We start from the raw sequence: 288,358 nt of genomic DNA, 5'->3' as shown, positions 1-288,358 counted from the left end.
AAATAAGGTGCGATGTTTAGGTAATGGTGACTTCTAGTATTAGATGGTTTTGCAGGAGTTAGGTAGCTATCTGAAGATATACGGCAAGAGGAGTTAATAATGCAATGCAGAAACTTCAGTGATTGCGTGCGTCAGCGATCTGAGAGCGGTTGTAAGCCTTGGCATGAAAGCGCTGTATAAGGTGAAAAATTCCTATCGTATCTGCAGCTTATGAAGCGGATCACTTTCTTTTGGATGGCCTCAGTCTGATTAATGTCGCACTGTTTGTACGGATTCCAAGCAGGAGAAGCATATTCTAGTATAGGCCGGATTAGCGATTTATATGTCAGTAGTTTAGTATCCCTTGAGGCTGTGGTCAGTGCGCAGCGCAGATAGCCTAACTTTTTCAATGTATTTGAGGTTATTGAATCTATATGCTTAGACCAAGACATACTGGGTGTGAAAACAAGACCAAGGTATTTACATTCACTAACGCTCTGAATTGGAGTATTATCATTGTAAGTAAATGCGGAAGGCGCCATTTTATTAGTGAGTCATAGCAACGGTTTTACAGATGTTAATCATCATTTGTCAGGTAGCGCATCAAGAGCTAAAATTAGATGATTTTTGAAGCTGTAAATAGTCATGAAAGCAGGAAATCTTATATAATACACAATCATCAGCATGCAAACCTATATTTGAGATTATGTGACGAGGCAAATCATTTATAAAGATCAAGAAAAGCAACGGACCCAGCACGGAACCTTGTGGCACTCCTGTGGCCACCTCTGTCACAATGGAATTAGCTCTGTTAAAGGACACAAATTGAGATCGATCGGAAAGAAAACCAGAAATCCAGCCGAGAAGGCAGGGATTATTAAAGATGCCGTCAAGTTTATACATCAATTTCGAATGAATCACTGTATCAAATGCCTTTGAAAAGTCAATGAAGAGTGCGTCAATTTGGTTGCCCGTGTCGAGGTTAATACAAATGTCGTGTAAATTCACTTAGCTGCGTTAATGTTCTTAACCCTCCATCTGAAGCTGTGCTGGACATTAGTTAGTCATTTATGTGACTCAAGGTATTCCATAATGTGTTTGTAAATAATGTGCTATAACATTTTACATGAATGAGAGGTTATAGAAATTGGTCTATAATTAGATAAAACGCGTTTGTCACTGGTCTTGAACAAAGGAAGAACTTGAGCCATTTTCCAGGATGAGGGCATTGTAGAGGATGCCAGGGACTTGCGAAATACGACAGTGAGGTAGCGACAGGTCCATAATGAGTATCATACCAAAAACAAGTTTGGAATGCCATCTGGCCCTGCAGACTTCTTAATATCGAGTTTCAATATTAAGTTCAACACATCTTCAGTGATGTTAATGTCATTGATAGATACATCACTACGAGCAATGGTGTCCGGTTGGATGATGTTGTCACGAGTGAAAACGGACTAGAAATACTCATTAAATGCGTATGATATATTTATTTATTTACAAAGACCTTATAGGTCCCCGTAGGAGCATGACGTAAGGGGGGAGGGGGTATAAACGGAAACAGTACTATAAGAGCTAGTAAGGGCGGCATTCTGTACCGAAGGAACTTCCTCCCTGATGGCCCTGATCTTCTTAGATGTCGTCCCTGGCCCTGATCTTCCCAGTCTGTCGTAGATGCCAAAACATCTACGACAGACTGTGCTCTTTGAGATGCATGACGCACCCACTGCAGGACATCTTGGGGTAACCTGCACGTACGACCGCGTCCGCCACCGCTTCTATTGGCCTGGTCTCGCTCGCTCATTCCGACGCTATGTTGCTGCCTGTGATCCCTGCCAGCGTCGGAAAACACCTCAGGTGCTACCTTCCGGTCATCTCCAGCCGATCACCGTCCCTGTGGAACCATCTTTCGTGTTGGATTAGACCTCCTCGGTCCCTTTCCCACGTCATCCTCTGGGAACAAATGGGTTGCCGTCGCAACAGATTATGCCACCCGATACGCTATCACGCGGGCTTTCCCTACCAGTTGCGCCACTGACGTCGCGGACTTTCTCTTGCGTGACATTATCTTAATGCATGGCGCCCCGCGACAGCTGCTTACTGATCGTGGTCGTAACGTCCTCTCGAAAGTTATCGCCGACATTGTGCGTTCCTGCTCTATTCAACACAAGCTGACTACCTCATACCATCCTCAAACCAATGGCCTGACAGAGCGGTTAAACCATACTCTTACCGACATGCTGTCCAAGTACGTTTCGAAGGACCACCACGACTGGGACGTTGCCCTTCCTTAAGTCACATTTGCTTATAATTCTTCCCAGCACGACACCGCCGGATTTCCTCCATTTTATCTACTCTACGGTCGCGAACCGACCTTGCCCCTTGACACGGTACTTTCTCCTGCTGTGATCTCAACCGCGTATGCGCGCGACGCCATCGCCCTCGCTGACCATGCACGCCAGCTTGCCCGTGCTCGACTGGCGGACTCGCAAACCACGCAGCAGCGTCGGTACAACGCCCGCCACCGTGATGTACAGTTTTCGCCTGGTGCACTCGTGCTCCTGTGGTTGCCCTCTTGTCACGTCGGACTTTCAGAAAAGCTCCTTTCGCGATACACAGGGCCCTACCGCGTGATGCGCCAGGTGACGCCTGTGACGTACGAAATTGCTCCTGTGAGCTCAACCTCGTCATCTACTCTGGCATCTAGTGATGTCGTGCACGTTGGTAGGCTCAAGGCCTACTACACTGCTTCAGACTTCGGCCTTTAGTCGCTCCGGGACGGCGCTTTTGCCGCCGGGGGTAGTGCTACGCGATAGTATTTCCAATGACGAAGAGCCGAGCAGTAAGAAGACGACGACGACGATTAGAAGCAAGCGCGGGCTGTTGCCTCTTGGCCAAGCACAGCGTATTTTCTTGTAAATATACTTGTACATAGCTTTTCGTCTGCGTCTTCCTACGTAACAATATTTTGTAGCAAGTGGCACTTATACATTTCTAATACAAAGCATTCAAACACAATTGATACAGCATACTTTCAATATGTAACTGATGCGCAGTACAAACGAGAATGCAACTGAGAAATAACAATGAAAAGCATTAAGTCGGTGAACAGATTAAAAGGGTGTTATTGAAAGCTGACTGCTGACTTGGTTGCGGAAGGAATCGTGGTTTGTTAAGGAAGCGATAGTATTGGGCAAATCGTTCCACAGAGAAATGGCACATGGAAGCGCAGAGCTGCTGAAGGTTAATGTGTGACCGAAGATGTGCGAGTAACTGAAATTTTTATGGAGGCGTCTTGACATGCGCAAAGGTCTTTCGAGAGGTAGTGGAGAGATCCTATTACCATAAACCTACTTGTGGAACAAACAGAGAAGTGCGATGCAACGGCGAGTTTCAAGTGAAATGATGTCATGATTCTGTTTAATCTCAGTTATGCTATGAGAATAGTTATAATCGCAAGAAACAAAATGTGCTGCGCTGTTCTCTACGGCTTCTAGTATATCGATTAGATATTTTTGATGAGGTGACCACACAGGGCTTGAAAATTCTAGTTGAGGCCGGACAGATGTTGCATATGCAAGCTTCCGGATGCTAGTTGAAGCGTTTAAGTTTCTTCATAAATGCCCCAAAGTTCGTGAGGCTTTGGCACAAATGGCGGTGACGTGGAATGCCCAGGACAGGTTAGGAGCGAGATGAACTCCGATATATTTATATGAAGATGCTTCCGAGACCGGAGAGTTAAGAAAGTAGGTGAACTTAGAATTGACATGCTTACGGCTAAAAATTGGCAGTGCCTTAGCTGGGCTATGCCAGGATATACGTAGCGAAAGCTAAGGCATAGCATGGCTAGCCTTGGTTAATCTTCATTGCTAGTCCAGGTTAGTCTGGTTGTCTAGCTATGTTGCGACGTTTAGCCAGTCATTCGGTGCGCTGTTCATCTGTTTCCTGGGCGATTCGTCTCCTCTTCATACTGTTCCGATGTCGATTCCAGGCCTCCTCCTGCTTATCAAAATTGTCGCCGTCCATACTGCCGCTTCAGCTGCGGTTGCAGCGCACGCGAGCTCTCCTTTTCAATCCTCCGACATGTTATCAGGCATGCAATGCAGCTGGCGAAGCAAGCAGAGGCAAACGCAGCGACGAGTAACGCAGTGTGATGTCATGTGCCTCCTTGGAGCACAGCCACGGCGAAATCACAAGTTTGTGGCCAGTAAAGCTTTCGATATTATATCCCCGATTAACGCACTTACCTGGCCTTAGCGACCACGATACATTTTACAATCACGATATCACTACCACTGAAACGTAAATGATTTAAGGAAATAAAAGATTATAGAAAGGCTAACTTCTCGGCAATAAACAACGAACTTGCTTCCTTTCTTGACACGTTTCTACCCTGCCATCTTGATCGTTGTCGAGACAAATTGGTGCCTCTTTAAAGAAAAAGTATCTGATCTAATGAATCGTTATATTCCAGTCCGACATATATATTCAAATAGTAATGCACCGTGGTATAACAGACACCTTAGCAGACTAAGTAACAAAAAGAAACGCCTATTTCGTATCGCTAAATGGTCACTAAATCCTGAACACTGGTTCTCATACAAATCCGATGCCGCCACGTACTTTTCAAATTTACGCTCTGCGAGGTTTTCCTACTACAACGTTACCCTTCCCAAGCTACTGAAAACTAACAGTAAGGCATTCTGGAGCTCTATGAAAGGAGATAGCACTAGAAAGGTTACTCTAACTTCACTAACTGGGAAAGCAATCGCTGACCACGCATGCGCTGACGTGCTAAATGACACGTTTGTACAGGCCTTTTCACCGTCTTCGCATGCGACTCCTCCCGAAATACGACCCAAAAAATACCCCCACATGGATCCCATAGCATTTAATAGTAACGGTATTAAATCGATTATAAATAAATAAGAATTGAAATCGTCATGTGGTGTTGATGGAATTAACATTAAATTTTTACACAGTACTAGTGAGTATTGCTCAATAATTTTAGAATTACTTTTTTCTCAGTCGCTTCACAACGGCACATTGCCTTTAGATTGTAAAACGGCTAAGATCACTCCAATTCATAAATCTGGTGATACGCATAACCCTTCTAATTATAGGCCCATTAGTTTGACTTCAGTGCCCTGTAAGATAACGGAGCACATAATTTTTTCTCAGGTAATCAATCATCTTGAATCTAACAACTTCTTTACATCTAGCCAACATGGTTTTCGTAAAACATTCTCCTGATACCCAGCTTCTTTGCTTTACTAACGACTTGCATTCCAACTTGGACGCAGGCTTTCTTATGGACTGTATATTTCTTGATTTTGCTAAAGCTTTTGACAAAGTACACCACACATTACTGCTATGTAAACTCTGAGCACTAAACATTGATACTAATGTAATTAATTGGATACAAGCATTTCTAACACTGCATGCAATTTGTAAGCGCCAATAAAGTTAATTCAACTCTAACACTCGTCAAATCTGGCGTTCCACAAGGGTCTGTGCTTGGACTGCTGTTGTTTTTTATCTATGTTAACGATTTACCTGATAACATTTCATCTAAAATTTGTCTTTTTGCAGATGACTGTGTAATATACTGTAAAATTACTAATGACGGTAATATTTCATCTCTTCAGGACAATTTAAACACACTGCATAACTGGACTATAAAATGGTGCATGCCGCCTAACGTCAAGAAATGTAAATCAATGCGAATATCCCGTACTAATGAAGCTTGTCCTGCCTATTTACTTGATAACATTCCTTTAGAAAGCGCAAGCAAGAAACTACAAATATCTGGGTGTCCATATAATCTATAACTTATCCTGGAAGTTCCATATCGACTTTATAACAAGCAAAGCTAATCGCACACTTGGATATCTTTGCAGAAACTTCTCGCTCACACCATTATTGCTCAAACATTTGTTATACACGACATATGTCCGTCTATAGTTGGAATATGCATCATCAGTATGGGACCCACATCATGCCATCTCAATTAACTGCCTTGAAAGTGTCCAGAATTGCTCCGCTCGGTTTATACTAGCTAATTACCATCATACGGCAAGTGTAACACAAATGAAGGCTACACTTAACCTACCTTCGCTGTTAACCCGCAGGAAACAATCACGCCTATGCTTATTTCATAAGATTTACTACCAGAACGCAGCGCTTCGGTCAGCATGGATTAATCCAGCACCATTCATCTCCTCACGTAGAGATCATACGCATAAGGTGCATGACGTAGTAGTCCTGCGGAAACCCGCAAGGTGGAGAGAAGTAATGAATAACGAGAACATCAGACAACCACCCGCTCGTAGCAATTGCTACAAAGGAGCATTGCTACGAATAGGTGGAACACGAAGCAGCACTTGCCTTTGCTTCGTGTTGTCGACAAATTCGACTTCACCCTGCCATCTGCTAGCTGCCTGGTTAGCTCAGATGGTAGAGCGGCTGCCCCGGAAAGGCGGTGGTCCTGGGTTCACGTCCCGGACCAGGACGAATTTTTCTTCAACTATGAGGCTTTTCTTCGAGGCACCCGTTTGGGTTTCCTTTGTAGTAATTGCTACGAACGGGTGGATGTCTGATGTTCTCTTTATTCATTACTTCTTTCCACCTTGTGGGTTTCCACAGAACTACTACGTCAAACACTTGCCTTTGCTTCGTGTTGTCGACAAATTCGACTTCGCCCTGCCATCTGCTAGCCGCCTGGTTAGCTCAGATGGTAGAGCGGCTGCCCCGGAAAGGCGGTGGTCTCGGGTTTGAGTCCCGGACCAGGACGAATTTTTCTTCAACTATGAGGCTTTTCTTTCGAGGAACCCGTTTGGGTTTCCTTTGTAGCAATTGTTACGAATGGGTGGTTGTCTGATGTTCTCTTTATTCACATAAGCTACATGTGCCTCGCTCTAACACACTAACACATTTGCAATCATTTTTACCCAAAACATGCAACGAATGGAACGGTCTGCCAGCATCCATTGTTAGTACAAGTAATCCTGTTCAATTTAGAAACGCTTTAGTTAACTGCATTTAAATCATGAAACTTGCATTCAATATATCATGTCTTTTTTATTGTATAAATACTATATTTGCAACTTAACTATGTATGTATTCACCTATCATTCCCAATTTTTTATTGAAAAGTGTATCAAGAGATTTCTATGGTGAACTACCACTATTATTTTTTGTCTATGATGTGTAAATCAGTGAGCAAACATAATTTATCATTGTTACTTATACTGTGCCTTTTCTGTGCATCATTTTTACCTTCCTTATGTTGACTCTCCCCTCTATAATGTATACTTACTTCGAGGGTAATGTAAGTAAATAAATAAAACTTCAGTGGTGAACACAAGCACATTGTGAGGCATACCACCATGGCCTACTTTGAAACGCTGGCCAAGTCCAACGCCTGTGCTTCGGTAACGACAACCTCGATTCCGGAACCCAGCGATGTGGACTTGACCAGTCACATCAACATCAATCCACAGCTAGACCAATCTGAAAAGGAGAGGCTCCTCACTCTCCTATCGTCATTTAGCGACTGTTTCGCCACCACGTCGAAGGTCAAACAGACTTCTTTAACCAAACACAGAATCATCACTGAACCGACCGTCCAACCTGTTCGTCAGCACGCTTATCCCGTGTCGCAGAGAGAACAGGATGCTATTAATCATCAAGTTAAAGAAATAAATGCTAGACGATGGTGCCATTCAACCATCGACAAGTCATTGGGCTTCACCTGCTGTATTAGTTCAGAAGAAAGACGGTTCACTACGATTCTTTGTCGATTATCGCAAACTGAACAATATCGCGAAAAAAGACGTTTACCCACTTCCTTGTATTGACGACTCTTTGGATCGCCTGAGACATCCCCGTTACTTTTCTTCAATGTATCTGCGTAGTGGGTACTGGCAGATTGAAGTTGACGAACGGGACCAGGAAAAAACGACGTTTATAACACCCGACGGCCTCTATCAATTTGAGGTCCTCCCTTTTGGATTGTTTTCCGCTCCGGCCACATTTCAATGCATGATGGACACAGTTTTATCTGACCTCAAGTGGCACTCGTGCTTAGTCTACTAGACGATGCAGTTTTTTCCACCACATTTGAACAACACATCCAGCGGCTTAAGGTGGTTCTTCAAGCCATCCGCACCGCCGGCCTGTCCCTGAAGCCCGAAAAATGTCACTTTGGCTACGAGGAGCTTAAATTTCTAGGTCATATTGTCAGCAGCACCGGTGTGCGCCCTGACCCTGACAAAGCCATGGCAGTTGCTCTGTTCCCGATACCGAAGAGAAGACAAAGCACGATGTCTGTCGATATCTAGGGCTTTGTGCGTATTACCGCCGTTCTGTGCCCAATTTTTGTGAGATTGCCGAACCTTCACAACGACTCATCAAGAACGACGTCACATTTGTTTGGGACCCGGCATAATCCGACGCCTTCCACGACCTTCAGCGACGTCTACAGACACCACCGATCTTTGGTCACTTTGACACCGAGGCCGGCACAGAAGTGCATGCTGATGCTAGTAACGTTGGTCTCGGAGCGACACTCGTACAGTTTCAAGCTGGTGTTGAAGGCGTTATTGTGTGTGCCAGCTGAACGTTGTCTGCTGTATCGTGTTTTATAAAGACAAGCGCATCATGTTGAACTCGGCATTACTGCGCACACCCACTAAACGATGGAATCAAACATGACCTCGAAAGCTATCTTAAACGTGCTCCCTCTCTTACCCACAACGCATAAATAGTTGAGCAAATAAAGCAACAGCGTTCTTTGTTGACTGACACTTGGGTCGATCGTATTCTTTGCGCGAGCGGCACGAAACATGGTGTCAGAAGTGCGTGGTCATCCGTGATGGAATCTTTAAAGCCTCCTGAACTGTTACGCCTAAGTGGTGACATTGCCAAACAACGGAAGCTTTTTAAGCAAAAAATTCTAGCTTTTCATAGCAGCCTCGGTGCCAAGAGAAGCCTCGGGATGATAGCATGAAGACTGCCCTACTGCTCAGTTTGAGAGGCGAAGAGGTGTTGGAAATCTACAACTCCTTCACTTTCACTGAAGACGCAGAAAGGACTATGCGACCGTTATCAAGAAATTCGTTAAGTACTGCGCAGCGCAGGTGAATGAAATACATGAGCGGTACCTATTTCGACGACGAGTTCAAGCAGAAGGTGAGCCCTTTGAACCATTCGCAAGGGACCTGAGGCACCTGGCGAAATCATGCAACTTCGGTGTAATGGAAAATTCAACGATTCACGAGCAAATTGTATTTGGAACGAGCAACGACAAAGTGCGCCAGAAGCTGCTAAGGGACAAGGAATTGACACTGGCGAAAGCTGAGCAGATGTGCAAATCCGCCGAGATGTCAGATGCACAAAATAAACTTTGGGCACGCGAACAGCGCCAAGTTGACCGTATCCAAGCAAGGCCAAAGCAAAGTGGTGCATCCGCAGTATTTAAATGCAGTAGGTGTGGTCAGGAGCACGGCTCAAGGAATTGTCCGGCGTTTGGACGCACCCGTAGACGATGCGGAGGCATGAACCATTTTGCTGTGCAATGCAAGAGCAACAGGCAAGTGGCCGAAATCAATGCTGACGAAGACTTCACGATTCTCGGCATATTGGTAAATACTGCCGAAAGCCATCGAGACTGGGTAGTAGGAGCACTAGTCGGCAGCAAGCACATCAACTTGAAAGTGGACACCGGTGCACAAGCCAACCTTCTGCTGCATGTTATGTACCACGCACTACAGCCCGCGGTACAAATAAGAGAAAGTAATTCAGTGCTACGCTCCTATGGGGGAGGAATCATCAAGCACTTCGGGGTAGCCAGACTGAAGGTCACATTCGGCAAGACGGCGAATGAAGTCGACTTCTTCCTTGTAAAGAAGGGACGCGCGATTATTGGCCTCGAAACAAGCGAACGCCTGGGGTTCTTCGTCAGGTCAGTTGATGCAATGACAACAAAGGGAACTACAGAGTTCATGCAGGAATACAACGACGTCTTCACCGGCACTGGATGCCTTCAGCGGCTGCACAAGATGGTGTTGCGACAAGACGCCGTACCGACGGTCCAGATGGCTACACAAGTACCCCTGGCGCTGCCGAAACCACTGCGGGTTGAACTCGACCGGATGCTCAAGGCAGGCATCATTGCCAAAGTTGAAGAGTCCACAGACTGGGTAAGTCCGCTAGTTATCGTCAAGAAGGATGGTCAGCTACGTATATGCATGGATCCTAGGAAAGTTAATGAAGGTCTCAAGCGGGAGCACTTACAGATGCCTCGTCGCGATGACATGGAAGCCGAGCTTGCGGGAGTGCGATATTTTTCACGACTAGACGCCAAATCTGCATTTCATCAAATTGAAGAAACATCCAGGATCTGTACGTTTTCGACCCCGATTGGGCGTTATCGTTTCCTCAGGCTTCCTTTCGGCATAGCGTCAGCATCCGAAGTATTTCAAAGGTACATGAACGAGATCTTTGGCGGGATTCCTGGTGTATGTGTGTATGTCGACGACATCCTAGTATGGGGCTCTTCAAGAAAAGAGCACGACGAAAGGCTACGAGCAGTCCTTCAGTCCCCGCCTAAGTCGGTATTAACATCCAATGCTTCAAAATGCGAAATTAGTGTGCCCAAAATTTCTTTTCTTGGCGATGTCATTTCCGAAAACTGCATACGGCCAAGCCCTGATTCCATCGAATCAGTTCTACATCTACCGCCACCGAGGGACAAGAAAGGAGTTCATAGAATGTTAGGTGTCGTCAACTATTTCGCTAAGTTTGTACCGGCACTCGCAGAAAAAACTAAGTTACTCTGAGACCTGATAAGAAAAGACAGTGTTTTCGATTGGACGGATGATCATGCCGCCGAATGGAACCATATTTCGCAAAAGACGATTGCTGACATGCCACCGAGACTGCAGCGCTTCTTTCTACGTTTACTAAAATACAATTTCACTATGCATTTTGTTCCTGGAAAGCAGTTCGTGTTGCCAGACCTGCTGTCGCGTGCCTCTGTAGGAAAACCACAAAAGGATGATGCAGAAGAAGACATCGAGATTCACGCCGTAGGTGTTGTATCGTCACTTATAAGCGATGCCACGTTAGAGCGCCTATCAAAAGAAACACGAAATGACAGCTACTTGCATAGTGTCGTCACGTGCCTTCAGAAGAACCAACCTGTGCAGGGACGGCTTAAGCATTTCGAAAGTGAACTGTCAACAGTAAGCGGGGTGCTACTAAAAGGGTGCAAGGTCATGGTGCCAACCAGCATGCGCTAAAAAAATTTGTGAAGAATTCATGAAGGCCACATGGGACTAAATAAGTGCAAAGAACGTGCGCGTCGTTTGATTTTCTGGCCCGGTATGAACACTGATATCGAAAATCTAGTTTAAAAAATGCTCAGTATGCCAGAAGCACGCATACAAGCAACACAGCGAACCCATTCTTATCCGCCCAGTGCCTGCGCATGCCTGGTGTAGGATTGGTGTTGACATCTTCCAGTACGCTGGGAAATCGTATCTTTGTGCGTATGATGCATTGTCTAATTTTCCCGAAGTTGAGCAGTTCCAGGACACGTCAGCAGCCGGTGTGATTGATGGACTAAGCACATTATTTGCTAGATATGGCACAACAAAAGAAGTGTGCACTGACAATGGACCGCAATTCTCCAGCCGCGAGTTTCTGCTGTTCTCGAAGAGATACGATTACCAGCATGTTACTTCGAGCCCGCGGTTTCCACGCTCAAATGGCTTGGCCGAGAAAATGGTTCAGGTGGTTAAAAGAATCCTTAAAAAAACAAAAACGAAGGAAGAGAGAACTTCTGGCTTGGATTGCTCAGTTACAGGTCATGTCCCCTGGTAGACGGCAGATCGCCAGGTGAACTGCTATTTGGTCGACGGCTTCGAACGCCATTGCTGGATTTTGCGAAGGTACCCAGCACGTCTGTGCGGAAGCATCGACAGACGGAACAGCCGAGATGCTCCCTGGCTCCTTTGCGGAAAGGACAAGTCATGCGAGTGCGCGGAGACCGATGGGATACCAAAGCCAGAGTAATGGGAGCGGAGCAACCAAGGTCCTACCGAGTAGAGACAGAAGACGGCAAAATGCTGCGTCGGAACCGGCAGCACCTTGCGACAGCCGAACCATTCAGCATGGAGTCATCCACTGAAGATTCCACGGACGACGAAAGCGACAATGACGGCATTGTAAGCCAACATACGTCGTCAAATGGAGGTGTACCGGTGATATCAAATGAGAAGTTCGCTTTTGAGGAGATCAACACGGCAAAGAAGACCGCCACAGCGCCTCCAATACGGCAGCAATATTAAGCAATGTTCGTAACCTCTCGCAATGCCGTTCGATAATATTTTCACTTTGTTGTTTGTACAGAAAAGAGGATGTATCGTGTTTTATAAAGACAAGCGCATCATCTTCAACTCGGCATTACTGCGCATGCCCACTAACGCTGGAATCAAACATGCCCTCGAAAGCTATCTTAAACGTGTTCCCTCTCCTACCCACAACACATAAATAGTTGAGCAAATAAAGCAATGGCGTTCTTTGTTGACTGACACTTGGATCGATCGTATTCTTTGCGCTAACGGCACGAAACAGTCTGCTGCTGAAAAAAACTGCTCAGCAACTGAAAAGGAATGTCTGGCAGTCGTATGGGCTATCCAGAAGTTCCGGCCATACTTGTACACTTCTTGACTGAATACCTTGAAGGAAGCCGCCCACAATCCCCGCGGTAGTTCGCGCGTCACTTGTCCTCTTTCTGCCTTCGCGGCGACATCCTATACAAGCGGAACTTTCACCCTACGGCAACTGTTTTCCTGCTAGTTGTTCCCGCTCCTCTCCGCGACGACGTTCTACGTGCATGCCACAACAAACCAACGTCCGGGCATCTTGGTTTCACGCGTACTCTGGCAAGGATCAAGCAGAAGTACTACTGGCGAAAACTCACAAAAACCGTGAAGCAGTACGTCAGAAGTTGTCGAGATTGCCAGCATCACAATGTTCCACCACTGAAACCAGCCGGTCTGCTCCAGCCTGTACGACCTCCTTGCTCACCTTTTGAACAAGTCGTGATGGATTTGCTGGGCTGGTTTCCCAAGTCTTCGGCTGATAACCACTGGATCGTTGTCGCCACAGATTACCTCACTCGGTACTGCGAAACACAAGCCGTTCAGCGAGCTTCAGATCTAGCCAACTTCTTTGTCAAAAATATCGTCCTTCGACATGGTGCTCCCGCTGTCGTCATCACAGACCTGTGGTACGGCCTTCACCGCCCAGTTGTTCCGAGATATGCTGCAGCTGAGCGGAACAACGCACCGTACGAAAACTGCGTATCACCCGCAGGCTAACCGGTTAACTGAGCGTCTCAACAAAACGATTGCGGATATACTAGGAGAATGCCAGCAAACTTGTATAACCATGTACCAACTAGCCCAACAAGCCACTCTCATGATTGCGGATATGCTTTCTCTGTATGTCGCCACGGATCATAAAAATTGGGACGAACTGGTCCCGTATGCGACATTCGCGTATAACACTGCACTTTAAGAAACCACCGGGTTTCCTCCTTTTCGTCTGGTCTACAGATGCGACGTCACCACTATGCTCGACGTGATGCTCGATCCTACCAACTTCGTCTCAACCTACCACACCAGATACAGACGCCTTTGTTCAACGTGCCGAAGCAGCACGGCACCTTGCATGGCAACGAATTCTATTCCGACAAAGTCAAGATGCCCGTCGATACAACATACGCCATCGAGACGTCACATACAACCCGGGAGATCTCGTATGAGTTTGGACCCCTATATGTCAATGCGACCGCCCAGAAAAATTATTGTGCCGATACTTTGGACCCTACATAGCTTTGCATCATCTAAGTCCTGTCAACTACGAAGTTATTCCAGCCGAAACTTCGCACCACGTTCCTCTGACATTGTTCACGTTTACCAGGATGAAGTCCTACCACTCGCGCTGGCTCTCATTCACAAACTTTGTGGTGCGGGCCCTGTCGTCATGTCAGTTGTCTTTCTCATTTCTTTTATTTTCTCCTTGTGGCATTTAACATCTCCCCAACTTTATTTTTTTTTTGGGGGGGGGGCTAACTTTCGTGTGGTCGCATAGAGAAGTAGTCTCTCTCCTTTTTTATCTTTTTTCTTATGGAGAGATAGAGATTCTTGACTTGGGGAAGAAAAATATGGGGTAAAGTGCAGCGCAGTAACTGTCTCTCAGATGAGGGCACCTCAACCGCGCTGCACAAGAGGGAGAGATTGTTTTAGGCTTGTAGCGCAGCTCAGGAAGAGCAAAAAAGGAAGGAGGTAGGGGTAATCAAAGGGAACGGAAAACAGAGTGAGAATTGAAAGAAAGGTGAAAGAGACGCGGCGGCGGCGGCCAAAACGGCGTGCGCGGGCAAGTTCGTGACCTTCGCTTATGTGGCACGGTGATGCGCCTAGTCATGATGAGGCAGTGCTTCCTGCGCGGCGAGAGCCGCGTCACACATTTGACGTACGTTGCCGTCGATCGCTGGGCACTGGACAAGGAGGGCACGGAGTGCAGCCGCGAGAGCGGCTATCAAGGCGTCCTTGGGGTCGCTGCTCGGCGCGGTTGAAGGACCGAGTGATGGCTCATCCGCAACTGTCTGGATGTTGCGGCCGCGCAGGGCGTCACTGTAAGATCGGCCCTGCGGGGTGCGAGATGTGGACGGAGTGGCCGTATGCGGCTCGGCCGATGCGGCGCCGGCCAGCTCTAATTCTTGCGCGAAAGGGGCCGCTCGGACGATGACAGCAACACGGCCGCCTTTCTCTCGCGCTGCCACTCAGGGCAGCTCGGCTCAGTCGTCGAGTGACGGCCGCCGCAATTAATGCACCGTGGCTTCTCTGCGGGGCAGTCTCCAGTGGCATGCGACTCGCCGCAGCGGAGGCAGCGGGCGTCGCAGAAACAGGTGGCGCCGACATGGCCGAAAACACCGCAGCGGTCGCATTGGAGCGGTCGGGGCAGACGAGCACGAACGGCGCGCAGCTGTTTGAATAGTCGCACTTAAGGTTACGGTGACGCTTGTGCCACTCCGTGAGCAAGAAAGCACCGCGACGGGGGCTTCAAGGTTGTCTCGGACTGTGCGGGCGTCGAAAGAAGGGTCGACCCCATGAATGATGCCCACACAGGAGTTGTGTAGCGCCTTGGGGCGCACCGCGACGTCACCGATGTCGCACACTTCGAGGAGGGGCGCCAAGGTGGCACCGCGCATCACGTCAGCAGCCACCACATTTCGGCGGAAATTGACGCGGACGCGTCTCACGCCGGGTACGGCGGACAGCTGGGCGGCGATACGGTCCCGCGAGAGGGCCAGAAAAGTGGCCCTGCGCTCGATGGGTCGGTAGAGAACCGTCACGTTCGTATCCGGAGCGACACGGCCGTCAACGGGTGGGGTGTGCGGCTCGAAGTCGACGAACCGTCGGTAGGCATGGGCGTCCTCGGCGGCCGCGAGCACCAGCGGAGAGGTTCTGGGGGTGAGCTCCCCTGTTCCCCCAGCAGCTGGGGCAGGGGTGGGCGCTCTCGGCCGGCTCTCGATGGACGAGGGGCCGTCAGCTGGGTCGTCGTCATCGACGGTAGTAGCCACTAAAGCCCCTGCATCTACGCGCCACCGCCGCTTAACGTGTATGGAGGGGCTTTAGCAGCCACCGCCGCAGGTGCGGTGGGCTCGGTGTTGGTGAGCGGGGGCGACGAGCAGGCCGCCGGCGACGACAGTGATGGAGTATCCAGCCGGGCAGGACTTGCCTCGGGCGAGGTGGTCGCGTCCGTGCGGGATGACGTGGTGTCGTCACCAATCATGCTTGCGGTTGGTAAGAAGGTGCCGGCACTCTCGTCAGTGTTGCCGGTCGACGGGCAGCTGGCACCGTCGTCGGTAGAGGCAGCCGAAGTGGGGGCCTCTGCGGTGGTGTCCGTTGAAGCGGACGGTGCGGCGTGGTGTCCGCTGGCAGTCGTCTTCGGCGCATCAAAAGGAAATGCGCGGAAGGGAGTGTCCAGGGCAGATTGGGCGCGCGCGGACGGCGTCGCACTCCCTTGCGAAGGCGGGCATGACGGCGTGGAGCTCGTCGAGTCAGCCGACAGTGCACGCAGCGTACATACGTTCCTTCAGCCCGCGCTTCCATCGCAACGCAGGAGGCGATCTGCCGGTACGTGGCTGCTGTCCACGTGGCTGGTGCTGCCGGGCTCGTCGGTGTTCCGAGTCGTCGTTGAAGCCAGGAACTGACTTCTTCGGCCTCTTCCGATGCTGCTTCTTCGGAGGGTCACCCATGAGATGGGGCCTCCGTGCAGTAGCGTGTCTCAGGAAATCGTGCCAGCTGCCGTGCGAGCCCTGAAAAGGGCTGCGCTCATAAGCGCGGTCGAAGGCAGAGAGGTGCGCGCGCGAGAGGTGGCGGGCGAGCCGTAGTCGTCGGAGCGAGGGGCGATGCGACCGCTCGCTTCGAGTGTCCGGGAACGTCTCTCTTTTGGAGGGAGGGGTAATGGCACTCGCTAGTTACTCTAGAAGCCGAGGATGAAGAAGTGTGCGTGGTAGCTGCTGCAGAAACGAATGCTTGGAACTGACTACTTGCCTTTTCCTCTAGCGACAATATAGCGAGGCTGCGTTCTTTTTACTTTCTAATAGTGATTGATGACTGCTATTTTTCCAACACATTGACAACTGTATATGATGAAATAGAGGGTTGTGCTGTACATATATTTTGCTTCTGTAATATGTCTAAGCTTAAACTATTGCTCGTGCAGGAACAAATACTAGAAATTAGACGAGCGATTGAGGAAAAGGGTGAGGGAATGGAAGGGAGGAGGGATTGAAATTGTGTACTTATATTATGACTTGTTGAAGGCAAATACACAGTGGTCAGCATAGAAGCATCGGTGCTTTCGCGGACTACAGGTTGCTATTTGTGGCACATACAAGAAATTTAATTTTGCTATTGTACTTTTTATTTTTCTCTCTTCCTATTGTTTCATCTGTTCTTAGAGCACAAGACTGCAATTTGGGCCAGAGCACTGCCCAGTCCCGCTCAAAAGGATCATTGCTTTCGCGGGCTGACAAAATATTTGACTATGCTTTATGTTCTAATAAAGAAAGAAAAGAAAAATAATAATTCTTCGAAAGCGAAATTGTCCGTTCAGAGCCTAATCTAGAATGGAATAAATACATGTGTCCCGAATGTGAAGAAGGGCACACCAATGAAGTTGTCATGAGAGATGTGTTATGGTGCAGTGCTAACGTTTTGTTGAAGAACTTTTGTGGCCGCATGAACGGCAAACTCTGACGCCTACGATAAATCAAGGTATAGAAGCTACTCTGAGCTAGACTGACTTTTCAATAGAAGCCATGCTCCTTGTCATCATTTGCCGGAAATTCGTTCTCAATCCTAAGGTTCAACCATTTCATTTTTTTTATGGATGGGCTTTTTAATAATGCAGCGCGTAAATAGTTTTGCATAAATTATTTTACAACTCCCTCTGTTCGCTGCGGGCCATCTGCTCAACTATGCCAAAAAATAAATAACTGTGCTCTGGTTAAAGGGACACTAAAGATTAATATTAAGTCAACATGGACTGTTGAATACTATCCCAGAAACCTCGAAACGGTTGTTTAATGCGAAGAAAAGACTTATTTTAAGGTAAAATGCGTTCTGAAGCGTCCGCGTACCTCTAGCGCAGTTCAAATCGCCCGCCTTCCCATCGAGGAGTGGTGACGTCATAGTCTTATAGTGACGTTTCGCCGTCGGTGAGTAAAACGGCGCCCGCAGACGGCGCTACGGCTTTTCTGCGCAAAACTCAAACGCGCGGCCAGAAACAAAGCCAAGACAGAGCCGACAGCAGCGCGAAAGCGGAACTATGGTGGCTAGCGGAAGGGAAAGCGCGCGACGATAAGCTGGTTCTTTATTTTACGACGCCAACTTTGACGCTCGTTGAAATGGACGACCCTGACAACGACACATTGGCTCGCGATTATTTAAGCACGGATGAACGTGACCTGCTGCTGAGGGCTCGCGCTGCCGGCGTCGTTGCGTACTACTTCGACGGCAACTGTATGTCATGGCTGTACATATTCGCACATTTGTAGCTTTTCCTTCGTGAAAACCAAATGCCGCACTCACCGCCCCGTCTTCGACCTGCAATTGTTCTTGCGCTTCGGAGAATGCAGGCAAGACCGAACAGCGCTGAACAGTGCTACGGGAAAGCATTGCTTTGAAAGGCACTCCACACGACTTCAGTAAGTCGGCGTTGAACTCGTAATCCTCTGGACGAAAGTGCAGCGAGCACACTGTGCGATTTTTCGGCTCTTTGCCAACGCGCTGTGGCAGAGATACGGCACTTAACCACTTCGAACGGAGTGGTTCACTCGTTGGCACACAGTGATAAGTAACGTTGGATTCGCCGCTGCAATTGCCCTCGGCCAAGTTCCGCGGACCGTTCGCACATCCCACGACATCACATGGACGTGGCATTCTCGCTGCTTGTTCCTAATGCAAATTTCGCGAGCCAGCAGAACCAGCGCAGCACGGCACGATAACGAAACAACGAAACTCCAAAGCGCGCGCGGCACAGAGTCGAGCGAAAACAAAACCTATCGAACACCCATACTACTGAAGGGTAACGTGAAAATGTTATTTTTTCTTAGAATCGAACAGAAGTAGAGAAATAGCATTTTCTTCCGTCTTATAATTTAATGAAATTATTTTTTTTAATACGAGTAGTTGAGTACTAGTGACAAATTATGATGAGGAGTGCCTTCGTCATCGGGCTAGTACCGGAATGTCGCTGGGGGGTCTCAAATCGTGTCATGCATTTACCTCAATTTCTCGGTTACTAAAGCTTTGTTTGCGATTGTATTGACGCTTTAGACGTTCTAGAGCACTGATTTATCACCTTAACTTCATAGTAACCGGCGACTTGGGGAGGTCGCGCGACTATTTGCGACTCGCGACCAAAAAGCGACCGAAGGCGACTGATGTTCACACCGACAAGCACGGCTTAGCGTGACCCGCAAGTCGCAATCCCGGAGTTTATCGTTCTCAGCGAGAACTCTCGGTATCTACGCGGAATTTGCCGTGACGCGGGAGCAGGCCGGATGTAGACACATGAAAGATCACTTCCGGTGCGCTGCTGATTGGTTTATCAGTTTTGAGACCACGGTCGCGCGACTGAAAAATCGAGCAGCGAGCGACTGGCCCAAAATGGTCGCTTTTCGAGAAATGCGACCATTTGCGACAAACTTGGTCGCGCGACCACTGTCAATCGCCGGTTTGAATGAGCCTTAACGTTGCCCATAAGGGCGCGATCCCTTCATTCAACCCGTATCTCCGAGCACGCCGCCGGCCTCTTCTCCGTGACGTCACTCGCCGAGCGCTCAGGCCTTCTGTTGTCTAGGGGATGTTGGGGGTGTTGCCCGGATGCATGCCCTCCTGTGGCGCGCACGGCAGGGGACCGAGGTCTGAGAAGGGGCGTTCTCCGGCGGCTGCTAGGGTGCCTCGATGTCCTCCTCCCCCGCCGCTCCGTACAGAGTGGAGACAAGGGCGGCGTCTTCTACGGCTTTGCGTGATGCGGCGGAGTACGTTGGCCACTTCCGTGCTGCTCGCACGCGTGCACCAATTCAACATATACGTATAGCTGACCCCGACAACTGCTATCGAGGTGTGGTTCACGGCATTCCAGCGGACACACCCATGGAACATTTAGTAGCCAACATGCGAGTACGAACACACGGAGTTCAAATTGAACGAACTCGGATGCTAGGCAAGTCATCCACGGCGCTCATCACGTTCACCTTTGGCTCCCTTCCCAAATGTATTTATTACATGGGAGGAGAGATGCGACTCCATCCATACAAGCCCACTGTTCAAATATGCACGGAATGTTTCAAAGCGGGATACTGACCGAATGTGTGCCCCCACCCGATCAACATCTGCAAGAAATGTGGCCTGAAGGATCCCCCCGCCCTTGGACAAGAGTTTGTGATCAAATGCGCCGTGTGCGGGGCGGCAGGCCACGAGACTGGCAGCAACCAATGTCCACAGAAACTAAACAAACATTCGTTTCAAGAACACCAATCGTCAGTCCCGCTCACGAGAGTGAGTGGGCCAGCAGAAACTGCGATGGTTCACCTCAGAGGATGAGGAAGACAGCCATCGCCACGAATCCACATCTCCTAATGGCAAAAGAAGTAGGAGCCCATCTAGGGAGCCGTCCAGGTCCGCACAAGCGACAGTGCCCCCGCAGCACCAGCAGTCGCAGAAGCCTCGGGTGAGCTGGGCGACGGTTGTATCTCCCAATGCTCCGCAACACACACCAAACACACAGCGAGATAGCGGTTATGAAATACTTAAACAGGAAAACGCGCAGCTACGCCCACAATTTCGAGACGAGGAACGCAAACGACAGCAATCCGACGAGAAAATTAAGGAGCTAGAGGAACGCCTCACACGAGAAATACAACAGCTCGAATCAGATCGTACACAATCGGCCGCAGAACCGACACAAATCGCCTCAAATACGAACACACACACGTAGTGAACCAAAATCACCAACACCAAATACCGAAGTGCCACCCGCAATGGCCCAAATCCAAGTATTATTGGCAGAAACCTCTAAATCACTAATTGATAACCCGCGTGAATCAGAAACTCCTCGATTTCCAATCACAAACGCTGGTAGAATTCGAGAAGCGCGAACAAGTGAAGGAGCAGCTAAAGACCGCAGCCAAAACCACAACGGCTAAGAAACGCGCCATAGCAGTCGGCGCCGGATCGGCCAAGACCAAGACGGCCCACCGCATAATTGATACGGACGGCTCGGACAGCGAGAAGTCAAAAGCATAAACAATGAGTGGGAACCATGTCTACTGCACTTAAAGAGAAAACAAAACCAAACAACCCGGAACAACTAGAGATTTGGCAATGGAACTGCCGATCCTTCGCTAGAAAGGTGGCAGCCCTCCAGCAATTTATTAAAAGCTCTCTCAGGTATCTCCGGACATAATATGCCTTCAGGAAGTCGGGCCCAAGCCGGCCCGGCTACAGGGGTATTATGTTCTGGGCGACCCCCAAAATCCTTAAGTTGCCATGCTGGTGAACAAGACAATTACGGCACAAATGATATTCCTCCCCCAACGTACCGGGGAAACGAATTCCGTAAGATCGGCGTGCTACCGCAGAAAAGAGGCAAAGCACACAGCATCATAACAAACATTTACAGCGCTCCCAAAAGCAAAGGTCTGGACCTATCCCAAATTTTATGGGACACTAAGACCATAGCGGGCACCATGGACCGGATGGTGATATTGGGCGATTTCAACGCGCCACATACAGTGTGGGGCTACGCGTCCACACCCCCTAAAGGAGCCCTACTTGAGCAATCGGTTGAGAACCTCGGCATGCAGACAGCAAACCACATAGGCACGCCCACACGCACAGGTAACAGCCTGGTAACAGGTAACAGCTCAAGCAGCCTCCAAGAACTCGGCTCCTGGCCCTGATGCCATCACGAACGCGATGCTTCGGAACCTGGACGCTAGAGTCCTGACTGAAATCACAGAACTGTTCAATGGCGAGAGCTGGCTCAAAGGCCAATTGCCCCCGGAATGGAAACACGCTAAACTTATCATGATCCCCAAACCTAAAAAGACCCCCTCAATAGCCGCTCTGAGGCCCATTTCTCTCACGTCCTGCCTGGGTAAACTGTACAAACGAGTAGTACAAATAAGACTGCAACGGTACCTTGAAGAAATAAAATGGTTTCCAAACACCATGATAGGATCCTGTCGGGGCTATCCTGTCAAGACGCATTCTTACTGATCACAGAAGATATAGCTAGCATCGCCCGCGGAGAGGAAAGACTAGTGCCCACACTAGACATTAAGGGAGCATTTGATAACGTTTCGCACACAATAATAATGGAGGAACTCGAATTGACGGGGTGCGGAGAACGAACGTACAACTACGTGGGGGCTTTTCTCGCCAACCGCACTGCCACAATAGGAATCGGTCATATCGCTTCCCAAAAGTTCGAGATGCCCAGTAGAGGAACACCCCAAGGGGCAATAATCTCACCTTTGCTGTTCAATATAGCGATGTGTCGCCTGGCGCGACAGCTGGACCAAATCCCCGATTTGGGTTAACACAATGTACGCGGACGACATAATGCTGTGGGCAGCAAGGGGCCCTCTGGGACACAAAGAACAAGTACTACAACAAGCAGCCGAGGCAGTAGACGAATTCTCGAGGAGCAGTGACCTTAAAAGTGCCCCCCAAAATCGCAGGTCGCTCGCGTACACTCGAGGGGCTACATATCCAACGGGCCTGTCAACATCGTTGTGCAAGGACACACGCTCCAAGAAGTTAAGGCGATGCGGATCATGGTTTTCTGGCTCCAAAGTAGCGGGAAAGCATCCCACACCATCAAAACATTGAAAACCATCGCAAATAACATTGCGCAAATGATCCGTCGCGTAACTTATAGGAAAGCGGGCATGCAAGAACATGACACGCTGAGGCTCGTCCAAGCACTAGTGATAAGCCGAGTCACGTACTGCCTGCCCTACCACTTCCTTAGTCGCGAGGAGGAGAGGCAGGTCGACATCATAGTAAGACCAGCATGCAAAGCGGCCCTCGAACTACCCAAGGCGACGTCTACAGAGCGCCTGCTAGCCTTAGGAGTACCCAACACATTCGAAGAACTAAAACAAGCCACACTAATCTCCCAGAGGGAACGCTTGAACTACACTCACGCAGGGCAGGCTCTGCTGACAAACGCGCGTATTTCCCCACACCCATAATTTATCAGCGAACACGTATTACCACTACCGACCTCAACACGAGCTCGAATAACAGTGGCCCCCATACCCAAAAACATGCACCCTGAATACAATAAAGCAAGGCGAAAAGCACGCGCACAACATATTAGAACAATGTATGAAAATATTCCCACGTACAACACAATATACACGGAAGCAGCCGCGTATTCGAACGTACACTCGAACGCCAGTGATGCTCAAAAGAACGTCAGGAGGTACGTAGTGGCAATCGTCGACACGAAAGCTCAGCAACAATTTACGGCATCCGTCAAGGCAGGTACTCCGGCGGCTGCCGAAACTTTCGCCGTGGCAATGGCCCTCGCTCACGCGGAACGCACGCAATAGAGCGTCACCATATATAATAACACTCACAAGAAGCACGTCGCCTTTTTCTCAGGGGCCACGTGACCAAAACATGTCACTCAATAATACCGACGAAATTCGCCCATCATCACCGGATCCTATGGTGTCCAGGTCATACAGGCCTCGAGGGGAACGAACTGGCCGATTCGCTAGCCCGAGGTATTATTAACCGGGCCGACTCGACTGGGACGGTCCCAGGTAGCCACTGTAATGACCCCAATCCAACGAATGCCCGGGAGATTCTCGCTCATCAGCGTGCAACCAGAAAAAATACCCTCCCCTTCACCCACAACTCAGTGGAGAGGAAGCCGCCAGCTGGCGCAAAATCCAGACTGGGGCATTCCCTCAACTTAAATTACAGAATGTCATGTTCCCCACTCGCTACAGGCCCGACTGCCCGTGGTGCGGAGGCATACCAACACTAGAACACATTACTTGGGATTGTGAATCACACCCGTTTGATAAAACACACCATACAGTGGAGCAATGGGAGGCACAGCTAACCAGCTCAGACCTGGCGGGACAACAGTCCTTTATAAAACAGGTCAAGCGGGCAACCGAGGCCAGCGGGGCCTTGGACTAAAAAGGGTCTCCGACCACTGCACATGAATCGTTCAAGTCAGTAAAAGTTTATCTCTCTCTCTCTCTCTCTCTCTCTCTCTCTCTCTCTCTCTCTGCGGCTTTGGCCACGCGAATCACAGACGCCGTAGTAGACGCGTTTGGCGGACGCCGTAGAGACACGTCGCCGGCGCTCGTGTGTCTTGTGCGCGGTTTGGCACTACTTTACTGGTCTTCCCCCAGCTCCTCTGGTCTCTGGTGTTTGCGATAGCAGAGCCACGCGTAATTTTTTTTCGTCGTCGCGCGCCTCTCTGCTAAGTATGCGCCGCCCCAGGGGCTCGTCCCACTCAACCGTATTCTAGCACACTCTAAGCTCGCCCGTTACAAAGGGATTAGCCACAATTCATCATCGTCATCAAGTTTGGCTATTCGCTCGTCCCGTGCAGGAAGACGGCGAACGCAAGTGGGCGAAGGCAGTGAGGGCTCGGGTTAGGGAAAAGAAGACCGCGCTATGGCAGTCCGAAATGCTCTCTAAACGAGCGCTGCAGTTATACAAGACCAACAAAAGAATCATTGCAGTCAGTGGCGTAGCCAGAAATTTCTGTCGGAGGCGGGGAGGGGCGGGGGCACGTTGCAGCTCGGCCTCCTCCTTAAGAGGAAACTTTAGCTCGGGTGCTCCTATCTAAATACATGTAGAAAGAGGATTCGTTTTTCTTGGCAACCACTGCACCAAATTTGACGAGGTTTGTTGCATTTAAAAGAAAAACAAATTCTAGTGACTGTTGGTTTCGATTTTTCATTTAGGTTGTCACTTCTTTATTAAAGATTGACAAAAATCGCAAACTTTCAGAAAACGAAACTATCAAGATTAACACTCGGTGACTCAACAACGAAAGATTATATCACAATTCTGTGAATTGCATATAACAGTAGATCTTCAGCGGGCAAAATTTATGTTACACATGAATCTAAAAAAAATTAAGTATTATGGAAATACAGCTTTTGCAGAAACCTTGTACATAACGTAACCAATTGACGTAAGATACAAACTGACATATCGAATTTGTCCGCTTTGAATGATCTAATGGGTGCCGTTTACAGAACCGCGATATCTATTCTTGATGCGGAGCTATTAATTTGTAAGCTTCATGCTTCTATTTTTTCGAATTTTTCAAAATATTTTAAACGAAGTTCAGGCCCTAAATCGAAATTCCGCTTCCAACAGACACTATAATTTAACTTTCTCAAATGCAACAAATTTAATAAAAGCGATCCAGGGGTTATCTCAGAAAAGCGTTTCTGCGTTTTACATGTATTTGAATAGGCGCATCGTAGTTGGGCCCAAGCTAAAGCTTCCTCTTAATGGGACACTAAAGCTAAACAATAAATCAGTTTAGTCTAATAAAGCATTGTTTGAGAACCATGAAAACAGTCAACGTTGTCAGGATTGGGGGCTCATCCCATCGCTCGTGATCCGTTGTCAAGATTGGAGTCGGGCATGAATTAGAAGGTAGCTGGCCCATGCCGTCGTCCGACTTATCCACGCTGAGGACGTTGATGAAAGGAAGGACTGCTTCTCATCGAGAACGAAGAATATGGGTTTATTTACAGTATCTACATCAGTCTAGCATGACTGCAAGAGAAAGTACATCAGTCCAACATGACTATTTGAGAGAGGTGTCAGTCTAACATGACTGCTTGAGAGAGTGCCCTGAGCAGCCGCACAACAGCGGTTTATAAACACTCGGTCCTCCCCCCGATACCCAAGTGACGGAAACGTTCGTCCGGTCATTGTAAACACGCCGCCTCTCCGCGGAACGGCTTACACACACCCGCACACACACACAGGTTCACGGTCCGGAACCGACGTCACACGGACTTCGTAGAACTCGGCGCTGACCCCGACAGTGCGGCCGCGTGCCCATTGTCTTGCGTCTTGGACGGCGCGTGGGAAGAGGCCTTCGAAGACGTTCCCGCGGCATCTCCCCCGCTCGCGGCCGACCCGGGTAGGCGGTGTCGTGTTGCGGCACAAAGCCTGCTTCGTCGAACGCAATCAGTCACAACAGCGACGAGGCTACAGCGTAACGCCAAGGGAAGTTGCCGCCACTGTCGAAACTGGCCGGCAAAATTTGCACTGCAGCTGGCCGTTCTTAACAGCGCCTCCATGGCCCGGAAAATCTCGACTGTCCAGCGCTGACAACCGCTGGGCAGGAAGAGAACGGCTGGTGGCCAGGGGGTGATGCCTTGGCTTGCAGCGACCAGCTGTGAAATGACGACACCGCCCCAAGACATCCAACAAGGACAGGCAACTGCAAAATGAACCCCACAACACGGCTCTGCGCCGAGATGCCGTACCTTGGCTCTCACTTTAGACCCGCTAGGCTTCAAAGAAAATATAAGTGCAGGAACAAAAAATGACTCATTTCGCTATGCCAATTTCTGAAACAATTTTGTGCTGACAAATTCAATAATCATGGAGGGAATCCTGCTAAATGAGAGGGGATCTTCTTGGCTTAACAAAATTAACAATAATAACCCTAAAATTTAGGCGGGACCTTCAAACGCAGAATTCAAATTAGCCTGTTCAAACCATCCGCATTGCTATGCAACTTTCCCTTCTTATATCTAACGGAGAAGTTGTACTCTTGGAGAGTGAGGCTCCATCGGAGAAAGCGGCCATTTTTGTGTGACATTTGATTGAGCCACGTCAGAGGACAGTGGTCGGTCTCGAAGATGAACTTCGCTCCGTACAAGTAACACGACAACTTCTGGGCGGCCCAAACTAAACAAGCGCATTCCTTCTCTGAAGCGCTGTAGGCTTCCTCTCTTACATTTAGTTTACGGCTGGCATAGAGGATAGGATTCTCCTCGTTATCGTCGCCGACCTGACTAAGTACCACGCCCATACCTCTGTCGCTTGCGTCGCATTGAACTATGAATTCCTTTGTGTAGTCTGGCGCGCGAAGCACAGGACGAGAAACCAATAGCGTTTTCAAACTTTGGAAAGCGTTCTCTTTTTCCTTATCCCAGTGTACGCTACTCGGTGCTCCCTTTCGGAGGGCGTCCGTTAATGGACTTGCCATTTGCGAGTAATTCGGAATGTACCGTTGATAGTACCCCACAAGTCCCAAAAATGAACGAAGGTCTGTTTTCGTGCGCGGCTGAGAAAATTCTCCGGTCGTAGCTATTTTCAGCTCGGCCGGCCGTCTCGTGCCCTGGCCGACAACATGGCCCAGATAAGTAACCTGCGAACACCCAAATCTACACTTTTCCGCTTTCATCGTTAAGCCGGCTTCCCTCAACCGTGAGAACACCTGTTTGAGGTGCGATACGTGTTGTTCCCAGCTGTCCGAAAAAATTGCTGCATCATCCAGATATGGCAAGGCGAACTCCTGCAAGTCCTTTAGGACAATATCCATTAACTTAGAGAAGCTAAACGGTGCGTTCTTCAGCCCGAAGCTGAGTGCGAGAGGGCGAAAAGTGCCTACAGGTGAGATGAATGCGGCATAGCGGCTGGCACTTTCTGAAAGGGGAACTTGCCAGTACCCCCGCACGAGATCTATAGTCGAAATGTATTTAGCAGCGCTAACTCTTTCAATTCGTTCCTCAATGTTGGGTATCGGGTACAGCTGATCCCTAGTGATGGCATTTAACTTCCTGTAGTCAACGCACGGACGAGGGTCCTTGTTAAGGGTTTCTACCAGTATTAGCGGTGACGTGTAGTCACTCTGAGCGGGCTCAATAACTCCCAACTCTAGCATGCGCTGTATCTCTGCCTCCATAATCTCTCTCTGTCTTGGAGACACCCTGTAAGGCTTTGATCTTACGGGTTCGGTTGATGTCAGCTCTATTTCATGCGTTATTAGTTCGGTTCTACCCGGCCGATCGCTGAACCTTTGACTTTGACTTTGACTTTATTGAAACTTAGACAATATACAGTTGCCTGGGTGAAGAGGGCTAAAGGTGACACACATGGTCACCTGACTAGGCCCTAGACACCCTGAATTCACGCAGGCACAGTTTCGACATGTTAAGTTACAAAGTACAAACAATTTTTTTTTACAGGAAGACTACACTACAACAATTCATATACAGCAATATACATTGTACACTCAAATCAGCCTAATTAAGAATGTATAATAACTACAAACATGTTAAATTGACCAAAAGAAAACATAGCAAGGAATTCAACTGGATCTCCTATACGACAATTAAAAATTTTCACATGATCTTCATATGACAAATATGTTCACTTGACAAAAAAAAAACAAAGGAAAAAAATTTCTAACCGGTTTATACACGATTTAAGAAAAATCTCTTTGCCTGGTATCGGAAAGCAGGCAAAGAGGAACAGTTTTCCATGATGTCAATCAGAGCAGGATAAAGGTTTAACATATTAGGAATTTGCCAACTTAGCAGCTGTGTCCCGTATTTCGTCCTACATTTAAGCTTGATGAAGTTGGTTCTCCTAAACTCGTAATGGGATTCATGTTTGGTATACGTCAAAGAGAAGAGTTGTGGATCAATTTTGAAATCTGAATATGCAAGCTCTGATAATCTCAGTTTATATAGGGATTCAATGTCCAGGATGCGATTCTGTGAAAGATATACAGATGTTGATTCACGTTGTGGTAGATTTTCAATAAAGCGCACACTTTTTTTCTGTAATCGATGGAGGCTTTCCATGTTAGACCTAGTAGTGATGCCCCAAACAAGCAGGCAATAATGTAGTCGCGAATGAACAGTATTAAAATACAGTTGACGTCGTATATAACGAGGCAACAATGAGCGAAACTTATTAAGCATACCAATACAATGCGCAATATTGCGCTTAATATAGTGAACATGGCAAGACCAACGAAGGTTTTCATGAAACTGAACACCTAATAATTTAATTTGTGTTACCTTTTTTAGCGGTCGCGACTCGAATGCCACATCATTATTAATATAAACAGGTCTGTTAACAGGGGTAAAAACAATGTACTTAGTTTTGTCAACATTTAATGAGAGTTCATTTGAAACAAGCCAGTGAGAGATTGCTAAGCCATAAGTTTACACGCGGAATTAAGGAACCTAAATTGTTACCAGAAAAAAATACACTTGTGTCGTCAGCGTAAAGGATAATAGAAGGGGTTTGTGGGATAGATACGATGTCATTGATGTATAAAAGAAACAGAGTAGGCCCTAGGATTGACCCCTGAGGAACCCCAAATTTTATTAGCTCAGAATTAGACGTGGCATTATTAATAACAACATACTGGGAACGACCGGAAAGGTAGTTCTGCAATAATTTAAGTGAAGTGCCTCGTATTCCATAATACGGTAGTTTGCTAAGAAGTATATTATGTTTAATAGAATCAAACGCTTTGCTGAAGTCTAGAAAAACACCTAATGTGTACAATTGATTTTCTATGTTGTTAATAAGTTTATCCTTAATACTGAACAAGGCAGATTCAGTTGATTTCTTCCTCTGAAATCCGTACTGGCTGGGAGAAATTAACTGGTGTTTGTTAAGATAGGTTGTAATCCGTGTATTAATCACTTCTTCTACTATTTTGGAAAACAACGGTAGAACTGATATAGGTCTATAATTACTAATTATATTTGCAGCACCGCCTTTAAACAAAACAGCAACTCTTGCCATCTTCATTTTTTCGGGGAAAATACCTGTTGTCAAAATTAGATTTGTTATATGACAAAGTAGATTAACTATTAGGTCAGCAATTGCTTTAATTGGTGCTACCTTAATGTCATCAAAACCGCAAGAACAGTTATTTTTGAAACCTAATATAATATCATTAATCTCTGCAGGAGTAGTTGGATATAAGAAAAGGCTGTGCTGAAGATTATATTCCATGTATTATCCAATATTACTGGGCGTTCCTGCTGGAAAGTCTCCAAATGCCAAAAAATGTCTGTTGAACTCATTGGCAAGAGCTTTACCACTCAGAACCGTTCCTCCAATTGTCATTATGTAGGTATATTTTTTTCTGATTTCTGTAGAAGGTCTTTGACTGTACGCCACGTTTTTTGAGGGTCAAAGGAGATATCTGAAAATTTATGAGCGTAGTATTGAATTCTAGATTTTTTTTATATCTGCACCTAATTGATTTCTAACTTTCTTATACTCTTTCAGAACTGTCAAGTCTTTAGGTTTTATAAACTTGGAGAAAAGCCTATTTCGTGCCTTGATTCGCCTGAGCAGGTCACGTGTAATCCAAGGCTTCCTTCCTTTTCTGCACTTTGCCATTGTTACAACTGGGAAAGCGCATTCATACAACTCTGTTATTTTGCGCAAGAATTTGTCGTATAAAATATTAGGATCTTCGTCACACTGTAATTGGCTCCATTCGACAGATTTGACGAAAATATTCAATTTTGCTTTGGTTTATAACGCGGTAACTATTTGGTGGGTAAATATGTTCGAATATTTGTTTAGTTGACCTTTCCATAAAGCAGAAGGTTGACAGGTGATCACTGATGTCACTCAGGAGTACTCCTGCCGTGGTACCACGAATATCCCTGTTTGTTAGGCATAGATCAATAAGTGTTTCGCTGGAGCCTGTGATACGAGTAGGCGTTGTGATTATATTGGAAAAGCCGTCGGCCAACATCATATCAACAAATTCGTTCACAGAATTTGACTGTTCTAGTAAGTTTATATTAAAATCACCCATTATTACCACAGGTCTACTTTGTAAGGAGAGGTCGCCCAATACTGTTTCTAAAAAGTTGAAGAACTCTTGAAGAGACGCAGAAGGTGGCCGATAAATTACGCCAAAGATGAATGCATTTGTCTGAATAAAAAGTGATTCATAGGAAGGGATCAAAACTGTGCACTGTGGGATTATTTCGTAAGAAAAACTGTCGAGATATTCCCCTAACACCTCTTTTAGCTCATTAGCTGCTCGGGTCTTAGAGCGTGCGAGCTTACCGAATGTTTTACTACTTCTTCTATGCCGATTTCAGAGTTGGGGGTCGCCCTATACTCCTTAAACTTGGTATTAGTGCCATCCTGCTCTTTGATGGTATAGTTAACGACTCCGCTCCGCTCTATATACGGCTTCATCAAATTGCAGTGATATATCCGCACCTCCTTCCTGCGACCGGGCATTTTCTGAGCATAGTTAGTATCTGAAAGTTTGTGCAACACTTTAACGGGCCCGTCCCAGTGAACTTCATGCTTGTTCCTTCTGGAAGGTTTGAGGATCATTACCTGGTCTCCGGCGTTAAACGTACGAAGCCTCGCGTTCTTGTCGTAATAGAATTTGGCGTTCTTTTGAGCTACTCCCATGTTCTTTTCGACTAGTTCTTGGGTTGCGCTTAGCCGTTCCAGCAGATTTAGCACGTATTCAACCACTGTTGGACTCTCCCCTTTTTCCTCCCACATCTCTCTTAACATTCTCAGTGGAGAACGGAGTGTCCTCCCATACACTAGTTCTGCTGGCGAGAACCCTGCCGCTTCATGTGGAACCGTTCGCAAAGCAAACAAAGTTGCCGGCAGACAGTTCTCCCAGTCCTCCTTGTGCCCGTAACAGAGCGCACGCAAAACTCGCTTAAGCACTGAATGCCACCTCTCTACACAGTTTGACTGAGGGTGATAAACGGAACTGTGTATTAACTTTACCCCGCACTTTTGCAAGAATGTGGAAGTCAGTGCGCTGGTGAATACTGACCCTTGATCCGCCTGAATTTCGGCTGGAAACCCAACTCGTGCAAACACTGTCAAAAGCGCGTCTACTACTTCGGTGGAGCTGACCTCTTTCAGAGGGATTGCTTCTGGAAACTTTGTAGCTGGACACAGCATGGTAAACAAGTACCTGTAACCTGATTTTGTTTTTGGTAGACACGGTAGGGCCCCTACCGTGTCTATTACAAGTCGTCTGAAAGGCTCTGTTATTAAGGGCACTACCTTTAGTGGAGCTTTCCATGTCTCTCTTGGTTTACCAGAGCGCTGGCAGGCGTCGCATGATCTTACAAAGTTTTCTACGTCTTTGAAACAGCCAGGCCAGTAGTATTCCATAAGCAATCTTTCCTTTGATTCGTTTATGCCTAGGTGGCCGGACCACCCATTTCCATGACAGAGACTCAAAAGGTCCTCCCTGTACTTCGTAGGTACGACTAACTGATCTAAAATCCTACCCTTTCGCTCTCTGTAGTGCCGATACAACAATCCTCCTCTCTCATGTATCGTCACGTTGCGCCTTGCAATGCCTTCCTTAGCTGTGTGATGTTATTTAGCTAAGCTCTCATCATTCTTTTGCTCGGCTGCCAGTGACTCTCTATCCACACGTAAGAGCTGATCAAAGTTCTTTGAGGCCGGTGATAATAACGACCCTGTCTCGCTTGTGAGTGCGTCAGCTTGCTCTTCCTGCAGGCTAGAACTTTGACACTCTAGTGCTACGCTCTCATTGAGCTGGTCAGCTGGCAGGCTCTCCTCAACTGTTCTTTTGTCCCTTGGGCTTTGCTCGGATTCGGGTATTGAAGTTATCCCCTTTTCTGCTTCCGCTGGAGGAGCTTGTTCATTTTCAGCCGAAAGCGCCGCGATCTTACGAGCTTGGCCTCGGGTCAATGCCTGTACTATGCCCTCTCCCAGTTTGAGCCCTTTGTCACGCAGTAACTGATTCGAACGATTCGAAAAGATGCAAGGATACTGCAGTGACAAAAATTTGGAAATTGCAGCCTCAGTCTCTAGCTCCCCGAAGGGTCCACTGATTTTGACTTTGGCCATGGGCAGACACACGCTGTGTTCTTCTACAACCTGTTTTATCCATGCTACTTCTCCGGTGAAGTCATCTACCGTCACGTAAGACGGATGGACAATGTCCATCGTGGCGGCACTGTCTCTTAGCACTCGGCATGGTTTGCCATTAACTTGCAGGTCGTGAAGATATGGACTTAAAAGTTCCATATTCTCGTCTTTTTCCTCCACGTAGGAGAAAACTACGCTAGGCTTGCCGCAGTTTATAGCTATATGTCCCAGTTTATGGCATTTATAACAGCGGATTGGTCTGAAAGGTTCGAATTTTCTTTTCTGCTCTTTTGGTACTGTTTCGCCGTTAGGTTTCTCCTCGCTCTTTTCCACGTCTGCAGGCTCCGATCGTCTAGTCCGCGAACCCTTTTTGAACGGAAATGGTTTCCGCGGTCCATCTCGACCGTCCCAGTCTCCGTCCTCGGCGTTTCTTCTTTCTACGCGTTGCGTACTTTTCGGCTAATTCAGCCGCCCTTTCCACAGTGTTTACATTCCTTCTGCCTTGCACCCACAGTTTCACAGCTTGGGGGATGCTTTTGTAAAACTGCTCTAGACACATGCATTCAATGATCATGTCTCTGCTGTCGTACGCTTCCGCGCTTTTCAGCCACTTGACTAGGTTGGCCTTTAAGCCGTATGCAAACTCTGGATACCCCTCGCTATCTTTCTTGCCTGTGCTCCTAAACCTTTGCCGAAAAGCTTCGGCTGAAAGGCGGTATTTCTTCAAGAGACTAGCCTTAACTTTTGCATAATCATATGCATCCTGTGCACTCAGTCTGGCGATTACTTCCGCCGCCTCACACGGCAACATAGACAGCAACCGCTGTGGCCATGTACTCGGGCCGAAGTTCATCTTCTCGCAAGTCCTTTCACAATTGCTCAGGAACAATCCTATGTCGGTCCCGACCTCAAATGGCTTTAATAGCCTGTCCATGCGGTACGATTCTGCCTCACTTGATCGTCCCAGAGCGCCTTCACTTCCTTGAGACAACTCCAAACGTTTTCTTTCAAGTTCAAGTTGCATTTTTCTTAACTCGCGATCTTTATCGCGTTCCTCTCTCTCTCTTTCCCGTTCTTCTCTGTCCCGTTGTTCTCTGTCCCGTTCTTCTCTTTCTCTTTCCCGTTTCTCTCTCCTTTTGAGAAGTTCCAATCCCATTTCAATTTCTTCCTTACTCGCCTGATTGGAAATTAGCTCCAATAATTCTGATTTTAGCATTTCCTTGCGTACATCTAGGCCCAGTTCCTCACCAACAATCAACAACTCGTCTCTCAGCAGTGTCCTTAACTCCATGATTGCTGCTTTACTGCCTTGATCCTGCTCTCTAAATCTAGCTAGGAAAACACAACCTAGCTAACACTCAACAATCTAGCTTCCCTACTGTTCTAAACAGAACAACCACAAAATGAAGCCTAGAGAGTCAAAGCAAGAACCAAGCACTCACCGCAGACACAGCACCACGTCGCAAAGTCCATCCCACCGCTGTCAGCCAGTTGTCAGGATTGGGGACTCAATCCCATCGCTCGTGATCCGTTGTCAAGATTGGAGTCGGGCATGAATTAGAAGGTAGCTGGCCCATGCCGTCGTCCGACTTATCCACGCTGAGGACGTTGATGAAGGGAAGGACTGCTTCTCATCGAGAACGAGGAATATGGGTTTATTTACAGTATCTACATCAGTCTAGCATGACTGCAAGAGAAAGTACATCAGTCCAACATGACTGTTTGAGAGAGGTGTCAGTCTAACATGACTGCTTGAGAGAATGTCCTGAGCAGCCGCACAACAGCGGTTTATAAACACTCGGTCCCCCCCCCTATACCCAAGTGACGGAAACGTTCGTCCAGTCATTGTAAACACGCCGCCTCTCCGCGGGACGGCTTACACACACACACACACACACACACACAGGTTCACGGTCCGGAACCGACGTCACACGGACTTCGTAGAACTCGGAGCTGACCCCGACAGCGCAGCCGCGTGCCCATTGTCTTGCGTCTTGGACGGCGCGTGGGAAGAAGCCTTCGAAGACGTTACCGCGGCATCTCCCCCGCTCGCGGCCGACCCGGGTAGGTGGTTGTCGTATTGCGGCACAAAACCTGCTTCGTCGAACTCAATCAGTCACAACGGCGACGAGGCTAGAGCGTAACGCCAAGGAAAGTTGCCGCCACTGTCGAAACTGGCTGGCAAAACTTGCTCTGCAGCTGGCCGCTCTTAACAATGTGTGGTGTGTGCGGTGACATAGAACATTACCTTATGTGCTGTACTCTGTATAACGCCGAAAGGAGTGTGTTATTCGGGTCCCTCAAGAAGACAGGAATTCCTTACAGTTCTCTTCAGGACATTGTTTTCCCGCGCGGGAACCAGTTAGATAGGAAGGATGTTTCTCGCCTTCTTTTAAATTAACTGCAGGACACGGATTTGGCTTCTACATGGTGACCTTAGGAGTGACTATGACTATTTGTAATTGTGAGGTCTGTGTCTGATTTATATGATTTATTTATTTAAGTGTCGCTACGGTGGAGCAATTGCCGGCAGCAACTGCAAGGCTAATCCCACCAGTAGCCTACAACCACTCAACTCAACTCAGTCATTTCCAGATAATAGATTCATTATTGGATGAGAGAATGTCAGGCGATTGGTGATGACGAAAGGCCCGGTGTAGTGAGCCAGAAACTTCTGGCACCGACCGCGCTTACAAAGCGGTGTCCAAAGCCATACTATGTCCCCTTTGCCGCACGACACATTCTTATGTCGTGAATCATAGCCGATCTTGGAGCGGTCCTGGGATGCCAACGTACGGAGCTGAACTATGCGGTTTGCTTCCTCAGCGTGGTAGAGAGTCTGGGCAATCGAAGAGTTCGCATGAGGAGTAAAAGATAAAATGGTGTCAAGGAAGCTGCGGGGTGGTCTGACATAAAGAAGATAGAAAGGACTGTAGCCGGTTGTGTAATGCTTTGGAGTGTTGTAGGCGTATGTTATAAAAGGCAAGATGTCATCCCAATTTTTGTGCCTGGAATCGACGTACATCGAAAGCATGTTGGTCAAAGCTCTGTTAGTGCGCTCGACGGGACCATTTGTCTGCGGGTGATACGGGGTCGCATGGCGAAACTGGCAAGCACAGAGACGCAACAGCTCTTTGACTACGTCGGCCACGAACTGGCGACCACGACCGCTCAAAATAACACGAGGGGGTCCATGACGCTGTATAACGGAGGACAGGAGGAAGCTCGAAACATCAAGAGCCGTGGCCGTTGGCATCGCTGCGGTTTCAGCATAACGCGTCAGATGGTCGACGCAGACTATAATCCAACGGTTGTCGTTTGTTGAGCGCGGGAATGAGCCGAGAAGATCCACTCCAACCATTTCGAAAGGAGATGATGGTGGCGCCACAGGGTGAAGGAGTCCGACCGGAGCAGTATTAGGGTGCTAGAATTGCTTGCACTTGTTACAACTGGCCACATACTTTTCTATATCCCGTCGCATACTAGTCCAGTAGAATCGGCCCTGAATGCGGTAGTATGTTCTGGTGAAACTTAGGTGCTCAGCACCTGGGTTTCCATCTGGGCATCATCAGCCGCATAATTCTTGTAGTCCAAGCCATCTTGGATGACAAAGCCATTGTTACCTATTGGTTGAACAGCTGAGGTGAAGAGGGCATCCAGGCTGCGGTCGTCACGCTGCTCTTCCTGGTGAGTGGTCAGGTCGGGAAAAAATGTCGTCGATGGAGAAACTCATCGAAATTGTCGGCGCCACATGCAATTGTTGGTAGAGGTAGCCTCGAAAGACAGTCGGCGTCCGCATGATGTCGGCCACTCTTGTAACGGACTGCAAAGTCAAATTCCTGCAAACGTAGAGCTCATCGAGGAAGGTGGTCTGACGGGTCGCGGAGACCGACCAAACAACATAGTGAATGGTGATCAGTAACGATCGTGAAGCGGCGCCCGTAGAGATATGGGCGGAACTTCTGGACTGCAAAGACGACAGCGAGGCACTCTTGCTCAGTGACGGTGTAATTCTGTTCAGCCTTGCCCAATGAACGACTGGTATAGGCAATGGCATGCTCGGCGTCACCAAAACGCTGGACGAGGACGGCGCCGAGGCCGATTCCACTCGCGTCGGTGTGCAATTTTGTTGTGGCAGAGGGGTCAAAATGGCGAAGTATGGGTCCTGAAGGGAGCAGGAACTTCAGCTGGCGAAACGAGGAATCGCAATCTGCTGTTCAGGTGAAAGGGTTATTCTTGCGCTGCAATGAAATCAGAGGGTAGGCAGTATTGGCAAAGTTGGGCACAAAACGTCGGAAGCACGAGTAAAGACCCAAGAAGCTCCTCAGCTCGTGTTGTGACGGCGGTTGTATAAAGCCGTTAACGGCAGCCACCTTCTGTGGGTCCGGTCGTAGCGCCTGCTTATCCACTAGATGTCCATGTACTAGCGCCTCTCGTTGGCCAAAGTGACATTTCTTGGAGTTGAGGGTAAGGGCAGCTTGTTCAAGGCACGTCAGAACTACGTCCAGTCGATGGTTGTGCTCTGCAATAGTGCGGTAAGAAATGACGACGACGTCTAGATAACACAAACAAACCTCCCATTTCAGGCCGCGCAGTACCGTGTCCATAAACCTTTCAAATGTTGCAGGCGCGTTGCACAAACCCAACGGCATGACGTTGAACTCAGACAAGCCATCTGGAGTCATAAAAGCGGTTTTCTCTTTGTCAGCTGAATACATGGGTATCTGCCAATAGCCAGATTGGAGGTCCACAGTTGAAAAGCAGGATTTGGAATGAAGGCAGTCGATAGCGTCATCGGTCCGGGGAAGTGGATACACTTCCTTTTTCGTCACAGAGTTGAGGCGGCGGTAGTCGACACAAAACCTCTAGGACCCATCTTTCTTTTTCACGAGGATGGCCGGCGCAGCCCAAGGGCTAGAGGAATCTTGGATGATGCCCTTAGTTAGCATGTCGTTACCTGTTGAGCAATGATCTTGCGCTCTGACGCAGATACGCGGTAAGGCTTCTGCATGATGGGATGCGCGGACCCCGTGTCGATCCTGTGGTGGTACAAACTTTATTTAGTGAAGGTCAAAAAATGAAAAGAAAATTAAGATGCCGCCGATACGTGGGTGGCCTTCAGGCTGCCGGTCGTGGCCACCAGATCATGCCTGGCGGCGACTTCCGCTGCCCAGATCGTTAGCCGTAGCTGGACATCCGGCTCCGAGCTGGGCAAAGCAGCCTCCCACATCTGCGGACTAGATACATGCAGGGGGAGAGCGTTTCGGGCATGAATAGAGAATATGAGCATAGTCTGCTTGTGGGTGTTTGCGGAGCGTGCATTCGGGTGAGAAGGCGCCGGGTGAATAAGGGCAAGTCGGGCAAGAGAGAGGAAAGTGTGGGCCTGTAGATGGCGCCACGTGCTCTGTGGCGAGCCCGCGTAGTTGGAACGCGAACTTAGCGTTCTGCGCGAAATCAAACAATGACGCATACTTGCCAAGGACGCCAACCAGGTCTTGACGCTCCTCTGAAAACAGGGACTTGTTAATCATTTTTAAAAACGGCAACGTGTCTTCAGGGGCACCGGGGCCAGCCCCGTGCTCTCGTAATTCGTGTGACGTGTCATCAGTTAAAGCGACTATGCTGAGACTGGTATCCACTTCAAAAGAGGCAAGTCGCATACCGCTGCGTAGTACAACAGACTGGGAGGCTAAATTTGACACTCGCAACGCAGTTGTTCCACAGGCCACAGAGAGGACACATCGAGGTACGAGCACACTTCACAACCATCGAAGGCACACGCTCAACAATTGCATCAAATGTATCGGCGTCGACACTGCAAGCAGCAACTCGAACTCTGGATAAGAACGTGCCGGTAAGACAGCATCTTCAATGACGGCGAGAGCGTGTGAATAGGTAGCAGGTTGGTCGGCAAGGGGAGGCAGAAAAAGCTCGCCAGTACCGCAGTCAACAGTGGCACCGTACTGTTGTAGGAAATCAAGGCCAAGAACTACGTTGTGAGTGGATTGAGCGAGCACTGCGAATTCGGCTTGATACACGTTATCGGAGAAATAAACGTTCGTGGTGCACACTCCAATAGGTCGTAGCAACCCTCCATTCACAGCACGAAATGCAATAGCGTTATCCCAGCAAAACATCACTTTACGGCCCAGTCGGGTTTTGAAATCCAACCTGATGACTGAGACACTCGCTCCTGTGCCCACTACGGTCGAGGTAGCAACATCGTCCACTAAAACACGAATCTTGTTATGACACATGGTGACTGGCGGAGGCATAGGGGCGTGTAGCTGATGATGACTGGCGACCTTACCTCCATTGGTCGCGCCGCCTAGTTTCCCGGCGGCGGTGACGTGAGACGTCGTCGCGGAGATGGAGACCTGCGCTGGAGTGAAGGCGGCGGCGTCAAACTCCGCACAGAAGCTGGTGAGTCGCTACGATAATTCGCCTGGTGGTTTGTCCTGTTATCGGGGTCAGAAGGCCAACGGGTCCCGTCGCCGTGCCGATTGCTACGCTGATAAAAAGTGCGCGGTCACTCATAGGACGTAGGTGACGTGCGACGGCGATAAGGACAAAATCTGGCAACATGACCGCGAATACCGCACTGGAAGCAGATGGGGCGCTCACAGGACGCACTGAAATTGTCAGTAGCAGGATAACTGGCACGGCCGTCCCACTCTTGAGAAACTGTAGGTGGTTTGGGCAAGTAACCGTCGTGGAGCCGATAACTGGGATGCGCGTTCATAGTAGGGTTTGACGCTCTTGAACAAGGAGCGAAGTTGTAGGCGTCTATGAAGGCGGCGGTGATGGACATCTCACCGAAGTCGCAGTGAGAAAAAGGCTCTCGAGCCCGCGGTGTCGAGCTCTTCGCGCACCACTTGCCGAATAACTGACGCAAGGTCGGATGGAGCTGGGACCACGTCAACACTAGCGACGTTAGTTACGTTGGCCAGACGGCCGAACTTAGATGTGATACGCCGAGCTTTCCGGCAGTGCCGAATGACCTCACTTAAGAAGTCCAGACTGTCTTTTCCGGTGAGATACTGGTAAACGTCCTTGACGATCCCTTTTAAAAGATGACCAACTTTGTCCTCTTCTGTCATCTGAGGGTCCAGGGCCTTGCACAACTTCAGCACTTCCTCTATGTACGTCGTGCAGGTTTCGCCGGGAACTTGGGCTCGCTGCATTGGGGTTTGCTCTGCACGCTTCTTTTATGCGAAGCATATTACTAGAGCTCAACCCACCTCCTCAGGCGCGGCGGTGTCGCCTTCAATGACCTTTAGTGACCCCATGCCATACCACGTGACACCGTGACGTCACGACAGAGGAGAAACGGGGCTCCAACTCGCGCCGTCGCTCGCGGCGTCGCCTTCAAGGCTGACCACGTGACACCGTGACGTCACGACAGAGGAGAAACGGGGCTCCAACTCGTGCCGTCGCTCGCGGCGTCGCGGCGGTATATAAGCAGCTGCGCTTGTTTCTAGGTGGCTTTGGCTCAACTCTTGCAAGATGGGCTGGGTGGGAATCGAACCAGGGTCTCCGGAGTGTGAGATGGAGACGCTACCACTGAGCCACGAGTACGATGCTTCAAAGCGGTACAAAAGCGCCTCTAGTGAATGCGGTGTTGCCTTAGAAACGAGCTGTTTCTAAGGCTCAGGCGTGCGTCGCTTGCTCAGGCGCACATTTCGTTGCCGCGCCGAACACTGCGTTGCTCGACGCTCACCGCGTCCAATGCGGGGCGCGTAGTCGCTGCGCCGTAGCCCATTGTCTTACACCCCTTGGCGGGTCGACGGGAACGCTGTCGCGTTCCACTCTTGAAGGCGAAGCAGAGTAACGCATGAGTTGTTTCTTCGTCTAGCCGAACCAAATATAGCCAAGCAACAGCAGTTCACCAGGCTAAACAGTGGTTCAACAACTAAAATAAAGGCTAGTATGCTTCGCATCCTGGGCTTAACCTTAGCTAAGCCACAGCCATTTTTTTGTCTGCCGGATCTCCGAAGCACTTCCTGATTTCGTCTACGAACTTTTCCCACGTCGTCATGCTTTCTTCGGGGTTTTCAAGCCACACAGACACGGTTCCCTTGAGGAAGAAGGCAACATTGTTAAGCTGGGTGGTGGCATTCCAGCCATTGAACCGACTTGCACGTAGGTAAAAGCTGAGCCATCCGTCCACGTCTTCCCCGGCTTTTCCGGCGAAGGTTCGTGGTTCGATGTAGGGCTGCCATGGGTATCTGGAAGAAGGTGGCAGGTTGTCGCCGTCGGAAGCCATCTCTGGTGGCAGACCGGCAATTCGGCGAAGCTCCACGGATTGCGCCCGGTTCGTCGTCGTTCGTCGGGGGCGCCATTGTTTTACCCCGCACCGTCCACCAAAACTGTTACGATGGGGTGCGTTTATTTAAAGATGAATTGGTGAAAAGGGGCCGCGCCGACACCGAGCGGCTGCAAAGACAAGCGCACGCCGAGCTTTCCGGCAGTGCCGAATGACCTCACTTAAGTCCACACTGTCTTTTCCGGTGAGATACTGGTAAACGTCCTCGACGATCCCTTTTAAAAGATGACCAACTTTGTCCTCTTCTGTCGTCTGAGGGTCCAGGGCCTTGCACTTCAGCACTTCCTCTATGTACGTAGTGCAGCTTTCGCCGGGAACTTGGGCTCGCTGCATTGGGGTTTGCTCTGCACGCTTCTTTTTATCTGCCGGATCTCCGAAGCACTTCCTGATTTCGTCTACGAACTTTTCCCACGTCGTCATGCTTTCTTCGGGGTTTTCAAGCCACACAGACACGGTTCCCTTGAGGAAGAAGGCAACATTGTTAAGCTGGGTGGTGGCATTCCAGCCATTGAACCGACTTGCACGTAGGTAAAAGCTGAGCCATCCGTCCACGTCTTCCCTGGCTTTTCCGGCGAAGGTTCGTGGTTCGATGTAGGGCTGCCATGGGTACCTGGAAGAAGGTGGCAGGTTGTCGCCGTCGGAAGCCATCTCTGGTGGCAGACCGGCAATTCGGCGAAGCTCCACGGATTGCGCTTCTGCGCCCGGTTCGTCGTCGTTCGTCGGGGGCGCCATTGTTTTACCCCGCACCGTCCACCAAAGCTGTTACGATGGGGTGCGTTTATTTAAAGATGAATTGGTGAAAAGGGGCCGCGCCGACACCGAGCGGCTGCAAAGACAAGCGCACTTCGTTCTCCTCTTCTTTCGTCCTTGCTGTAGCTTTAGCGTAACAATATATTAGTCAATATTGTGCAGTTAGCTCTTTAAATGTATCCATACATTGCAAATGGTCATCGCCAAAGGAATTCTATTTTGTGACCTCGATTTTCTTTGCAGCCCTTAGGTGCAGAAGAAAGCGGCTTGCTTACAGATGACTATGAGTGTCTGAGTCCTTTTCTTGAACTCATTAAAGATGTCATTTCTTCAGGCACTCGCATACTAGAAGCAACCACACGAACTAAGGAGCAGCGTGTGCGGACAATTGCAGTTGGGCCTTCCTCGAGGACATGTTTTCTTTAGTGGCTACGACAGTATTATAGGTAGCCCTAGTGCACTGTGTAGTTTGTGTGGTCTGGATGAAAATGCGCTCGCTTTGTTACTCAGCCTTTTTCCGACAGTTAGGGACAGAACCACAGACGTAACACTTGACAATAAGTTGCTTATGTTTCTGATGAAAATGAAGCTTGATGGCGTCATTCAGTGCTATACCCGTTGTGTTTGGTACACATAAGAGCACTGCTATTCGTGTATTTTTTTTTCTGTTTTGAATACATTGGCTGAAGTGACCAGGGACTGGATTTATAAGCCACCCATTAGCGACATAAACATGACACAGCCAGCTTGCTTCAGGAAGGATTACCCTGAATGCACATTGATAATTGACTCTACCGACATCAAGACAGAGACACCTACTGAGGTCACCCAGCAGCACAGGCTCTTCTTAAAAAGATTGTTACGCACTTAAATTTATAGTCGGTATTATACCTAATGGGATGGTTGTCTTCTCATCAAAGCCACATGGTAGACGGTGTTCTGACACTCACATCACATTGAAGTCTGGTTTCCTAAACATTGTCGAAGAAGTTGACAAGATTTCGGCAGATAAAGGCTTTCCAGGTATACGAACACACCTTGCCATCAAAGGCGTTGTCATGATCATGCCTCCTTTCTCAGTTGGAGGCAACATTCCATTTACTCCTGAAAAAATGGAACAAACTTACACAATAGCAACAGCATGTGCTCACGTTGAAAGGACAATTCAAAGAATTAAGGTGTATGGCATCCTGAAACATACATCCAATTCCCTTATTCCATCAATGAAACACATTTTTCATATGTGTTGCGGTCTGGCAAGCCTACAGCCCCCTATAATCAGTTCATAAGGTGTTGGCTTGCTTAGAATATCGGCAGATTTTACTTTATTTGACATCTGCGTAATGTGAAGATTTGCACAAAGTGTTGCAGTACAAGGCACAGATGGGGTATCGAACCAGCAGGGCTCATGCACTTGTTGCGAAAGGAAAATCCATCAAGCACCTCGGCAACTAGCTTGTACACTGTCGACATGAGCATCCTTGTCGTAATGCCTTCTGTGCTAAATATCCGGTGTTTGAATCCTGCAGGAAACTTTATATTTCTATCGCTTACTTTTTTACTTCTATTCCTTTTTCATTATTTTTTTGCATTAGTGGGCAAAGTTTCGAGTTAGCACCTAAGACTTACTGCATTCACCTTTGCTTACATTTGATACATTAAAACCCTATCCTCCATTTACCTTCTTTTATGCGAAGCATATTACTAGAGCTCAACCCAGCTCCTCAGGCGCGGCGATGTCGCCTTCAATACCACGTGACACCGTGACGTCACGACAGAGGAGAAACGGGGCTCCAACTCGCGCCGTCGCTCGCGGCGTCGCGGCGGTATATAAGCAGCTGCGCTTGTTTCTAGGTGGCTTTGGCTCAACTCTTGCAAGATGGGCTGGGTGGGAATCGAACCAGGGTCTCCGGAGTGTGAGACGGAGACGCTACCACTGAGCCACGAGTACGATGCTTCAAAGCGGTACAAAAGCGCCTCTAGTGAATGCGGTGTTGCCTTAGAAACGAGCTGTTTCTAAGGCTCAGGCGTGCGTCGCTTGCTCAGGCGCACATTTCGTTGCCGCGCCGAACGCTGCGTTGCTCGACGCTCACCGCGTCCAATGCGGGGCGCGTAGTCGCTGCGCCGTAGCCCATTGTCTTACACCCCTTGGCGGGTCGACGGGAACGCTATCGCGTTCCACTCTTGAAGGCGAAGCAGAGTAACGCACGAGTTGTTTCTTCGTCTAGCCGAACCAAATATAGCCACGCAACTGCAGTTCACCAGGCTAAACAGTGGTTCAACAACTAAAATAAAGGCTAGTATGCTTCGCATCCTGGGCTTAACCTTAGCTAAGCCACAGCCATTTTTTTTATTAACTCATCTTGCAAATTAAGTATATATTATTATTATTTTCTACTGTATAATTGTCAACTCGTATTCATTTCATACACCTTTCACAAATTTTCATTAATTTCTCTTATATCCCTGTATTACTAATTAACAAACCATTACTAATTCTTATTAGTTATATATGCTACTGTTATCTTTTATCATCATAATGTACATTTAAGGACTGTCTATATCTACTGCACATCTCCTATACTCGCTATCTGCTAGCAATGATGGACAACTCGACACACAGACCACACTTTCTTGCTCAGAATAAGATTCTAATGCTTTGCAATAATATGATTCAGAAAGTTTTATTATGGAGTTATCTAATTCTTATTTCTTTATGATAAAGCATGTTGAATTGAAATGAACTCTTGTCAGCCCCCATGTGATTTCATATGGTATATTAGCTTTTGCCATTTTGTTTATTATCTTCAGGCATATCTTGTGCTCCAGTATTGGTTGCCTGTGTATGTAAAGATATACACAGACATGGATGAGTATTTTGTGCTTGCGCTTATTTGATTTGAAGTAGGCCGTTAAACATTCCTGCATGCTGTTCAGAACTGGAAGTTGATTCAGGAAGGTGCCGTGAAACGCAAGTTGATGCACAGCCATAATTAAGACATACAATCACCAAAGTGCTAGAAAGGGAGAAGGTGCAGCTGTAACATTCATGTGCATTTTGTCCACTTGTTTACTATTTACAGAGGAGACCTCAATCTTCATATTCCGCAAGCTTTTGTCTAACAGTGCTAGTATGTTTTACATTATGCTTACAAAATTTTACATGGTACATCAAATCATATGCAGGAAACTGTTAATTTTGCTAATGTGGGAACAAAGCGTGTCTCTTTTAATGTAGCGCCATATCAATACTGTAAGCAACTGCAATTATGCAAGATAAGATTGACACATTGAACTTTGGACTACTTTGGTACAACCGGTGTTTTTTACAGTCTAAATGCAACATATAGTCAGTTTTTCAAAGGTGCTTTTTGTACCAAGTAAAAGGGGAGTGTGCTGAGGATTCCTTATATTGTGAAGGCCAGCTGATTCCTTTGATATTGTACAGTGGTTAAAAGTAGCCAAGCATAGTGCCGCTAATAGCAATGCTAGATACCGTAGTTTTATAAGCATCGCTCAGCTGTCATTTATACACCTCTAATCTGCAGTGAAAAAAAGCTCACATATGAAGCAGGAGGCATGCATGTCTTTCCAAGCATTCTTTGAACAATGAAAATGTCTACCATTTCTGCATAAAGTGCTTTGCCTTTCCAAGCTACGTCACCACATTTTTCAGATGCATTATAATTACTGGTGTTGTGAACTATATTGCAGCTCAAGGAAAAAACGAACATCTGTGGAAGCAATAAACTTTATTTACATGTGGACCAAAGTGGTGCATGCTTTGCTACCGTGCTTCACAAGCTATGACTGGACGAGATGCTTGAGGTAATAGTTAAAGTAAAGGTGCTCCATCCTCGGAACAGCCTCGGAGAGGAACTTGTCTCTTGAAACAACTATCGTTACACTGTGCTTTGTTGTGCATAGAAAAAAGGAGCACTCGTGTTTGTTTGTTACATACATGGCTAATTAAATCTGTGAGTAATATGGGTGCCGCTTCCTCAATTTTAGGTGACTGTCTTCGTACACAATGTACTTCACAAAAGTGACTTCATTCTGTTCGTCAATGATGACGTCATTTTTTCTTGAATATGGGCACTTTATCTCCAGCAGTGTTGTCTTATCAGCTCTGAAGAGGCCATCTGCGCTGGCGCATAGCCACGGCTGCTTTACGTGCATGATGAGCCCGGTCTGCATAACAGGGTGGAGAGTTTGTATGCGATTTCATCAAAATAACGCGATGGCACTGAAGCAATTAGGCACCACTACACTGCCGGAGTTATACTGCTTCTTATGCACTGCATAATGAATACAGATATTGGCACACTTTGCTATTATAATTTCTTTGCTTCATTAGACACATATGTAATACTAGCCTTGATATTTCCTGTTCACTTTTATGCGGTGACTATCTGCATGAATGTCAATGTCTATTTTGTTGGTAAGAGAGATTTCTATCTACAATACACAGCAACATTGCATTACCACGGAGTTATTAAATTTCTATAGCAGAACTGGCGCCCATATAAACCTGATGGCTACCCGCCGTGGTTGCTCAGTGGCTATGCTGTTAGGCTGCTGAGCACGAGGTCGCGGGATCGAATCCCGGCCACGGCGACCGCATTTCGATGGGGGCGAAATGCGAAAACACCCGTGTACTTAGATTTAGGTGCATGTTAAAGAACCCCAGGTGGTCGAAATTTCCGGAGTCCTCCACTACGGCGTGCCTCATAATCAGAAAGTGGTTTTGGCACGTAAAACCCCATAATTTAATTTTTTTAATAAACCTGATGGCTCGTTGAAGAAGCTCATATTTAGTGAGTCTTATCACTCACCTGTAATACGGACAGTCCAATCTTTTTCTCAAAGGCTACCCGCGCTATGACCTCTGTCTTCTGCCCTGAAAGTAGAAAAAAAAATTTTTTTTTTCATGTTCTGATGCAAACTTAGGTCACCATAATTTGAACTAAAATACATGTTTTTCTGCTTATCATTGGTCTTAAGCTCATGAAATCCCCGCAGGGGCGTCTGTGTCAGCAGACGTTTGGTGTGTTGCCACACTATATGCCCAAGCACACGAGGGTTGGACCCTCCCGCGTCTAACCGTGCGCGGCTTAGCCGTGTCCGGGGAAAAGGGGATCCTGGGGGTTCAGCCAATGCCGGGTGTTTGGACCTTTACGGCTCCTCGGTGGCGGCAACACACCCCTTTGGCCTCGGCTTCACGTAGACGGCACCCCAGGACTGACCCACCCGGGGGAAATCGGTAGTTGCCTTTTCCTGTCCCTCTCTCTCTCCCTCCAACCTTCGTCTTTCTCTCACTTTCCATCTTTCCTGTCTTCTCCTGGCTTCCCTTTACTTCCAGTTTTTCCAGGCAGCAAGGGTTAACCTTGTGTGAATAGCCAACCTAGGTTATTTCATATTTGGTTATAGTGGTAATGTACAGCTGGCGTTTGTAGGCTGTGTTTCACAGGTCCTGCAGCTTCCCCTTGTAGGACTCGACGGTGGGTGGCTAGCGTTGCTGCCGAAATTGCACGCTTTTATTGCTACTTCCTTCCCTCCACTACCTGATCGCTCCCTGAAAAGGGGGCGCACCGATGATGCCTTCGAGTTTTTTGCCCACCAAAAAGAAACTTTCCCTCGTTTCCATGTAGTCAACCAGACAAACCCGTGCGAACAATCTCACCATTCCTCGTGTCTAAGTCTCTCACCCAAGTTTTTGGTACAGGTTATAAAGCATCCAGGATGGCAAGCGATCTCCTCTTGGAGCTCCGCAACCAGAAACAATATGAAACGCTACCCAATCTAGTATCATTTGGGGACACCCAAGTAACAGTAACTCCACATCGTACTATGAATACCACCCGTGGCGTATTCTCCGATGATGTTCTCTTGCAGCTGACTGAAGCTGAGCTCCTGGAGGGCTTCAGTGAGCAGAACATCATCAACGTCAAACGAATTAACATGAGGCGTGACAATAAGGAAATAAAGACCAAACACCTAATCCTTACTTTTGGCACAAGTGTTCTGCCCGAGTCCATCGAGGCCGGGTATATCAAGCTTCGTGTTCGGCCATACGTCCCTAATCCCCTGCGATGATTCAAATGCCAGCGTTTCGGTCACAGCTCAGAGAGCTGCCGAGGCCGTCAAACTTGCGCGAAATGCAGTGATCATGAGCACACCTCTGAATCCTGTGAAGACTCTCTCCACTGTGTAAACTGTGATGGGGAGCACGCTGCATACTCGCGGTCGTGCCTATCTTGGAGGAAAGAAAAGGAAATTGTTACAATTAAAGTAAAAGAAAACATAAGTTTCGAGGAGGCACGCAGGCGGGTATCCTTCCTGCAAAAGAACACCTTTGCTAATGTGACGCGTCAGGGGGCAGCGACACAACGGCTTCCGGTGGCTGTCCGACCCACAAGCAGTGAGTCGGCAGTTACGAAATCTGCCCCCGCGGCGGTTGCAGCTAGCGCTGCTCCCTCAACCCAGCAGAAGGGGCCATCTACCTCCGGGCAGGTGGCCTCAAAGGCCTCGTACAACGTGCCGAGGCCTTCCTGTCAAACAAAGCGCTCGGGAGAGCGCGTGTCCAGCGCCTCGCAAGAGGCGATGGACACAACGACCAGCCAGACGGCGCCGCCAGCGCCTTAGGAGCCTCTCTCGACCGCTCCAAAAAAGACAAAACTCCCGTCACGGCGCCTGGAAAGGGCCCGTGAGCTAATCCTCGTCTCTTAAATACAGACCACTAAACACAAGTAGCATAATGGATACACGAATACTACAGTGGAATGTACGAGGACTTCTAAATAACTTCGACGACATTAGAGAGCTACTACACAAACACAATCCCAAGTTGCTGTGTGTTCAGGAGACACATCTGAAACCTACAAACACAAACTTTCTTCGCATTTACTTCATCTTCCGAAAGGACCGCGATGAGGCTAACGCCTCTGGCGGAGTAGCAATAATAGCGGAAAAGTCTGTAGCTTGCCGACATGTCGCCCGTCAGACGACCCTTGAGGCAGTGTCAGTTGGGGCCATTCTTTTGAAGAAATTAATCACTGTCTGTTCTATTTATACACCTCCGAACCATCATCTAAAAAAAAACAGACTTTTACAACCTTATCATCCAGCTTCCCGAACCTTACATACTTGTGGGAGATTTCATTGCTCACCACACGATGTGGGGAGACTCACGATGCGACGCGAGAGGTAGATTAGTAGAAAACATTTTAGTAAACACGGAAACATGTCTCTTCAATAAAAACGAACCGATATATTATAATATGTATCACGATTCACATTCTTCTATAGACCTATCTGTTGGCTCGGCAGATCTATTCCCTTACCTAGAGTGGAGTGTTGTTAAAAATCCTTACGGAAGTGATCATTTTCCTATACTTTTAAACTTAATTGAACAACATCAATGCCCTTCATATACGCCTCAGTGGAAGCTAGCTTCTGCCGACTGGGAGCATTTTAAGGAATCGGCTTACCTATCACGAGGTTTTATCACCGATTTTAGTATTGACGACGCGGTAGCGTATTTTACCGTTTTTATCATCGAGGCAGCGAATAACTTCATCCCACAATCAAGGGGTACCTCATCCAAAAGACGAGTTCCGTGGTGGAATGAGGAATGCAATAATTATTATTTGTTTTGAACACATATACACATATACACAGTTAACAGGAAAGGGAAAGCGAGGAGCAGGCTGGCAACTGCCACCGGAAGGGGCACAACGCCTGCCTACTCTTCTGAAGGCAGCACAGAAATGGAAGATAGGAAGGAGTGGAGGAAAGAGGAAAGGAAGAGCAACAGGACAAATCTAAAGACTAAAGTAGAACACAGTACACTACGCACGTTGTTCTGCCGAGTTCCAACTCTGCAGCCGGAATTAAAGTGGCGCCGCGTCGGACAGCCTCCACAATTATCAACCACATTCATGGCTAGTTCGCCATGCGGCTACTTGTGCATGCTCTACACGATGAGACGCCAAGTACAGCTGCACGCAATCACCGTTTCAGCGGTAGTCGGTTCACAATATACACTACAAGGTGTTTGAACCCGCCACTTCCCATCTTCGAAGGAAAAAGCGTTAGGGCATGCACAGTACTGATCACACACAGTAGGGCCGGTTGCTGAAGGTCACGCTACTACAGAATGTTGAATGTTCACGCTACAAACGTGAACCTAAGTTATTTAACTCTAGAAAGGTTAGTAGGGCGCAATGGGCCTGATCACGTTTAGATGCATAACCACTGGGGTATAAACATTCCTCGAGTGTCGCACACCGCAGGCCAAGGAGATGATAGTTTCTCACTAGCGACATGCGCTGCGCACTGAAAGCGGGACACTCAAATATAAGGTGCTGAAGTGTATCGTAGCAGCCACAAGACGTACACAAAGGACTTGCCACACGCCCTTGTCTGTATAAACGTTCGTGCACGTTCACGCAACCAACCCTCAGCTTGAGCAGTTGTGCTCTAGCGTGACGAGGCAAGCCTCGACCACGAACGCGAGGCGGGAACGTTCCATTTGCGACGCGCTGATCTGGATGCTGCTTGAGTAGGTGGCGACGAATCAGCAGACGAGCGTCATCAAGCTTGCACAAAATTTCTGGGCAGTCACAGTTGTTATGAGTGCAACTTGAAGCGAGCCGATCAGCCTCTTCATTTCCGGCGATTCCTACGTGTGAAGGTATCCATTGAGCAGCGAGAGATACCCCACGTGATGTAATTTTGCTCGCAGAGTCAGTAATGCTGCGCACAAGTGGACAATCAAGCTCACTGCGTTGTAACCTGCTAAGGGCAGCACAGGAGTCCGTAAAGATGACAACCTTCGATGTAGTTAACTCCTCTTGCACGTATTTCAGTGCAACATTAATCGCTGCTAGTTCCGCAGTTGTTGACGAAGTTGGATGAAGTATTTTAAAGAGTCGTCATACTTGAGTTTAAGGGCAGAAAAAAGCTGCAGAGGCGCATTGACCGTCGTTGTGTATAGAAGCATCTGTGAAAACTTAAAGATAATCTGGAAACTTTTCGAACATGTGAGACTGAGCCAATTGGAATATTGCCGAACCAGCCATATCAGACTTTTTGTGCATGTCAGGGATTGTGAGGTAAATGGGGAATACGTGTTTCGTGATACCTTTTGGAGGCGGAGACGTATCTGAAGCAGCATGTTCAGAAATTGTAGTGATATCCATAAATAATGCCGCCATCTTTCCGCGAGATAACGGGCGGTGAATGAGACGATCAAGGAGCGACTGACCATTCGATGCGCGGTGCAGACGCTCAATATGATACAGAGCTCTCTGATCTGCTTGCAGCCTCAGGGGTAACTGATGCGCTTCAGTGAGTAATGCAATAGATTGCGCATCACGAGGTAATCCAAGCATTAGTCGAAGGGCAACGCGATGATCTCGCTCCAGTTGGGCCATCAAACTAGGTGGTATGTTCAAAATTGGTAATGCGTACAGCATGCCTGAGAGTACAGATGACTGCTACACCTGAAGAGACGTTGTTTGGTCGCAGCCAGCACCTCGAGCAGTCAAGGCGGCCGCATACTTAAGGAGGGAGTGCGATTTGCGTCGTACAGATTTAACGGCAGGACGCCAAGAGATGCGATCATCCACAATTAACCCCAAATAACGGTGTTGTCGCACCCAGTTTATAGGCGTTTCGTTAAGATAAAGTCGGCTCATTGTTCGACGAGCGCGTTGTTTAGGGTGATATGCTATTGCAGCCGACTTAGCAGGTGATATGAGCAGGCCAACATCACCCAAGTACTCCGAAGTAGCGTTGAGAGCTCTTTGCAAGCTTGCACGAAGCCGCGGACCAAGGTGCGAAGGGCCGCTTATCCACAGAGCAATGTCATCTGCGTAGACAGCTATGCTCACAGGGAAGGCAGTGTCTCGAGGCAAACGAATTGGAAGTGCGGCGAAAACCGCGTTAAACAAAAGCGGCGATAATACGCTGCCCTGTGGAACACCGCACTTCACATTTCGGTATTCACTAGTTACTCCTCCGACACGCACTTTCATCCGGCGCTCCGATAGAAAATTATGCACAAATTGGTGGAGACGACCCGAAATTCCCGCGGTTGCAAGAGCGAAAATAATCGCCTTATGCGGAACTGAATCGAAAGCTTGCTGTATGTCTAGGAAGAGCATGTAGGCGGAATGCTTGTTTTCTTTAGCTAATTCGAGTGCTGAGACAAGGTCTGATATGCTGTCCAGAGCCGAACGGCGGCGATGAAAGCCACTCATGACATCAGGGAAAAAATTCAGCTCCTCTAGCCTGTCATCTAAGCGAAACAAGACCATTCGCTCGCTCCATTAACTAGATGACATTTGAAGTTAGGGATTTTGGTCGGTAGGACTTGAGGTGCCTTGCAGGACGCCCGTGCTTTAAAATTGGTATTACCACGGACGATTTCCACTCAGCAGGGATTACACCGGTTCTCCATACTTCAATATACGGTCATGGAAACTCTTATCAACGTTCCGCAATGCTTGGTACGTCACACCATCTGCGCCTGGAGCAGTGCGGCGTTTGGAGAGGCTCAGCGCGTGTCGCAGCTCCTCAAGAGTGAAATCTGTCTCGTCCATCTGGCAGGCTGGACCGTAGGAAGCGGTTATGGTGCTGTGACTTGTCAAGGAAGGAAGGTCGCTAATTGGGGTGTCACTGGATGCAGGAGAGACGAAAATGTCTGCTAATGCCTCCGCTATTACTTTTGGCGACTGGCCAGTCGCTATGCTCAATGCAGCCGTAGGATTCTTGCAGATTTCAGGAGTGCGGAGAGCCTTCAGTATGCGCCATATATTTCCAAAACCACTTCCAGTATGCAACGAACTACACAAAGCTTCCCAGCTCTTGCGACGAAGCTGTTTTGTATGCCGCCGTATGGCTGCATCAATGCGATTGTATATAGTCCAGTCGGTGCGTCGTTTAGAGCGCTGTGACCGTCTATAAGCGCGCCGTCGACATGCGTGGAACCGCAAAAGCTTTAGATCGGGATTAGGTTTGCCGATACTCCGTCGTCGTTGTACTGTAGCTTTTCGTAAGCACTCACTCATAAGTTTAAATAGGCTGTCTTGAGATGGTGCCTCTGAGATCAGCTGTCGGAATTTGTCCCAGTTAGTCACTGTATAAACGACATCCTGGCGACCCGCAGTATGTGTTGGTACGTGTTAACCAAATGGGTAGGTGATCTGAGCCCCACGGGTCGGGTTCACATGACCAGGCTAAGCACACATCTCTCGTTGATATCGCAAGGTCTATAGTGGAATATTCCTTTTCCTCTACCTATAAATGCAAGGAGGCGCGGAAAAAAAAATAAAGTGTGGGGCATACTGCGCCGATACCCCAGTGCAGGAAATTTGATGGAATTTAAAAACGTTAAATCACAGGGAAGGCGGACGCGACGGCAAGCTAAGAAAACAAGCTGGGAGAGATTCTTGTCTGGCATTAACTCCTACACACAGGAGCCAAAGGTATGGAACGGGCTGAGGAGACTAAAGGGACAACAATTTCAGCCATTGCCCCTGGCTGATAAAGAAGGAAACAAGTTGGAATACCAGGCTGATGCTCTCGGTGAACACTTCGAGCGCGTGTCTAGCTCCACTCACTATTCGGGGAACTTTCTGAAACATAAAGCAATAGAAGAACTTAAGCCACTGAATAGGAAATGCATCCTGAAGGATCCTTATAACCGTCCTTTTACCATTGCTGAACTTAAAGCTTCCATACCAGTGTGTCGGAGCTCTGCACCGGGCCCCGATAGAATCATGTATGATATGCTTAAGCACCTGCACTCCGACACACAAGTCACGCTACTCGCACTTCTCAATACTATCTGGGCTGCTGGTTACCTCCCTTCAAAGTGGAAGGAGGCTATTGTGATCCCTGTTTTGAAGCATGGTAAAGGCACTTCATTGCTTACTATACCGTCCTATAGCACTTACGAGCTGCCTCTGTAAGCTTTTTGAAAAAAAAATGATCAATCGCCGTCTCGTACATCTCCTAGAGTCCAGCAAAATGCTTGACCCATTTCAATGTGGTTTTAGGGAAGGGCGAAATACAACCGACCATCTCGTGAGCATCGAAGTGAGCATTCGCGTTACCTACGTGCACAAATAATCTTATCTGTATTTCTGGATATGGGAAAAGCGTACGACACATCCTGGCGGTACGGAATCCTGGGCGACCTTTCGGCGCTGGGCATCCGCGGCAATATGTTAAATATCATAAAGAACTACCTAGAGAACCGTACATTTCGGGTGAAAATAGGTCATGCACTGTCGCGTACATTGATACAGGAAACTGGGCTACCCCAGGGTGGCGTACTCAGCTGCACGCTCTTTGTCGTAAAGATGAACAGGCTTCGTGCATCATTACCACCAGCTATTTTTTATTCCGTCTACGTAGGCGATATACAAATAGGTTTCAAATCCTGCAACCTCACAGTGTGTGAGAGACAGGTACAGCAGGCCCTAAACAAGGTGTCCATGTAGGCAGACCAAAATGAATTTAAAATCAACCCCCACAAAAGTTATTGTGCTCTCTTCACAAGAAAGAGAGGCCTGGTCCCAGACCCTTTTCTAGAACTGGGCGGACAACAAATTACTTTTAAAGAAGAGCACAAATTTCTAGGTGTTATACTTGACTCCAAGCTTACTTTCATTTCACACATAAAATGTCTAAAAACAATATCTCTAAAAACAATGAACTTACTTAAAATCCCATCCCAGACAACATGGGGTAGCGACAGGAAGTACCTGTTGAATCTTTACAGGAGCCTAGTTCGATCACGAATAGACTATGGTGCCATAGTATATCACTCTGCTGCCCCGAGCGCGCTATACATGTTAGACCCCGTTCACCATCTGGGAATCCTCCTGGCCACTGGCGCACTTAGAACAAGCCCTGTTGAAAGTCTGTATGTCGAGTCAGATTATTGGTCACTTTATTTTCAGAGAACATACATCAGCTTTACCTATTTTCTGAAAGTGCACTCTAATAAGGAACATCCGTGTTTCACAACCGTTAACGACTTGACGTGTGAAACACTTTTTGGTAATAGACGCTCTATGAGATTGCCTTTCTCACTGCGTGTAAGAGAACTTAGCGAAGAAATGGACGTCCCATTTCTCGAATGGGATCGCCTAATGCCTGCAGCTAAGCTATTCCCGTCCTGGCAGTGGCAGGTGATAGAATGTGACGTATCCTTTGTAGAGGTCACAAAGCACGCTCCTGAGCTTGAAATTGCCATGCATTTCCGTTAGCTTCAATTGAAGTACTCCTGCTCCGAATTTTACACAGGCGCGTCAAAATCACATGCTGGCGTAACCTACGCTGCTGTTAGTCCCTCTTTTTCTCAATCTGACGTGTTGAACCCCCTACAAGTATCTTCACTGCAGAAGCCTATGCACTAATGTGTGCAGTAAAACATATAAAGAAACTGAAACCTGACAAAGCAATCATATTCACAGGCTCGTTAAGTCTTGTAAAAGCACTCATTTCTTCAAAAAAGCATACGAATCATGTCTTCAATGAACTCTACTCACTCTTATATGCAACATCTATTTATCACATAGACACGTACTAATATGCTGGGTTCCTGGCCATAGAGGAATCGAGGGAAATGTGCTTGCCGACGAGACCGCCAAATCGATAGCATCGCAAGGTATTCGTTCTGCTGCTGTCCCTGCCATAGATATGAAGCCTTTCCTAAGAAACAAACTACGAAGCCACTGGCAACGCTTGTGGGACGCAGAAACGAGTAATAAGCTTCACCTAATTAAGCCGAAGTTTGGTTTCTGGTACCCAACTACGAAAGCACGAAGAACAGATGTCCTATTCACTAGACTGAGAATAGGACACACATTTGACACTCATAACTTTCTCTTGACCGGTAACGAGCCTCCAACCTGTGGTAGATGTGGCGACCGGCTGACCGTCCTCCATGTCTTCCTGGAGTGCCGGGAAGCCGAAAGAGACAGGAGGAAACATTTCCCTTTTGCATACCGCCATTGTATTCCCCTGCATCCGGCTATGTTTCTTGGTGACGAACCGCTTTTTAAGACCAAAGCAGTCCTCGCCTTTTTGAAAGATGTTGTGCTCCATGTCACAAGCCCATTAATTTCGTAGCGCATCCTCGTTCCAGAGGATGCCGCTACGATAGTTTTCTTTGTATAACACATGCCTCTAGGCCCTTGGCTTTCAAGGGCTCTGGTGAGGCAGTAGTGCTCTAGACAATTATAGCACCTCACATATTTTATATATTGCATCATTCTTTCTCTATGCATTCTAATGTTCATAGTACATGTCAATTGTCATTCCCATAATTTTACTACACGTAGATTTTATGGAATTTACATCAACTCTTTTAGGCCCTTTACAGCCACGTCATATTAAGCTCACAGAACCCATCAGTCCACTGCGAACTCATTAACACTAGCATGGCGCTCTTTGGCCACACCTGGCCCTTGCGCCATTAAACATCAAATATTCATTCATTCATTAAGCTCATGAATTGTGATGGCTTTTTCAGAGAAATAATTTCGAAAGAAATTTGTTTTCCAGGAAGTGTGAAACCATAGGTTTCGAGCATTTGCTACATGAACACAGAATAACGCAGCACATAGTGTACTCACTCACCATGCATGACAGCTTTCCAAAAACAACTGTTTTCTTTGAAGAATTTGCTGCCCAAGCGTGTCAAATGGCAGCCTTCGAGCTACCACAGCATGAGCAATGGAGCTAGGCAGCTGTACTCTTCGTTCATGGTGCCACATGGATATTAATTTTGAGTAAAACAGGCAACGGATCCTAACAATCGTGAAAATTGCGATCTAGAGGCTGTATCTTCGCACATAAATGTTCACAGCGGAAAGCAGAATCTATAGTGCTGCATTTCCGACTGAATAACAACAGCTGGCGACGTGCGAGGTGATGGAGTCCCAGAAGAATATTAAGCACACTGAGGACAACCCCGTTTTTTATGCAACGTACTAATTGCGGCAGCAAAAACGCTGGTGAGCGGGCCGGAAGAAATTCTTAAAATGCAGCATTAGAGGATGCTTTGATACGAGCAAACAACACTGTTCTTTGTCGGAACAAAGTTCTTTCGGCCAATGTTATGCAGCTACTGCTTCCTGCGCAAGCCGTCACGCTTCCCTTGTGGTATCATGAAAACTGCACAACCATTTTCAGGCTTCTTGCTGCAGTTATATGCGCAACAGCACTGCATAGCGCTAGCACAGACAGAAGGAAACACAGCGTACAACGTTCGCTACACCGAGCTAAGTAAAACTCTTGCTTGGGCTAGTTGGTTCATGCTTGAAGTAGGTAAAGGCAAGGCGCAGAAGACCAGGACTTAGGAAGAAGAACACAAACGACAAGACGGGCGCCACTCACAACTAAGTTTATTTTCGCAACAAGCCTGCCTTATGTAGGTCATTCACGCCGAGTCACGCACAAAACTTTAGAAGGAAAAATAACACAGCAATCCATCGACCATTCAGGAATGTTATCTGCGCAGCTATCAACAGAGCAAACAAGAACCACACGTGGATCAGCACAGGAGCCAACTGATCTAGTACAGCCTTTTTCAACGCCAACGGGGACAAAAAACCACACATAAAAAGTACCGTCTACACTTCACTGCCAACCAATCTAAGCACAACATAACACACTTCAAACGCCTAAGACCCAGTCAGTGATAAAACCCGCACGACGAAGGGAATAATGACCAACGAATAACACGGAAATAACATGAAAAATGCGTCTAAGAACAGTGTCTGCGTCAAAACTAAAATCTCTAATAGTCACTCACCTAAAATTTGATAGAACATGTAACCGCGCGAAAAATGAACCCCGCGACAATGAAATGGACAGAAGTGATGATGAACGATAAAGGTCTAAGAACAGCGTCTGCGTCAAAAAACAACAAAAGCCTAAGAGCCACTAGAAAATCGTCAGCAAAATAAAACTAGTTAAATAAAAGGATGACAGACGGTAAAACAAATGAAATCACTCTAACAAGAGGCCTAAATGAAACCTTCTAAAAAAGTCGTCTCCTTGTCACTAAGCATAATGGACGGTCTGCTGACGCATGCGTTCCCCTCTTTTTTGATGAAAAAGGCTTCCACAATTTCCCGCTCATACCTGTCTTTTCCATACTTCAAAAATTTGGTTTTGTCAAACTGAGGCCGGCAATTAGAGCAGTCTCTGCAATGCTCTGCAAGGAAACTCCCTTCCTTGTTGCGCAGATTACAACAATGTTCCATTGCCCGCTCATTGAAACATCGACCTGTTTGTCCGATATAGCTGCGCCCACAGCTTAGGGGTATTCGGTAGACTACACGTGTCCTGCATTCAGTGAACTTCTTCTGATGCTGGATTGAACAAGCCGGGCGTTTCTCTCCGTTCATGGCACAAAGCTTAGACAGCTTGCAAGGCGCCGAGAAAACAACCTGAACGTTATGCCTACTTGCCACTTTCTTAATGTTGTGCGATACCTTATGAATGTACGGAATTACCGCAACAGAACTGCGTGAAACTGGCTCCCTGATAAGAGGCGGGTGCTTTAGTTTTTGGAGCATCGTTTCGCAGACAGCTGAAATCAGACATGGCTTCCGTTTGAGAGCGCCCATTCCAAGATTGTAAAGCGTGCAATTGCTACAAATTCTCTGCAAGCGGCTTTAACTAAGTCTTGCATCCATTTAGTGTCAAGTAGCTTTAGCACTCAAGTGCAACGACTACAACAGGCAGGCTTCCCGCCATGTCTGATTTCAGCTGTCTGCGAAACGATGCTCCAAAAACTAAAGCACCCGCCTCTTATCAGGGAGCCAGTTTCACGCAGTTCTGTTGCGGTAATTCCGTACATTCATAAGGTATCGCACAACATTAAGAAAGTGGCAAGTAGGCATAACGTTCAGGTTGTTTTCTCGGCGCCTTGCAAGCTGTCTAAGCTTTGTGCCATGAACGGAGAGAAACGCCCGGCTTGTTCAATCCAGCATCAGAAGAAGTTCACTGAATGAAGTTCACGACTTTTTTAGAAGGTTTCATTTAGGCCTCTTGTTAGAGTGATTTCATTTGTTTTACCGTCTGTCATCCTTTTATTTAACTAGTTTTATTTTGCTGACGATTTTCTAGTGGCTCTTAGGCTTTTGTTGTTTTTTGACGCAGACGCTGTTCTTAGACCTTTATCGTTCATCATCACTTCTGTCCATTTCATTGTTTGTCGCGGGGTTCATTTTTCGCGCGGTTACATGTTCTATCAAATTTTAGGTGAGTGACTATTAGAGATTTTAGTTTTGACGCAGACACTGTTCTTAGACGCATTTTTCATGTTATTTCCGTGTTATTCGTTGGTCATTATTCCCATCGTCGTGCGGGTTTTATCACTGATTGGGTCTTAGGCGTTTGAAGTGTGTTATGTTGTGCTTAGATTGGTTGGCAGTGAAGTGTAGACGGTACTTTTTATGTCTGGTTTTTTGTCCCCGTTGGCGTTGAAAAAGGCTGTACTAGATCAGTTGGCTCCTGTGCTGATCCACGTGTGGTTCTTGTTTGCTCTGTCGATAGCTGCGCAGATAACATTCCTGAATGGTCGATAGATTGCTGTGTTATTTTTCCTTCTAAAGTTTTGTGCGTGACTCGGCGTGAATGACCTACATAAGGCAGGCTTGTTGCGAAAATAAACTTAGTTGTGAGTGGCGCCCGTCTTGTCGTTTGTGTTCTTCTTCCTAAGTCCTGGTCTTCTGCGCCTTGCCTTTACCTACACCGAGCTAAAGCGCTGAGCCAGCGGAGGAGAAAAATTGCGCGGACGAAAAGGAATTACCGCAAGCAAAACGCAAGATCCACGCCTTTCCAAGGGCAACGGTAGCGAGACCAATCGTCGCGCAGAAAAACGGGCGCAAGACCGCCTCCCGCGAGGGGGGGGGGACGCGTAAAGCCTGTTTCACCACGGCCGGTCTCGACGAGCGCGCGCTCTCTCAGAGCGCGCGTCGAGACCGGCCGTGGTTTCACATGCAAGCGAAAATGCTCGCGAATCCTGCCGCCGCGCCGCAGAAATCTGTTTCGAGCGGCGGCGGCGGCACTAGCGGCGGGAGCGGCGAGGTTCGGGCAAGTTGGAATTTCGTCGCAGCGGCAGAGCGGCAGCACCGTTTCCGAACGGCCCGTCTTGACATGTGACCAGTGAAGGACTAGTGTGGGAAAGCCTGCGCATAGGAGGATGTTCATTTACTTGCTACACGTGGTACGGGCAACATGCCAAGAGAGCTTTTCAACGAATTTATAATTGCTAAACGCATGATATGTATTTATAAAATAATGATTCGAGCGGCAGGGACAAGGCCATGCGTATATCGGTAGTCGCAAACTACCGAAACTGGCTGAAAGTCCCGTCTTTTTTGCCAGCAACGTTGATATTCGCAGCGGCGGAAAACGCGCGGCGGCAATGCATGTGAAACGAAACCCCGCGAGAAGCTTCGCAGCGCCTCGCCGCTGTTCGCTCCATTCGCTCAATCGCTTGCATGTGAAACAAGCTTAAGGGGCGAGGAGGTCGCGCGAGTCGCGCGGTGGCGGCAAACTTTAAAGAGTGGCGATACTTTCAAATTATCAAGGGACTTTATGCGCGCCGTGACTGCAGCGCTCCCAAACGTTCCGCGTACAAACAAACATAGCATTTACTGTCATTACTGTCCTGAACCAACGCTGGCCTAAATTGCACAGCCAACGATCGAGCGGGCGTGACAAACGCCTGCGTCGCTGCCCTGTGGCCTTTGAGGCGGCAGCACGCCATAGAACATAGAACGAGCACACCTTGCTGGGAAACATCCGCCTTATTTCATATCGCGACGGCGCATGCGCCCTGCCCTAGCGGATTAGTCGCGAGACGTTTCGGTGGGCGCGCGCCGGAAAGTCCTCCGAAAAAAAAAAAAAAGAAGAAGAAGAAAGCGCTTGGACGTGCGTTGCTGGCACGCTTCGGCCTCCGTGGCCCCAACCCACGGGCCGCCCTGCTTCCAGCTTTGATCCCCCCGCTACCCCTTGGGTGTTCTGGAGATCCTGCGCCGCCTGCCATAACTTCAGGTGCTCTCCTGAGGCCTCCGTTTGCCGGTTACATGTGCCCTCCTTGAGCAGTGCTTGTTTAAAAAATCCAGTCTATCGTCACGACGAAAAAAGCGGCCCACAACTTGTAGAACACCAGGCAGAACCTTGCCCCTTCAGACACAGCGATCACCAAATGGGGCGTCCGTGCCCACTGCCTCACCGCGCGGGCAGCCCATATGGGTAGCCAGCGGCGGAGCATAGAATAAAGAAACAACATTAGAGAAGGGAAACTGTACCTTCCGCAGTGGTTCGAAAGTAAGCAGCGGAAGCGCATGGAACTTACCTAGGTGGACGCCAGATGGCGCTGCTCAACCCGGAAGCGAAAAAGTTTATGGTTCAAATACTGGTGCAAGCAAAATTAAAAGGTGAAAGTGAACGTTGGTTGTCAGAAACACGTGAGAAAAAGAAGGCCGCAAATAGAATATTTTGGAACCAAATAAAATTATTAGGCAAGAACTCAACAACAAAACAACAACATATCCTAGACGAAGATGAAAACAGACTAGAAGGAGAAGCGGCAATAAATTACATCCAAAAAGTAACAGCCGAATCTTTCCAAGGCAAGGACGAGGTTGTATTTGAAGAAAAAAAGAGCATGAAAGAGACCCAAGTGGAAAAGGAGCTGGTGCTGACAAATTTAGACTGGAAGAAAGCGGAAGAGAAAATTCCTAAGTGCACAGCCACGGGGCTAGACGAGGTTCCCGTTAGGCTGATAAATGAATTGGGACCAAAAAGTAAGGAAGCTCTAATGAAAGCAGTGGAAAAAACTTTAAAAGATAGACGAATAACAGACAGTTGGCGACAAAGTAGAATGAATTTAATTTATAAAGGTAAGGGGGAGAAAGACAGAATTGACTCGTATAGACCGTTGACCATTACATCGGTAATATACAGGCTAGCAATGCAGGCAATCAAATTAAAGCTTCAAGCATGGGCAGAGAATAATGGCATTTTGGGAGAGCTTCAGAATGGCTTCAGAATAGGTAGGCGTTTGGATGATAACTTGTTTGTTCTTACTCAGTGTATTGAAATATCAAAAGCAGAAAGCAGACCGTTGTATGTGGCCTTTTTGGACATTACAAGAGCCTACGACAACGTAAACCGCAACATTTTGTGGAATAGTCTGGAAGGGGAAGGCTTAGGTAACGACTGTCTACAGCTTTTGAGAGAGATTTACCTAGAAAATACCGTTTGCGTTGAATGGGAAGGGATGATGAGCGAGGAGAAAGTTCATATCAACAAGGGACTTGCTCTTTATCCCCGCTGCTGTTTATGATGTGCATGGTGAGGATGGAGAGGGCGCTAGAAGGAAGTAATATCAGGTTTAATCTCTCATACAAACAGGCGGGTACAGTAACAGAGCAGCAACTCCCAGGTTTATTTTATGCGGACGACACTGTGTTGCTAGCTAACAAGCAAAGTGATTTGCAACGTCTGGCTAATATCTGTGGACAGGAAGGCAACAATTTAGGTTTGAAATTTAGTGTTAGAAAATCAGGTGTTACGGTATTCAATGAAAACAGTGAACAGACAGTGGAGATACAGGGCCAAGAAATACCTCGGGTAACAGAATATAGATACCTTGGTATATGGATAAACGAAGGCAATGGATATATGGAAACACAGGAAAAAACCATAACAGTAAAGGGGAAGAGAAATGCAGCCATAATGAAGCACAGAGCGCTATGGGGATACAACAGGTACGAGGTCCTCCGAGGTATGTGGAAAGGGTAATGGTTCCAGGACTTACTTTTGGAAATGCGGTTGTTTGCTATAAATCAGGGGTACAATCAGGACTCGACGGGAACCAAAGGTCAGTGGGTCGCCTCGCATTGGGCGCTCACGGGAAGACTACAAATGAAGCTGTGCAGGGTGATATGGGCTGGACTAGTTTTGAAGTGAGGGAAGCTCGCAGTAAAATTGAGTATGAAGAACGGCTGAGGAATAGGGAAGAAAGTAAATGGGCTGGGAGAGTGTTCAGGTATCTGTACAGGAAAAACATTGATTCACAGTGGAGGAAAAGAACTAGGAAGCTTACCAGCAAGTATGCGGCCTGTAGGGTGGACAACACAGCAACAAAGAAGTTCAAGCGGAAAATCAGAGAGGCTGAATTATTCTCATGGGTGGCGGCAATGGAAAAGAAACCTGCCATGAGTAACTACTTAACAGGAAAAAACGAAATCAAGAAAGAAACCATTTATGATAACTCAAAGGGAAGCTCATTACTTTTCGAAGCGAGATCGGGATGCCTTAGAACATGCACCTATAAAGCGAGATATAAGAAGGAAGAAGAAGCATGTGCTTGCTGCGGTAAAGCTAGGGAAACTACGGAGCATGTTTTATTAGAATGTGAAGGCGTCTACCCAGCGGTCGATTTAGGCACCACTGGCCTCCTTGAAGCCCTTGGGTTCAGAGGAACATGTCCGCAATAGGGATCAGTAAGAGGCGATTGGAGTATTGGTGGAATAAAAGTAGGGAAACGACAAAAAAAAACGGAGACGTACAAAAGCACAGTTCGCAATAGGGGATCAGAAAATGTGGTTGTGGGAGTTCATGATGTTTTGTTTTTTTATTGTTTAACCTAGGTAGGACATTAGGCAGTATTTTAGCAAGAGCTTGGTGGCGCAACCCACCGCCCCGTTGCAAAGGGGACGCTCATAATATCCATCCATCCATCCATCCGCGGAAGTTTTTTTTATAGCAAAATTCAATATGGCCGCTTTTTGCTGGTGAATTTGGCTACAGTGTACTAGAATAGTTACACTGTAATTTGGCCGGTATGCCTTCGCTGCCGCGTAGTTGGTGCGTTCTAATTGCCAGGAGACCAAAGAGCCTCTACTGACGCCCATACAAACAAGCCACAAGTGAGTGAACAGAACGTGCGACTTTATTGGCAGAAGACAAGCAGTGTACATTCTCGTGCAATAGCAGAAATAAAATTTGCATGTCGAGATACGCTGGAATCATTGACGCGAGCTCGTAAACGGCTCACCGTCGTCGTCGCACATGGCGGTCTGGTAACGAGCGACAACCAGCGGCGCAAGCAGATTGGACAGTGTCCCACCTGTTCGCAGCGGCAGTCGCCGTTAAAGATGAGCAACTTCCATTGCGATGCTATCGGGTGCTGCAGGCATCTGCTGCCGCAGCCAACACAGCGACAAGGACTACCCGGCATTTTAGCGTTGACTCCTTTCCAACCTGTACGTTTCTTTTCTTTCGGGGGTCGCTAATGTGTGGCTCATACTTGGTGTCCCACATTGTCTCAATAAGGACAAGTCGCTTTCGTGGGCATCACCTTGATCAACCACTTTTTCGGGCCTTTCCACCCATGTGGCTATCAACTTCATACACGTCGGACCATGTAAGCAAGTATGTTGGTCTCCGTTCGTGCTTAATCGCAGCCGAGAAAGGCCACAGGCACAATTTTTCCATGGCTTCAGCAGGAAAGGGTGAACTGGGAGCACGAATCACGGTGTGTGTAAATTGGCAGTCTATGTCGCTGTGCAGACTGCAGGATCAAATGCTTACTTCGAGAGACTGCTTCCCAATGCAACTGGCCAGGCCGCCATATTCGAAAAACATAACACGGCTACCACAACCAAGTGGGACAGCAAAACCAGATTCTGCAATCAATCACTTCAGTGTAGCTTGCACAAAGACCCAGGCTATCGAGAAAGAAGAGCAGTCATCAACGAGACTAGGAATATGGAAAATGAGAAAGCTTGCATTCAAGATAGAAGCCACTCTGCTCTGCAAACATTGAAGGCTAAAAACATCAAGAAAAGTAAAATGGTGCATAGCACACGGTGCGTAGGTTAATGCAAGACACATGCCGATGCTGCATCAGCTATTTCAGGAGAGAAATTGTACATGACAACATACACTTCAAGATACTGCTGCAGATATGTTAGGCTACTAGACAGTGATTGGTATTAATTAAGTATCCACGAAGAATCGGTTGACCTTTATGTTTGGATGAGGATGAATGATCTCTAATGAGAATGGGCAATGAAAACGCTTGCATCTATAGAAGAAAAATTACACTTGGCAGAAATGGAATTGACATGGCCAGGAAGCTGATTAAGGGCAAACTGACAGAACTCTTTTGGCCAGCGTCGTCCGTGCTTGGTCAGAAGTTGCAGGTGCATCTGAAGAGGGAGAATTTCTAGATAGTCCTTCTTGAGTTACCTGGATGACTCAGCGAAATGTCCGTGCTGGTGGAATGGTGGCTGAAGCTCTTTTCAGTCTTGAAACAGTCTTCTGCAGACTTGATATCTCATCCAAATTCTTCTGCATGCGCTTCTTTGTTTCCAGACCCTTCCTGTTGGTGTAGATAGGAGCTCCTTCGATGACCAAGATGTGCTTGGCATAGACTCTGTTAGGGTAGAACGGTGACACATTAGATACAGCACAGATTAGCCAAACTCATGTGTGTTTTATTTTATGTTCGAACCAATTATACTGAACCATAAACATGAACAAACATTCATATCTGCTGCAAACAAATGACATGTATCTCAAAACTAGCAAGCCAATACAGCATACATCAAGCATATTTATTTCTGAACCACGTGTTGTTTACCTTGTAGTAGCAGGCAGCAGCTTCTGTTTAGTGTGTGGAGTGTGTTGCTCTATACTGGTGCCGTCCTCATTACTGCATGTCTGGAACAGAAATCTTGACTGAATCAGAAATTGAAAAAGCACAATTTTGCAATATGAAATGCAGAAAGGTGTGACATAAATATTGTAATGGTTTGCGATTACAGAACACATGCAAATTTGTGTACACTGTCTGTTCTAGGGTGCTTAAGCAGCATGTCAAATAAACATTGCTATTGTCCATAAAATTGATGTCTCCCTAACTACAATGCATATAAACAGCTGAAGTATTATTAAAATCACAAATTAGAACATCTGTGCGTTCATTTATACACTAGAAGAGATCACACTGCTGGTTCCACAAGCGAATGCATGGAAGTCATGAAGCTATTAGAACTGATGCATTATTTTTCTGCACGAACGTGATGCACCGCTTCACTACTGCAAAAATAAATGCCCTACGGTAAACCAAACTGAACAGCAAGAACATTTGCAACACAAAAGTACGAAATATGGGAGAATTATCATGCTTGCAACTGTTTACTACATTAAATTCTGTACTTTCGCTTCATTTTACCAAAGGATTATTCGGTTTTGTGGGCGAAAGAAGTTGCCGGCGGACTCGCAAAAAAAGTTTTATATGTATATTGATAAGGCTACTCAGTCACCTATGGCCACGGCTACAATAAGATGAAAAATGAGACCCGCGTTCTGATATCGCTCTTTTTTTTTTCCTGATTGTGTCTGTATAACGACAGCCTCGCAAGTAAAGGTTTATATAGGAAATAGCAACTGAGGATCCTGACGGCCCATATGTAATGCAGGATCTAGTTCGTTAACTTGTCCCCGCCTGTAAGTTAATGAGACGGCTATTATATAACGATTCAAGCAGCGGTGTTAAACGACTCACCGTTATTGCCGTTGTCAGCCGCAGCAGCTGGAATCCAGCTCCCGTTTCGATGCAGACGTATTCCGAATGGCTCACGACCGAAACCCAACTTTCGGGCTTACATGTCCGCTTGCAAACACGTCACTTCACCCCAAGTTAAATAACGCGAGACATCGAAGCGCAATAAACTAGTTTTAGCCACAAAGAAGCAACCAGTCTGAGTGTACGAACGAATGAATTCGTGCCGCACTCGAAAATACCGGCAAAAATTTATAATCCAGGCCAGAGGTCACGTGAAAGATCGATGATGCTGAACGCTATTTGCGTTTATAATGACAAAAAAACAATAAACTTACTAGCAAAGAGTACAATACCTAATTAGCAATGATAATTTTGCCCTATTTTTATGCAATAAGAATGCTTCGGTAATTGTAAGAGAAATAGTAAACTAGGGTGGTTACTTGAGCTAGTTGGTAATTAATGATCAAAAATAACGTACAGCGTGAAGGACAAGGACTGCGATAGACGACATACACAGCGCTGACTTCCAACAATGTTTTATTGCGTTGCCACATCGTGTGCATATATACAAGAAAGGGCATGCGCAGAAAATGAAAGGCAGTCACATATGGGGTGTTCTAACAGCAAGTCATTGAACTAAGAGCATGATAACCTGAAAAAATAAAAAATAAAAAGAACCATTACGATTTCTATTTGTTTAGATACGTGACTTCACCAGGGGTCAGCGCGATGGAGGGGGCACTAACGCAAATACTACCAAATTTTTTTATGAAATCAGCTTCCACAATTTCCTGGGTGAGCTGTGAGCTGTGTCTCGCGAAAACTCCAGTATATTCAAGAAGAGGGGCACGCAGCCGCAGTCCCGGCAATGGATGCCCAACAGTGCTCTCTTTAGCCTATTTCCTATGCCTTTAGCGTATTTTCTTTAGCCTCCCATAGGCTAAAGAAAATTGGGCAGCGTGCAGTCGTTTTCTCAGCCCCGGAAAAGTAGGCAAGGCTCTGTAACGGCACGCGCGTTATCAGAAGGGGCACTCCGAACGGTGTAAACTGTTCTATGCTGATAACACGCGTGCCGTTCGTTACTGGAAAGTACCGGGCTCGCAGCGTGAAAGAAAGGAAACGCATCAAGGCAGATAACGATTATTGTTGTGTGGCAGAAGGGGCAAGCCAAAGGGTGTAACTTTGCCTAAGAGTGTAGAGTTTCCTACAAGAATTACTAGAGGGAACTCTGGCGCTAGTGTCTACGGGAGCTGCAATGAGAGCGGTTGTCCCAGCATGGGAATTATGGGAAGTACATGGATTTGCCTAAACTTCGTCCTTTTGGCTTCAAACGGCATTGTGACTTTGTTAACTCGTCATTTTCAACAGTATAATGCGGAATAAATAATTAAATAAACATCATTAAAATTGCCCGACGGCAGGATTCGAACACGGGGACTCTAGCACAGAGGCCTGATATTGAAACCATTACGCCACGGACGCACGTATCGACAAGCGAATGAAACGCCCTTATGAATTTATCGCGGGCATGCCAGTGCCTTGAGACGCTTGGCGCGTTTCGATTTGGCCACCTGGACAAGCTCAATCGTTGCAATTAATAGAAACTGTACGCGTTCCCGGCGTCTTCTGCACTTCGAAGAATATAGATTGTGCCGAAATATACGACAATAATATTTATATAGCGTAATATACAGAGCCACAAAAACGTCTGAATCCACAAGCACGAAGATCAGACAAATCTATGTACTTCCCATCATTCCCATGCACGGAGGAAGGAAACTAAGGAGAGGCCCTGACGTCACTCTTTGCGAAGCAAAAGTGAAGCCGGAATTTGGCGTTGCTCATGGCGATGCTCCGTCTTTTGGGCCACCCTCCTCTCTTGTTTACATCTTTCGCGAAACCACGCCGCGCTGCGCGTGGTGTCGTGCGCGGAGCGCGCGCGCTCGCGCAACATCTGGCAGAGCACGGTGCAGGTAACACAGCGCAACAAGACACGGTGACTAACGCAAACCCGCCCACTCAGCGCCTTTGCCACGGCCCGAAACCTACCAGAGCAACACGTGTGAGCGCTCAAAACCATAACAACGCCGCCATTGTGGCCCAAAAGGCGTGGCTATACAAAAAAAAAAAAAAAGCAGCAGAAAAAGGAGAACCTACTACGTCATTTCCGCCACACTTTTCTCCTAGCGCGCGGAGGGGGTAGGGCCTCTCCTTAGTTTCCTTCCTCCGTGTTCCCATGTTAGGACAACGACTACAGCGCCAGAGTTTCCTCTAGTAATTTTGTAGGAAACTCTATGGTATACGGCAGCGCCATCTTGGAGAACCTATAGGCCCATGCGCGTGCCTGTTAATAAGGTACCGCAAGATGGCGGAAGGTAGCGGAAGCAGACGACAGCAGCGGATGTTACGTCACGTGCATATATGTATAGGCAGCGTTTGATTGCGACAAGCATGTTCACCATGGTGGGTATGGGATCCTAACTGGATTCTTATGTGCTGTGCTTTCGCGTCTATGCTTTCGTTATTCATGTGAGCTACCGCTGCAAAGTGTAGATCCGTGCATGAAAAACCCGTAATGGGCTGGTCTGCGCTCCCTCGAGTGGCACTATAAAACAATATGGGGTTTTGCGCGCCAAAACCACTTTCTGATTATGAGGCACGCCGTAGTGGAGGACTCCGGAAATTTTGACCACCTGGGGTTCTTTAGTGTTCACCTAAATCTAAGTACACGGGTGTTTTCGCATTTCGCCTCCATCAAATTGCGGCCGCCGCGGCCGGGATTCAATCCCGCGACCTCGTGCTCAGCAGCCCAAAACCATAGCCACTGAGCAACCACGGCGGGTGAGTGGCACTATAGCGTTGCCTTCGAGAAATATATTGTCGTCTAGGAAATAAGCTCCTTGATTATATTTTAGCGAACGAAGACTAGACAACGCATAGACATAGACAGCGAGACAGCGAAGCATAGACAACGAGAGCGAACAAACGGAAACACTGCAGAAGGCGCCCGGGGACCGCCCGAACTGAAGCAGACGACAGGCGCGAGTCCGTGCCCTGATGTCACGCGATCGCCGCTCGCAGCGCCCCTCTAGGACGTTCTCGGAGCTAACACAGTGGCATGCACAGTGGTATGGTGTCTAGACAGAGTGGTGGTGTCTAGACACCATAACAATGGTGCTCAGTGGTGGCCCAACACGTGACGTCTTGAGTCGAGATTTGCTGAGACGTTTGGTTCCCAGTAGTGAAGCCAGTAGTTTTTATTGGGTGCGCGTTTGCTCGGCTCCCTACCGTGGCTCTGTCTGCAGCGCGAGAACACTAAAACCAACCTCGCACTTTGACGTGCGATCACGTGCTGGGCCGACAGGTTTGGTTTCAATCGCGTTGCGGTATGTTCTCCTCTATCTTTTCCTTACTCCGTACCTCTAGTAATTATTGTATGAAACCACCACGGAGGAAGGAAAACGTAGGAGAGGCCCCAAAGCTGGTTCTTTATTTTATGAGGCCCCGTCCAGCATGGACGTGTTGGAGAAATTGTGGCGAGAGTCGCGTGTTGTTTTTCGCAAAGGTATGACTGGCACCCCGTCAACGTTGCCATGGACGACCGCACCCCAAGTTTCATCCTAGACGCCAGCGCTCGTTTCTCCCCTGGCGGAACGATTTCATCTCCAACGGGTGTAGGTTTCCGCCGCCGCTTCCTTTAGCGGTCGCGCCCGTGTTCAGTTCGCGCTGCGCGCGAGACGTCTCTTGTTTGCGACGGCGCCTTTTCGGATGACCGGAAATTATTATTGTGTTGTTAACTGTAACGACAGCAATGTAAACACGAAAGTGTTGATGCCACCAGTGAAATTCTGCCGATTCACAAGAAAATGGTACGATAAAAGCAGACGACAGACATGGATTACTGCGGTGCGCCGAGCGAAGTAAACAACTGGCAAACGAAGCGTGCTCGTTCATTGATCACTCCTAAGTGTATGACGGTTTTTATATGTAACCCACATGAATTTAAGAATTACTCGGTGCATAATCCTTTTATTCATATAAAAATTTTCAGTTGTTCGACGAGCGCTGTATCCTGTCTTCTTTCTCGTGTTTCGTTTGTGTGTGCGCTGCCCAAGAATGGAAACCACTTTTGTTGTGTGCGCTAGCAGTGGCCGAAGTTCACGCGTGCCGAGGAATTGAATATGTGCACGATGCATTGAACATGACCGGAGTTCATTCCCGCTTCACCACTGCACCGATCGATCGAGTTACTGGACGATACACGCCCGCGTCTTGGTCGCGCCGGCATTGCTGAAGCGGGAATGATTACTAATACTTTCAATTTCCGCCTCTTGAGCACTGTTAAACAATGGCCAAGCTGTCTACATTGCTGCCTCTATTCCATATTGTAGGGGACGTAGTAGTTGAAGTTGTGTGCGCATGTCGTACTTGTGCTATGCAGCGATATATTTTGTTTATTTCCGCACAGTGTCGATGGAAATCCGTTGTCGCCATCAGAGACAACACGGATTTGTAGCAAACATATTGTGAGAAACTGCAAAAATGACTTTAGCTCGTATGTGCCGTATGCATGTGCTGCATCGTATGTGCTGACGATTTTTCCGGCGGCACATACGATGTCGTTTCCAATTACCTGCTCAGCGTCACTTACATGGTTAAGCAGACGCTGCCCTTTCGCCGCATTGCAGCCATAAAAATAATCGTCAAGCGTACCGATCTTCTTAAAGGCAAATAGAAGCGTGTACAGTCTGTTTCACACTTAGGGGAAAACTCGGAACGTATTGCATTGCGATGCGGCAAGCAATGGAGTCGTGCGGCGGCAGCAGCTCGAGCAGGCGCAGACGCTCGAGGGCCGGAGTCGTGATCTGCGTCGTCTGCAACGGCGGCGCGCGCTGGCCGCATTGTCGGGAAGCGTGCTACTGTCAGGGGCACTGCACCGACTTCATCGGTACTGCGGGAACTGAGCTGATATTCTTTACTAAACGTTGTGCGTCGCGAAACTCAGAGCCTTCATTGGCGATAATGGAGTTGCACAAACTTCCTTTGACAGCATGCTTCGTTTGTTCTTTCGAAAGGCCGGGGTACTGAGCGCGTGCACGTATATTTTTTCACTGTGTGTGCTACCGTAATAAGCAGCGACAAGACGCACCAAGATGTGCGTGCAAAGTGCTCAGTCTTTGTTTGACTCGAAAGGAAAACAAAGCACTCAACAATGATTACTATGGGGGTCGAACACGATGAAACAAACGGGTACGATTAAAGGAATGTTTTAGGTTAAGACAATGAGCTGGAAGTGATTTTTCTAGACAATCAATCACTACACCAGAGAGACCCTGCCCGCCGGCGGGGAAATTGGACACGTCACGCTCGGAACTTCGGTTAGTATCTCGTCATGTCCCCAGCGGCAGCGATGACAGCGCTCATCCTGAAGGCAGTGAAGTGTAGAATGACTTGATCAGGGATGTGTTCATTCGCAGCACGTCTCAGTTGCTGACGATGGTGGATCGAAGCCTATCTTCGGGCGACTGATAGAGGGGATGGTGCGGCGCTGCAGCGATACATTCAACGGGCCCCAGACATTTTAAATGATGTTGGCGCCCGGGGATTGAGGCGACCACTCCAAGACCGCTCTTCCAGCAGTTGTTGCACAACGCGAGCAGTGTGGATCGGCGACCTATCGCGTTAGAATATATAGTCGCCTTCCAGAAACGGGCCGTCAAGAATGTATGGAATCAGTACGTCGTCTATGACTGCCCTGCAGCGATGAACTTACCTTCCAGGCGTATCAGTGGGCGTCGCACAACGCTTAGTAAAGAATACCGGCTCATTTCACGCAGTAACGATGAGATGGGCGCCCTGCAACTGACAGTAGACGGTTTCCCGACAGTGCGGCCAGCGCGCGCCGCCGTAGCAGACGACGCCGTTCAAGATCCCGCCCCTCGAGCACCTGCGCGAGCTGCTGCCTCCGCCTGACTCAAGCGCTCGCCGCACCGCGATGCAATGTGCTCCGAGGTTCCCCCTAAATGTGAAACAGACTGTACATCGCCCTTCGAATGAAATGTCCACGCGCACACCCGTAGGCACACACCGCGCGCGGCACGAAACGTGCCCAAACACGCGCAGTGCAGGAGGCAATCAAGGCGGTGCGAACGAGAGATGGGAGAGGGGTACCACCCGCTAAAAGAATTTTGCTTCGCATGCGGCGCTCTCATGGATGGATGGATGGATGTTATGAGCGTCCCCTTTGGAACGGGGCGGTGGCTAGCGCCACCAAGCTCTTGCTACTATGCTGCTTAATATCCTACCTAGGTTAACCAATGAAAAAAAAAAAAAAAAAAACCCCACTATGAACTACCACGTCAACGCCGGCGCAGCAGCGCCGCTCTCGGTGCCGTTCTTGTCCATAGCTTTGTTTACTGCGCCAGGGCCGCCGCCAGAAGCAAACGTCACTAGTCTGAAGACCGAAGTCAATCCGAAGCCTGTACTTCCCATCATTCCCATGTAGGTTGAGGCAACGCTCATGAGAACCCCCGTAGACACTAGCGCCACATTTCCCTCTAGGGTTTATTTAGAATCTCTATGTAGCCACCCTAACATGGCTGCATTATCGGCTACGTGACCTCGGGGCGCTTCTCTCATTTTATTTCTTTCCTCCATGGAAACATGTATGAAACTATAGTGTATGAAAGACTGATCTCTATGAAACACTATAGTGACAAGCGTCCGGCCGGCGCGCGGGCCGCTCATTCAAGTGAAGGCGATGGTAGCGCCACCAACTTTTCAATTAAAATAAGCCTCGGCGGAGAGCCCGCCTATGAGCCCGCGCTGGATCTACTCTCCCTGTTTCGTACACTCTACCGTAACCAAGCTGGCGGCGCCCCAACATCGGGCCGTGATCGGGCTTCTGAAAGTGACGTCAGGGCCTATTCAAGCCAGCCGCGCAAGTAGGCTTTCCGTGGTAGAAGTGGTAGTTCCGTAGGTCTGAGAAATTGGTCTGAGGTGGGTGGTCGTGCTGTGGTCGCAGAGGCAGTCGCTTCGTGATGGCAAGTAAGTCCGAGCGCGAAAAGCAGAAGCAGATACAAGACAAGTGCCAGGTCATTTTGGGCCAGCTTCTTCGCGAAGAGGACAACAAATACTGCGTCGACTGCGACGCTAAAGGTCCGTGCACCAGCTCTTTATACAACACTCTCTTCATAAGGCTTAGATTTCGACTACTTTCTGAGCCCAGAAGTTACGAGTTACCGAAAATTAAATAGTTAGGGTCATGTGCTTTCTCAAAACCGACGATAGTGACGTTTCCTTTGCGCGGGTTGCCGTATTGATATATCTTGCCAGGCTGGGAAGTGATGACTGAAGCAATCTCGCCGGAGGTAACCAATTCGTATTTCCAATGGGTGTTTCACGGACTGTTGTACATTCTTACGCTGCAAGCATGCACCTGTGCTATTCAATTGGGGGCGGGTCGGCTATAGTTGTCTGCGCTATAGCCGACCGCGTATCACCGCGTATCCGGCTGCCCAAGTTTCATTTTAGCCTCAGCCAATCTCGTAGGTAAAATGCTTAAAAAGGAGGTGCTGGGCTGCTAAGCACGAGGTCGCGGGATCGGAGCCCGGCCACGGCGGCCGCATTTCGATGGGAGTGAAATGCGAAAACACCCCTGTACTTACATTTAGGTGCATGTTAAAAAACCTCAGGTGGTCCAAATTTCCGGAGACCCCACTACGGCGGGCCACATGATCAGGTCGTGGGTTTGACCCGTCAAAACCCAATTCATTTTTTTAATGTTTACATAGAGTAATAATGACATACAAAGGAGGCAGGGCGTGTGCTGTTAGTCTTATTTAGCACATTTGCATTTTTTGAAGAATCATCTAGCCCTGATGCTTTTAGCGGCCGATGCCATCCTATTTCAAAAGCAGCACTCATGTTAAAATGCTTTTTTTTTTTTTTGTCAAGGACCGCGATGGGCCTCGTGGAACCTGGGCATGTTCCTTTGTATCCGTTGCGCGGGCATACACCGGAATCTTGGCGTCCATATATCACGGGTCAAGTCAGTCAACCTGGACACGTGGACTCCTGAGCAGGTGGCTGTAAGTATCATGGCTATGTCATCATCGCATTCTTATGACTGTGTTGATTCCCTGCCGTTGTCTTCTGTAGGCTGTCTGAAGCCAAGCAGCGAACTATTGGCATGCTTGTTTTGCACCGATGCTTCTCGAACTGGCCGTCTGGCAAAATTTTCTACTCTGTTCTTTCGGCAGCCAGGAAAATTTTTGAAACAGATTTCTCCCTGCACTCGCCTCCTATTGGCACTCGGAAGTCACATGGCAAAGTACCGGTAAAAACTGCCTGCAGGTATGCCCTAACCCAACCTAACTTTCAGAGAACCAGTAAGAGGTAAGTGCCGCGAGCAATTCGTTTCAGAAATTCTGCCGGCTGCTGGAGGAGTAGACACTGCCAAATATTTATCTGCCTTGCATGGTATGACACATTGTTTTCTTGAGTCAAGCAAGAGTTCACATGCTGCTGTTTTCAGCACTAAAATCGCAAAGCTGCTGAGCAGCATGACCTCCTGTGAGCTGCAACTTACTCAGCAGAAAGCCAGAGCACACACTCCATTGGTGTAACGAGTGCAATAAAGGAAAATGCATTGGCTAATGTGTCTTGCTGCGCTCGTGACAAGGCAGCAGGGCATGCTTATACACTTGCATACAGTATAAACCACTCGCACCAGAATGTGTGACTCCTACTTTGCTACCCACCGTGGTTGCTTAGTGGCTATGGTGTTGGGCTGCTAAGCACGAGGTCGTGGCATCAAATCCCGGCCATGGCGGCCGCATTTCAATGGGGGCAAAATGCGAAAACACCCGTGCACTTAGATTTAGGTGCATGTTAAAGAACCCCAGGTGGTCCAAATTTCCGGAGTCCACCACTGCGGCATGCCTCATAACCAGAAAGTGGTTTTGGCACGTAAAACCCCATCATTAATTAATTAAAATTATTTGCTAACAGCCTAGCTACAAGTGCTTGAAGTTATGTCAATGCACTGTACAGGTAGAAAAGGTGCCAGAAACACCCACCACGAGCCAACCGTTGCAAAGATTGTACACTTGCCAGAGAGCAAAAATTAGCACATGCTATGCAGTCTGTTGAGGTGTTGGTGGAGAGCTTGGTAATTTGCAGGGTCTATTATTTTATAATAAAGTGTGCGGTCATCTGAAAACACTGATTGAAAAGCTGATGCACCTCACCCATTTTCTCAGTCCTGAGAAGAAGGCCGAGGTCTCCATTTGATTTGTTGGGCTCTCAGAGTCCTTGTCCGGACCAGGACCTTCGCTGAGGATACCCAATTTTTGAAATAAATTATACCATGTGTTTGGCGCATGATAGCCTGAGTTGCTTATGCGCCATAAAACCCAATACAATACAATACAATTCACTAGAGGTTCTGGCTGGAAAGCAACGGTTATCTCCACTGTTACCTGGGCTGCAATAAGTCTGACCTGCAAACAAGAAACGAGAAAAAAGGGGGTTATCCGAGGGGCCCTATTTTTATTAGTCATATCATAAGAAGCCAACAATCACTGACAACAAGGACAACATAGGGAAAATTACTTGTGCTTAATAAATGAAATAAATGATAAATTAATGGAAATGAGAGTGAATGAAAAAACAACTTGCCGCATGTGGGGAACGATCCCACAACCTTCGCATGCAAACAAGACTCACGATAGTGTGCTGCCTTGTTTTTGTTTCGTACTGTTTTTAGTGCTGTTTGTTTTTCCTAGTTATGTACCAGCTAGCTCATCAACATGCATTATATAAATGCATTAATTTGTAAACAAAATTTAGAATTTTTTAATATCAATTTGAAAACTAACATAAGGATGATAGCATAATTCGATGCAAAGTGGCTGCACGCCTTGGCAATGAAGAACTTCTGTCAAGAAGTTAAGCAAGGTGCTGTTTCGGCAACGCAGAAATGGGCATATATGTGTGTGCGTGTCTGTGTGTGTAGCAGCGCGACTCCACCAAAGCAGGCGAAGAAGATGGGCTCATGTGCAGGTAGCACGAGAATATAATACGCTAGCGTTCAACCTGAGTGGCCACAGTGTTGGCCGCTCCAGAGATCCAGCAACACCATGGCTTGCTGGTTTGCATATACCGTGGCCACGGTGGCTACTTCTCCACGCCGCCTCCCACAAATTGGTGACACCGGGCGACTAAGCTCAGCCATGCCAGCGTCACTGCACAAATTATATATATGTATATATGTAGACAGAGAGAGAGGTAGTTGGCGGAGAACTCCCTCCCCCCCGAAATAAATTTCTGGTTACAGCACTGGCTTTAAGAGGAAGCTTTAGCTCATGTGCTCCTATCTAAATACATGTAAAAGGAGAATTCGTTTTTCTCAGCAACCACTGCACCAAATTTGACGAGGTTTGTTGCATTTAAAAGAAAAACTTAAAATGTAGTGACTGTTGGTCTCGAACTTTCGATTTAGTCATCAATTTTTTATAGAAGGTTGGCAAAAATAGAAAATTTTCAAGAACAAAACTATGAAGTTTATAACTCTGTAACTGAACAACCAAAATGATATACAATTCTGTGAATTGCATCTAATAGTAAATCTAAAGCGGACAAAATTGATATGTTACACATGAACATAAAAAAATTTAGTAATATGGGAATACAGCTTTTGCAGAGCCCTTGTACACAACGTAGGAAATTCACATAAGATGTAAAATGACATCGAATTTGTCTGCTTTAAATGATCTAGTAGATGCCATTTACAGAACTGCGTTATGTTTTTGATGCAGTGCGATTAAATTGTAAAATTCATGTTTCTATTTTTTTCAAACTTCCAAATTTTTGAAAATATTAAAAAAAATTCAGGCCCTAAATCGAAATTCCGCTTCCAACAGTCATTAGAATTTAACCTTCTTTCTCAAATACAGCAAATTTCATTAAAATCGGTCCAGGGGTTATCTCGGAAAAACGTTCTTGCGTTTTACATGCATTTGAATAGGCCGCGTCAGAGTTGGGCCCGAGCTAAAGCTTCCTCTTTAGGATGCCATGTTTCTGAAATAGCAGTTATGTTGGTAAATGTGAAGGTCTACCATAAATTCCTTCTGTAGCATGCAAGTGCATTTGTGAGTTTAAATAAGTTTAAGGTAATTACTGTACGTCATAGTTCCCCAAACAGGAATGCCATACGGTAACGTTGAGTGCACAAGGTTATTTATTTATTTATTTATTTATTTACAGGATGCTGCCGGCCTTAGTCTTAGGCCTTGGGCAGGAGTGGACAGTGTGATATACACATGAACAAAAGAAAATGAACAGCAAAAATCATCACAAGAATTCAATACATTGCAATAGACATATTACCGGGTCCGCACGAGCTGTACAGAGTGTTCCAACCAAAAAAGCTTTACAAAATTTCAATATATTTTAGAATATGGACATTCGCTGAAACGCACGAGCTGTACAGAGCATATTGATAACGCGATATTGATAACAAGGAGTTGCATTCATGCTGGTATGCTGAAAGACATTGCGCATGCTCGCTTGGTTGAGCAGCAAGAATCTACAAATAATAATGACAATTAAGCGAGAGAAAAAACACTTGAGTATAATGTAAATAAAAAAAAAAAAGAAAGGCAAATGACATTTATACATACGTATACATACACATACATATACTATCACGTCTAAATGCTATTCAGCATGTTGCAGAATGACTTGACGGTCAGGCTTTTCACTGTACTGGCGGAGAGTGCATACCCCTCACCTATCGTTCGAGGGAAAAAACTTGTTTTTAAATACGTTTGTTCTGCAAAAGAAATTCCTTCATTGTTTTCGAATGATTAGATAATGTCCGCCTGGTAACTAAAGTAATATACATACCCTTATCTACGCTCAGCATATCATGATAAAGTAAATACATGTATTTCAGTCTGTCCCTATATCGCCTTAATTTTAATGTTTCCAGGTTGGTTTTGTTGATAAGAACAGTTGGAGATACATGCCAGCTATAAGAGTTAAATACGAATCTATCAGATTTTCTTTGAATGTTCTCCAGTTGTGTAATGTTCTTCAGGGTGTACGGGCCCCATACTACTGAGGCGTAATCAAGAATTGGTCTAATATACGTTTAGTACGCTAAAAGACGTATTTCTTGTGTGGACTGTCGTAGTGACCTTCTCAAGTAACCAAGTTGGAGCGTTGCCTTTTTTGTAATATGAGATATGTGTTCATTCCATTTCAGGTCGGGTGAAATTACGAGGCCTAAGTGTTTGTAGCTACTAACTGTAGATAGATTATTACCACTGAAAGTAAGAAAATTTTAAGAAGTGGCGTTTTCGTGTTACTGACATAGCAACCGTTTTCATTGCATTAATATTCATTTGCCATGTGGCGCACCACACTTCTACCTTGGCTAGTGAAGAATTGAAATGGACCTGGTCATTTACGCTATTAACTTCTTGATATAGTATAGCAGCTGTCTGCAAATAATCGTATTTTCACGTTTACTTCTTCTATTAAGTCATTGGCAAAGATTAGAAAGGAAAGAGGCCCAAGGACGAACCCCTGTGGAATGCCCGACCGAACCGGTGCTGATCCAGAACGCGCGCCCTCGATAAACACACTTTGCCGCCTTAACGACAGATGTGCAGAAATCCATGAAATTAAAGAATCATTTTTAAGTATTGTTTGTAGTTTTAACAGTAGTTTAGTGTGAGACCCACGGTCGAATGCTTTTTCGAAATCTATGAATATAATATCAATTTGGCCCTGTCTGTCTTAAACTGCTGCGAGTTTGTGGATAGTTTCGAGTAGCTGTGTTGTTGTAGACAGTCCCTTGCAAAACCCATGCTGCCTGGAATAAATTATATTGTTGTAATTCAGGAAGGCCGAAATATGCTTAAATATAATATGCTCAAGAGTTTTCGCACATGTGGGTAACAATGAAATCGGTCAGTACGAAGTGATAAGTGACCTGTTTTCTGATTTGAGTATTGGGGTAACTTTTGCGTACTTCCAGTCATCTGGAACTTCTGCACACAATAAAGACTTCCTAAATAGGATGCACAGATATTTCGAGTACCTCTCGGCATATCTCACGAGGAAAGCAGTAGGTATGCCGTCCATTCCAGGCGATTTCTTTGTATTCAGATTTAACAAGAGAAATGAAATGCCTTCTTCGGTCACTGAGATATCTGCAATTGGCGGGCAATCAACTGGAAGGTAATAGCTTGGTTCGAAACCGTCGTGATCCGTAAATACCAAAAAGAAAAATTGATTGAAAGATTTTGCTACCAAACTTTTATCAGTTACGGTTTCCCCGTCAATGCAGAAACTGGACTAGGGCTGCTTTTTCAAAGAAAAATGACGCCGGAACTTTGCCGCGGAAGACAGCAGAAAATTCTTCAAAGACACACTTTGATAGTATTCCTACGCTTTTCTAATGCTTGCCTTTAGTTGCAGACGTATGTTGAAAAGTTTACTGGCATTGCCCTTTGTGGTATACTGACGGTGCTGTTTTCTTATTCGTTTAGCCTTCCATTCCAGCCGCACTGGTGCGGCTTGAACAGAAGGTGCGGCTGAATTTTGTAACCTGGTGGTGGTACTTCCTCGTCAGAGATATCGGGGTGAAGCCAAGTTTCCGTGATTATAAGAACATGCGGCTTGTGTGTTAAAATGGTACTTTCAATATCATCAGATTTATTAACCATGCTATGTGCATTAAGGTTGATGAAATGGAGGTGCTTTTGGGTATTGCTTTGGATTCATTGTGACTGGTGTCTTTCTTTAGTTTGTCTGCCTGTGGGAATCCTTTTGTCACTTGTGCCATCCCATTGGAATAGCTCACCATTAATCCTAATTTTGTCGTACACTAGTTGGACTTTCCCCCCAGCAGCTCTAATTTCGGAGGTGCTATCCCAGAGTTTCTTTCTTTTAAGTCTTGTGGGTGCTGAGAAGTCTTCCAAGACAGAAATATCTTTATTTTTCAGTTTGAAACAATTCTGTAGTACGGCCATTTTTTCACAGTGGTCAAAAAGCTTGATCATGACCGGGCGTGGTCTACTCCTGTGTCTACACCCAATCCTATGAAGTCGTTCAGCCGACGAAACTTGTACACCGAGAATGCTCCTAAACACGCCTTCTAACACAGCTTGTTTCAGATCATCATGAGTTTCAGCAGCTGTGTCTTTGTCCCCAAAAACCAGAAGGTTGTTCCTCCTGGAACGAGCTTCTAGATCAACAAATTTGTCTTGCAACCTCTGCACACTTTTCGCGAGGCCAGAGACTTTGTGCTGACTTCTTTAATAGCCAATGCCGACTCCTCAACCACCTTTAGTTTCATTTCAATTTCATCTAACAGTTTTTCTATTTTCTTCTGACCATTAAGTAGTTCGATTACCAGTTCATCAGTCGTAGGCCCAGGTCCAGGATTGGGTTCTACATCCCCAGAAAGCATTAGAAAAGAGAAGACAAAATCCTGAACAACCAAACAGAGCGTACAAAGGCTGCGTGGGCACGTCAGCTGGATGAAACATCTGTCGGTGGGTTTAATAGTAGCTTTGTTACTGACCTGCGTGTAAAAAAGCAACGGGCTGGTCATGTTGACTGGCGGCCAGCTGACGAGCCCACTGGAAGGTGCTGGTGGCGGCTGGCTTCTTATACGCGCTCTTGATGATGTCTATAGGCCTGGACGCGTTGACGCCCAGCAATCTGTCATGGTGTGGTGGTGTGTACGTGCAGTCTCCGTAGGAAGCTGCCGTGGTCATGAACAAGGACGCTGAATCTTGCAGTGCGCTGACCGCTGTCGTGCCGAACAGGAAAAACTGTGTGTAAAAAAGCAACGGGTTGATCATGTTGACTGGCGGCCAGCCGACAAGCCCACTGATAATACATCAGTGGGCTAATACATGGATATCTTTAACCAGGGAGTCAACAAATGAGATTTTATACAGACAACCATCGGTTTTACTCAAATCTGGCACTGTTTTTGTAATATATTGGGAGGATTCCAAGAAAGGTTTTCATTTAACCAAACGCCAAGCAATTTCTGGTTTAAAACTCTCTTTCCAAATGCTCATAGACAACTTCCAGAGTGATACTTTCTACTGTATTAGATAGGAAAAAGAATAATGTAGTTTGACTTAGACAAATTAAGGCCTAGCTTGTTAATCAAATACATAGTTTTTCTTAACAGGCATTAATGGGATGAAAAAATATATTCGTGTTGGCGGCCTACATCAATAGATTAGGCAATTCGGGCGTGTTGGCAATATCATTTATGTATACTAACACAATAAGGGGCCTAATATTAATCCTTGAGGAATACCATGCTGAATTACTAATTTCTCGGAGAGTGCACAATTAACCTGAACATACAGCAATCTGTTCTTCAAATACAGTTACTTTTGGGAACCGGCATTGCACAGTGCTTGACCCTTGCCCTGTTTTCCATGCTTTCAAGCCATTGGCGAAGATGACAAAGGCGGAGTCGGTGCCATTGCTGACAGACGCGGATTGTTTCAATAAAAAACACGGCACCGAACAGCAGGAAGCTTGGTAGCGAATTTTGAATTAGCCAGGCCTAGCATTGCCGCAGTGGTGGCTATGGCCAACGTTTTTAGATTCCTTTCAGTTTGCAAGCTCCCCCGAGTCGCGCGCGAGAAGGTGACCCCCTTTTGTTTCCACTCGCCACGCGGCGCTGCTGTCGCTGTCGGCATGAAGCACTTGTGCTCGGCAGCGGTTGCGAGAGCCTTCTCCGCCGGCCTTTTCTGAGCTGTCACATTGAAACTTCAGTCACATGGTTAAAGAACTGTTTGGTCTGAGTGGTAAGGGTAAGATAAAGAGCAGCCTAATGCAAAATTGCGAAGAACTGATTGTGTAATTTCTTTGTGCTTTGTTTATCGCACGCACTTCCGACGTTTACCCTGAACATTTCAGTGTTTGTTAGAGAAACCCTTATTTGGAAGAATGCACGAAACAATAAGGAAAAGCTATAATTAGCTATGTTCCGTTCCATTTCTAGACCATGGCCACGAAATTCCGCACTATGTTGCCAAAGCATTGAGCACCGTACAGGCAAGAGCAGGGTTTTGCATGTTAATTTTTATAATGGTAATTTCAGTTTCAGTGGTAATGGCGGCCTGTCTGGAACCAGGGATTCTTAGCACCCTCAGACCTGCGATGCAGCGGAGGGTACTAAGAATCGCTGGTTCTGGACAGGCCACCATTGGAATCTGAACCAGACAACGTTTAACACTAGAACGTTATCTAGTGAGGCGAGTCTAGCAGTGCTATTGGAGGAATTGGAGGGCAGCAAATGTGACATAATAGGGCTCGGTGAAGTTAGGACGACGAAAGAAGCATATACAGTGCTGAAAAGCGGGCATGTCCTGTGCTACCGAGGCTTAGCGGAGAGACGAGAACTAGGAGTCGGATTCCTGATTAATAAGGATATAGCTGGTAACATACAAGAATTCTGTAGCATTAACGAGAGGGTGGCAGGTCTTGTGAAACTTAATAAGAGGTACAAGTTGAAGGTCGTACAGGTCTACGCCCCTACATCCAGTCATGAGGACCAGGAAGTCGAAAGCTTCTATGAAGACGTGGAATCAGCGATGGGTAAAGTGAAAACAAAATACACTATACTGATGGGCGACTTCAATGCCAGGGTAAGCAAGAAGCAGGCTGGAGACAAGTCAATGGGGGAATATGGCATAGGCTTTAGGAATAGCAGGGAAGGGTTATTAGTAGAGTTTGCAGAACAGAATAATATGCGGACAATGAATACCTTCTTCCGCAAGCAGGATAGCCGAAAGTGGACGTAGAGGAGCCCAAATGGCGAGAATAGAAACGAAATAGACTTTATACCCTGCACTAACCCTGGTGTCATACAAGATGTGGACGTGCTCGGCAAGGTGCGCTGCAGTGAGCATAAGATGGTAAGAACTCGAATTAGCCTAGACTTGAGGAGGGAATGGAAGAAACTGGTACATAAGAAGCCGATCAATGAGCTAGTGGTAAGAGGGAAAATAGAGGAATTCCGGATCAAGCTGCAGAACAGGTATTCGGCTTTAACACAGGAAGAGGACCTTAGTGCTAAAGCAATGAACAACAATCTTATGGGCATCATTGAGGAGTCTGCAATAGAAGTCGGTGGTACCTCTGTTAGACAGGATGCCAGTAAGCTATCGCAGGAGACGAAAGATCTGATCAAGAAATGCCAATGTATGAAAGCCTCACCCTACAGCTAGAATAGAACTGGCAGAACTTTCCAAGTTAATCAACAAGCGTAAGACAGCTGACATAAGGAAGTATAGTATGGATAGAGTTGAACATGCTCTCAGGAACAGAAGAAGCCTAAAAGCAGTGAAGAAGAAACTAGGAATAGGCAAGAATCAGATGTATGCGTTAAGAGACAAAGCCGGCAATATCATTACTAATATGGATGAGATCGTTCAAGTGGCTGAGGAGTTCTATAGAGATTTATACAGTACCAGTGGCACCCATGACGATAATGGAAAAGAGAATAGTCTAGAGGAATTTGTAATCCCACAGGTAACGCCGGAAGAAGTAAAGAAAGCCTTGGGAGCTATGCAAAGGGGGAAGGCAGCTGGGGAGGATCAGGTAACAGCAGATTTGTTGAAGGATGGTGGGCAGATTGTTCTAGAAAAACTGGCCACCCTGTATACGCAATGCCTCATGACTTCGAGCGTACCGGAATCTTGGAAGAACGCTAATATAATCCTAATCCATAAGAAAGGGGACGCCAAAGACTTGAAAAATTATAGACCGATCAGCTTATTGTCCGTTGCCTACAAAGTATTTACTAAGGTAATTGCAAATAGAATCAGGAACACCTTAGACTTCCGTCAACCAAAGGACCAGGCAGGATTCCGTAAAGGCTACTCAACAATAGACCATATTCACACTACGTATCAATCAGATGATATGTGCGGAATATAACCAACCCTTATATATAGCTTTCATTGATTACGAGAAAGCTTTTGATTCAGTCGAAACTTGCAGAAAATCTGCAGAAAACTAAAGTAATGTTTAACAGTCTCGGAAGAGAACAGCGGTTTACGATAGGTAGCGAGGCACTGGAAGTGGTAAGGGAATACATCTACTTAGGGCAGGTAGTGACGGCGGATCCGGATCATGAGACGGAAATAATCGGAAGAATAAGAATGGGCTGGGGTGCATTTGGCAGGCATTCTCAGATCATGAACAGCAGGTTGCCATTATCCCTCAAGAGAAAAGTGTATAATAGCTCTGTCTTACCAGTACTCACCTACGGGGCAGAAACCTGGAGGCTTACGAAAAGGGTTCTACTCAAATTGAGGACGACGCAACGAGCTATGGAAAGAAGAATGATGGGTGTAACGTTAAGGGATCAGAAAAGAGCAGATTGGGTGAGGGAACAAACGTGAGTTAATGACACCTTAGTTGAAATCAAGAAAAAGAAATGGGTATGGGCAGGACATGTAATGAGGAGGGAAGATAACCGATAGTCATTAAGGGTTACGAACTGTATTCCAAGGGAAGGGAAGCGTAGCAAGGGGCGGCAGAAAGTTAAGTGGGCGGATGAGATTAAGAAGTTTGCAGGGACAACATGGCCACAATTACTGCATGACCGGGGTAGTTGGAGAAGTATGGGAGAGGCCTTTGCCCTGCAGTGGGCGTAACCAGGCTGATGATGATGACGAATTTCACTCAACACAAACAAGCATTAAATGAAGACAAACTTAGTCGAAAGCATGGAGGGAATAGCTGCAGAAGAGCTTTTTTATTTGAAATGGCGGCCCTTTCTTTGTTTTCCAGCCGGCGATTCGTGTGTCTCGCATAAAAATGCATGCGAGTTACAATGACAAAATGGCGCACCTGGCATGTAAAAGTGCCCATGTGCTCTGCACATCCAAGTCGAGCAAGGTTTAGCAATTCCAGCTCGTCTAGCACGTTCCAAAAATATACCCCCAAAAGGGACCTTTTCTTAAGGAAATAGAACTGCTTTGTTCGCAGTATTTGTAAACTGTAGCATGTTTTTCTTGGGATGCTTTAGGCACCCTTGATTGAAGCTCTTGCACACCGTAAGGTATGAGTCACTGCCAACAACTGGCACTGAAGAGCTGATATCTTCCATACAGGAAGGGCAGGTTGTGCTCTTGGAGAATTTGCGCACCACATATTTCTTTTTTTGTTGAAATGAATATTCGGAGAGGTTGGCGCCTTTATGGCAGCAGCGGCTACTCCCTGTCACTTAGCAAAGGAAACAAATATGCACAAAAAGGGAGAATAATGACACAATATTTTTTAGAGTGAATGGTCTTCTGTCTAAAAGCAACAGATTTGTTTCTAATACCCGTTGTAGTGGATCCTACTTGGTGCACTCGAGGAGGAGATGATACACATCTTCGTCTGGATGGCCACAAGAATACTGCGGACTAGAGGCACGTTTTATCCTGTATAAGAAGTGCCAGGCCGCAGGCAGTGCACCAATGTTTCAAATTTTATGTTTTCTCTTAGATTTCAGAATTGATAGGTTTATGCTTGGGTCTATAAACTATAACTCCGAGTTCTTAGGTTGCTGTTCAAACCAAGTAGTTTTGCTGAGATGACAGAAAATCTGTCTCGGGAGAACACGGACTTCACTATGCAAAAGGTGAAGATTGTCTCTGCGTTATTGTGCGTCCGATTCGCGGCTGCGTCCGCTGCAGTATTACCAAGAATATTGCAGTGCCTGGGTATCCACTGAAATGCAATTTCAGTGCTTGTCTGTGGTATTTGCTTCCTTGTGTCCTCGTCTTTTTCGCGCTGTTTAACCTGAGTTCTATGATCTTACTAATGCAATTACATGATTCATTGGACTTGGTTTTGTAGGTTCTTTGAGCATCTTATACAATAGCAAAGTGTTCAAAGAATTTTTCTTATTGCTTTGTAGTAATGTGAGAGCGGCTTGCGAATCGCTAAAAAATAACAAATTTTTTTATTTCTTTTGTGATGTTATGAAATGCAAAGCACACAGGATTGCGAACAGTTCTGCCACGTGGGAAGATGTCTCTCGAGATAACTTAAATGTTTGCTCTAGCGGCAAATGTGGAATGACGAATGCTGAAGTCAAGGAATTGTTATGACACGAAGTCTGTATATACGTGGATGCACTGGGGATATAATGAGCAAATTTGGAAGGAATCTTTATGGCACGCACCATATGTATATACATGGATCTACTGGGGATATAATGAGTAAATTTGGAAGCACACCGTTGGAAGCAAGCTCGCCTGCATGAACTGATGGAGTCCAGAATGCTCGAGTTAACTTCTGAAGCCAACTTCTAAACTGACAATGACCACATTTACTCCAAGGAAGCAACATGTGATAGCATCTCGTATTACTTTTCAGACTGTGCGGTGCACAGCCTGAAGACATTACATTATGCATTGGCTACAAACCATATGGCAACAGTGAGCATTCGTGTACACGGGTCTCTTATGATACATTCAGCTGCCTACTTACAGGCACAGTGCCTGCCTTCGTCGCACATGATGGTCTGATAACGAGCGACAACCAGCAGTGCAAACAAATTGGACAGAGTGTCGCACCTGTTTGAACCGACGGTTGCCGTTGAAGATGAGCAACTTCCATTGCGAAGCAATCAGGTCATGCAGGCATCTGCTGCAACAACCAACACAGCGATATGGATGCCCGATATGTTAGCATTAACTCCTTTCCAACCTGCACACTTCTTTTCTTTCAGGAGCCACTGAGATGTGGCTCACACTTGGTGCCTCACTTTGTCTCAATATAGACAAATCGGTTTCGTGGGCATCACCTTTGGCAGCCACTTTTGCGGGCCTTTTCACGCATGTGGCTATCAACTTCATACATGTCGAACCATGTAAGTACATATGCTGGTCTCCGTTCTCAGCAAATCGTGGCTGAGGAAGACCACAAGCACAATTTGCCCATGGCTGCATCAAGAAAGAACCAATTGGGAGCACCAGTTACGGTGCGTGTAAACTAGGAGTCCATGTCGCTGTGCGGACTTATCTCGAGAGACTGCTCACCAACGCAACTGACCAGGCCTCCACATCCGAGAAACTTAACACGGCGACCGCAACCAATTAGGGAAGCAAAACCAGATTCTGCAATCAATAACTTCAGTGTAGCTTGTGTAAAAACTCAGGCTATCGAGGAAGAAGAGCAATCATCGAGACTAGGAATATGGAAAATGAGAAAGCTTGCATTCAAGAAAGAAGCCACTCTGCCCTGCAAGCATTGAAGGCTAAAAACATTAAGAAAAGTAACATGGTGCATAGCACACGGTGCGCAGGTTAATGCAAGACACATGCCGATGCTGCATCAGCTATTTCGGGAGAGGAATTGTGCATGACAACATACACTAAAAGATACTGCTACAGATATGTTACGCTACTAGACAGTGACTGGTATTAAGTATGAGCGAAGAATCGGTGGACCTTTTCGTTTGGATGAGAATGAATTATCTCTAACAAGAATGGGCAATGAAAAAGCTTGCATTTATAAAAAAAAAAAATTACACTTGGCACAAATGGAATTGACATGGCCAAGAAGCTGATTAAGGGCAGACTGATGTAACTCTTTTTGCCAGCGTTGTCTGTGCTTGGTCAGAAGTTGCAGGTGCATCTGAACACGAAGAAATTTTAGAAAGTCCTTTTTGAGTTACCTGGATGACTCGGCCAAATTTCCGTGCTGGGGGAGTGGTGGCAGAAGCTCTTTTAGTCTTGACACAGTCCTCTGCAGACTTGATATCTCATCCAAATTCTTCTGCATGCGCTTCTTTGTTCGTGGTGTAAAAGCCTTGCAAATTCAGCTCCAGCCTCTTCCTATGACTTTAGCTTGACTTAATGTTTGCCTTTAGTGTCCCTTTAAAGGGACACTAAAGGCAAATACTAAGTCGGCGTGGATTGTTTACATACCATTCCAGAAACATCGCAATTCTTGTTTCGTGCCAAGAAAAGACTTAGTTTACGAGAAAATTGCATCTGAAGGCTCCGAATACCTTTTTCGAAATTCAAATCTCCCGCCATCCAACCGGGGAAGTGGTGATATTGCATGTGCCATCACGACACTTTTCTGCCGTCGGTGAGTAAAACAGCGCCCGACAGACAGCGGTACTGAGCCATGAGAGAGCAGTGGCTTCGCTGCTGTAGCTGCTTTTTGGTCAAGTGGTGTGGACTGTTGGTACATCCCGCGACATCACATGGAAGCTGAATTCTCTGCTACTTGCAATTTATGCGAGTTTCGTGAGCCGGCAAAACCAGCGCAGCACCACGCGGTCAGGAAAGGAGCGAAACGGTGGCGCAGGGTCAAGCGAAAACAAAAGGTTTCAACCGCGTGCCTCCTTGTCAATGGTAATTTCAATGAATGTTCTTTTCTAAAAATGAAGTAGAACTGGACATGCAGCATTTTATTTCATCCTATAATACAATACAAGGATGTTTTTTGCAATGAGTAGTTGAGTACTAGTGACAGAATTTAACTGAGGAGTGCTTTCGTCATCGGCCAAGTGCTTGAATGTCCTGGGGAGTCCCTAACCACGTCATGCATTTGCCTTGATTTCTCAATTATTAAGGCTCTGTTTACGATAGATTCTCGAGCACTAATCTATCACTGTAGCTTCACTTAAAATTTGCCTTTAGTGTCCCTTTAAACTGAGATAGATACTCATTGACATCCCTTCCATCCGAGGAACTGAACATACTGTTATTAAGCTTCTGTTTTCTTTATTTAGAAAGGAATGCATTCCTCTTTTCTTATCGAACAACACAAACTATAATGTTAGTCTCATCGGAGTTCTGAGTTGAAATGTGGTGACATGTATCAACGTCTAAGTCACTGACTGATTCGCCAACAGCTTTCTAATCTTCTTATGACATCAATAGGCTCTGCATTCTACTTTACACCCTTTACTTCCAAATTGTTCAGCCTCCTGTACTACTGTAGCTCTCCAACTTGTCATGCCTCAAACTTGTCACTCCTCAAACCTTCATTACACTTAACAAGTTCACTGACTTCCTTCCTTCTTTAAGAGGAAGCTTTAGCTCGGGGGCTCTTATCTAAATACATGTAAAAGGAGAGGTTGTTTTTCTCGGCAACTACTGCACCAAATTTGACGAGGTTTGTTGCAGTTAAAAGAAAAACTTAAAATCTAGTGACGGTTGGCTTCGAATTTTTGAGTTAGGTTGTCAATTTTTTATAAGAGATTGGCAAAAATAGAAAATTAGAAAAAAAAAAAACTATCAAGTTTACAACCCTGTAACTCAACAACGAAAAATGATACAATTCTGTGAATTGCATCTAATAGTACATTTAAAGCGGACAAAATTGATATGTTACACATGAATGTAAAAAAAAGTTAGTAATATGGAAATGCATCTTTTGCAGAACCCTTGTAAACAACGTAACAAACTTGCGTAAGATGTAAAATGACATATCGAACTTGTCCGATTTCAATTATCTAATGGATGCCGTTTACAGAACCGCGATATCTTGTTCTTGATGCAGAGCTATGAATTTGTAAACTTCGCGCTTCTATTTTCTTCAAAGTGTCGGATATTTGAATATCTTATTAACAAAATTCAAGCCCTAAATCGAAATTCCGCTTCCAACAGTCACTAGAATTTAACTTTCTCTCTCACATGCAACAAATTTCATTAAAATCGGTCCAGGGGTTATCTCAGAAAAACGTTTTTGCGTTTTACATGTATTTGAATAGGCCATGTCGGAGTTGGGCCAGAGCTGAAGCTTCCTCTTAATGCCTTTACTTCAGAGGTGATCCTCCTCATATCATAGCAAGTGTCACTACAGAATTTCACACTGTTTCACAGAATGAAGTTCAAATCTCATTTTAGGTTTAAAATCCTCAAAAGCTTTTGCAATGACCTTAGACATATTGGAGAAAAAAAGAAAACAATGGGACAGTAACAAATATGGCAGCAGTGCGCAGCGCGGAAAAAAGAAAAGTTGCCCCTAGCAGGTGCTTCCCTGCAAAAGATACATTTAGATGTTACCCGGGTGCCAGCTGCCCCGCGCTGATTGGTTGGTTGATGCTTGTCACTCCAATCAGTAGGCATGCACTGAATGGTGCTGTTCCTTGCAGCGATCTACGGTGTTAGCGTTGTGACAGCATAGTTGCTGCCACAAAGTTAGTGAAAGAAATGTGAAGTGTTTTCAGAAGCCATGTTGCTAAATTTGTAAAGATGGTAAATGTATGGGCCCCTAATGTTTTACCACTGCATCACTGAAGAGCACTAAATTTTCATTTGTTCTTTCAACTAGGCTTGCTGGCAGCAATTGATGCAGCTCTGCTCATGCACTTGATCTTCTCTCCTCCTGTGCAGTGCCTCCAGCAGATGGGCAACAGCAAGGGAAGAGCAGTGTATGAAGCTAACCTGCCAGACAACTTTAGACGTCCTCAGACAGACTCGTACGTTATCTTCAATTTTTGACGGCTGGGGTTGGGAGCAATGCTTTGCGGTTGCTTCCTGCTGCACAGCCAGTATGATAGATGTGCTCATGCATGTGTACTCGTATGGCTAGCACCTCTGTAGTAGCGACAGTGAATGATGGGAGTTTTGAGATTGCTGCACAAAAGTTTCTGCGGCATAACTGTCATTGAACCAAATTATAAGTGAATTTTTATGCATATGCAGATGGATGTGCAAGTATCTCGGTCTCATTATAATTTTTGGCAATTTTGGTTATGTGCATTTTGGGAAAATCACTCGACAATGTTCTTGAAAATGGCAGTTTGAATTAAAAATGTTTTCTTTAAATAGTACAGCAATAAAAATTTTTTTAGTTCCCATGCAATATGCGCTCTCTGTGGAACAGATTGAAACTTGTGCTCCAGATTGAACAGAATGAAAGCGCGCTACACAATCATGTGCTTTGTCTAGCATGGCTTCTAAGATCAGATGGTGTATTTCTGAGGCCCTGCCACTCTCCAGCAGTTCAAGCATAGCATGCACCAATTTTTCCGCTAGCTGCTATAGCAGGGTACAACTGTAGAAAAAAAAGGGACGTTTACTCTTCCAAGGCGGATGCACACGAGCCTCCACTGATGGGCCCACACTGTAAGCTAATGTCACGAGCCAAACGGCTGGTGCCCCGCCGATGGGGAAGATGGCCGCCCACACTTCGAACTGGGCCGAATTGCATCTCTGCCCCTCGTCAGAGTGAATTCCCAAACTGTTTTTGGTGGTCTATCATGCCAGAAATATTATTGCGAGCTTACACTGCACCATTACTGCAGTGTGTGTTTATTCTGAGCCGTGATCCAGTGACAAAAGATAGCAGCGAGCATCGCTGACGCTATGCTACGCGAACTGGCCAGACTGCATGCTTGGAAAAAAAAAAGCGTGAAAATGGGAAAAGGAACGAAAAAAATAAACCTATCACATTCTTGAAAATAAGTTTGTGAAAACACAAAACCAAGAAAATACATAAATCTTGTGCTATTTAAAAGGATGACTGAAGCATTTCTGTATCTTTCCTGCCTTGATCGTCTTCTCGACCCAGATTTGTAAGGGTTTTGATAAATGCATTGTTTTTTTAAAGTACTTGTTAAATAGCAAACTGATTCATTTTAAACTTGGGAAACGAATAGTAAATGTGCCATGTACATGTAAACCAGCGCAAAAGCCATGCAGAGCTGCTCCTTCTGCTTTTGTGCCTTGCAATGAAGCTAAAAAGCAGACGATGCGCAGTGTTGTAGAAGGCGTGAAGTTATTTTTTTCTCACAATCTGGCATGTGCTGTAGCATTCCAATCATGAGTGCTCTACCAAACCAGTCATCAAAACACAAAAGTCTTTATTTATACCGAGAATTATACGCTTTAGAAGCACAATATTTTGAGCGGGACTATTTTAGTTGTGGAGGCAGTCGGCTGTCACGCTTCGGTCATCTGGGTGGGGCCTCCCCTTTTTTTCTAAAGTTGTACCCAACTATAGGTGCATGGTCCACCAAAGCACCACATCGCTTCTTACTTGTGGAAATTGCATCTGCATCACAGATAAATTATTTACATGCTCAAAGAATGTAAATACCATATTGATGTGACGCATAAGCATTGAGTGGTCGACTACTGTAAATTTGTGCACAATCACTTTTGATTGTGCTGGAGCACTCTTTAAAAGGGTGTCCCAGTTTTGCAAACAATTTACGTGTGTAAATAAGATACCTGCTTGATATGATCTATGAGCTTTGTGGGGCACACTTGATAAAACTTCCTTTATTCTAACCGGTTCTCCTTTTTAAAATATTTCCGCTCGTTTTTCAACTGTCCAAGGCCGATTTATTCTTACTCCGTTTTCTGGGAAAACGAACCCCACCAGGTTCAAGATGCCCGTTTCCACTTAGATTCTTTTAATTTTTTATCACCTGGGGCATTTCCAAAAATTTACTTCCCGTTTTCCTGCAAAACAGTAACAGAGATGGGCTTTGCATAGTTGAGAAACAAGTGAAAATTATTTCAGAGAATGAGCTCAGCAACAACTGAGATGTATGTATGTACAAGTGTCCAGATAAAAGCAAATGGGAAATTAAAGCAGTCGGTAGGAATACTCATTGTCAGAATTTTAGAGAGAGAGAAAGAGAGAGAGAGAGAAAGACATAGTGGTGAAATATAAAATAAATCAATATATGTAGAAAAGATACTAAAATTCAACAAATAATGATCATATATAATAAGAAAATTAGAAAAAAACAGCATGTGAGAAAAAAAATTGGAGGACGCTTAAGCTACGCCTTCAAGAGTGGGATGCGATAGCATTATCGCACCCGTTCGCACCGCCCACTCATTCGCTTGGCATGCTCTTGAGTCACACAAAGACGAAACGTGCGCCTGAGCAAGCGGAACGAACCAAAGAACTCGGTGTCTCGGAAGGAGAAATTATCTACTCAAGCCAAACGTCGTGATCGGCATGGACAGCCGGGCCGCGACGTGCCATGAAGGTGGACGCGATCATGGGGCTGATGCCTCGATGAGATCGTCCTCTATCTCGCTTGGGAGCACCACGCAGACGCATGACTCCTCGCCAGCAGCACGGCACACATTGCAGGGGACGCTTTCCCACCAGACGCGCTACGGCGCAGCGATCACATCAGAGGCGTCCTGCATCGGACGCTGCACCTATGAATCGCGCTGTGAGCGGAAAGAGGAGCCGCGTTGCCTAAACACGAGGGTTCGAGTGACGCACGCTGGAAGTTGGAAGGGGAGAGAGAGCGAGAAAACTTATTAAACGCAAGGGTATTGGGGCATCCTCGCACCGGTCTCCACACGGCCCCATTGCGCTCAAACGAGACGAAGGGGAGAAGCGGGCAAGTGGCGCGCCACCTGTCGGGGCAGCGCCGTATATTCCAAGGAGGGGGTCTTCTGTGTTTGCCTCAAGATGGCTCTGCGTGTGCGCCAACCGCAGAAGAAATGTAGCGGAAACATACTTTGCAACTCGTTTAACAGCGACTTCTGTAATTTACGTGTTCATAATTATCTATATACACCGCAGTATAACTTTCTACGGCACGTTTCTAAGGCAACACCGCGTTCACTAGAGGCGCTTTTGTCCCGCTTTGAAGCATCGAACTCATGACTGAGTGGTAGCGTCTCCGTCTCACACTCCGGAGACCCTGGTTCAATTCCAACCCAGCCCTTCTTGCAAGTTGTTTTTATTCATGAATTGCCTTCCAGGATTTTTCGCTCACTGCCAATGCCATCGACACTGGCTTTTCTGCGACACGAGCTCCTTAATGCTGTCACATTAAAAAGTAAATTCGACTGAGACTAACAAGCACGCCTTCTGCAAAAATAGATACACAACTAGCTTGAAAGTATTACACAGAACAAAGACAGGAACACAGTGAGCACTACCAATAAATGGCTCCATTAATCATTGAATGTGCGTCGCTATCAAATGCGGCCTCATATATGTTGTTGTGGTACAGTTGAGAGCAAATGTCTGTGGACTACAGCAGCGGAGCCTCTCAACATCAAAGTTTCTAAATACATTGCGTTGATTGAAGAGGTGCTATACCAAGAGGCTGTACCACTTGATTTCGACCTTCATGTTTAGGCTGTAAAAAAAAAAAAAAAATTGTCCTGCCATTTGTGTTCCACAGACTTTTGCTGAGGACTGTACATTGTCTTTCATTTCGTATACTTCGCCATACTGCAAGTGAATTAAACAGCATTGCTGTTTATATTTTCTTGCCTAATCTGATATTGCTTCTTTGAAATGTGGGTGTCGATGCAAGAATGAAAAGTAGATGCCTTGATTTGTATTAAGAAACACCTGTACGGCAAGGATATTCAAGTCTACATTTGGTTGACATGCACTGAATATTATCAAGTTTATTGCCATTCGATAAGATTGTTCCTTTAGTTTTGTAACGCGTGCAATTCACAATTATGGGACCATTCTTGCCAACACAATGATGATCGAGACGATGAGCTCTTTCTAAATCGCGAGGTTCCACGGTTATTTCCAGATTATTTTGGAAAAAGTTCATGATTGCTTCTTCAAATTTGGCCTATGTTTCGATGTCATTAGGGTCGATATGCCATAGAAAATTGCGTTATTTCAACGCGATCTGCCTTCAGCATCATCTGGGTGGGTTTCTAATTCTTCAATTGTTCAAGTCATGCTGCTGGTGTCCGTCCGAATCTTTCCAATGTCATTTCGGAGGGGAAGGACAGCTTGGTAGTGTGTTTCTAGATCAGCCATTCATTCACTTAAGTCTGTTATTGTTTTAACAGTAGTACTTAGCTAGGCCTTGAATCTCTGCACTTCACTGATTAGCTGAATTTGGCCTGTGGTTATTTTTTGAAGTTCTGCCAATACAGCATCATTTCCGTCAGGACCAGGGTTAGTTTCAATGTCTCCCGACAACGTGAGCAAAGAACGAATTACACAAGTGCACTCAGCGGCAATGGCAAAACAGCACTGCAAGCTCGGGAACCGCACCAGAACATAGTTACTTGATTGAAGGAAAAAACCACTCGCAAAACACAAAGGACAAGAAGAGAGGTTCACACCACGACTGATTCTCTTCTTGTCCTTTGTGCTTTGTGACTGGTTTTTTCCTTAAACTATGTACCAACTGGCCCGGCTTTTATATTGGACGAGATGGTTGATGTTGATGATGAGGCGGCCGTCCTTGAAACTGTTGTCAGCGGCATATTGTTGACCAGCGGCAGGTAGAGGCATCCTGACGCTGCTTCGGAGCACGGCAGTCGCACTCCGGGGATGCACCGGCAGAAATGCCGGCCAAGGTCGGCAGCAGCAGGCTGTCGAACAAACGGAGCATCGCCTGCATCGAAAAGAAAGTGTAGAAAAGCTTATTTTTGCGTTTTATTTCCCTTTTGTGTGCAAGCATTTCCCACGGTTTTCTTATTTTTCTGGGTGGTCTAAAAATTTGAAAAGGAAAATGCATCATGTAAATGTTCGTAAATGTCTCCAGAAATTCTATGTCGTTCACATGCGTCTTTTCATATATGCAAGACAAATCTTGCAATAAACTTTTAGATTTGAAAGCCCCTGAGGCATCATCAGAGATACACTGAACAGTAACTGAGTCGCACTGACATTTTCCAGTTTTCCCCGGAGCCTCATAACACATAAAAATTGGACAATGGTCCCTCATTTCCCATGCTAATGTACCAGTGTCACGAATAGCAGTTTCGCAGTTTGTGATCAGCAAGTCTAAAGTAGATAAAGTTGACAATATTGATTATAATAACAAAGCCAGATGAAAGTAGCCACGTCGTGAGGTCAAGTACAATAGGTGTGTCATCAAGAACATTTATTTGAAGTCACCACCACAAATTAATGTAAAGTTATTCGAGTGAGCGTATTCCAAAGAATGCTTCAAAATAATTCATAAACAACATGGAGGGCGATACACCAGAGTAGCTAGCTCAGAGCTATTTTTACGCATAAAAATTCGTAGTCATAGGTAATTACCGAGTATTCTGGTAGGATTTTATAGTTTTTTAGAGATGTTAGTGTAAAGAGCAACACTATCTCCACACTGATTGGTGCGGTTCATAAAGGGGTTTTTGTAGCCTTCAAGACACAAAGTATCGCATCCTTCATTATACCATGCCTCTGTCATCAAAGCTATGTCAAATTTAGAAGAGAATTCACTTAATAAGTACGTAATAGTATCGTGTTTCCCTTTGGCAGATCGTACATAAAATGTAGTACAGAGTTTGAAGAGTTAGAGCAAAAGGTAATCAGATTAGGTGAAACAAACTTGTTAATTCAGAGCCATTGCAATCAGCCAACACTATTTAAATTATCATTTCAAGGTCATCCTCGCAAGCAATCTCGTGGCATCAGAAGTCTGACTGCCTGGCAAGGATTTTTCCATTGAAGGCCCCAACCAACTTTCAGTGGCTGCCATATTTTCATTTCATGGCCATGCCAAGCAACTTAAGAGCTGGGAAGAGGTGTTCATTTATGTATATTCATGCTGTGTTATCTAGCCCAACATCAGTATTAGTAATCCGAGCCTTCCTTGCCTTCTTTAATATTGCTTCACATTTTGCATTGGACTTGAGTTGAACAATTATGTTCGTTTTCTGAGTATTGTGAGTTGGGACACAATGACAGCACTCAATATCAATTTCAGATATTGCCTCACTAACAACGTTGCCTATTGTGGAAACAAAGTTCCCGACGTTCTCGCCGTCTTCTATCAGCACGCCCTTTATTTCTAGATTAGAGCTCCTGGAATACTGGTCCATTTGTACAACACACCTCTCAAGTTCTTTATTTCGGGTTTCCGAAAATGTGCACTTTTCCTTCAGGCCTTTATTCTCTTTCTGTAACGTGGAATTTTTAGAAATTTTGGCCTTAAGTTTCTTCCGCAGGTCATCTATAGATGTGCAATGTCAAGGCTCCTTGTGGTGCTTTGGGGATCGTTTTTCAAATCATGGATTTCAGCTCTTGGCTCTCTTTCAGCGCCTTCTCATGATGTCTTCATTTCTTGCCTTAAATCATCTTCAAGCAGAAGCATTTCTGCCTTCATCTCCTTATCAAGCTTTGCCAATTCCTTAGCCATCCCACTAGGCACTTGCAAAAATGGTATCGAAATTTTCTATACCAGTCTCGCAAGCAAAAATAACTTAACACTTTGGCAGCAGTGACGGCAAACAAAAGCAAGCAAATGATTATCATACAGATGCCCTGGCACTAACCTGCAGCAAAAAGGCAGAGACTCGCTTAGTTGTGGCTTGCAGTAAGCCGTCACTGCAGCCAAGTCAGGATTCCGTTGAACAGCTCCTTTTGAAGTTTTGGGTACATGACGTCAGGGCCCAGGCTGCAGATAGTTGCTTGCTGCTGATGGCACACCACTTGCAGCAGAAGGAGCAGATCAACGCTTGTACAGACACGTGTACTTAACCGGATTAAGTAGTGGGTGCACAGTGCAGGCAGCCATGAAAGCAATCTGCAGCAAAAAGGCAAAGATGCGCTTAGTTGCTGCTTGCAGCCGTCACTGCCACCAACTGAGGATTCTGTCGGTGAAGAGCTCCTTTTGAAGCCTGGCGTACATGACGTTAGGGTTCATGCTGCAGATAGTCGCTAGCTGATAATGGCACCCCACTGGCGGTGGAAGGGGTGGATCAGCGCTTGTACAGGCACATGTACGCAACCGGATCAGGTGGTGGGTGTGCAGTGCAGACATCCATGAAAGCAATCTGCAGCAAAAAGGCAGAGACGCGCTAGTAGCTGCTTGCAGTAAGCCGTTACTGCTGCCAAGTCAAATCAACGGCGTGTTGTGGCGTTTTTTCTGCTTATTCCTTGACGTGCCGGTTGATTCGACCAGTTTCTTTGGTCCTGTGAGATTTGAATTAACGGAAGTCGACTGTATACACGAGCTCACATAGATCTAAAGTGTTGAAAAACAATTCTCTCCCCTGTAATTATTATCATATAGCATGTTGCTTGTTCAGGGAAAGCAGTGTGCTTAGAAAATACATGCTAGCACTACAGTTTTCTCTGTTCCAGAATTGAAATTTCCATACTGCAAAGTGCTTCAATATGTTGCAACAGAACTGCTTGTTGGCCTAGTTGGTGCTTGCTAAAAGACATGTTTTTTTGCCGCAAGTTAAAACACACACAAAAGAAAGACTTGCGGCAAAAAACATGTCTTTTAAAATGCTTAAAGTAGCATCTGCCCGGAAACTGTACAAGACTTTTGTGTAAAAGGCTCATTTGCTGAAGAGCTGTGTAAAGGAGTGTTTTGTTCTCTCCAGGTCCCTGGAGGCCTTCATCCGCTCAAAGTATGAGCAGAAAAAGTACATAGCCAAGGAGTGGGTGCCACCTCCCATGCCACCTCCTGCTGTAAGTTTGTGCACACTTGGCTGATAGCTTTTGATGTAGATTTATCGAGCAGGCTTAATTGCAGAGTGTTTGGCAGGTCTGGAAAAGGCTGATCTTTGCTTAATTTCAAGGACAAGTTTTGTACTCCAGCGTAATGCAAGCATGCCTGTGCTTTCTTGACACAATGACGTTACTGTGGCGAACTGGCTTCTGTACTCCAGCAACATAGCTCAGATGGCCTAAGTGGTGCCATCAGGTGTGCTCCAACATTGTTGATGCATTGTGTGGGGATGCACGACTCTCACTTGCCCCTGATATGTTGTTTTCTCGCATAGCTCCTTTCTCCTGTAATCCGGCTTCGCGGCATGGCTCTACTGCGATGGTCGGTATGCTTGCAGGGTAGCACGAGAGATGGCGCGAGTGTTGCTCTGCTAACGCCACCTAACGGCGAGGTTACTTGGGTGCAAAAAGGAGACGGCTCTTCTCCTTTGGCTTGGGGTCGGCATGCGGTGCGGACGTTCTACGCGTGCGTCGATTCATGCTTCTGTGAGACCGTCTTGTGAAGCCTACCCTGGATTGGACAAACACGATTGTTCGATTGCGCCACCGTTCGCATGACCGTACACGTGAACGACCAGGCGTTGGTGTCCAGCGTGGGGTGAACATATTCGCTCGTTATTGTTCGGTCGCAGTGAGTCATACTTCCGCGATTTGTCACACGCCCATGGGCATATTTTGTGGATAGCAACTCGGCTAGCAGGCATTAGTCTTATGAAAGGTGCAATAAATGCCCTTGTGATTGTTTGCACTACTGCATTGTTGTTCCTTTGTCCCAAGAGCACAGGTGAGAACCCCACATCTGGTGGCCCAACATGGACCTTTTGGGGCATCGGACGATAGTTTCAACAGTTTTGCTTTGTTCGAGATCTTTGTTTGAACCGAAACATAGGGCTAGTGCGGATTTCGATCGCTAGTGTCAGCGGCGTGCTTTCTTGAGCGAGGCGATGGTGGCTGTAGTGTGTTCGAACATTTCAACATGCTTAACCTTTTAGCAAATTATTTTCTTTAATGACATTCGTCGGTATGAGAGCCACGTGGTTTACATCCTGGGAGACCGAGGCTTAGCATCCGCGGAGCATTGGCAAGCCTAAAACGAGTGAGTATGGAAGCCTCATGGGTGGTCCAAATTTCTTTTGTAAATAGCTTCTTCTATCTCTTTGACTCTGATGAAGTCGTGGCTCTGAGAGCCTTGTGGCCGCGGGCCACGGCTGCCGCTACGGGCTGACTGGTATTGTGGCCTGGCACTGGGCCCTCCGACACCATCTTGTACGGTGGGTGCCGTCAACTCGTATGCTGTGTGCACAGAGTGGGTAGGACCACCTAACAGCTAAAGCTGCCGTCTCCTCGCGGCTGCCTGTTTTGCGCCCATTTCGGGTGTTGTTTTTTTGATGCCAGTTGTTGTCAGGGTAGCTACAACAACCTAATGCTTTAGGCATAAAGCTTTACGAAGCTGCTCGTCGCGCGTGGAGGGACACAACCTGGTAGACCGTGGCGTTGAGGTGTTGCACTTTGCTTCCGTCATTCTAGTTAGCCTCGCATGAATTGAAATTACTCATTCAACTCAAGGAAGTGAGCTTCGTTCACGTGAACTTAGCATCTGAGTAGCCTCCCGATCTTTTGCTAGTCGAGTTGAACATCATACCATGTGGGTGATGTACATGCAGAATTCCTCTCCCTTGCACTACTTCAGTGTTTGCCGAGTGCGTTGAGTGTATGCAGCGCGAGTGGAGTCACCCCTGGTTGGCTGTCACCTGCATATTGTCTGCGCTGCTGCCCCGGACTACGATCGAGCCACCCCGGGCAATGGTGATGCTGTGGCCAGTTCGGCACAGCGACTTTGGCGGCCGCCTGTATCCGGCTCGCAACCCTCAGCGGCAGAGAAAAGAGCCAGCGGTCACCAACAGCTACTGTGGCTCTCGCCAGCAGGGTGCGTCGGTGTGAGCGACGCTTGCTCGTACCAACTACTGCGTCACCGTTTCCGGAGTCCTGGTCTGGAATCATGCCGTCGAGTCTGCAGCGCTTCTGCTGTGACCAGCGGACGCTAGTGGTGTACCCAGGACAATGTCGGCTCGCATGTTAATGGACAGCGTGAGGACATCTCCTCAGCGCAGCCACTTATGCATGTACTACCCTGTTCACAAAGCACACATTGATGTTACACCATGTGGCATGTTTCGTCGGAATATGTAGTGATTTAAGGTTGGGGGGATGTGGGGACGCGCGACTCTCACACGTCCCCTGATATGTTGTTTTCTCGCATAGCTCCTATCTCCTGTAATCCGGCTTCGCCGCGGGGCTTTACTGCGGCGGTCGGTATGCTTGCAGGGTAGTACAAGAGATGGCGTGAGTGATGCTCTGCTAACGCCACCTAACGGCGGGGTTACTTGGGTGCAAAAAGGAGACTGTTCTTGCTCTTTGGCTCGGGGTCGGCAAGCGGAGCAGACATTCCGCACATGCGTCGATCCATGCTTCTGCGAGACCGTCTCGTGAGGCCTACCCCGGAATGGATGAACACGATCGTTGAAACATGCCACCGTTGGCGGGACCTTAGCGCGAACGACCAGGCGTTGATGTCCAGCATGGGGCAAACATATTCGCTTGTTATCCGGTCGCGGTAAGTCGGGCTTCCGCGATTTGTCGCGCGCCCATTGGCATATTTTGTAAATAGCAACTCAGCTAGCAGGCATTAGTCTATGAAAGGCGCAATAAATGCCCTTGTGGTTGTTTGCATTGCTGTGTTGTTGTTCCTTTGTCCCAAGAGCCTGGGTGAGAACCCCACAATTGATAGCTCCTCTCCTATTTATTGCTAGCCGCACCAGACTGCCTTGGCCAAGCGTCTTGGCATTTCTTGTGTGGAGCCAAAAAGAATGGCCTAGCGGCAGCATCCACCCACGAAGATGGCTATCTGTGCATGCACGATGGTTGCTTTGGCAACATGTACCATTGGTGCAGTTGCAGTCGGTTGCAGTGTAGTGTTGAATTTTCACCAAGCCCGGTGCCAACAAAGTGACATTGGCATAGTTTGGTGAACTGAACACCGGAGCGTAACTTGACCTTTAGGGAGGGAGCGTTTGTTAAGTAGGTGGGATGCTAGTTATCTATTCAATGTCCGAAAAAAAACAAAAACATACTAGACTAACTGAAAACAGCTACATTTGCCATGGGCAAGAAAGTGTAAAAGTCGTTCGTTACAGTTATTCATTCAACTGGGCCTGACTGGTTATGTTGTCCTTTCAAGCTGCAAGCCCTGATAGGAGTGAAATCTATTTTGCTGTTGAGAGGAAAGATGTGGATGCAAGCAAGTTTTGGCACAGCAGCCATCACAGGTCGGATTGACCAAATCAGACGCTGTGTAGGGTTTCTGTACACAACTGTGCGGAACTACTTCAAGATAGAGGACAGTAGAGATATTTCTTGTATTTGTGATGTGTGATAATGTTGATTTAGCAATCAAGCATTAAACTGCCCACATTTTCCTTTTTTCCAGTTTGACATTGAGCAAGAGCGTCGCAGGGAGAAGGACAAAAAACGACCAAAGCCAAAAGCATCCACTGGTGATGTATCGGTGAGGCCATTTGTTCCTACTGATCAGCTTCACTCATTATTAACGTTAAAGGTCGTGTCATGAGGAAAATTATGGCCTCATTTACTGTCATGGCTCTCGTGAGCTGCACTTGTGTTGTAGAATGGTTGAGCAGGTTGGCGCATTTTGATTCTCTGTTGCAGTCTTCAATAACTAATAAAATTTTCAAAAACACCAATTTATAAGTGCATGTTATGGTTAAAGTGGGGAACATAAGTAAAAGTGACAGCATATGCATAAGTCACCCCTCGATTAGCTTGTATAAAAAGAAATTGTCATGCCCGAATCTGGTGAGAGTATTATGATTGATGGCTGGACACTGGCTTCCCATGCGCATTTTGTCTTTCTTCTCTGCCTCATTAATGTTGGCCCTTTTTTGTTTCAAGCCTGCCTTTTCATACCTTGAATTTTTGTTCTTTTCATTGTCATGCTGGCACTGTGGTGTCAGTCTGTTTTCAGTGCATAAATGCCTTTCTTTTTCAGTTTTGTAGACTTCAAGGCACAGATTCAGGATCTTGTTGGTCTACAGTGAAATCCTGATAATTCGAAATGTTAATTTGAATTGACGGATAATTTGAACTTCTCTATTTGTCGTGGTAAAGTCCTAAGTATTAATTTTTTTGTTTAATAGCAAACATTTCCCATGAATTTGACACCCAAATACCTTGCTACGAATGTTTTGCTTCCATGGACTGCCTTTTCGACAAACCCGAGCCAAAGGCACTGTTAGCTACCGTAATGTCACAGACTAAAAATAACGAGGAGAGACTTATGGGGAGGAGCCGAGAGGGAATAAGAGCAAGCAGATCAGCATGTACTCCGTCTTTCCCACCCGGTTTTTAAGGGAGTAGAAAGAAGAAAATTTGGTTTTGCTTGAAAGCCAAAGCATTTCAAAGAGGTCCCATTTCAGTTTCTAACTAAGGGACCTTCTGTATATACTTATCATGTAATCCCCATTTTTGTCATGAATAAACTAATTTTGATTCTTATTGATAGCAATAGCAAAGCATTAGGCAATCACACGATGTAAGGATTGTAGTTTTATCACCTACTATATAAATTACACTAAACATTGGCTTACTAATTAACACACATGCTGTCATGCCTGCACGGCCAATCATGAGCAGATCACACTCGACGACCGTGGACACTCCGTCACAATGCTACCCTGATGAAGAGTGCCGGCCTCGGATAGCGAACACTTCGTGCTCTCTCTCACTTCAATTCGTGTCCAAGACTCAACATTATGCAACCTCCAAATACTAGATTCACAGGAAGACAGTGCACATAAAGTGACCAGTCATCTCGTTTCACCCTACCTATGCACGCTCCACAGACTGCCGCTAAGATACGTAGTGTTGCCCATAGTACGCACTCAGCATGAGCACAGTAAAATTGGATTTATCCTCTTCCTGCACATGTGTGTGAAAAAGTGCTTGCGATCCAATTCTGATGTTCTCGTTACAACCAGGCGGACAGTCATGCACAGCTGCAGCTGAGATAGAGGAAGAGATGTGCATACTTGATCACGTGACCTCCATCATTTGGGTGAGATGGCGGTACACATCAAGCCAGTATCTTCCTCGGCCTTCCCTCGCACACTTTCACACACACCCACAGCAAGCAGCACACAGACCGCGATCTTACCGCACTTGGACTTCACACAGAAGCTCTAACACGTTGGGTGCTCATAGAGGAAAGATAAGACTTTTTCAAAGTGAGCCTCGTGACAGTTTTGGTTTTGCTTGTGATACCGCACAATTGATTGGGTGCTGTACTCAAAAGGGGGCTCTCCTTATTTCGAACTCAGTCTTCCTAGAATAAACTTACGAAAAATGTGGGTGCACAAACAGAATACAAAAGCACAGCAGGGCAGTTTTTCTTTCTTGTGTTGTTTGTGTTACATTTAAACCTCAATACCGTGAACATCAACATAACAAAATTCTCGGTATACTAACAAAGTATTTAACTTTCAGTAACTTCTTGTCCATAGAATACCTTTTAATTTGAACCTCGGTACAGTCAAACATCAATACCGTTATATAGAAATTTTGTTGTATTGAAATTCAACATTTTGTACAAATAAGTACAGTCGCCGATCGATGTTTTTTACTCCAAAAGGGGTCGCAGAATTTTCCGAATTATTGGGCAATCGCAAAAATTTGCCCAATTGGGCCATAATAGGGTGGTTACGAGTGCCAGCGCGTGCAGTGCAGGTTGCGCAGAGAGCAGTGCATTGATGGTGCCCGCAGCCAGTGCCCACAAATTAAAAATAAAAGGGTAGAAAATAAATATTTGTCAAATATTTCTCTTAAGAAAAAAACTTGTTTTGCCAGAAAGGCGGAGCATTGACGGCGATGGCAGAGACAACTACACAAAGTAAGGTTCATAGTTTTATTGCCATCACGTGCACTCATGCAAGCATTGAGATCTCACTCGATCACCACAAGCTCGCTGTCATAACATGAGCCAACGTTTTGCACTGTGTCTCGGAAACTTGAGCTTATGCGACGCACATCAAGGCACCAACCGTCTCGGCTCCCTCTTTGCACCTGCTGCGAGAGATTACCTACAAGTTGCCGCATATGGTGCCCACATGGATGTACACAACAAGGAGGCGGGCGTACTAGGAAGAGAGGGCAGATAGGCGTCAAGTTAGGCCCCCCATAGAGCATGCAGGGTCACGTTACCGTGCGTTCACTTCATCTCCATCCCCTTTGTGCAGAAGAAATCGTAAGCTTTCGTATTTCTCCAAGTGCTGTGAGCTGCTGCACTCCCCGTGGCTTCTGCAAGTTGTTTACCAATGTGACAAATAATGCAGCGGTGTTTCCTGCCTACCGTGTCCTTTTGTGTGCACTTCGGTGGCATTTTTACCACTTGCTTCTCATGTTGAAGGATGCTTGAAATGACTTTTGCCTCAGCCGACATTTTTATGGTAGTTTGATATATTTTCTAGCCATACAGGCTCCAAGTGCATGCTTGAAATGACCGAAAACATTGTTAAATCGAAACAGTGTCCCAAACTTACTTCGTTAAATTGCAAAAGAATATATGCAGTTTTCAATGGAACTAAGATCGGGAAATGAAAATAGTTTAACATCGTGAATTTCGTTAAATTGACGTTTGTTATATCAATGTTTCACTATACAATGAAGTGTTTTTACATGATTTCAATACAGTCAAACCCATTTATAACAATATTAAAATGCCACGAAAATTCCATTGTTATAACCGATAATTGTTAAAACTGGGTTGCATGAAAAAATCAAAATAGGGGGATGGCAAAGCTGATCTCGGCAAACTATAACGACGGGGAGGCCAGTGCCTCTCCCTGCCAGTTTCCTCCATCTGGCTGCTGATTGTGCTTTTAACTGCTTCCTGGGTGCTCTGATCACTTGTAACAAGCTGCGGCTGTCGATGTTAAAGAATGGCACTGTTGTTACTGCAAAGAGGGGTCACAAGTGACAAACGATATGCGAGCACCGCCGAGGCAGCGCTTTGGTGGGCCCAAAAAGGGGCCTTTTAAATAATCTGAAGAGGTTGCCACGGCAGCCTGTCGGCTTCAGAGACGCTGAGGCAAGATCGCCACAAGCGTCTCGCCATGTACGTTGCACTGCATTGCATGAAAAAACCCGATGTCCGTCAGCCTTGCCGACATCCTTCTTCAAGGTATCCAGGTGCTTCATGTAGTGTAGTGGAAGGTTCCTCACGAAAACGAAGCCCCAGAGGGACTGAATCATCTGCTGGGCCTCCTGTGAGGACAACGTTAAGGCAGCCTGCCCTACCGCGTCATCGCTGCCGTCGTTGCCGTCGCTATCCGATACAAGCATGTTCGCGATGATTGCCTCATCAGCTAGAAGTACTTAGTTTCCAAATCTATAGCCATGCGCTTTCTTTTCACCGGTAACGTCGTGCATTGCTGATTATTAGCGGGTGGATCAGTCATCTTACGTTTCGGCGGCAAGTCAAAAGAGGCTGAGAAACCATGTGGCCAGGAACAATTTCGATGCAACCAACAAAGACAAACACGGGCGATTATGCTGTTTACAGAACTGCGCCATACTGCGCTGAATGAGGAGCCAGCGAGCAAGATGCGAGCAGCGCAGTTGGTGCGGTTCATTCGTGTTTCGGAGGGTGGCGTGGCAAAGAGATATGGGCGCAGCCATGCAAAACATACAAAAGTTGACGGTGCAACAGCTTCTCATTGTTATAACCGATATGGTATGGATATGGTATTGTTAAAACTGATATCGTTATAAATGGGTTCGACTGTATAACGACATTTCACTGCCGCTGCGAAGAAATACCTAGGCAATAAATGGAAACTTCCGCAAACGCAGATGGTTGAATGATTGTAGTACATATGGCTGTTTGTGAACACACCTCAAATCGCATGCTGTGTGACCGAAAGTGACTGCCAAGCGACTACCGAATCGGAGCAACATCATGTTCCAAGTATGATAAGGTCTTCTCATGCACCATGTGCCGTGTACTTTGCTTGCTAGGGAAAGGTGCCAGGGTGAGTCAAGAAGGATGGTGGCTTGATGAGCATTGTTTCCGCCACTTCCTGCGTGAGCAAGGGGAATGAGGGGTAGGGTAGTGAGCTCTCAGTAGTACGATCAGGTGCATGCAAGGAGTGTGGCGGGGGCGGGGTGAAGGCAGGTTAGTGTGCGTCTCCTTTTCTAGCTCAGCCTGGCGGAGTGCATACACAGCCCTTGCAACCTGTTTTAGAGGTAATCTGCTGTGTGTGCTAAGACTGGGCTAGCTGAGATGCCATGTCATCATGTGCGCTGTCTTCCTGCGTGTTCACTGCTGGAGGTAGCCTAATCTGTAGTTTCAGAGACATGAGGCAGAAGCATTTGCTCCTTACTGCCGGTGCTTTTCATGGTAGTGTATTCCCACTGTAGTCGATGCTGTAGATCAAGGGGACGGATTGGACACGAAAACGTTGACTTCGCTTCGTACCACCGAGATGAAGATGTCAACTCGGCATTAAACTGTATCTTTCGCAAAGTATTTATTTTTTTTTTCTCGTTCAAAGGCATTTTTATTGCTATAGCAATTTTATGGGCATTCCAGTTGCATTTTTGCCATCAATGTCGCCGTGATGTTCCATATGATGTCCAAGGGCGATAACACCGTCGCAGGGCTGCGTATGCTGTATGTGTGAGTGAAGGCATGTGAGGGGAGTCAACAATCGTGTCTCCATCTTGGGAACGCAAGGGAGGAAAGCAGAAGGAAGCACGCTAGTTTTGGGAAGGAGGAAAGGGAGGGGTGGCGTTCTACTGCATATTCTGTGGCTGTGCATGCCGTACCTTGAAAGCGATCTACACTGAGGGCAGAGTCTAGGCACTTACACAGCTCGTACCTTTGTATGTGCTGCATTCTTGCCTCTCAATTTGCGTTCAAGCGATAGCACCAAGGTCACTTCATTCGCTGTTGCTGCCACACTTCCTGCCAGCGTTTTGACAGCGAGTGTCCGCGCTCATCGAGTGTGATGTGTTCATGTTTGCCTGTGCTCACTGACACCATGCTTGTTAATTTAAACAGCAGAAGTAGCCCTCTTAACTATCTTCGAATACAAAGTAGCCAGGCAAAGTGTTGCAGCTTGCCTTCCCATCCCGACTGTGATGCTGCAGGCATATGGCTGCATTTCATTGGCGGTGGTCGTCTACATGCTACGTTTCCCATAAGCAGAGGTTCTCACACTGCATTTTCATTGCATGCAGTAAATGTTAATCTGAAGCAGCAGAAGCTTGATGTGGGCGAGTTGGTTTTGCATACTTGATGAAAAGAGCGCTACGAAGACGCGGACTAAAAGAACAACATGTACGCCTTGTCCGTCGTACATGTTGTTCTTTTAGTCCGCGTCTTCGTAGCGCTCTTTTCATCAAGTTTGTTAATTTAGTTAGTAAGCGAATGTTTGCAACTTTATACGGCCAATAAAACTACTCTCCTCACTTTGTATAGCTGTCTATTGCTTCGCTATCGCAACTGATGCTTTGACTTTCGGGTGAAACTGTGACTTTCTTTGGATTACCCAATAATTTGAAAAGTTTTGCGACCCCTTCCATGTAAGAAAATCCATCGATGACTACTTATTTGCATAATAGGTGGAATCTCAGTATTACGAAATTTCAGTGTAACGATGCTAATTGCTGATTTTACTGACTTTGTTATGTCAAGGTTTAACTGTATGGTATTCTCTGCTTTTCTTGTGCTTTACTACCTGTACCTCTTTTTACCCTTTCTGTATAGTGAATTATCCACTTTCTGTAAGGCATACCTTGAATCCTCTCGCATGGCAAATGCAGCAATTCATGGTACATACATGAAATCCAGGGTTTGACGAGGTTTCGGCTCCCACACGAAAGCCCAAAACATCCGTCTAATTTTTTCACCCTTTTTAATTTTTAGGTGGCATTCTCTTGTATTCATCATAGTACAGGCGAACCTTCTTAGAAAGAACTTGATAGTTCTGGGAGAAGTGGTTGTTGTATCAGTAGTTCATTATATGTGGACTCGGCCTTGTAAATGTTCAAAGTGACCACACTGAAGCTGACATCACCAGTTACAGTTTGGCAGCACTTTGGTTCGAAAACCATATTTTCAGTGCCATTTTCGTATCCGGTCCTTTCACGCACCTAGCTGCAATTTTCCATTAGAAACATCTATCTAAAAAACGAAATGTGGTGTCTGTAGCTCTTTCAAAATGGCGTCCAGTTCTGATCACCTGTCATTACAAAACTGCAAGTGCAGCCACCATTCTTTATTCAAATTGGGTGGCTGTGTGTGTGCCACTAGGACTGTGCTACTCCGCATTGACTGTAAGATACCCCCAAGTATGTGAAAAACCTTGCGCCAGATTAAACAATGAGAAAGATGAAATGTTTCCTATTCGGGCACATACCATGCGGCGCATACCCAGTTGCCGAAATTGTATAATCAGCAAGGCAGCCACAGCCAGCACCAGCATCAGCCAGTCTTTGCAGTGGCAACACAGTATATCGCTACATTGCTTCTATGCTAATCACATTATTGTCAATATTCATTCTGAGATGAGCCGATGTATTACTATGAAGCTGACCATAACTAGGATCCTGGGATTTCTTCGTGCATCACAAATAAAAAACAACGGTATTGCGAAACATGCAGAGCGAGACTTGTATGATTTGCTTAGCTTCCTCAGCATTCTCTGCTGTGCATGAGCTGGAGTACAGTGCACCAAATTTGGTGATTAAAATTGAGCAGACTTGTCACCTTTTCACCTCCAGCATCTTTTCGATGTTAGCAGCTTTGGTAACTGAGCCCAGGTTTCTAGATGGTTTTGTATCAGCTCTGCTAAGGTTCCTTAACACCTGAGTCAGGTAACCCAGATTCTCCTCTGGCATTGTGGCAGCTGCCTGTCTGAAAAAACACTTTGGTTCTTGTGCAATTATTGTCGCACTCTCGTTTGGATGCTGAAGCCTCGTTTGTAGGAACATTTCAGATCTTCTGATAATGGAGGCTGCTCTTGAAGGCGTCCTGCAATGTGAGCTCTTAGTTTTCAAATCAAGTGCAAGTTCTAGGCTGAGGTCAGATTGGCTTTGTCTTTCTGCTGCTTGCTACACATTCTAACTACTCAAACCAGTGGAAAAGGTTCTCGTGACTGCTGTGCAGGGTGCTCATTGTGGTAATGGCAGCTTTCGGCTGGCCTTTCCATGCTTTGGCTTGTTCTCTGCTCTTCATGGCAGTTGCAGCTCTCGGGAGCAGACTTGCCCACCACCTCTGCAATAAATATCAATATTTGCACATAAATGCAGTGCAAAATACAGGGAAAGGAGACCCTTTAGTTCAGGCAAACTTGGACCCCCACAAGGAAGTCAGACAACTGCTTTGGAAGTGTGCCTGTTATAGATGACGGCTAGCGTAAATGAGCACATGGTCAACTACATGCAGCTAGCCTTTAAAGAGTGGCATTGAACGTGTTGCCATCCATTTACTAACAACCATGAAACTTGACAAGACTGACATGTCATACATTATTTGGCAGCTCTCATGGGTTATCTAGACACAAGAGAACTCCTCCCACTGGTGCATTTGCATGGCAAAGCGAAACAGTAACATTAATCACACAGCATGAAGGAATGCACGAGGCAATACAAATGGTGCACGACATGGCACAGGTGCAGGGAAGTATTCTATTAAATGTTACAGGCAAGCTGAACAGACCACTTCCCGGTGCTTTATGCTGGTATACATTGCTAAAACTGAAAACTGTTAACGTTTACATTTCAACCAAGAGGTTGCCTCAGATGCCACCTCGGAGCACACTGGATTCCTTGTTTACATGTTCAACTGAAGCAGCAGCTGCTACTAGAATTTGGACATCCGTGCATGTGTTGAGCATGTAGCCCCTTTGCACTTTCTCTATCCAACCAGACCTTTCACTCAGTACAAAGGTGATACAGTGGCACGATTGGATATGGTAAGCTAAAGCACAGCTTTGCCCAGCAAAATCTCTTCTCGTTTGCCATCCTTGTGCAGTCTCGGACACAGCTTCATGTGTCCACAGCCAGCCCATCGGAGCCGCGCCTTCTGGCAACAATGCACATGATCCAGTGCTTCTTCATACACCTCGCACATTGCCTTTGATCACACATCCTACAGAGTACTATGTGTAGTTTCACTCCATATTATTAGTTTGCATTGCTTTTTCTTTTTCTCCCAAAGGGCGTTGGGAAAAGTTTGTTTTATTCCTGGTTCTGCTACTTGTACATCTGACATGCAGGCACCTACAGTGAACAAGGTTGTGCTGCCAAGACCCCAGAGTACTGCCACACCTGTCCCCGTTGTCAACGCCTCTCAAAACACAGCTGACTTGCTTGGTCTTGGTGAGTTTGCTTTCTAGCCTGTAGTGCACATTTATGTTTTAGGAAGAGTTGCACCTAAGAAAGAACAAACACAGGAAAAAAATGAGGTAGACGAAAAGCACAAACTATCAACTGGGTTTATTTGTGTCGAATCTGCATATACAGGCAGTGTTCACATGGGACAAAAGAAAGAAAAGGAAGGGGGAATGAGGAGGAGAGGGCAAATCAAGCCTGCCTTATGTCAACACAAGCTGTGCAGGAAATTGTGTTCAGCGTGATATAAGGCAACAGAAGTATCACTTGCATAGTCATGACCCTATTCCTTGATGTGAAATGCTTCTAAAAGCTCACAGGCTGTTTTATTCTTTCTGCTGCCTAGAATCTTAATTTTGTTGAACAGTGGTGTACATCCTCTACATGCAATGCAATGAGCGGTACAAGTGTGTTCTTTCTCTTTTTCTAATTGACAATGTATGCTTCCCCACGCGTTCATTCACGCAGCGCCCTGTTTGGCCCACATATACTCGTCCACATTTTAGCGGGATATTGTATACCACACCCGTGGCACATATCATGAACGTTTCGGCATGCTTTATTCCGCAAACACTTCGTCGAGCTCCTTCTCCGTTTATCCTCGGGCATAATCCAGCAAGCTTACTTGGGGGAAAAAAAGAAACCACAGGGACGACATGCCTTTTTGCTGCTTTAATGTTGTGGGCGACTTTGTGCATATATAGCACAACCATGGGTTTCTTTCTGAGCAGGCACTCAGTGCTGCTGCCTTGTTTCTCTTTCTTTTACCTTCTTAAGAAGGTTCTCTGCCACTGCTTTGGTAGCCTCGCAGAAGAAGCTGGCTGAAAGCACCCTGTTAATTTGATTATAGAAACTTTCTTGCATTGCATGTGGGCATGATTTTGTAAGAGCAGATTCAGGCGTGAACTTGCAATCGCCCTCTTAACTATCTTCGAATACAATGTAGCCAGGCAAAGTGTTGCAGCTTGCCTTCCCATCCCGACTGTGATGCTGCAGGCATATGGCTGCATTTCATTGGCGGTGGTCGTCTACATGCTAAGTTTCCCATAAGCAGAGGTTCTCACACTGCATTTTCATTGCATGCAGTAAATGTTAATCTGAAGCAGCAGAAGCTTGATGTGGGCGAGTTGGTTTTGCATACTTGAAGAAAAGAGCGCTACGAAGACACGGACTAAAAGAGGAACATGTACGACGGATAAGGCGCTACTTTCAACTAAATGTTTTTTGAAGAAACAGGCTTTTAAATAGATGCAACCTAGAATGGCCCATCGTGACATCCCGACCTCCCTATCTCATTAGAAATGCTATCTCTTTTTCGGTAAGCGTCACTGAAGGGCAGCTAATGCACGTGCCCTCGGCCTTTGCAATGTAGAAAGCTTCTAATATCTCCCATTCTAGTCTATCTCTAGACCGTGCCAGAAACCTGGTGTCATGAAGGTACGGGCGGCAATTCTGACATTTACAGTGTTCTGCCAGATGGCCCCCCACATTGCTATTTACGGCCCAATTGTGCTCACGTGCCCTTTCATTAAAACACCGTCCGGTTTGACCGATATAAACCTGTTGGCAACTTAGGGGTATCTCATATACGACATTACTTTTGCAAGCCGTGTACTGCGCAGCATGTTTCTTAACGCATGGTTCGGGTTTTGCCTTTGTCAGCATAGGACATATCTTGACCAACTTACACGGTGCACTGAAGAGAAGATTAACACTGTGCCTTTGCGCCACCTTCTTGAGGTTGTGGGACACCCTGTGCCTATAAGGAATCACATGTACTCTCTTCCTATCAAATGGCTTTTTTGTGTTAGTGCCCTCTCTTGCCTGTTTGATCTTTTGAAGAAGCTTATCGCAGACGCTAGAGATCAAGAGTGAAGGGAAACTGGCTAGGCGTAGCCTTGAAACCTGGTTATTGAAACTGCTTTCTACTTTGCGATTGCAAGACTTATTTAGAGCTTCTTTTAGACGAGTCATTGCAACTCCTCTTTTTACTAGCTTGGAGTGTGCGGTGTCGTATGAAATTAGCTGCTTGTTCACCCTTGGCTGGTATTCGAAACAGACATGAGTGTTCATTAGAGTGAGATTGAGGTCCAGAAAGTGAATGCTGTTTTCACAAGGCCTTTCGCATGTTAAGTTTAGAGCCTCCGATGCATGTCTAAATGTGTTAATTATAGATTCTACAGTGTAATCTAGCCTAGACCCTGGAACCTCGTTAACAACCACCAGGTAGTCATCGACGTACCTCATTATCGAAGGAGCACATGACTGAATCAGAATGCTATTTACATACTTGTCAAAGGGGCTGAGAAAGATGTCTGAAAGAATGGGAGCGAGCGAGGAACCAATGCAAATACCCTTGCGTTGTACATTGTGGGAGATACGGGGTTCTCCTCCGTACTGTTGGGACACAGGAACGACAACACAGTAGTGCAAACAGTCACAAGGGCATTTATTGCACCTTTCATAGATCAATGCCTGCTAGCCGAGTTGCTATCCCCAAAACATGCCAATGGGCGCGCGACAAATCTAGAAGGTCCGACTTACCGCGACCGCATTGCGAGCGAATATCTTCGCCCCATGCTGGATCCCAACGCCTGGTCGTTCGCGTGTACAGTCACGCCAACGGTGTCCAAGGCGGCCACGCGAGACGGTCTCGCAGAAGCATGGTCGGCGCGCGCGCGCGGTACGTCCGGCGCGGTTCGCCGACCCGCCGGGAAAGAGCCAGCCCCTTGTCCCTCGGCGCCCGAGTAACCCCGCCGCGGCGCGACGGTCGCGACATCTCTCGCACCGCGCTTGTACCACGCCGCGGGCGCCAGGCCACGCGAGCCATGCGGGAGAACAGCATATCAGGGGATGCGCTATGCGGGAAAACATCAGGGGACGCGCGAGAGTCTCGCATCCCCACATCCCCCCAACCTTAATTCACTTCTTATTCCGGCGAAACATGTCACACGGTCTAACATTAACCCGTGCTTCGCGAACAAGGTGGTACATGAAACAGTGGCCGCGCCGGGGAAATGTCCACACGCTGTCCGTAACATGCGAGCCGACTGTCCTTGGGGTACACCGCTGGCGTCCGCCGGTCACAGCAGCAGCTTTGCAGACTCGACGGCATCATTCCAGGCCAGGACTCCGGAGACGACGACGCAGTAGTCGGTACGAGCAAGCGTCGCTCGCGCCGACGCGCCCTGCTGGCAAGAGCCGCCGTAGCTGTTGGTGACCGCTGGCTCCTTTGTCCGCCGCCGAGGGTTGTGAGCTGGATGCAGGAGGCCGCCGAAGTCGCTGCGCCGAACTGGCCACAGCATCACCATCGCCCGGGGTGACTCGATCGTACTCCGGGCAGCAGCGCAGACCATGTGCAGGTGACAGCAAGCCAGGGGTGACTCCAATCACGCTGCGTAAACTCAACACACTCGGCAAACACTACAGTAGTGCAAGGGAGAGGAATTCTGCATGCGCATCGCCCACGTGGTACGATGTTCAACTCGGCTAGCAAAAGATCGGGCAGCTACTCGGATGCTAAGTTCACGTGAACGAAGCTCGCTTCCTTGAGCCGAACGAGTAATTTCAATTCGTGCGAGGCTAACTAGAATGAGGGAAGCAACTTGCAACACCTCAACGCCACGGTCCACCAGGTTGTGTCCCTCCACGTGCGACAGGCAGCTTCGTAAAGCCTTAGGCCTAAAGCGTCGCTACCCTGACAACAACCGGCATCCAAAAACAACACTCAAAATGAGCGCAAAACAGGCAGCCGCGAGGAGACATTAGCTCTGTGAGGTGGTCCTACTCCGCTCGGTGCACACAGCATCCGAGTTGACGGCGCCCACCGTCCCAGACGGTGTCGGAGCGCCCGGTGCCAGGCCGCAATACCAGTCAGCCCGTCGTGGCACCCGTGGCCCGCGGCCACCCGGCTCCCAGAGCCGCGACTTCATCCGAGTCAAAGAGATAGAAGAAGCTATTTACATAAGAAATTCGGACCACCCACGAGGCTTCCGTACTCACTCGCTTCAGGCTTGCCACTGCTCCGCGGGCACTCAGCCTCGCTCTCCCAGGTTGAAGACCACGTGGCTCTCGTACCGACGAATGTGATTAAAAAAAACACTTGCGAAAAGGCTTAGCATGTTGACATGTTCAAACACACTACAGCCACCGCCGCCTCGCTCAAGAAAGCACGCCGCCGACGCTAGCGATCAAAATCCACGCTAGCCCTACGCTTCGGTTCGAACAACGGTCTCGAACGAAGCAACACTTAAAATTATCGTCCTATGCCCCAAGAGGCCCCACGTTGGGCGCCAGATGTGGGAGATACGGGGTTCTCCTCCGTACTCTTGGGACACAGGAACGACAACACAGTAGTGCAAACAGTCACAAGGGCATTTATTGCACCTTTCATAGATCAATGCCTGCTAGCCGAGTTGCTATCCCCAAAACATGCCAATGGGCGCGCGACAAATCTAGAAGGTCCGACTTACCGCGACCGCATTGCGAGCGAATATCTTCGCCCCATGCTGGATCCCAACGCCTGGTCGTTCGCGTGTACAGTCACGCCAACGGTGTCCAAGGCGGCCACGCGAGACGGTCTCGCAGAAGCATGGTCGGCGCGCGCGCGCGGTACGTCCGGCGCGGTTCGCCGACCCGCCGGGAAAGAGCCAGCCCCTTGTCCCTCGGCGCCCGAGTAACCCCGCCGCGGCGCGACGGTCGCGACATCTCTCGCACCGCGCTTGTACCACGCCGCGGGCGCCAGGCCACGCGAGCCGTGCGGGAGAACAGCATATTAGGGGATGCGCTATGCGGGAAAACATCAGGGGACGCGCGAGAGTCGCGCATCCCCACAACATACTGTTGGTTTTTGAAACTAACGACAGTGGAATGAAGATAAAAGCTCAACAGTTCTAAATACTGGCCACTATTCACTCCGGTTGCACAATTGAACCTAACTTCACCAATGTCTTCGATTTTGTTCCTAATGGCGCTGAGCACTCCGTCATGAGGAATCGCATAATACTACAGGTTTTCAACTTCCAGTGAAAACGTGTACACATTGCTCCAAGTTCCCTGTTCTAAAGTCCAGCAAGTGGCCAGTGCGCACACGGGCACTCCTGGCTGTCGATGCTGCCGTTGGAGTGGCCAGGGTGGCTGTAATTAGAGTGCGCTAGAATACAGTTGAGTAGGCCGAGTGGCTCTGTACTTCCTAGCTGAGATGCAAAACAACGAATAGTAGGTTGAGGGCACTGCGAGCGAACTAGATATTGGGGAGGCACGCACTGCAGCGGGTCCAGCGGCTGGGTGTCTCTGTTTCCAGGGCCTTGTATAAAGTAAAACTATTCCAGTCTTCTTGTGCCCATATGGGTGAGGCCATGGCCATTTTGACTTATCACAAAGGGCTAATGGTGGATTTGGAATAAAACAAGATTGGAATAGTTTTACGTCATTAGCCCTCAGAACGAACTACAGGGGCGCTGCAAGCGGCCGTTCCTGTGACGTCAGGTCACGGACTCGCGCCTGTCATCTGCTGCAGTTCGGGCAGTGTCTGGGTGCCTTCTGCAGCATTTCCGTTTGTTCACTCTTGTTCCCTCTGCTTGTATATTTATGGCGGTCATCTCAAATATAGTTTTGTGATGTCTTTGTTTGCATAAATTTGTTCAGAGCTTATTTTCTATATGACAATATATTTCTTAAAGGTAACACTACAGTGCTAGCTGAAGGAGCTCATACCAGCCCACTGTAGGTTTCTCATGCACAGATCTACGCTTTGCAGTGGTAGCTCAGGTGAATAATAAAAACATCAACGCAAAAACCGAGCGCATAAGAATTCAGTTAGGATAGCATACCGGCCGTGATGCAACAAGCATCTCAGAAACACTGGTGATATATGTCTTCGAGAACATTTGCCTTGATTGTAACCCGCTAAAACATGTTTGCTCACAAAGAGTAAGTTCATAGTATCGTGACAAATTTTCACATTTCTTCTCAGTAGCGCTTGGCAGTAACACGGGGACTTATCACGTTGTCGTTGTTCTTGCTTATTAACTGCTAGAGCAACACTGCAGTTTAGATTCTATCAGTGCCACTTGCTTCAACTGCTTCTCAAAGTTAGGCCATTCTTCATCAGTTAATATTAAGTGGCGCTAATTTGAAGTAAAGCTAGAAACTCAAAGCTGTTTGCAGCTTACAGGAAGGAATGTACCAACGTTTATTCCCTTTTCGGTGCTACACGGTCAACTCACTTGAGCAATTTACTAGAGCTTACAGCTTGAGGAACGGACATGACGAATCTGTTTGACGAACTGACACAGGCTGCTCGGCCCAGATTTTTTAGTGAAATGTGCCTCTTGGACCATATGGCCGCAGTCAGAAAGAAGGCGAAGCATCATGCGTTAGTAGTATGGGACACATTGACAATATCATAATTCGCCAGCGGAGGGTCAAAAATCAAGAGGGATATTTAGGCTTGTGGTGTCTTCCTTATGAAGGTTTTCGAGGTACTCTTTTATGTACTGACAAACCGAATAGTCCTCTGTTCGTATAATTGGACAACACTAGATCGAGACATGGTGAGGCAGAAAGTGCTTCAGTTTTCATTTTCTAGGCACCCTAATCTGCACTGTAGTACCTCGAGTATACTTTAGGCATTGCAATTGGCGCTCTAAAAACTGCTTCATGGTTTCAATTCGAAGTTATGATGATCTGATCGGTTTCGCGAACAACAGCCTCTCCATAACGATAGGTGGTTGCTATCGCTACGCGAGGGGTGTGCCATATTGTCGATAAAGCCTACTGAGGGCCACCATGAAACATTTCATCACTTGCAATTAATTGATTGGCTCTTGATCTTAACCACGAAACATTTCTTTCAGGTGATTCCTACTATGGTTTTTATGAATTAACTATGTAAATACTCTACATGACACGCCATCATGTTAGCAGCCATGGGCAATTAGTTTTATGAGGGTTTGTTTCAGAGTGGTGAAATGCATGAATAATATGGCCATATTTGAGTAGAACAGCTCACCTGAGTAAAAACAATCAGGATGACAGCTTTGCTGGGCAGTGTCTTTCCAACACAGAGCATGTTGACACCGAATATCCAGATTTTTCTTCCATCATGCAATGACTCTCGTAGCTATGTGCAAAGGGAATGTTAAGTGTTTAGCAAACCATCATACACAACATCGCCTGTTGCATTTGCAGACGTTCTTTTTACGAAAAATTTATGGACAGACACGGCGCGTATATGCATTGCACAACCAGTAACTCCTTCAATGCTACATAGCTTGCGATAGCCAAGCCACAAATTTTCTTGACTCACATGCTTTTGAAGAAGGAACTGTGGTTCAGGCATGGCAGCAGAAAGAAGCCGCCATATCCTTCAATAAGTGCGGCTTGAGCCACCCATACCCCAAGCATACGCAAAGGGAAGGAGCGCGCGAGGCAGCCGAGCGAGCCAGAGTGAGCGACGCCCTGGCCGTGACGTCACTCGCGAGAGGGCACCACTCCGAGCTCTCGCCGCTAATGCTAGCCCAGGGTCGATTGCGGCTCTTTGTCTGTGCTGACATATGGTGCCCCAGAAATTATGTTACCACGTAAATTGGACCGTATAATTTGAGAACATTTTCCGCTATCATCGAGAGCGTTCTCATAGGAATATATAGTTTGATTGTACTGCCACCGATGTTTTCAGCTTTACAGGAAAAAATTCACCATGCCACCGCGTGGCCCACTCTTCCATATTCTAGTATGTTATAGCTACAAAGCACGCTTCTACTGCCCTGCATTCTGATTGGCTTGCAGCCAGGCAAAACTATTTCTAAAATGTAGAAATGGCTTTCAGTGAACTGCATTAGTTCATAACTCTGGCTTCTCCACATAGGTGAATTTACTGGGAGCGGGGGTAGGCACTTGCCCCCTGTCAAGAGTGGAGGGGCAAAGCATGTCATTTGCACCCCCCCCTCCCCCACTATTGAAAGCGGGCACTTTTGGCTGCACGTTGGGAAGTCCAACAAAAATACAGTTGAAGCTAAATTTTCTTTCTTGCTAGAGTGGACACGTAAGTAATACTTTTTAAAAACTATGTATACCCTGTTTGAGCAGCAATGTCTTTTGTGCCCCCTCGGGACGAGCTGTAGCAGACGACGTGCGGGATTTGCGGTACATGTTCGTGTTGTGGAGAAAGCCGGGTGCTGGGCAGTTCCCACCTCGATGAATTTCCACTTGTGCTACTTGGATCATGCCCAGTTTTATTGGGACCACCTAACCATATTCGAAAACACAATCAGATTGTTGTATTTAAATGGGCCCTCAACCACTTCTTGTCAAAGAGAAATGCACTTGAAGTTAAAATAGGCTAGTTCAGAAATCAGGGTGTCTACCAACCGGGAAAACCGGGAAAACCGGGAATTCTCAGGGAATTTGAACAGTCTGGAAAAACTCAGGGAAAACTCAGGGAATTTGTGCTTCTATCAGGGCAAATTAGCTGTAACTTTATTGAAAGGGAATGAAAGTCGTGGTAATACTGGCTCCAGTAACAGAGGAATCGCAACGAATCGTCATTGACGCCGTGTCATCGGCACAATGTATTGCCAGAGTAGTTAATGACCGATTTTGTAGACGTCCAATTTTTCAGACATGCCCGATAATTTGCACGGCTTTGCGGCACCACCGCGTGCTCCATATAGTCAATGTATATTGCCCTGACTGCAGGTCAGAAATGGCATTAATCAAAGCCGCCACTGCCGCTATTTTGATTATCTCGCCGCCTCGAACCGGCACGCTCGCACGCAGATCCGCTGGCAGCCGTAACCACCACCGCGGCAACGTTAGGCCTAGCTGCTTCTATGTTCGCTATTAAAGGGACACTAAAGGTTACTATTAAGTCAACGTGGACTATTGAAATACCATCACAGAAACCTCGAAACGCTTGTTTCGTGCCAAGGAGAGACTTATTTTAAGAGAAAATGCGTTCTGAAGCGTCCGCGTACCTCTAGCGCAGTTCAAATCGCCCGCCCTCCGATCGAGGAGTACTGACATCATGGTCTCATAGTGACGTTGCGCCATCGGTGAGTAGAACGGCGTCCGCAGACGGCGCTATGGCTTTTCTGCGCAAAACGCAAACGCGCGGCCAGAAACAGAGCCAAGACAGAGCCGACAGCAGAGCGAAAGATTGCCCAGGGGGCGCTGCGAGAAAGGTGCTAAAAAGCGCCCTCTGTCCTAAAATGGGTCGTACCAAGCTCGGTCGTCTGCTTCGGAAAGCACGTTTACAATATGGACCCGCCACTTTCGGTTGTGTTGTAGCACGGCCTGCTGCGTATATTGGGCGCCGAAGATTTTTTCAGGGGTGGCACGCTGCGTAAAGGCAAGAAATTATGCAGTGCCGAATACGTGTGCGCCGTTCAAGAATTAGGCGGCGAAGTTTAGCACGGTGTCAATCGCAAGTGAAGCGAGGCGCGTACGAAGTGGAACTACAGGTAAGGTTTGCACGCTAGCTGCTAGATTCAGGCGCGCAAACGCGAGGAAATGCGTGTTATAAATGAATTCACAACAGCGATAAGCAGACATCATGTGTACGGAACTGCTCGAGCACACGACGGTACGCGCTGCGATGTACGAACTGCTCGAGCGCACGATCGTACGCGCCGCGACGGCAGCGGTCTTTCGACATGCCGCCAAACAGCGGGCCTCCTGCAATTTTTGTTGACTGCATGCCGCTAAACTGATGCAACGCATGTGAGCTCGCACGTACGTGCGAATCGCGCTGCAGCGCGAGCTCGTGCGCTGCTCGCTTGATGTAGCTTTTAATGACAGCGCTCGAACATCGATGTGCTGAAATCAATATTGCCTTGCTGCGCTGCCTCAACGTGCTGGCTTGAGATCAAGGATGAGGGCATTTAACTCTCTTAACCTGTGCTGCTCGTAGAGTAGTAGTGAGTTGTCATCGAATGAGCCCGACCATTTGTGCTCATTTGCACACACTTCACCACTTCGCATCGGTCGAATTGTTAATTGTCGCTGTGGCCGGGTCTCGAATCGTGAATTACCAGCCATGCCTGCTGCTATGTCGGTCTGCTGTCGGTACTCGTAGGTGCAAAAGACCGAAATTTTGAACGCAGATAAGCAAGCTTCAAGACAGGCGAAGCAGTCAGCATGGCACGAAGTTTCGCTTACTCAGCGCGACGAACTGCAGCTATGCAGCGCGCCCGACGCTCTACTTCGTGAGGCCTTGAAGGAAAACGGTAGAATCTGATGTTGGGATTCAGGCCGTCTTGTTCATGGCAGCCCACGACGCAGAAGTGACGACGGCGACGCTTTTTCGAGGCTGAGCTAGGTCTCTCCGGAACACCGTCGCCGATTCCTTCTGCTTCCAGCATTACGTCTCACGGAGAGTCCGTTTTCGTTAAACTATAGGCTGCGGCGAGCTCGCAGCGGGGTTGGCGTGGTCTGTGAGAAGTGACGAGCCTTTTCGCACTCGCAACAGGGCATAAAAAAGTGCGAATGACTCAAAACTCGGCCTAGAAACGTGCTTCGCCACAGCCAGGGCTCAATACGACCCAAGCTGGCACGACCCAGATGTCGTTTCCCGCACCGCCACCAGGCGCCGCTACTATACCTCAAACTCCAGCGCAAGACGCCCACAAGCTGGTACTTCATTCTATGACGCAAACTTCGACGCTCGTCGCAATGGACCCTGACACCGACAGATTGGCTCGCGATGGTGGGCTCAACTTCAGCGATTTGAGCACCGACGAGCGCGACCTGCTGCTGAGGGCTCGCACTGCCGGAGTCGTTGCGTACTATGACGGCGGCCTCGACACCGGCTCTCCGGAGCGGGAAAGCAACGAGGGCTTCCCACGACATCACATGGACGTGGCATTCTCGCTGCTTGTTCCAAATGAAAGTTTCGCGAGCCAGCAGAACCCTCACAGCACGACGCGATAACGAAACTACTGAAACTCCAAAGCGTGCGTGGCGCAGAGTCGAGCGCGCAGAGTCGAGCGAAAACGAAACCTTTCGAACACCCATATTAGTGAAGGGTAACGTCAAAATGTTATTTTTTCTTAGAATCGAATAGACGTAGACAAGTAGCATTTTTTTCCGTCTTATAATCGAATGAAATGATATTTTTAATACGAGTAGTTGAGTATTAGTAACACAAATTATGAGGAGTGCTTTCGTCATCGGGCTAGTACCGGAATGTCGCTGGGGGGTCTCAAATCGTGTCATGCATTTACCTCAATTTCTCGGTTACTAAAGCTCTGTTCGCGATTATATTGACGCCTTAGACGTCCTAGAACATTGCTCTACCGCTTTAACTCTACTTTCTGGTAACCTTTAGTGTCCCTTTAAGCTTCTTGCCATGCGATGCCGTGTTTTTCATTGAAAGAATTCGTCGCTGTCAGCAATGGCACTGACTCTGCCTTTGTAATCCTCGCGATTGGCTTTGAAGCTCGCAGAGCACAGCGCGTTGCGTAATGCCAGTCTCTGAAAGTTAGCTTCGCCTCAGTACAGTATTGTTAGGCGGTGAAGCACAAGCGTGGGAAGGGGCAATTGTCACGGGCCACAGTATGTATTCCTTAATTATACACACGTGCACCCCCATCTCCTGTCACAGTACGAGCACCGATATGCCTAGTAAGTGTACTGGCAGGCCTTAAGAGCTTTTTCGGGCGTGCCTGGGTCAATTTCAGCCCTTAAGGGTAGTTAAAGACAGGCATTCATTACTTTTGGACTGCCCAATTTTCGGATGTTTTTGCAGCCCCTAGGGAATCAGAAAAATCGGACGTTGACTGTACAACTGACCAAGAGGATGCTTCAAATGATCCATGTGGTGAAAGCGTGGTAGAAGGAGGATGAGAACAGAAAGGACCGACTCACTGAGGAATTAAATCAACGGGAACGGAAGCGTGCCGCCGCCTTTTTGAAGGAGCTTGAGCTAAAAAAATCTAAGTGTTGGTAGACGCCGAGATGCAGATGTCCCTCATCCAAACCAAAATAAACTGTTTTAAGCAGTGAAACCCAACACTGAGATGTGTACGGGCTGAGAGTATGCCAGGACAGTTGAGGTTGACTTCCCAGCTGCTGAGAGAGAACCTTAGTTGTGACAAAGTTCAGGCCTCATACAGATGAGCTTGCTATCAGTTGATAGAAATAGCTCATATTAAAAAAATATTTACTTATGTATGCATCTCCTTTTCATGAAAATGTTCGACTCAATTTGGAATGGGTTTTACCATTTCTTTCGCTGTGCATTTTACTAACACCTTCCTTCTGTTTTCTTTTTAAATAAAATAGATATTACTCCTTACTATTCAAACTGGATTAAGTCATTTTTTTTTCAGCATGCTTACTAGAGAGTGACAGCATCAGACAACGTGGTGTCAGCCTGTCTTGACGTAAAACAAAGTTCTGGCTCATTCAGGGAATTTTGCAAAGGTGCTCAGGGAAAACCTGGAGAACTCGGGGAATTTGGAAATGTCAACTTGGTAGACACCCTGGAAATACTTTGCCGGAAAAAGTACTTCGTATTCAGCAGAAGTAGAGTTATTGGCGATGAAACATGGCCTCCGCTGTGCTCCCATTCCTTCTTCAATGCCTTGCACTGCAAAGGCTACAGGGGAGTGGGACGTGCCCATGATGCTCCGCTTTCTAAATATCATTGTGGCACTCGGTTCAAATTTTAATTTAGATGTTAATGTAGACATCACTATTTCTGATAATGGTGCCTACGACGTGCTAAATGCAAGCCAAACCCGGTTTTCCTCAGCGAGCCGCAGCGTGCTTAGCCACTGGACTCGTGCCAGCACACCAAGGTGGCTGCGGTATCTAAGCTTTGTAGCAGACCGCTGCTGCCAATAGCAGCCGTGTATGGGAATCCGCTTTATTACGAAATAAAGCGCCCAGAAGAGACTGAGCAGCAGGCTTCTGTTGAAAAGTGAGCATTTGAAAGAAAGGTTACTTCGCGCTCCTCTTGCAAGCTCCACGCACCGCGTGTGGCAGCATAACTTGGCTGATATGTTCACAGCAGTGTATGCTACCTGCGGACTATGTTATTTCACCAAATCTGAGGGCTGGTTCAGGGCCCCTTTAATCTACGGACGAGGAGAGGGATCCGGATAAAGTATAATCAGCCACACGCAATGATTAGTGTGCCTTATGGCATGAAATTGTTGGATTATGAAATGCCAAAACTGTAGAATATCTGTCCAGAGATAATCTACATAGCGTTGCAGGCTGTCTTTGATCACCATCAGAAATCTTGTCAATCCTCTTACAGGTCTATTGAATTTCATTGTGTAATCTTGACTTATCAGAGGTATGTTTGTGAAAATTAGCTTGATCGAACATGCAGAGCCATTTCAATAGCAAATGTGTCACTTCTGACTGTCGATTTCATTTTCGGGTTGTGTCTAAATAAGAGTTATGCTAGTACTTATTTCCTAGCAGGAGCAAGAACAGCAGGTGTTTCATATTTTGAAGAAATGGGGGCCACTTTTTGTTGACGTGTACCAAAAATTTGAACTGTGTGGGCTTCTTATGTGCTCTGAAAACAGTTACTAAATACTTGCTTTATTCCAATTTTTGTTAGTTATACATGGCATTTAGTTGTTTTTTCCCGGTATCCTTGGTAAACTGTGCTGGGTACATTGTTTATATTGTAACGACGTGGGATCGACGAGTATGCATAGCAGCACCGCCAAGAAACGCACTTTATCAGTCGTCCAAGGGAACAACAACAACGTCTTCTTCGTTTTCCCCGCTTCACCTAAAAACCCACGCTACTTCAGCGTCGTCCCCACTGGCGCATACCTGCTGAATTATGGTTCTGCCAAATATAGTTGTCATTTGCTCCCCCTTTAGAAAAGACCGTCGTGCCGATGATAGAGGCTTGGAAAGCAGCGGTAAAGAACTGCGCAGTCTTGGCAGTCCTCATAGTACGGCTTCATACGCAGCACGTGAACGACCTTGGGTAAACGCCGTCGGCGCTTTGAACAGTGCGAGCTGTCTGGAACGACTTCGTAGTTGACGTCACTGATGTGTCGGAGAACTATGTAGGGCCCGAAGTATTTGCGTAGGAGCTTTTCAGAGAGCCCATGCTGTCGAATAGGTGTCCAGACCCACACTTTGTCGCCGATGTTGTATGTTACAACTTTGTGCCGAAGATTGTAGCATCTGGCGTCACAGTCCTGCTGTTCGTGGATTCGCAGACGCGCAAGCTGCCTAGCTGCCTCTGCTCAATGTGTTATCTCTTCAGCACCCGTCTCGTTGTCGTCAAATTCATGAGGGAGCATTGCGTCTAATGTTGTTGTAACCTCACGGCCGTATACGAGACTGAAGGCCGTCTTGCGAGTGGTCTCTTGACGAGCCGTATTGTACGCGAAGGTGACATAAGGTAAAACCTCGTCCCAGTTTCTATGCTCTACATCTACGTACATGCTTATCATATCAGCCAATGTCCTATTGAGTCGTTCTGTCAGTCCGTTCGTTTGAGGGTGATACGCTGTTGTCTTCCGGTGGGCAGTACCACTTAGACGTAGAACGATATCTAAAAACTGGGCTATGAACGCAGTACCTCTGTCCCTGACGACTACTGCGGGAGCGCCATGCCTTAAAACGATGGATTCCAGAAAAAATCGTGCCGCTTCATCTGCTGTTGCCCGTTGCAGGGCACTTGTCTCGGCATATCTAGTGAGATAATCCGTGGCAACGATTATCCACCTATTACCAGTAGTAGACGTTGGGAAGGGGCCCAGAAAGTCCATGCCTACTTGTGCAAATGGTGTGGCCGGTACGTCAACAGGGTGCAGTAAGCCGGCTGGTTTGACGGATGGCGGTTTACGACGTTGGCAATCCAGACGTGTCTGAACGTAACGTTTAACGACCGCAGTAAGTCTCGGCCAGTAGTAATTCTGCCGAATCCGTGCCAATGTGCGAGTGTAGCCCAAGTGCCCAGCAGTCGGCTCGTTGTGGCAGGCGTGTAAGATTTCACGTCGAAGCGGTGATGGAACAACAAGTAAGCAGTTGCTGCCGCTAGGCGAGAAGTTCTTCTTGTAGAGGACGTTGCGACGCAAGCAGTATGATGCCACCCCTCTTGCAAAGAGCCTCGGCACGCTGTTGGTTCATCCTTCGAGGTAATCAATAAGCGGCAGCAATTCAATGTCATCCCGTTGCTGGCGTGAAAGATCGGCAATATCCACGAGTCCCAGAAAAACCGTGTTGTCATCGTCTTGTGCTGCCGGCTCAACAGGAGACCGAGAAAGGCAGTTGGCGTCTGCGTGCCGTTTTCCCGACTTGTATGTAACAACAAAGTCGAACTCTTGGAGTCGAAGACTCCAGTGTGCGAGCCGGCCGGAAGGATCTTTCAAATTAATGAGCCAGCAGAGGGAATGGTGATCACTAACGACGGTGAAAGACCGACCATACAAATACGGCTGAAATTTCAGAACTGCCCATACCATTGCGAGGCATTCTTATTCAGTAATGGAGTAGTTAGCTTCGGCTCGGGATAGTGTCCTACTGGCGTAAGCAATCACTTTTTCGCTGTCGCCCTGCCATTGTACTAGCACCGCCCCTAGACCGACATTACTAGCGTCTGTATGCAATATCGTCGGGGCTTCCTCATCGAAGTGTGCTAATACGGGAGGCAATTGCATGCGTTGCCGGAGCTCGTGGAATGCCCGCTGCTGGTCTTCGCCCCAAGTAAAAGGCATATCTTCTCGGGTTAGCTGTGTTAACGGCCATGCGATATGGGAGAAATTCGCAATAAATCGCCGATAATATGCACAGAGTCCCAGAAAACGTCGCACGGCTTTTTTGTCTGATGGAATCGGGAAATTAGCGACGGCGGCAATTTTATCCGGATCAGGTCGGACTCCTTGACTACTGACGACGTGACCGAGGAACTGGAGCTCATGAAAACCAAAATGGCACTTCTCAGGCTTCAAAGTGAGACCGGCAGAGCGTATCGCTTCAAAAACAGTTTTCAGCCTTCGTAAGTGTTCGTCAAACGTTGCGGAAAATACAATCACGTCATCCAAGTACACCAGGCATGTTTGCCATTTGAGTCCGGAGAGCACAGTGTCCATTAGACGCTGAAATGTTGCTGGCGCCGAACACAAACCGAAAGGAAGTACCTGAAATTCATAAAGTCCGTCAGGCGTCACAAAGGCTGTTTTCTCACGGTCTCTCTCATCCACTTCGATCTGCCAATAACCGCTTTTCAAGTCCATTGAGGAAAAGTAGCACAAGTTTTGCAACCTATCCAAGGAATCATCAATACGTGGCAGTGGATAAACGTCCTTCTTTGTGACCTGATTGAGCTTCCGATAGTCGACGCAGAAGCGCAGGCTACCGTCCTTCTTCTTCACTAAAACTACAGGTGATGCCCACGGACTATTATATGGTCGAATAACGCCATCTTCCAGCATCGTCTTCACTCGTTTTTGTATTGCTTCGCGTTCCTTTGGGGCCACACAATAAGGGTTTTGTCGGATGGGTCTGGCGTCGACATCAGTAATGATGCGGTGTTTGGTAAGTGGCGTTTGACCAACTCTTGACGCAGAGGAGAAACAGCCCTGGTACTGATTGATGAGCTCAAGAAGACTGTTCCGCTCAACGGCCGTTAACGTCGGATTAACGTCTACAATAGGTGCAGCTGTGTGGATTGTAGAGACCGACTCCTGCGCTAAGTGGCAGTCTTGTATTTCTGTCACTTCGTCGAAATAGGCGACAGCAGTGCCTCTAACGATGTGTCGGCGCTCCTTACTAAAATTTGTCAGCAAGAGTTCGGCGCTTTTTGAGGGACAAGCGGTAAATGTTTATTTATTCTGTTTATTCTGTGTGGGTTCATTACAGCCTTCGTAAAAATGTACTCACTCAAGTAATTTCAATTCAAAGCGTTTCAATTAGCGGCAGTATGACACTCTGGAAAGGGTGTCATACTGCCGCTAATTGCAATGTTTTACAGGCTCCAGAACAGCATGAGATACAGACTTGAAGTTCTGTGAAAAATAAGGAGAACTGTAAGCACAGTGCATTGCAAAACTTTCATTTTCCTGCTTTGGATGCACATGTTGCAGATAATTACTAAACCACTGTTTTTCCATGTTTTCATGCACTGTACATGATTCGTAGTTTGTTTCTCTAGTGTCCTCGGTGACCTAAACAAGATATCTTGTTTTTATCTGGGGAAAATTATAGTCATGGTATGGACAATGTGTAGGCTGTTGTAGCTTCGACGGGGCAGCCGGACGAAAGGTTTACGGCATGAGGCCTAAACGGCTGGGCACGCAGCGCCGCAAGAAAGAGCCGGACTGCTTCAGTTGGGGACCAGACAAGGAATGAATGCTTATTTCTGTGGAGGCAGCTTACAGCGTTTGGCGCTGAGTGGCGCCCTGACATAAACTACCTAAAACCGAAACCAGAAGCCAACACAGGATACCACATCACCTCTCCCTTGAAAGGAAAATGCGCTACTCGCTCTCCTCACAACAAAAGTAAGTCACGAGTCAAAGAAGAACACATGTTAGCACTGTAACACACATGTTTAGTGATGACGTCTTTACACAATAGAAAATGTCGTCTTTGGCTTCCCCATTTGAGAAAAAACGCACATGAAAACTGAAAATGAACTCTTGCACTCCAGTTGTGCAGAGTTTCAGTACCCGTCTTGGGCAGACGATGAGATGCAGCCTTGCACACACAGATCACACATGAAAAACATTCACAAAGTACAAAAGTAGACAGTACAAACATCTGTGTGCCCCCTGGGACAGCACTGATGGGTGGCTCATTCGCCCTGAGCCTGACTCGAGACAGTCTCTGTGGCTGTCGTGGATTGGAGATTGTGTGTACAAGCACTTTACACTCCCAAGTTGGGATAGTCCCCTCGTAAGCATGCTAACAACTTATTGTTAAAAAAAATTTTGGCATTAAAGACAAATTCGTATGGCAGCTATTACCGTAGTGAAAATGTGCATACTACGCGTTTATGCTGCAATAAATGTAATGTACAAGAAATGTATGGTATCCCTTCTGCGGGGATGCTAAGAAATGAAGAAAAGTGTTCCTACCACTAGGATCCACTGATAAATCTGCAGTATAGCAGTAAGTTCAGCGTGCACATAGCACCCTTTATGCTGCCAGAAATCCCCCCATTTGAAGGATACTACTTATGTCCTATTTACCTAACAAACATGTAAGGAAAGACTTTTGGTGTTAAGAGCCGAATTCGTATGGGAGGGTTGAAACCTCTGTAGACAGTAACCCAAAGCAGAAATCTACTTGGAAACATAATCCTTAAACCGTTCTGGAGGTTGTCTATGGCGTGTAGACCTACGGAGGACTGGTTCAGGTTGTAGAGGAGGAACAGCAGAAGTGTTACTCGTACAGGGACTGGAAGGTGTGTCAAGAGTCCCGAGTGCCTTCAGGGGCAGTGTTGCACGGACGTTCAGGAGACTTTTCTGCACGGGGTGAACCCGGTGATGGTGGTGAGACAGGTGGTTGCAAAGAAGTGGTTGCAGCAGGAAAATGGGTGCCAGTAGGAACTGGAAGAAAAGGTGGAAAACTATCTTCAAAGGATGTCCCGTCATTGAAATGGCTCCTTTCATTTGTTGTTTCACCCTGACGTACCGAGTACTTCACCAGTTTAGACGCATTCCAATGCTCGCCATTTTCAAGCTGGAACGTACTTCGACCTGCTTTGCGATAAATCTTGAACGGACCGGAGTATTTAGGACCAAATTTCCATGAAGTACGTATCCTACCAAATCGCCTGGCTGAGGAGATTTGGTTGTGCGACGACGATCCACATACTTTTTAGTATTTTCCTGGTTTTCACGTACTCTACTCTGCACTTCCTGGCTCAACTTTGGAGAAGCAAATTCAGGATGAATTGGAAGCATGTTTGCAACGTCCAACCGAGTTCGTGGTTGTCGACTATGGAGCAGCATAGCTGGAGACACACCGGTAGTCATATGTGGAGTAAACCTGTAAATTGCCAAGTATTCTAAGACCGCAAGTCTGAGGTCTCGCTGTTCCAAAACAGCAATCTCTATGAATTCTTTTAGGACACGGTTAAATCTTTCTACCTGGCCATTGGCCTGTGGGTAGTAAAGAGAAGACAAGAAATGCTTAAGAGGAAGCTTTAGCTCGGGTGCTCCTATCTAAATACATGTAAAAGGAGAATTCGTTTTTCTCGGCAACCACTGTACCAAATTTGACGAGGTTTGTTGCTTTTAAAAAAAAACTTAGTCTAGTGACTTTTTATTTAGGTCCTTAATATTTTATTAAAATTTGACAAATATTGCAAATCTTTAAAAAAGGAAACTATCAAGTTTACAACTCTGTAACTCTAAAACGAAAAAGGATAATACAATTCTTTGAATTGCATCTAATAGCGCATCTAAAGCGGACAAAATTGATATGCTATACATGAATCTAAAAAAAATTTAGTAATATGGAAATACAGCTTTTGCAGAACCTTTGTAAACAACGTAACAAATTCACGTAAGATATAAGATGACATGAAATTTGTCCGCTTTCAATGGTCGAATGGATGTCGTTTACAGAACCGCGATATCTGCTCTTGATGCAGAGTTATGAATTTGTAAACTTCATGCTTCTATTTTTTTCAAACTTTTGAATTTTTGAAAACCTCTTTAACAAAATTCAGCACCTAAACAGAAATTCCGTGACAAACAGTCACTAGAATTTCACTTTCCCTCTCAAATGCAACAAATTTCATTAAAATCAGTCCAGGGGTTATCTCAGAAAAACGTTTTTGCGTTTTTACATGTATTTGAATAGGCCGCTTCGGAGTTGGGCCCGAGCTAAAGCTTCCTCTTAATGCCTTTTTCCTTCAGGAAGTTTTCAAACTGTGCAGAAACAAATTGTGGTCCATTGTCGGACACTATAGCATCAGGAAATCCTTCTCTGCTGAATATGGACATGAGACTGTGCATGATTGCTTCCGATGTGACGGAAGGCATAAAAGCAACTTCGGGCCACTTGGAATGATAGTCAACCATGACCAAAGCAAAACGTGCATACTGTGGAGCACGATCAAGAGGGCCTATTATGTCTATGGCTAACTTTTCCCATGGTCTTAATGGCCATTCGACAGGTTTTAATGGAGCAAAAGATGGTTTGGCAGATTTATCTGCTTGTTGGCACACAGAGCAGTTTCCCACAAGTTCCTCAACTTGCCTATCCATGTGAGGCCACCAGTAGATGCCTCTCAATCTGAGCGTGGTTTTCGTGATGCCTAAGTGACCTTCATGAGCAATGGATAGGAGTGTCTGACGCAAGGAAGCAGGAGGAACGATAAGTTCACCTCGGAGAAGCAGATTATCCATGTAGGACAATTCGGACTGTACAGCAGCATACGCTTGTAACTCTGGCGGAAGGTCTGCTGCAGTCCTCCATCTTTTTACTATTTTGTCTTTCAATGCTTGGCACACTGGATCTGCTTGTGTGGCTGCTTGGAATTCCTCCTTTGTAATACAAGATGAAACTAAAGACACTATTTCCTCATCTAGTGCTGGCTCGCATTCGGGAGGGGCAGGTAGGCGTGACAATGCGTCAGCAATGACATTTTGGTCACTGGAGAAATTGGAGAAATCAATGGAGAAATTGTAATATAGCAATCTTGCATTCCACCTTGAAATTTTTAATGGTCGCTGTCCAGGACCCTTTTGAAGTAGCAATGCGACTAGAGCTTGGTGATCAGTTCGTTGAGTGAACTGTCGACCCCACAAGTAAACATGCCAGTGTTCACACGCAAACAGACATGCCAATGCTTCCCGTTCGCCCACGGAGTACCGTCGTTCTGCCGAAGATAACGTACGAGAAGCAAAAGCTACTGTAAAAAGCTCATTTCCGCATTTTTGCTGTAGGACGGCTCCTATTCCAACGTCAGAAGCATCAACCGTCACAACAATAGGCAGATGCGGTTGAAACATGCGTACCACCGGGCGTGATGCAAGTACGTCTTTAATTGCCTGGAAGCTGCATTCAGTATCCCGATCCCAGACAAAGGCTTGCCCTTGCCTTAGGAGCTTCCTTAGTGGTTCCACTACGTCTGCATACGGTGGGATAAATTTAGCATAATATCCTGTGAGGCCCAGAAATGAATGTAGAGCCTTTTTGTCCTTAGGCTGTGGTGCCTCCACGATTGCCTGAATTTTACTATCCATCGGCGAAATGCCGTTTACGAAAATTTTATGTCCTAAGAAAGTTAATTCTGGGACACTGAATACGCACTTGTGGTTAAGCTGCATGCCTGCATTACTTATCCTAGACAGGACGGTTTGCAAATTTCTGTCGTGGTCACGTTGAGTGTGACCCCATACAACATCATCAAGGTAACACAAGGTGCCTGGACAGTCTTTTAAAACAGATATGATCTGCTGAAAAGCGGATGGCGCAGATGCCAAACCGAAACACACACGCTTGAAGTGGAAAAGACCGTCATGAGTTATAAAAGTAGTAAGCTCACGGCTTTTTTCGGACAATAAAACCTGATGATAAGCGGACTGCAAGTCCAACTTACTAAAGACAGGAGCACCAGCAAGTCGATGCAATAGTTCGTCAGCCCTTGGGAGTGGAGGCGTCAATGATGGTAGCCTTGTTGGGGTCTCGAAGATCGACGCAAAGTCGAATGGAATTGTCCTTCTTTCGAACGATGACTAGCGGAGAAATCCACTCAGACGCAGTGACTCGTTCGATGACATCAGCTGATTCCACGCATTGCAGTTCGGCAGAGACTTGCTCCTGGAGAACCAGAGGTTGAGGACGCAGTTTCGCTGGGACTGGTTGTACTGAAGGTCGGAGACGAACGTCATGGACGAAGCCCTTTACAAGACCCAATTGTCCTGAGAACAGATAGGCGAACTCTGCAGGAGCGTTGGGTGGAAGAGACGGAAGCTGGACGCTTGGGTCAGTTGGAAGTCCTGATACTTGTTGACATGTTAGCGAAGACCCTTGAATATCAATGCCCAAAGCTTGAATAGCGTCTAAGCCCAGAAGAGAAGTGCCTTGGTTCGTGACGTGAAATGTCACTACTGCAGCCTTGTAGCGATACTTGACGTGCACGGAGAAACGTCCTGAATGCAGTATTTCTTGCTGCGAATAATTCTTGAGTCGAAGGAGATAATGGAAAAACCTTGGAATGTTCTTCATAAAGGGAGCTGTTCATCAGCGACACCGTAGCTCCTGTGTCCACGAGCAACTAGAGTGTAGTATTCGCAATGAGGACTTCGGCGCGAATTGTTGCTGGACGGTAATTCAGTGCTTGAATTGTAAGCACAAACAGGACTGTAGTGGCTGATTCTGTATCAGCGTTACGGAAACAAGCTGCGTTCGAGCAGGAGACTGTCGCTGCGTTCGGTTCCTCGAAGGGCAAACTGAAGCGTAGTGTTCCACTTTTCCGCATGCACGGCAGGTAACGTGCTTTGCCGGACAGGCTGGATCGGATGCGATGTGGTGAGGTGAGCCACATCGGTAACAATGGGGTGCGAACTCTCGACTGGCTTCGCAGAGTTCGGGCCAGGCGTCACGTTGGCCGGTCGCTCGAGGATGCGACTGTCCGCCACACCGTTGATCGCTATTTTGAAGGTGCGGGTCGAGGGAGAGGGGGGGGGCGGGGACCGCCATCTTGCGCGCCTGGGCGAGGAAGGAGATGGCTGGCGACGCCATCTTGGCGTTGCGTCGAGACGCGCTGAACAGACGAGCTGCTGAAGACTTGAAGTTCCTTGTCAACTTGCTCCACGCTTCGTCCGATTTCGTCGGCTTTCTTGAGCGTGAGGGACAATCCTTCGTATAGTGGCCTTTCTTGTACTCTTGTTGATGCAATGCCTTGGAGGATTTGGTCGCGAAGAGACTCGTCGTGTCAAGCGCTGAACGCACAAGCAGGCGCTAGCCTTTGTAGCGCAGTGACAAAGTCCTGGAAGGTTTCCCCAGGTAGTTACTTCCTGTCCCGGAAGATAATGTGGTGCACCAGGGGATTGGTGCTTTCTTCGTAGTGCTGGTCGAAGATGCGGAGAACGTCTTCGAACGTAGTAGCCGTCTGGTCCGTTTGCGACACGAGGTCTTAGTAGAGACGCTGTCCCTCAAAGCCTAAGTTACTCAGCAAAATGGATTTGTTCCTCTCGTCCTGTAGTGCTTCACAACCGGTCGCCTGGAGAAACGTGCAAAAAGAACGTTTCCATGTAAGCCACGGTACCGAAGGAGTACCGGGTATTGCAAGGAAAGGCGGCATGGGGGGTGCGAACGCCATGCTGGGCACCGAGAACAAAGGCGGGGGAGTTGCGGTGGACGACGTCGAAGTGGACGTAGCGTCTTGCATGCCGGAAGCAGGGGAGCAGCAGAAGTAGAAAAGCAAGGGGACGTAAAATTAAAGGGAGTGGTTTACCTCGTCGCCAGTTTGTTGTAGCTTCGACGGGGCGGCCGGACGAAAGGTTTACGGCATGAGCCCTAAACGGCCGAGCGCGCAGTGTCGCAAGAAAGAGCCGGACTGCTTCAGTCGGGGACCAGACAAAGAATTAATGTTTATTTCTGCGGAGGCAACTTACAGCTTTTGGCGCTGAGTGGCGCCCTGATGTAAACGAACCGAAACCAGAAGCCAACACAGGCTACCACATAGGCAATGTTCCAAATTGGTGGGTTAAATGCGCTTTTTCCAGCAGAATACGTATGCAAGTGGTCCATAGCATTATTAATGTGTTTTAAGAGCAATGTAAAACATAGACTGCTGCGCTGGTGTAATAAAACTACTCGTACAACTGAGGTCAAATTTTGTGAACACAGGGGGAACATTATGCCAAGTTTATGTGTGATGGTAAATGCATGTTGACCGAATACAGCTTCTAGAAAAAAAAATTGTAAGCAGGTATTCAGAGGTATCATATGCTGCTGTTATTAGCTAGGTCTCCCAATGTCCCAAGAGAACTGTGCATTTCAGAAATTTTCCACCTTGAAGGAATAGGCAGCATTTTGAGTGCATTGTGTGGCGAAGTTTAAAGTTTCTGGCTTATTTACATGCATTATGAATAATTATTGAGGCCTCTTTTTTTTTCTTAACTTTTTCAGGCATGATATATTAAGTTCGTCTGGTCTCTGTCCAAAAGTAGGCGTAAAGACAATCACACTATCTAGGTAGCAAAGACAAATAGACCACTCATAGCCCCTAAGGAGAGAATCTATCATTCACTTGAGGGTTGCAGGGGCATTACACAATCCAAAAGCCATAACTTTGATCTGGTAAAGTCCATCTAGTGTGGTGAACGCAGTCTTTCCACGCTCCATGACATCAGTGGTAATCTGCCAGTATCTGGAGCGCAGGTCAATAGAGGAAAAGTATGTGGCTCTGTGGATGCAGTCGAAGGCATTATCGATTCGGGGCAGTGGATGTACGTCCTTGCGCGTGATGTTTTTCTAGTGTCAGTAGTCAACACAAAAGTGCCAGTTTATTTATTTATTTATTTATTTATTTATTTATTTATTTATTTATTTCGGATACTTTCCTGGCCTGAAGGCATTACAGAAAGGAGTGGTAAGTGAAAAAAACATTGCATAATTATACAATAATAGGTATTACAAAACAGCAGAAAATACAGCAGTCTTGAAATTGCCAACGTCAGAAATAGCAGCGATGGAGGGAGGAAGGTCGTTCCAGTCGGCATTGGTCTTAGGAATAAAAAAACCATGACGCATTTTTGTTCTAAAATATGGAACACCAACTTTAAACATGTGATCGAAACGGGATGAAATGTATGAAGGGCGAGTAATAAGATGATCCTTTAATAGTGGGTTGTGGTGATACAGCCTGTGGAAAAGAGTCTAAAACATTTACGGTGCAATGAAAGCTCCGGTAATGTAAGTGTGTTTTTCATGGAAGTAACGCTGGCGTAACGGGAATAGTTCGATAAGATGAAACGTGCTGCGCGATTCTGGATGGATTCTAGTGTGTTTATCAGGGTGATTTGATAGGGATTCCACACGGTGGATGCATATTCTAGCTTTGGTCGCACTAATGTTTTGTAAAGGGTAAGCTTTATTGGCATAGACGCAGCAGAGAAATTTCGACGCAAGTATCCAAGAACCCAGTTAGCGTTATTAGTGACGTGTTTGATGTGCGTATGCCATAAGTTACGTGAAATATGGACACCTAGGTATTTGTGCGAGTTGACGGATTCAAGAGAAGATTCGTGAAGTAAGTAAACACGCGTGTTGTCAGTGTTAGTGCAGCTTGATACATGCATTGTTTTACATTTATTAATGTTTAGTCGCATGAGCCATTTATCACAACAGTTGGATATGCTTCTAGGATCTTCTTGAAGCTTATCAGAATTAGTGTGGTTAGTTATTTTGCGGTAAATGAAGTTGCCATCTTAATTTTTGACTAGCACCACAGAGGACAACCATGGACTGGAAGAAGGTTCGATAACGCCTTTTGTGAGCATATTGTCAACTTTGCCATGGACAACACACGTTCGGCGAGGGAGACATGATAAGGACGGCGGCGCGTAGGGGTCATGTCCCTTGTGTCGATTTGATGCTAGACAACAGATGCTTGGCTCAAAGGTTGATCGTTGAAGTCGAAAATGTTATGGTATGACTCCAGGAGGTGGCAAAGGTCAGTAGCTTGAGCAGGAGAAAGGTCAGCAGGGCTCATTCCGTCAAAGGCATCACAGCGCGAACTGGTTGTGGTACAAATGGATGAACTGAAGGGACAAGAGGGATCCAAAGTGCAGATTTCGCAGTCTTTGGCAGCAGTGATGGTGGCAAACGACATGCCTGCTGGAATCAGTTGAGAGGCGCTGAAGCTTAAAATGGGAATGCAGATGCGATTGCCGGTTACGGTCATGAGGGTGTTAGACACAGCGACGCTTCTGGTGAGCAGAATGTCTGTTACCGGGGAGAGCACGTAATTGCCATCAGCTACAGGTGGGCTCGAGATCATGGAAATATTCATGGCGGCTTGGGGGGGCATGCGCACATAGTCGAGAGAGCAGAGACAGGCTGAAGGCATGGTTGGAACATTGGCTAGGTGAGGTAGTTCGAGCTGCAAGGGTACAGTTGCATAGTCAATTAGAGCAGAATAAGTTGTTAGAAAGTCCATACCAAGTATAGCATCAAAGGACATTGCTCAAGAATGGCAAATAAAACAGAAGTTGGGTGACCGGCGATGGTGATGTGGGCGGTGCGCATTCCAAGGACGGTGGGAGTTCCTCCATCGGCCACTCTTACATCGCGGGATACAGGAGGTGTGTGACCACCTTCTTTAGGCAATGGCAAATACCAGAGCTCATTACAGAAATATGAGCACCAGTGCCGACAACTGCACAGATGGTCACGCCATGAATGTCAATGTCCAGCATGCTTTGTCAAGTCGGCAGAGTAACTAGAGGGTTTTGGGGTGAAGTCGTTGATGCAGTGTTACCTCCGGCCACTGCGTCATCTAGTTTTCCGGAGTGAAAGAGCCATGGCTGCTCGGCGACATGGCACAGCAAGGTGGTGGGGAGCGGGAGGACAAACGGTGGAGAGGTTGCGAATGCCACTGGTGACCTGTAGGTGCCGGCTAGTGGCTGGCCATGTCGTGGCAGCATAAGGATTGTATGGGTTTGCCACAGATGGTGACGCAAAAGGTCCGTGATCTAGGCAGCGACCATGGACAAAGGATGGAATATGTTGCAGGAACGACCAGCCATTGTTACAGTAGCAAGCAATGTGTCCAACACGGCGGCAGTTAAAGCAAATAGGTTGATCGTCTTCAGTTCTCCAATCAGTAGGGTTCCAAGATCGTGGCATGAACCTGTGATAACTAGGGAACGATGTTGGGGTCCCAGAAGTGGATGTATGACTGTCCATGGTGCAAGCAGCATGAACCTCGAGATTTGCTAGTTCGTTTTGCACGATGGCTTGAACGAGTGAAACCGCTGGTGCGTTTGAGTCGCTGGTGTTAGAGCTGGCAAAGAGGCCAGCTGGAGCCATCGCTTTTATTTTGTAGTGGAGAATCCTCGTCAATTTGGCTGAAGGCGGTGAAAGGCGAGATGGCGGCCGCTCTGTACATGAAGACATTGCAGCCGTGTTGGGAAGCCGGGCGAATGGTCGTTCAATATGATGGCTTTGGCCTGCTCGAAGCGCTGGCACTTCTCGATCATGGCACCGATGATAGCACAATTTATGCACACAATCAGATTGAATGCATCGTCCGTTATCCCCTTCATGACGTGGCCAACCTTATCAGACGCCAGCACATCCTGTATGTACGGCAGGTACGACTCCATGGACGTTTGAGCTCGAGTTGACAGTGGTTTCTTTGCAGCGATTTTGCGACTGGAAGCCTTACTGTGCAGGTCATGGAGCTTTTGCTTAAATGTATCCCAGCTCCCAAGTTCGGCTTCACAATTGTCATACCCTAACTTTGCTGTTCCACTCAGATAGCAGACCACATTGGTCAGCATGACCGTCAGGTCCCAGTGATTGTGATCGCTCACCCGTTCGTATTGTCAGCCACTCCTCAACGTCTGTGTCATCGGTCCCGTTGAATGTTCCAAGGTCTCGAGGGTGAACTAAAACAATCGTAGTCTGCGGGGCAGACGCAGATTCCAGCTGGTCTGCCATGGTGGTCGCATCGCAGTGCCTACCGCCTCGAAGCTCCATCGTGTGGTAAGAGTACCCCGCAACTCCACCAGTGTGTGATGGGGCATCACATAGATGAAAGCAAAACATTAATATAAGTAGACGATTTACAGGGATGGCCAAGATGGCTGAACACGTGCAATGACCCAGCCATCGTCGTCTTATTCGTTTGTCCAAGGAGGTAGCTCGTAACAATATCTTCACATTGCAGGCATAAAGTGAAGCATGCGAAGCTTTTGCTTCCACTTCGCCGCCGCGGCTGATAGTGTTGCCCGAGATCAATCTGTCAGCGGAACGCTCTCTACACAGGCCACATAATGTAGCATCAAAACTCGCTGGATACTGCAAGAAAAGCTTCACTTAAAGATTGCCTAAAAGCGAAATGACGGGTGAGAACCCTTTGTTCTCGACCAGCATGTTTTTTGTAAATTTGCAACATTGTGCTCATGTGTCGTGTTTGAGAAATCGAGCAAGATCCAGCACGGCATCTAAAATTTAAGCCAGTAAAAGTACCAGTTTCGTTTGAGAGGCGAACCATAGATAACAATAGCAAAGAACTGGACAACTGCGCAAGGGTTTGTAATTTTAGAGGCCGTATAGATTGCAGTAAACATATGCTTACTAATGAAATTAACGATGGTGGGATGCACACACAAACAGGAACCGATCTTACTCGGTCTCTGTGAATGCTTCCTGCCCTAACGCTGGCGTGATGAAGAGCACAGGGGGGTTGTCTCTTGTTTCAGTGAATCTCCGAAACTCGAGTGAAGCCACTAGCCATCTCGACTTGCTCAGCTTTTGCACCTACCACAAATTACCTCCAAGACAGGATGCATGGGCTGCGTATAATGTTGCCATGTGCTCACCCCTCCTTCTTTGCCCTTCATGATCTTTTTCTTGGGCTCGCAGCATAGTGCACTCATGGTGCCGTGGGATCTTATTGCAGTTGGACTTTATATGAAACATGACAACAAGACGATCTTGTTTTCTGCTAGTACTGCTAATCGATCATGTTTCACTAATATTGCCACATGAGGCAGGAATAATCGGCCAAAAAAGAAACACCACATCCAGGGCTGATGCACTGGATACAGAACTATGCACGATGTAGAATGCGTTGATACAAATGCATGATACACTGTGTCAACACCACACTCTCCAGTTATAACCTGCAAAATCGGGTGGCATGCTGCATACTGGGAGATTTTGGAGGCCGGTACTAACTGAATTTCTCGCTACTGGGGAGGACACTGCTCTGCTTCGATGCGTCGCGCGGCACGCGATTTGAGAGGTGTGCTTGCAAGCAATAGCATGTAATTCAGCCCTTTAACCATATGCATGCGCAGCAGTTTCCATTCCTGGCATCAACATTCCTTTGTGGCGGCAGTGAAATTTTATGTTGAAATCATGTAAAAACATATGTAAATCACGTATAACGACACTTCGTTATACTGAGGTTCAATATACATGGTGTGTATGGACCAGGTATAAAAAGTTAAATCCTTTGTTATAGTGCAGTTCATTATATCGAGGTTTAACTGTATAAAGGCATACTTATGGCATGCCCCTTTCTTGTTCTTACTGAAATTTCGCAGCAAAGTTGAATTTTTTAAATCTTCATCATTCAGTGAAGCGCTCAATGTTTGTCTCTTCGGCACACACATAAACCATTGTAAGGGCACCCAGCTGTTGCAGAAGTGAGGTTCTGTGAAGACGTAGGGTTCCGCTGCCTGTCAAGTTCAAGCCAGGTAAACGATTCCAATTGTTTTATTGAATGATGCAGACCCTGAGAAATGCAGTCTGGGTGAAGACAGAGTAGCAATAAGTGCTAAATATATTAAAATTGATAAAAGCAAAAGCATGGGTCGTTGCCCGTCTGCACACACACAAACCGCAGGCTATGCACAAATGAGCGTCAAGCACTTGCAAGATTTCTGTAAGCAATGTTGACAGGCCTGTAAACTGACGACTGCTATACACATCGCACTAAATAATTTAGCTTGTGTTGTCACGTATCCTGAAAAGGAAGTGGTGGCATATATTGAGAGCAGTAGGCTCCTGAAAAACACATCAGTGGAGCCTGGCTACAGAGCGAGGTGGGTAGCTCGTACACTTCTTTCTTCTAGTCCTTGCTTGCCTTTCACTGTGCCCACTACTGCAGGTGGCATTTTCTCCCTTCCTCGGAGAGAGCATTGGCTCAATGCTTCAGAAATGGTGTAAGAAAGAGAAAAAGAAACATCAAGGTAGATGCTTACACATAGACCACAGCTACAGCTGTAGGAAAGTCGAAAGTACAGCAGAGGCATTATAATGTTGTGCATCTATGTGCTGCTGCTAAACATTGTGTACCTGTGCGAGCTGACAAGCTTCCTCAGCACAGTCAGGAAATTCTTTAGCATCAGTAGTTAGGTGGCTGGTGTCTCTCTGTTGTGGGGATGCGCGACTCTCACGCGTCCCCTGATATGTTGTTTTCCCGCACGGCTCGCGTGGCCTGGCGCCCGCGGCGGTCGGAGTGGTTGAGGTGCAGTACGAGAGATGGCGCAATTGATGTGCTGCTAACGCCGCCGACAGGCGGGGTTACTTGGGCACCGAAAGACAAGGCGCTTCCTCTTTGGTTTGGGACAGCAAGCAGTGCGGACGTGCCGTGCCGCGCATGCGCCGATCCATGCTTCTGCAAGACCATCTCGCGTGGCCGCCTTGGAACGCGCCACCGTTTGTGTGACCGTACACGTGAACGACTAGGCGTTGGGATCCAGCATGGGGTGAACATATTCGCTCGCTATCTGGTCGCGGTGAGTCGAACTTCTAGATTTGTCACGCGCCCATCGGCATGCTTTGTGGATAGCAACTCTGCTAGCTGGCATTGATCTATGAAAGGTGCAATAAATGCCCTTGTGATTGTTTGCACTACTGTGCTGTCGTTCCTTTGTCCCAAGAGCACGGAGGAGAACCCCACACTGTAAGTTCATTGGACTGTGGATGGTAAGCAGTCGTCTTTCAATGCCTGGCATTGCTCAGTTGAAAATTTTCGTCGATGAGCTGTGCTGGGAATGCCGTCCCTTTGTCTGTGATTATGGTGGAAGTGGCACCATGATGCAGTACGATGCAACACAAGGAATTGCACTACTGCGGAAGCCGTGGTTTGCGGGAGCGCTCCTGTCTTGGTTGGCGATCGTCTCTACTACAGACACTAGAGTCACGCGGCCCCCACTTAGCTGCCTCCAGGACGTTTGTTAATAAAACAGAGGCAGCCTCACCCTTCTCCTTTTGCAATAATACCCCCTCCCTTTCCACCGCAGCGCCCTTGGTGCATTCTAATTTAGAATAAACGTGGTTTCCTTCATTCCTGTCTTGGTATAACGGGTTAAATAGTCAGTCGCGATGATCACCCATTTGTTGCCATTGGTTGATAGAGGAAAAGGCCTGAATGTCCATTTCAACTTGGTCGAATGGCTTATGAGGTGGTTCAGTAGGTAACAACAACTGAGTCTGCTTTGAAATAGTGTTTGATGCCTGTCTAAAGCCCGGGTCGGTAATACATTGCGTGCAATCTGGTAAATACTTGTGAGGAGTGCAAGTGGCCAGATGTGGGCATGTCATGGCAAGTGAAAAGAACATCGTCCCTCAAGTCATTTGGAACCACCACAAAGTAGACTTGGTCATTCAAACAGGGCTTTTCTTATACAGCACATTGTCTCGTAGACAAAAGGACATCAACACGCGATATAGGTAGCATATTATGGTTGTTGGGTGATGGATGATAGGTCGAAAATCAGCATCGTCACACTGCCATCTGATCAAGTCCGATGCGGTGATGGCACCCAGGAAGCCATCATTGTCCTCTGACTCTCAACTGACAGATGTGGTGGGTGCACATGACAGTGTATCGACGACTTAGTGCTTGCAACCAGATTTATAAACGATAGTGATGTCAAATTCCTGTAGCTGCAAGCTTCACCGTGCCGGTCATCCTAAAGGGTTACGAATGTTAGCCAACGAATATAGAGCATGGTGGTCTATCACCACTTTGAAGGGATGACCAAGAGATAAGGGTGAAACTTTGTGATCACCCACATGGCCGTAAGACACTCTCTTCTGTGGTGTAGTTCGCCCCGGTGCATGATAGTGAGCGGCTGGCATAAGCTATTACTCTTTCAATGCCTTCTTGACATTGAACGAGTACTGCACCAAGACTGGTGTTACTGGCATCAGAATGCACTTTGGTGTCAGCCTTGTCGTCAAAATGTGCAAGGAGGGGTGCTGACTGTATGCATTGCCGTAGTTCACTGAAGGCTGCCTGTTGCTCATTCATCCAGGCAAATGGCATGTCATCCCTTGTAAGGCGAGCCAGGGGTTCCGCTATCTTTGAAAAATTTTCAATGAAACGACGATAATGTGCACACAAGCCCAGGCAACGCCGCATGGCCTTCTTGTTGGCAGAAAGAGGAAATGCTGCTACAGCGGCAAGCTTGTTGGTATCGGGTCAGACTCCTCTGGCGCTTACGACGTGTCTGAAAAACTTAAGCTCTTAGAGCATAGCCAAAGTGTTACTTAATTGATAGATCAGCCGATCAGAGTGCTTCTAGCAAATTCCGCAGCTGACGAATATGTTGCTCAGATGTTTCAGAAAAGAACTACTACGTCATTAAGATACACAAGACAAGTCTACCACTTCAGTCCAGCAGCAACAGTGTCCATCATTCGCTGGAAAGTTGCTGGGGCTGAACATAAACTGAAAGGAAGCACTGGAAATTCGTAGTGGCTTTCGGGAGTCACAAAGGCAGTTTTTTTTCATGGTCTCATTTGTCTACCTTGATCTGCCAGTACCTGCTTTTCAAATCGGGTAACAAACGATACTGGGCACGCCGCATTTTATCAACTGGAGATGACTGTGAGCTGTTGGAAGGGTCAATAATGCCATTTGAAGCATCTATTGTACTTGCATACAAATTGCTTCGAATTTTTTTGCCGACACATGGTAGGGCTGCTGGCATATTGGGCATGCGTCGTCACACATGATGATCCTGTGTCTTGTAATTGAAACGGGCCATACCTCAGACGAACTGCGAAGCATGCCCAAAATTCAAACAAGAGCTTGCGCAGTGCTGCCTGGTTGTCTTTCGATAGCTCATAATAATCTCATGTTGCCCATTGACTTGTCACCCCACTGCTTCAGGGTCAAAACATTCAGCCACATTCACTTTTTCGTCTCCAAACACTATTGAAGTACCACTGGAAATGTGTCGATGCTTGTTACTAAAATTGTTGACAAGCAGTTGAGATCGGCCATCAAAAAGCTGTAGCACACTCCTAGCCATACAAACACCTTGCGTCAGTAAATGCGACTAGTTACTTTCTGTGACCACTTCACTTTTGCACATTCCACTGCAGGTCACTTCGACTAGGAGACTAGGAAGCATTTCAATTCTGGCAGAAAGACGAGACACGTCATATCGCTTGCAGTCGTGCCGTTGATTGCTTGGTCAGCTGAGGTGATTACACCTCCTTGTTGGTCAATAATAGTGCTGCATTCCTGCAGAAAGTCGACACTCGGAATGATGTTGTGGGAACATTCACATAGGACAAGGCAGATCGCTATGAATGTTGATCCTCGAATTTGAACACTCATCGTGGGGGTTCCCAATGGGGTGACGACGTGACGACCAGTGGTCTGAATCTGCGAGCCATGCCAAGATGTTATTACTTTCTTTAGAAACGTCGCCATCTTCCTGCTTAAGATAGAATAGTCTGCTCCGGGATCTACTAAAGTGCCTACTGCATGACCGTTGATCACCACCGGTATGTCAAACAAAAGTCGTTCATTCTATTCAGCTGCAGTTGATGTCGGATTCCTACTCTTCCTTGTTCTTGTCGATCTGGGGACTTCAGCACGTCTACTGCCAGTGGCCTCACCCCCAAAAATAGCTGTAGTTAGTTTTCCTGGCGGGGACTTGGGGATCATGCGCTCAATTATCGCTGGAGCAGTGATGATCACCTTGACAACGGTGAGCGTGACTGCTGCCGCCTGGTAGGCAGTGGCATGCACTGTTGGACCAGATAGTCTTCATTGTCTCGAGCTTGTTGGCCAAGTCGGGGTGGTGGCGAATATGCAAAAAAGCCCTCAACCCGTGGGGTTGGTATGGGTACTGGCAGTACAGATGATTTGCCTCACCACAGTGAATGCACAGAGGACGGCGCTGCGGTGCACTGGCGTAATGTACCGGTACATCACTGGCGTAATGTACCGGTACATCACTGGCGCAATGTACCGGTTGCTCCGACTGAAGCACAAGCGGGGGAGCAGCATGGGGAAATGCTGGAGGCGTGTGCTGTTCTTCGATTTACTGTGCTGGTTGAGCTGGTGAAAGTGCAACCGGCTCAGTGGCACGAACAAACAGCGGGGGAGATGAAGCCGGATGTCTCAAGGCTTCTGCGTAGGTCACAGGGCAGCATTCAGTCATTGCAGGCACGGTGTTAGCAAAAAGAAAGATGTGGACTGGAGCGCATGATGCTCTTCACCTTCTATAACATTCTCAATGGAGGTTACCATAGCTTGTGGCATGCTGCAAAGCTTCTGTATCTCTTTGCACACAACAGTGCGAATGAGTTCTTGAAGGTTGTCATAGTTGCTTCCAATGGCCGTGAAAATGGCAGTAGTGGTTTCACGTTCACTCGCCACTCGTAAAAGTTTGATCGATGCTGAAGCATCTTCTCCGTATTTACAGCCTCGGATAAAAATTCAGCGACAGTCTTTGGAGGGCTCCGCACAAGACCAGTGAAGAGCTGCTCTTTCATTCACATCAGGTGACTCAACTTGTCCTCGTTCATTCGTGGGTCTGTGTAGCATTTCCACGGCACGCGGCCCGAGCAGTTACGAGGCACAGACCGCTCGAACATAGAAGACGTTTATTTAGGGGCGTGTGATAGCTTTTATCCCCTGAAGTGGGAAGGGAAGTGGGAGCGGAAAGAAGGAACGGAAGTGTACTGCGCATGCGCAGAACTAGCATGACGAAGACACAACACTGCCCTCTCCTCAAAAATGGAACCGTTGCACTGGCTTGCGCTGCCTCGTTGACCGGCGCAGGACTTGCTGCGAAGCTTCGGCCGGACTCAAGGTAGTTCGGAGAGGAGGGGTGCGAGATTGAATGCTGTCATCCGCAATTTGGGCTGCATCTGGAGAATTAACTGGGGCGGCCGCTTCCAAGGAAGTGGTTGCATTGGTGGCCGTGCTGGGACCTGGCGTCTGGTTGGACCCTGGACCATGAGCAGACGTATCCGGAAACCTTGATGATGAATCCGAGCAGCGGCGCACCTGATCGACGTGGCGCTTGACAATGGCAGTGGGAGTCTCTACGGTTACCATTCGTGCTCCGGTCGCCAATTTGACACGACCAGGGATCCACTTCTCTCCTTGTCCGTAATTGCGGACATACACGCTGCTGTCTGGTGGCAGTGTCCAGTCGTGGCTCCCCTCAGTTGGACCTGTAACAGTCACAGGGAAGCAGGTGTCTAGGCGCGATCTTATTTTATACCCGAGGAGCATCTCTGAAGGCGATTTCCCAGTCTTCAGAGGTGTTCGTCTATAATTGACCAGTAGCCGTACCAATTTCTCGCCGAGATCGCCTCCCTTCATTTTCTTAATGCCCTCCTTTATCGTTCGCACCGCCCTTTCAGCAGCTCCGTTTGACTGTGGATGAAAAGGTGCCGTGCACAGATGCGTGATGTTGTTTTTTGCTGTAAATGTGGCAAATTCCTTACTCGTGAACTGTGTGCCGTTGTCCGATACTATTGTACGTGGCACACCAAAACGGGCAAATATGCTTCTCAGAGCCCTTATTGTGCTTTCCACATTTGCATGTGTAACGAAGAAGAGTAGCCGCCTGCGCCACAGCACTATCGCCACCGGCATGAGCTCGTGGTTGCTGTCTTTCGCCGAACGCTTGTGACAGCTACCCGTTCGCACCCGTTGCTAATAAATCTCTTAGCAAGTGGTGGACGTGCTGGGTTTCGACCACCCTGGAACTTCGGAGTCGCACTCTACCCCCGATCATGCCCGACGACGCACGCACTCCTCCAGCTCCTCCAATGGCGCCGGCCACCTTGGTTTGTGCCGGTGCCTTGCGTCAGCGAGATCCCCCTATCTTCTCCGGCACAGATGACAAAGACGTTGAAGATTGGATCTCGTCTTATGAGCGAGTGAGTGCCCATAACCAGTGGGACGACGCTACCAAGTTGAGAAACGTCGCATTTTATCTTACGGACGTTGCGAAACTATGGTTTCTAAACCATGAAGCCGACCTCACTTCGTGGTTGGTCTTCAAGACCAACTTTACCCAAGTTTTCGGTCCGCCTGCAGTAAGAAAGCTTCGTGCAGAACAACGTTTGCGCACACGAGCCCAAGAGGCCGGAGAAAACTTCACAAGCTACATTGAGGACATTGTCGACCTTTGCAAACGGGTGAATGCGTCGATGTCAGAGGAGGAGAAGATAAAACATATAATGAAGGGTATTCAGGACGACGCATTTCAAATGTTATTATCGAAGAGTCCTCACACTGTCGCTGAAGTGATAGAATTGTGCCAGAGTTACGACGAGTTGCGCAGGCAACGGCTTCACACCCGACGTCCCACCCCACTCGCCGACTCTCTATCAAGCCTTGGAGTCGACGACAACCATGCTGCTCTCTTCGTAAAAATCCAGGAATTCGTTCGCGCAGAGGTCGCCCGCCAGCTATCTTTGATATCTTCTGTCCAGGAACCACCCCCTGCTTTGCATCCTACGATCCGCGACTTCATTCAAGAACAAGTCTCTCAAGCCGTTCCTCCAGCCGTTGAGTTTCACCAGTCACGGCTCCTCTCACTTACGCTGAAGCAGTTTCCCGATCTCGTCCACAAATGCCCCTGCCGCCCTCTATGCAACGACCACCGACATTTTTGCCGCCATCTATGCCGCTTCACGACCGCCGGCATTTTCCTCCTATGTCGCTTCCCGACCGACAGCATTTTCCGAATCCTCAACCGCGACTCGGACCTTACCCCCACCAGTGGCGCACCTTCGATGACCGCCCAATATGTTTTGCTTGCGGTGGTGCTGGTCACGTGGCGCGCCATTGTCGTCGTGGCATGCTTCCTCTTCAGAACATCCGGCGAGCGCCACCTTTCTCCGCTCCGTTTTCCTCTTCGCCTTCCAGCCTTCCTACCTCTTCCTTTTCCCCTGACCGCCCAACCGCCTCTACTCGCCGCTCGCCATCTCCGCGTCGTCGCTCGCTTTCTCCGATGCGGCGTCGTCCCGTGTCCACCGAGCAGGAAAACTGATGGCCGCAGTTCCCGAGGCACGAACTGCGTCCACGTCGCAATGCCCAAGTCCTCGTCCCTCTCCAGCCAACGTCATTGAAGTCTCTGTTGAAGGAATCGCCGTCCTGGCACTTGTAGATACAGGAGCCGCCGTATCCGTAATTTCCGCCGAACTCTGCCGCACACTACGAAAGGTTTTGACGCCTCTCTCCGACTTCTCCCTTCGAACCGCGAACGCTCAAAATATAACGCCTCTCGCTGCCTGTACTGCTCGCGTCTTCATCCAAGGTCTACTGTATACCGTAGAATTCGTCGTGCTGCCCACTTGTTCCCATGACATCATATTAGGCTGGGACTTCCTTGCAAATAATAACGCCGTTATTGACTGTTGTCACGCCGAACTCGAACTTTCTGCACTTCCCGACGTCGAGCCTATCGAAAACGACCCTTCCAGTGTTAAACTGTTTGTGTCCGAAGACAATTCCGTCCCTCCACGCTCTTCCCTGCTTGTGCCTGTGTCGTGCGCCGCTATTTCTGATGCCACTGTTCTCTTTACGCCCTCTGAGCTGTTCATTCGCCGCCGATGTTCTCCGCTGCCCTTTGCTCTCCTTACTCTTCGCAATGGCGTCACGAAAATGGTCGTCGACAATCCCACAGCCTGCCCTTTAGCTTTATCTCATGGTGAATGCCTAGGCCTTGTTCAACCGGTCGACACCTTTTGCATCTTTGACACTCCTGCCGTTTCTACTTCTGCGGGCCTTGGCGCACTTACTTGTGACTCTGCGATTGATCAGTCACTCCTCGACGCTTTCCACTGCTCCATCGACGATGGCACGTCATCTTCAGAACGAAGCCAGCTTATTGCTCTCCTGCAGAGGTTCAGCGCTTCTTTTGACAGCCATGCTTCCGGTTTGGGCCGCACATCGACCGTTTTTCACCAGATAGATACCGGCAGTCATGCACCTTTACGGCAGCGCCCTTACCGAGTTTCCGCCTCTGAACGCCGTGTCATTGACCACCAGGTTGCTGACATGCTCAATCGTGGCATTGTGCAGCCTTCCAACAGTCCCTGGGCATCACCGGTCGTCCTCGTGAAGAAAAAGGATGGCTCTATTCGATTCTGCGTCGACTACCGACGTCTGAACAAGATAACGCGCAAGGACGTTTACCCGTTACCGCGCATCGACGACGCCCTCGACTGTTTGCAGGGAGCTGAGTTCTTTTCTTCGCTGGATTTACGTTCCGGATACTGGCAAGTCCCCTTGGCACCATCTGATCGACCTAAAACAGCATTTGTAACACCTGATGGATTGTACGAATTCATCGTAATGCCTTTCGGCCTGTGCAATGCCCCAGCCACTTTTGAGAGAATGATGGATAATATTTTACGCGGCCTCAAATGGAACACATGTTTATGTTACCTGGATGACGTAGTTGTCTTTTCTGCTGATTTCCGAGCCCATCTCAGCCGTCTCGAGCAAGTTCTCAAATGCCTCACTGACGCGGGACTTCAACTTAACTTAAAGAAATGTCGTTTCGGCGCCCGAAAGCTCACCATTCTTGGCCATGTTGTATCACGAGACGGCGTCCTTCCGGATCCAGCCAAGCTCCGCGCTGTCACCGACTTTCCGCAACCAAAGAAGTTAAAAGAGCTTCAAAGTTTCCTTGGTTTATGCTCATACTTCCGACGTTTCATTCGAAATTTCGCTTCCATAAGTGCACCTCTGACAGCCCTTCTAAGTGGCGACAAAGAACTTTCCGCTTGGTCACCCGCCTGTGATGACGCCTTCACGAAATTACGCCACCTGCTAACCTCGCCACCTATCCTCCGCCACTTCGATCCTGCAGCGCCCACAGAGGTCCACACCGATGCCAGCGGCGTCGGACTTGGCGCCGTACTCGCACAACGAAAAGCGGGCTTTGATGAATATGTCGTTGCCTACGCGAGCCGAACTCTGACGAAGGCCGAGGCTAATTACTCTGTTACAGAGAAAGAGTGTTTAGCCATTATTTGGGCCCTTGGAAAATTCCGTCCTTATTTGTATGGCCACGCTTTCGATGTCGTCACTGACCATCACGCCCTTTGTTGGCTGTCTACCCTTAAAGACCCATCTGGCCGACTTGCTCGCTGGGCCCTTAAGCTACAGGAGTACGACATCCGCGTCCTCTACCGTTCCGGCCGCAAACACACGGACGCTGACGCCCTTTCTCGCTCACCGGTCTCCGCTGACTGCGCTTGCCTATCCGCCCTTGAGCCCACAGTTCCATCTCATGCACTGCGCAACATGCCGTCGGAGCAGCGCAAGGATCCCTGGATCAGTGCTCTCATCAGCATCCTTTCTGATCCATCCACCTCTTCACCATCTCGCGCTCTTCGCCGCCAGGCTACCCACTTCTGCATTCGCGACGGCCTTCTTTATCGTCGTAATTACCTCTCTGACGGTCGCAAGTGGCTTCTCGTGATACCCCGCCATCTCCGTGACCTTATCTGCGACGCTTTCCACGCAGACCCTCAGTGCGCACATGCCGGCCTCTTCAAGACCTATGCTCGGCTACGCATCCGATTTTATTGGCGCGGCATGTATAACTACGTCAGAAAGTTCATTCGCTCCTGTGCTCAGTGCCAACGCCGAAAATTACCTCCCGGACAAGTCTACCCGTCACAACCCCTGCCCTGCCCTCGTCGGCCCTTTGATCGTGTTGGTATAGACATGTACGGACCGCTACCCTCCACTCCAGCAGGCAACCGCTGGATTATTGTTGCAGTGGATCACTTGACCCGCTATGCTGAAACAGCTGCTCTGCCGACTGCCACCGCCCGCGACGTTGCATCGTTTCTGTTACGACATTTCGTTCTTCGCCACGGTGCCCCTCGCGAACTTCTGAGCGATAGAGGCCGCGCCTTTCTTTCCGAGGCTTTGAAGGCACTACTCGACGAATGCCGAATCGTTCACCGCACCAGTACAGCGTACCATCCGCAAACTAACGGCATGACCGAGCGCTTCAACCGTACTCTTGGCGATATGCTCTCCATGTACGTCGCCTCTGATCATTCAAACTGGGACCAAGTTCTCCCTTTCGTGACGTATGCGTACAATACTGCGACCCAAGCAACTACTGGTTTTTCCCCTTACTTTCTCCTATACGGACGAGAACCTTCTACTACTCTCGATACCATTCTGTCATATACACCTGACGCCTCCGAAAGTACTCCGCTATCTGAAGCTGCTCGTCATGCCGAGGAATGCCGCCAGCTTGCCCGCTCTTTTTCCACCGAGGACCAGTGGCAGCAGCAATCCCGTCAACCTGCAGGCCGTTCTGCACCAACTTTTTTGCCTGGCTCTCTCGTATGGCTTCGGGTACCCGCTACTACACCCGGCCTCTCCTCAAAACTTGTCACAAAGTACCTAGGACCCTACCGCGTTCTCGAGCAAACGTCCTCCGTCAATTACATCGTAGAGCCCCTCACGCCATCGACGGACCTACGCCATCGCGGCCGCGAACTTGTCCACGTCTCTCGCATTAAGCCGTACTACGACCCAATAGTAGTCTCTTCGCCTTAAGCCGCCAGGATGGCGCCTTTTTCTGCGGAGGGCGATTGTAACGAAGAAGAGTAGCCGCCTGCGCCACAGCACTATCGCCACCGGCATGAGCTCGTGGTTGCTGTCTTTCGCCGAACGCTTGTGACAGCTACCCGTTCGCACCCGTTGCTAATAAATCTCTTAGCACATGCTTCATAGGAATTGCTTCGATCCATTTGGAGTGCGCGTCCACTACAACTAGGACCATCTTCCCGGTTACGGGTCCTGCGAAGTCGATATGAATCCGAGACCACCGTTCTTCCGTCTTCGGCCAGTTTAGGGGAGGTGCGGCCGGTGGCATAGGTAAATTTGCTATGCAATTTCCGCAGTTGGCCGCGCGCTGCTCTATTTCGCGGTCAAGCCCTGGCCACCAAAATAGGGAGCGTGCCACGGCTTTCATAGCCGATGATCCTTGGTGGGTTTCGTGAAGAAGTTGTAGGAAACGCTCTCTGGCGTCACTTGGTATGACGACGCGATTTCCCCAGTACACGAGGTCGTGGGCCAAGGACAATTCTAGCCTACGCTCATAATAAGGTGCTAAATCGGGCTTAATGTTTGTCTTGCTTTTTGGCCAACCGCGTAACACGTAATCTTGAACCTTACGCAATGTCGAGTCGACGGCCGTTAGGTCCTTCAGTTCACGCGTTGAGACCACACCTTCATCTAAGCTTTCGAGTGCGAGTACGTACTCCGGGGGCTCACCTTCACCTCCGTCTCCGGTGGTCTGCTGTGGTAGTCTGCTGAGGGCATCCGAGTTCAGTAGTTGTTTCCCAGGAACATACTGAAGCTTGTATTTGTAGCCTCTGAGGTACAGCGCCCAGCGTTGAATTCGCGCAGCCGCCATAGTCAGTGTCTGGCGGTCGGGTCTCAGCAGGCTGACGAGTGGTTGATGATCCGTAACCAACGTAAATTCACGACCTAGAAGAATGTCCCGGAATTTTGTTACACCGAAAACCAAAGCCAACGCTTCGCATTCTAACTGGGAGTAGTTCCGCTCTGCTTGGGTCAGTGTTCTTGAGCGAAAACCTATCGGTCTATTTACGTTGTTGGTAGAGTGAAACAGAACTGCTCCGACACCCAGTGAAGACGCATCGCACTCTAGCTTGAGTTCCTTTGCAGGGTCGAAATGTTGAAAAATTGGCGCATTTTTCAGACTTTCTTTTGCTGCATCGAAGGCGGCCTTTTGCGGTGCGTTCCATTGCCACCGTGCATTCTTTTCCAATAGTCGATACAGCGGTGCTAGGTACGTTGACATGTTGGGCAAAAATTCCGCGTAGAAAGTCAACATTCCGATAAACGCCCGTAGTTCGGTCACGTTCCGTGGACAAGGTGTGCGCATGATAGCTTCCACGTTGTTTTCTATTGGATGAAGGCCCTCGCCGTCAATGCGATGTCCGAGGTAGATAACTGCCGGTTGTCGAAATTTACATTTGTCATGGCGTAACTTAACCCCATGATCCCGAAAACGCTCTAAGACGGCTTTCAGTCGCTCTCCATTATCGCCTTTCTTCTCGGACACGATTACATCATCAAGATAGGCTTGAACTCCGGGTAAGCCACTGATAATCGTGTCGATTTTTCTCTGGAAGATCGACGGTGCAGACGATATTCCGAACGGAAGCCGGTTATAGCAAAATAAGCCTTTGTGTGTATTGATTACGCAAAGTTTGCGTGCGCCTTCGTCTAGAGGCACCTGACTGTAAGCGTCGCGCAAGTCGAGGGTGCTGAAACATTCACCGCCACTTAAAGCTGCGAACATATCCTCGATTACAGGAATAGGATACTGTTCGATTGCGCAAACCGGATTCAATGTAACTTTAAAATCGCCACAAATCCGCACCAAGCCATCATTCTTTAACACCGGTACTATGGGCGTTGCCCAATCTGAATGGCTGACTGGCGATAAGATGCCAAGGGAAACGAGTCGGTCCAGCTCCAAAGCTACCTTGTCGCGTAAAGCATAATGAAGAGATCTCGCCTTACAAAACTTTGGAATTGCTCCATCTTTGAGGTGCAGGCTTGCTGGAGGACCCTTCATTAGACCGAGTTCCGTGGTAAAAATGTCCTGGTAGTCTGTGAAAATGGCCTTAACCTTGCAGGTGTCCATTTCGCTTGTTTCTGTGGCTCCGCACGCCGGTGTCACATGTAGCACCGGTGCACCAGCGTTGTCCAGCAGCGTCAGCAGGTCCCTTCCGCAAAGGCTTGGCCCTTCGCAGTCGAGCACTCTGAGGGGACAGTCCACGAGCACGTCTTTGAAGCCCACACGTAATGTCAGGTCGCCCAGCACCGGTAACCGCCCTGCGTAGCAAGATAACTTCACACGTGACGGCTCCAGGGCAGGCCAATGGTTTCGATGCTTCATGTACAGTTCCCGAGAAATGACACATACTGGCGACCCGGTGTCGACTTCCATGGCTACTTGAACGCCGCCCCATGTAAATGAGCGGCGGATTGGCGGCTCGATAAAATTTTTACGTTCCGAAACCAATTTCCAAAGGTGGACTTCGTCACTGCTCTCGTCCATTGGCATTGTTTCCGTTATAGCCAGTGTATTTGCGTGCATCGCTCTGGTAGCTAACCTTCCGCGGTTAGGGTGACTGACATTTCTTAGCAAGGTGTCCCCGACGCCCACAGCGATAGCAACGTGCATTTTCCCATCCGCAACTGACATCGTGTTTTGAGCTGCCGCACCTTCCGCATTCTAGATGTTTTTCAGCGTTTCTGTTTTCCCCGGAGGGCGTTTTTCGAGCCGCCTGCAATTTCAATAAAGCCTTTGGCTCGGATGACATTTTCATAGCATCATTCTCAGCAGTTTCAGCTGAAATTGCGAGCGCTTCAGCCTCCGCTAGCGTGAGGTCGGCCTTTGCCAGTAATTGCTTCTGTAGGGCCTTTGACCGCACACCGCATACAATACGATCCCTGAGCATCCGCTCCAGGGCGTTGCCAAAATTGCAGTTATCGGCTATGCGGCGTATTTCCACCAGAAACTGCGTGACAGATTCTCCTTCCATCTGGCAGCGGTTAAAAAACTTGAAGCTTTCCGTTATTTCATGTCGCTTCAGATCATAGTACTCGTTTAGCACCTCGACAACTTGCTCAAAGCTCAATGCGTTTGGGGCTCGCGGTGCGACCTTGCCGGCTAATACTTGCACGGTTTGCGTGCTCAATGCTGCCACGAGAAGTGCTCTCTTTTTGGCTGAATCGGTGATTCCGTTAGCTTCAAAGTAGGCATCTGCCTTAATGAGATACGGCTTCCACTTATCTGTATCTTCGTTGAATGCAGGGAGCATATGATGAGCCATGCTTGTCGTCGGCGAGGCTGCCTTCGCGGTTGCCGATTCAGGGTCTTCTTTCACCGAATGGGGGGTATCCTGGCTCGTCGCCACTCTAGCATTTCCACGGCACGCGGCTCGAACAGTTACGAGGCACAGACCGCTCGAACATAGAAGACGTTTATTTAGGGGCGTGTGATAGCTTTCATCCTCTGAAGTGGGAAGGGAAGTGGGAGCGAAAAGAAGGAACGGAAGTATACTGCGCATGCGCAGAACTAGCATGACGAAGACACAACAGTCTGCTTGTCTGAAGAGGCGCGTCATATCTTTGACGAATGCGGTAATACTTTCACTGGGAAGCTGGACGTCAGTGTGGATCGCTTGTTCCGCTCATTCACGGCGGTCAGCACTGGTGCAGGTGCCCAGTAGCCGATGGCGGAACTCTCCCCGCGTCAGTTGCTCCTCACAGTTTTGAAACCACATATGCGCATCGCCCTCCAGGCTTTTGACCCCTTAAGTGTCAATGACTGGTCAACTTCTGATAATGTGTGCCTTTTGGTGCTGATGACGATTTAATCATCATGAAATTCCCCATATTTTTTTACTATTCAAAGTAATTAAATTCAGTAATGCTTTGACGCTGTAGAAATATGCTCAAAAGGGTTTTATTAACAGTGTTTTTTAAATTTTACTTTTTCACTAGGCAGCCAAAAACATCAATTTTGAAATTGTGCCCACAAGCACTTGGTTTTAAAAGGTGGCAGCAAGAACCCAGTGATTGTGGACACTTCAGAAGAGCTCACTATTACTGGTGTGCTTTTGGGTGGTGTAGTGAAACTTGTTAGGTCTGTTGCTAGGAGAGGGCTTGTGTCGTGCAGGGAACTTAAAATAGGCTGATAGTGATGAAGCTGAGATAGGACCATGTGAAGAAGGGGGAGGGATGTAGTGAAGCAGGCTTTGTGGAACCATAGATTGGCAGTATAAGCAGATGGTCAATCATACTCGCTCCCCAATATTGTGTAGGCTTATGTACTCACTCAATATCACGTACACTGATTCTCGTCCACTCAGTCACTGACTTTCGTTCGTGCTCACATTAACCGGCACTCGCTCCTTTTCATACTCGCATCCACTCGAACTCACCGGCCCAAACCCTTCATCACTCAGTAAGGCTCTGTTACAAGCCTGTGAAGTGAGCGGGGGATGTGTACAAGTTGATGCACTCGTGAGTGAGTATGCCGACTTAAGCTGGGAGCCACATGAAAGCTTGTTGGGTTTCTTAGGCCACAGTTCAGGAACCCCTGAGTTAGTTTCAGTTTCCCAAGTGAAGCAGTGCAAAGCTTTAATGTCCAGATTCATTGGTATTCTTTAGGTAAACTTGCCTTGAATGAACCTTCGGTTAAATCTTGAATTAGTCTTCGTAAGGAGCAGTAACATGGATTTGTCTCCGCTTCGTTATGCAGCTAATGTATGTGATTGTATGTGCTTATGTAACTCTGATCATAACCCACTAAACGAGATGTGCTCAAAATGTTGCCAAAGTTGTCTGCCTGACAGCAGTGCTGGTCTCTAATGGCGCAGATATTGATTCATCTGGAAGCGCTGCTTGTGGACCACAGACAGAAGAAGATCCATTTGACGAGTTCTTAAGTGCTGCCCCCGTTGCCACCGCTGTTCCGGCATCGGACCCCTGTGCTGAGGAGAAGGCCTTCTTTGGCCAGACTGCAGAGCGGCGCAACGTACTCACCAAGGAGTCAATCCTGTCCCTCTACAGCGCCTCACAGCCTCCAGCCTTCGCTGCACCTGCTGCCGGAATGTCCATGCAGGCTGTCTACACACCTGGTAAGCAAGCGCGCCCTCTTGGGCTGTATTTGCATTGGCGCTCTCGTTGTGCGCGACAAAATGTTCATTGCCGCCTGCCAACTCTCAGGAGGAGATGCACTTTGCATACACGGAAGCTCACAAGATCACTTCTCACAGGTTTGTTCCAAATTTATGGTTAGTGCTAGAGCGCAGTAGAAGCTCTTTCATACTTTTTGAAAAAAAAAAAATGCGAGAAAGATAGTACCAACCGGGAAAACGTAAGACCTAAAGTCACTAAAGATAGGCGGACTCAACTGGAGTTGATGTAATGCAAAGCATGGCGCAAATCGTTTCAGCAGAACATGCCGACATGCATGCCAAGCTGGTGGGGTTCCCATAGCCCAAGATATGCATTGTCATTTTTGCAGCTAGTTATATAGCACCCAAGTTATAACACCGTAACAGGAAACCAGAATGAAATCAAGCTGGTAGGTGACACAGGAATATGATGCCACCAGAGGGAAACATGGCATTCACTTAATCCTGCCTGCAGCAGGGAACGGCTCCACATCCGGATTATCGCCTATTAAAAGCGGGCAGCATGCTTCCAACGGCACTAGGCCACACGCGATATGAAAGAGATAGGTGATAAGGTGTAAGTGTTTATTGCTATAGGGTTAGTGGCAATAGATTTGAATGCGACATACGATGACCTACTAGCAAATTCACTAATACCAGAAAAGGAAATTGAGTGCGTGCTGGCATTTTCACGTGACACGGGCAGTTGACTAATGCTTGGAAGCTGTCATAGTGGGTGCCTGCTGCTCTCGATCGCACATGCGTCGTTCCTCCTCTTGTTCACATGGGATCTAGCTTCTAGAAAACATATCATACAATCAGAGTTTAGCAATTTAGTGAACATTGCTGATCACATTTTCTGGAAATAAATTGACTGGTAGTGTAGCGGGTAATATGCATGTGGCGCTGTGCAGACTGCCACCGCTGCGGCGCGAGACCCGAGCTCGGGCTGCTGATGCAAAGGGCTTGGACTCGTCATCAAAAGCTACTTGCGATACCTCGAACGAGCTGCAATAAACCCCCTTTAATTTGGCGGAGGTGCTGGGTAACCTCGGAAACTGGAACTCCGAAGCTGGACACTACAGACTGCTGCGACCATGCCTGACAAAACCACCCAGGAAGATGCACCACAGCCAGCGGCGGTCATCGTTTCTTGTGTGTTGCGCCAGTGTGATCCTGCCATCTTTAGTGGCACCGATGCTCATGACGTGGAGGATTGGTTGTCATCTTACGAATGGGTGAGCCAGCATAACAAGTGGGATGATGCCACCAAGTTGCATAACATGCTGTTTTACTTGACCAGCGTCGCGAACCTCTGGTTCTGAAACCACGAACACGATTTCACAACATGGAGCGCATTCAAGACATGTTTTGCAAAAGTGTTCGGGCGCCCCGCTGTGCACAAGCTTCGCGCAGAACAACGCTTACGGGGGCGTGTGCAACATCCCGGTGAAACTTTCACAAGTTATATCGAAGATGTCATTGACCTGCGTAAACGCGTGAATTCGTCAATGGCAGAACAGGACAAGATAAAGCACATTATGAAAGGCATTGACGAGGATGCCTTTCAAATGTTGTTAGCGAAGGATCCGCGTATCGTGGCCAAAGTTATCAATTTGTGCCAAAGTTTTGATGAGCTACGGAAACAACGCATCTTAGCTCGGCGCTCGCTGCCTACGGAAGATTCGTTAGCAGCGTTGGTTATTGGCGACAACCACACAACTTTCCTGACGCAAATAAAAGAATTTGTGCGCGAGGAGGTCGCGCGACATCTCTAAATTTTGCCGACCACGGCGAAGCTCTCTCAATATTTGGCTCCAGTGATCTGACAGATAATTAAAGAGCAAGTGACCAGAGCTCTTCCACCTCCGTGTCAGCCGGCTCTCGTGGCCGCGCCTCTGACGTACGCTGACGCCGTTGTACAGGCACCTCGTCTGCCGGGGTTCTCTCCTCCGCCTTCAGCGCCTCGCCTGCCAGTGTTCTCTCCTCCATCTTCGCCTCGCCAGCCGGCGGCTACCTTTTTCAGTGCACAGCAGCAGGGTACAAATTCTTGGTGCACTGCTGACAACCGCCCAATATGCTACGCCTGTGGTGCCCCGGGACATGTAGCGCACTTCTGCCGCCGGCGCATGCCGGCCTTCGTGGGCACCCCGCGACCACCCAGCTCCAGCTTCCGACCATTCCGCATGCCTCAACAGCCGCCACTGGAAGTCTACGCTGCTGATGACATACCAGCACCGCAGTCACAGCTCTACGGTACTCGTCGCTCGCCTTCCCCTCATCAGCGCTCACTCTCACCCATGCAGCGTGGGCCCAGTGCCAGTACTACTGAAGCGGAAAACTGATTTCCGCAGTTCCTGAGGCACGAACTGCGTCATCATCGGAACATCAAAGTCCTCGTTTTTCCCCCACTAACATTATTGAAATGTCCGTTGATGGCATCAAATCTCTTGGGCTCGTCGATATAGGTGCTGCTGTATGCGTGATTAGTGAGAAGCTTTGTCATGCATTACGGAAAGGGACCATGATGTCTTCAGTACTATTGCTTAGAACAGCCAGTGCACAGCAAGTTCAGCCAGTCACTATGTGCACTGCCAAAATGCTGATTCGAGACATTTTATATTCGATTGATTTCTTGGTGCTAACTTGATGCTCCCGCGATGCGATTCTCCGTTGGGATTTTCTGTCGTGCCATCATGCCGTCGTTGACTGTGCACATGCTGAGGTTCAGTTCTCCATTTTGTGCGATTTGCCATCTCACGACTTTCAAGTTCATCATGTTAGCAGGAGCTGTGTAGCTTCAGATACTGACCTTCCTTGTCACAGTGCTGTATTTGTTCCTTTTTCATGCGCATCACTTGCCGAAGCGACGGTCATGTCTACACCTGCTGCCATCTTCAGTCACCGCCAACCTATATTGTTGCCTTTCGCCCTCCTCATGGTTCACCATGGTGCTGCAGAAATGCTAATTTCTAAACCAAATTCGTACACTTTGGCTTTGCACTACGGCGAGACTATTGGCACCATCCAGACTGTGGACGCTGACGTTATTGTGCATTTCCCTGTTGCCGACGACATGGATAAACCAGGGTGTCTACCAACCGGGAAAACCGGGAGAACCGGGAATTTTCAGGGATTTTGGATAGTCTGGAGAAACTTAGGGAAAGCTCAGGGAATTTGTGCCTCTATCAGGGAAAATTAGCTGTGATTGTATTGAAAGGGTCGAAAGTTGCGGTAATGCTGGCTTGAGCAACAGACAGGAATCGTAATTAATCGTCTTTGACGCCCTGTCGTTGGCTGGAGGAGTTGCCAGTGTATTGTCAACGACAGACTTTCCGGATGCCGGATAATTTGGACGGCTTCGCGGTGCGATCACGTACCCCATAGAGTCATATATTAGAACGTCTCAAATTTCTGACGCAAGAAACGTTCCCCGTCCGATTTTCTGGACTTTTTGCCGTGACCGCAGGTCCGAAACGGCATTAATCAAAGTCACCACCGCTGCCGTTTTGATTACCTCGCCGCCTCGAACCGGTGCTCTCGCACGCAGATCCGCTGGCAGCCGTAGCCACCACTGCGGCAATGCTAGACCTAGCTGCTTCTACGTTCGCTATTTAGCTTCTTGCCGTTGGGTGCCGTGTTTTTCTTTGAAAGAATTCGCTTGTGTCAGCAATAGCACCGACTCCGCTTTGTGGTCCTCACGATTGGCTTAGAAGCTTGGAAAGCAAGGCGCATTACATAATGCCGGTTCCCGAAAGTCAGCTTCGCCTCTGTACAGGAATGTTATTTCGTGAAGCATACTCAAAAGTATTGCAGTGAAGCATAACAAGCGTTGTAAGGGGCTGTTGCCACGGGACACAGTATGTATTCCTTAATTATACGCGCGCGCACCCGGTATCTTTTGTGACAGCACGACCACCGATATGCCTAATACGTGTACCTACATGCCTTCAGAGCGTTTTCGAATGTGCCTGTGGCGGTTTGAGCCCTTAAGGGCAGTAAATGGCATGCATTTATTTTTTCCAACTGGCCGATTTTTCGGACATTTTCCCAACCCCTAGGGAGTTAGAAAAATCGGACGTGGACTGTGCAACTGACCAAGAAGATGCTTCAAATGGTCCGTGGGGAGAACGAGTGGCGGTAGGAGGACAAGAACAGAAAGGACCTACGCATTGAGGGATGAATGGGAAAGGAAGCGTGCTGCCGCCGTTTTGAAGGAGCTTGAGCTTAAAAAACAGTGTTGGCTGATGCCGAGATGCAGGTGTCCGTCATCAAACTAAAATAAACTCATTAAAGCAGTGAAACACAACACTAAGGCGTTGTGCGTGGGCTGAGAATATGTCGGGACAGTTCAGGTTGACTTACGAGCTGTAGAGAGAGCATCTCAATTGTGAAAAAGTTCAGGCCTCATACCACTGAGCTCGCTATCAGTTCATAGAAATGGCTCATATTCGAAAATATTAGCTTCTGTATGCATCTCCTTTTCATTTGTATTTGAGAATGTCCGACTCTATTTCCAATTTTCTTCGAAGAATTTTATTTGCTGCTCCTTTTACTAACCTCTCCCTTCTATTCTCTTTTTGAATAACATAAACACTACTCCTTAGTATTCAAATTGGATTAAATTTTTTTATATTTTTTTATATGCTTACTAGAGAGTGACAGCATCTGGCAATATGGTTTCAGCCTGTCTTGACATAAAACTTAGTTCTGCATCACTCAGGGAATTTTGCAAAGGTGCTCAGGGAAAACCCAAAAAACTCAGCTAATTTGGAGACACCAGGGTGTCTACCAACCGGGAATTCTCAGGGAATTTCAATAGTCTGGAAATACTCAGGGAAAACTCAGGGAATTTGTGCTTCTATCAGGGAAAATTAGCTGTAATTTTATTGAAAAGGAACGAAAGTCGTGTTAACGCTGGCTCCAGTAACAGAGGAATCGCAACGAATTGTCATTGACGCAGTGTCATCGGCACGAAGTATTTCGAGAGCAGTTAACGACCGATTTTCCAGACGCCCGAATTTTCGGACATGCCCGATAATTCGCACGGCTTCGCGGCACCACCACGTACTCCATATTGGCCTCGAGCTCCACCACTAAAAAAGCTGGCGCCACGGTCGGCGTGACGTGCTATTAGGGATCACGTGGCCATGGCGGCCGCGTCGGCTGCTTCGGGAGCGCCGAAGCGAGCTGAAAACGAGAGTTTAAACTCCCTCGTACGCTGCGGTCCTCATTTAGTGGCGAGATTTTCCCGCTTCGAGTGTCTCCTTTACAACGCTTGAAAGCACTACAATAGGTAGTGGCTGCCTTTGACGGCGCACAACATGGTAGGCTACTGCTCAGTGCCGCAATGCCGGACGTACGCAACGGAGCCTGGTGTCAGCCTTGTTCACACGTAGCCGCAGGACAAGAAGCTGCGTGAAGCTTGGCTCGCGAAACATAAAACCGGCAAACAATCATCGGCTACAACTCGGGTATGCAGCAAGCACAAACGCGAGGAAGATTTCTGCTACGGCGCCGGGTCTGCGATGTTCGGAAAACGCGCACTGAGACGCTCGCCCGACTAATCTCATGACGGTTTGGTCTATGAACTTGCCGATGCTATGGATACGGGCAAATTCACTGGAGTGGAAAGGGAGCGGTAAGAAGCACATTAAAGAAAAAGCATGACATATGGTCATGCTAGCGCTTGTGTTATGAATTAATACACTGTTTTACAAAAAAGAAGCAGCGGGAAATCGCACGCTGAGAACACCGATAAACATACAGTGCGACACAACTCAAGAGATAATATTGGAACGTCCAAGAATATAGAAGAAAAAAAAAAGATTGAATCGTCGCGACGGCACATCACAGGCGTCGAAGTCTCTACAATGAAATTATGTTTGAACAGCTCTGATAGCGCCCACGCAGCAATGGTTGCTTGTATACTGTCAAATGCTCATATTCTGCGGCCTAAAGCTCATGGCACGGTGCAAAAACGCGCACGCGGCGAAAGCGAAACAGTGCGCGGACAAGCATGCAGACGCGCAGTCGGTCGCTGCGAATCTGTGCGATCGCTGTATTGAGGCTTCATTCTATTACGCTCCACTTAGTTATAGAAACACTATAAGAACATATTTCACATAGTTTACTCTCAGCGTTTACCTCTCTTTCACGCAAGAAGCCGGTTCGGGAGACTCCATCGCGGCGACCGCGCGCAGTGGCGTTCACTGTACGTATTCGGTAAAGAGAGAGCGTCTGTAAACGATTCTGTGCTTTCAGTTTGCCCACGATTATTATTTAGTTAGTAAAAAACTTCTCTCGTTTCATAAGTACTTACATAAATGTCCGGGAGAGCTCGCGCGTGGTGTTTTCAGTGAGCACTGACAGCAAAACCTATGAGAAGCGGGCCGCGTGATCCCTCATACTACGCCAGCGAGGCGCTTCCGACAGGTGGCGACTCCGTAACTCCTCGCTGCCAATAATCAATGCATATTGTCACGTGGTGGTGACGTTAAGAACACAGTAGCGGTACTGTGAAAGGCAAAAACTAACTTTTATTGGGCGAACCTGTGCCCACAAGAACAGGCTACACTTATAGCACAACGATAGCGGCGAACAAGGTCGGCGATCGTCGGAAATCTGCTCAGCGGGTCAAGTGCGTCGGTTTTTATACAGCAGCCATCGAATGTTCCAGACTAATCGCTGGGACCCGCATGCCTTCCGCAAAGTTCTACAACATTCGAGTCACGCGATGAAATCAGATAACACAAGGTTCGGCGACAACAAACAGCGGATAGAAGCATCGATAACTTTCCAGAAACTTCGGATACATGCAGACGCGTCCAGCGCTGTGCGATAACATTTGTTAGCCGGCGAATGTGGTCGCCCGTTAAATATAAGTACACGTGTCAATACCCCCCCTCTTAAATAGCATCGACCCGATGCCGCAAACAAACGAAAGTAATAAAAGAAAAGCACTCCTAGCAAAGAAAACAACAAAATAAGGAAGTTCGTCAGCGTCCGTAAAAGGGTTTAAGACGCACCACGTGGACCACTTCAGATCGTGCGCGGCATCGCTGTGAATGCGAAATGCCGTCTGGCACGACCTCATAGTCCAGCGCGCCAATATGTCTGATGACCTTGTAGGGTCCGAAATATTGTCGCAGTAGTTTTTCACTGAGTCCTCGTCGGCGTATCGGGGTCCACACCCAAACACTGTCGCCGGGCTGGTACTCGACGAAGCGTCGTCGGAGGTTGTAGTGTCGGCTGTCGGTCCTCTGCTGGTTCTTGATCCGTAGGCGGGCGAGCTGTCGGGCTTCTTCGGCGGGCTGGAGATAGGTAGCGACGTCAAGATTCTCCTCGTCAGTGACGTGCGGCAGCATGGCGTCGAGCGTCGTCGTCGGGTTCCTGCCGTAAACCAGCTTAAACGGCGTGAGCGGTGTCGTTTCTTGCACCGCCGTGTTGTAAGCGAAGGTTACATATGGCAGGACCGCGTCCCACGTCTTGTGCTCGACGTCGACGTACATTGCTAGCATGTCGGCGAGGGTCTTGTTCAGGCGCTCCGTGAGACCATTCGTTTGCGGATGGTAGGCAGTTGTCCTCCTGTGGCTTGTCTGGCTGTATTGCAGAATGACTTGTGTGAGCTCTGCTGTAAAAGCCGTTCCTCTATCAGTGATGAGGACTTCTGGGGTACCATGTCGCAGCAGGATGGTCTCGACAAAAAATTTTGCCACTTCGGCTGCGCTGCCTTTTGGTAGAGCTTTAGTTTCAGCGAAGCGGGTGAGATAGTCCGTCGCCACGACGATCCATTTATTCCCGGATGTTGACATCGGAAACGGCCCCAACAAATCCATCCCAATCTGCTGGAATGGTCGGCGAGGAGGTTCGATTGGCTGTAGTAATCCTGCTGGCCTTGTTGGTGGTGTCTTGCGTCGCTGACAGTCTCGACACGTCTTGACGTAACGGGCAACGTCGGCGGTCAGACGCGGCCAGTAATACCTTTCCTGTATCCTCGACAGCGTCCGGGAGAATCCGAGGTGCCCAGCGGTTGGATCGTCGTGTAGGGCGTGCAGTACTTCTGGACGCAGCGCTGACGGTACAACAAGAAGGTAACTGGCGCGGACTGGTGAGAAGTTCTTCTTCACGAGCAGGTTGTTTTGTAGTGTGAACGAAGACAACCCACGCCTAAATGCCTTAGGGGCAATGTCGGTGTTCCCTTCCAAATACTCGATGAGGCCTTTTAGCTCCGGGTCTGCTCGTTGCTGTTCGGCGAAGTCTTCCGCGCTTATTATTCCAAGGAAGGCGTCGTCGTCCTCGTCGTCTTGCGGCGGGGGATCGATGGGGGCGCGTGACAGGCAGTCGGCGTCAGAGTGTTTTCTTCCGGACTTGTATATTACGGTGACGTCATATTCCTGCAGTCTGAGGCTCCACCTCGCCAGCCGTCCTGAAGGGTCCTTTAAGTTAGCTAGCCAACACAACGCGTGATGGTCGCTGACCACTTTGAATGGTCTCCCATATAGGTAAGGGCGGAACTTTCCTGTAGCCCAAATGATGGCGAGGCATTCCTTTTCAGTCGTAGAATAATTGCCTTCCGCTTTTGACAGCGACCGGCTAGCATACGATATCACCCGTTCAAGTCCGTCTTTCCTCTGGACTAGGACGGCACCGAGGCCTAGGCTACTGGCGTCAGTGTGGATTTCGGTATCGGCGTTCTCGTCGAAGTGTGCAAGTACCGGCGGCGACTGCATGCGTCGTTTGAGTTCTTGAAATGCATCGGCCTGCGGCGTTTCCCACTTGAACTCGACATCACCTTTGGTTAGATGCGTAAGCGGCTCCGCGATGCGTGAAAAATCCTTGACAAAGCGCCTGTAGTAGGCACACATGCCAAGGAATCTACGCACTGCCTTCTTGTCGATGGGCTGCGGGAACTTTGCGATGGCAGCTGTCTTCTGTGGGTCGGGGCGTACTCCTGATTTGCTGATCACGTGGCCTAGGAACAAAAGCTCATCGTAAGCGAAGCGGCACTTTTCCGGCTTCAGAGTGAGCCCTGATGACTTGATGGCTTCTAACACTGTCGCAAGCCGCCTAAGGTGATCGTCGAAATTTCCGGCGAAGACAACGACGTCATCCAGGTAAACAAGGCACGTCTGCCACTTCAGTCCGGCTAACACCGTGTCCATGACGCGCTGAAATGTTGCAGGCGCCGAGCACAGTCCGAATGGCATAACCTTGAACTCGTAGAGGCCGTCTGGGGTGATAAAGGCGGTCTTTTCGCGATCTCTTTCGTCGACTTCTATTTGCCAATAGCCAGACTTGAGGTCCATCGACGAGAAGTATTTAGCGTTGCAGAGCCGATCCAATGCGTCGTCTATCCGTGGGAGGGGGTATACGTCCTTCTTCGTGATCTTGTTCAGACGACGATAATCAACGCAAAAACGTAGGGTTCCGTCCTTTTTCTTTACCAAGACTACAGGAGATGCCCACGGGCTTTTTGACGGCTGGATGATGTCGTCGCGCAGCATTTCGTCGACTTGGTGCCGTATAGCTTCACGTTCTCGCGTAGAAACTCGATAAGGGCTCTGGCGGAGTGGTCGAGCACACTCTTCGGTTATAATGCGATGCTTTGCGACTGGTGTTTGTCGAATCCTTGATGACGTCGAGAAGCACCCTTTGTATCGTCGAAGTAGACTTCTGAGCTGTTGTTGCTTAAGCGTGGGGAGGCTTGGATTAATGTCGAAGTCTGGTTCGGTGACTGCGGTCATCGGGGTAGATGCGGCAGAATCCGAGAGGACAAACGCATTGCTGGTTTCCAGAATTTCCTCGATGTATGCGATCGTCGTGCCCTCGTTGATGTGCTTGAACTCCTGGCTGAAGTTTGTCAGCAACACTTCAGTTTTCCCTCCATGCAGTCGAGCGATGCCTCTTGCGACGCAAATTTCACGGTCTAGCAGTAGACGTTGGTCACCCTCGATGACGCCTTCTACGTCGGCAGTTGTTTTGGCGCCGACGGAAATGACAATGCTGGAGCGAGGCGGGATGCTGACTTGAGTTTTGAGCACGCTTAAGGCATGGTGACGACGAGAGCTCTCCGGTGGTATCGCTTAATCTTCAGACAGGGTTATCGACTTCGACTTCAGGTCGATGACTGCGCCGTGTTGGTTTAGGAAGTCCATGCCGAGAATGACGTCGCGTGAACATTGTTGGAGGATAACGAAGGTGGCAGGGTAAGTCCGGTCATGAACGGTAATTCTTGCCGTGCAGATTCCAGTCAGCGTAATCAGGTGTCCTCCAGCGGTGCGAATTTGAGGGCCTTCCCATGCAGTCTTAACTTTCCTCAACTGGGTGGCGATGGGTCCACTCATGATGGAGTAATCCGCTCCTGTGTCTACTAAGGCGGTGACTGCGTGGCCGTCGAGAAGCATGTCGAGGTCGGTGGTTCTTTGTCTTGCGTTACAGTTAGGTCTCGGCGTCGGATCACGGCTGCGTCGTGTTGAAATGAAGCTGGAACGTCGCGTCGTCAAGTCGTCTTTCGTCGGTGTAGTCTTGGCTTCCTGACTTCGTCGGGACGGCGGCGTGTCGTCATTAGGTCGTTGAGATGGTTTCTTCGTCGTCTTCGTCGGCGGCGGAAGATCTTCGTCAGTTCGACGAACAGCAACCGCACCTCCATCGGTTGCTGCTTTTAGTTTTCCGGATACGGGCTCGCTGACCGGCCCCGGGCTGGGCCAGTGTATGGTCGGCGCTGCGGCGACAGGTAGCGGCCTGGTGATGGCGAACGCGACGGTCGTCGAGAGCTCCACTGAGTAGCGGCGAGGTAGTCGGCGATATCACGAGGGCGTTCACCTCGCTGCGGGCGCGGAGCATTGACGGCGAAACCTCGCAGTCCCATCTCCCGGTATGGGCATCGGCGATACACATGGCCGGCTTCTCCGCAGTGATAGCAGAGCGGACGGTGGTCGGGGGCTCGCCAAATATCCGTCTTCCTCGCGTAGGTGCGCTGGGCGACGGGTGGGCGTGCTGGCGGCGGCGGCGGCGGCGGACGACGGAATTGCGGCGTGACAGGGCCCTGGCGCGGTCGCGGAGGGGGACCTTGACGGCGTGCGGCGGCGGCATAGGTCATCGCTTGCGGCTCAAGCTGCGGCGATTCAGGGGCTACTCCAAGTTGTTGTTGGAGTTCCTCACGCACGGCGTCGGCAATCGTAGCCACTTGAGGCTGTGATGATGGGAACAGCTTTTGTAGCTCCTCCCTCACAACAGCTCGGATAGTCTCGCCAGTGACTGAACTCCGGCGTAGTTTGTCGAGTTCGTGCGGCGGTCGAATTGCCGGTTTCGCATCTCGAGTGTCTTCTCGATGCTGGTGGCCTCGCGAAGAAACTCGTCGACAGTCTTCGGTGGGCTTCGTACCATCCCGGCAAAAAGTTCCTCCTTTACACCACGCATGAGTAGGCGGACTTTCTTTTCCTCGGACATTTCCGGGTCGGCGTGGCGGAATAGGCGGCTCATTTCTTCTGTAAAAATCGCGGTGGTCTCATTTGGTAGTTGCACCCGGGTTTCTAATAGCGCTTGGGCTCGTTCTCGGCGTACAACGCTTGCGAATGTCTGCAGGAAGCCGCTTCGGAATAGCTCCCAGGTCGTCAAGGTGGCTTCTCGGTTCTCGAACCACGTCCTGGCAGCGTCTTCCAATGCGAAGAAGACATGTCGCAGTTTGTCGTCGCTGTTCCACTTGTTAAAAGCAGCGACCCTCTCGTATGTCTCAAGCCAGCTTTCCGGGTCCTCGAACGTTGAACCGCGGAACGTCGGAGGCTCCCTGGGCTGCTGCAGCACGATGGGAGATGCTGGGGCTGCCATTGGGGTGGACTTGGTGGTGATCTTCCTGGTTTCAGGCAAAAGTCCGTGCTCCGGGGGCAGTTGTTGAAGACGGCGGCTTGCTCGATGGTGCGGGACTACGTTGGTGCTGTCTTTGCGGTCCGGGCTTGGATCACGGTTTGTCGGGGGCGTCCGGTACATGAAAGAAAAGCACCTCCACCAGATGTCACGTGGTGGTGACGTTAAGAACACAGTAGCGATACTGTGAAAGGCAAAAACTAACTTTTATTGGGCGAACCTGTGCCCACAAGAACAGGCTACACTTATAGCACAACGATAGCGGCGAACAAGGTCGGCGATCGTCGGAAATCTGCTCAGCGGGTCAAGTGCGTCGGTTTTTATACAGCAGCCATCGAATGTTCCAGACTAATCGCTGGGACCCGCATGCCTTCCGCAAAGTTCTACAACATTCGAGTCACGCGATGAAATCAGATAACACAAGGTTCGGCGACAACAAACAGCGGATAGAAGCATCGATAACTTTCCAGAAACTTCGGATACATGCAGACGCGTCCAGCGCTGTGCGATAACATTTGTTAGCCGGCGAATGTGGTCGCCCGTTAAATATAAGTACACGTGTCAATATTGCCCTGACTGCAGTTCTGAAATGGCATTAATCAAAGCCACCACCGCCGCCTCGAACCGGCACTCTCGCACGCAGATCCGCTGGCAGCCGTAGCCACCACATCGGCAGCGTAGGCCTAGCTGCTTCTACATTCGCTATTAAGCTTCTTGCCATGTGTTGCCATGTTTTTGATTGAAAGAATTTGCCGCTGCCAGCAATGGCAGCGACTCCATCTTTGTAATCCTCGCGATTGGCTTCGAAGCTCGCAAAGCACTGCGCGTTGCGTAATGCCAGTCTTAAAAAGTTAGCTTCGCCTCAGTACAACAGTGTTGCGCGGTGAAGCATAACAAGCGTAGGAAGGGGCAATTGTCACGGGACACAGTATGTATTCCTTAATTATGCACGCGTGCACCCCCATCTCCTGTGACAGTATGAACACCGATATGCCTAATAAGTGTACTGGCAGGCATTAAAAGCTTTTTCGGATGTGCCTGTGGCAATTTTAGCCCTTAAGGGCAGTTAAAGACATTCATTTCTTTCAGACTGCCCGATTTTTCGGATGTTTTTGCGGCCCCTAGGGAGTCCGGAAAATCGGACATTGACTGTACAACTGACAAAAAGGATGCTTCAAATGATCCATGGGGTGAACACATGGCAGAAGGAGGATGAGAACAGAGAGGACCGATGCACTAAGGAAGTAATGGGAAAGGAAGCGTACCCCTGTCTCTTTGAAGGAGCTTGAGCTCAAAAAAGAAAGTGTTGGCTGACGCCGAGATGCAGGTGTCCCTCATCCAAACCAAAATAATCTCTTTAAAGCAGTGAAAGCCAACACTGAGGTGTTGTGTATGGGCTGAGAGTATGTCAGGACAGTTGACGTTGACTTCCCAGCTGCTGAGAGAGAATCTTATTTGTGACAAAGTTCAGGCCTCATACCGATGAGCTTGCTATCAGTTGATAAAGTAACTGATATTCGAAAATATTTACTTCTGTATGCATCTCCTTTTCATTCGTATTTGAATATGTTCGACTCAATTTGGAATGTGTTTTACCAGGTTTTTCGCTGTGCATTTTACTAATGCCTTTTTTTCTGTTTTCTCTTTAAATAACAGATATTACTCCTTACTATTCAAACTGGATTAAGTCATTTTTTTGTTTCAACATGCCTACTAATGAGTGACAGCATCGGGCAGCATAGTGTCAGCCTGTCTTGACATAAAACAAAGTTCTGGCTCATTTAGGGAATTTCGAAAAGGTGCTCAGGGAAAACCTGGAGAACTCGGGGAATTTGGAAATGTCAGCTTGGTAGATGCCCTGGTTAAACATCCTTTTTGATGATTTTGTTCAGGTGGTGATAATTTACACAAAGTACCGCATTCCATTCTTCTTTTTTGACAGGTAAGACGGGAGAAGCCCAAGGTCTACAGGAAAGCTCAATAATGTCCTTTGCAAGCATCTTTTTTACTTCGTTTTGGATAACTGCTTGTTCCGATGCAGAAACACGATATGGACGTCGGTGAATAGAGTTCGCATCGCCAGTACTTATGCGACAGTTCACGAGAGACGTTTGGCTTAAAAGGCCCTTCACGAGGCCCTATAGCAAATTTTGGTTATACGCTGGAAATTGTTACGTGTCCTCTAGGGAGCATTCTGCCGCAAAAATTTTTCAGATCGGCTCATTAATAGCCGACATAAAAATATTTCAGTGCCACGAACCCATGATTTCAGAAGAGCTCCACTGCATAGCGAGACTCTCTCCCCAATCGCACCATCTAGCCTCTACAAGCGAAATTCCTTCCCTGCATTCTCCCATACCGGACCTCGAGGACTGTGTGACACATACAGCAAGGGCCACGCCTACAGTTTCTTTTTCACCTCGTTTTTTTTTTCCCCGGCGCTGCGCATTTCTGCTGACAATGTGGCACGCGAGCTGTTGTGATGTCTCGTTTCGCGGAGTGCATGATTTTGCGGGCTGTGCACATTCAGTACCTGCGCACGTGACTGCATGACCGTGGGAGCAAGCAGACGAAGCGGAAATACACCTCTCTTGCTTCGGTGCGAAGTAAAGCAAAAGACACGCAGACATTCTGTTTGTGTGTTTTATTATTTCTCTAAACTTCAATTCGTCAATTCAAGCAACAGATCACACAAATAACAGATGTTGCCTTGAATAATTCTCGAAGTCACATGTCACCATGAGCGACGTCACACTGCGAACACGACTACGTAGGCACAGGGACACGACTACGTCACCGTCCGGCTTGGAGCGCGAGGGAAAGCCATGAGGGAAAGGGAGAACGGCATTCGGATTGAATTTTCAGACCTTTCCACAGCGCATAGCGATTTAATTCTTTGCAAACACGATCGTTAGCGTGCAATGTATGCTCTGCGCTTGTCAGCTCAATATGGCCAAACCTCGTGAGGGACCCTTTGAGGGTAGATTGCTGGTCAAAAATGTCGCGATAGCCTTCAAGAACGTGGCATAGGGCTTCAGCTTGAGCAGGTGTAAGGTCAGAGGAAACCATCCGAATGTTGATGCCACTGCCATGAGTTGACGTCGTAGTATGGGCTGCGCTGCAACCAGCTTCGACAGTGAAGGGCTCGGCCTGATCATCCAGCAGAGTGCTGATTTTAGCCAATGAGATGCCTTGTGGGAGGACTTGTGTGGTTAGCACGAAATTGACAAAGGGAAGGCAGGTGTGGTTGCCAGTAATTGTCAGCAGTATGTGTGAAACGGTAACACCATGTGTAAGCATAACAGCCAGAATTGGTGCGACCGTGTAATTGCCATCAGGTACAGCTGGTGTGGAAAATAAGTCGCGTCACAGATTTAGGCAGGAGGCTAATGAATTCCATGTAGCCTAAACGGATTCGAGGCGGGTCCACAGGGTCGGCAAGAAGAGGCAAGTCAGTGCAAAGTGACCTGGCTGAACAGTCAATGAGGGCAGAATGAGTGGCGAGAAAATCCAGACCAGTAATGAGTTTATGAGGGCAACGCTCGATGACGGTGCAGAGAGCGACGGTGGTTCTCTCGGCGATGGTGGGTCAGGCAGAGCACATGCTAACAATAGCAGCAGTCCCTCCATCGGTGGCTCATACGACTTCGTTCAGGCAGGCGTCATAGCTTTCTTAAGCCAATAGCGAAGAGCAGCACTCATAATGGACACGTGTGCCCTGGTGTCAATCGACATGCACACAGGAACATTGCAACAATAACGTCCAAAAGATTCTCGTTTGTGGGTATGGTCAAGCAAGGATTTCATGCCAGTGTCATCAGTGCAGCTCCACCTCCAAAGCTGCATTGTCTAGTTTTCCAGTCGGAGGTGCTGCAAATAGATGGGAGAAGGTGCACGGCGTGAAGGAGGCGAACGAGATTGATGGCTGGAGGGAGAAGGTGAGCAAGCGTAGTGGGGTCTTGTCAGAGGTGTCGCAGGGTCAGACAATGGGTTGAGCATAGAGGGAGTTAATGAAAAGGACGAACTAGGAGGAGGGTGGTTGGCAGAAGAATAGCATGTCGGAGAAGTCCAGTGGATATGGCAGTGCCGAGCGGTATGCCTGATGCATCGGCAGTTGAAACATATCGGCTTGTCGTCAGTAGTGTGCCATTCAGACGGGTTGCATTGTCCATCAGAGTAGTAAGAGGACTGATGTGGGAAAGTCGGTGGATAAAGAAATTCAGAGTGCATGGGACAAATGGAGTAAAGGCAGACGTTTGGCAATTCTTGGTGGACGATGGCCTGTATCAAGGAGATCGTCGCTGGAGAATTATCAGACGAGGAGAATGAAGTGGCCGCCGACTATGCTGTTTTGAACTCGCAACAAATGATGCTGGTTAAGTTGTCACATTGTGTGGGCTGGTGGAAGAGGCCATCACAAGATGACTTAGCAGCTATGCTGGGAAGGCACATGACATGTTGGGATACACGGCAGCATTTAGCATGCTTGAGGTGACAGCATTCCGTGAGGATTGTAATGCTGGTGACGTTCTTAGACACCAGTAGATTGAAGCCGTCATCAGCAATGCCTTTGAGGACGTTACAAAGCTTATCATCCTCCTATATGTTTGAGTCAGCCTTGCTACAAAGGGCCAAGACGTCGAGAATGTACAACGCATAGGACTCGGTCGACGTCCGTATGCTTGCGACAAGGGCCTTCTTTGCATTGTGGTGGCGACCAAACGAATTACCAAAAAGGGGGCGGAGCTTCTCTTTGAAAAGGTCCCAGCTCGTGATCTTTTCTTCGTGAATCTGGAACCATGCCCATTGCATCGACGCACCCAAGATGCAAATGACCTTTTGTGCCTTCCACGTCTGGTCTTGCAGCCAACCAGGGTTGCCAGCTGAGAGTGGCGTATGCAGCTATGTCCAACTATCTGCATGCGATTCATCTTCCCTCCCTTAACATCAGCAATCAAAACTCATGATTGGCCAACTCCGTCACACACCCCATACACCCATCACGGAGATGTCACAAGGACCACTTGCCTTCCCACTTCACTGAATTACATAGCTGAGCACAATGCGTTAGTGTCAGGCGAGCTGCTGGAACTTTTCATCATAGGACAGCCTTGCTGGGGGCCTTGGTCGCCTGGCTGATCTACGTTCTTCTGCCACATCAGGTGACAATGAATGTGCAGCGGGAGCCTGTTGTTTAGGCTGTGAAACTGTAGATGGTCCATCCGATGAGCAGTGGGGCCTTGCTGGTGACTGGAATCTGTATTCCCTTTCTGGGTTTCCGAAACAGTCCATTGTTTGACCGCAACCGTTGGTAAAGACTGATTCGTATGTTTCTTGGTTGACAGCAAATGCTGCCTGTGCTTGTGGAGCTTGGTTCTGTTTTCTGTGACCACAATGTATGACCTCTCTGCTACCTGCTGCTGTACTTCTGCCTTGATTTTCCATCCACAGTCATAGCGAACTCGTACGACATACTTTTTTTCAAGACGGGGAGCAGACATCTTCGCTTTGGTTGGTTTCGCTTCCATACTTCTATGGGGACTATCCGCTGCAAAGTCCGGTAACCGTGTTTTCTCAGGCAACAGCTCATGAGAAACTCACTCGGGCACCTTCCATCTTCAAGAGGAGTGTCTCTGTAGTTTAGCAGGGCCAACCAGAAGCATTCTTTTCCACTCAATGTCTTTTGTAGTAACTGCTTAATAATTTGCACACTTTTTTCTGCCAGGCCATTTGATCAGGGAAATCGTGGACTGGATGTTGTCTGATGGAATTCAAAAACGTTTGTGAATTGTCCGAATTCGTAGCAAGCGAATTGCGGACCATTGTCAGCGACAACCTCCAATGGAATGCCATGTTTGCTAAACATGCTGCCCAACTTACCAGCAACATCCCGGGCATTAGTGCAGACGCTCAACTTCTAGGAAGTTTGAGAATGCGTCATATGCCACAAGGTAGTGCTGCCTGTTCAATTGCCAGAGGTCTACTCCCACACCATTCCACAGCCGTGCTGGTGCTTTGCAGGGCAAAAGGGGCTCGCATGCCTGATGATATGCGAAGGTCTTGCACATGCTGCATGACCTGATTAAAGGTTTTATATCTCTGACCAGGCCAGAAGACCAGTGCCCATGCTCTAGCTTTACACTTGTTCAAACCTAAGTGACCTTAATGAATCCACTGCAGCATTTCCAGTCTCAATGCTAATAGAATTAGCACTTTGGCGCCCTTAAAGAGCAATCCATTTATCTCCAGCAGCTCTGCTTCAAACGGGCAAAAAGGGCGTTTTATTGGACTGCCTGCCTTGAAAGATTACATGACATTTTGCAGCTCCGGGTCTTCTGCCATAGCTTTGACCAAGTGAGCTGTCTGCTCACTGACTAGGCTGTGTTGGATAGTAAGTGCATGAAGGTCTGTGCCAGCTGAGGCAGCACAGCCTTGAGCCTTCCTGTTACGTGGAAATGCCCTTAAGAGGGTGTCCGGAATTACAATATATTTTCCAGGTACATACTACAAGATGTAATTATACACTGTTAGGCGCAAGAAAAACTGTTGCAGCCTTGGTGGCATGTATCCAATTGTCTCGGCAGAGATGGCAGTGAGCGGCTTATGGCCAGTTTCTGCAATAACCCGACGATCATACATTGAAGTCGTGAGATTTCTCTCACCCAAACACAATTTTCAGCACTTCCTTTTCAATTTGTGAGTAGCGTCCCTCAGCATAATGACGCTACCGGGCGCCAGCCATCATTATGCATTTGTGGTAAAAATGCCCCCAGACCGTGCGATGATGCATCAGTTGACAATTTTGAATCTCTTGATCCATCAAAAATGGCCAGGAGGGGTGCTTTAGTGAGAAGTTCCTTAAGTTCTCACATTCTTGCTCGAAAGGATGGTCACTCTTGATCAGTGAATGCAGTAATGCAGTGCTAGCTGACAAGTTTGGGATACACTTGCCAAAAAAAAAAGTTATCAAGCCTAGAAACCTGAGGACAGCTATTCTGTCTTCTGGCGAGGGAAAATCTTACTGCCGCCACGAACTCGTCACATGGCCTTATGCTGCTTTTACTAATAACGTCACCCAGAAATACAATTTCTGAGAGCCCAAACTGACACTTTTCGAGATTCACTGTAACATTCTTGCACTTCAGGTGAGCTAAGACAGTACGCAGTCGCTCATCATGCTCTTGTCTAGCACGTCCCCAGACTAAGATGTCAGCCATACATACTTTTGTTTCCACTAGGTCTTCGAACAGCTCACTTACGGTTTTCTTAAACAACCTCAGGTGCAGAACTGATTGCGAAGGACAACTGCAAGTACTGGTACCGACCGGATAGTGTTGAGACTGTGCAGATCTTTGATGTGGCCTCATCCAGCAGAACTTGATGGAACCCAGAATTTTTGTCGAGTTTTGAAAAGTAAGACAGCTTGGCTAAGCTTGGCTTCTCCTTATAGAATTTGTCGAGGGATCAAATACATGAATAATGTGGGCTCACTGTACGTCTCCGCGCACGGCGTGGCCAAGTGGCCCCCGAGAAGTGGAGCCTCACGACGCAGCACGACGGCGTACGGCGATAGACCCACCGCAGGTTCGAGCACCGAGCTGAAAGGCCTGGCCGGCTCTGGCCGTACGCATGGGCGCTCTCCCAGGAACACAAGGCGTTCAGGACAGTTAAGGCGTTTATTAATCGCAAATGGCCAACACGTACCAGTTTGCACCGAAACACACGGAGTACACTCGGCGCCCGCGGTTCCCGATGGCGAGGAAGGCGGGTTACGCGCCGCGTCGAACAATGGTTTGCGCGCGCGGGCCGAAATGCGTTCGCAAACGCTACCTAGCGCTTCCCGTCACCGACAATGGTCTGCGACGGTTCGGACACGCAAAATGTGACGCACTAAGCACCTGCGACTACCGCAAGGGCGGAACGCAGAGCCACTCAGCAAGCCACACTTACGCAAGCTGACAAAGCACGTGAACGTCCCCAGGCCGGGGCGTTGGGGACACAAATAGCTGGTCGCTCACGTACCTTGCAGCTTGCCTCTCGTGACCGGCGCTCGTCCCTGTCGCAGCACGACTCCCCCGCGCACGGCGATCGTCCCCAGTCGGGGCTTCTTCCCTACGTCACGCCCCCACGACCCAATCGCAGGGCCGCGTAGCATGACGTTGCGGGACGCGGTCGCGGCGCCCGGGGAAAACGGCGCGCGGTCGAGGGGCAGGCATTTGGGAGGGGTTTTCCTCGCAATGGCGAAGTCCGGAGCCTTAGGCACAGCAACGACTGCGCCCCGGTAGACCGAAAGAACTCCCACATCCCTCTCCCCTTAAATGTCCCTACCAGCTGAGAAGTAAGCCGGCGGCATGTAACACAAAGGAAAAGTCCCCTGTATCAGCCAGCATTAGATATTGCAAGGACGGCTAACCTCCTGCCTCCGTTCCAGCCCTTAATAAAATACACTAATAGCATAATTATTTAACACGCATACAGCAAACCCAGTGAAAATCGCGTACAACAATATAACTCAAAGGGAAAACTGTAGAACACACTGCTCCAGAATACCCCCAGAATACCCCCAGAATAAACGTACAGTCTGCTACACGAACACAGAAACATACGCACACACGCACAGAGACACACACTCCCAAATAAACAGTAAAAAAAAAAGTTAAAGAAACCCCACCTACAAAATAAAACGGCAAGACGTCCCCGGAGCCTCAGCGCTCAGTCACGAACGTCTCATTCCAAGGCCATCGCGGGCACTTGGTCGGCGGCCACCACGTTCGGATTTGTTTGTTTCGGCGGAATGATATGTCGCTCTCGGTGGGCCGCCTCTTCACCGTCTGGAGCTCCCTGCCGAACGAGCGCTGCGAATCCGGGGTCCTCCCGCATCCTCTGCCGGCACAATTGGGCCAGCTCGCCGTCTGTCAGCGCCGTCGCCGCGCCAAAAGGCACCGGGGGATCTCCCGCCGCACTCTTCCCCCTCTCCTCCGGGTGCATCCGGCCGGTGTAGTGGCTATGGTGAATAACAAGGGTCCCGCACTTCCCGCAGGTAGCAGCACCAGCAGGGAGGGCCAAGTGGGCGCCTTCCGCGGCTGCGTCCGTTAGAGTGAGCGTGTGCCCCTTAAAAGGATAGGGCACGGGGTGCTGGCACCTCTCCACTCTGCGCTGCGCGGGCCATGCCTTCACCGACACGTACCAGAGGGGTGCCGATACACCCTCCTGGCACGTCCAGGTGGCCACACTCCGTGTTTTCGGACTGGTCTCCGTAGCTGTGGCAGGCGGGACAGTCGTTGGAGCAGGGAGTATCCTTGCGGCTGGAGCGCCTGGCTGTGCAACCCAGCGCCGGCGTCGGCTGCGGCGGCGGCTCGAAGGGGCGACAAAGGCAGACGGCTTGTCCATCTTGAGCGCGAGTGCGCTGCAACTCCAAGCTACCGACGAAGGCGACTGTCGAGAGAGAATGACTGCGGGAAGACAGTTCCGGGCACCGGCAGCAGCAGTGCCAGCAGGAGTAGTAAATGCTGACACCAATCGTTTCCAAGAAGGAGCGAGCAGAGATGGGGGGGGGGCACAGGATGGAGGGTCGCGAAGCCAGCTGGACGTGGTTTTCGTCCCTTTTGCACGCGCACACACGAGGCACCCGCGACACGTGCCCTTAGGGCTTGCAACGGATTCGGGCGCAGGCAACACCAATGTCTGAGGCGTCCAATGTCTCAAACCTCCTGGGGGGGGGGGGCACAGGATGGAGGGTCGCGAAGCCAGCTGGACGTGGTTTTCGTCCCTTTTGCACGCGCACACACGAGGCACCCGCGACACATGCCCTTAGGGCTTGCAACGGATTCGGGCGCAGGCAACACCAATGTCTGAAGCGTCCAATGTCTCAAACCTCCCCCTCATCTGACGCTCCCGTGGTCGCACGCCCCCCGCTTTCCGAACACTTACGCGGCGAGTCTCAAAGACGAGACAACAAAAGAATGAGGGCACCAAGCGCGCCTCTACAGCTACGTACAATGGCGATGCGGGGTAAGAAGCGGGGCACTTTGAAAACAAGGCTATGCACACGAGGAAGACTAAAACTATTATTCAAACAAGAAGAAATACAAGCACTGAACAAACGGGCAAACTTTTGACATCTAGTTAGAGCGGGCTGGAACCGTGGCGCGCTGGCCTCTATGCGGGAAATCCCGAGAGAAAAGAAACACTCGCTCGCAGAGGCAGAAAGCAAGAGTAACGCGTTTCTTTTACCAGAAAGGTCTGGCAACGTGAGGGCGAATTCACAATGGTGGTCGTCGCCTGAGGGGGTATCGATGCGACGGCCGAAAGCGGTCGGAAACACCGGACCTGCTCTGTTCCCCGGAACACCCGAGATCGCTGGGCTCCGGCGCCGGCTCGACTGGCCTGCAATGGTAGGCTTTCAAGTCGGCAATATGAACGCGGCCCCTGGTTCTCCCCGTCTGAGGATCCGTCAGCTCATACAGAAGTGGTGAAGGTCGTGTCTCCACTCGGTAAGGCCCCGGCCACTTAGGAGCCAACGCTGCGGAAAACCCTTTGCTGGCGTCACTAAGAGCGTGGTTGCGTTTAAGCACCAAGTCACCGACCTGAAAGCAGACGTCGCGATGACTCTTGTCATACTGAGCCTTCTGCTGGGCTCGGGCGGCTCCCAAGCTGTCCCTTGCTCTAGAGAAAGCGCGGGCAAGCCGGGAGTGAAGCTGCGCTGCGTACGAGGAAAGGTCCCCTGGCGAATTCACAACCCCTGCTTGGCGCTGCGTAACAATGGTTAGCGGATTCGCCAGTTCCCGGCCAAAAGTGAGGAAAGCGGGGGAGAAACTTGTTGAGCGGTTTTCCGCCGTCCGGATGGCGAACGCGAGTTCGTTCACGTGGTCTGCCCAATCCTTCTGGCTCCTGGCAAAGGCCGTGAGCATTGACTTCACAGTACGATTAAAGCGTTCCCTGAGGTTGGACTGGGGGTGGTAGGGCGATGTGAGGCGATGCTCGATCTGAAGGGATGTACACGTCTCACGAAATACCCGAGAAGTGAAGTAAGACGCATTGTCAGTAATCAAACGCTCCGGAAATCCAAAGCGTGTGAAAACTTCCATTAGCTTATCCAACACTGCCCGAGCCGTCACCTTGCGGAGCGGAAATAGCTCCACCCACTTTGTAAAGTGATCGACCACTACCAAAAGGTGCTGAAAGCCCTGCTTACTCTTTGGAAAAGGCCCAATTAAGTCGCAGGCAGCAAACTGCCAAGGCCGCTGACTGTCAATCGGCTTCATTAAACCCGGCGGACGGCCACCGCGAGATTTCACCGTCTGACAGACGTGGCAAGTCCGGCAATAACGGAAAACGTCGCGCTTCATACCGGGCCAGGTGACAGTGTGGCTGAGTCTTGCAAAGACCTTAGAGCCACTGAGGTGTCCAGCCAGTGGTTCATCATGAGCGTAGTGCAAAAGTGCGCGCCTCAGACTTTTCGGTATCACCACCTTAAACGGGTCAATAGATTCGTCCTCGGTAGCGATATATCTAAGCACGAGCCCATCGTGGTCCAGCAGGTAGGAATCTTCGGAAGTACCAGCAATAAAAGCTGGCCCGGGTACTTCTGCGCTCGTTGCAACACCAGCAACGTTACGGCGCTCCGTTTCCGCTACTCTACCAGCAATTTCCTTGCAAAATGAATCCTCCAGCTGGGCCTTTAGGAGCTCTTCTCGGCTGAAAATAATCGCGGTCCCTCCAGAGTGAGAGCCGGTTCCACTACTTCCTTTTGGAGATACTGCAAAGACCTCGTTCTCCGGTGTCGTGGTACGCGGCTGTCTTTCTGCGGCTAACTCCTTCTGCACACGTGCGAGAACATCATGCGCGGTGACATCGTGTTCATTAAAGGCACATTCATGAACGGTTAAGTTACCACCAATGCCGGGCGATCTATTCACAACGCTCCCCTTTGGCTCGTTTACAACTATTTCCCCCACTGATGGAGAACTCTCGTCACCGCCCGGCTGTACAACGCCGAAAACCTCTTTTACCGCAGTCTCCTCTATAGGTGGGGACCCGAAGACGGTCTCCCTCTCTTCCTTGGCCACTTCACCGCTCGCACAGGCGGGCGTATCGGCTGCTTCCGTCTTTCGCCGCTCGCCTCCGGCATCAGCCGGGTGGGGAAGCGGCGCACGCGAAAGCGCGTCTGCGACGACGTTCGTGCTCCCCTTTCGGTACTGCACCGAAATGTCGTAGTGCTGTATTAGAAGTGCCCAACGTGCCAGCCGACCCGCAGGTTCGCGAAGCCTCATGAGCCAGCTGAGCGCGCTGTGATCCGTCTGCACGACGAATTTCGTGCCGTCTAAATAGACGTCAAATCTCCTCAGTGCAAACACAATCGCTAAGCACTCTTTTTCCGTCACGGAGTAGTTCTTCTCCGCAGGGAGCAGCGCCCGACTAGCAAAAGCCAGAGGGTGCAGGACACCATCGAATTCCTGAAGGAGGACCGCCCCCAATCCCAAATCGCTCGCGTCCGTCTGAACGACGAATTTCTTGGTCAGGTCAGGCAATCTGAGGCGAGCTGTCTCGGCGATGGCTCGGGACAAGCCGCGGAATGCCTGCTCCTGCTCCGGTTCCCAACGCCACTCCACAGACTTCCCCAACAACTTTGTCAGCGGTGCCTGGAGTTTCGCACTAGATGGAATAAATGACCGGTAGAAATTGGCCATTCCGAGGAAGCGGCGGAGGCCGCGTACATCTTTGGGGGCGGGAAAATCCAGGAGAGCCCGGAGCTTCTCCGAATTCGGCTCAATGGAGCCTCCTCCTAGGGTGAACCCCAGCAAGTGGACTCGAGTTTGCGCCACTTGTGCCTTTGCCGGATTTAGCGTCATGCCCGCTGACCTGAGCTTCCCAAGTATGTCCCCAACGTGACGTATGTGCTCCTCAAACGTTTCGGAATAGATCACGATGTCGTCGAGGTAGCACATGGCATGGGACCATTTGGCATTGCCCAGAACCCAATCCATTAGCCTCTGAAATGTGGCTGGGGCGTTGCACAGACCAAACGGCATTCGCTCAAATTGAAAAAGGCCACGATGGCACGTGAAGGCGGTCTTTGCTTTGTCCTCGGGTTCCACCTCTACTTGTAAGTAGCCCTTAGCAGCGTCCAGAGTTGTGAAATACTTCGCTGAACCTAGGCTGCCCACAATTGACTCGATGGTTGGCAACGGATAGGCATCTTTACGGGTAAGTGCGTTCAGTCGACGGTAATCAACGCAAAGGCGGAAACTACCATCCTTTTTTGGAACCAGGACGACAGGAGATGCCCAGGGGCTATCGGAACGCTTGATGACACCGGTCGCCAGCATCTCGTTAAGCACACCGTCGATAGCCTGTCTCTTGGACAGGCTAACCGGCCTGGGGTTGCACTTCAAAGGACGCGTATCCCCAGTCTCAATCCTGTGGCGTACAAGGTCAGTGCAACCTGGGTCTTCTGTGAACAGGTCGTCATAGCTGAACAGAACTTCGGACATGTCAGATTTCTGTTTGAGCTCCAGCCCTACCGCACGGGCGATCAAAGGGTGGAACGCGCCACCTCGCGCAGGCACGTCTACCTGAGCGGTAGTGCACGCAGAATACTGCGCCAGAAAGGGCTCAACCCCCTTATCTAGCGCGCCGTGCGGGCCCGCCACTCGCTCCGCGGCGACACATGCAGGAGCCGGAGGGTCAGCGAAAAGCCTCAAAGGGGACAACGGTCCCACCCTATAGCCTCCGTTCGCAATGTCTACCACTATATGGGTCTTACGAAGAAAGTCACGACCCAGAATCACGGGAACACTCAAGCCAGGCAAATGAACGAAGCGATGGCGCCTCGTTCGACCATCCCAACGAACAGACAGCCTCGCTGCCCCGCCTGCAGGAACGGAGCCGCTGGCTAGGTTAAAAGTTGCTCGGCATTCGCGCAAGCGAACAAAGCGCTGCTGCAAGAGGGTCAAAACGTCGTCGCCAAACAAAGAGGCACTGGCCCCTGTGTCGAGGAGCGCGGCAAATTCGCGACCGGCAATAGTGACAGTGACGAACGGCGCGAATGCATCCGCGGGTAAGCCCGCACGACACACGGAGGGAGCGACAATCACTTCGGTCGGACGTGCGTTCACGCCCGACCCCCATCCCCGTTTCCCTGCCGGAGGGTGCGTCTGGGGCAGTAACGAGCAATGTGGCCCAGCTCACTGCACTCGAAACAGCGGACTCCGCCGCGCGCATTCCTGCGGTTGAAAGCACTCTGCCCCGGTCGTCCTGCTCCGCCCGCCGCGCTGCCCTCAGGCCGTTCGGGACATGCGTCTTCCGCTGGGCGCGCGCTGCTGCGGATTGCTTGGCGTAATTGAGGGGGCGGATTGGGCCTTTGCCCCGCACTGGCCGCGCGCCGCGCGTACGCATGAGGATCCAAGGCGCGTTCGCTGATTCCCCAAGCTTGCCGGTTTTCAAAGCCCACCGCAAAAGTGGACTGCGCGGGCGATTGCTGTTGGCGTGAATAAAAAAGAGTTCCCGTCCACGCACAGCGCGGCTCTAGTGCCTCGCTTGCAGGCGGTGGAGGGCGGTAGGCACGCATGGCCAGCAGGTCACCTTGTATACGTTTGGCCTCGGCGGCCATGTCCTCCAGATCACGGAACCGACTTCCGCGCAGGTAGGCCGCAAAAGTTGGGTGAGCCTGCCTTATCACCCTCTCGACTCTCTCGTCGCTGGAGGCCGTCGGCTCCGCCATCTGAAACAGCTCCTCCATCGCTCGCACATACTCGAGGAGCGATTCGTCCGGGGCCTGTGTCCGCAACTCGAGCTCGCGCCGCATTCTACGATGGTAGTCAACAGGCAAAAATTCCTGGCGGAGAGCCGCCTTGAAATCTTCGAGCGTCGTTGCGCGGTTGCCGGAAAGCCTGTACCACTGTGCTGCTCGCTCTGTAAGAGCAACGGGCACAACACGAGCCAGCATTTCGCGGTCATCAAGCCCCACAGCCGCCTGATAGTGCGCCAAACTGTCGAGGAAGTCTGTGACACTAACCGCATCCGCGTAACCGCGATATGTGGGCACTGACAGCTTAACCACCGGCCGCGAGTGCCTTGGCGACTCCAAGGAAGTCCGGAGGGCACTCGAAAGGGACTGAATTAGTCGCGTGGCTTCGCTAAGCAACGCCCCCGCGTCTGGTGCGCTCGTCTCACCAGGAGCGTCTGCAGGCGGCATTTGGGCAGGCTGGGGCACCTGCAACCCTCCCCTCATTTCGGTTAGCGGTACCTCGCTCAACCCTATGCGACTCGAGGCTACCTCGCCACCTCGCACAACGGTGCTAGCGGCAGGCGGTAACCCCCTACTCCCTCCGCGCTCGCCGTTGGCGGTGGAGGCCACAGCTGCGTAGCTCCTCAATGCGGGTGGGGTTCGCGGCAGTCTCCCCTCTTCCATGGCGGCAAGCTCATCGTTGCTTAGCGCTGCATTGAGAGATCCACGCCCGTCGCGGAGCGGCGTGGACATATCACGCGAATCTAGTAGGTTTGCGCCAACTAAGCTTGCACTCCGTGTTTCGTGCTCTGGGAGTTGAGCTGTGCCTCCTCGCTCGACACCAGCATCGGCTGAGTAATCGAACAGGGCGACATTCGCGAGAGTTGTCAACAATGACGACTCCTTGAAGCTGGAAAACATGGCACGGCCAGCCGATCAAGAGGGTCTCCGGCTCGTTACGCACGGCAGCAATGCAAAGGCAGTTACTGCCCCACGTTGGGCGCCAAAATGTGGGCTCACTGTACGTCTCCGCGCACGGCGTGGCCAAGTGGCCCCCGAGAAGTGGAGCCTCACGACGCAGCACGACGGCGTACGGCGATAGACCCACCGCAGGTTCGAGCACCGAGCCGAAAGGCCTGGCCGGCTCTGGCCGTACGCATGGGCGCTCTCCCAGGAACACAAGGCGTTCAGGACAGTTAAGGCGTTTATTAATCGCAAATGGCCAACACGTACCAGTTTGCACCGAAACACACGGAGTACACTCGGCGCCCGCGGTTCCCGATGGCGAGGAAGGCGGGTTACGCGCCGCGTCGAACAATGGTTTGCGCGCGCGGGCCGAAATGCGTTCGCAAACGCTACCTAGCGCTTCCCGTCACCGACAATGGTCTGCGACGGTTCGGACACGCAAAATGTGACGCACTAAGCACCTGCGACTACCGCAAGGGCGGAACGCAGAGCCACTCAGAAAGCCACACTTACGCAAGCTGACAAAGCACGTGAACGTCCCCAGGCCGGGGCGTTGGGGACACAAATAGCTGGTCGCTCACGTACCTTGCAGCTTGCCTCTCGTGACCGGCGCTCGTCCCTGTCGCAGCACGACTCCCCCGCGCACGGCGATCGTCCCCAGTCGGGGCTTCTTCCCTACGTCACGCCCCCACGACCCAATCGCAGGGCCGCGTAGCATGACGTTGCGGGACGCGGTCGCGGCGCCCGGGGAAAACGGTGCGCGGTCGAGGGGGCAGGCATTTGGGAGGGGTTTTCCTCGCAATGGCGAAGTCCGGAGCCTTAGGCACAGCAACGACTGCGCCCCGGTAGACCGAAAGAACTCCCACATCAACTGCATTGCCATTGCTAGAGATGCTCCAAACGAATTATTGAATGCTACGTACTGTCAAGACAAGTATATGTATCTTTTCATAAACGAATATACTCGTATGGCTTAAAAATTGTGCCCAAAATAACTGATATCAATGCTTCAGTGTTTTTTGTCTACTTATAAGTAAATAAAATATCACAATCCGCTGGTTTCCTGCACATCTGGGGGTAGTGGACGGAGCTCGGAGAAACCTCAATGAGGTGGCAAATGAAGCAGCACAAGGACTTTCTAGCCGTGCTCTTCAAGATCGAGCAACTTACACTTCACCCGGGGAACACAGGGATCGATTATTAACATATAACGAAATCACGAAGCATTATTATTTAAGCAGAAGGGAATACCCATTGCCCCACGGTAAGCTTTGCAGAGCCCAAGCGGTCACATTACGTTTGTTACAGACAAGAACATACCCAAGTCCAGATTTCATTAACAGGATCTATCCTGAGAGGGAAACTCAAACCAACTGTAATAAGTGCAATGGCATCATTACTCTTGACCACATGCTTTGGCAGTGCCCCGCGGTCTTCACAGACCGTGACAAGGAAGAAGAATGGTGGCGGCAAATGCTACACAGCGAATCACTCTCTGACCAATTACGGGCAGTCCAGAAGGCCCGCGATGTGGCTGAAGGACTCGGCCTGACAGTCCCAACGTGGGAGTGGCCCGCGTCAACCTATGGTTGACCTTCAGGACCAAATAAAGTTCTTCATACCATACCATACCATACCAACTTTAGAACTATATCAGTTCAAAGCCAGCAAAGCAGTGCATGCTGCTAATATGAAAAAACGTAAAGGCCATGAAATGAACAAGTTGAGGACAAATATTTTAAACGAAACTTTATCATTCAAGAATCTTGTTCACATTTTTGTACATATGCAATGGCCATGGCAAAATAATGACGCTGTCCTTTGTTCCAATGTATTCCGCAGGAGCTGTCGGTGGTCGTGTATTGTAATTGCACCGAAATTATAGTCTCAACAGAGAAAATAAACAAAAAGCAGCAGTTGTGCAAAAATATATGAGGGTGAGCCGATGCAAGCATATGACAAACGGGGTATTTTATTTAAAAGTAGCCTTCATGAGCATTTAGACATTTGTCCTACTGAATGACGAGGCTTGCGATTCCTGTCTAATAAAACTCCTTGGCTTGAGACTTCAAAAAGTCTGACTTTTTCACGTCGTCGTCTGACACGAATCAGGTTCCCTTGAGCTGTTTCTTCAAGTGCCCCAAAATGTGGGAGTCTTAAAGCGACAGATCTGGGCTGTATGGTGGATGTTGCAGCGCTTTCAACTTGAACTTTGCCAGTTTTGTGTTAACCACATCAGCGATGTGGGGACGGGCATTGTCGGGGAGCAAGATGACCTCATTCGTCAATCCTCCACGTCGTTTGTTGATGGTGACACAAAGCTGATCCAGCGTTTCACTATACTGGAAACAATTGATAGACTCTCCAGGTTTAGCTAATTTGATCAGTAATGGCCCCTACGATTGCAAAAAAAAAAAAGTCACCACCTTTCCTGTGGAAATGGCGGCCTTTGCTTTCTTTGGGGGTGGTGAATTCGAATGTTTCCACTGTAAGCTTTGCCATCCTGTTTAAGGCTCATAGTACGGTCGACTCCCGTTAATACGAAGTTCACGGGGACCGCAAAAAACTTCGAATTAAACGAACTTCCAATTAAGCACAAATCACAAACACAGCACTTTATTGGTCGCGAAATCGAGTATTTTCCCTAAGAAAAATAGTCTGTCATCTTGCTCTGTTTCTTCTTGCCGAATCGCGCTGCTGAAAGCAAGTTCTGCAGGCTGTAGATGTGGTGGAACGCTTCTTCTGCGTTACCTTCAGCGGCAAGGAAGCGCTCCGCGAGAGCAAGGCCCGCAGCTGCATCGGCAGCCTTAGGTGGCGGCTCGTCTTCAACGTCATAGTCACTTTCCTGGGGCCGAATAATCTCCACAATCTCTTTATCCGTTAGTGCACCGCACATTTCGACCGCCTTGTCTACGGCGACGTAATCTTCAAAATTGACGTCCCCGGGAGCATCACCAAAATCAGTGCTGTCAAGCTCGCTTGTTGACGCTTCCTCCGATGAAATTGTAGAGGCATCCTCCGAAGAAGCTGTCACAAAACCGCAAGCCCTGAAGCAGTTTGCGATTGTTTCTTGCTTCATACGATCCCATGCTCGCGCTAACATGTGAATGGCACTGAGCAGGCTCACCTCGTATTTTGCGGAATTATTCATGCACAAAATCATGCGCTCAAGGAGGTGCCGCCTGTACAGGACCTTAACATTTTTGGTGATGCCTTGGTCCATTGGCTGCAAAACAGCTGTTGTGTTTGCAGGCACAAATGCGAGGCGTATTGCACTTAAGGCTGGCACATTCACGTGAGCACTGCAGTGATCCACAAGGAACAACACCTTGTGGTTCGAAGAAGCAAACTTGCGGTCCAATTTCGTTATCCAGCTCTTGAAGATTTTGAGCGTCATCCACGCTTTCTTGTTCGACTCATAGTCCACAGGCAGCGTCTTTATGCCTTTAAAACACCTCGGCTTGGCAGCTTTCCCGATCACAAGTAAGCGGCATCGTTCCGTGCCAGTCATGTTTGCCGCGATCAGCACTGACACCCTCTCCTTGCTGCGTTTGCCCCCAGCACAGTCGTCGTCCTTGAATGTCAGGGTATTCTCTGGTAGAAGCCGATAGAAGAGTGCAGTCTCATCTGCATTGAAGATGTCTTCCGGTCTGTATTCGCCGAGATATTCACGCAGCTTTCCGTCCTTCCACGTGGCGCATGTTTCCTGGTTAACGGACGCTTTTTCACCACACACGTTCTTAAAGACCAGGTCAAGGCGATCTTTAAAGCGCGTCAGCCATCCATCTGACGAAACGAAGTCATCGATCCCCAACATTGTTGCAAGCGTTCGGGCTTTCATCGCAACGATGTCTCCGCTGAGAGGAAGTTGGTTGCTCCGGGCCTCCCTAATCCAAACCAGCAGAGCCTTCTGCAACTTTGGGTAAGCGCCAGTGCGCATTCGCTTCCGAGACGTCTTGAACTTGTCGTTCTCAAATGCATCCATTATTGTGCGCTTGTTCTTGATGTAGTTTGAGAGCGTGTTCGGCTTGATCCCGTACTTCCGCGCTATGTCTTGTTTAGCGGCACCTTCCTTCTCAACTTGCTTCAAAACCTCGACTTTCGTTGCCAGGTCGAGCGTGCGATAAGAGCCCGGTTTGCCATGGCTATCAACTGTGCGACTATGTACAGTCAATTCCGAAGCGTAGGATCACCTGCGGAACAACCTAGGCAACGAGCTACACGCACAAAGGCCCTCGACCAACACACGCCACAGCACACGCCTCGACATACGCTGCGCGCGCTGCACGCTGCAAGCCTAATCTCGCACAATCTCGCCACTGCCAGTATGCAGCGCTGCGTGCATCTATGGCATCCGCATGGCCTCCGCGATCAGCTCCAGCGACGCGCGGCAGCCGCTCCAAGAAGGGCGGGGTTGTGGGCGGCTGCGGTGGCGATGACACCAACACGGAATACGGAGCTGTTGCAGCACTTGAAAAAATTGCACATTCTACGAAAGAATGACGGTCACCTCGAGGATCCCGGCTGAAAATTAACTTCCAATTAAACAATATTACTGGATGAGGACTTCGAATTATCGAGCGATTCCTTCCATAGGATTACATGCAAAACTGACGGGACCAGCAATTCACTTCTAATTAACCGAAAATTCCAATTAAGTGGCTTCGAATTATTGGGAGTCGACTGTAGTGGCACTATGATTCGTCCTGGGTCACAATTGCAGAAAAGACATCATCACCCTCGTTGTGATACCAGATCAGATGAGTCAAGGCAGCGCCGAACCTCTCCGTCTTATGGCAGTGGTTCGAAATCTTGGGCACCCATTGCGCACACAAGAGCCAATAACCGATATGTTCATGAATTATGGCGTGAACCGAACTGCGACTGATGTTCACAGGCTCTACTAATTCATCGATGCTTATCCTCCGTTCTTGTCTAATCAGCTCATGAACCTTTTCATCTGTGTTTGGGGTGATTGCACAGTGGCTTTGGCCCAGTCTTGGATCGTCCTTGCAACTTTCACGTCCGTTTTTGAACCGTTTGCTTCAACGCTTCACTGTGGGCAATGAAATGAAATGTTCAACGTAAAGGGCAGCCATACGGCAACTAATTTCTTTTTGGGAAATACCTTCAGCTGTCAAAAAGCTCGCGACACCACGCTACCCAAGTTTTTGAGCATCCATTATGCCATGCAACCATGTTCAACCCAGTGTATGAGAGCATTTAAAGAACATTTATCCTCACACCTTCATGTCATTTTTGTAAATGAGAGATGTCTGTGTGCTACACGCATGCCTCGCAGATAATCAACTGAACCATTATTGCACAGATTGGGTTGGCTCACTTTCATTTTAATTGCCGTGTACATTAGATGTGTGAAGTTACAATGGAGTATACAAATGTGAAGATAGTTTGACAAAGGGCAAAAGAGTGTGACTGGAAACGAAGTTCACTGCACGTATACACAAAACATCCCAACAAGATATTTAAGTATGTATAAGTCTCCAATAAATCTATGTATCTAAGAAAAAGTCACTGTATACAATGCATCAAACAAGGCAAATAAACATGTTGCGCAATGACAGATTCACAGATCACAATATCCTAAGTCTTCCCTCCACTCCCCCTGACAATTGCGTGCGACGGAAGGCGGCGCGCTTCCTCCCTGCTTTTCTCCCCTGTGCACACAAGACGGAGCCACCATCGTCGGCTCACCCATGCCACTCAACCCCCCACCCCACCCCCCCACACGCTTTCACTTGCACACACAGCATGCGGCGCGTGGTCACGATGTTATCGCCGTTGGACTTTATACGGAATATAAGGGAGACAGCGACGGCAGGAATGCGCCTGGAGTGTCCTCGTAATTGCAATCGTAATAATATCATAAGAGTATCTGGCAACTGAAGTGTCCCGTGGCCTATTACTTTCCGCAAAATAAGTAACAAAATCAAACTTTCACCATGCTACAATTCGCTGCACCGCAACAATGTCCTTTTTTTGTTTTTGTGGGTTGGGTGCACCGAAATGAAAAAAAAAAAAAAAGAAAACGGGAAGGCAAGCATGTTGGCCACAATTGAATGCCTGCATTGGGCACCTACCAAAGGAATATCGAAGAAAACGTGAGACGCTTGGTCCACAGAGAAACATGCGCATACTGCTCGGTATCCTACACCTGTGAGGCAAGACTTTCCAGGAGGTAGCGCTCAAGCGAATGCGTTGCAATCGGTTAAGTCCCCACAGTGATGGCGGTGAGCGACCATTGTTTCGTTTTCTCGTCTGCTAGACAAAAGGCGACCAAAACTCGGCCACAGAAAAACGAACACGCACCGAAGTGCACGGGGCGGTGGTCGGGACAACACGAGAAAAACGCGTGCGCTCTGGCTGTCTCTGGCAGCCCGCGGGTAGCGAGAACAAGAAAATTGAAGAGGCTCAATGTGTCCTCACGAATAAAGGCCAAAGTAGAAAAATAAATAAGAACGTACAGTCGAACCCGACTATACCGAACCCGTTTACATCGAATTATTCTATATATCGAACAATTTCTGGACATGATATAATTACAATGAGTATATATAACAAGAATTACGCTTATATCGAACAAAAATAGCAGTGACTCCTGATATATAGAACGTCAGGCAGTGGAAAAGTGCGCCCAGAAGTTGGCTTTCCCTCATGGTCGCGGGGAAACCCGGCGGCGCAGCTCCATCCAACCGCTCTCCCTACCGTGACCACGCTGCCTCGGACGAGCCGTTGACACGCCACTGCAAAAAATTATCCTGACACGCCTGTAGCGCTTGCTCAGACAGCCAATCAGAGACTCTTGTGCTCTCGTCGTGCAAGATGGCGAAAGTGCGTGTTGTCTTGTTGCTTTTCTGGTTCATTGTGTGTGCGCCTTGTGGGCCTTCTCCCGCAGTGTTGCCGTGAGGAAGCAGCGGAATTTGCCTTTCGTCGTGAGGCTCGAAACCATAAATCGGGTCGAACGCGGTGAGAAGTTGGATGTCCCCGCAGCGTGAAAGATTCTGAGGAGCACTCTCGGCACGATCTTGAAGAATAAGGGGGAGATTAGGGCTAAAGCGGCCAAACTTGCTACCAGTGCCTGTGGCACCCGACACGTACTCACGGCCATGTACGAGTGGTTCATCCGAAATTGCTACAGCCGTGCCGGATTCCGCGTGCTCGGTGATGACTAAATTTTGAGGAATGCGACGAAGCCGTTGCCAGTGTTGCTGAAGTTTGGAGCGAGCTATCAGAATTACCGGAAGCTGTTGACAAATCAACTGTGGACGAGTTTGTGAGTACAAATGATGATTTCGCGACCACGGGAGAGCCCGAAAACGAAGACTACATTGTCTACATCGTACTGAGCACAAGTGAAATTGCGCACAATGAGGAACGCAACGATGGTCCTTTGCCCACATCCTCCAAAATGATTAGTGTTCTCACACTAGTCCGGCGCTTCTGCGCGAATGCGGAAGGTTGCGGCCTCAGCTGCTCTGACTCCTTAGACAATGTGGTGAAGTGCGTGTGTCACAGGCAGCGAAATTGCCCAAGCAGAAGAAAATGCAGGACTATTTTATGTTAAACTAAGCTAGTTCCATCAATAAAGTGATTTTATGTATGGTATGCGTTTTTATGACATACTATTTAGCAAGCTTATATCGAATTATGCTCTATATCGAACTGATAGGCGTATTTTTGCGAGTTTGATATAGCTGGGTTTGACTGTACTTACCTTTGCTGGCTTTAGTGTCTTCACATGGATTCTTTGGTGCAGGTGAAAAAAATGTTGATATTCTTTTCTGTGACATGATGGCACCAATGAACCACCACAACGGTTCGTCTCATCAAACCTCGCTGTATACTTTGTCAGCTTTGGAGCAGTACGCTGTAGTCAACATGTCTGATAGTGTGTTGATTTGGCTTGTCTGGTTGTATGTTCTGAAGTACGACTTAGGAAAGTCAATGCACTTTGGTATCAAATGTCTATAACAACATTAAACCCACAAAGTTGCGGCATTGAAAACCTAAAGCACGACTTTGGAAATGTGAATGCATCTTTCACATCAAAAGTTTATAAGAGCTTTATAACCATAAAGTTCGGAATTGAAATTCATCCGCTCCGTATATTCCACGGTCCATCGAAACACCCTTGAAACTTGGTGCTCAGATGGGGGGCTCCTTGCATTATGTGACTCCCGGTGCATGGGCGCTGCCACGATATCCAGCCAGAGTTCACAATGATCGCGCCGAAATTTTTTTTCAAGCGGGAAAAATACATTCTAAACGAAATCCAGAATGATTTCCAACGACGGGGGTTATTTTAGTCGGCGGTGCATGACGGCATAAAAAAGTTTCATGAGGGGCTGCAGCCCCATAAGCCCCCCGCCCCCTCCCCTAGCTACACCCCTGGTTACAACATGCACCCTGATGGTCCTGAACTGCTACTGGTCGTTCCCGAGCACATGTGCGAGACTGTGCTCGCACAGTTGCATGATGATCAAGCCGTTGGTCATCTGGGAGTCTCAAAGACGTATGACCTTGTTTTGTGTTGTTTCTTCTGGCCCAGTATTTACCGTTCCGTTTGCTGTTAAGTCGCCTCCTGTAAATCTTGTCAGCACTGCGAAAAACCAGCAGCCCTACCAGCTGGCAGTCTTCAGCCCATTGAAATACCATCTTCACCATTCTTTCGAGTTGGTCTTGATCTCCTTGGCCCTTTTCCTCTATCCCTTAGTGGGAACAAGTGTGTAGGTGTTACTACGGACTACACCACCCGCTATGCGATCATGCGGGCTCTCCCTACCAGTTGTGCAACCGGTGTTGCTGACTTCCTTCTCAACGCAGTGATACTTCACCACGGTGCTCCCCGACAACTCCTTACCAACCGGGGCCGCTACTTTCTCTCACGCGTTGTCCAGGACATCTTGCACACCTGCGCTTTTCCTCTATCGCTTAGTGGGAACTAGTGGGTAGCAGTTACTACGGACTACACAACCCAGGATGTGATCACACAGGTTCTCCCTACCAGTTGTCAAGTTTTGTGGGGTTCTCCTCCCATGCTCTTGGGACAAAGGAACGACAACACAGTAGAGCAAACAATCACAAGGGCATTTATTGCACCTTTCATAGATCAATGCCTGCTAGCCGAGTTGCTACCCACAAAACATGCCGATGGGCACGCGACAAATCTAGAAGTCAGACTCACCGCGACCGGATAACGAGTGAATATGTTCGCCCCATGCTGGATCCCAACGCCTGGTCGTTCGCGCGTACGGTCACGCGAACGGTGGCGCGCTCAAAGGCGGCCACGTGGGACGGTCTCGCAGAAGCATGGATCGGCGCATGCGCGGGACGTCCGCCGCCCAAGAGAGCGAGCCTTCCTTTCCCGCGCCCAAGTAGCCCCGCCTGTAGGCGGCGTCAGCAGCGCAACACTCGCGCCATCTCTCGTACGGCGCTTCAACCACTCCGACCGACGCGGGCGCCAGGCCATGCGGCGAAGCCGCCCTGCAGGAGACGAGCTATGCGGGAGAACTAGATCTCAGGGGACGCGTGAGTCGCGCATCCCCACAGTTTACAACGGCGTATCAACCTCAGAACAAAGGTCTCGCAGAGTTGCTCAATAGAACTGTCACAGAAATGCTCGGTATGTATGTCTCCACCGACCACCGTGACTGGGATGCCGCTTTGCCGTTCGTCACGTTCACCTACAATATGTCCCGCCATGATTCTGCTGGTTTCTCTCCATTTTTTCTTTTGTATGGACGAGACTGTAGTAGCTTCGATGGGGCGGCCGAGCGGAGGACCTACGGCATGAGACCTAAACAGCCGGGGCACGCAGTGCCGCAAAGAAGAGCCGCACTACTCAAGTCTGAGACCAGACAAAGAATTACTTTATTCCAGCGAGGGGAAATGGAGCAAGTGTACTTGCAGCATTTGGCGCTGAGTGGCGACCTGACGTAATCGATTCGAAACCGAAACTGGAAGCAGACGCAGGATATTGTATCACCTCGCCCTTGAGAGAAAAATGCGCCACTCTCTCTCCTCGCAACAAAGCAAGTCATGAGTTAGAGGAACACATGTTAGCACTGTAATTGGTAATGACATCTTTATACAATAGAAAATTCAGGTACATGTACCTATCACAGACTTTTTTTTTTCTTCTAAGTGAACATTTTTGGCTTCTCCATTTTAAGAGAAACGCACAACATGTAGACTGAAAATAAACATGATTGCACTACAGTTCTGAAGAGTTTCAGTACCCGTCTTACGAAGACGACGAGATGCACACTTGCACACACATATCACACATGAAAAAGAGTTCACAGTGTACAAAAAGTAGACAGTGCGAACATCTGTGGTGCCCCCTGGGACAGCACTTATGAGTGGCTCATTTGCCCTGAGCCTGGCTCGAGACAGCTCTGTGGCTACCGTTTGACACAATCCTTCCAGCAGTTCTCGATACAACATCAGAATATGCCCGAGATGCCATATCTAGAGCGACCGAGGCATGGGAGATTGCACACCTGCATTTGACCACTTCCCAAGAAAAGCAACAACACATATGTGATGCTCACCACTGTGCTGCCCACTTTAACCCTGGTGACATCATGCTTCTTTGGAAACCAGCACGGCGAGTTGGTCTTTATGAGAAGCTGATTTCACCCTACTCAGGCCTATACAGTGTCGACCTATGAGTTACAACCTCTCGATACCTCCACACGCGATCCTCCTCTGATATCGTTCACGTTGCTCGACTGAAGTGATATCACTCAAACCTACCAAGCGCCGGGACGGCGCCTTCACCGCCGGGGGTCATGCTACAAGGCGCTGCAAGAGCGAACGATGATGAGAGGACTGACGAAGACAACGATGCCAATAGTAGTGTGCACGGGCTCCATCTTGTATGCCTGTCTTCTGCCCATTGTATATAACTTGTAAACATATTGTCAAGCGTCTTTTCTCCCCATAACAATATCTACATGGAGAGTCGAGAATGTTATGTCTCATCAGTCTAGCATGACTGAATTGAAGCACACTGAGGAGCGGGAAAAAGTCCGCTTAAACCCCCTCTGTCCTTCCTAGATCCCTAAGCCAGGGAAACCTGCCTTCCCACCTTCATCCAGTCGCAGTGTCCAAAATCGTCAAAGGACCCGCGTTGAGGGCGAAAGTTCACACAATCACTCCCGCACCTTTGTTCACTGAACACACAGAAAGGAGGGGAGGTTCATAGACAGGGATTGTCACGCTTAACTCAAGCTGGCCCATCTTTGTTCCTGGGATGACCGAGCAGTTAGCTGGCACGTCTGTCAAATGACCGTGGCGGTTACCGGAGTCTGTGAGGAAACATGTAGAACACCCTTTTCCAGGAGTTTCTTGCTCCCATCATCCGTGATGGCAACATTGAACCAACAAACAACACTCTATCCACCAAACATGTCTCGCCTTGCTGTCGCTGCAGGTCTGTCCTAGGGGGGAGGAATTCGTGAATCGCTTCACGAAGTGATTCGTCGCAGTGTTGCAGGAAAGGCTAGAAGATCACTACCCCCGCTGGCCAATCGTAACACTGCCTCTCCTTCCTCCAGCTATATTTTGGCACAGCATAGAGGGAGAACATGGGCATGGCTCAGTCAGCGACGAACTCGATGTGGCAGACACTTCCCGACAGCATGAGGTGTTTCATTATGGCCTTCACACTTGCTTAAATGGCACAGTCAATCGATCTTTGCACTTGTTGCAGAATGGCTTGTTCGAGTTGCCTTATCTGCTGCTCAAGCATGGCTTCGAAGTCAGTGTGTTCCTTGCGGGATTGGTTGTGCCTCCTGGCACTCTAGTTTTTATATTCGTAGTACTTCACATGGGCACACACTACAGAAGCAGAAAATCATTTGGCGTAGTTGTTACTATGTGCCGTGCATTTGTAATCTGACCCACTTTGTCGAATGTGATCTTGCCATTCTCTGATGGAACAGCACGTTGTAATGTTGGCCCCATATAAAAGGCTCGTCATAAGGCCGTTCACGCATGGCGAACATTGCCCTCACTCCCAGAAGGCTGAGTTTGTGATTTCTTTAACATATTGTTACGCGAACGAAGGATTAAGAAGTGGAGACTATTTGCAAAGTATGTTTGCAAAGGATAACTGCAGCGCTGCCCAGTTCGGCCGACAGCTCAAGAGCCAGATATGGTTTGTCGTCTTCGTCGGGGCGCCTGCGTGCATCATCCACAAGAAGCGCTCAACATGCATGTATCATTACCCCCGGCGGCAGAAGCATCGTCCCGGGGCGTCTAAAGATCGGTTACAACTGGACAGTAATATGGTTTTTGAGGCGTGCGACATGCACATCACTGGAATTCGGGGCAGATAAAGCACTGGTACTGACTGGGGTGATTTCGTACGTAACTGGAGTCACGGCATGCAGCACTCGATATGGGCCTGTGTACCAAGACAGGACTTTTTCTGACAGGCCAACATGATGAGTCGGAGACCACAGGAGTACCAGAGATCCAGGTGAAAAGTGGACGTCTTTGTGTTGGCGATGGTACAAACACCGTTGCTTCTCTTGGGAGGTCAGGAGGCGAGCACGGGCAATTTTGCTTGCTTGGGCTGCCCTGGTGATGGCGTCAAGTGCATACTCACTGGTGGTCTCTGCTGTGGCGGATGGAAGGGATGCGTCCAGTGGCAATGTGGCTTCTTGGCCGAACAACAGAAAGAACGGGGAATAACAAGCAGTGTTGTGACGCGAAGAATTATCTGCAAAAGTGACATAGGGTAGGGCAAGGTCCCAATCAGTATGGGCGGACAAGACATAATTTGCAAGTATGTCTATTAGGGCATGATTCAGACGCTCCACGAGACCATTAGTCTGTGGATTGTAAGACATAGCTTGTGCTTGGTTAAGCAGGACTGCAGGGTGTCGGCGATGACTTTAGAAAGAAATGACCGACCACGGTCTGTGAGCAGTTGGTGTGGAGCACCATGCTGCAGAATAATGTCGTGTAAAAGAAAATCTGCAACATCTGTGGCGCAGCTTGTTGGAAGCGCTCTGGGAATGGCGTAGCATGTGGTATAATCTGTTGCCACAGCGACCCACTTGTTGCCAGACGTGGATAGAGGGAAAGGGCCAAGTCCAAGCCAATGCGAAAGAATGGCTCCAAAGAAATGTTGAGTGGTTGAAGGCACCCGGCAGGGAGCGTCAATGGTGTTTTTCGGCGTTGGTATTTTTCACATGCCACAAGTATTTCCGGACAGAGTGAGCAAGGCCTGGCCAAACAAAGCGTCGGCGAATCTGGTCGTAGGTGCGAGAGACACCAAGGTGGCCTGCCGTTAGTAAATCGTGAAGTTCTTCGAGAACAGCTAACCAGAGGTGCTTAGGAATAACAAGGAGTAGGGCAGGACCGTCTAGGCGTACATTGTGGTGGTATAATACACCATCCCGGAGATACAAACATATGAAGGGACGAATCAGAAGACGATTTCAAGCCATCAATGATGGCTCGCAAAGTGGCACATGGCGTTGGTCGGAAACGGAGAAAACGCAAGCGTTGGTATCAGGGTCAGGGTCGGCGGGTGGTTCGTCCGCTGGATAGCGGGATGAACAGTCTGCGTCTTGATGTAATCGGCCCGACTTATACACTACTGCATAGGAATATTGTTGGAGCCACAGAGCCCAGCGACCAAGCCGGCCAGTAGGATCCTTGAGTGAAAAGGACCTCGAATACACAGACGTCCAGGAGGTGCAGCAGTGGCGAGCGACGGGGCCAATACGGAGGCAATGGAAGCAAATGGGCTTGTCATCCGGAGTTCTCCACTCGGTAGAGTTGCAGTATTTGGGAGGGGAATACAGATCGCTATGAGGCGTAGATGTTGGCACCGGTCGGGCATCAGGTCGGGAGACTGAGCAGGCAGCGGGGAAATCTAGGTTTGCAAATTCTTGCCGCGCAAGTGCCTGAATGAGAGAGATCGCTGGGGCTGGTTGGTCAACGGTTGGGTCAAGTAGGCTTGGATGGAACGTGCAGGACCTGTAGCCTCGAGCTCGCAGCAAACAATACGTGTGACGTGCTCCTTTAAGGGTGGTGAAGCGGTAAGGTTGACGCAAGATGACGTCGCAGCCATGTTAGGGAGCCGGTAGAACTGTGGAATAATGCGGCAGCTTTTGGCGAGCTCGAAGCGGCGGCATTCCTTAACAATGACATAGATGGTAGGCATATTGTTGAAGACCAACAAGTTAAATGCGTCGTCCGCAATCCCTTTGAGTACATGGCCAACTTTGTCAACCTCGGCTATCTTCTCGTCGATGATCCGGCAAAGAGCGAGCACGTCTTCTATGTACGAGACATACAATTTAGTAGAAAACTGAACTCGGGTAGCAAGCTCTTTTCTAGCAGCCAGCTGCCGACTGGTGGGATTTCCAAAGAGGTTGCTGAGCTTCTCCTTGAAAGCATCCTAGCTAGAGATCTCGTCCTCATGTGTCCGGAACCAGACACGAGGAGTTCCGTTCAAGTAAAATAGGACATTGGCTAGCGTAATGGTAGGGTCCCAGCAGTTGTTTCAGCTAACATGCTCATACAGGCTGAGCCAGTCCTCAACATCAACATTATCTTGGCCAAAGAATATTCCAGGATCACGGAGATTGGTAACCGTAACATACATTGTTGTTGGGGTTGCAGGAGTAGAAGGAAACAAGGTGTCGACACTGGGAGCCATGGTGCCAAGCAGGACGGTGCAGCCGCTGCGGATCTCCGTGGCGAGGACGGGGAATGGTACCCTCCACCATAATGTTACGCGAACGAAGGATTAAGAACTGGAGACTATTTACAAAGTATATTTGCTGAGGATAACTGCAACGCTGGCCAGTTCAGCCAACAGCTCAAGAGCCAAAGAGCGTTCGTCGTCTTCGTCGGTGCGCCTGCGTGCATTCTCCACAACAAACATGCAGTATGCATGTATCAATAATTTTGCTGGCAATCATGGTTGCAAACGTAGCGGCCCATTCGGCATTGCATACTATTGAGCGGCACCTATTAGCAGTGTCTCAGTTACTTCAATTTGTTTCGGGCATTCGCGATCAGTGGCTAAATGCAGTTTTCTGCAATTTCTGCACTTTGGCATTGCATTCAGCCATGACATGTTGTCTTTGTGCTGCTTGTGTCTGCATGTGTTGCATCATGGTCTGTTGGCATTAGGGGGTTGCTCCTTACAATGTCCTGTGTGGTGGCATGTGTCACAAACCATGACTTCTGTGTGGTATGGGAGCACCCTGATATTGAAAGATTGTAGCCCGATGCACTGTGGTGGGCTAGTGCCATCAAACGTTGTGAGCACAGTCCCGTTGTCACCCATTGGCACCCAATCTCGCACTTTTGGCAATGTAAGCTTTCCATGAGCTCGTCTGAGGTTAAGCAACCAGCTTTATTACTCCCCGAATTTGGCCTTTCTTTGCTGCTTCACATTGTTACAGAAATAACGTCTATTTACAAATTATTACTATGTACAAGGTTACAGCAGCCACAAGCAGCTGTAACCGTAACAGGGTAGACAAATGCAAGGCTCTCGCATGCCTCTGGCTACTTTGTTGCCGTTGTCTTTGTCCGCCTGACAGTAGTAGCCCATTCACTGTCTCGTGGCACTACCCCCCCTCCCCCCCTCTTGGACGAGTGCTGACCCAGACATGTACCACTTAAGTCTCATAATGTGCACGATAGAGGGTGGTGGTGCAGACGCCACTGGCTCGACAACTAGTTTGATTTCGTATGTGACATCGGTGACTAGGCATAGCACCCTGTAAGAACTGTTATAGCGGGACAATAGCTTTTCGGAGAGACCAATATGGCAGAACAGAGGCTATAGTAGCACGAGGGCACCTGGGGAGTAACAAATGTCTCTGGCGGCTGTCATACAGGGTTTTTAGGGAAGCCTGAGACACACACTACCTTGGCCGGTAGTATAAACTGATGTCTTAATTTTATCTTTCACCACGAGGGACAGCCACTGTCCTATCTGTAGCACAAATGAGGACCATGGTACAAGGCAAGTTCAACTCGAACCCCGCATCAGGCCGGCGCTGCACTGCATGTGAAACGACGAGACCACACCACATGCTCGCAGGCTGGATGCCACAAATAGTATATCTTCCCGCAGAGCAGTGGGAAGGCGTCCTTCAAATTGGCACCTCCAAGGTTTACTGCGCACTGATCCGACAGGCACAGGTCATCGCCAAAGGCGTCATAGGAGCCCGGACTCTGGGCGCCTACCCAATTTTTTTTTATTTGTCAATAAATGATGTTTTCATCATCGGCATCATAACAGTGCACTTTGCAATTGTCAGCAGTTGATTTTGAAGCATCATATGCTGCAGCTTCACTTCGAAGCTGGTTAGGCCTAAAGGCACCTTCAGCACTTGCTCTGCAATCTAGCTAATAAGGAGAATACACATCTTGCTGACCATTGTAGTAGCTATCCCACTTGTGAACCATGTTTCCTTAACATGAAAATCCTAGGCAAGAGAAGCTTAAAACCGCTTGTGGAACGTTAGAGGCATTTTTTTTATCTGAAAAGCAGGTCAAGAGTGTGTAAGCGAAACATTGATTGCACTGTACATTGCAGAAATGAAATTCCTTTTGTGCCTGGTTTAATCACTTCCTGTTTGACGAATTCCATTTTTTCTTGTAACGGTGCATCTGCACAGCTTGCAAATTTATATGCCTGTGGGTCTGGCTTCAATAAAATCAGTTGTTAGTTTGCGCCTGTGTTTGTCTTCCTTTCTGTTGTGCCGTGCCGTTGCGCGCTATATCAAGATGGTTCTCACATTTATATGGTTTAGATATATAATCACCATCAGCATGCATGGGTATTTAGCCTAGTCGGTAAGACACTTGGTTTCTGAGCGTGGTGTCGTAGGGTTGAAAATCACCACTGGCAACGTTTCTCCTTTTCATTTTATTTTGGTTTTACATTAATTTCTTTGTAGTAATTTGTCTTATGTGACGCACGGGCGGGCAGATGGACACGTTTCCACCTTGGGTAGGCACGGAAGTGCTTATGCACATAAAAAGTGCCTCTAAGAGTAATATGCACAAGTTAGTTCAATACAAAAGTAGCATGATTTACAGGCTTTCGGAACATGCAGCACATGTTGCACTATGTAAATCACTTGACTGTTAGCGCTCAATTTGCACACAATTTGCAATGAGTAAATGAGCATAGCCAACTTTTGATGAACATTTGAAAATACTGCTGGAACTTTAAGCCTGATGGCACAAATACCAGTTGGTGTTGGGTGATACGTGAACCCCCTGCTATGTTGAAAGCAGTTCGCTCTTCCCTTCATCAGCATAACCACTGTGTTCATGTGAGCCATTGCCAAGAACTGGAGCCTTGTTGAGAATGGGCATGGTCAATAGGACAGCTTGGTAGGCTACCTTAAAGACCAGCATATAGGTCGAGAAGGAATATAGGTTGCGACCCCTTACCTTGAAGTGAAAAAGAGAAAAACAAATTGCCTGAACGCATTAATTTTCACAACAGCGCTGCAGATTCATGGCGAATCAATTGCAGGTCACCGGTAGCGGGTGCGCCTGAAGCTCCCTCACAGAGTTCACAAGTGCGCTCTCAAGCTGTGGATGTATTCACTGCACAAGATCCAAGAAATGTGTTACATGGGTTTGATGCCAACAGTTTTCTTTTCTTTTCCTGCCAATATCGCATGTTCTTTTCAGAAACGTCAGAATGGCACCGAGTGGCCATGCTGCTGTTTGCTTTAGCAAAGTCTACAACCTTTATTTTGAATGTCGCTGAAAACTGTCTGTGTGTCACTACTCGTCACTCACTAGAGAAAAAACGAACAAATCCCACATGAGGTCAGTCGGAAGAGCGCACACAAGAAAACAAGGCAACAAGATCACATTTGTATATTGAAATGGCTTTGGTTATGTATTTGCCAACATGTGCACCCTAGCTTGCCAGAGGACAACTTTCATTCTGGTAAAGACTGCCAGATAAGACGAGGGGTGACTTTAGCCTGATTTCTTCAAGAAAATATCTTGGCTTATATTTTGGCTTATGTGGTACTTATGTGGTACTTACGCGGCTTACGTGGCCCCATAAGCAGGACATCCACAAACTGCTGTAGTGGCCTCTCATTTCAAGTTATGAACAGGAGGCAAAGAGGAAACATGAATGTGTCCCTGATTGCCACAACACTCCTTGTGCATTTCAGGTGGCGGTTACACAACTCCAAGCGTGTTTCTCCAAGGGCTTGCATCGATGCCTGGAGGCAGTATGCATCTTCCTCAGGTATTGTAATTCATTGAAGTAGCACATAACTTACAGATTCAGGTTAGTGCATAGTCCCCAGATGCTTCGGTGTTCACGAACTTTTTTTGTCCACTTCATGTCGGCCTAATAGCAAAAGAGGTCAGTCTTTTTATAGCGAACATTGTTTAGGCTTTGCTTTGTTGTGCCAATGTTTTAACCACACATCTGTAGTAATTAAAACCAAGTGAGACAAAATAATTTTCACTAGGTATGATTTGCATAATGACAAATGGAAAATTCTGTAATTCCCTATTTATCCAAATCTATTGTGTTCTTTTTTTTCAGAGAAAATGGACCCAAAAATTGCTTGCACATTGCCTGTACTATCACTTTCAAGAGATTTTGTGTGTCAGTGTAATTGGTCCCAGCATTCCTCGCACTGTGCCGAGCTCTAGAACTAGAGCTTTAAATATTATCTCTAAACGTGACTGCTTGAGAATACTGCCCCTGTGTGCTTGTTATCCGTGGCCAGCGAAGAGCAAATGATGACTACAACACGCCACTTTCATCACAAAAGCCTTTGTTTATGATTGCGAACTTGGGGGGGGCATTGGCGGCATGTTACATTCAGATGCAATTTTATTTTATCATAATAAGCCCTCGAAAATTGGGTGTGTGTTAGAATAGAGTAAATACGGTAATCACCACTATGGTTCTTCACCAATTTTCACACTTCATTACTTCAACTCTTTTCCTACAGTAGATAAAATTGCCATTCTTTGTAGGTTACACTGGACTTTTCTTCGTGAAAAAAAAAAAGAAAGAAAACACTCTAGAACTGGTACAATGCAACATACAAAGGAAGAAACAAGCCGGGCCAGCCACCTCGGCTTGTTTCTTTTTTTGTATGTTGCGCTGTACCAGTTCTATAATGCAATACCAACTCGCCCAATCCTCAACCCTAGTGAGAAAAAAAACACACTATTTCACTTGTAGTTGTATGTAATACATGAAAGCAAAGCAGAATACTTCCACTTTTAAGGCAAAAACCTTCATTAATGAGATTAGTCATAAAAAATATAAATTGAAAAACACAACATTGTAAAATAAAGTTAAACAACACTTGTAATGATAAGCTTGTATCTAAAAAGAAAGAAAGGCTAAAGAATTTCTGGAATATTATTTATTTACATAATACTGCAGACCTCAGGTGGTCCAAGCAGGACCACATGAGGTCTGCTACAATATACAATGTACAAATATCAATATACAAAATGTTTCACTGTTTAATAACCACCATCTGCAAAGAAATTAAACTTTCCCTGAAAACTATTTGGGCTCAAAAATTTTGACCCTTAAGTTGGTTGGGCAGGCCATGCAGCAAAGCAGTTCCTTGATGTTATTTTTTATTTAAGAATACTGCAGAGTCTTTTGACTCCAAGCAGGAATAGACACAAATAGAAATACATCAGAAATTTACAACAGCAATAAAAACCAAATACAATAAATCAAGACATGAAACCGTGCATATAACACAATGCAGTAGGTGCAAATGGAAATACTTCAGAAATCCAGAACAACAGCAATAAAAGAAACTAAATACAATAAATCAAGACATAAAACACTGCATATAACACAATGCAGCTGGCACAAATAGAAATACATCAGAAATCCACAAGAGCAATAAAAAGCAAATACAATAAATCAAGACACGAAACGCTGCATATAACATAATGTATGTACCCTTTACCCATGCATTTTCAAGTTTGTAAGAAACCCTTCGACACTTGTACTGTCTACAATATGTTTCGGTAATTTATTCCAGGCGCGTATGGTTTTCGGGAAAAATGAATATTTAAAAGTATCATTTCGAGCATTGTATTCCTGTAACATTTTTCCATTATCAAAGCGCGAGCTTGTGCGCAGAGTATGAGGAGTAATGAAATTGGAATTGTTGATTTGTATTATGTTGTTACACATTAAAGACAAGTATATTAATCTGCATTCGGTACGTCTAGCTTTAAGTGTATCGATACCAAGATAAGCAATCATTTCTGTCACGCTGTCAGTGCGCTTATATCGGTTGCAAATGAATCTAGCCGCGGTTCTCTGAACTCTCTCTAATTTGGCGACGTTTTTTTCTGTATAAGGGTCCCATATACACGAAGCATACTCAAGACATGACCGGACCAACGCTTTGTATGCTGCTAATTTTACGTTCATAGGGGCTTTTGAAAGCTTTCGTTCGAATGAACCAGAGAGATTTAAAAGCTTTAGTGCAGACTGTATCAATATGAAGGTCCCAACTGAGATTTTCTGTAATAGTGATCCCGAGATACTTAACAGCAGGTGATTCCTTAAGCACAATACCATCTACAGAATAAGAATATCGTAAAACGGTTTTGTTCCTGCATACACGGAGGACTAAGCACTTGTCAGCGTTTAAGAACATGTCCCATTTCTTGCACCAGCCTGAAACTTCTGCGAGTGTCTTATTAAGCGTAGTTTGGTCGTGTACAGATTTAACAGAGGTATAAAGAACGCAGTCGTCTGCGAAAAGCTTTATCTTGATACCACTGTGTATGACTTTCACAATGTCGTTAACATAAATGAGGAATAAGGTCGGTCCCAGAACTGACCCTTGCAGTACCCCTGATGTCACCTGTAAAGTCTCCGAGCAGTACTTGTCAACTTGGACATACTGATACCTATTTTGTAGATAATCCCTAATGAATTCAATAAGCCTGTTATTTAATCCGATGGCGTAGAGTTTCTGTAATAATTTATTATGGGGCACTTTATCAAATGCTTTCGCATAGTCTAAAAATATAGCATCGATCTGTTCTTTATTATTAATCGCGAGGGCAAAATCATGACACGTGCCAAGCAGCTGCGTCACCGTCGACAAACCGCGCCTAAACCTGTGCTGGGCATCTGATAACAGTTTGTAATCCTCGAGAAATACGGTCAGGTGTCGGCAGATTATATGCTCTAATATTTTGCAGCTTGTTGAGGTCAGGGAAATCGGGCAGTAATTTGATGCGCACAAGCGATCAGTTGACATGAATATGGGAATGATACGAGCTCCTCTCCAGTCTGACGGAAGAGAACACTGAGCTAGGGACGCATTATAAATGACAAACATCGTCATCATCGTCAGCCTGGTTACGCCCACTACAAGGCAAAGGCCTCTCCCATACTTCTCCAACTACCCCGGTCATGTACTAATTGTGGCCATGATGTCCCTGCAAACTTCTTAATCTCATCCGCCCACCTAACTTTCTGCCGCCCTCTGCTACGCTTCCCTTCCCTTGGAATCAATTCCGTAACTCTTAATGACCATCGGTTATCATCCCTCCTCATTACGTGTCCTGCCCATGCCCATTTCTATTTCTTGATTTCAACTAAGATATCATTAATGTGCGTTTGTTCCCTCACCCTATCTGCTCTTTTCTTATCCCTTAACGTTACACCTATCATTCTTCTTTCCATAGCTCGTTGCGTCGTCCTCAATTTAAGTAGAACCCTTTTCGTAAGCCTCCAGGTTTCTGCCCCGTACGTGAGTACTGGTAAGACACAGCTGTTATAAACTTTTCTCTTGAGGGATAATGGCAACCTGCTGTTCATGATTTGAGAATGCCTGCCAAACGCACCCCAGCCCATTCTTATTCTTCTGATTATTTGTCTCATGATCCGGATCCGCAGTCACTACCTGTCCTAAGTAGATGTATTCCCTTACCACTTCCAGTGCCTCACTACCTATCGTAAACTGCTGTTCTCTTCCGAGACTGTTAAACATTACTTTAGTTTTCTGCACATTAATTTTTAGACCCACCCTTCCGCTTTGCCTCTCCAGGTCAGTGAGCATGCATTGCAGTTGGTCCCCTGAGTTACTAAGCAAGGCAATATCATCAGCGAATCGCAAGTTACTAAGGTATTCTCCTTAACTCTTATCCCCAATTCTCCCCAATCCAGGTCTCTGAATACCTCCTGTAAACACGTGTTTACAGGAAATGACAAACAAGTAGTGCGAAATCCATTCTGCGTAACGGTGCAAAAAAACTGTAGGAATGTTATCAGGGCCGCCGGCCTTTTTGGCATCAAGGTTAAGAAGCAAGTTAAGAATACCTTCTCGACTCACGATGACGTCGGGCATAGAAGAAAGAAACCCTTCTGGCTCGGCAACAAGATCAGTATCTTTACGGGCGTATATGGATTGAAAGTATCCATTAAATTCATCGGCTATTGCTTTTGCATCCGAGACTGGTGAGCCGTTGATCATTAATGATATACTACTGGATTTGTTGCTCCCTATATACCTCCAAAATTTCCCCAGTGCTTCTTGAGAAAATTGCCTAAGGTGACAGTGAAGAAATTGTCCTTAGCTTTTTTAACCTCAGTTTTCAGTGCTCCACTTAGCGCGTTAATAGCGGAGTCTCGAGGCCTTCCTGAGCGTCTCAATCTCTTAAGCTTTCTTTTCATGTGAATTATATGTCTCGTAACCCAGGGGTTCTGTTTTTTCTTCTTAACCTTGTCGGGAACAAACATGGCAATGCAATGAAGACAAATCTGTTTGAATTTGCCCCACAAAACATTCACATTGTCTTCAACATTGAAACCGTCCAGATTCAATTCCAAGTAGTCTAATATACTCTCATCTTCCGCCCTGTTGAGGTCTTTTACAACAATCTCAGTATTGCTTTTGTCAGAACACTTTTAAAAGGAAAAGGTGGCAAATATCAACTCGTGATCAGACAGCCCATGCATGACATCAAGAGAATCGCATGTAATAGTAGAGCTTAAGAACAATAAATCAAGAATATGTTCTGCACTAGCAGTGATTCTAGTAGGGGCAGTGACACTTTGAGCTAGACCACATGAAAATGCAATGTTCATAAGAATTTCGGAGTGCCTAGGATTCATGCGCATTGTCGTCATGGTTGACCAATCAATATACAGTAAATTAAAATCACCGGCCAAGACAAATCTTACGTTTTCACCTTGGAAACGCTGTACATAATTGTGGAGTTGCTCAAGAAATCCAGGATCGGCCGTCGGAGGACGGTATAAAACACCAATAACAATAGAATTGCCATAAAAATCAATTTTACAGAAGAGGCTTTCGTGTTCTGGAATAGCCGGCAAAGTTGTCATGTTTATGCTCTCCTTAACTACAATAGCAACTCCACCCCCTCGGGATTGTCTGTCACGCATAAATATTTTGTATGACGGCAGAACGATTTCATTATCGAACACTCCAGCATGTAACCAGGTCTCTGTCAGCAACGTAATGTGGGGGTCGAGGTCATAAAGGAGCGCTTCAAATTCGGATATTTTATTCACGATGCTTTGCACATTAAGAGATAGCAACTGCAAATGACAAGTTTTATTTTCCTGTCACTTTGATGCCCCATTTGCAGCCCTTCGCCGGGTGATCTTTCAATCATTGCTGGGTTCAGCCTGACTTCCATTGTCCTGTGTTGTGCCGCCGCTCAAATCTGTGGCGGACCTCACAAGCCTGCGTCTTTCATTCTTATCCTCATCCCACACGTACATCACCTTGTTGAAAACTAGCTTATCGTATTTCAGATACACTTTATCTTCAGGCATGCGACAGTCTTTAACAGACAACCATAGCTGCTTCCTTATTTTCTGGATTCTGAGTGAATAGTCCTCCGATAGCGAATACTCAGTGTTCTTTAGTTTCTTTGCATTTTTCAGAAGCTGCATTTTTTCGTTGAACTCAATAAAGTGCATTACAACTGGGCACGTTCGATTTGTTTGCTTTCTGCCCAAGCGGTGTATGCGCTCAGGGCTACTTACTTTTATTCCCAATTTCCTTTAAAATATTTCTGCCAAAACAGCATCCCTGAGCGAATCCTCTGTCTCGGTTTCTAACTCCTCGACTCCATATATAATCAAGTTATTGCGTCGGTGTCTGTTTTCAAGGTCATCAATTTTTTTCAGGAGGAAATCAGTTTGGCCAGTTAAGTGTGAAACAAGACGTTCACACTCTTCTACCCTAAGTATGGTCTCTGGCAATGACAGCAATTTCTGCTCAATTGAAGCCAGCCTTTTATTAGTTTCAACAACGTGACATTCTAAGCTTTCCCGGATAGACTTAAGTTCATTTGAAGATGCCTTTTGATTATCTAGAATCACTGCCAGTTGCTCAGGAACCGTAGGGCCAGGGTTCATTTCTATGTCCCCACTTAAAAGAACAATAAAGCACAAAGAGTCAAAACAGCCTGCGACACATTCGCACAACACCCCTGGGTAAGGGACCGCAACCAGCCCATTTTGGGCTGGTTGCGGTCCCTTGGAATCGCTCTTAAAGTCGTGACTACTCGATTTCCTACTAACCTGCGCGAAAAAGACGAGCCAGGTTAGCCGCGTCTGCATCCTTTGCTTGGTCCCTTGCCCACTGAAGAAAACTTGAGGTGCGGTGTCGGTCAGATCGGTTGATGATGATGTTGCTCCGATGTTTCTATGCAGAATATGAAAAGGTAGGAAATTCGAGGCAATTCTTTCAGTCCACAAGATATCAAAGTTGTCAAGCGGCACAACTTCCACGTGCGAGTGGAGCCTGCGAATGGTCGTGGTCTTGCCGATTTCGCATTCCTGAAGGGGCACCATTTCGTTGCATGCAGCAAAAACCTGCGCGAAAAAGACGAGCCAGGTTAGCCGCGTCTGCATCCTTTGCTTGGTCCCTTGCCCACTGAAGAAAACTAGAGGGGCGGTTCCGGTCAGATCGGTTGATGACGATGTTGCTCCGATGTTTCTATGCAGAATATGAAAAGGTAGGAAATTCGAGGCAATTCTTTTAGTCCGCAAGATATCAAAGTTGTCAAGCGGCACAACTTCCACTTGCGAGTGGAGCCTGCGAATGGTCGTGGTCTTGCCGATGTCGCATTCCTGAAGGGGCACCGGTTCGTTGCATGCAGCAAAAACCTGCGCGAGAAAGACGAGCCAGGTTAGCCGCGTCTGCATCCTTTGCTTGGTCCCTTGCCCTATGTGAAACATAGGGGAACTTTGCGAGTCTTCTGGTATACGTGAGGTGGCGCAGTGTGTCCGTGAGCGGCGTCAAAGGTATAAAGTGGCGTATGAAACCATTGTTAGCAGACTGACCATTTCCAATGGGCACGGTAGGGAAACAGTTATTGTATTTACTCGAATCTAACGCTCACTTTATTTCTGATAAAACGTGTCCAAAAATTGTGTGTACATTAGAATAGAGTACAACCCTAAATCTGCATTACCATATTGCCATCGGCGTTGCAAAATGGCCGCCATGTACGCGCTTCAAGCCTAGCTGCCATAGCTTTCTCCATGTGCTGCAGTAGGGGTGCTTAGGCAGTGCTTCCTTTCGCTTAGATCAGTGCACCGTCCGTATTCCAGTTTTCTGCATTTACTCTATCAGCATGGAAGTACCGACTGCAAAGACATGGCGAGTTCATCACGATGCCGCAATTAAAAGGAAAGCGATCACGTGTGCAAAGACGTATGGAAATCGGGCCGCATCACGGGCGTTCGGAGTTCCCGAAACTTGCGTGCGGGACTGGCGCAAACAGGAGGTGTTCTACACCAGTGGCTGCTATGTACAACGCGGCTGCGCAGCCCTTATCTTGAAAGTGATCTGCAATGGAGACAAAAGTGCGCATCTAGGCACACCGCGCTGTGTTCTCATCGCTTAGTTCACGTTGAAGCAAGAGGCCACACAAAGGTGAATTCCCTCGCTCCTGCTACTGCACTTCCTCGCTCCAGCGTTTTGATAAAGAGTTTCTGCGGTCATTGGGTGAGACGTGTTTATGTTTGCTAGTGCTTCTACTTGTGCTACTACTACTGCTTGTGCTACTACTGTCTACTAATCTGCTATAGTAATCTATGCTTCGCTTTTCGGGCGAAACTGCAACTTTTTTTATATATTGCAACTTTAGTGCAGTGGGAGTAAATCTTTGCTTTTCCAAATGAAAGTTGTATTTCTGTATGAAAGAATGAGGTGTGTGGTATTATAAAGGACTTCTCTTTATTTAGGTCATAACAAACAGGTGCACATTACAATCAAGGACACATTAGAATCGAGTAAACACGCTAACGAGCATTTGTGCAGTTTCTGAATAGACTGATCTTGCCACAAGTTGCGCTACACCACCGCTGCCATGGTGCACGCCAGTAGTTGTAACACTCCGGCTGTGTTGCCGCACAGGGAGCGTTTACGAAATGTGAAATTCAAGCCTTTTGGTCATATGCAATGTTTTTTTCATCGATGCATTCTGACAGTATATTTATTTATTTATTTATTTATTTATTTATTTATTTACCCACAAGACTAATGGCATTGCAGAGGGGAGTGGGGGAAAAATACAATAGTAAAGAGAACAACATAGTGAGTTTAATAACAAACAGGCATGTACTTAAACAATGGTGGTTAGTGCCTCGCGAGAACGTTGGTTATCAATGATTGATGCGATGTCAGCAGGAAGGTGGTTCCACTCAATTGCTGTGCGTGGAAGAAAAGATTCGGAAAATGTTTTCATTTTACAAGATGGAATACCTATCTTATGGCACTGATGTACATGTCAGATTTAAACATCAGCCACTAATTATTTATATGAGTCGATGGATCAAACACCAACTGTAAAAAGCTATGGAACTTATGAGCCAGGTGTGTAACCACATCAGGGTCATCTGCTATGTAAAAATTTACTGTGGTGTGCGTACACTTGACTCAACCCTGTTACGGTGCTGCCGAGCTGCACATGTCCCCGGACTCATGGTTTTGTTGACCTATTTCTATAAACTTTTCTTTCTTTGCTCACTTAAAAATGCAGCTTTAAGTAGAAGTGCTGTAAACAACAGGAAAGTTTAGTCATTTACAGCCTGGACATCTCATTGATACGCATAAAGCCAGCTCCGCTAGTATTATCAGTTACTTCAGTCAATATAGAGACCATATCAGGTATACCGATGGATGGACACTGAGCTAAAAAAGTCTATCGGTGTGCCAAATCGGATTTTACCTGTACCAAAAGGTCAAATGTTTGTTCCACCACTGTACTTGTTTTTTGGTAAAATTTTATGTATCCCCTCATCTGATGCTTTTTGACGGAAACAAGAGAAATAGACGGCAGTACTCAAGTGGGAGAAACAGACATGCTGCTGATCTCAAAAGTAATTCCAGAACTGCTGTGACAACACAGGCAAAGGGCACTATTTTTGCAGAAGGTGCGGTTTCTACTGTAGCTTTGTTTTTCACTGTTTGCAGCAGCACATGCCAGTGAGCAGCAGCAGGGAGACTGGAGAGGCGCAGCCGTTCCCCAGCAACCCCTTCTTGAGCCCAGTGACACGGCCAGGCAACTTGCCCCAGGTGTGTGTGCCTTGCCTGTTCGCAGCAGTGACTCTCTGACTGGTCTGAGAGTGACTCTCTGTCTGTGTGTGCAACTTCAACAGCAGATGGCTGGCCTGCAGCTCAATGCCAGCAATGCTGCTGCTTGGGGAGGGCACCCAGCTGTGGGACGTGTGCCGTGGTCCAGCAACCCAGCTCATCAGGGACACACACTGTCCACTAACCTGTGGCAGTGAGGACGGTCAGTCTCTTCCATCTCCACGAGATAACATTGTGCGCCCAGTGGCCTGTGCGCAACTGTTGCATTCACTTATGGAACGAAGTGTTGCTATACAGTTGTCACAGATTTAAATAAAAATATGGCACTAGGTTACGTGGATTTCGATATGCACAGCAGAGAATGTTGTAAATTAAATTTTACTTTCCAATGCCAATAGAACAAATGCTGCTTTAGCTGAATAGTAAGCAATTCCTTATCAGAGATTCGTTAGTGGATAAAAATGGCTGCTGACAGGTCCTACTGTCGATACATCTGCTCTGTGCTGTCAGGCTCTTTGTTCACTGACCGTTGATCAATTTGTCTCCATCTTCCTGTGGCCACATTCTTACGCCAAAATCAAGACCTTTTTTATGTGTTGCTTAACGAATTTTTCTTGCATATTCACAAAGTAACAAAGGGGAAAAAAATTGTTGCTCAGATCTTTGCAGATCTTTGCAAAACAATAAAAACAATAACCAATTCGGTCATGTCATCACTCAGGTGGTCAAAATTTATGTGGAGCCTTCTGCGACAGCCTCTTTCGTAGACCCAGCATTGCTTTGAAACAACAAACCTCACGAATCAATCAACCAAGAGTCTGGTAAGACAGAACCAATTGCTATCAACCAAATTTTTTCATTTATGGAGATTCTTTTGCAGGCAACTGTGGGCTTCACAGCACTTGCTTTATATTATCATTTAAAACCACCATTGTAACAGGACCTCTTCAAATCAAAAAAAGGAGGGCAACAGGCAACTGGCTCTTGCAAATCTTACAACTCCATTTTATATAAAGTGGTATACAGTCGACTTGCATTAATTCAACCCTGATGGGACCATCAAAATTGATCTAATTATCCGGCGGGTCTAATTAAACAAGTTGCATAAAAAGTGTCAAAACACACCGCCAATTCATTTGGCAGTATCTGTGAGAATCTGGCATGCCACCTAATGAAATACCCACTGACTTTCTAGGTGTCTAAAGGAAACTATGGTAGAAATTACATTTAAGCTTCTGAACAAAGTAGAAATATAATGCGCACTCGATTTTGTGGGGATTCAGGCTAATGTGCCCGGACCTGGCTAGCTAAGGTCTAAGGAGACACGTAGCTCGTCCCCACTCCGCAGCGCACGCAAAGGGGCGCCGCGGCGGGTTCGCTGACTCACCGGCAAGGCATAGAGACGACTCCAGCTGCGGTGCCAATGAATGGGGGTTTATCCCCTGTTAGGTACAAAATGCGTGTACAATACAGAAATACGGCACTAGAGTGGCAGTCGCAGACTGCAGGTGAAAAGCTCCCGGGAAGTCTGCTCCGCCACACTGGCTCTTCCGAACAGGTTCGGCACACAGAAAGGTGGTCGCCTTGCTCAGAGGGTCGCAGGACCAAGTGGGTCCGCACGTCCGACAGCCAGGAGCACCGAAAGTCAATCTGTCAGGCGAAGGCACCCGCGTAGCTCCAATGCTGAAGGAGAGAGAAGCCGAAGAGAGGGCAGGAGGGGCCCGCTCCTCAGGCACTGTTCCTAAGCGCGACACACGGCATAACATAAGCCGCGCGCACAAGCAGCAGGCTCCGCATCACGCCGGCGCCAACGGCCGCGGGGAATGTACGCTATCCAAAATAAGGCTGGAACTGTGTGTCCCTAGCGATCGCGCGGGCGAATGGCCCAAGTCGCGCGTGAACAGGAGATAGGGGTCCAAAAGGGGTCCCCCCCCCTCCTGAAGACTCGGGCCATCCCATAAGGGAGCCGACCGGAATCAGTGGCGAAGCTGACGTCTGACCTGTTTTATTTCCTCAAGCGAAAATATTGAAGTCGAGACTCGCCAGTCGTGCCAGTGCCTCCAGCTTGCGGCGAAAGGACAGAGCTGTGGAGGGGCGCCAGTGCCGTAGCTTGCTGAACAGTTGCCATGATGGTCGCCGCAAATGCAGGGTCCGAGGCGAGAGTGCCAACAACGGAACGCAACAGGGCAGTGTTGACGTCCGGGCCCGTGTTCTTCAGCACCTGTGTGGCTGGATCCGTCCTGGGCTTCCTGGTGGCTGGCTCTGTCCTCTTCACGTGAAGCTTGTGCACCCCGCTAGAGTCATGGGACCGGCACAGCCACAGCACACCGCAGACGCCGCAGTACACTGCCGAAGGGTCAGGGGCCATGACTGCTCCACCAGAGGCCTCGACCATGGCTAATACCGTGCGGCCGTGGAAGATGCGTGGGATCTCATGCCCGTTCATGTCGTTCTCCACCTTTCTCTGTTCTTTCCAGTGTTTCGTTGACACGAAGCAAAGTGGCACTGTGGAGCCAGATTGGAAGGCCCACGTAGTGACATGGCAGCATGAAGGCAAACGGGAAGGATCTGGAGGTGGCAGAAGCGCTAGATTGAACCACGTGTCGTGCTGTGGTCTCAGGAGCGAGTGTAACCGTAGTGGCTTCCTGGACGGCTTTCGACTGGAGGTGCCCGCGGCGGCGGTGACGGCTCCCATGAGACCTGGACAAGTCGGTTGACGTCCTCGAGGCGCGTTGGAACGGGATCATTGTAGGCGTCTGTCTAGCACCAGTTCGATAATATGTATTAACACATCAAGCAACTAAGCTCGCACTCCGATGATAATAACACACCAACAGCAAATTTCACAGTCCGACAACAATGTTCATACACAGAACACGAAGCTCACACTGCGTCCGTCATCTTGCCAAATCACGCATCGCTCTGGCACATTCACCTGTGCAGGTGGCTGCCAGAGGGAAGGAGGAGGCTCACAGAAAGGGGCATATTGGGCTTGTTGTAGCCTCATGCGCCCCTCCGGCCAGCGATGAAACGCTAACCGTGCCTTTCATGTCATTCGAGCGCCACTGGAGGATAGAGTTCCCCGGGCACAAGCAGTAAGGCAACGGCTAGGTCCACTTTCGCAGCTCACACCAGCGGGCTCGCGGTTCACTTTGATTTACCACGGCCCTCGGAAGAAGCTGCGCATTAAGAAAAGGCATCTTATTCGGCTAATGAGTGCCTTTTTCCACTTTAGCACGTGTATTCACGCTACAGTCACACCTCTCCGCTTGCCAGCTCGGCAGGGAATGAGGTCCCTCTGCCTACCAGTGAGAAGCGGTGACTAAGAGCGTTTTCGCAAGTTATATCGGCGAGTGTGCAAATTGAGATCCGCCGTCCTACTCTGTTGCGCTTACTGTGTCTCTTCCTCTTCCCAGTTGCTGCTTCTGGCGATGAAAGGTTTGAGATCATCAACGTTCACTGGACCGCCGCGGCTTGCCCCCCGCTGCCAGTTCACAGAACGCGATCCATAGGGTTTGGCGGCTCTCTCCCGAAGTTGAGGAAAGCGGGTGTGTACCTAGTCTAACTGTTCACCGATGTGCACAAAGAGAAACCTATCTCGCGGAGACAGGCGTCCCAGTCCCTGTGTTGCCGGGCAAAGGCCGTGAGCAAGGGCTTCACATTTCGGTTCATCCGCTTGGTGGGATTGGCCTGAGGGTGATAAGTTGTTGTCTTGCGGTGCTTTATGCCAAAGGCTGCACAGACATCGACGAACACCTTGGCCGTGAAATAGGATGCGTTGTCAGTAATCAGCCCCACCGAAAAGCCAAAGCGGGTGAATACCTCGAGCAGCTTGTCCCATATGACGCGTGCCGTTAGCTTCTGAAGGGGAAAAAGTTCCACCCACTTCATGAAATGATCTGTGATGGCCAGCAGGAATGTGTGACCTTGCCGGCATCTTGGGAAAGGTCCCACAACATCACAGGCTGCGATTTGCCAGAGTAGCTGGCTCTCGATCGGCTGCATGAGGCCAGGGGGTTTGCCAGCATGGGGCTTCACACTTTGACACGCGCGGCATGAGCGAGAATAATGAAGTACATCCCGCTTCATGCCTGGCCAGGTCGTAGAGCGGCACAACTTAAGGGGGTATGGTAGGGTAAACCCCCTGAAAAATCGAATTTGCAATTTTGGCACAGAAAAATCAGCTGCACTATGAGGAACAAACCTGCGGAAGCACAACCTCGAGCGCCCGCTTAAAGCGGTTCAAATGTCACGCCGAAGTGTGCCGCGCGCCCTGGCCTTTAAAAATGGCGGGCGGAGGCCGGTTTGTTTATCGTTGTCATTTGCGGTTTTCTTCATTATGGTGTCGTTTCTTTTTTTGATTGTATGTGTATGTGTGGTAAGTAAATGACTTGTACTAAAAAAATAATATTATTTAAACGAAAATGAGAGAGCCACCCAATCGTAGCAGTTGCCACGAAGGAATCCCATACGGGTTCATCGAAAGAAAACCATCGCAGCTGATGAAATATTCGTCCTGGTCCGGGGCTCGAACCCGGGACCATCGCCATTCTGGGGCAGCCGCTCTACCATCTGAGCTAACCAGGCGGCTAGCAGATGGCAGGGCGAAGTGGAATTTGTTAACAACTCGAAGCAAGAATTGGACGTAATAGTCCTTTGTAGAGAATAACTATTACGTCGAACTCATGCTTTTGCTTATGTGGTCATGGTCACCACTGTTTCGAGTTTCAAACGTGTTATTTGCCCAGAAGATGGCACGATAGTCTAGCAAATGGAGCAGAAAGAGAACTTTAAAGGTAATCGGTCTTCTGAGCAAATGTATTCATGGACGAACACAAAACACCAATGAGTCGCTCAACCAACTCATCTGGTGCCGCTGCCCTAAGAAAACTTTGTCAGTTCTTATACATTAAAGACAGCAACTAACAATGCTGTAGCCTACTACAATGATGATAATTCTGCACGAAAAGCTGTTCTGGAGGCCCTTGGAATTGTTCCATGTCGGTTTTGTAATACTGCCCTCGTCAGGATGGACAAAAAGCTTGTTGACAGGGCAGAATTCTATGACTCTGCCGAGAGCGAGGAAGGACGACAGACAAAAAAGAACACTAACAAGAGTTTTGGAGACACCTGCAACAAAGTCAGCTATGAAATGTATTCTCCTGGGGCATTTTGAGCATCTACAAGCAGTATTCGAACATAAGACATAATTTTTCTCAAATTACAGTTTTTATGAATTTTTCAAATTCAATGTACCTTTCACAGAAAGTATTCATCCGATTGCAGTGAAACTTTGTACACAGGTACTACAACCAGCCGTAAATGTTCTGAATAAAAGAATCTCTGATGATATTGTTACGTAGGAAGGCGCAGACGAAAAGCTATATACAAGTATATTTACAAAGGAATACGCCGCACTTGGCCAAGAGGCAGCACCCTGCGCTAGCCTCCAATCGTCGTCGTCTTCTCACTGCTCGCCTCTTCGTCATTGCAAATACTGTTTCGTATCACTACCCCTAGCGGCAAAAGCGCCGTCCCGGAGCGACTCGGAAGCAGTGTAGTAGGCCTTGAGCCTACTGACGTGCACGACATCTCTAGATGCCAGAGTAGAGGACGAGGTTGAACTCACAGGAGCAATTTCGTACGTCACAGGCATCACCTGGCGCAGCACGTGGCAGGGCCCTGTGTATCATGGAAGGAGCTTTTCGGAAAGTCCGACGTGGCGACCACAGGAGCACGAGTGCACCAGGCGAAAACTGTACGTCACGGTGGCGGGCGTTGTACTGACGCTGCTACGTGGTTTGCGAGTCCGTCAGTCGAGCACGGGCAAACTGGCGTGCATGGTCGGCGAGGGCGAGGGCGATGGCGTCGCGCGCATACTCAGTTAAGATCACAGCAGGAGGAAGTGCAGTGTCAAGGGGCAAAGTCAATTCGCGATCGTACAGGTGATAAAATGGAGAAAATCCAGCAGTGTCGTGCCAGGAAGAATTATAGGCAAATGTGACGTAAGGAAGGGCAATGTTCCAGTCGTGGTGGTCCTTGGAAACGTACTTGGACAGCATATCGGTAAAAGTAAGGTTTAATCGCTCTGTCAGGCCATTGGTTTGAGGATGGTATGAGGTAGTCAGCTTGTGTTTAGTGGAGCAGGAATGCACAATGTCGGCGATAACTTTTTAGAGGAAGTTATGACCACGGTCAGTAAGCAGCTGTCGCGGGGCGCCATGAAGCAAGATAATGTCACGCAAGAGAGTCAGTGGTGCAACTGGTAGGGAGAGCCCGCGTGATAGCGTATCAGGTGGCGTAATCAGTCACAACAGGTACCCATTTGTTCCCAGAGGATGACGTGAGAAAGGGACCGAGGAAGTCTAATCCAACACGAAAGAACGGTTCCACAGGGACGGTGATCGGCTGGAGATAACCGGCAGGTAGCACCTGAGGTGTTTTCCGACGCTGGCAGGGATCACAAGCAGCAACATAGCGTCGGACAGAGCGAGCGAGACCAGGCCAATAGAAGCAGCGGCGGACGCGGTCGTACGTGCGGCTTACCCCAAGATGTCCTGCAGTGGGTGTGTTATGCATGCCAAAGAGCAATCTATCGTAGACGTTTTGGCACGACATGAAGATCAGATCCGTCAGGGAGGAAGTTCCTTTGGTACAGAATGCCGCCTTGGAGGACATATGGGCGAATGGATGCGTCGGTAGGTGTAGAGCGCAGACGCTCGATGAGTGCTCGCAGCGATAGGTCTCGGTACTACTCATCGGCGATGTTAGCGAAGGCAGACACAGAGAAAATGCCGTTGGCGGTACTACTGTCGGCGGCGTCAGGCTCGTCTACCGGGTAGCGAGACAGGCAGTCAGTGTCCTTGTGTAGTCGGCCAAATTTGTAGGTGACAGAGAACGAATATTCTTGGAGACGTAAGGCCCAGTGACCAAGTCTTCCTGTAGGATCTTTCAGTGAGCATAACCAGCAAAGTGCGTGGTGGTCTGTGACAACGGAAAAGGGTCGGCCATATAAGTATGGGCGGAACTTCGCAACCGCCCAAACTAGGGCCAGACACTCACACTCAGTAATGGAATAGTTGTGCTCCGAGAGTGAGAGGGGCCTGTTGGCGTAAGCGATAACACGGTCGTTGCCACGCTGGCGTTGTGCCGGTACTGCGCCAATTCCGTGACCGCTGGCATCAGTACGGACTCCGGTAGGCGCATAAGGATCGAAATGGGCCAGAACGGGAGGCGTTGTGAGAAGGTCGATTAGATGCGAGAATGCAGAGGCCTCATTATCGCCACACTGGAAAGGGGCGTTTTTTTTTTTCTTTTTTTTTTTTTTCAGAAGCTCGGTTAGTGGTCGTGCTTTGGCCGCGAAATTTTTCACGAAACGGCAGAAGTACAAACAAAGCCCAATGAAGGTGTGCCCATCCTTGACACACTTCGGAACAGGGAAGTGTGTAACAGCATGGATCTTGTCTGGGTCCGGTTGCACTCCGTTCGCGTCAACGAGATGTCCAAGGACGGTAATCTGGCGACGGCCGAATTGGCACTTCGATGCATTGAGTTGCAGACCGACTCGACAAAAAACGTCCAGGACTGCCGAGAGGCGTTCGAGGTGCATAGCGAACGTTGGGGAGAATACTATAACGTCGTTCAAGTAGCACAGGCACGTGGACCATCTGAAACCGTGAAGAAGGGAGTCCATCATGCGTTCAAAAGTGGCAGGAGCGTTACATAGACCAAACGGCATCACTTTGAATTGATAAAGACCGTCTGGTGTTACAAAAGCAGTCTTAGCAGTCTTCTCGCAGTCGAGATCGTCCATGGCAATCTGCCAGTAGCCGGAGCGAAGGTCAATAGCGGAGAAGTAGGGAGCACCGTGGAGGCACTCAAGGGCGTCATCAGTCCGAGGCAGGGGATACACGTCCTTTTTGGTAACCCTGTTAAGGTGCCGATAGTCCACGCAAAAGCGCCATGAGGCATCCTTCTTTTTGACCAGTACAACAGGTGACGCCCATGGACTATATGATGGTTCAGTAATGTTCTTGGCAAGCATCTTGCGAACTTCTGCGTGAATAACTTGACACTCAGCCAGCAACACTCGATACGAGCGGCGATGAATAGGAGGGGCATCGCTGGTATTAATGCAATGTTTAACAGCTGTAGTTTGGGCCAAAGGACGATCGTTAAAGTAAAAAATATCATGGTAGGAAAACAGAACGCGGTAGAGCTCGCAAGCGTGCTCGGACGGCATGTCGGGCGCGATCATTTTCTGTAAGTCGGCGATGGTACAAGTTGCCGATCGCGATGGTAGAGGAGGATCGGCTGAATTGTCGTCTACTGCAATAGATGCTACTGAGTGATCCTCTAATGAGCAAAGCTGGGCCAGGGACATCCCGTGTGGCAGCACTTCTGTTGTCAAGCCAAAATTGACCACTGGCAGGCAGACGCAATTCGCTGTAATAGATAAAACTGTATGAGGTACTGTGATCCCGTGTGTAAGTAGGACGTATTGCCTAGGCGCCGCGATGTAGTGACTGTCGGGCACTGTTGGGGATGACACTAAGTCAACGTAAGTCAGTGCCGAAGGTGGCAAGCGAACGAAGTCGACGGAACTGAGGCGACGGGCTGGGTTCAGCGGGATCCCGAACAGGCAGGTCAAGGCGGAGAGTACTGACGGAACAATCGATGAGAGCAGAATGTGTGGAGAAGAAGTCTAAGCCGAGGATGATGTCGTGGGGACAGTGGGCGATGACTGTGAGTAGCACGATAGTGGAGCGATCGGCGAAGGAAACGCGGGTGGCACACATACCAATTGCAGGGGCTATACCGCCATCGGCGACACGTACAACAGGCGTCGTGGCGGGCGTGAATATTTTCTTCGGGCGGTTACGAAGGTCAGCGCTCATTACCGACAAATGCGCCATAGTGTCTATAAGAGCAGATACAGAAACACCGTCGACTTGCACGTCAAGAAGGTTCAGATGAGTGGGCAACGTCAGTAGAAGATTTGGCGGCGTAGGGAGCAATGCAGCATCACCTCGAGGCGCTGCATCGTCTAGTTTTCCAGCTGAGAGCAGCGTCCGAAGGGAGTCGGCGAAAAGGAGCGACGGGGCTGGGGAGAGCGAGATTGTGGTCGTTGGGGTGAAGGCGAACGAGAATAGGGGCGGCATTATCGCAGCGTGCGGCTAGGGACGAGAAGGGCCACCTGAGGGGCGAGAGTAGGCAGTATAAGTAGACCGGGTCGGGGAACTCCAGCGACTGCAACAGTGCCGAGAAATGTGCCCGATTCCACGGCAGGGAAAACAAATGGGCTTGTCATCAGCAATGCGCCATTCAGATGGGTCGTGGAAACGTGGTGGGTAATAAGATGCGGGACGGGGGGGAGTCGAAGAAGCCGGGTGGGTATCAATCAGGGCGATGGGCCGAGCAAATGGTGTGAAGACCTATGTTTGTGAATTCCTGGCGAACAACTGTCTGGATCAGGAAAACCATGACTGCAGGTGCGTTGGGGGGGGGCTGGAGTCGAAGGCAGCCGGATAGGCAGCCTCGATCTCATGCCGGATGATCCTGGTAACATCGGCAGTGTTGTTGGGATGAGGAGTGTCGGCACAGGAAGATGTCGCTGGGGTGTTGGGCAGACGGGCAAAATGCTGGTCAATACGTCGGCTTTTGGCGAGTTCCAGGCGGCGGCACTCTTTTATAACAGCATCCGCCGTCGCTACGTTGTTGCAAACGAGCAAGTTGAAGGCGTCATCGGCAATGCCTTTGAGGATGTGGGAAACCTTGTCAGACTCAGTCATATGTGCGTCAACTTTGCGGCACAGAGCCAAGACGTCCTGAATGTATGTGACGTAGGGCTCCGTTGACGTCTGCATAAGGCTAGATAACGCCTTCTGCGCTGCAAGTTGGTGACCGTGTGGGTTGACAAACAAGTCTCGGAGCTTTTGCTTAAGCGAATCCTAACTGGTGAGCTCATCTTCGTGCGTCCGAAACCAAACTTGAGGTGTTCCACCGAGGTAAAAGACTATGTTGGCGAGCATGATAGTAGGGTCCCACCGGTTATTGCAGCTGACGTGTTCGTACAGGCTGATCCAGTCCTCGACGTCTTCCCCATCTTTGCCCGAGAATATGCCAGGATCACGGGGAGCGGGGAGAGTGATGTAGGTCGTCAAAGTGGCAGCAGATTTTGGAGGTGGCTGATTTGAGTTGTCATCGCCGGGAGCCATGAAGGAAGGCTCGATGTACCGTCCACTGCGAAGCTCTGTGACGAGGTACAGGGAACGTCCACCTCCACCAGATATGTTACGTAGGAAGACACAGACGAAAAGCTATATACAAGTATATTGCCACGGCTCACTTGAGACAAAGGCGGAGAGCAGTATTTAATCTAGACAATTAGAACAAGCGTTCAGTTTAGGCTTCTTCTTCTCTAGCACCCTCGCTTGCGCACACGAGGTCGTCGTCTTCATCGTCAACGTTGTTGGGCACAGGTGGCGTCGCGGCAATATTTACAAGGAAATATGTCGCACTTGGCCAAGAGGCAACAGCCCGTGCTAGCCTCCAATCGTCGTCGTCATCTTCTCACTGCTCACCTCTTCGTCATTGCAAATACTGTTCCGTAGCAATATGAATGATAACACTGGAAAAAGTTACACTGCAAGAAACCCCCTTGTGGCTTTGTGCAAGCAGAGATATTATTTTTTTGGGGTGCGAACTCCAAAGTGGATATATCTTTAGTTCAGATATAGCCTATGAGGATTTAGAATAACACTGTGTAATATCATCACATTCCCCTGCGTGGTTGCAGAGAAAAGGTACATCAAATAAATAAACACACCCGAAATTTTGGGAGTGGGCCACAGGAAAGGCACACCATCTAGACACAAAGTGTCTCGTGTTGTACCCTAGAGCATCTTTTGTAAGCGTGTGAAATTTGATGCGAATATCTGCAGCCGTTTCTAAAACATTACGTTACAACTAACATGTACCATTTACCCTAACATACCTCCTTAAGGTAAGTCTTAGGCCACTCGCGTGTCCGGCCAACCGCGAGTCATGGAAATAGCTCAAAGTGGCCCTCCGTAGACTACGGGGAATCACCACCTTAAAGGAATCATGAGGAGCCTCCTCAGATGGGACATAGCGCAGGAGCACTCCATCAGCATCCAGCAGATACCAGCTGTCAATTTGTGCCCATCGGGGTTGCCACCTCACTCCCTTTCGGAGCTGTGCTCTTTTCCGAGCTCGTCAGCGATTTGCTGACAAAATAGGTCGTTCCGCTGAGCTTCCAGCAGGTCCTGTCTGCTGAATGCAATACCCATGGATGTTACAGGGTCCAGCAGGTACGCACTTTCGTCCGGCAACGGCGGCTTAAGGGCCACACTGCCGCCGGAACTCACTCCGTTTGCGCTGTTGGAGACAAGGGCGCTGGCTTCGTTTGGACGTGTTGTCGCTGAGGGGTGCCGGTCAAAAGTGTCTGGGACTGAAACAGGGGCACACGACAGGGCGTCGGCCACCACGCTTGTGCTCCCTTTTCGATAGCGAACAACAAAGTTGTAGCGCTGTAATGTCCATGCCCTGCACACGAGGTGGCCTGAGGGCTTGCGCAAGCGCTTCAGCCAGGTGAGCGCCATGTGATCTGTTTCAACAACAAAAGGCACTCCGCCCACGTAGTGATCAAACTTTTGCAGAGTGAATACTATTGCTAGACACTCGTGTTCGGTCACGGAATAGTTACGCTCTGCGGGCGTCAACGACCGGCTGGCAAAGGCCACTGGTAGAAGAACATCCTCATGTTCTTGGAGCAGCACCGCACCTATTCCCAGGTCGCTCGCGTCAGCTTGGACTACGAACTCCCTGTTCAAGTCGGGCAGCTTCAGCTCGACTGTGTCCACAAGAGCTTTAGAGAGAGCCCTGAAGGCAGCATCTTGCTCCGGGCCTCAGCTCCAGCTTGTAGACTTCCTCAACGAGGTCAAGGGAGCCTGTAGAGCGGCGTAGTTGAACGCAAACTGGCGATAGTAATTCACCATGCCCAAAAAGCGTCTGAGGGCCTGTATGTTCGCCGGCGTTGGGTACTCGAGGATAACTCGGACCTTGTCCTCGCTCTGCAAAACACGACCTCGCTCTGTTGTAAAGCCCAGCAGTGAAACACGAGTCTCTGCCATCTGAGCTTTCTTCGGGTTCAGAGTGATCCCGGCAGCGAGCAGCCTTCCGAGAATATCCTCCAATTGGTGGAGGTGTTCCTCAACGGTGCGAGAGAAGAGGACAATATCATCTAGGTAGGCTAGGGCGTAATGACATTTTGCCCTTCCCAGAACTCTGTCCATCAATCTCTGGAAAGTCGCTGCAGCGCCCAAGCGGCCAAAGGGCATGCGAGTGAACTCGTACAAGCCTCTATGTGAGGTGAAAGTGGTTTTCTCCGCGTCCCTTGGCTCCATCTGCACTTGCAGGTAACTGCAGCTAGCATCTGGAGTGGTAAAATAATGTACATCACCTAGACTCGCTACGATTGAGTCAGTGCTCGGCATAGGGTAAGCATCTTTCCGAGTGACTTCATTGAGTCGGCGGTAGTCTACGCAAAGACAAGAGGAGCCGTATTTTTTCGTGAGCAGCGCTACCGGAGAACCCCACGAACTATTAGATCGGCGGATTACCCCAGTCTCGATAATTTTGTCCATTGCAAGGTCGATAGCTTTCCTTTTGGCCACACTTACAGGCCTAGGATTGCATTTTTATGGTAGCGTGTCACCTGTGTCAATCTGGTGTCGCACAAGAGTGGTGCGTCCCAGCCGATCTGTAAACATCGCGTGAAATTGGTTCAGCAGTGATGACAGGCACGCCTTCTCACGTTCCAACAAACTGCCAGGCAAAGGCTGCAGCGAGCAGCTCGTTTCGCTTTGCACGCTTGCGATTGTAGGATTACATGAAATCATATCCGCTGGCGCTGCGCTCGGCTCGGGAGAATGAGTCTCGCAACAAGAATTTGTTCCCTATAGGGAACAAATTACACGTAGAGAGACATCAGCTCGACTCCACACTTACTGAACTTTAAGTGTTTGGCTGCTTCGCAAGCGATGTAAAGAAACTGTGACTTCATCTGCAACACCTTCAAATGGTCAGGACAACCAAGCTAGTTTTACTGCTTCGCCTTAACTTGGCTTAGGATGTCCTCCATGCTGTCAGAGTGCAGCTCCAGCAAACTGAAACACATTGTGAAATCTTTTTCTAGACCAAGAACAAACTGATATAACAGGCTAGAAGGGTAAAGCAGGCCACCATTGTCCTTAATGCATGTTAACTGTTCTAGGTTCAGATTTTCAGCAGACTTCTTTTGCATTAGAAGAAGTTTCAGGCACTCTTCTCAGCCTATCTTCAATACAACGGCTTCCGGCGGCTGTCCGGCCCACACATAGTGAGCCGGCGGTGACGCCATCCGGCCCCCCGGCGGCTGCAGCTACCGCTAGCTAGCACCCCTGACCATCAACCTCCGGGCCAGCGGCCTCAAAGGTCTCGTCTGCCTAGACGAGGCCTTCAAGTCAAACCCAGCGCTCGGAAGAGCGCGTATCCTGCGCCTCACAAGATGCAATAGACACAACCAGCCAGACGGCGCCACCAGCGCCTAAGGAGCGGCGAGCCTCTCTCGAACGCTGCAAAAAAGACAAAACTCGCGTCATGGCACCTGGAAAGGGCCCGTGAGCTAATCTCCATCTCTTAAACACACAGCACAAAACACATTTATCATAATGGGAACACAAATACTACAATGGGATGTTAGAGGACTCATTCATAACCTTGACGATATTAGAGAACTGCTACACAAACATAATCCACAGTTGCTGTGTGTTCAAGAGACTCATCTGAAACCTACAAACACGAATTTTCTTCACCATCACACCATCTTTCAAAAAGACCGTGACGAGGCTAACGCCTCCGGCGGTGTTGCAATAGTTGCAGACAAGTCTGTAGCTTGTCAACACATTGCCCTTCAGATGCCCCTTGAGGCAGTGTCAGTTCGGGTAATCCTTTTTAACAAACTGGTGATTGTGTGTTCTATATACATACCTCCTATCATCTCAGAAAAAGCGATTTCTATAACTTAATTAACCCTTTCGCTGTCACGGACGTACCGGTACGTCATCGCGCTTCCCCCCCACGGTGTCACTGACGTACCGGTACGTTCTCTATCGTGCGTTCAAAATTTCGCGCCTGAGCGCAAAGCTGGCGCTCCTGAATTGGCCACGCCATCTGTTGACTCTTTCTACAAGTTCGTATATTCTCCCCGACCTGTGTTAACCCATGTATTGAAGAGTATGGTGCGACTGCCACTCCCCACTTTCTCTTTGCTGAGTGGCGCGGTGGCTCCGCGTTCGCTGGATCACGCGTCGCCGCGCGCGTGTGGTTATGGGTTCAAGGGTTGTTCTGCCATCTCCGCTGGTTTGAAGGTTTTTATTTTTCTTCTGTTGGTGTGTCTGCTATGCCGCGTCAAGTTCAGGCGCACGTGCCGTTGCCTCTCCGAAAAGAGTGACTCGATTGCTGCTTTCGCTCTCTCGCCGAACCCTCGCTTCCGACTTGCAGCACTAAACGTAAAGCCCTTCGAACTTTGTTTAGCGTTTTTCAATCTCCCTCTGTCTTCTTGATCACGCAACGTCCCATTTCTCTCCGTTGTGCGGGCGACTCAAAGCGCATCCTCCCAGCGCGCGGTTACTTTCGGATGGCTGAGAGCGCGGGACCTTCGTCTGCTCATTGGTGCGGTGGCTCAATTCCGATTTAGAATACGAGCCGAGCTCGGATTCGGACTCGGACAGAGTCGCATGCGAGGAAGAGGGTTCCGCATCGTTAGATTCGGATGTTGAACGGATTTTATAGTCAGGCTGATGATGATGATGATGTTTACTAACAGCAGCTGCAGAACACTGAAATGTGCATATAGCATTGACTACGTTATTTGTATACCAATCATAATCAAAAATAAATTGCTATGTTCATTCCCTGTTATGCTCGTTCCCTGTAACCAAGCCGACACTGGGGGTGCGTCACGGCCAGAAAGGTCCGACAGCGAAAGGGTTAATCAGCTACCTGACCCTTACATATTCATGGGTGATTTTAATGCCCACAACATGATATGGGGATTCGCGATGTGACGTGAGAGGTTGGTTGATTGAAAATATTGTTCTGACCTCTAGTGCCTGCCTGTTTAATAAGAAGGAGCCGACGTATTGCAGTGTCCAACATAACACATATTCAGCAATAGATCTAGCAATTGCCTATTCTTCTCTTCTGCCTCACCTAGAGCGGAACGTCATCAATAAACTGTATGGAAGTGACCACTTTGCTGTAACTTTAAACCTGATAACTCTGCATGAGAACCCTCTGCATATTCCTCGATGGAAATTAGAATCGGCTGACTGGGAGCGCTTTAAAGAATCATCTTATCTACCAGGAGATATTATAAATGATTTTACTATAGATGATGCTGTTGCATGTTTTACAGCTTTTATTATTGATGCAGCCGAAAATTTCATCCCACGAATGAATGGTGGTTCATTTAGAAGACATGTTCCCTGGTGGAACGAAGACTGTAGAGAGGTGCAAAAGAAGCAGAACAAGGCATGTGGCATATTGCGTAGATTGCCTAATGCCAAAAATCTAATTCAGTTCAAACAAATTAAATCACAGGGAAGGTGAACACGATGTCAGGCAAAGAGAGAAAGTTAGGTGAGGTTCCTCTTCGGCATTAATTCATACACGCAGGAGGCAAAAGTGTGGAATGGCTTACGAAAGCTAAAAGGGCAGCAAATCCATCCGTTGCCTCTGGTGAACGACCAAGGGAATACTGTGATATCTTGTGTCGGCTTCCATTTTCGGTTTCGAATTATGTCCGAGAGCATCATTCAGCGCCAAATGCTGTAAGTATACCTGCTGCGTTTCCCTTCGCTGGAATAAAGTCATTCTTTGTCTGGCCCCAACTCGAGCAGTGCGGCTCTTCATTTGCGACGCCTCATGCCCCAGCCGCTAGGCCTCCTGTCCTAGGTCCTGCGTCCAGCCGCCCCGTCGAAGCTACTACAAATACCTTGCAAGACCAGGCAGACTCTCTCGGGGAGCACTTTGAGCATGTGTCGAGCTCAATCCACTATTCTCAATCCTTCCTTAAATACAAAGAAATAGAAGAACTTAAGCCATTTGTACGTAAATGTAGACACAACGAACCGCATAACCAGCCATTCAGCATAGCAGAGTTGAGAGCTTTCTTGATCTCATGCAAGAGCACTGCACCGGGACCTGACAGAGTCATGTATGACATGATCAAAAACTTACACTGACACGCAAGTTACACTACTTGCACTTTTCAACATTATTTGGGCTGCCGGATACCTTCCATCCATATGGAAAGAAGCGATTGTGGTCCCTGTTTTGAAGCAGGGTAAAGACCCTTCCATGGTGGCAAGTTATCGCCTGATAGCTCTTACAAGTTGCCTGTGTAAGCTTTTTGAAAAATGACTAATCGTAGACTCATACATTTCCTTGAACTCAAACAATATGCTTGATCCTTATCAGTATGGCTTCAGAGAAGGGCAGTCGACAACTGATCATCTTGTGCGCATTGAGGGATATATCCATGATGCATTTATACATAAACAGTTTTTCTTATCGATATTCCTGAATATGGAGAAGGCGTATGACACAACGTGGCATTACGGGATCTTGCGAGACTTGTCGGCAAAGGGCATCTATGGAAATACGCTGAACATAATTGGAAGCTATTTGTTGAATCGTATCTTCCACGTGAAAATCGCATGAGAACCCTCTGTGCAAGCTTCCATGGCAGCAGGTTATTGCCCGATGGCACTTACAAGTTCCCTGTGTAAGCTTTTTGAAGAAATTATTAATCGTAGACTCGTACATTTCCTTGAACTCGACAATATGCTTCATCCCTATCAGTGTGGCTTCAGAGAAAGGCAGTCGACAGCTGATCATCTTGTGCGCATTGAAGGATATATCCGCGATGCATTTATACATAAACAGTTTTTCTTATCGATATTCCTCTATATGGAGAAGGCGTATGACACAATGTGGCATTACGGGATCTTGCGAGACTTGTCGGGAATGGGCATCTGTGGAAATATGCTGAACATAATTGAAAGCTATTTTTTTTAATCATATCTTCCGCACGAAAATTGGCAACATATTGTCACAACCTTTTATGCAAGGGACTGGTGTACCCCAGGGAGGCGGGCTTAGCTGCACGCTCTTTATCGTGAAGATTGAAGAGGAACATGCTTCGTGCTTCATTACCACAGACCATTTTTTATTCTGTCTACGTGGACGCCATTCAAATCGGCTTCAAATCCTGTAATCTCGTAGTATACGAGAGACAGGTACAGCGAGGCTTGAACAAGGTGTCGAAGTGGGCAGACAAAAATGGATTTCATATCAACCCCCGCAAAAGCTCTTGTGTTCTTTTTACAAGAAAGAGAGGCCTGGTCCCAGATCCTTGTGTAGAATTGTGTGGACAACAAATACCTGTCAACAAAGAGCATACATTTATAGGTATTATACTTGACTCCAGGTTTACTTTCATTCCACACATTAAATACCTTAAAGAAAAATGTCTAAAAACAATTAACTTACTAAAAATTCTATCCCACATAACATGGGGTAGCGACAGAAAGTGTTTAATGAATCTTCATAACAGCCTAATACATTCACGATAGGACTATGGTGCCGTCATATATAACTCAGCCGCTCCAAGCGTGCTAACGATGCTAGATCCTGTCCACCATCAAGGTATCCACATAGCAACTGGCACTTTTAGGGCAAGTCCTATTGAAAGCCTATACGCAGAATCTAATGAATGGTCACTTCATCTGCAGAGAACTTACATCAGCCTTACATATTTTCTAAATATACACTCCAATCATGAATATCTATGTTTTAATACCCTTAACGATATGACGTGTGCTACACTTTTCCGTAATTGTCCCTCTGTAAGGCAGCCTTTCTCGCTGTGTGTGAGAGCTTAGCGATGAAATGCATGTCCCACTCCTCGAGCATCGCTTAATGTACCTTACCAAGCTGTTACCTCCTTGGGAGTGGCAGGCGGTAGAATGTGACATGTCTTTTCTAGTAGTTACAAAACACGCTCCAGGGATCGAAATAAGAATGCATTTCCTAGAACTCCAGTACAAGCACTGCTGCACAGAGTTCTACACAGACGCTTCGAAGTCAAATGCTGGGGTGTCCTATGCAGCTGTCGGTCCATCGTTCTCGGAATCTGATGTACTGCATCCAGAAACGAATATCTTTATGGATGAGGCCGACGCACTATGGACGAGGCCGACGCACTATTGTAGACTGTGAATCATGTAAGAAAATCAAAACTCCCAAAAGCAGCTATATGTACAGACTCCCTAAGTGTTGTGAAGGCCTTGATGTCACTCTGTAAGCATAAAAATCCCATACTTATTCAGCTCTGTTCCGAGCAGTGTAAAGCTTATCTGTCTAACCAGCATATAATTATATGCTGGGTACCTGGACATAGGGGAATCGAGGGTAATGTTGTGGCAGACCAGATGGCCACGTCAATTGGATCACATGCTATTAATCCTACTGTTGCTGTCCCTGTCACAGATCTGAAGCCTTTCTTATGAAAGAAACTGCAAAAACAAAGGCAACGCATCTGGGATGCAGAAACAGATAATAAACTGCACGTGATAAAGCCACCATTAGGTTATTGGCCCTTTGCAACAAAATCACGCCGAACAGATGTCCTATTCTGTCGTCTCAGAATAGGACACACATTTGGGACGCATAGTTTTCTACTTTTTAGTAATGAACCTAGTAGATGTAATAGATGTGGTGAGAGGCTAATCGTCCTCCATGTCCTCCTGGAGTGTTGGGAAGCCGAAGCTGAGAGAAACATTTTCCTCTTGCATACCGTTATGGCATCCCTCTTCACCCAGCTATGTTTCTTGGTAAGGAACTGCTTTTTAACACTAAAGCAGTCCTCGATGTCTTGTATGATGTTGTCCTGCATGTTATAAGCCCATTAAATTCGTCCTTCATCCTCTTTCCAGAGGATGTTCCTGTGATAATGTTTTGTAATAGCACATGCCTCCAGGCCTTTGTGTATCAAGGGCTCTAATGAGGCAGTAGTGCCCTTGCCAATTTTAGCATCAGACATATTTTCTGTATTGTATCATTCTCTCGCAATGCATCTTTATGCTCATAGTTTCTGTCATATGTCATCGCCATAATCTTATTGCACATAGATTTTATGCACTTTATAGCGGCTCTTTTTTAAGGCACCTTTTCAGCCACGTCACATCAACTTCATAGAAATCGTAACTCCACTGCAAATTCATTAACATTGCCACGGCACTCTTTGGCCATACCTGACCCTTGCACCACTAAACATTGCACATTCATTCATTCACATTTGCCCAATGTAAACATTACCACAGGTAAATGGTATCAAGTGTACCACATTCTGCATCTTACAAATATGGACTCTTGTTTAATTCCACAGCCACACTTACTTTGCCCTACCAACTTGGACCTCATTTGCACTGGTTGGCAAAGGCATTCTAGCTTATTAAAGGCACTAAGGACTATGCCAACAGCAAAATTGCCAGCCACATTCTTCAAGCCATGTAACAAGGGATGAGTGTATGGTATCACAGCTGGCTCCCTAGGTGTTGCTTTGTCTTGCAGAAATGCTCTCTTGAGGGAGCAGCTGCATTCACCTTTAGCACTTCATTATTGAAGCGTTTAGGCATCTTGTGTTAGCATGATTTATACAATGCCACTCTAAGACATGAGACAGGAATGCCATTTTTACAGCATAAGCTGTTATAGGCACATTCCAATAGCCATTTCAATTGCTGATGGTGACCAGTTTCTGTAGCAGCTATCGCCGGTTATGAGAACAAAATACCCAGTTCCCACTGGGATCAAACCTGGGCCTCCTGTGTGGAAGTCAGGTACTCATCCACTGATCCATGCCAACGCTTGCTAGCATGCAGTTGAAAAATGCCCTATAAACGTGTCCTAGCACTGGAGGGGACACATGATGTGACATGCGCGCCACATAGTGTCGATATTTGCACATTTTGCATTGCGGTTGCATATTATTAAACCAAGTAGAACGCCACGTAGCAGATGCACAGGTAGTGGTACAAGGCAGTTAAAGAAGGTTTGAGAAAGAAAAAGGTTTAAGGAGATGTATACAAGAATGCTAGAAAATGTATATGTTGTGTACCTCTTTAAATCCAGCTAGGTAGGTGACTATGTCATCACCGCATTTCAAAGGGGATGCCAATAAACCAAGGTCATTAACATTGTATCGTGCCACTTGCCTTGCGATGCGAGATGCACACCGCATAGCATCTATACGTGCACCCTTTGCATTGCAGTAGCATATTATTATGTCAGGTGGCACGCTGTGTAGCAGTTGCATAGGTAGTGGTACTAGGTAGATGGAGAAGTCTTGAGGAAGGAAAATATATAGATGTATAAATATTGATGTAATGGACTACATGTATGGCACACCTGATTAATTCAAGCAAGCTAGGTTACTGTCATGGTCCTGTTTTAAAGGGAATGCTGTTAAATCATCATCATCACTAGCATTGTATCATGCCATTTGACATGCGATGTGGCATACATGCTGCATAGTGTCAGTATGTACAAACTTCGCATGGCAGTTCCATTATATTCCACCAAGTGTCCCGCGATGTAGCAGTTACATATAGCAGTTGCATGCTTCATGCAGCTGGACCTGGTTAAAGTGCCCCTCACCATGCCACATAGAAAATTTCGGTTATACACTGGAAGTTATTACGTGCTCTTTAGGGAGCGTTATACCACAAGAATTTTTCAAATTGGTTAATTAATAGTCAAGATATATATATATTTTAGTGCTGCGAACTCATGATCTCAGGAGGTGAGCGTTGCCACTAACATAACTCTCCACTTGCTCCGTCTAGCCTCCACTAGCGAAATTCCTTTCCTGCATTCTCCCATACCAAAGCTTGAGGATTGCGTGACGCATACATCACAGGCCCTGCCTTCTTTTTTTTCCTCCTCCCTTTTTTTGCATCGTGGTGCACTTCCACTGATGGTGTCACGCATGAGCTGTTACGTTTGTCTCATTTTGCCCAGTGCACAATTTTGGCAGCTGTGCTTACGAACACCTGACTTGCTGTATAATTCAGTGCTACATGAACACTGAGGCAGACACAAGCGGATTACAGAGTGTGATCGCATGCTGGAGCATAGTAGAAAATGACATAGTTCCATTGGCTCCACACTCGACTGAACGATGTGGGAACAAGCAGACAAATCGGAAGTACATCTCTCCTGCTACGGCATGAAGTAAAGCAACAACACGCAGACATATGGTTTGTGTTTTATTATTTCTCTTAACTCTACTTAGACTATTGAAGCAACAGATTACAGATATTGCCTTGAATAGTTCTTGAAGTCACTTGTCACTATTAGCGCGTAATGCGAAGACGTGGGATAGTTCCCCACCTGCGGCAAGTTTTTCATCCATTTTCATTGCACTTAATTTATCATTTCTTTAGTTCAATTAATAAGTGCAAGTCATCATCATCATCAGCTTGGTTACGCCCACTGCAGGGCAAAGGCCTCTCCCATACTTCTCCAACTACCCTGGTCATGTACTAATTGTGGCCATGTTGTCCCTGCAAACTTCCTAATCTCATCTGCCCACCTAACTTTCTGCCACCCCCTGATACGCTTCCCTTCCCTTGGAATCCAGTCCATAACCCTTAATGACCATTGGTTATCTTCCCTCCTCATTACATGCCCTGCCCATGCCCATTTCTTTTTCTTGATTTCAACTAAGATGTCATTAACGCGCGTTTGTTCCCTCGCCCAATCTGCTCTTTTCTTATCCCTTAACGTTACACCTATCATTCTTCTTTCCATAGCTCATTGCGTCGTCCTCAATTTAAGTAGAACCCTTTTCGTAAGCCTCCAGGTTTCTGCCCTGTACGTGAGTACTGGTAAGACACAGCTGTTGTACACTTTTCTCTTGAGGATAATGGCAACCTGCTGTTCATGATCTGAGAATGCCTGCCAAACGCACCCCGGCCCATTCTTCTGATTATTTCAGTCTCATGATCCGGATCAGCAGTCACTACCTGTCCTAAGTAGATGTATTCCCTTACCACTTCTAGTGCCTCGCTACCTATCGTAAACTGCTGTTCCCTTCTGAGACTGTCAAACATTACTTTAGTTTTCTGCAGATTAATTTTTAGTCCCACCCTTCTGCTTTGCCTCTCCAGGTCAGTGAGCATGCATTGCAGTTGGCCCCCTGAGTTACTAAGCAAGGCAATATGATCAGCGAAGTGCAAGTTACTAGGGTATTCTCCATTTACTCTTATCCCCTATTCTTCCCAATCCAGGTCTCTGAATACCTCCTGTAAACACGCTGTGAATAGCATTGGAGAGATCATATCTCCCTGCCTGACGCCTTTCTTTATTGGGATTTTGTTGCTTTCTTTATTGAGGACTACGGTGGCTGTGGAGCCGTTATAGATACCTTTCAGTATTTTTACATATGGCTCGTCTACAGCCCGATTCCACAATGCCTCCATGACTGCTGAAGTTTCGACTGAATCAAATGCTTTCTCGTAATCAATGAAAGCTATAATATATAAGGGTTGGTTATATTCCGCACATTTCTCTATCACCTGATAGTGTGAATATGGTCTCTTGTTGAGTAGCCTTTACGGAATCTTGCCTGGTCCTTTGGTTGACGGAAGTCTAAGGTGTTCCTGATTCTATTTTGTGGGGATGCGCGACTCTCACGCATCCCCTGATATGCTGTTTTCCCGCACGGCTCGCGTGGCCTGGCGCCCGCGGCGCTCGGAGTGGTACAAGCGCGGTGCGAGAGATGGCACGACCGTCGCACCGCGGCGGGGTTACTCGGGCGCCGAGGGACAAGGCGCTGCCTCTTTCCCGGCGGGCCGGCGAACAGCGTGGACATTCCGCGCGCGCTGCGACCATGCTTCTGCGAGACCGCCTTGCGTGGCCGCCTTCGAACGCACGACCGTTGGCGTGACCGAACACGCGAACGACCAGGCGTTGGGATCCAGCATGGGGCGAACATATTCGCTCGCAATGCGGTCGCGGTAAGTCGGACTTCTAGATTTGTCGCGCGCCCATCGGCATGTTTTGGGGATAGCAACTCGGCTAGCAGGCATTGATCTATGAAAGGTGCAATAAATGCCCTTGTGATTGTTTGCACTACTGTGTTGTCGTTCCTTTGTCCCAAGAGTACGGAGGAGAACCCGTATCTCCCACAATTTGCAATTACCTTAGTAAATACTTTGTAGGCAACGGACAGTAAGCTGATCGGTCTACAATTTTTCAAGTCTTTGGCATCCCCTTTCTTATGGATTAGGATTATGTTAGCGTTTTTCCAAGATTCCAGTACGCTTGAGGTTATGAGGCATTGTGTATACAGGGTGGCCAGTTTTTCTATAACAATCTGCCTACCGTCCAACAAATCTGCTGTTACCTGATCCTCCCCAGCTGCCTTCCCCCTTTGCATAGCTCCCAAGGCTTTCTTTACTTCTTCCGACGTTATTTGGGGGTTTTCAAGTTCCTCTAGACTATTCTCTCTTCCATTATCGTCGTGGGTGCCACTGGTACAGTATAAATCTCTATAGAACTCCTCAGCCACTTGAACTATCTCATCCATATTAGTAATGATATTGCCGGCTTTGTCTCTTAATGCATACATCTGATTCTTGCCAATTCCTAGTTTCTTCTTCACTGCTTTTAGGCTTCCTCTGTTCCTGAGAGCATGTTCAATTCTATCCATATTATACTTCCTTATGTCAGCTGTCTTACGCTTGTTGATTAACTTGGAAAGTTCTGCCAGTTCTATTCTAGCTGTAGGGTGAGGCTTTCATACATTGGCGTTTCTTGATCGGATCTTTCGTATCCTGCGATAGCTTACTGGTATCCTGTCTAATGGAGTTACCACTGACTTCAAATGCACACTCCTTAATGATGCCCATAAGATTGTCGTTCATTGTTTCAACACTAAGGTCCTCTTCCCGAGTTAAAGCCGAATACTGGTTCTGTGGCTTGATACGAAATTCCTCTATTTTCCCTGTTATCGCTAACTCATTGATCAGCTTTTTATGGACCAGTTTCATCCTTTCCCTCCTTAAGTCTTGGCTAATTCGAGTTCTTACCATCCTATGGTCACTGCAGCATACCTTGCTGAGCACGTCCACATCTTGTATGAGGTCTATTTCATTTCTAGTCTCGCCGTTCGGGCTCCTCCACGTCCACTTTCGGCTATCTCGCTTGCGGAAAAAGGTATTCATTATCCGCATATTATTCTGTTCTGCAAAGTCTACTAATAACTCTCCCCTGCTATTCCTAGTACCTATGCCATATTCCTCCACTGACTTGTCTCCAGCCTGCTTCTTGCCTACCTTGGCATTGAAGTCGCCCATCAGTATAGTGTATTTTGTTTTGACTTTACCCATCGCGGATTCCACGTCTTTATAGAAGCTTTCGACTTCCTGTTTATCATGACTGGATGTAGGGCCGTAGACCTCTACGACCTTCAATTTGTACCTCTTATTAGGTTTCACAACAAGACCTGCCACCCTCTCATTAATGCTATAGAATTCCTCTATGTTACCAGCTATAGTCTTCTTAATCAGGAATTCGACTCCTAGTTCTCGTCTCTCCGCTAAGCCCCGGTAGCACAGGACGTGCCCGCATTTTAGCACTGTATCCTTCATTTGTCCTCCTAACTTCACTTAGCCCTATTATATCCCATTTACTGCCCTCTAATTCCTCCAATAGCACTGCTAGACTCGCCTCACTAGATAACATTCTAGCGTTAAACGTTGCCAGGTTGATTCCAATGGCGGCCTGTCCGGATCCAGGGATTCTTGGCACCCTCTGCTGCGTCACAGGTCAGACCACCGCCATGGTCAGTTGCTTCACAGCTGCTGGGGACTGAGGGCCGGGGTTCGATTGTTGTGTTGGTTTGATTGTTGTGTTGTGAAGTGCAAGTAATTTCCCCTATGTTGTCCTTGGTGTCTTTGTTCGGGTGCGTGTGCGGGTGCATGTGCAGGTTTATTGACCAGTTGCCTTCACTCAAAAAGATCACATACTCGTGATGCCTGCGGCAGAAAGGATGTTCCAAATCTGCCGCGAAGGTTTGTGAGTGGTGGCACTGGCTAACACTTCCAGAGTTAGTTCTAGTAGCAACACACAAATACCCAAGAAAGTGGATGGGGAAACGGCACTGCGGTAGTTCAATTGGTTAAAGCATTGCACGCATAATGCGAAAACGTGGGATCGTTCCCCACCTGCGGCAAGTTGTTTTTTCATCCACTTTCATTGCCATTAATTTATCAGTTCTTGAATTCAAATAGTAAGTACAAGTAATTTACCCTATGTTGTCCTTGGCGTCTTTGTTGGCTTCTCATTACTTCTCAGGCCATGCAGCAGGTTGTATACGTGGGCTCGAAAGTTACAGGGGCATTGCAAAGCCCGAAAGGCATGACTCGAAATTCATATGAGCTGTCTGGTGTTGACAAAGGCCATTTTAGGTCATCTGGCATGATGGGAACTTGCCTATAACTGCTACGTAAGACGATAGAAAACTCTGCACCTTGGAGGCAGTCGAGAGAGTTGTCAATTCTCGATGTGGGATGAACATCTTTGCAAGTTATTTTGTTAAGACTACGGTCATCGACACAGAATCGAACGGTCGTCTTTCTGCTTAACGAGAACTGGGGACATCCAGGGGCTGCTGAAACGTTGCATGACGCCGTGCTGGGGCATATTCGCTACTTGGTCGTCAATAATGCAATGCTTTGATGCTGACACTCGACATGGTCTTTGTCGCAGTGGTGCACTTCTACCTGTGTCGATGCACTGACAAGTAGTTGACATGCATCCCAAAGGAGCATGTTGGCAGTTAAAAGAAGAGAGAAAATTGCCTAGGGAGACATAGAAGCTGGGCTTGTTGGGAAGGAGTCACGGTGTCAGCGATGGAACGATTCAATAAATTGTGATGCAGACTCTTGGGGAGAACTATAGGTCAGCATGTCCATCTCAGTGGTCATGTAACCTGTTGGCCTATTGATGATGGTAAAAAGGTCGACGCTCTGGATGTGGCCAGCGCACTTGTCACAAAGCAATTTGGGCGATATGGCAACTGGTTGATGACGAATAGTCTAGTGACGGCATCGCTCAGAAAGAGCAGAAGGCAGCGGAAAACATTTGCGGTGAACAAAAATGGTAGAATGCATAGAAAAGATGCTTGCGCCAGTAACAATGTTGCAGGATAGTGTGGCAAGGGCAGAAGAATACTGTGGAATTGAGATGTCTTCCTTGACGAATACCTTATCATCACATTACTGAGCATCAACAAACAAGGCGTTGCTAGTGCAGCAAATTCTACTTCAGCACGGGAACAATTGATGACAGCATGATTTGTGAAAAGGAAGTTCCAGCCTAAAATAAGGTCATGGGAACAAGGACACAGAACCAGAAACTTGACAGTGTAGAGCGGGATGTCACTGACAACACGGGCATTGCATGCAGCCGCAGGCGTAATGCAGTGTGGACTGGCAGGGCAAAGTGAAACGTTCGACAATGCTCTCGTAACTTTTTGTAGCAAGCGGCAAAGTTTGGCACTAATGACAGAAACTGCTGCACTAATGTTGACAAGGGCAAGTGCAGCGACGCCTTCCATGTATACGTCGATCACATTCCTCAAAGAAAGAGAGAGGCCTTGGTTTTTTCGGCGATGATGCCATTTTTGCCTCAGCAACTGTGGCAATTAGTCTTTTTGGTTGGGTGTAGGGGGACAATGATGCATCGGCGAAAGAGCATCGTTGAGGTGATTGCAAGTGGCAGTCCGCGAGAGGTCAGGAGCCTAAGTACAGGAATGTCTCTTTGGGATCCCAAAGCTTCAGAGGACAACGGGTACGGTGAAACATACAGGTTAGGCTGGAAGCTCTGCCAATAGGATGTCACGCTGCGATGGCAGAATCGTGTAACATGTAATCGTGAATGAATCGTGTAACATCGTGTAAAACAAATTGGCCAGTTGTCAGGGGTGTGCCAGCATCCACTGCAAGGTTGATACCTCAGCTGGGTTTAGTGGTGCAGCTGTCTCAATGATGAGAAAGTCCGAGGTGGTGGCCGTGCAACAGCGCCGGGGTAGGTGAGGGGCACAGAAGTGTGGGACGCATTTAACTCGGCATAGGCATCGGGTATGTGCGCTGGTGGAGGCTTGCTGGGAGAAGGCAGAGCTTCACGAACTTGTTCCAGTATAATCTGCCAAAGGTGTGGAGGCAAAAATGACAGCAGTTGCCTGGCAGAGGATAGCAGCAAAAATTGCCGAGCGACCTCCACGCAGACGCCCTCTTTTTATCTGAGAGGGCAATTCGTCAAAGTCGGGAGCAGTGGCAATGCTTCATAGGGCTTCTTGTGACACAGACTGCTACCACGTGAGAAGACACTGCCTGCAAAGTTTGTCAACGCTTTGACAAAGCTCGGCGACCTTAACAACAGTGCCAGGGTTCTTAGCCAGAAGCATATGAAAGGCATCATCCAAAATCCCTTCCGTAATGTGGCACACCTTGTTCACCTGCATCATCAAGAGTTGACATGTCTACAGAGGTCAACAATGCCCTCTATGTAGCTCGTGAGCATCTTGCCAGTTTGCTGGGACCAGCCTCATAGGTGTTGTTTTGCACAAAACTTGAGCACCTCAGGTTAGCCGAAGATTTCTGTGAATCTTGACTTGGAAGCCGACCCACATGCAAAGATCGGCTTCGTTGATTTTAAAGCACAGATAGCCAACACTTGTTAAATAAAAGATGACATTGTTGAGCATCATGGTGTTATCCTATTTGTTGTGGGTGCTAGCACTTTCAGATGATGGCAATAAATCTTCGATGTGGTCATCCATGCTGCTGAAGATGGCAGGATCTCGCCCACGGAGGGCACCAGCATAAACAAAGGCTGACGAATCCAGCAGCATAGTCTGGCTTGTGTTGTCAGGCATGACGGATGGGAGAGTTCGACTTCGCAATCTTGGGGTGGGCAAAACCTGCAGTAAGCTCCGCCGAAATATAAGGCAAGGGGATGACTGGCCACAGCAGCAGCAACGTTTTCTCAATATCGATCAGAGCTCCAGAAGCGCGAGCTCTGCTACCAGTGAAGGAATGGCAACGTAGCTACAGTGTACGGCCTTGGTCTTCATCACAGAACGTGTATTTAAGATGAAACAGAATCTCTGTAAACAGAAATTCTGTGTAGTTCTGTAATGTACTGCTCGTCATCGTCTTCACTAAAGCACAGACTAATGCTGTTGATCAGCTCAATATGAAGTACAGAATAAAATGAAACTTCAGCGTCAACACTAAATTAGTTGCAGCTTCTATGATTATCATCAGTCAGGTACTGAACAACCACTTCAGAGCTAGAAACAAGATGGTCATAATCTCCCATGACAGATGTTTTTGAACGAACCCTGTAACCTGCTTGTTGCTACGTGTTTCTTTCAGTTACTATTGCTTGGAACGGTTCAGATGGCTTGTGCATCATACATAATGGAAACACTTCTAAATTCATGCTTTCTTTTTCACTGGTTTTACCAGTTTTTCTAAAGTGTGGTTCGTTAGCATGGTCACTGCCTTTATCTTAGTAGGCTTTGTGTTGTAGACAGGGTTCCCACCAAGTTGCCTTTGCATGCAAGGCTTCAGCTTGACAGCCAACTCGCAAGCAGTTGTCTTGTATGGTCGGACTTTAGCAGTACAAGGGCAAGCAGAAACGCTACACAACTGATGAATAAGAATGTTTATTGCAAAGCGGGGGTTTCACTGAGATGCAGGCTGGTAGCGAACAGTGCTGCTGTTTTCTTAATTGGTGTTCGGGCATTTTTGCCGCACTCTTTCTACACTGTTTGAAGCATTTTCAATGTTGACTTGTTCGTTCCTTTAGCATAAAAGAGCAGCTTGGAACAACACAAGCGAGCCTGCAGACGCCATTTCTGTGAAGGACAATCCAGGAAGGAGTCCTCGGCAGTGTTTGTGGCTGTGCCAACTACATGCATGAATTTAGCCAATATCAATGCAATTATTTGTTTGTACTTTTCAAATGTAAATTGTCTCTATGGCAACATTGCATTTCTTTCTTTGCGCATTTTCACTTGATCAAGTGTAAAACACTATTTTCAGTATCATAGAGCCTACGTACATATTTTATTAAAAATGAAGCAACCTGCAACCTCCAGAGAAGATTCCAAGTAATCAATTAAACACCTACCCGCCGTGGTTGCTCAGTGGCTGTGGTGTTGGGCTGCTGAGCACCAGGTTGCAGGATCGAATCCCAGCCACAGCGGCCGCATTTTGATGTGGGCGAAATGCGAAAACACCCGTGTACTTAGATTTAGGTGCCCGCATTTCGATGGGGGCGAAATGCGAAAACACTCGTGTACTTAGATTTAGGTGCACGTTAAAGAACCCCAGGTGGTCGAAATTTCCGGAGTCCTCCACTACGGCGTGCCTCATAATCAGAAAGTGGTTTTGGCACGTAAAACCCCATATATTATTATTATTATATTAGATTTAGGTGCACATTAAAGAACCCCAGGTGGTCAAAATTTCCGGAGTCCTCCACTAGGCGTGCCTCATAATCGAAACTGGTTTTGGCATGTAAAACCCCATAACTTAATTTTTTTTTTAATTAGACACCTGCCAACATAACCACTCGTCAAGGCCAATTGGTCAAGCAACGAATTCCATACTATGGCATCACATCTAGCTGCACAAGTATCTGCGCTTGCAGGTCTTACAGCCTTGCCTCTGCTGCGAGCGACTACTGAAACAGAGTATAGTTGGAATTGGCATGAGAGAGGTATGCTTTTGCCCTTATGGTTAGAGCATCAGTCTGTTGGGCAAGAAAACCAATCTTAAGCTTCATCACCAGACATATATTTTTGTTAATGAAAAAGCCTGAAACAAGACTAAACAGGGACCTACATACCTAGCCTGCCTACTACCCAACCCACCTACCTACCTAGGTGCCTAGTATGAGACAAGGAATCCTTTTGGTTGAAAAAGTGTCTTGTTTTTTGACTGAGTGTATCATGACTTTTAAACAAAGATTCCTGAAAGATTTTGACAGCACGAAAAATGCACAAGGAGTATGAAAACACTGCAAAATTTAGGCACCATACACAGTGAAAATTTGCAGTACAGCCCATGTGGCAGATAGAGCAAAAAAAAAAAAAAAGTTAAGTGCTAGTAGTATTGCATGACCGAAGTATGTGTTGTGCCCACATGCGCCTGGCTGCACAGTTTCTTCCATTAATATGCTTAATTTACTGTTAGCATGCTCTTCAGCACATGTGTCTGTGGGCAGGAACTTTTATTGTGCTGTGAAGCTCTTGCTAAGGAACCTCGGGAAAATGGCCACATGCTACAAGCTTTTATGCAGCCTTGTAGTATTTCACCCCAATAAAACAAAGTCTAAGCCTGTGTGTCCACTCGAATCATTATAGGCCTAACTACTATTAAAATAGTTGGAATTGGGCATAATTGGTTCTTCAGTTCCAGTTGGATGTCATTGGGGGTCCAGTTGGTGCTAAGTTAGAGTTAGATGCGATTGTGTGCTTGCTGTGGCGAGTTTCATGCATGCATCACTGTGTATCCCTTCAGCACTTACCTTTAGCAAAAGGGCCACTGCTCAGACTGCAGTGATGAATTAGGAAACGGCTCACCCTTTGGGGGACGGTAAAAAAAGGGCTCGACGCTCCTCCACATTGTAGAGAAGGCTCCGAAGTCAGATCGCCAACAGACATGGGTTTATTAAACCAAGATACAGCACAGTATAACAGACTGATTGAGTATGCGTGCCTGCTGCGCTTGGGAAAACCAGGTAGCGGCCCACCAAGCACGAGGACAAGAAGTCGCGGGAGCAAAGGTCCCAAGTAACAACCTCGTTGTGAACCTGTGAGCACCTGCCACGGCAATGAAACGCTCAGCAGAAGAGAGCTCGGGTGGAGAGGGCACCAGGGGGCCACCACTCGGGAAGCCAATCAGGGCATGTCCTGGTGAAGTATGCTCATGTAGAGGGAGAAACACGGTTTGTGCGGGAAATTAGCTCCGGCGCACTAGCGGTGTTCACCATGTTGCCACTGGGGTGGCAGTTCCCAGAGATTGAGCTAAGCACAGCGTGCAAGCTGGGGGACGAAGCGCAGAAAGGCACCTCAATCCCCACAAGGTGCAGTAGAAGGTGTGGGTAGATTCTGTGAATGCGATCATGTTACATGCTCAGGTACACCTCTCTCTCTCATACAGCTATCGCAGTGCGAAGAGTGGCATGCAGGAAATGCTTCCGTCACTAAGGCATGGGCTGTGTGAAACGAGCTGCAGTGTTTTTGTGTTTCGTATTCGGTTGCAGTGCTTTTATCTTCTTGAGTGAATGAATAAAATTCTTATCAAGTATGTAAAAAAAAGGGAGGGGAGAGCATGTTTCTGTTGTCATTCAAAGGAAGCTTCCTAGGCGAAATTTTGTCTGCTACAGTTCACTTCTTATTTGACCTTGATGAGACAGGCAAAATTTATCTATTTACTGGCAGGTCAAATGAAAGAGAGGAAAAAAAAAACACGCTAACACACTGCTCCTTCAATGAACAATATTAGCTTAATCGTCACATACCCCTGAATGTAACGTGCACCCAGTTTTATGGCTTTAGAGTAGAAAGCTGACGTGGAAATAACAGAGCTCCTAAACAAAGTATAAATGTAATACACATGCGATTTTTTAATGAAAAAAATAAAGCATGCCTCTAGTTCTGGTAATCGTAGAATGAAACCATCAAACTTGAAGTTCACACAGTTTAAGTTTATTTACACTTAATGCCTATTGTTGTCACTCATGGACAGCATTTTATTGCTGTCTGTGGGCCACAAGTTGTCCTTTATCCAGCCTATTGCACATTTGATATTTCTTATTGATCGAACTACGTTGTAACAATCGCAAATGAGAAGTTGGCCCTCGCCTAGCCTAATCACTTTGCTAGTTCATCCTGCAACGAATACGATTCTCTAGAATGCTGAAAACACCACACAAATTTGTTGCTGCTAGCTTAGCAGGAATAACTTTGCTTTTTTATTTTTTATTTAACGGGCTTTCCTAACCAAACTGAAAGTAGTGCATTATGTGAAAACTTATCTTTGTCTTCTGACTGCAATAGTAGTAATGCTGGCTATGATAGTATGCTGTTTCATACGGTTGCCACGAATGCAAAAAACAAGGTTACAGTTTCGTATCGGACGGCATTGCATAGGCAATTTGCGGACCAATTTTCATGGAAGAAAGGTGCATTAGAAATGGGTAAATAGAGCTGTTATTCATTATGAACAGCCGTTTTCAATTAAACATTTTGCTGGAGCAGGCCAAGAATAGGCATTTTCAGCTGGAGATGCCATGTCTTCAATGCATTCACTGTCTCCTAGCACCTAACTTCAAGACTGACACTGCAGCCATTGGGGTCACTAGTGGGGTCACCAATTGAGTTGTGGCAAGTTAAGTTCGGATGAGGGCCAACTCGAGGGTTCAAAGATGAACACGAGTTCTGACCAACTGACCAGGACTTTCAGTCACAATGTAATTAACCAATAAATCAAATTAGCCAAAGTCAAATTAACTAAAGTTCACTGTGTTAGGCTATGAGCTTGGATTATACAATTTTGCCAAACAGCATGTTTTAGCTTTACAACATATTTTCAGTTTGCAATAGTCTCGTGCACCAGCTTGACCTGGTGGTTCATGGGGAAGTTGCAGCAGAATAGTAATGATAGGCCGAGTTGCTGAAGCTCGTAGCAGCCATCAAACATTACCTGTTTGGATGCATATTTAAGTTACTCATGGCATAGGCTTTCCACAAAGTTCTGTCAGTGTTGTCATCATTGCTGTTGCAGAGGATGATGCTTGAAGATATCGTGTTATAGAAGCCTCGTAGGAAAGGTGGCATAGCATTCTCTGATGATTGGCTGGAACAAGGGGTGCACAACTGGGCCACTTCTAGGTATTATGAATTGATGTGCCTTATTTAGTGCAGTCTTAGTTGTCACTCCTATTAACCTCTTAAGTCTGCCACTACCTTCTCATAGCCTTATAGATCTGCGTCTTTGGGTGAGTTGTGAAAGTGCTATGAAAAAAGCTTTGTTTAATTTTCCATGCTTCAGTATAATTGCTCTTTACTGCATAAGTGCAGGTAAAACACAAGTGAAAATGGATTGTTTTCTACAGCCAGCAGTTTAATCCCAAAAGTTCTGAAAATATGTTTTTACCACAAAAATATCCCTGCAGGTGTCTGGTAGGGACGAAAATTGGCTGTGCGGCTCCACTTCATCATCTGGACTCTGCACCTGGGCTTCACATCCTGGAAGAAGTAAATGATGCCACAAAGCCTGAAACATGGAATGCTAGTAGCAGGAAGCGTTTTGCCCAATTAAGTTATTTATACTTCTTCGATCAGAGGTGGGAAGAAAGGCTGTGCCACAATCCTGTACCTAGATCCCCCCCACCCAAAGTCATTTTTTGAAGCCATGCTTTTTTTTATGAAGGTTTCAGGACCATGTAATTGTACAGTGTTGCCTTGCACAAATTTGAAAGCTCGTGCTGCAATTTATTTTTTAAATGAAAAGAAAGCTGAGCTTGCTGCACTGTTAGTTTATGTGGAAGGGCAAGGAAACTCTGTAGACTACCCTTCTGTGCTTTACTTTAAACAACAAAAAAACTTACTTGCTTTCTTATTTTTAGCCCACATATGTACCTTTAGTCTCACTGACCTATTAATTTCATTGGTGGAGGTGTTGCGACTAAATTAGTCTCCTTTCAGTTTCTTTTCCATTTACTCGGTTTGATGTTATTTTGCTAGACAATGAATTTTTGCATATGCTTAGTTTTTGTTGCATCCATCTATGGTTTTGGCATAGTTAAGGGAATAAACAGGTGTAAGCAGCTTTGTTCCAGTGGGCTCAGTCATAGTTCCTCCTGCTTTCTTATTTGGGAATGGTGTGTTTTAGGGCAAACATTTGAAAAAAAAGCTACTGTAAGATAGACAACTCACTTTTGATGATTGTTTTTTTTTTTTAATCAGAGGTCCTTTTTAACGAGGCTCGGCAAGTGTTTTGTTATGAAGCTCTAGCCATCACTTTTGTAACTGATTGTTCTGCATGAATAAAAAATGTTGCAATGTTTTTCTAGTGTGCTGTTCAAGACATTCCAGTGGTTGCTTAGTTTGGGTTTTCACAATCTTGTATGTATTTAAACAAACTGACCGAACATCAATTCCTTCGTAAAACCATTTGCTGCACATACTTTTTTTTTTTTACTTTTCCAAAAAAAGTAAAGGCAACAATATATTGATTCCGTCAATTCTGTTGTCTGCGGTCCTTGTCTTGAACGCCTGAAAACTTAAGAACTTTATTCAAGTTCTTAAGTTGTCATTTGATAACTGGGCCCCCATTTCAGATAAGTCTATGGTGGTGCTCTTTGAGTATAAATATAATAGCAGTTTGCATGAACGACAATTCCGAGTGACAGTGATATACAGTATAACCTTTCATACGTTTCTGAAAAGCTGGGAAAGACGTACAATCCGAAGTGACTAGCAAATGGCACTCAACTATTATTAACATCTACATAAAGCTAAGTGTCGCAGAGATCGCTGCAGCACGAGACATCAACACACACCGAGCTGGCAGGGCTCCGGCGGCCCGAAACGCATTTGTTTTCCAATTGCGTGGTGTTTTAAGGGGGCGATGGGAAACCGAAACAAAATTGAGCTGGTGGATGATGCCGGATGCCGCCAAAGCGAAACGTGATGCCCAGCGTGTTTGGATTGTCGCCTACTAAAAGTGTCCAGTACACTACCAATGGCACTACTACTCGCGCTGTTATAACAAATAGGTGAAGATGCTTGTCGCAATAGGTTTGGCGGCAATAGCTGTGAATGTGGTTTGCGACGACCTGGGCGGAGATTTGCTCGTACCAGAATAAACTGCGCGCCATCGTTCTCACGTGAGACGGGTGACTATATACTGTTCTCGATCACGTGCCTCGTGCCTTTTCTTGTTTATATAGGATCTAGCAGCCGGAAAATGTATACGATCGCAGTCTGTAACAAGGAACGGTGGCGTGTTTTGGTTATTGTCTATTAAAAGGGTGCGCTGTGCTTCCGACAACACCACACTCACTGAACACACATTGGTCTATTAGCCGTCTACAAGACGTCTTGGCAAGATATTTAAGACTTGAAGACATTTTACCAAAACTTTGTCAGATGTCTTAAAATGTCTTGTAGCCATCGTGAAGACTGTCTAATGCACCACCAAATAAGGGATATAAGACGTTTTGCAAGACATCTTGTAGCCATTTTAAAAACAGCTAGATGTTTCGTAGCTGTTTTGGAAACTGCTATGAAATGTCTTGCAAAACGTCTCATAGCAGTTTTAAAAATGGCCATAAGAAATTTTGCGAGAGGTGTAGCTGTCCTAAAAATGTTTTCCCAACAGACTAAACAAACTTGATGAGCAAGGTACGATACCTTCGAGTCAATATTTGTGTACCATAGCCCTATATTTTAGTAAAGCAATTTGTTGAGTGACAGGTCACTTAAAGGGAAGCTGAAACACTTTTCTAAAAGAGTTCTCTGCAGCATTCTACAGTTTTGAGTCCCCTGAACACGAATATCTGGTTCAAAAAGGGCGGAAACAAACGCAAGCGGCTGTTTTTCCAAGAAAACGCGCACCAGCGCCTCAGGGCATCGCGCGAACGCCGCTGTTGCTCGTGATTGGTCAGGGCCGCTGTGACGTCATTGGCGGCAGTCGCCGGTCGGCACCGCTGTTTCAGAGCGTAGCACGCTGTTCTGTTCTGGCTTCATAGCTGAGTTTTAAGCATTATGGAACGTCCTCGCTGTCTTGGACAGCTTGTATTTTCGCCGTACATGTTCGAACCGACAGCCGATACGGAAAACGATGGCGGCAACGACGATGTAGAGTGTGCCAACAGCGAGAGCGATGTGTGCACCTTCTCGCGCGTTGGAAATCTTAGCTGGTACTTATGTTTCTTTTCGTTTTCTTTTTTTTTTTTTTTTCATGTAGCTGCAGGTTCCAATGCCGGGAGAAAAAATGCGCTAAAGTGTCACTGGGAACTTGCTGCTGGAAGAATGCCGAAGCACTAACTTCTCATTAGATTGTAAACACGGGTGCAATTCCGCGACGACAAGCACCTGCTTGTCTAAAGTAGTACCGTGGTTTTTTGAGTGTTGATACACAATCGCGAACATAAGTGCCGCGTTTCAAAGCGCGCACATGCAGTGCTGCGGGGTACAGTCATGGAAGTTGCTTATCATACAAATCCAGAGATGGCCAGAGGTATTATATGTGCAATATTCATACTATGGTTCGACAACTTTGCGATTGTGGCTCGATCAAGAATCGGTATGCGTGCTCCATGCTAGTGTTGACATAAAGATATTAGGCAGTTTTAGCACCACCGTGTGGTAAACACGATAACTGCAGCCGTACGTGGAATGTCCCTAGGCAAGCCTATACTCCATGCCATACCTCAGGTACAACGCTGTGGAAGCTACGCACGAAGTCCGGTCACCAAAATTTATTACTGCGCGCGTTTCCGTCTATGCTTCGCAGCGTGCCAGCGGCATTTGCTCGCGCGAGCATGCACGTGAAGCTGCCGCGACGGGCCGCAATTAAAAAATACCGAAAAGAAAATTTATTTAAAAGAATGTGTTAGCAGCCGTATAAGTACACGGATTGTTTCTATGGGTAAATTCTTTCCTTTTTTCATTCAGAACTGAGCTTATATATGGAAAATTTTCTCAAAAATCGGGTCAAGCAACACCGAACTTTTTCAAAGTGCGAACGCAGCCACTGCAAGAAGTATCTCAAGCCTCCACAGCGTTGCACCTGATGTATGAAACGGAGTATAGCAACGCTAGCAACAACGCGTTTCCGCATTTGTCGTAAGGCTATCCGGCTACGCTAAAACTGTGTTACCAGACGTTAATGGCTGCGAATGTTTGCATTTCTCGAGTGCATCAATGTGGGTCTAATCAGGCTTTCATTAAACTAGGTGCACCTGCATGTGCTGCGTATTGATGGAAGATGAAGAGCACAGCACAGTTGATTTCATCGGCACAAACTTATCTCTCCTCACCGCACGGACCCACTGCGCTGCAAGCTTCTTGTCCTTCGGGAACCTGTGAAACACCACATCGTCTCGCCCGCCTGTGTTCGCGCAGCCGAATGCTGCACAGAACGAGGGCATGTTGGGCGGCCTTGGCTGTAGGCACTCACGCAGCACAGAAGGAAAGAACAGTTTACGAAAATCGCAAAAAAAAAAAACAAACGTGAGCGGCGGCGGCGGCAGATCTCTCATAGCGTCGTTCAGTAAAGCGTAGGACGGAAAGAGGCATGCCAGCACATGCCAGCACGCCGGTCCGGCAGCTCGGTCCCCGCCAGTGACGTCACTCTCGCCGGTTCTCTCCTCTGGCAACCACCTCACCCGGCGCTCCGGGAAGCGATGGGGGCGTGTCTGCGGGGGTGATTTAGAAAGCGATTTCCGCCCCTTATATCAATAAAACGAAGAAAAAAATTACGGAGCCGTAAATTATTAGGTCTGTTCTTCCCAATCCCAGCAATTCATGGAAATTGAAAACCGTTTCAGCTTCCCTTTAAGGCCCCAAGCTAACGAATGTACAAACCATTCAAGATCTTCAAGTGGCAGCACTTCTGGTCAGGCATATTTAACATTCATTGCAAGCATCAGCACCTTAAAAATCCATCGAAAAGTACCACTTGTTCATTGGGCTAGGGAGTACTTGCAAAAATGACAGCAAGACCTACAAACCTGTCAATTTACAGTGGGAACACCATTGCCAGGGGAAGCACTAGCACAAAGGTGACATTTTAAGTAGTCTCTTGACGGTAAAATTCAGTCATAACATAGCAATCCAATTTCGGTTTCCTTCCAGATCAACTGTCCAACGAAATGATGCTGAGATTCAGTGATCTGGCTAGAAACGGCATACACTGCACATATGCGATGGTCTGGCAAGACCCAAGATCATTTTCCTTGTCAACATTGTTCGAGATTTGTGAATGGAATAATATCAGACTTCAGCAATACTATCACAAAAGTTTTTCTTCCATGGATGTTTGGCACACACATGAATTTAGGAACACAATACACCCTTCCACTATAGCATTAATTAAAAAGAAATTGAGTGACTCCTGACAGGCTAAATGTACAAAACAGTGGCAATGCTCCTAATCCTCGCAGTATTGAAAAGTTTGGCTGCACCGACAGAACCAATGCCTATGGCCCATTTCTTACAACCCACCATAGCACCAATGAAATACTGGCAAGGCCACAAAGGTGACAACACATGTTAAAGCCACGCTTAACATTAAGGGTGATTAATCACACAAATGAAGCGCTCAAGCGGCCAAAGGTTTCCAAGAATTTTTGATAAATCAGATCAATAACATCACTACATAAGCAAAACATTTCTAATGCACCGTCTAAAGATTTGCTTTGTGATTATGTTATCACATTGGTCACTTCATGATTCAGGGAGCTGGCTTAGGCAGTTCCACAGGCTGATGCACCTGCAGACAATGTAGTTTGTTCCTTATGTTGCTTGAGCTCAGATTTGTCACCTGTAATTAGAAGGTAAGACAAGATATTAACTAACACATGTTGCACTGCAGTGAAACTTCGTTGTAACGAAATGGGACATAACGATTATTGGATGTAACAAAGTGAAATCCCAGTTGAAATCTCCGTAGATATCCATGTTTTAAAACCTTCTTTCAACGAAGTAAAATTATCCTGCCAATAGATTTGCCGAACATGACTTGTCTCCGAAATACAAACTTGATTTGTCTTCGAAACAAGAAATGCCTGACCTTTGCAGACTCAATTGCATTCCGTGGGGTATGGTACACATTCGGTGCCGAAAGTTTTAGGTAATTGCGTTGAATGCACCGTCGAACACTGTTCCTTCTCACCTGCACGTAGCTGTGCATAAGCAGAGGCTGAGTATCACCATCACAATTTCTCCAACTGCGGTACCACTCAGGCTAGTGCAGCTAGGCGTGGCCTCGGAGATTGTACCGATGCAATCTCAGAAGCCACGCCTCCTTGTGTGGCCCGTGCTGCTCGAACACGACAAACGTTGGCATCGCAGCGTGCAACCTACTCAAACGCGCTGCCATTTCGCAATGCTAGAGGCAAGCCAATTGAAAGTGGAAATGAAAGACTATCACATTGAAACAGAATGCAGCTATCGTAAATGCAATCATGTCAGATGCTAAGAAGTTGTGTGTTGAGGAACGCTGAAATTTCTTTTGCTGCTTTCTGTTCAGCGCACGTGGCCATGTAGCGGTTCTACTGGCCGCAAGGCCGGCTTCTATGCAAGTTCAAATTTGTGCACTTCATTACGCATGCAATGCAGTGAACTGCAGTAATGAATATAATGAATTTAGGCTCCCCTTCAACGTGGTTATAAAGAGATTTGATAGCATGTGACTGATAAGAGCTCCCACTCATTTGTACGGAAGCTTTGTTTGCAAACACTAAGTGCTAGAAATTCCACCTAGGCATCTTGTGTATGCATGCAGAATAATGCCATTGCTGCGATTCAGCCTTTTTGTGTAGTGGGATAGGAAGCACCCAGGATACTGACATGAAATTCAGATTGTTGACGATAACGAAAGTTTTATCCAAGGCCAATATCATGGTTAGAGGCTGCCACGTCCTCCGCAAGTATGTCGCCAGCGACATTTTTTATTTTCGCATCATACACATGCTGCTTCAAGCACTTTTGTAAGATGCATCTTTTGTTCAGGTAAACATAGTCACAGTTTGCACACGGCTTACCTATACCACGCCGAAAAAACATTTTACAATATGTCCTTCACACGCTTTCAGAAACCTCCATATCGAGCATGTGAGCGCTCTGCCATCATGCTATGTTCGCCATAGTAATGGGCTGTGCGTGCTCAGTCCATGATTCATTGGTGGTGCGTTATGCATTCATACTTCGTACTGGCGTTGTGGCCTTGGTGGGAGAGGTGTTCATTAACCCAGTATGCACTCATCGCACGTTTGGCACGGCAGCTGTATCATGGTGCACTCAGCAAACGAAACTTCCTGGCTTGTTATCAGCTGCTTTGCTGTGTCACATTTATCTGTGTGTACTCATAACGCAGCGGACTTGTAGCTCGGCCATTTTACTAGCTGAACGACTTTAGTGTGAAAGAGAAATAGCTGAATGGGCTATTAGCATTCCACGTCACTCTATTGCCGTGAATCTCTTTGTGCCTTTATGTGGCTCACTTTACTGCTCCGGACGAGCTGTATTTTTTTGAGTGCGCTGGTTTTCTCAGTGTGGCCGTGGATGGTAGTAATTTGTTTTTGAGTGGTTGCAGCCGTCGGTTATCTTTGAGAAGAATAGCAATGGTGCGTGCCGGTACTCTGGAACCATTTCTGATGTGTAGGAATAGTGTCTGGCCGATAACCATTCAAAATTATTGTTGACTGCTACAAAATCAGCTACAAAGCTCTTGGCCATTCCCACCAGTGCATAGAAAGGAGCCTAATAATGTAAAGATTTTAAGCAGTGATATGTCTGGCCCCTTGCGCATGTCCATGTTTAGTCTCAATTTAATTGAGTGTACTGTTACTGGCAAGCTAAATCTACCGCTAAGTAGCTTGGGTTTACCATTGAGGCGACGATGCCAGGAGAATGTAGGTATGTCATTGTGGCCTCGATAATGAAGTTGAACTTCAGAGAACACACGGATGGAACGTCCTGTTGTGTGTACTTATGTTCTTTGCTCCATTAAATAATTAAATTGATAAGTGTGCCCTGTATGTGCGGCATACGCATTTTTGTCATTATCTTTTTTGTACTTCATTATGGAGGCCGCAATGACGTATTTACCTTCTCGCATATTCACCTCAATGGTAAGCTCAACCAACCTACTTAGCGGCAGATTTAGCTTGCCGGTAACAGCACGCACAATCGAGACAAAACGTGGACATGCGCAATGGGCCAGTCATATCACTGCTTCAAACCATCACATTAAGTTCCTTTCTATGTTGTTAAGAATGGCCGTACGGGGTGGCAACGTGCCAGCTTTCAGCCCGCTGCACGTGTTCCAAGCCCACCAGACAGGGCGCCCTTCGGAGAACTGCGAAGGGCCGGCAGCCACGTGGCGCGCGATCAACTCAGGAAATTGGTACTTGGCCGAGCCACCCGGGACAAAGCAGTTCTACGAAGCCCTCTGACGTCGGCACTGAAAGCTGGGCAGTACCGAGAACTGTCCGGCCTTTTCACCTGTGTGTATGTGCGGCACGTGTATGTGAGCCCTCATCCTCCAAGTCGACACACCTCATCTTCCAAAAAGGCGGGTCATCTTGAATGACGTCGAACTATGACGTCGAGCAAGGGCTTATAAGCAGCGTTTGCCGGCTGCTAGTGTGTGCTCGTGTCGTGCTCGTGTCGGGAGCTGAGTGCTCTGTCATACTAGAAATGTACTAGTGAGCTGTGTGCTCGTAAACTGTTTGCTGTATGTTAGTTTTGTGGGCTCCATATGGGAGTTGCGCTAGTCTGCCAATGTATCCTGCTTAAACTGTTAATATGTAAATAAATCCTGTTCACCGAGTTCCTGTCTACGACCTTCATCTCCTTCAAATGGTGGCAGCGGCGAGATAGTCCGATGACTCCTACATCTGGTCGACAGCGGTAGGACCGTCCGACGAATCTAATAATGTGCACTGGTGGTAATGGTCAAGAGCTTTGTAGCTGATGTTGTACCAGTCAACAATAATTTTGAATAGTTATCGGCTGGACACTATTCCTACGCATCAGAAACGGTTCCGGAGTACCGGCGCGCACCATTGCTATTCTTCTTGATGAAGAAAACTGACGCACGCGACCACTCACGAACAAATTACTACCATCCGCAGCCATACTGAGTAAACCAGCTCACTCTAAAAAATACGGCTCGTCCGGAGCGGTAAAGCGAGCCACACAAAGGCACAAAGAGATTCACGGCAATAGAGTCACGTGGAATGCTAATAGCTAATCGAGCAATTTCACTTTCGTACTAAAGTCCTGCAGCTAGTAAAATGGTTGAGCTAGAAGTCCGCTGTGTTATGAGCACACACAGATAAATGCAACACAGCAAAGCAGCTGATAACAGGCGAGGGAGTAAGTTTCAGTTTACTGAGGGCACCATGACACAGCTGCCGTGCCGAACGCGTGAAGTGTGCGTTGTAGGTTGACGATGACCTCTCCCACCAAGGCCACATCACCAGTAGTAAGTACGAATGCATGACGCACCACCAACGCATCAGAGAATGAGCACATACTACTAGGCCTGACAGAATTTCATCCTGAACTACGCCAAACTCGTTATTATGGCACACAGACCTTAATGGCGGAACAGTCATACACATACGAGTTTCTCACTATAATACCTAGAGGGAAATCTGGCGCCACCGTCTATGGGGCTCTTGCATTGCCCAGGGGGCGCTGCGAAAAAGGTGCTAAAAAGCGCTCTCTGTGCTAAAATGGGTCGTACCAAGCTCGGTCGTCTGCTTCGGAAAGCACGTTTACAATATGGACCCGCCACTTTCGGTTGTGTTGTTTCATGGCCTGCAGCGAATATCGGGCGCCGAAGATTTTTTTTCAGGGGTGGCACGCTGCGTAAAGGCAACAAATTATGCAGTGCCGAATACGTGTACGCCGTTCAAGAATTAGGCGGCGAAGTTTTAGCACCGTGTCAAACGCAAGTGAAGCGAGTCGCGTACGAAGTGGAACTTCAGGCAAGGTTTGCACGCTAGCTGCTAGATTCAGGCGCACAAACGCGAGGAAATGCTTGCTATAAATGAATCCACAGCAGCGATAAGCAGGCATCATGTGTACGGAACTGCTCGAGCACACGACGGTACGCGCCGGGATGTACGAACTGCTCGAGCGCACGATCGTACGTACGCGCCGCGACAGCAGCGGTCTTTCGACATGCCGCGAAACGGCGGGCCTCCTGCGATCTTTGTTGACTGCATGCCGCTAAACAAGTAGTTATGCCTGCGTTGTAGTAGCGGCCATCTGTCCCTTTTAGTAACTCGCACGTACGTGCGAATCGCGCTGCAGCGCGAGCTTGCGCGCTGCTCGCTTGATGTAGCTTTTAATGACAGCGCTCGAACATCGATGTGCTGCAATCAATACTGCCTTGCTGCGCTGCCTCAACGTGCTGGCTTGAGATCAAGGATGAGCGCATTTAACTCTCTTAACCTGTGCTGCTCGTAGTGGAGTAGTGAATTGTCATCGAATGAGCCCGACCATTTGTGCTAATTTGCACACACCTGGTCACTTCACCACTTCGCATCGGTCGAATTGTTAATTGTCGCTGTGGCCTGGTCTCGAATCGTGAATTACCAGCCATGCCTGCTGCTATGTCGGTCTGCTGTCGGGACTGTAGGTGCAAAAACCGAACTTTAGAATGCAGATAATCAAGCAAGCTTCAGGACAGTCGAAGCAGTCAGCATGGCGCGAAGTTTCGCTTACTCAGCGCGACGAACTGCAGCTATGCAGCGCGCCCGACGCTCCACTTCGTGAGGCCTTGAAGGAAAACGGCAGAATCTGATGTTGAGATTCAGGCCTTCTTGTTCGTGGCAGCCCACGACGCAGAAGTAATGACGGTAACGCCTTTTCGAGGCTGGGCTAGGTCTCTCCGGATCGGCGTCACCGATTCCTTCTGCTCCCAGCATTACGTCCCACGGCACACGGAGAGTCCGTTTTCGTTAAACTATAGGCTGCGGCGAGCTCGAAGTGTGGTCGGCGTGGTCTGTGAGAAGTGACGAGCCTTTTCGCACTCGCAACAGGGCAGAAAAAAGTGCGAATCGACGCAGAACTCGGCCTAGAAACGTGCTTCGCCACAGCCAGGGTTCAATACGACCCAAGCTGGTACGACCCAGATGTCGTTTCCCGCGCCGCCACCAGGCGCCGCTACTATACCTCAAACTCCAGCGCAAGACGCCCATGGGAGTTTCCTAAGGGGCGCTGCGCCCCTGTGTCATCATGGGAATGATGGTATATGTGTCTGTGAGGCTTGTGTTGGCTAGTGTTGTAAGAGGCTTCGTCTAAAATGTGGATATGGCTACACAGATGATGTGTTCTTCAACTAAAATCTTCATAAAATGTTTCCATTCACGCATATTACATCCAGTGAAGTTTACTCACTTACAATGCATAACCAAGTGAAGAAAAGCAAGAACAGACGACAAACTCTTCCAAAGTGAGCACAAATTGTCGTCTGTTTTTCAACTTTAGCGGCCCGCTGGTACTTTTCGCGTTTCATTGTACATGCATTAACAAGTTCTCATAGGTAAACAAAACATGTTTTTCTGTAATAATAAAGCTAAAACAGCTTTCTACATGCGGGTTTAGTAGAAAATTAATCATTCTGACAGATGGAACAGTGCTTGCCTGGCTCTCCGAGAACAATGCCAATGCGAAGTCAAAATATATTGGCATTCCCACGCATACGACAGCACAGCAGCGCCAGATTTCCCTCTAGGTAATGTAGTGAGAAACTGTATGGTCATGCAGGTATGCGCGACATGGAGGTTCCTTCCTTCATAATGCGCGAGCACGTACTAGCTGGTACGTGGTACTGGATTAGATTAGCTCAGTGACTATACAGCTCATTTAGCCTTGTGAATGGCAGATGTCACGACACTCTTTGCATTAGGTGGTAGCGACCGCCATCTGGCACCGACCACAACTCATCTTCGCCGTAGCCTCAGAGATTGCGCAGCGCTGCTCATCCTGGAGAAGCTTTAATGGAATGTAGCAGATTCGAGCAATTGTAGCAGCAAAACCACCACTGTGTGTGTGTTGTCATTCTACATGACACTTTCTTAACTGAACCAAATTTTTAAATTGTCTATGGCACAGGTAGCACAATACTAACCCTTGTACTAAAATACTCGTTGAGGCCCTTTCCAGCAAGGAGTTATCCTTCTTGCATAGAGATAGGAATTTTGTGCAGGCGGCGCACATGTGATGCGTTGCAGTTTCTGCTATATATGTGGTCATTTTCTTCAAAATAACACACTGTTGTAAGTCCGCGCTTGTGGGCCTTAGCCTCTTATTTGTCATCTTGTGCGTAAAAAGCTGCATTCAGGTATAGAACAATGCATAGCGCTATGCTAAACGTTTGCAACAACCTTAAGATTGCAATTTCTGTCCAGATCTCGTTATTATATATATATGCTATTGCTGTAGGAGAGCAACACTTCACCGGCCATACCATGAAGAGCTGATAAAATAAGGCAAACAAGAAACGAAGCAGCAATTAACAACAGTGTGGAAACGTGTTGCTGGCCTGGTGGAATTTCTTTAACCAGCGAACCCACACGGGTACAAGGAAGGGCCGTACGATGGGGGCGAGCTGTACGTGTACGTGTGCACCTCTGCAAAATTCACAGATAAAAGAAATGCCCGTCCATAAGATGACGGGGCATGTATCGCAATTTCTATCTCGCGACGGCTAAACCGTACAGTATGTATTATTCTGACGTCATAGTACAAGGTGTTTTAATGCTATAAGATATGACCATATCTTATAGCATTACATTATACATTATCCGTGGGTTAATGATTCCTTTAAAGCACAAAACACTATTCCGTATCATGATTTATGAGAATCAGTGACTCTGCTGATGATGGAATTAAATATGCAATGTTTCTGGCATTGTTCGTCACAATCGCAAGGTTTCAATTTGACTGGCATGTGGATTCTGAGAACCTGTGCCTTACACGGGTGCTCGGGACAGTATAGCAAAGTCGCTAATAGCCAAAGTCATCCACACATGTGTACTAATTGAGCATCTTGAAAACTGCTTGCATGCCGGATATTTTGTCAGCAGAGGTTGGACGGCTCAAAAACTGCAACCAGAGCCCCCCATCCGGAAAAAAAAGTCACGCAGAGACTCCTCTGGGAATGGTAGAGGTACGCGTAAGCATTGTGCCACTTATCTCCAGGCAGCCCTGTGCCATTATGTGATGCTATGAATCCTGATCCTAACGACAGCGATGCGGCTACGCGAACTGCTGCTAACGGCGGCGCAAGGTGAATCATGATGGCAGAAAACTGCTACAGGTGGCGGCGGCAGATGTGGCAGGCACACTGATTATGTTCCGATCATTATAAGCGGTTATCGCTCTTTAGCGCCTTATCCATCCGCATCGAACCATAGTCTAGCAGCAGCTGCGTATCGCGCAGTCCTTTCCTCGAAAGCAACCTGCGATGGAGACAGTCTCGCGTTGAAGGGAGATGCACGGGCCCTAATCTTGTAAGCGATCTGCGATGGCGGCAAGTTGAGCTTCGTAAGCGCTGTATTCTTGCCGCTCAGTTTACATTGAAGCGAGAGGCAGCACGAAGGTGAATTTGCCCATTGCTGCGGGCCCTTTCGTGAAAGCGATCGTCTTATTGGACGGACGGACAGTTTTTTCTCGTTGTGTAAGCAGCGAAATCCTCACGCATTTAAAAAGAGAGAGAGAGAAAAGCCCTTTCAGACGGAAGCGATGCTAATTGAGAAATGCAACGAACCGTTTGTCAGCTCGGTGCAGCCACATGTTACAATGGGGCACGTTAAACGTGCCCTTCACACATTACCTTTGGTATAAATGCTCCATTCAAGTACATGGCAAGCCTGTAATTTATAAAAATTTAATTATGGGGTTTTACGTGCCAAAACCACAATCCGATTGAGGCACACCATAGTGGAGGCTCCGGGAATCTGGACCACCTGAGCTAGGTTCTTTAATGTGCACCAAAATCTAAGTACACGGGTGTTTTCGCATTTTGCCCCTGTCGAAATGCGGCCGCCGTGGCCAGGATTCGATTCCGCTACCTCGTGCTTCGCAGCCCAACACCATAGCAGCCTGTAATCAGACAAAAATACCGGATGTCTTGTGATAAAGTATGGCCCTACGATTAGCCGAAGACGCGGACGTTACTTACACTGAAATTCAAAATGGATAACTAACTCGTTACTAAAAGTTCCATAATCACCTTTCGAACTAACTACTTTAGCGCACATAGTGCAATACACGAACTGAAGCAAGAGATTTCACTAGACACATACACTTCAAGCAAATTTTGAAGCTAGCAGCAGTTCTGAGATGCGCGCTGTCACACTTAAAATAAAAATGCCCTGTTGTTCCGCTTTTTAAGAAAACCCATTTTATATATAGAAGGAAAGTAAATTACGGAACACCAATGCATTTCATCGCAAATGCTGGGAATGCATATCTCTAAATTGAAGTCATTCTCTAGATTTGTTGTAAGTGGATATGACATTCAAAGCGAAATTTTAAAAAAATGGATTAAATTATGAGAGCATATTTAGCGCCAGCAAACAAGGACGGAAGGGAGACACCGCAATGCACATTGTGGTGTCGTGTCCCTGCCGTCCTTGTTTGCACTTGCAAATTATGTCACAATTGAAAGTAATGAGCACAGTGTAAACCTATGTGCCCTTTCCACTCTTAGTATGCTTTACTGCACGATGCTTATTTACACCCCTGTATTGCAGTGTAGCAAGCTACAAAAGAAACGCTGCATAATTAGGCTTTTTACGATTATCTTTCTCGTAATACACTATTATTTCGCGGTGAAGCCTAAGCAATGTACTGCGGTGAAGCATACTAAAAGTGAAAAGGGGCCACTGTCACTGGACATAATAAGAGGTCTTAAATTATACACTCGCGCACCCGCCGCCTCTCAGGTCGCCTAAGTGGACATACTATGCTGGCTGATAGTGGCCCCCTCCCACATTTAGTATGCTTCACCGCGTAACTAAAATGTACTGCGGTGACGAAGCCGTACATTTGTATTGAGTGAATAAACAAATGGTTTTTACAACAGTACAGAAATAAACGCGCACCATGCATCAGTATACCACACGAAAGAGCGTCGCAACATACGGTAGCTGATTCACACAGGCCGTGTAGCTCACTTATCAGTTGTAAAGGGTATTATGGGTAATTCAACATTTCAGACACACACATATGTGTTTATGTTTACGTTCGCACTCCTTGCGTAATAAGACTCCAAGAACTTCCACAATAGAAAGTAATTTACAACACACAAACGCAAAGAACACTATATGTCTCGTTTTCAACTCGGCCGTCATGCAAATGACATATAGCGCGGAAAAACGTGAACATGCTGTGTGTTAGCGTCGTAAACTTGATACTAGGCAAGGAGCTAGCACACCACAATCCCGCGACAGCCGCTAATGAGACCAAGACGGGAGGACATGTCTGTGAACCGGCAAACCCTAAGCCACTCTGCTCCTCCGCCACCCCCGCTGAACGGCGGCACCACTTGTTTCAAGCACAGCACACCAAACACACATTCAGTGCTGAACAGTGGGCGGTCGACGCAGTAGCATTTACATGACTTGCAGCGAGCAGCACATCCCTCGATGTCCGTTAAGCAAAGTCGGACACGGCGACGCCACATCGCGGTTCGCAGAACTTCGCTGCCGAGGCGCTAGGCCACTTGGATATTTCAATTGTCACCACCGCCGGGTTCTCAAGAAAGCACGGGTCACACAACGCAGATTCTGTAGTGCCAGAGCTCATCGAGGCCAAAGCCGCATTGCCGCACCGCCACTACTCACGGCTTTCCGCCAAGTAACACAGAACCTACAACCAACACACAAGCAACGCACGCACAGTCACATGAGCAATGTTGAACAACGCGCGGTCCAGATAACGATCACGCCGAGGACGAACACGCCACGGCGTCGCTCGGCGCCAGCATCGCGCCTTCTCAAAAATCCCTAAACGATGCTGTCTTTAGGCACCTAGGATCAGGTCACGTGAGGGATTTTTGTACGACAAATAGACGCATGCAGGACGAACCAACACCCTCTAGACTAGCTAGTCTAGAGGGTGTTGGACGAACACGCCACGGCGTCGCTCGGCGCCAGCATCGCGCCTTCTCAAAAATTCCTAAACGATGTTGTCCCTAGGCACCTAGGAACAGGTCACGTGAGGGATTTTTGTACGACACATAGACGCACGCAGTTTCTTAAGGGGGCACCGTGCCGTCATGGGAATGACGTTCAATGCCTCCTTTACTAGATGCCTGCCGCGTGAACCATAGAGTTTCTCACTACATTACCTAGAGGGAAATCTGGCGCTGCTGCGCTGTGGTATGCATGGGAATGCGCGTGCGTCTATTTGTCGTACAAAAATCCCTCACGTGACCTGATCCTAGGTGCCTAGGGACAGCATCATTTAGGGATTTTTGAGAAGGCACGATGCTGGCGCCGAGCGACGCCGTGGCGTGTTCGTCCTCGGCGTGATCGTTCTCTGGGCCGCGCGTTGTTCAACATTGCTCATGTAATCGTGCGTGCGTTGCTTGTGTGTTGGTTGTAGGTTCTGTGTTACTTGGCGGAAAGCCGTGAGTAGTGGCGGTGCGGCAATGCGGCTTTGGCCTCGATGAGGTCTGGCACTACAGAATCTGCGTTGTGTGACCCGTGCTTTCTTGAGAACCCGGCGGTGGTGACAATTGAAATATCGAAGTGGTCTAGCGCCTCGGCAGCGAAGTTCTGCGAACCGCGATGTGGCGTCGCCGTGTCCGACTTTGCTTAACGGACATCGAGGGATGTGCTGCTCGCTGCAAGTCATGTAAATGCAACTGCGTCGACCGCCCATTGTTCAGCGCTGAATGTGTGTTTGGTGTGCTGTGCTTGAAACGATTGATGCAGCCGTGCAGCGGGGGTGGCGGAGGAGCAGAGTGGCTTAGGGTTTGCGCGTTCACATACATGTGCTCCCGTCTTGGTCTCATTAACGGCTGTCGCGGGATTGTGGTGTGCTAGCTCCTTGCCTAGTATGAAGTTTACGACGCTAACACACAGCATGTTCACGTTTTTCCGCGCTATATGTCATTTGCATGACAGCCGAGTTGAAAACGAGACATATAGTGGTCTTTGCGTTTGTGTGTTGTAAATTACTTTCTATTGTGGAAGTTCTGGGAGTCTTATTACGCAAGGAGTGCGAACGTAAACATAAACACATATGTGTGTCTGAAATTTTGAATTACCCATAATACCCTTTACAACTGATAAGTGGGCTACACGGCCTGTGTGAATTAGCTACCGTATATTGCGACGCTCTTCCGTGTGGTAGACTGATGCATGGTGCGCGTTTACTTCTTGCTGTTGTAAAAACCACTTGTTTATTCACTCAATACAAATGTACGGCTTCTTCGCCGCAGTACATTTTAGTTACGCGGTGAAGCATACTAAAAGTGGGAGGGGGCCGCTATCAGCCAGCATAGTATGTCCACTTAGGTGACCTGAGAGGCGGTGGCTGCGCAAGTGTATAATTGAAGAAGTCTTATTATGTCCAGTGACAGTGGCCCCTTTTCACTTTTAGTATGCTTCACTGCAGTACATTGCTTAGGCTTCACCGCGAAATAATAGTGTATTGCGAGAAAGATAATCGTAAAAAGCCTAATTATGCAACGTTTCTTTTGTAGCTTGCTACACCGCAATACAGGGGTGTAAATAAGCATCGTGCAGTAAAGCATACTAAGAATGGAAAGGGCACATAGTTTTACACTTTGCTCATTACTTTCAATTGTGACATAATTTGCAAGTGCATCTGTGCTCGTGGTAAGCTTCATTGACAATTCTTTGTACATTACAAATTAATATTGCAATGAAGCTTACTAAAGCACATTCGCCATTATGGTACGTGTTATTCACCTTCAATGCAGGAGCACAATGCGGATTCTTGCCCCTGGACTGCACATACTCTTTGAGAATTGATTCATTGTTCATATGCGCACTGGTACTTTACTCTAAACTGGAGGGCTCAAGTTGATATGAAAGCACAACTTTTATTAAGGGGACAAGATGTTGCCAAGATGGTTGCAGCACAGCTTTTTTTCTTTCTTCCAGGCACCTTTTCTACTTGAAGCTTCCATTGCAGTGTTTTGAACATCATTGAACCAGCACATAGTGTATATAAATATTGGACACTGATTGGGAACATCACCTAAGTTCATGCCTATATATAGTAAAAAGATGTAGCACGACCAGACAAAATAAAAGAAGGGGGTGGGCTGTAGCAATACTAAGTGTTAAATGGTGCTTTATCCTTTCCCTTGAGTTTTCTGTTTTTGTGCTTTTTATGAATCCTCCGCAGTAACCATGCGAGTGCTGAGCTTGAGCTTGTTGGTTTCAAGTCTCATGGTTGTTACTAACAGAACAGTGTGATAAACGAACAAGGGCTTGGAGGCATCCATTCACCTTGCTTGCCTCATGGTGCTGTTTCATAAGCACCGTGAGCATCCAGGCCAACTAGGAAGGGAGGTTTGTTGCAATTGCTTCTGAACTTTATTGCCACCAAACCAACAGTGCTCTCAATGACAGCTTTTGGACAGTAGAATGCTTGCACCCAGCAAAGTCTTAAGAAGGAAGCATTCAGGATGTGCAAAATAGGCTTTTGAAGCTGGCAGCATTACTGAAGGGGCTTTGCCCATCTGCCCTCTTTATGGATACACAAAGATGATTTCCTCTTTAAGAGGGATTGTTTCAGAGGTCATTACATGGCAACAGTGTTGGGTGTTTAGTAGCTTGTCTTTGCCCACTGTTAATAACCTGTTCCTTCTCCAGTGCCCCTGTGAAGTGCCTACTTTTTGGACACAATGTGCTCTCCATGCATTCATGCATTTTTAGCTTGTAAAGACGTCTATTACCCCTTGCCTCAAGCTGGTCTTTGCTGATGTCACCCAAGAAGGCATTGGGGAGTATGGCAATGTACGCTTACAAAACACAGTCGATACCAGTGAAACTAAATTAATGGAGCTGCTGTTCTTTTTTTGTCCACTCCATCCTTGTTAGTTACAATGAGCAATGTCCGAACAGAAGGCATATGCAGTTGGTCGTGCATAGCCTGCGCACTAAGACTTGTTGGCATGTTATGACCTTAGCACAGTGTTTATATGTAAAAACCTTCTGATGTGTTGATGACTTCCTTCTCTTTATTATACTTTGCCTGGTGGAGCCAGCAAGTGGGTCAACCAGATGTTCAACAGGCTTCCCACTAGTTTTCCCAGAGTCTCCTTACCAGGGTGCTGCTCATAGATATCTGTTTTCTTGACCTTGCACTGCACTTCAACCATGGCCACACTTGCTAAACCTATAGCATGCGATCAAAAAAGTGCTATACATCATGTTGCTCCAAACTCGCAACATGTGCTACAAGGCCTTGAGGAACACCCTCATTTATTTACGCCCTCATCATACTGTATGAAGCTTCGCATGATAAGTGCGACAATTAACATCTGCTGGTTTTTCAGCGTTATTCCTGTCCAGCTTGCTGAAAGCTATCCTGAGTGTTTCAAAAAGCAAACGACCGCTGCTAGACAAGAAGTGCTTAAAACAAGGGTCGCTATAACCACATATGTCACACGAAATGAAGGCCACCGAGTATACAGGCGGTTTACTTCATATCCGACAAGCTTGGTTCTCCCTTTGCTAGTGAGTGAACTCAACTTGCCCCGAATACATGGCCTGTGACAAACTATGTGCCAGATGCTGTGTCCCCTGCAAAGCTGAAGATGTGTATGAGATCCCGACACCCTGCAGCGGCTTCTACACTGGGCAAACAGGCTACTACAAAAACGACTGCCTTTACTAATATGCTAGTAACATGAAAACGGGCAGAAATTTGGCTATTCATTGGACCCAACTGCAGGTGCAAGCCACCCTTCCACCGGATGTGTATTGTTCACAGAAACTGGAGCTATAGAAATGCAGATAAAAACAATGATGGTTGAAAGTAGTAGAGCTGCACTATATTCTGCACAAGCAGTGCTATCTGCAGCGCTGGTACTTTATAGCCACAATTCATGGCTGGACCACCATGCAAAGGCACTATTCTTGAATTATTAACTTCTATTATATTTATGGTGGCCATATATTGCAATTATATATCATCCACATTGTGTGCAATATGGTTAAATGTCAATTATGATAGCCATTCCTAATCTGAAATGCAACAAAAGAGCAAATATAGGCAACAAATTGCAATTCAAAGAGACAAAAGGCAACCAGTGCACAGGATAAGTGACAGACTTCCTTTTATTGAAAAAGAAACGTGGCATGTGTGGCATGTGTCATGCCACCACCAGTGGGTAGCAATCTTTCAAGCTTGGGTGACAGAGGCAAAACTTAGCAAAATGCTACAATCACGCTGTAAAACGGCCTTGGACACAAAAAACCGATATCATATTGTACAGAATGAAAGGGCAAGACTTCATCTAAGAACAGTTTATGGCACCACATACTTGAAATGGTGTAAAAAATGTTGACATGCCCTACCCATAAAGAAAAAGCAACAAACACAGAAAACATGCCTTAAAATGTAATGTGCAGAGTCTGAAACCAAGAAAAAACAACCCGAAAAAGGTTTCACTAAGTCTTTCAATGATTAAAATTGTCAAACTGTATCATCACTTCTTAGTGAACCTGCACAGCTGAAAAGGAAGGAAGGAAAGCTCAATAGCAGGGCTGCAGAAAATGTCACCGAATAAATATACTTTGCTTACCAACGATACCTGTGGTTTAGTTGTGGTCTGTATATAAACTAATTGTGTATAAACTTTTCATGTTTAGAATGGCTGAGCGGATAGGGAAAAAATGACCATAAGAGCACCAGGTGTATGCATAGTCTACGCACAAAACGCCACTGCTTTCTTACTTCTTTTTTCTCTGTATGACTATTCATCGGAGTATTTAGGTGCCTTATTAGCACTGCTAACATCCCACTGCAAAACACAAAATTGGGCAAGTTGTGGCATAAAGAAAATTGCAGTTTCACTCATAATGTGAAACAATGATGCAGTAGCTGGTGAAATATGCACAGGAAGCTTAGTTCATGCAGTGTTTGCTGAAGTGTTGTGAACACTTGCCAATGCAAGTCGGTAATCTCCTTAAAAAAGTAAAATAAGTAAGAGTCCTATTTATTTGTGGGAGTTGTGCCTCAGTGTTGAAGTGGAAAGACTCGGCTTTTCTTCCTCCTCTTTCATATCCGGACTTAGCCACTGATCTACACCAAAACAACCCTTTAGCTTCTTACTGCTGAATTCGTTTTGGTTTTCTCAAATCTATATTTGGGCTACGCATTGCTATGTCTCGCGCTTTGCTTGAGGAAAACAAGACACCAACAGCTCCATCCAGTAAATCTGAGAAGCCAAGCACTAGAAGAAGATTAATGAAGCAGATGCACCCAATCATTGTCATCACATGCAAGAAGAAAACTTAACATAGGACTGCCTTCACAAGTGGGAAGGTGATTTGCAAGAACTTGAAGGTGTGGATGCCAGCTCTATATACAGTATGCAGACATTGAGCAGGTGTTAGCCAATCTAGGCACCTGTTGGCTAGATCACGCTCTCCAGGATCAGTATTCACCACGACTGTACCTTCAGCAGAGTGGCTGAAATGTAGAATTGTGGACTGCCACTCTTTTGATCGTATGTTTAAATCCTCGCAGCACAATGAGAACTTTATTTGCAATATTCTCGCAAGAAATTCGGGAATTCCAGTGACAACACCAGTAGACATCAGAACAACCAGGGGAGTTAGCCCATAGCAGCTATTGCTGTAAAAAATAAGACTGGCATAAGCACAAGAATTGAGATGGGCATACTACATGCCTTTGTTCTGGTAGTGGTCCACTACTTTGGTGCTACAGTTAATGATCTCCACTGTCACTGGACATAATAAGAGTTCTTAAATTATACACTCGCGCACCCGCCGCCTCTCAGGTCACCTAAGTGGACATACTATGCTGGCTGATAACGGCCCCCTCCCACTTCTAGTATGCTTCACCGCGTAACTAAGCTGTACTGCGGCGAAGAAGCCGTACATTTGTATTGAGTGAATAAACAAATGGTTTTTACAACAGTACAGAAATAAACGCGCACCATGCATCAGTCTACCACACGAAAGAGCGCCGCAACATACGGTAGCTGATTCACACAGGCCGTGTAGCCCACTTATCAGTCGTAAAGGGTATTATGGGTAATTCAAAATTTCAGACACACATATGTGTTTATGTTTACGTTCGCACTCCTTGCGTAATAAGACTCTCAGAACTTCCACAATAGAAAGTAATTTACAACACACAAACGCAAAGACCACTATATGTCTCGTTTTCAACTCGGCCGTCATGCAAATGACATATTGCGCGGAAAAACGTGAACATGCTGTGTGTTAGCGTCGTAAACTTCATACTAGGCAAGGAGCTAGCACGCCACAATCCCGCGTCAGCCGCTAATGAGACCAAGACGGGAGCACATGTCTGTGAACGCGCAAACCCTAAGCCACTCTGCTCCTCCGCCACCTCCGCTGCACGGCTGCACCACTCGTTTCAAGCACAGCACACCAAACACACATTCAGCGCTGAACAGTGGGCGGTCGACGCAGTTGCATTTACATGACTTGCAGCGAGCAGCACATCGCTCGATGTCCGTTAAGCAAAGTCGGACACGGCGACGCCACATCGCGGTTCGCAGAACTTCGCTGCTGAGGCGCTAGGCCACTTCGATATTTCAATTGTCACCACCGCCGGGTTCTCAAGAAAGCACGTGGGGTCACACAACGCAGATTATGTAGTGCCAGAGCTCATCGAGGCCAAAGCCGCATTGCCGCACCGCCACTACTCACGGCTTTCCGCCAAGTAACACAGAACCTACAACCAACACACAAGCAACGCACGCACGATTACATGAGCAATGTTGAACAACGCGCGGTCCAGAGAACGATCACGCCGAGGACGAACACGCCACGGCGTCGCTCGGCGCCAGCATCGCGCCTTCTCAAAAATCCCTAAACGATGCTGTCCCTAGGCACCTAGGATCAGGTCACGTGAGGGATTTCTGTACGACAATTAGACGCACGCTGGGAATGCCGGTATGTTGTGGATTCGGATTGGCATCGTTCTCGTAGAGACAGGACACCTTGAAGACGCCCTTGGCAAGTGCCGTTCCGTCTGTCACAATGATTCATTTTCTACTAAAACAGCACGTGAAAAGCTGTTTTAGCTTTATTATTACGCGAAAACATGTTTTGTTTAACTATGAGAACTTGTTATTGTGTGTACGACTACATGTTACGTAAAAAGTATCAGCGGGCCGCTAAAGTTGGAGAACAGACGACAAGGTTCGCGCTCGCTTTGAAACAGTTGGTCGTCTGTTCTTGCTTTTCTTCGCTTGGTCATTCATCGTGGGTGAGTAAAGATGTAATATGCGTGAATGGAAACATTTTATGAAGATTTTACTTTGAGAACGCATTATTTGCGTAGCCATATCCACGTTTTAGACGAAGCCTCTTACAACACCAGCCAACACGAGCCTCGCAGACACATATACCGTCATTCCCATATGACGGCACGGTGCCCCCTTAAGAAACTCCCATAGACGGTGGCGCCAGATTACCCTCTAGGTGTTATAGTGAGAAACTCTATGGCGTGAACCGAGAAGCTGGTTCCTGCCCCTCTCCTCTTTACTCTTTCCCACCCGGGTTTACCCGGGTCGGCTGCGAGCGCTAGCTGCGGCGGCCGCTGCAAACCTAAATCACGTAGCCCTGCCTCCGAGATTTTCGCGGCGTCTGCTGCGATCCCGGAGGCAGGACCCACGGTCTCTCGTCAAGCCATTGGTCGAGCGCGCGCCAGCCTAGTAATCGTCACTTCCTCCGCAATAGGAAGTGGGTCGGCTGCGAGCGCCGTCTCTCCGCGACTACCCTGAACTACGGTACAGTGTACTAGATAGTAGTACACTGTAACTACGGGAACCTCCGCTCCAATGGGAAGACTAGCGACGCGGCAGGCATCTAGTAAAGGAGGCATTGTGACGGTATATGTGTCTGCGAGGCTCGTGTTGGCTGGTGTTGTAAGAGGCTTCGTCTAAAACGTGGATATGGCTACGCAAATAATGCGTTATCAAAGTAAAATCTTCATAAAATGTTTCCATTCACCTATATTACATCTTAACTCACCCACGATGTATGACCAAGCGAAGAAAAGCAAGAACAGACGACCAACTGTTTCAAAGCGAGCGCGAACCTTGTCGTCTGTCCTCCAACTTTAGCGGCCCGCTGATACTTTTTACGTAACATGTAGTCGTACACACAATAACAAGTTCTCATAGTTAAACAAAACATGTTTTCGCGTAATAATAAAGCTAAAACAGCTTTTCACGTGCTGTTCTAGTAGAAAATGAATCATTGTGACAGACGGAACGGTACTTGTCATAGAGTTTCATATTAGTATACCTAGATTAATCTGGCGCTGCGATCGTTCAACCATCATGGGTAGGGTGGCTAGAAAGGGAGGTGTGAATACCGGCGGCGCTTTCCTTCGGGCGCGCATGACCCCCTTGCGCACCGATGCCACCAGGGGGAACGTGGCGCTGCTGCTCGCGGCGTGGTATTACGGCGTGCTACTTCCGCGCTGGCATGCGCCCTCCGCTGTCAGTTGGTCTCGTCGCCTGGTTTGGAGTGTTCCTCCCGACATTCCGCCATTCGAGGGCGAGATGCTGTGGACCACTAAAGTTATGTTGAGCACCGCAGCGACGCACGGCTAGTTTATTACATTGCAGGTTATGTGGCGAGAAGGCGTGTTTTGCCCACAAATTGTGAAGACTGCGAAGGACCATAAAAATTAAGGCAATATCCCCAGACAGTTTCCACCAGAGGCATCCAAAGAGTGGTACCTTGAGGGCCTTTTACATCCCTCAGAATCGTTCTATAAGCTAGACAATGCCCTTGAAAACTAACTCAGTCGTTTATTCAGTATAACACCCGCCGTGGTTGCTCAGTGGCTATGGTGTTGGGCTGCTGAGCACGAGGTCGCGGGATCGAATCCCGGCCACGGCGACCGCGTTTCGATGGGGGCGAAATGCGAAAACACCCGTGTACTTAGATCTAGGTGCGCGGTAAAGAACCCCAGGTGGTCAAAATTTCCGGAGCCCTCCACTACGACGTGCCTCATAATCAGAAAGTGGTTTTGGCACGTAGAACCCCATAATTTTTAATTCAGTGTAACACGATGGCATGCCAAAGCTGTGGCCGAGATTTTGCAGTCAATTGGTTAAATGTCAAAGATTGGTTGCCTGGACCATTCTGCTACCCTGACCCTCAGTTATACGTTTTTATTGCCTCGCAAAGATTCACTTTTTGCTTCAAGGTGTCGATCAGCAGAGCAGTGAGAAGAAACGGAAAGCACTGAAACCTTGTGTGTTGTAATTTTTTTTTCCTCACTTGTAAATAAATGATTTCATGACCAGATCTGTTGCTTCACTGTCTGCAATCATAGTAAATTGCTTATATGAGCGTCATAATGACATGCTACAGGTCTGCAAGCGCAGACAAAAAGTGGTTTGTAAATACGTCCAGACGTTATCAGGTAATGTCTACAGTTTACAGGTCTTACGGCACGCATAGGGTGATTGACTGCTGATCTCGAGGACGACAGTCGCATTTTCAGGGAGGCGATATGCAAGGCGCCTGTGTGCCGTATGATGTCAAAAAAAAATTATGGGGTTTTATGTGCCAAAACCACTTTCCAATTATGAGGCACGCCGTAGTGGGGGACTCCGGAAATTTGAACCACCTGGGGTTCTTTAACGTGCACCTAAACCTAAGTACACGGGTGTTTTCGCATTTCGCCCCCATCGAAATGCGGCCGCCGTGGCCCATTTCGATGGGGGCGAAATGCGTTAAAGAACCCGAAGTGGTCGAAATTATTTCGAAGCCCCCCACTAGCCCCTAACACCCGAAGCCATCTCACGAAATGCGCACAGACGAAACGCGTTTTAATCTCGATACAGTGCGAACTGGGCCCGTAAAATTTCACAGGAGTAATGATGTGGGCTGACATAACATTGTTGTCATGATAAAGATTCATTCTTTGACACTCGCAGAAAGCGCGCGATACCCGAAACGGGCTCACTTTCACTTCGGTGGTAGAGATGCAGCCGACGTGAGGCTGTCGAGGCGCTCATTTCGGCTGCGTGCTTACCCCGCCTTGGTCAACAGCGCCGCCCCGCGGCATCGGTGCGCTGTGGGGTCACGTTTGCGCCGCCGGTATTCACACCTCCCCTTCTAGCCACATGCGTTTCCCCGCAGGCCGGCTGAGGCCGGTGAACAATAGAAGGCAGCATCCACGTGACCCTGCGTTCCCGGATGTTAGTTCCCTAAGTTGGTTTCCAACTGTCCCTATGGGGCCACTGAATACCTAGTGTGTCACGTGATTGGGGAGGTTTCTTCCCTGTATTGCTGCCGGATTATACAACAACCCTAGTGCGTGCAATGTCGGAATGGCGCACGTCTGTGATCGAGCTGCCATCGGCGATGACGATCGTCGCTGCGAATTTTGCAGCAAACTGTTCATACAGAGGAAGAACATGCTGCAACACATCAGGAACGTTCACAAAATGGCCGTGGATGTCAAGAAATTGATGAAATGCGACGTATGTGGCACTTCCCTGCCTACAATGGAGAAGTATTCGGTGCACCAGATCGCTGCGCACAACTTCGAGGCTGATTACGTGTACCTGGTGTTCTGGAACAATAAGGGTGAGGAACAGTTTTATTAAGTTTATTCTCAGTCATCGTGAGCAGATGACGTTTAAACGCAATATTATATCTTGGACTTTTTTTAATTTCTTGTTGCGCAGTGTGCCTCCAAAAAGGCAGTTGTTTATGCTTTGCGGGCCTTTGTTTTCTCTTTCTCTATCTGTTTCGCGAAGAGCAGCTTTTGCGCAGGTGCCTAATTTATTTCCTTGGGGTATTTTGAAGTTTGTATCCTCGTTAAATATAATTTGTTTGTTTATCCATCTATAGTATAGTCATGTGTGCGCGCTCCCAGCGATGCGCTACATGACATACGTTTGGCATTGTCTGCTTTCCTGCACAGCAAGTGGAGTGAAATTTGACGTTTGTACATCTTATTTTTTTAAGCGACAGGAGTAAGCTGTTCTGCGTTCTGACGTTGCTCTGTGCCACATACGTGCGTGGCCTAGTCTTCGCCTCAGTGCACGTTGCAATGCGGCAGAGACGCAGAACCGGTACCATACATGAATTTGCGGATGTCGCCGGGATGGTTTCACAGCGTATTGTGGGCAAACTCTTTAGCAGTACATTTCATAGAATAGAGCGAAATGTGACGCTCGCGCAACCCCCCCCCCCCCTTTTTTTTTTTTACTTAAACGAGAGGAGGGATTTGCTCTGCGTTCTGACGTTGCTCTGCGCTACTTGCGTGCGTGGTGTAGTCTTCGCCTCAGTGCAGGCCGCAATAGGTCCGAATGCAGGCCGACGTAGGTCCACGACCACACTTGCAATTGCGGCTGTCAGCGGCTTGGTCTCCCGGCGTACTTTGGGAAAATTCTTTAGTAGTACCACAGTCCCTCAATAGAAGGACTCTGGTTGTAGATTTCATAAAGTAGAGCGAAATTTGACGCTCGCTCAATCCTTTTTTCTTTAAGAAGAGTGTGTTAGGAGGCTACTTGGTAAGACATCTTTTTGTGAACTTAAACTGCGCTTGAGAAAAGACACCAACGTAGAAGAAGACAGGACGAACGCAGACTAGCAACTGGTTTATTGAAATCACACATAATGCTGCCTCTTCGAACCAGGCGCATGCCCAAGCCAGATCATAACCGCGTGACGATGGAACACTCCCTCGCCAAGCCCCTATCTACAGTAAAAAATCAAGCTCTTCTTGAAAAGAAGGAGCTTTTCAAGAAGAAACTGAGAGAAGGGATTCACACTGTTCTGGGGCGTAGCTTGCACCATGTGCTCTCAGTTCGTCTTTGTCTTATCGTAACAGCATTGCTATGAATGTACAGTCTGATTCAATATTGAGGAAGGAGTGAGCATAGATCATGCTTAAGTTTCATATTTGTTTCTTATTAAAACAAAACTAATAGGATAAATTTTTTGAAGTTATGGCGCATTGCATTTGAAATTCAGTTTTAACATAAATTTGAGCAATATCAAGGGTGACCTCATGACACAGTCGAGCTGAAGGTGAGGGAGTAAAATAAATGCTACATTAGCCCGTGTCCAAAGCCTTCAGAGTGATTATTTTTGTTTGCATCTCTCTCCCAATAGTACTCGTCACTATCTAATGCTATTTTGTGCTTTTATTACAGAATTTCATGAATGGAAAGCAGAAGAAGAGGGTAGCCAAAACTACTGGTTCATTTTGCCCAGGGACCCCAAAAAGCTGGCCAGTGGAGAAACAAGGATCCACTATTACTGTAATAGATCAGGCGAGGCAAGGAAAAAGGAAGGTCATAGTGACCGTCGGGAGAAAAGTCAGGGGAGCTGTAGGTCTGGTAAGATATGTCTTTCATTTATTACCGTCACAATTACCGTCCGACACCTGAAGGCACCACCATAAAAGTCAGGTATCAAAGAAACCATTACGGTCATAAACCAGAAATTCAGCATTTGAGAATGAGTGACAAGGAAAAGGCCAGCGTAGCAGAGAACCTAGAAAGGGGTGTGCCCATGAAAACCATTCTAAAGCGAGTAAGAACATCTGTGGCATCCAAGCTGAGGCCCGTGCACTTGGCAGAGTGCTCAACCCTGCATAACATCAAACAGCAGTTTAACATTGCTGCTCCTGAACATTGTCACACTAATGACGCTATCAGTGTAGACATGTGGGTGCTTGTGATGAAAGAAAAAGGTGAAACACTTGTCCGCCTGTACAAGGCACAAGGTGCAGTGGACCCAAGTGGTACATTTCCTTCAGCAGACTTTGCTCTTGTTCTGATGACAGAGTCTCAGAAGGAGCTACTAGAAAAATTGGGCCCTGCAGGTACTGTATGTCTTGACTCCACACATGGAACTACAGAGTACCAGTTTGAGCTGACCACTCTTCTGGTGCTAGATAAAATAGGATCAGGTATAGCTATAGCTTATTTCATCTGCAACCGGATGAACGAGCAAACTTTGACAGCATTCTTCAAATATCTGGAGTCGGCCATGGCCAAAAAAGTGGCTGCTAAGACATTGATATCTGATGATGCGTCGCAATTCTACAAAGCATGGTCCATGGTCATGGGTGCCGCAAAACAGAAACTTCTCAGTGCCTGGCATGTGGATAACAATTGGCGTAAGAAGATACTCGAGTGTGTAGAGAAAACAGCTAAGGCCACATGTTTACCATAGTGTGTGGCTACTCTTAGAGTTCCTCGCGGAAAAGGCATTTGAAGATTATTTTAAGCAATTCCTTTCTAGTGAGGAAGAAAAACTGAGGGACTTCCTGAAGTACTTCAATGACCACTATGCAGTTAGGCCGCAAGAGTGGGCCTATTGCTTTAGGACTAGAGCAGCTGTCAACACTAACATGCACCTTGAGAGCAAGCGCAGGACGTTAAAGCATACTATGCTGGAGAGAAAACAGAATAAGCATGGTGACAAACTTATTTCTGCCCTCATGGACTTGACAAATCATTTTTTAATGAAAAGGGCTATCCAGATGATGAAAGGGGCAAAGGGTAAGAAGCTGAGCAGAATTCAGAACCACAGGTCTGGCAGTGAAATGGCAGCTTGAGCCAAATTAAATGAAGATGGCTGTGCCAAATTAAATGAAGATGGCATATAGACTGTGCCATCTCAGTCTATTAAAGGGCTCTCATATAAAGTGTCAAAAGTGGGAGATGGTGCTTGCTGTCCTTTGAGGTGTAAGGAATGTGCAGTGTGTGTGCATACTTACATGTGCACTTGCTATGACCATCTTATACACTTTACAGTGTGCAAGCACATTCACTGTGTGGTCATCGCTAATCCAACTAGCAGCAACAAGGCCCATGAGAGCTCACCCGAAGAAGCATGTGAGGCAAGTCGGGCATTGCACATTGTACAGAGTATAACAAAGCTGGGAGCAGCCAAAGCAGTGTAAAGCTCAGCACTCTTAAGAGCAAAAATGGACTCGGTCAGACAGGCAATATCAGATGGTGAAGTCTCTGAGGGTGTGGCTGAGAAGGCAAACAATTTGTTTGAGCCAGTTTTCATGCTTGTTGAAAGTGAAAGTGACCCAAAAAGAAAGATGCCAGACCATTCAAATGAACCAGCCAACAAAAAAGTTGTGCACCTGTTAAGATTTCACTCTACAAAAAACCCTAGATTGTCGCAGCCATCATCTAGCCTTTCAAGGCCCACTGAAGCTCAAAAGGAAGTCCTTAAATAACAGCTTAGGGACAGCAACATAGAAACAAGAGATAACCATGTCAGCAGGGCACGATTACTGGTAACAAGCCTCCAGTGCAGTTAGGAAGAGAGAAGTGGTGCAGTAGTGCTGTGCTGTCATGCCTTATTGAAGCAGGTTGAGGGCTCGCATGTTAACAAATCATGACATGTGGTCTCTGATGATTAGCCCGTCTGTTTTTGTCTGTGGTGTGCAGCCATATGTCACAGCTGGATGGTATGTGTGTTAGAGCACGAGAGATGCCTCCATGCTTGTTGTATGAGCTGCTGGTAAGTGTTCTGTGAAGATAGGTACAGACCCAGTGGTCATCTCTGGTATGTGGCAGCTGTTGGATGGTAGTGTGTTAGAGCACGCCTCCATGCTTGTCATATGAGCCGCTGGTAAGTATGTCTGTACATAGATGTAAAGAAGTGCATTGGATGGTGTGTAGTGTTTCAGTGTACAAAAGCCTCCAATGTGTTTTGCTACTTATAAATTTGTGTAAACACTCAGTAGCGCAGTAGTTATGATGTTGCACTGTTGAGCACGAGCTTGCGGGTTCAATCCCAGCAAAGGTGGCTGCATTTCAGTGGTGGTGAAATGAAAAAAAAAAGTGTGTAGTTGAATTTAAGTGCACATCACAAAACCCGAGGTGGTCAAAAATATTACTGAGTCCCGCACTGTGGCATGCCTCATAATTCGATCTAGATTTTGTGTTCCATGTGATGTTCTTATTGCCCATTTGAATAAACTTTTATTTTTCAGATTACCAAAATAGAGGGCATATGCAGTGGTATTGTGTGCAGTCTGGATAAGTTGCTCTGGTCATGAGCACTCAATTAAAACTTCTGCATATTTGGCTGCAGCAGACAGTGTCATAATGATTGTAAAGACTATGCAGAAAGCTTTAGGCCACTCTACATATCAGATCAGTTTTATATTGCATCCCTTATGGTGCATCTCTTACTTGAGTAGGCATAATAACAATTGGCAATGCTTCCTTACACATTTAATATTTTTCTTTTTTTCTTTTGGAAGAGTAGCCTTCGAAGAATAATCTACAACAGTGCTCCTACCTTCTCTTTCACTGTCTCCCCATTTCTTTTCTACACTTCAACTTCATTCTACGCACTTTCTTATTCTCCTCTTCATCCTACATTGAGGGTGTGGGAAAGTGAGCTAAGCGTGCATAAAGATTGCTGTGCCGAACTTAATTGCGGCACTGACGAAAACAAATCTTTGTCAAAAGGTTCACTCCAGCTACATTCCCCCTCCAAACACTGTTTATCACTTCAAGCCTTCATATTCCTGTGAGCTTTTGTCTTGTTTAACAGTTGTAACAGTCATACTATTTATTACTATCAATAGCCAGCATACATTTAGCGCTGCAAAGGGCTGTTTAGAAGATGTGCGAGTTTCTACTTCCCTTATGATAAATACTCCAGACATTCAGTCTCTATTTTATGAAAATCTTTCAAACATTGCCAGTGATGCCCACCATATAGGTTAATGTCGGCATGGGACTGAGGCTTTCCCGCAAAAAGAACCGTTATGTTGTGCTCATATCATGTGACTGGCAGTTTCTGCTGTAATTTTTGCACTTGTCAACTGCACTGTGAAGAGTTCATTTCTGTGAATATGTGCTGGCCTGATTCTTCTTGTTCACGCATTTCAGATCTTGTGCTATGAGATGAGGAGGTGTAAAATAAAAACACCGTGTAGATTTCACAATGCCTTTAAGAAACCACGCGAAGCTTGGAGATGAAGCATTACATGCACCTTGAACCAAGTGTCTGGACACAGTGAGTGAAAGTTGTTTTGTCATGAGCGAGGGTGTCGGTGTTACTTGTAACTACCTTTAAATAAAGGTTTGTTTCAAAACAGTGGCTCAACTCTGTGTTTCCCCCGGTAAAAAACACAACCATTGGGATTTTCATGAGCGAGGGTGTCGGTGTTACTTGTAACTACCTTTAAATAAAAGTTTGTTTCAAAACAGTGGCTCAACTCTGTGTTCCCCCGGTAAAAAACAAAACCATTGGGATTTACAATTCGCTTTTTAAACATAATTGAACAACATGAATAAAAAAAACTTGATGAATCAAGATATAAGCTTGCCATACCATGGAAACACTTGAAACTCCTTTTGAGAAGCTTACTCATACACGAACACACTATAGCAATTATTTTCAATCGTATACCCACAATTTGCCGTGTCACCACATCAAGTTTCAAAGCAGATTTGACTCCAGGAAGCTATATGCCTAATTCTATCCATTGTTTACTGCATTGCATTTGATTTTCTATAACAAATAAAATTGAATTCTCCATTGATTGCGCCGACGCTCACATTATAATTATATGCTATTATTATTGACGAGTCATATATTTTCTTGGCGGGTGGGGGCTGCACTGGTGGCGTTCTACGAATTTGCGCCGCGTTTGTGCGGGTAAGCTTAAGTGCAGAATTTTTTTTGCGCGTTATGAAAACAATGCACTGCAGGTATTTTAATTAATGCAACGAGCTGTATGAAATATCGGTCAAGGGGTTGGAAACGTCGTTATAAAGAATCCCGACGATTTTTCTTTTGCGTGTGTGTATTTGGAGTTGATTCACAGTTTTATTTGTTTGTTTTGGCTACATTGCGCCAATTGCGCTTCAATAGAATAAAGAAACGCGCTTCCACGCGCTTGCCGACTCGATCGCAAGGGGACAGCCTGATCAACATCAATATCAGCAGCAATGGCGGATTTGCGCTTGCCATGGCGCTTGCAAAGTTTTCAATAGTTTTCGACTATTAAGTGATGCTTTTGCTATTTTAACGTGTGGAGGTTCATTGTACGTCTGTTTTTTCAAGTTTGGCATTTGTTTTAACACATGTGAAGGTGTAGTCTTTTCTTCTTCAGCGGATATTTGTACAAGACCCCGTTCACCGTCTATCAGGTAAGATGTGTACGTATGCTACACGCAATCGTAGTGCTTCACTAAGCCACAGTGCACTACAAAGTTAAGCATGAGCGGTACACAATATTCACAAGTTCTTAGTATTGCCAAGAACAACCATTGCTTGGTGAAGTTCTCACAGGCGTTGTAGAAGTTGTGGGGCGCGGCAGTGCTGAACGTAGCGTTAGCGGCTTAAATCGTGTTTTTTACTAGTAACAACGTGTCACTATTTCATATTATTGGCGGCGTCTCCAGGACACCAAATCGGTAACGGGGACACCAGAGCTAGAACGCGGACTGGTCCATGGGTTGGGGCTCGCCGAGGCCTGCGCGTGCTAGTAGTATATCTTGATGTCTGTAGGCTGTGTGTAAGTCGTACTTTCCGAATTTTCTGACGCATTTTAAGATCAGCTGTCCGCTTTCGCGGACAAGGCTGGAGTCAGGGTGGTCCGTGAGTTGGGGCAACATAACCTGCTTCCAGTTTTGATCCCTCCGCTGCCCCTTGGGTACCCTGCCGCCTCCTTGATTATAATCTAATGCTCTCCTGAGGCCTCTGTTTGCCGGTTACATGTGCCCTCCTGGAGCACTACTTGTAAATGAATCCGATCTATCGTCGCAACGAAAAAAGCGCCCCGCGACTTCTGCAACACCAGTCAGAACCTTGCCCATTGGTTTACATATGTGTGGCCGCAAATATCTGAAACTTAATGCCAGTTCAACAGGTTTGTTGGCAAGGGTGTCAGGTCGTTGCTTTGTGTTGAATCGGCCTTTTCTCAATTCTTAAGAATTTAATTGGAATGCACCTGACCAGTGCTGCTTTGTGGTGCTTGCCACCAGTCCCTTGCACAGGGAAGACATATGAGAATCCCTGTGCATACACTTTATACGCAGTGGTGTGACCGCTTCCTTTGGGAAACTACCACGTTAGCGATATTGTGAGCGCAATGTGACTTTCCTTCATCTTCCTCATCCGTACGTAGTGTGTGTCGCTTCTTCCTCGCCATAGCTCTAGCTCGGCAAGAATAAAGCGGTTCCTTAGAAGTGGTGGAGGTGCTGGGGTTCTGCATACCAAGGACGTATAAGCTAACAGTGTTTGTGCCTTTAATATGTCTCATTCGATCATTTTGAGACGTGGTGGTGTTCATGCGTTAGCACAGTGCAAGGACATCCACAATGTAAGAGGTACATGATTCTCGAATTGTATACTCTCTCTGGGCTTTTCTCGCGACCTCAGCACAAGTAGTGGGAGCATCAAAAAACTGACAAAGCTGGTGCATGAATGTTGCCCAGTGTTGGTGTTCCTTGGTGTTGAAATTATCCTTCCTTTCTCTAAATCCAAGGGCGAGATCTTGCATTCTGAATGTTTGCTTGCACTCTCATTATTCGCCTTCACCATGCTTTCGTCAGCGGTCGTCTGCTTGGTGAAGTGGGAGCGCCTATTGAACACTGCCTACTCACTGATGTAGGAGGTGAAGCAAACATTCAGAAAGCTAGAAGCTTGCCCAATCTCATCCCAGGTTTTTAATCCAGTTTGACATTGAAGCATCCTGGTAGTATTAAAGTACTTTAGAAAGAGGTTCCAGAAGCATTGCCAAGTTTGCCACTTGGTGAAATTTGTAGTTTGGAAACAATTTAGGCTCTTAGCAAGATTAGTAGTGAACAGAGGTTTTCACATGGCGATTGGTGTTGTCCAAATGCATGAAGAGGTCACAGTACGAGTACTTAAGCTGATAGTGTCTGGTAACCATAAGCACCAGCAGGGGCCCCGTAACAGTGTCCCCTTTAACTTCAGATATGCTTCACTGCATGATGCTAAATATGCTTCGCCGCATAACACGACTCTGCTGCAGTGAAGGTGACTTAAACCGACAACAGCCGAGAAGGTGCAAACAGCACTGCGCTGCCTGGTTCTTGCTGTTGGCCTTTTCTTCTTTTCACAGTGTCCTTACTGTAAGTGCACTCCAGAGTTACAATGCAGGAATATGCATGTGTGCATAAGCTTTCATTCAAGAGTAACTCATGATCATAAGTTACGTCATCATGGTTTCGTACCATGTCACGGCATCATAAGTGAGACATAATAAAGAAGCCCTCAAAGTCTGCGGGAGAGACTAATCTTTTGTGCGAGATTGTGCTATCCTTGCTGCACGCAGTGCAATATTATATGACTCTCATTGTGGCATTGTCGATTATGAATGTTTCCTTACTGCGTTAAAAAAATGTGTAGTGCATCTTTCAGATAATAATGGCATTATAGCTTCAGAGTTGTTCAAGTTTGGGGTACTTGTTCACTAAAAGTACATTATCAGAAAAGCTTTAGAATGTCTAGGTCATAATTGCATTTGAAGAACTAAGTCTTCCTACACATAGCAATTGGTAGCTTACTGTGCAATGTTGAAGGTGGTTTTTATTCATAGGCCCTACGCAGAGAGCAGCAACACAATGCCTGGCATGTGACCAGGGTTCGTCACAGTGTTTGCATTTCCAGTGCTCGTAACTGATTCCAAGCATAAATTTGCTTTATGAATTCTTTGTAGACAAAAGGTGCTTGAATATTGGTTGCATGAAATGCTCCAATGCACACTGTATATGTACAGGGTGTCTTTTATTACCATACAGATTTTCTTGTTTTAAAGTTATGAGCGCAGCAAATGTGGCATTCTTGCAGAGGAATTCCTCTATTTTGGAACTCCACAAATTTGGAGGCAGTCACATTTTATAGCACTCTCATTTCTTACGAATCTTGAAAGTTGCACCTAATTCAAGATATTCATCATTGAATTTCACTGGTAAATCGAGGCAATATTGGAACAGAGTGTGCTGGGAGCTCAGAAAAGAAGGTCCCGCTACCTCATCAGATGGAAACACCCCCGACAACAGGCTCGAGAAAGTCTGAAACAACATCTTGGCCAGTCATTGTAGCAGCTGATACGACACACTTTGCCTTGCAAGCATGTGCATCAGTGTGCCGTGTCAGGCTATCATTTAAGCTTTGTCCCACACTTCTTGACAGGGCACTGCCGCCTGATGTGGAGCAGGATGCACCAAGTTTTGATTGTACTCAATTGAGCGCGATAATGAATATTTCAAAATAAGTGCAATTTTCGAGATTTCGAAAAAGAAAGGGTGTGCGTTCACATGTGACTGCCTCCAAATATGCCATTTAGAAGGCTGCCGCCAAGTTACTAATAAAAAAGTGACTGAATTTTTCAAAATTAATTTTCTGAAACTCGCATTAGCAGCAAAGTGTGTCCTCCTCACCTAGAAACTCCTTTGCAAGAACGACAGGCTCTCTGTGCTCAAAACTTTTTGCTAAATATCTGCATGGTTAAAAAAAAAAACTAGATATGCATAATTGTTAATGTATGAAAATCGTACACTATCGCTTTTCAAAATTTTTGTCCTATGCAACACCAGAAAAATTGGAAATAGAAGCTTCAGGTGACCTATCTGATGTGCAACTTGCATGGCCATATTGTTTTAATTTTTCGCTATTACCTTTTACTGTGATGTCGCCACTGCAGCAGCTCGATGGCTGTGGCTTTTCATTCCAGGTCACAAAGCTGCACCCAGGTAGAGGCAGAATCCAAAAATGCTTGTGTACTTCAAGTATAGCTGCACATTACAGAATCCGAGGCCCTCAAGATTTATCCGTAGCCCTCGTGTAGCCCACGAGTTCCATATTTTTTATTGGGATTGAAGAGTAACGTTTGTGCTGTATCCCTCTATTTCAGACTAAATAATGTGCATGCAAAATTATATCTTCATTACTTTACACCATTGCACCAATATCTGTTGTGCGTTGATTTTCTGATGTCCTTGCATTTGCTATAGCAAGGATTTTTAAAAATCAGCCACAAAAGAAAAAATAAATGGTCAAGGAACGAAGTGGTGTGTAGCAGCTCCTTTTTTTTTTAATCGGCGGCAAGTTTTGCACTCGTGTGTTAGCAACACTGTTTCGCCAGTTGTGTACTTCAAAAGAAGTGTTACCTTTCTGCTTTGGAACTTTGTGGTTTTGTTCTGCCAGCTGCTTGACCAACACAAGCAAAATGTACTTTGGATATTCCACAAATTCATTCTGTATGCATTTGGTACAATAAAATTTGTTTCAAGAATGGACAAATGCAGTGATGGTTAATTGAAAACTGCAACATGCTGAGTTTCATGCTTCATTAATTTTCTCAGCCCCAAAGAAAGCATGCGAGGTTTGAAAATGTATCATGTGACATTAGTGCACTCGGTCTAGAGAACTGATTAATGCTGCACATACATTGAACATGGTGGCCATGACCATCCCTCATGAATTGGCATTCCCTGCCTAAACCACCTCACCAAGACAGCTTGTTAACAGCAAGAAAGCTGACGGGGCTTCCAAGAATTTCTATGCACTATTTATTACTATCGCCCTACTGAAATTGCTCCATTGCTTTGCTGACAATTGTCTTGACAAAAGTGGAAGCCGAATCTGTTGAGGTCGATCAGTTTTATTTACATACAACCTATTATAAAGTGGACCTTTCTTCGCCTCTTCAACTGTTCCCACAGCTGCTGCTGCCATCTTGCACGCCACATCGAGGAGGAGGGCAATGTACATGGCAGGTGCATGGGAGGATTTTCCAAGGAACTCTGGAAAGCTGTAATCAGATTGTGGGCAAAGTTAAAAACTTAAATACAAAAAGGGTGTAGAGTATTGTAACCTTGTACATGTTGATCACACCACATGTTTCAGCTACAGCTATAAGTGCCTTGTCTCATCAACCAAGCTACAGTTCTTGCAATGCTACACTTTGTGATACTCAGTATGAATTGATAAGACTAGCTGCTATTCTAGTGGTTGTGCAGGCCAAAAGGGAACAGTGCCTGGCCTTTGTGCTTGTATGTGTCAATTTCTCTCTTTCAGTCTCGCCCAAGCCACACCAAAATGTTATCCACAAGTGTCGTGCCAAAATGGCCTGGCGACATTTCGTATTAAGCCGTTTGACCCATTTATTGCACTGATGCACACAGTGCAACCAAATGAAAGAAATGACATCGCCTAGGTGATTATTAAATTACCCTTCTAAATACCACAAGAGGAATTTTGCTGTGGCAAGAGCCTTAGCAAAACCATAAGAGACAAAAATGAAGGAAAAGCGACACCTTCAAGTTCCCGCACCGACTCACCATGAGAAGAACGAATTTTGGCAGTGTCTGCTTGAGCTTAGTTATTTGGAGATACATGCAGTTGAATGCTTTTACAAGCATTGAGATGCCCCACTATGCTAGCTTGCCTCTTATGGCTATAGAAAGTTGTATACTGCCACAAGTCTGCCTATTCTTCCGATTGGAATCTATATTGAAGCTGCTTTGAGCAACGGGCGGTATTCTATTTCAGCGCTAATGATACATTGACAGTAGTGTGCCTGGAAGGAATAGACAAAAGCATTGCAGAAGCTGCAGCACTTTGTGCTCGCTGAATGATCATATGAGAAGGTAAAGATGCCATCAGAAAGCATCCTTCGTATAGAGTCTCTTTAAAAGAAAAATACTACATCTAGACATAGTGACAGTTGTGGTGGCAAACTAAAAATATTATAATGATAGTTCAAGGTGTGGTATGGCATGTTTATGCTATTTCTGAAAAAATAAACACGGCAAGTGTGTCCATGCCAACAATTGAGACAGGATGTGCAGATGCAAAGCTGCAATACAGCACCACGGCGTCAAAAGGACAGTATGCAAGTGGTGGTCCAGCATCAAAACTTCAATGTCCCTACACTACAACACTGGGAGGCCATGCTGCATGACAGAAGCCTGTGTGGCCAGCAGGCGCTGCTCTGTCGGGCACAGGACGTGGCAGCAACTATTTCTCCTAAGGATTCAATAAACGGATTTCTCTACCTCACCCGCCATGCGATGCGCCGTGTGAGGGAATGACAGTGCCACTACTCTCACAGGATATGGATGGTGCACAACACCACCTTGAGCATCGGAGCGCACGTCTGCCTATGAGCTCTGTGTACTACGAACACAAGTGGTGCATGCGAGGTAACATTTAACATATCACTGCCAAATGCCATCAATGAACACAAGCAGCAAAGAAAGCTGCTTACATAATTTTCACAGTGTGTCGGATCTGCATATTTTTTACATCCTGTCTGCATGCCGCATTGTTCATTTGTTCGTCACTGCTAAAAAGTGCATAGTTGCATGGTACTTTTTTTGATTTTGTGCACTTTCTTTTGTCCTGAAAAAATAACCACAGCAGCTATCTTCATAAAAATGAAGCAGTTAGATGTTTCTCAATGAGCCGTAAGTATTAAAGTTGCTCAACAGGGTAGTCTACTGAATTGATTGTATTTGAGTACTGCAGGCCTAGTTGTTTCTTTGTGCCTCGGCACTAGTTAGCTGAAACACCCTGTATACTGGACGGCTTGCCTGGCTGCCCGCACCGCCGAGGCGGAGCATCTAACGTTTTCGTGGCGCACTTGTCGCCGTCTCGTGGCACCGGTCGTCCATCCTTATCGCGCAGCACACGCCAGCGTCGTCTGGTGTTCTGATTGGCCGCTGCAAATCGGACAGCTCTGGCGGGCGGGAAAAGTGGTCCGCAAGCGATCGGGCTTGCCGCCTCGTTTAACGCCTACTTTTATCCCCTGGCCAAGAGCTTTGCCCGGTTTAGCCGCTCCGTCTTTGGTGTGAACGTGCCTTTAGAGTAAAAAATCAACAGCTTACGCTTCCACATTTTTTGCTTGGTAGCTGCATTCAATTTGCTTGCTCCTCGTCTTTTAGATGTCTAGGCTCCCCACATTTTAACGTGGCTGAATAGTGCACAAATCAGAAAGACGAGTTTCTGTGGCCTAGCCTTCTCACACTTGCAAGGATACCAGCCAAAGTTGACCTATTTTTCTTATGGGGTGCCCACTGATTATGAGGATGCTGACATCGAAGGATCTCAAGTGGTTCTCTAGCATTTTGGTGACAGAATACAGTAATGCCGAGCTACAACGGACTTGATATCTGTCAGCACCAATGAACGCAGTAGTTAGTAGTCTCACTAAATTGAGAGTTCAGCCCAACAGCAGATGGACACCAGTGGTTTGAATCCCCATGTTGGCAAATTTAACTGGCTGAAATCAAGCATCTAAAAGACACGCACTTAGTTCCATCCCTTCAATCTGTGAGCATAATGAAGATCAAAGGTCAGGTTATGTGGCTGCAGCACCTTCTGTTCATGCAGCATACCTTTACTTTTCTTTACCAAGACACTTAGCATGCACATACCTTGTGTGCAAGCCACATCTATTTACAACAGAAACGGCGCTTTCCAATCGCGAGCAAAAGTTTGGAGGTAAAATATGGTAGAATTTTTTGTCCAGCCAACGCATGCACGCTGAAATCCAAGTATTACAGCCAATATGTGCCTGTTCAATCACTGCAATGCATTGAGACACTTCGAACAACGCACGGCTGTACCAGAAAAAGTTTAGATGTTTTTCACTAATGCAAGCTTTCGAGTAGCTCGAACGTAAAGTGGCCTGTGTGTTATTGCTATTCAGCCGGAGTGCAATAGGAGCCAGTCAAATTGGTAAAACATGAAGTCAATGTGCACACAAAGACTACGTGTACCCTTGCATGACTTTGTGCCACAGGTAGCTAACAGCTTCCAATTCACAGTCCTTGTAATATGCTTGTGGCCGCCATCTACAGTGATCTATTTGATTTACCGGGGATGTGTATGTTGGCTGAAAACAAGAAAATATGCTAGAAAATATAACACCGATGGATGCAATATGTCCTTTCCGGTAGTTTCGCAAGGGGGAAACTGTAATTCGAACTTCATGGCAGCGTGCACCGCACAGCTGCACCTCATTTTATATTCTCGCGCATGCGTCAGTGTTGCCGCAGCTGTCTGTAGTGACACCCTCGCGTGCATTTCTTGTTCAAGCTTTGTTGAAGGGTTTGAAGAAATGAAGGCAGTACGGTGTTGCTCATTTCTCCTTTTAGTATCCTGCTGCTTGCGGAGCATAGTAGCGCCTGCAACTCAGTTCTCAATGCGACCTTTGAATAGTGTGTGCATCTTAACCCTTTCATAGACGCAAGCAGAGAACAGGCCGCTTTGTGTCCGAGACATTACAAGTGCTTTTTTTTATGAAGCATTTTTTACATAACGTAAAATCTCAAAGCTGACTACGATTCAGTAATAGCGAAAAGTGGGAATATTACGTCCCACTATACAGCCTCAAGGCCCGTTTCTACCTACTCGTGGTCACCTGTAATGTGATTAGAAGCAGCCAGAGTACCCAGTACATTATACATTGTTTGTGCATGTTTTCATTATACTTACTGAGCATGCTTTGTATGAGAATCCTCAATCAGGGCTTTCCAATATCGCAAGGGTTCTTAGAAAAAAGATGCTTCTTGAAAATTCTTGAGGGCTCATATGTAGCAGCTCGCATATGTAGGAATGCGATTTGTTCGCGATGCTAATAATTTGATCAACTGTTTTGGTAGCTGTGGGTACGAGAAATTTAGACACCTAACCGCACCAAAATTCAGCTATTATCAAAACGCGGAATTTCGATAAAAACAGTCCATTTGCCGCTGTGGTGGTTTGAAGGAAGGCGACAGAATAAACTAAACATTGTAGAAAGGGAAGTAAACAATCTGCGCAATCGCTCTATCGCGTTGTTTGACAAAGAAATGGACGAAAAAATGTGCTTAACGTGATTCAGAAACACATCTACACAGGAATGTTCAATGGTAGAAATTACACTTCACCGCTACATAATAGCGAAGTAGCCCTGAAAAGTGGGACCAATATTTTCCGACCGCCCAACAAAGGGTGAAATGCGCACAGTATGTACGGCAACACTTGCTTTATTCACCGCAGTAATGCCACCCTGTAATGGAGACACAACTACGACAAACGGTCCGCATTTCTTCCGCAGCGAGAAGCGAGAAAAAGTGAAACATTTTTTACCGAGTCAGAAATAAGCCAAGCGTGTTCCTGACCGTATGTAACGGCATGCCGCTGGAAAAAGGGGGTCCATACCTCGGGGTTCAAATTCCGCAGACACGGCATGCGCTTCAGCGTAGCCGTCAATTTGCGGTTGAGCAAGCGACGTTTTTGCATTTTCTATTCCGCATCAGCATCTTCTAGGCAGCGAGGGAGCACCTTGAAAACCAGCACGACGGGGGCCGTCTCGTTGAACAATCAAGGCCTAAAATTTAAAAGAAAACACAACTATTAGCGCTTATTGTTTCAAATTTTGTGATTTCAGTAGACTTACCTTGATGTTGTCGCACATTTCTTGTGGATCCATGTTGCTTTCAAGGTCGTTAACGCCAACATAAAGAACGGCGAAATCGACACGCTCGAAGCGCATCGTGGAGACAGCTCACGCAAGCCGCACTGCATTGTAGCTAGCAAAACTGAATGTGCAGGCTTTTATAGACTCAATTAGGCGCAGGCGCGACCTATTTAAGAATTTAACCTGACTCACCGACAATCACGCCGCGCAAGGACGGCATGACTGAACACGATCCAGCGAGGCGTAACAAGACCACGCGAACGAACCTACGTGAGCCGGCAATGGCCGCATGTGGCTGGCAGAAACCACAGGGATTTAGCAGCAGCACCTAGCAACGTCTTTCCCTAGGCGTACAAGTACCTATCTGGGGGCAGGGAGTACGCCACTGGCACACGTCACATCCGGTTTGCCTCCAAACCGGGTACAGCCGGCCTGCGGGGATACGCTTCTTTCTAGCCACCCTATCATGGGAATGATGGGAAGTGCAGGCTTCGGATTGGCATTCTATTGACTGGCAAACTAGTCTACAAGAATTTTTTTGGCAGTTTTGGTTTCGCTCCAAGCGCAGTTGCTATAACCTGCAGTGGGACAGTGCAACGCAAAGCTCCCTGCCTTTGCTATGTTGCTCGGAGTGGTGATAGCGCGCTGGGCCAGCGACTGGGACGATGCTTGTGTCGCAGTGTGGCGTCGAAGCCGTGACGAGAAAGCGGCGGCATCGT

The 288,358-nt window shown here is 47.5% G+C and overlaps 4 protein-coding genes and 3 long non-coding RNA genes across 12 annotated transcripts; 3 read left to right on the top strand and 4 right to left on the bottom strand.

Moving 5' to 3' along the window:
* Positions 1–73,064: 73,064 nt before the first annotated feature.
* On the top strand, positions 73,065–246,276 carry LOC126526910 (stromal membrane-associated protein 1). Of its 5 annotated transcripts, XR_008611587.1 has the most exons (13): positions 73,066–73,375; positions 74,174–74,307; positions 90,625–90,710; positions 98,542–98,629; positions 102,156–102,233; positions 111,022–111,124; positions 156,497–156,757; positions 202,571–202,647; positions 211,874–211,975; positions 212,059–212,195; positions 215,410–215,541; positions 217,646–217,751; positions 245,384–246,276. XR_008611587.1 is itself a non-coding variant. In XM_055068417.1 (11 exons), the coding sequence occupies exons 1-10, from the start codon at positions 73,258–73,260 to the stop codon at positions 212,188–212,190; spliced, it is 1,176 nt and encodes a 391-aa protein (XP_054924392.1). In that variant the 5' UTR covers positions 73,065–73,257; the 3' UTR covers positions 212,191–212,195; positions 245,384–246,276. The 5 variants fall into 5 exon arrangements, 3 of the variants coding, with proteins under 3 accessions (XP_054924392.1, XP_054924391.1, XP_054924390.1); XR_008611586.1 differs by lacking the exon at positions 217,646–217,751; XM_055068417.1 differs by lacking the exons at positions 215,410–215,541; positions 217,646–217,751 and having other exon boundaries at positions 73,065–73,375; positions 212,062–212,195.
* Positions 145,803–154,173, bottom strand: LOC140213158 (uncharacterized). Its single transcript, XM_072284331.1, has 4 exons — positions 153,627–154,173; positions 152,422–152,537; positions 149,082–149,088; positions 145,803–146,251 (listed from the first exon to the last, which is right to left on the bottom strand). The coding sequence occupies exons 1-4, from the start codon at positions 154,171–154,173 to the stop codon at positions 145,803–145,805; spliced, it is 1,119 nt and encodes a 372-aa protein (XP_072140432.1).
* Positions 187,000–188,544, bottom strand: LOC140213157 (tigger transposable element-derived protein 4-like; the record flags this gene model as incomplete). The annotated part of the gene is made up of 1 exon (XM_072284330.1): positions 187,000–188,544. A coding segment is annotated over one exon (1,545 nt), but the record flags the coding sequence as incomplete, so codon positions are not given.
* On the bottom strand, positions 246,183–261,039 carry LOC129383731 (uncharacterized). Its single transcript, XR_008611590.2, has 2 exons — positions 251,984–261,039; positions 246,183–250,761 (listed from the first exon to the last, which is right to left on the bottom strand). It is a non-coding gene; the product is annotated as an uncharacterized lncRNA (long non-coding RNA).
* Positions 261,040–271,371: 10,332 nt separating this feature from the next.
* On the top strand, positions 271,372–277,294 carry LOC129383729 (uncharacterized). Of its 2 annotated transcripts, none has more exons than XM_055068418.2 (3): positions 271,372–271,786; positions 273,364–273,549; positions 277,084–277,294. In XM_055068418.2, exons 1-3 carry the CDS (start codon positions 271,528–271,530, stop codon positions 277,095–277,097), a joined length of 459 nt encoding a protein of 152 aa, XP_054924393.1. In that variant the 5' UTR covers positions 271,372–271,527; the 3' UTR covers positions 277,098–277,294. The 2 variants fall into 2 exon arrangements, 1 of the variants encoding a protein (XP_054924393.1); XR_011890236.1 differs by having other exon boundaries at positions 271,506–271,786; positions 273,364–275,060.
* A 785-nt stretch (positions 277,295–278,079) lies between these two features.
* Positions 278,080–282,472, top strand: LOC129383730 (uncharacterized). The gene is made up of 2 exons (XR_008611589.1): positions 278,080–278,349; positions 279,356–282,472. It is a non-coding gene; the product is annotated as an uncharacterized lncRNA (long non-coding RNA).
* A 345-nt stretch (positions 282,473–282,817) lies between these two features.
* Positions 282,818–287,941, bottom strand: LOC126526914 (uncharacterized). The gene is made up of 3 exons (XR_008611588.2): positions 287,619–287,941; positions 287,381–287,549; positions 282,818–282,983 (listed from the first exon to the last, which is right to left on the bottom strand). It is a non-coding gene; the product is annotated as an uncharacterized lncRNA (long non-coding RNA).
* Between the last annotated feature and the right edge of the window lie 417 nt (positions 287,942–288,358).

Source organism: Dermacentor andersoni, chromosome 9, assembly GCF_023375885.2.
Source record: "Dermacentor andersoni chromosome 9, qqDerAnde1_hic_scaffold, whole genome shotgun sequence".
Classification (NCBI taxonomy): Eukaryota; Metazoa; Arthropoda; class Arachnida; order Ixodida; family Ixodidae; genus Dermacentor; species Dermacentor andersoni.
The sequence above is the reverse complement of the archived record's forward strand: the minus strand, read 5'-3'. Positions and strand labels throughout refer to the sequence as shown.

Coding starts and splice junctions, on each gene's coding strand:
- LOC126526910 (XM_055068415.2), top strand. CDS start 73,258: ATGGCAAGTAAGTCCGAGCGCGAAAAGCAGAAGCAGATACAAGACAAG. Junction 74,308..90,624: donor GGACTCCTGAGCAGGTGGCT/GTAAGTATCATG, acceptor CCTCCTGTGCAG/TGCCTCCAGCAGATGGGCAA. Junction 90,711..98,541: donor AGACGTCCTCAGACAGACTC/GTACGTTATCTT, acceptor TGTTCTCTCCAG/GTCCCTGGAGGCCTTCATCC.
- LOC129383729 (XM_055068418.2), top strand. CDS start 271,528: ATGGCGCACGTCTGTGATCGAGCTGCCATCGGCGATGACGATCGTCGC. Junction 271,787..273,363: donor GGTGTTCTGGAACAATAAGG/GTGAGGAACAGT, acceptor CTTTTATTACAG/AATTTCATGAATGGAAAGCA.
- LOC140213158 (XM_072284331.1), bottom strand. CDS start 154,173: ATGCCAATGGACGAGAGCAGTGACGAAGTCCACCTTTGGAAATTGGTT. Junction 152,538..153,626: donor TGGAGCAATTCCAAAGTTTT/GTAAGGCGAGAT, acceptor CGTTGGTTACGG/ATCATCAACCACTCGTCAGC.